We start from the raw sequence: 288,358 nt of genomic DNA on the forward strand, positions 1-288,358 counted from the left end.
TGGCACCAGTGATGTTGGGGATATGTCCCAGGGCATAGAAGTCACCTTTCACTGTGGGCAAATCCTCCACCTAAGGGAAAACTATGTAGCTGCGCATATGTTTCAGCAGGGCAGACAACACTCTGGACAACACGTTAGAGAACATTGGCTGTGACATCCCTGATGCTATGGCCACTGTTGTTTGAAAGGACTCACTGGCCACGAAATGGAGTAATGACAGGATGTGCACTAGAGGGGGGATTCCTGTGGGTTGGCGGATAGCTGACATCAGGTCCGGCTCCAACTGGGCACACAGTTCATGGATTGTAGCATGATCAAGTCTGTAGGTGATAATGATGTGTCTGTCTTCCATTGTCGACAGGTCCACTAGGGGTCTGTATACAGGAGAATGATGCCATCTCATCACCTGGCCCAGCGGACGTGCCCTATGGAGGAGAAGGGTGAGCAGAGGGTCATACATCACATAGGTTTCACAAGGGTGTTTAGAACAATCGTAATGTAATCGGTGTGTGGCACTGTCTGTCTGTATTCCAGGCTAAAAGTGCTGTGACCCAGTTAGTTGCCCTGCCATGTGCCCCTCTGAAATGGCAGCTGCCTGACCTGTAAGGAGGGACAAGGGGAGATGAGGGGACTGTGCTCGCATTGTGCTGCGTCCTGGTAGGCGGTTGAAGACCATGGCGCAAATCAGCATTGGTTATCATTGGGCCCTATGGGTTCCAGGAGCCAATGACAATATACGTCGGCGGTGACTGTACGCACCACCGCGGATGTGACCACCATTTTCTATCTGTTCACTCACTTGATACCTGACCTTCACAAGGAGAGGACCTACACTGCAAGTGCTGCTGTGACCTGAGTCTGAAAGCGATGATAGCTACAGTGTCTGGGGAAAGGGCGCCTGCCTTCACTGCGTTGGACAACCTGGTGGCTGGGGTCCTCCCCCAGTACACGCTACTCTACGGTACTCCAGACAAACAGGTGAGTACACTGTGAGCATGATGGATGGGACATGAATGTATGGAGTGGCGTGGATGGAAGATATGGGGGGCAGAGGCCAGCATGTCAGGATGGTCAGTTTATGTTTTTCTGGGCCAGGGTGGGATGTTTGTGGCCAATGAGTAAGAAGAACCGGACGGAGAATGGATTTTACTTACTTCACTTTTCCTCTAGGTCAGTGCCCACCAGAAGCAGGGTATTTGGCGTGCCATCGCCAAGGAAGTGCAGACCCTGGGGGTCTACCATAGACGGAGCACCCACTGCCACAAAAGATGGGAGGACCTGCGCTGCTGGAGCAAGAAGACGGCAGAGGCCCAGCTGGCCCGTCACACCATGACCCCCCTGATGTACTGGATCCTGGCGGTGGCATATCCTGAGTTGGATGGGTGCTTGAGGGCATCATAGCAGCCACAAGGGGGGTGAGTACAGTGTCATTTAGCTGACTCTGCATGCTTTATGAGGTTTCAGGGTGGGGGAAGTGGGCTGTGGGTTCCCCTAGGCCAGGGCAAAGGTGCCAGGGTAGATCCATTGTTTGGCAGGCTCAGTGGCACTCCAACCCCAAAAGTGGTGGTGGCCCTCTACACCTAGCCAGGCTCCTGTGGGTTCCATGTGTGTATCAAATGGGTCTAGGCACAGTCCCCCATGGGCATGTGCTTTTCCCCTGAACTGTTACTGCATGGGCTAGTGCATAGGGCTGCTCCCTGTGTGTTGTGTCCGCCAACGGTGGTGTTGTTGCAGGCATTGACCATGTGTCTCTTCTGTCTATCCTCCCCTTTTTGTTTTGTCACCCTGTCCTTGTTTGCATTAGCATCATCAAGCGGAGGAGCATTGGAACCGGAGCAGGAGGGAGCTGCAACCCACATGGCCCATGAGGGTGAATGCACGGAGTCTGAAGGCACCAGTGGGACGGAGGGTGAGGGGAGATCCACGACAGGGACAGGTACAGCCGCAACCCCTTCTACCAGCACCGCCCTCCCAGCAGCCCCTCAGCGTGATTCTCGTGCCCGCTCACCCAGGAGGGTGGGCATCTCCTTCACCCCAGGCACCTCAGGCCCTGCCCCATTCAGCCCTGCTGCCCTCAGTGAGGAGGCCATTGACCTCCTGAGATCCCTCTCTATTGGGCAATCAACCATTTTGAATGCCATCCAGGGTGTCGAGAGGCATTTGCAGCAAACAAATGCATACCTGGAGAGTATTCATTCTGCCGTGGCAGCCCAACAGAGAGCATTTCAGGCTCTGGCCACAGCACTGATGGCAGCCATTGTCCCTGTGTCCAGCCTCCCCCCCTCCAATTTCCACTACCCAGACCCAATTCCCTCTACCTCAGCCTATCCCAAGCACACCATCAGACCAGCATACACACTCATCAACACACAAGAGTGGACATGGCAAACATAAGTACCACACATCCCAAAGAGACTCACACAAGCACCATCCCCAGGCAAACATGCCAGCATCCACTGCCACCACTGTATCCCCCTCCTCCACGTCCCCCTCCTCCCTCCCAGTCTCGTCTCCACTCACACCTGCATGCACTACATCCTCAGCGACTACCTCCATCACCAGCATGCCCATCACCACACACCGCTCACCTGCAATCACCACCCCACTACCATTCACATGTCCCCTGTGTCCTCTCCCAGTGTGTCTGTGAGCCCTCCTCCCAAGGTACACAAACACAGGCACACACCCACTCAACAGCCATCCACCTCACAACAGACTCCTGCCATGCACCCTCACATAAACTCAGCAGACGTACACCTCCTACAACCATTACCTCTTCCTCCACTACCAACCCCCCTCCATCTTCCCGTCCCAGTGTGTCTAAAATCTTTTCCTGGCTAACATTGACATCTTCCCTACACCTCCCACCCCCTCCCCGTCCTTCCCCTAGGTCCAGGATGTCTAGATCCCAGCCCAGCACCTCAGTCACGAAATCATCTAGCAGTGTGGTCCCTGCAAGTCCAGTAAGGGTAGGTTGCTTCCTCCGCCGCTGCAGCTCCACCTGCCCAGGCTCCTGACACCTCCCAGCAAGACCAGCAAAACCGTAAGTACTCCCCCCGCCCAACCCCTAGCCCAGCCCCTCGTTACTCACCTCTGTTTTTCTGAACTTCTGTCTTCTGTCTTCTGCTCTCTCCTCCAACCTTTCTTCGCACCTCTGCTGTCCTCTCTCTATCCATTTCCCTTCGCTTTCTGCTCCTCCCTCTGGTAGCCATCTTCCTCCGCTCTCTGCTCCTCTTCTGCAGCCCACTTGCTGCGTGTTCTGCTCTTCTCCTGTGTCCTTCTCTTCCTCCTCACCGCACTTTCCTCGTGTTCTGCTCTTCCTCTGTGTCCTGCTCCTCTTCCTCACCGCATTTTCTTCCTGCTCTGCTCTTCCTCTGTGTTCTTCTCTTCTTTTCTCTTCTTCCTCACCGCATTTTCTTCCTGCTCTGCTCTTCCTCGGTGTTCTTCTCCTCCTCTGCACCCCATCCTGTGTGTTCCTTTCTTCTTCTGTGTTCTTCTCCTCCTCTGCACCCCATCCTGCGTGTTCCTTTCTTCTTCTGTGTTCTTCTCCTCCTCTGCACCCCGTCCTGCGTGTTCTTTTCTTCTTCTGTACTCTTCTCTGCGTGTTCTTTTCTTCTTATGTGTTCTTCTGTGCTCTCCTTCTCTGCACCCCGTCCTGCGTGTTCTTTTCTTCTTCTGTGTTCTTCTGTGCTCTTCTCTCCTCTTCTTCTGTGGTCTTCTCCTCTTCTTCTGTACTCTTCTCTCCTCTTCTTCTGTGGACTTCTCTTTTTCTTCTGTAGTCTTCTCTCATCTTCCTCTGTGGTCTTCTCTTCTTCCTCTTCTATTCCTCTCTTCTTTTCTTCTGACTCCTCTCCTCCTCTGTAATCCTCCCTTTCCTATCTTCTTTCCCTTCCCCTCTCTCTGACCCCCCCGCCCTCTGCTTTCCCGCTGCCACCTCCCGCTCGGCCCCGCTCTCATTCGTCGCCCCCCCTCCCACCCCCAGCTGACCCCTCCTCCCCCCCTTCTGCCTCTTATGGCGGCCGCTGCGTGGCAGAGTCAGCGACCCTTGACCCTAGTGTAGGTCGCTTCCCCTGCCGCTGCAACTCCACCTGCCCAGGCTCCTGACACCTCCCAGCAAGACCAGCAAAACCGTAAGTACTCCCCCCGCCCAGCCCCTCATTACTCACCTCTGTTTTTCTGAACTTCTGTCTTCTGCTCTCTCCTCCAACCTTTCTTCGCACCTCTGCTGTCCTCTTTCTGTCCATTTCCCTTCGCTTTCTGCTCCTCCCTCTGGTAGCCATCTTCCTCCACTCTCTGCTCCTCTTTTGCAGCCCACTTGCTGCATGTTCTGCTCTTCTCCTGTGTCCTTCTCTTCCTCCTCACCGCACTTTCCTCGTGTTCTGCTCTTCCTCTGTGTCCCGCTCCTCTTCCTCACCGCATTTTCTTCCTGCTCTGCTCTTCCTCTGTGTTCTTCTCTTCTTTTCTCTTCTTCCTCACCGCATTTTCTTACTGCTCTGATCTTCCTCTGTGTTCTTCTCCTCCTCTGCACCCCATCCTGCATGTTCCTCTTTTCTTCTGTGTTCTTCTCCTCCTCTGCACCCCATCCTGCGTGTTCCTTTCTTCTTCTGTGCTCTTCTCTGCGTATTCTTTTCTTCTTCTGTGTTCTTCTGTGCTCTCCTCCTCCTCTGCACCCCGTCCTGTGTTTTCTTTTCTTCTTCTGTGCTCTTCTCTCCTCTTCTTCTGTGGTCTTCTCCTCTTCTTCTGTACTCTTCTCTCCTCTTCTTCTGTGGTCTTCTCCTCTTCTTCTGTACTCTTCTCTCCTCTTCTTCTGTGGTCTTCTCTTCTTCCTCTTCTATTCCTCTCTTCTGACTCCTCTCCTCCTCTGTTATCCTCCCTTCCCTATCTTCTTTCCCTTCCCCTCTATCTGACCCCCCTGCCCTCTGCTTTCCCGCCGCCACCTCCCGCTCGGCCCCGCCCCCGCTCCCATTCGTCGCCCCCCCCTTCCCGCCCCCAGCTGACCCCTCCTCCCTCTTATGGCGGCTGCTGCGCGGCAGAGTCAGCGACCCTTGACCCTAGGGTAGGTCGCTTCCCCCGCATCTGCAGCTCCACCTGGCCAGGCTCCTGACACCTCCCAGCAAGACCAGCAAAACCGTAAGTACTCCCCCCGCCCAGCCCCTCGTTACTCACCTCTGTTTTTCTGAACTTCTGTCTTCTGTCTTCTGCTCTCTCCTCCAACCTTTCTTCGCACCTCTGCTGTCCTCTCTCCGTCCATTTCCCTTCGCTTTCTGCTCCTCCCTCTGGTAGCCATCTTCCTCCACTCTCTGCTCCTCTTCTACAGCCCACTTGCTGCGTGTTCTGCTCTTCTCCTGTGTCCTTCTTTTCCTCCTCACCGTACTTTCCTCGTGTTCTGCTCTTCCTCTGTGTCCCGCTCCTCTTCCTCACCGCATTTTCTTCCTACTCTGCTCTTCCTGTGGTGTTCTTCTCTTCTTTTCTCTTCTTCCTCACCACATTTTCTTCCTGCTCTTCCTCTGTTCTTCTCCTCCTCTGCACCCCATCCTGCGTGTTCCTTTCTTCTTCTGTGTTCTTCTCCTCCTCTGCACCCCGTCCTGTGTGTTCTTTTCTTCTTCTGTACTGTTCTCTGCGTGTTCTTTTCTTCTTCTGTGTTCTTCTGTGCTCTCCTCCTCCTCTGCACCCCATCCTGCGTCTTCTTTTCTTCTTCTGTGTTCTTCTGTGCTCTTCTCTCCTCTTCTTCTGTGGTCTTCTCCTCTTCTTCTGTACTCTTCTCTCCTCTTCTTCTGTGGTCTTGTCTTCTTCTTCTGTACTCTTCTCTGCTCTTCCTCTGTGGTCTTCTCTTCTTCCTCTTCTATTCCTCTCTTCTTTTCTACTGACTCCTCTCCTCCTCTGTAATCCTCCCTTCCCTATCTTCTTTCCATTCCCCTCTATCTGACCCCCTGCCCTCTGCTTTCCCGCCACCAGCTCACGCTCGGCCCCGCCCCCCTCTCCCATTCGTCGGCCCCCCTCCCGCCTCCTGCCCCCAGCTGACCCCTCCTCCTCCCTCTTATGGCGGCCGCTGCGCAGCAGAGTCAGCGACCCTTTACCCTAGGATAGGTCGCTTCCCCCGCCGCTGCAGCTCCACCTGCCCAGGGTCCTGACATCTCCCAGCAAGACCAGCAAAACCGTAAGTACTCACCCGCCCAGCCCCTCACCCAGCCCCTCGTTACTCACCTCTGTTTTTCTGAACTTCTGTCTTCTGCTCTCTCCTCCAACCTTTCTTCGCACCTCTGCTGTCCTCTCTCCGTCCATTTCCCTTCGCTTTCTGCTCCTCCCTCTGGTAGCCATCTTCCTCCGCTCTCTGCTCCTCTTCTGCAGCCCACTTGCTGCGTGTTCTGCTCTTCTTCTGTGTCCTTCTCTTCCTCCTCACCGCACTTTCCTCGTGTTCTGCTCTTCCTCTGTGTCCCGCTCCTCTTCCTCACCGCATTTTCTTCCTGCTCTGCTCTTCCTCTGTGTTCTTCTCTTCTTTTCTCTTCTTCCTCACCGCATTTTCTTCCTGCTCTGCTCTTCCTCTGTGTTCTTCTCCTCCTCTGCACCCCGTCCTGCGTGTTCTTTTCTTCTTCTGTGTCCTTCGGCGGTCTTCTCTCCTCTTCTTCTGTGGTCTTCTCTTCTTCTTCTGTACTCTTCTCTCCTCTTCTTCTGTGGCCTTCTCTTCTTCTTCTGTACTCTTCTCTCCTCTTCCTCTGTGGTCTTCTCTTCTTCCTCTTCTATTCCTCTCTTCTTTTCTTCTGACTCCTCTCCTCCGCTGTAATCCTCCCTTTCCTATCTTCTTTCCCTTCCCCTCTATCTGACCCCCGCCCTCTGCTTTCCTGCCGCCACCTCCCGCTCGACCCCACCCCCCCGCTCCCATTCGTCGCCCACCTCCCGCCCCCAGCTGACCCCTCCTCTCCCCTCCTCTCTGTTATGGTGGCCGATGTGCGGCCGCGCTCCTGGCGCGCCAAAGGCGCACCAAAGGCAAGCCCGTCTGCGCCCGTCCGCGCCTGGACCGCGCCCAGCTCCACAACCCCTGGCCCCCAGCACTCCCAAACCCCGCAGCACCACTACGACCCCACCTCCCTCCACGCACTCAGCCCGGGACGCTCCAGAACCTGCTTCCAAGCCAACCTGAAACGCACTCATGGACCCTTCGCATGCCTTACCTGCAAACACACCTTCCACTGCGACTGCACCCCGCCCGCTAGCCCACGCGCCAATAATCATCTCAAATGCATCCTCATCAACGCACGTTCCGTCCACAAGCACGCCATTGAACTATGGGACCTCCTGGACTCCACCGCACCGGACGTCGCATTCATCACTGAGACCTGGATGAACTCCTCCTCGGCCCCCGATATCGCCATAGCCATCCCCGACGGCTACAAGATCACCAGGAGAGACCGCTCCAACCAAGTCGGAGGAGGAATCGCCATTGTATTCAAGGACTCCATCAACGTCACCACCTCCACCGAAGACACCCCCCTCGCCGCCGAACACATGCACTTCCAGATCCACACCGACACCAGGACCACCCTCAGAGGAACTCTCATCTACAGACCCCCTGGACCACGCGCCCTCTTCAGCTAATCCATCGCTGACTTAATCTCCCCTCACGCCCTAGCCTCGCCGGACTTCATCCTCCTCAGAGACCTCAACTTCCACCTGGAGCAGAACAACGACCCCAACACCACCACCCTGCTCGACAACCTCGCCAAACTCGGTCTCAAGCAACTGGTGAACACCCCCACCCACATCGCCGGACACACGCTCGACCCCATCTTCTCTGCCAGCAACCACGTATCCTTCAGCCACTCCTCCGTAATACACTGGACCGACCACAGATGTGTCCACTTCACCTTCAGACACAAGACTCTCCACCTCCGCACACAACCCATCTCATGCAGACATTGGAACAAAATCCCCACCGAACAGCTTCTCTCCACTCTCAGCGACAACCAACCCACCTTCTCCACCGACCCCAACAACGCAGCCCTCAGCCTCACTCATTCGATCACCAACTGCGCGGACAACCTCGCACCCTTCAGACGCCTCCCAAGACAGACCAGCACCAGGAAACCTCAATGGTTCACAGACACCCTCAAGGAATCCAAAAAAAACTGCCGTACCCTCGAGAAAGCCTGGCGCAAAGACCACACCGTAGAAAACATGTCTGCCCTCAAAAACGCCACCCGCGAACACCAGCAGCTGATCCGCCCCACCAAAAGAACTTCCTTCACAGACAGACTGGACAAGAACACTCACAACAGCAAAGAACTCTTCAACATCGTCAAAGAGCTCACCAACCCTAGCGTCAACTCCAACGCCATCACGCCCTCACAAGACCTCTGCAACTCCCTCACTACCTTCTTCCATAGTAAGATCACCGACCTACACGACAGCTTCGGACACCAGACCCAGCCAACCACCGCAGAACCTACAACCCCAGCCATCACCCTCAATGCCTGGACTCACATCAGCGCGGAGGAGACCAAAGCTACCATGAACACCATCCACTCCGGTGTCCCCTCGGACCCCTTCCCCCACTTCATCTTCAACAAAGCCGACGACATCATCGCCCCTCATCTCCAGACCATCATCAACAGCTCGTTTGCCTCTGCCACCTTCCCTGAGAGCTGGAAACACGTGGAAGTCAACGCCCTCCTGAAGAAACCTACGGCGGACCCCAGCGACCTGAAGAACTTCCGCCCCATCTCGCTCCTCCCCTTCCCTGCCAAAGTTATCGAGAAGACCGTCAACAAGCAACTGACCAATTTCCTTGAAGACAACAACCCACTCGACCCCTCCCAGTCCGGATTCCGTGCCAACCACAGCACAGAAACCGCCCTCATCGCAGTCACAGATGACATCAGAACTCTGATGGACAATGGAGAAACAGTCGCCCTCATCCTCCTCGACCTCTCGGCTGCCTTCGACACCGTCTGCCACCGAACCCTAATATCCCGCCTCCGCTCCACCGGTATCCAAGGACAGGCCCTGGACTAGATCACTTCTTTCCTCTCTAACCGCTCCCAAAGAGTCTACCTCCCTCCGTTCTGCTCAGACCCCACCAAGATCATCTGTGGCGTCCCACAAGGCTCCTCTCTCAGCCCGACTCTCTTCAGTGTCTACATGAGCCCCCTCGCCAACATCGTACGCAAACACAACATCAACATCACCTCCTACGCCGATGACACTCAGCTGATACTTTCCCTCACCAAGGACCCCACCAGCGCCAAGACCAACCTGCAAGATGGAATGAAAGACGTCGCAGAGTGGATGAAACTCAGCCGTCTGAAACTGAACTCAGACAAAACGGAAGTCCTCATCCTCGGAAACACCCTGTCCACCTAGGACAACTCTTGGTGGCCCTTGGCACCGCAACAACCCCCTCAGACCACACAATCAACCTCGGATTCATCCTGGACCCACTTCTCACCATGACCAAACAAGTCAACGCCGTGTCATCTTCCTGCTTCCTCACTCTCCGCATGCTCCGAAATATCCCCGCCGACACCAGAAAAACTGTGACCCACGCCCTCGTCACAAGCCGCCCGGACTACAGAAACACCCTATACGCAGGAACCACCACCAAACTCCAGAAACGTCTTCAGCGAATACAAAACGCCTCCGCCCGCCACATCCTCGACATACCCCGCAACAGCCACATCTCCGCCCACCTGAGACACCTGCACTGGCTTCCCGTCAACAAAAGCATCACCTTCCGGCTCCTCACCCATGCACACAAAGCCCTCCACAACAAGGGACCCGAATACCTCAACCGTCGCCTCAGTTTCTACACATCCACTCGTCAACTTCGCTCTGCCAACCTCGCACTCGCCGCCGTCCCTCGCATCCGCCACACTACGGCAGGTGGGAAATCCTTCTCCTACCTGGCAGCCAAGACATGGAACTCCCTCCCCGCCAACCTCAGGACCACCCAGGACCACCCCGCATTCCGGAGGCAGCTCAAAACCTGGCTCTTTGAGCAGCAGTTACCCCCCTCCCCTAGCGCCTTGAGACCCTCACGGGTGAGTAGCGCACTTTATAAATGTTTTTGATTTGATTTGATTTGATTTAACATCATGGGCAGCACACATCAGGGCTGCCAGTGTGCCAGCTAGTGAGGCCAAGGATTACCCTATTCCGCCACCTGCCAAGGTGAAGAAGGGGCCCACATGCCGTAGGGAAAAGCCGCACTAACCACCCAGCAAGGCATCATCCAAGACAAAAGACGACAGTGCCAAGGTCCCAGCAGCAACTTCCAGGGTGGAGAAGGGACTCAAGGCTGAAGGGAAGTCAGCTCAGGGCACGGAGCCTCCGAGTGAGGGACTGGTGTCTCCCTTCACAGGTGCTGACACATGCCCCACCAGCAGCAACTCCACCACAGACACCACCGCCACCTGCCCTGCGACGTGCACAGACAGTGTCACCACAGCCGACATGAACATCATTCCCAGTGGGCAGCCATCCAAGGCTGTAGGAGACATCCTGGACCATGCACAGACTACATGAGACACCACAACCAGCACTGTTAGTACCAGCAGTTGGTAGGCAAAGTCGCCGCAGGGTGAAGTGTGTCTCTGCCTTCATGGAGTATCATGCTACCTGTTCCCAGAAAATCTCGTGGCACACACACCCAGGTGAGGAAATGGGAACTGCCACACACCATTTGCAGCACTCTGGGCACAAAGCCCCTCTAGAACCAGTGGAGAAAAGCATCCACTACCCCAGTCCTTGGCAGGATGAAGCACTCTGGGCACCATGCCCCCTCCAGAACCGGTGGAGATAAGCATCCACTGCCCCAGTCCTTGGCAGGATGAAGCACTCTGTGCACAATGCCCCCTCCAGAACCAGTGGAGAAAAGCATCCACTACCCCAGTCCTGTCCTTGGCAGGATGAAGCACTCTGGGCACCATGCCCCCTCCAGAACCAGTGGAGAAAAGCATCCACTACCCCAGTCCTTGGCAGGATGAAACACTCTGGGCACAAAGCCCCCTCCAGCACCAGTGGGGAACAGCATCCACTAGAGAGACTGTGGCTTTGCACTCCCCAGGACCAATCGGTGGGCAAACCACCCACTTGAAAGACTTGTGAGACTGTGGCTTTGCACTCCCCAGGACCAATCAGTGGGCAAACCACCCACTTGAGAAACTCGTGAGACTGTGGCTTTGCACTCCCCAGGACCAATCAGTGGGCATGGAGCCCCATCATGGAGCAGTGGCGTCGTCCCTTCATCCGGCTGAGGTGCCCCCCTCCCGTTCCCCCTGAGGTGCCTGTTTATTTTCGACCTGATGCCCCTGCAGTGTTCTCTCCGTTTTGAGGCAGGTATCATGTGTGAGCTTCGCCCATGCATCTTGGGACCACTGGTCCACGGACAATGAATGGAACACTATCCGGACTTGTGTAGTTGCTGTACATATTTGTATATTTTGATCTTTTACAGACCTGTTTCCCTATTTGGAATTTCGATAATTACACTTGTTACAATCATTTCATTTGGTCCTTGCGTTCTTCCAGGGGATAACAGGGTTTAAATGTAATGTTGACGCATGTATTTGTGTGTCTGGTGATGGGGGTGAGGGTGGGGGTGGGGGTGTTGCTTGTTGCGTGTTGCGTGTGTGTGTCACTCTTTTTCCTCCCCCACTCCCCTGTGTGCCAGGTGAAGTACTCACTGTGGTCATTGCCGCCTTTGATGTTCCTGGTAGAAGAGGAGGTAAACCAACATTGGTAACACCTGTAACTCGGGCTCCTCGTTGGGTGTCGAAAGGTGAGTGGTTTCCCTTCTATGTACTGTTTCAGCCGTGCTTTTGATGGCGTTGGTACCGCCCTGGAAAATCTGGCAGATGGGTGCCTTGTAATACAGTGGGCGGTACATTGTCTTCCGCCTGTCTGTTGCCGGTTCCCGACACAGTGTTTGTTTCTACCGCCATGGTGGTCGGAGTGTTAAAGTGGCTGTCTGTGTTGGTGGTTTCCACCATGGTCCTGAGTGCATTTTTTTTTTACGCCGGCCTGTTGGCGGTATTACCGCTGCTTTGACTGCAATGGCAGACTTAAAATCCAGCATGTTTGATGCATCCAGCCTGCTCTGGTTTGGCTTGTAGCATTTCTGTGGCAATTTGAAGGGATTTATCTGTTTTACAGTTTGAGGTGTCCGTTATATTCTGGCTTATAGGGTTTGTTTTATATATTGGGTAGTTCAATGTTTTCATGTAGAGGGGTGATTCACAGGTAGAACTGCAGATCATCACCGTAGAAGTAGAATAATTCAGGAGTGTGCTTAGATAATCCATGTGCAAATAAAGACCCTAGAGGAAGGAAATGATCCTTCACATACTTTTAGTAAAGAGTGGAAGGGTAAATAATAAGCTTGCTAGTCTGATGTTTTGGGAGCCCTTGGCAGGAATGACTTGCACTCTCTGGGTATTGTGCTTCACATTTTCATCTGTAATACCACAGTTTTCAAGCAAGAAATGTTGTAGATCATATCAAATGATGTTGACAGGTCAGTAAAAGTAAGATGTGAATCCCATTGGTCTATAAGGCGGAACACATCACCAGTTATTCATAACAGAGCAGTTCCTGTGCTACAGCTGAATCAGAATCCCAATTGTAGATCAAGCAGATCATAAGTTAGGTGTTTCTATTGCTGACAATATGAATTGATTTGTCACTCACTCTGAATATTTAGCTTATAAATGGAGGTTAGAAACAGATCTTCTGGGTCTGCTCCCTATTGTTTGAGTAATACACTGACTGGGCTACTATTTAAAATGTACAATACTGTACAATGTTTCTGGGGTGAATTGATCAAACGTATTAGGCGGGTGATGAGGGTAGAGCAGACTTCCTTCACCACTATGGGTGGGAACACATCTGAGAAATGAGCCTCAGATTGTCAATGGTCTTTGTCAAGTCTGCTTGCATGACTTCGAATATTGAACAAGGCTTTTAGGTTTTACAGCTGATAATGTTGGAGGGTTTATCAAGATTGTCAACAGTTATAGAGGGCTATTTTTCATATTTTGGCCTGTAAGAATGTAGAGAGATTGTCACAGTTTTCTTTGGAGATGGATGTGTGCACTTCTAAACAATTTTACAACCTCAGTCACATAATTGATGCAGGAGGCTTTCCATTAAATCATAGATAAGAAAAGTTTTCAGAGGAAGGATTTTAAAACTATATTCACTCTGTCACTCTAAGGGGCATATTTATACTCTGTTTGCGCCGAATGTGCGTCACAAATTTTGACGCACAATCGGCGCAGACCCTGCCCCATATTTATTATTTGACGTCCGACCCCGCGGGCGTCAAAATTCCACCATATGCGTCATTTTTTGGAAGGGGGAACCAGCCTTGCGTTAAATATATGCAAGGTAGGCGTTCCCTTCCAAAAAATGACTTTAAGGCCTGTGCCCCTTATTTATACTCTGACGTCATTTTGACGCACAGGAGGGGGTGGGCCTTAAAAAACGACGCACAGCCTGATGGGCGCCCTTTTTTAACGCCTGGGTCAGGGCAGGCGTTAAGGGACCTCTGGGCTCTGAAGGAGCCCAGAGGTGCCCTCCCCTGCCCCCAGGGACACCCCATGCCACCCTTGCCCATCCCAGGAGGACACCCAAGGATGGAGGGACCCATCCCAGGGATGTAAAGGTAAGTTCGGGTAAGTATTTTTTTCCGATTTTTTTTTTTTGTGGCATAGGGGGGCCTGATTTGTGCCCCCCTACATGCCACTATGCCCAATGACCATGCCCAGGGGACATAAGTCCCCTGGGCATGGCCATTGGGCAAGGGGGCATGACTCCTGTCTTTGCTAAGACAGGAGTCAGGTCAATGGAGGTTGGGCGTAAAAAACAATGGCGCAAATCCGGTTTGAGGCCTGAATTTTGCCTCAGACCTGACTTGCCCCATTTTTTGACGCACAACCCCCATTTTCCCATACGCCGGCGCTGCCTGGTGTGAGTAATTTTTTTTTACGCACACCAGTCCGCAGCGCCGGCTAACGTCATTCCATAAATAAGGCGCCCGCATGACACGTTGGAATGGCGTTAGCAGGCGGTAACATTTTTGACGCACAACTGCGTTGGCGCAGTTGTGCGTCAAAAAGTATAAATATGGGCCTAAGAGGTTTCCTTTCTTTGGGTGATTTTCTAGGGAAACTCTTTTTTGTTTTAGTGGGGCTATTTCTTCTGCTGCTTCCTTCAAACTCAAGTTGCAATGACCTATGTTTACTGGTCGCTTCAGATTCAGTATTAACTTTCTGGCAATTTTGTTCCAAAACAGGCTTATCTGTGTCTTTGAAGTTTCTTATCAATTCCTTTTGCTTCTCCAGTTGATGCAATACAAATGTTACAGTACAGACAAAGGTGAATTATACTCAGAGGTTCATACTATTACTGGATGTAAAATCCCCTCAAGGTTATGTCACCAGTGTGCAAACATCTTTTTGCCAATAATTTCTTAACATATATGGTATATGACAAACCAAATTGGCTTTCAATAACATTTAAGTCTTTTCTAGTGCATATTCTATTGTGTCTTTTTCTCCACACAAACCGCTTATTGATGACAGGAGCTATGAAAAGAGCACTCCTCATTCATGTGGAGAGGGATGTGAGAGTTGTGAAATAAGGTGAGAACATTATCTGATATACAGTATGAATCATTACCTTATATTGGGGGTCATTACGACCTTTGCGGTCTTTTCGCAAGACCGCTGAGGTACCGCCGTGCTGAAGACCGCCAGTGGTGGAGGTCTTCCGCTCGGCGTATTATGACCGGTGGCAGCCCGCCATCCTTGTTTCGACGGAGAGCCGCCAACAGCCATACTGGCGGGAGGCGGGGAAGTGGAGGTTGCTCCACCTCCACTGCCACGCCAACAGAACACCGCCCAGCGAATCACGTCCTGTGCTTCACCGTGGCGGTGTTCTGTTGGCGGTGTGGTGTTGGCGGAGCTGCCCCCATGGCTCCCGTCCCCTCCCGGAGGATCGTCGGACCAGGTAAGTCGATCGTCCGTGAGGGGAGGGGGTGGAGGGGTGTTGTGTGGGTGCATAGGAGTGTGCGTGTGTGTATGTAGAGGGAGTGTGTGAGTGCGTGTATGTCTGTATGGATCTGTGCGTGTATGTTTGAATGTAGGTGTGCGTGTATGACTGTGTGTGTGGATGTAGGCATGTATGTCGGCGTGTGTGCGTGTAAGTATGTAGGTGGTGCCTGGGTGCGTGTCGTGTGGGTATGGGTGAAGTGATGTTGGGGGTCGGGGTGGGGAGGGGGGCCCTGCCACCTTTGGGGGGTGGCAGGGGTGGTGGGGGGGATAGGGGAGGGAGTCGGTGGGGTTGGGGGTGGGGGAGACCCCTATCAGTGCCAGGGAAGGAATTCCTTGGCACTGATAGTGCTTACCGCCATTGTTTTCATGGCGGTTCAGACCGCTGGAAAACCGCGGCGGTAAGCCGGGTCAAAATCCCGCCGGCGGTATAGTGATGGACGCCGGGCTGGAGACCCAGGTCTCCAGCCCGGCGGTCGCCTCCGCCTTGGCGGGCGGAACGGAGAACCGGCAGATGACCATGGCGGTAACCGCCATGGTCATAATACGCTGGGGAAAGACCGCCAGCCTGTTGGCGGTCTTACCGCCGGTTCTCCGCCTTCCGCCAGGGTTGTAATGACCCCCATTGTTTTCAATTGAGTGTGAGGCATACCAGTGCATAATTGTTGGCAGAGTTGTGGATAGTTTCAGCTACATTCAGTTTCTTAGTTTATGGATTTCTCTCATTGGAGAAACCATGAAAGCAAAAGAAGAGGTCAATTTTAAGGGAGCCCTTTCTCACACAGTGGTACTGTTAAGCAGCTAGTGTATCTGAGAAAACTTTCATATCTCGATTTTGACGTTTTTGTGGTGTATTTAGAGATCCTAGGAAAATATAATACAAGATTGTTTAAGTGTTTATTTTTAGTTTGGGTAGTTTGCATTTAGTTTGCACTGCTGTGTTTGACATGTGGAGAACAGATCAACATAGTTCCCTATACCTAGTTGACATCATATTAGTTGTGAAATCACTGTCAACTTTTGAATTGTTTTCTGCATGTGTCAGTGTTGATAGTGCTTATGTAGTAGATTTAGACAAGGGCAATTAAAGAATAAAGAGTGATCAGGAATGCAATCTATTCTGACAATATAATTACTTATTGCCTGATTATGAGTTTGGCAGTCAGAGCACCAGACCGCTATGGCAGCAGTCTCAGAAAGCCTATTACGGAAGATGCAGTCAGGGAAACAATGTATATTTTTCCATTGGTGTTGATGCAGGTGTGAAAATTTTGTGTCAAAAATACACATTTGAATGATATGAGGAAAAATATTTTAAACATGCTCCAATGCCTTTGCTGAAGAATGGACCATGCCTGTCCATTCTAGTTGCTAACGCGTCCCTTTATGACTAATTTATATACTCGGGGACTCTTTTTAGGCCAATGAATCTTTTGACCATGATTGAAGACACCTTAGGACGAGATAGCTCATCAACATGTCAATCAATATGTCAATAATGTCATCAATATTTATTATAACAATGCAATTCACCTTAGTCAAAGAACATTTAATGAAACTCAGGACACTACCATTACCTTTCAGTCATGAATAACCACACCAGTTTAGTATGATTTTGTGATATTTATTCCCTATTGATTACAATTCTACTAGTAAGTTTATTAGTCTCAAAACCAAGAAACACATTAGCATGGTCACAATATGGTAACTCTGATAAGATTTCATCAAAGCAAGAATCACGAATATTAGAGCATAGCAAGGCGTCAACATAGGTTATCCATAGCAGAGTAACATTAGCGCATTATTCAACAAAGCATAGATTCAGTCATTTGTCTATTTGCGTCAGTTTAGTGAATCCCTGTCCTATCCACGAATTAGCATTGGCATGTTGGGCTTCATGCACAACAATTTAGTAACACCAATTTGGAAAACATCTAGCTACGGTCTCTGTCAAAAGAAGCAGTTGGTACCTAGAAAGGAAAAGCAAACAGATAATTGCAATTTCATTGTCATATAGTTACCCTCTGTATTGGGTCAGCACTCAGGTTCGGTCTTCATCCTCAGGACATCAGTTGGTTTGCCATCAGTCAGGACTCAGCTCAGGCAGGAAGGGCAAAGGGTACTTCCCTCATAAGGAGGTAAAGTATAAACAGGCAATTTAAAGGTAAGGATGGTTCTAAGAACCAATCTAGCAAGTCAACAAGCAAGGTGACAAAGTGTCTGGATCATAACAAATCGCATCAGCATCTCCCCTCGCTCTATCTCTCTATTCTCTCCTGTTCTCTAGTCTAATTTACTTCCTGGTGTCAAGGGTTTTTATCCCATTTTCGTTGTACCTTCCCCTAAAATTTGGTTGGACAAGGAGTTGCACCCCACTATCTCCCTCCAATTGTCTTCACATCAACTCATTGAATTTGTCATCCCATAACAGTTCTCACGTATTTTATTGGTCATTTTGATTGACGTCTTTAGTGGGTAGAATGTCTGGTATGATTTCATCTTCTTGTGATTCTTTGCACATCTTCAGTCAGTGGCTCCATTGTCCGTACCAGTTCAGGTGACCTTGTACCAGCTACTGGTCTACAGTGTTGCATTCAGTTAAAATGTTTCTACAAGCAAGTCGAATTTCATGAGAACGGATCTACTACAGTTACATTCAGCTTCTAGTTTAGAGAAAACAAGAGCTCATGCCCTTCATCAAGTCAGCATACTGTACGTTAGAAAAACACATTTAATATGAGATTCAGGCAGATAGGCCTCAATTCATGCTAACTAAGGCATAATGATTTATTAGCAAAACTTTAGCATATAGGTTTTCAATATTAATGCAAAATATATTTCAATAAAACATTTCATAATTATTAGTCAGTTTCATTAGTCCCCGTGTATATTGGCGGCCATTCCCCGTGGGCACATTTCAAGCGCACGTTTTAGCAAAACATATTAATACATTTTCTATACGGCATTATTATACATTAGTTCATAAAGATTTCATGCTAATATTGACTATATGGGCTACGCTCTTTCAGTTCCTCCTCTGATGACCTTTGTCATCACACAAACCTTTCCCTTCTCAACCTTTCACTTTCCGCATTATACGCATTTCAGCATCTTCCCCTTTGTGTGAGCTTTCCCAAATTTCACTAAACATTTTCTCCCTTTCATTTTCTTCATTTCTTTTGTTTCGTTTTGTCAGATTTCTTTTTATTCTTTCATTAACTTTGCATGATAACCATAATCCCAATAGACAAATTAGGACAATCAATAGACCCCCTAATATTTTAGCAAGAACCCCATTCCAAATATTACTAAACCAATTCCCTACTCTGGTAATTCCTCTCCCAACTTTCTCCCAAACTCCAGGTTCCTTCAGATCCTTCAAATTGGCACTATCTCTTGTTAGGTTAGTAAGCATACCTCTAATCTTTTTGCTGTTATCTGGTATGAATGCACAACAATGGCGCTCATCAAGCATCTTACAGACTCCGCCGCTCTTTGCTAAAAGAATGTCTAAAGCAAGCTGGTTTTGAAGAGTCATAGCTCTTTCCGCAGCAAGTTCAGTATCCATCAGGAGTATAGCCCCTGTAAAATTTGTCAGCATGTTATCCACTATAGTAGACAACTTTCAAATCTTTATGGAGTTTAAGATAACTCCTACTTAAGGAATTATGGCTCCAAATATGTCAACAACGACAGCAGCCGCTGTCTCTCTCCTTTGTCTAGTATGTTGTAATTCAGACATTTTAAGAATTTGTTTTAAGTCATCAATATGGTAGATCTTTGGGAAAACTATTCCCAAATAACATGTCCCATACCATCCTTTAGGAAGACGGTAATAAGCATTAAACCCACATATATAATAGATCCCAGGGATCGCTGGATCCTGTCCATTTAACATGAATGTCCATTTACTCTGAAACAAAAATACATGCCTGCACTCACTCGTTCCCACAAATAAATTGTCATGCTCAGATTTCGGCCTATATATACAAAGCCTACCTACATGTAATGCATCTAGAGCTAATTTGCTGTGTCTTTATTGCGGTGTAAGCATAATCATTTGCAAGCGTGCGTTTTTCTAACCCTTTTTCTAGCCTTTCCTTTAATGCCTTGCGTCTATTATCAGTGTGATCTAAGAAGCTCTTTTCTACAGGTGTTAGTAAGCAGGTTAGATTATTTAGATGCGCATAAGCTGTTCCAAATGTCAGTGTCGGTTCAAAGAAACCCCTAACTAATTTTATGCTATGTTCTTTAGCTAATTTGTTTAGAAACCCAATCACAGGCACAAAAGAAAACACTACATCTAAGTTAGAGTAGAAGTATTGCACATGATCTTGATCATAGAATCTTGTTAATATCAAGCTACAGCTTATCCCGTATGTTAGTGGCAGGCTATGGTAAGTAACCCCTTCTTGTACTGACGAAGGAATCTTTGTGCATACATAATAATTCTTTGCATCCATTGTGTCAACATACTCATTCAGCAAGCGATAGAAGACATTAGTAGATAGTTCCCCCTTTGGATTAGTTCCCTCATGTAAGTATTTTGCATCCTGCTCAAATTTCTCCCATGGTGTTAGTGTAACAGTCTCAGGATTTGAAGCATTGGTAGTCACTTTCTTATCTATCCATGGCATTCCCACAATCACACCTATAATTATTATTGCACACACAATGCCTAGAATGGAACTCAACCAATCACAGATCCTACCCTTTTTACTATTACTTTTAGTGTAACTCATGATCTGTAAAGAATCAGATAGCAGAATAATACAAAGCAAACAATCAACTTGAGGACGATATCAAACTTTCTTTTTTTTCTTCTCGGTGCAAAGTCTCTCTCTGTTCTGCGATTATTTACAGCGTTTCACTTACTCCAGGACCCCTTTTGTCAAATCAGGTTATCAGTTTGTCATAATCGTTTTTTCAGAGTCAATTCAGGTTAACAGTGCCACATCTGGTAATTTATCATTCTCTTTCAGCAGCTTATTAGCTTTCAATTTCAATTTAACACAGTCTCTTTCGAAAGTTGAATTCAGGTGCCGTAGTATTGACCTGGTACCTCCTGATCAAAACAGAACGCCAAGAATTCTTGTTGCCATTCAGCTGATGTTGCATACACCCATTCAGGACCTGCGTACCTTCTGTTTGCAACTCTTTTTCTTTTCAGTTTGCGTTCACTCTGCAACTCTCCTTCACTGAGATCCTCTTTTCTGGTTGTGTCAACTTCTTCCTCTATTGTTTCACTAGGGACCACTTTCTCTATTGCAGCTTGTGGCTCTGGCCAGTTATCTCCTGTATGCATTTTCTTCCTGCTTGGCCTTTCAGAACGTTGAACAGCACCCTCCTATTGTGCTATGGTGTTTTCTCTTGATGGACCTGCAAGCGGCTCAGGATGAGTCAGTGCACTTTGACCTCCCTCTGCTTCTTCAACCTCGCCTTCAGGGTCTGTTACAGGCTCAACTTCAAACCTGTATCCGTCTGCTTCTGGGAGAACCTCTCCTTGTCTTGGTTCCCATGCTGCCTCGGCTGAGATAGGCTCACTGTCACCTCTCTCGAACTTGTTTACTGTTTGAGGGACTAAGCCATCCTCAGCAGGCTCTCCTTCAGTCTCAGTTCCCCTTTGAATACTCTCTGGCCCTGAGACTTCCTTCTCTTCAGTTGTTGTTTTGGACACTTCAAGTACCTCATCAGTTGGACACATCACCTTCTTTGTGTGACTGGCATGTATCCAATTTGGAACGCCTGCACATTTCACAGCAGTGGTGGTTGTCAGTATTACTTGATATGGCCCCTTCCAATGCAGCTCCAAACACGACTTCCCCATGTGCTTCTTGACAACCTCCCAATCACCAGCTTTCAAAGTGTGACCTGGATCATTTATCTGTGGCAATGTGGAAGCCTCCACCTGGTGAGAGAAAGAGCGGACCACATCAGCCAGACCCTTGCAGTAGTCCAACACCATATCATCCGTGATATTCACAAGACCATTTGCAGACACTGCGGGCAATCTCATAGCTTGACCCACTAGAATCTCGTGTGAAGATAGTCCTGTTTTCTTGTCAGGTGTGTTTCTCATTGACATCAGTACTAAGGGCAATGCATCTGGCCACTTCAAATTGGTAGCTGCGCACATTTTTGCCATTTTCGACTTCAAGGTACCATTCATGTGTTCCACTAGTCATGATGCTTCAGGACGATAGTTACAATGCAGCTTCTGCTCAATGCAGCACACAAGAGCTTAATCACCTCATTGTCGAAGTGTCTGCCCTTATCTGATTCTAAAGAGATCGGGAATCCGAAACGTGGTATTAACTCCCGAAGCAACAGCTTTGCTACTGTGAGGCTGTCATTCCTACGTGTAGGGTAAGCTTCAATACAATGACTGAAAACACATACAATCGCCAATATATACCAGAAGCCTCCACACACAGGCATCTCAATAGAGTCCATCTGCATGTTGCTAAATGGACATCCAGCTCTCCCTATGTGGCTCAGAGTCACCACAGTCCCTTTCCCCGCATTCATCTGTTGACAGATGATGCACCTGTGACAGAAAACTTCTGCAGCTTGTCTGAATTTCGGATTGAATCAATCGATTTTAAACAACCTGATCATTGTGTCTCTCCCAAGATGTGCTTGACCAGGGTAAAACCTAGCAAACTGTGACAAAAGACTGTTTGGCAAAACCATTTTTCCCTCCTCTGAGACCCACAAGTCATCAGACCTCTGTATACATTGCATTCTCTGCAAGGAGCGTTTTTCCTCTCTGCTGGCACGTCCCTGCAGCTATCTTAGCTCATCTAATGTATCAACTACTCTTAATGCAAAGTTTAAGCATGTTTCATTGTCAGTTTCAGTTAACAATTCCCATTGATCTTGGAACAATATACAGTTCAATGCGCAAAACCTTGAGACTCGATCTGCATAGCCGTTTCCCATTGACACAAGGGGGGTCATTACAACTTTGGCGGTCTTTTTCGAAGACTGCAGAGGGACCGCCGTGTGGAAGACCGCCAGTGGTGGCGGTTTTCCGCTCGGTCTATTATGACCGTTTGCAGCTCTCCGTCCTTTTACCGATGGAGAGCCGCCAACAGCCATACTGGTGGGAGGCGGGGAAGTGGAGGTTGCTCCACCTCCACCGCCACGCCTGTTCTGTTGGCGGTGTGGTGTCGGCGGAGCTGCCCCCATGGCTCCCCTCCCCTCCCGGAGGATCGTCGGACCAGGTAAGTCGATCGTCTGTGAGGGGAGGAGGGTGGGGGGTGTTGTGTGGGTGCATGGGGGTGTGCGTGTGTGTATGTAGTGGGGGTGTATGCTTGCTGGGGTGTTGTGTGTATGGGAATGAGTGTGTGTATGTCTGTGGGTATGTCTGTATGGATGAGTGCGTGTATGTTTGAATGTGGGTGTGCATGTCTGACTGTGTGTGTGGATATAGGCATGTATGTCGGCGTGTGTGCGTGTAAGTGTGTAGGTGGTGCCTGGGTGCGTGTCGTGTGGGTATGGGTGATGTGCTGTTGGGGGGTCGGGGTGGGGAGGGGGGCCCTGCCACCTTTGGGGGGTGGCAGGGGTGGTGGGGGGTGTAGGGGAGGGAGTCGGGGTGGGGGTGGGGGAGACCCCTATCAGTGTCAGGGAAGGAATTCCCTGGCACTGATATTGCTTACCGCCATGGATTTCATGGCGGTTCAAACCGCTGGAAATCCACGGCGGTAAGCCGGGTCCAAATACCACCAGCGGTCTAGTGACAGCCCAGGTCTCCAGCCCAGCGGTCGTCTCCGCCCTGGCGGGCGGAACGGAGAACCGGCGGATGTGGTCATAATTCCCCAAGTAAGACCGCCAGCCTGTTGGCGGTCTTACCACCGGTTTAAACCTGACCGCCAGGGTTGTAATGACCCCCAAAGTCTTGTGACTTAACATGAGCATTGCATTTCACCACGGCAGTTTCAAGAGGTAACTGAATCGCATGCAACAAATCCTTAATCTTTTTGCCATTTTTCACTGGTGAACCAGAAGAGGTCATGAAACCCCTCTGCGACCATAGTTGGCCAAAATCATGTACAATTCCGAATCCGTATCTGTTGTCAGTGTAGATGGTGACTTTCAGGTTTTCAACTGCGTGGCATGCCTTTTGTAGGGGCAATTAATTCAGCCACTTGTGCAGAGTACACTTTTTCGAGTCAGGAAGCTTCTAGAATACCGGTGATTGTACACACGGCATATCCAGCTCTCAGTACTCCTACTGAGTCTCTCAAGCATGAACCATCAACAAACATAGGGGGTTATTACAACTTTGGAGGAGGTGTTAATCCGTCCCAAAAGTGACGGTAAAGTGACGGATATACCACCAGCTGTATTACGAGTCCAGTATATCCTATGGAACTCGTAATACGGCTGGTGGTAGATCTGTCACTTTACCGTCACTTTTGGGACGGATTAACACCTCCTCCAAAGTTGTAATAACCCCCATAATGTAGTCATTTTCCTCCAATTGGGTATCTTTGATATCAGGTCTTGGTTTGGTGCATAATTCTGTTACCTCAAGACAGTCATGTTCTACTTCCTCAGCATCATTGATGTCTGCATTTTCAATGGGAAGTAAAGTTGCTGGGTTCAATACAGTACATCCTTTGAGGGACACATTTGGTGACCCCAGTATGATTGTCTCATACTTAGTCAACCTAGCATTTGTCATGTGCTGCGTCTTGGTTCGGGTTAACAGAATTTCAACTAAATGTGGAACCATTACTGTTAAGGGATGTCCCATCACTATGCCTTCAAACTGCGTGAGGCTTTGACCAACTGCTGCAACTGCACGCAAACAACCCAGTAGGGTTGCTGCGACTTGGTACAAAGTAGCTGAAAAATATGCTATTGGGCGGTTTGCAGCTGCATGAACCTGTGTTAAGACAGACAAAGGACAAGCATCACGTTCATGGCAAAACAGTAGGAAAGGCTTCATATAATCAGGCATACCCAAAGCTGGTGCCCTGCACATACATTCTCTCAATTTCATGAATGCCTCCATTTCTTTCTTAGACATGATTATGGTACCCGGGTCATCCTGGACCTCTTTAACTGTCAGTTTCACTAATGGTTTAGAGATAATCGAGAAGTTGGGAATCCACTGACGACAGTAGCCCAACATTCCCAGAAACATCCTGACATCTCTCTTTGTTGTTGGGGGGTTCATCTGCAGTATGGCTGTCACCCTTTCTTTGGATAGTCTCCTGGAGCCCTTTTCAATCAAATGACCTAAGTACTTCACCTCTTTCTGACAGTATTGCAGCTTTTTCGGGGACACTTTATGTCCATTCTTTCCCAAATGGTTCAGTAAGGCAATTGTGTCATACCTGCAGTTGTCTTTTGTTCTGGACGCAATCAACAAATCATCAATATACTGCACTAGAGTCGAACTGAAAGGTCATTCTAGCGACTCCAAATCCTTCTTCCATATCTGACTGAAGATGGAAGGTGACTCAGAAAACCCTTCAGGAATTCTGCACCAACTGTACTCCTTATCCAGGAATTTCAAACTGAAAAGAAATTGGCTGTCCTCATGAAGAGGCACCGAAAAGAATGCTTGAGACAGGTCCACAACTGTGAACCATTCTGCATCACACGGAACCTGGAACATAATCACTGCTGGATTTGGCACTATGGGGCAGCATTTTACCACAATCTTGTTTATTTTCCTCAAATCTTGCACAATTCGGACCTTCCCACAAGGCTTTTTCAAACCCATTATTGATGAGTTGCACGGGCTGCTCAGTACTTCTTTCAGAACCCCTTGCTTCACAAAGTCTTCAATTATCTGCGCTACCTGAATGAGGACATCTTGTGCCATGTGGTACTACGGTACCTGAGGAAACACTGCATTCAGCTTTACTTGTACTTTAACCGGTTCTACTCCTTTTATCAGTCCTACTTCTTTTCCTGTCAGGTCCCACACTTTCTCTGTCACTGTACCCTTCAACTCAGCTGGCAAGGCATTCAATGTAAGCATTGGGAATAAGGTTATCAAAGGGTATTCCTCATTTGCAGTCTCCGTCTCTAACTCTAGAAACTGGCAATCGTCCCCCTCATCATCACTGTTTGTCTGCACTTCAATCCCTTCATTGGAACAGGTAATCGAACACCTCGTTTTGCACAGCAAGTCTCTTCCCAGTAGGGATACGGGACTCGAATCACAGACTACAAATTTATGTAATCCCTGAAAGTTGCCAATTTCAACTTGAACCGGATCTGTAATCGGATTGTCAGGAACTGATTTGCTACTCCTAACACTCTTATGGTACTCCCTGAAAGTGGCAATTTCGGAACTTCTGCACTTCTGACTGTAGAGCGTTTAGCTCCTGTGTCAACCAGGAATGAAACCTTATGTCCCATTACCCTTACCTCTACATAGGGTCCCCTCTGGTCTACTTCTAGGGACGCTGCAAGCCTGCACTCCTCACTGTCTAAACAATCATCCGACCGTTCCCTGTGTTATTTTGACTCATCATTTGGCCTGTGATTTGTTGAGGAAGCATCACCTGTTGCTGTCCCATTGGAGCCAATGGCATCTGCATTTGCTCTCTATGTACCATAGGAACCTGCTGTTGTACCTGCTTCATTTGTGCTGGTTGAGCACGCAGCATTTGCATTTGCTGCACGGGCTGTAACCCCTGCATCTGAACCATGTTCTTATGGAAGTTTTGGTTTTGGCCCCTCATCTTTGGATACCTCACATTATGAAATGTACTGACATCATTGCTTTGTTGAACACCATCCTGCACCACCATTGGGCATTCCCGCTTCCAGTGCCCCACGACCCCACACGTGTGACATGGTGACACCTTTTACATCCCCTGCACATCATTTTGAACTGCAACGGTATTAATATCTGGACCTCTGTTCACAAAACCTCCACGACCTCGTCCTCTTGGTTGCCCCTGGAACACTCCGATTCTCTGCGGTTGCCGTTGTACCATCTGCTATATTCCATTTCACTGCATCCCTGCCAGCGCTGCCTTAATCTACATTACCATCACCTTCTCTTTCAACTTTCTCTGCTTCAACTCAATCTCGTCACTACAGTATTTTGCATACTGCAGCACCTCATCAACCGGCTTTGCTTGCCAACAGATCAAATGATTCTTAATCATCTGGCTAACTTCCGGTCTCAGCCCTTCAACAGATCTGAACACAAGATGATTCATGTCTTTCGGCTCTATGGTCTCAGTGCCACTGCAATGTTTGAATGCTTTCAACAATCTCTCATAGTAGGCATGAATCGATTCTTTGGCCTCCTGTGAGGTTCGATTGATCTTCTGCCAGTCACTAACCTTAGGTGACACTTTCTGCTTCAAAAACTCAATCACTTTATGATAATACTTCATCACCTCCTCAGATGGTGCTCCAGTCACCTTATCCCTTGCCGGTTCCTGTGTCGGCCAATCCACACCTCTCTTGCATGCAAGCCATAAATCAGGTGGAACGATAATCTCAAACAGGGTATTCAAGTCCTCCCAAAGATATTTCGCAAGCTTTACAAACCTGTCCGTCTGCTGATACCACTCTATCGGTTTCTCCCTGAACCTGGGATAATCATTTGTGAATGATAGGATGTCACCTCTGGACCACGGTACATGGACTAAAACCCCTCCGGCTGTCTCTCACATTGATAACATTTTTATTTGTCCACGTGTCCGGTGCGGCTTTAGCCTCACCTTTGCCTTTCTCTTTGTCTCTCTTCTTTGCCCATCTGCCTTCCCATTTCTCTAAGGCTCCCCAAATTTGCGCACTTTGCATTATTTCTTTAAGATGCGCTTTCATTCTGGTAGACCTCATGTGATCAAAATCTTTAGAATCGAAGTCTAATCTATAGCTTCTATTCAAATGCTTAGTATTCTCAATGTCTATGTCGGATTTGTCTGCCAGGTTTGCCAACCTCTGATGCACCTTGCCCACTTCTTTAGTGATTTTGTGGCTCAGGTATCTCAATTCTGCTTCTGTGTATGATTCTAATCTATTCACTCCCATTGTTCCTTCCACTAGTTCTGCAGCTCCTACACCAAGGTGGTCATTACAACCCTGGCGGACGGTGTTAAAGCTGCGGTAATACCGCAAACAGTCCGGCAGAAAAAAAAGGGAATTATGACCGTGGCGGAGACCGCCAACATAGACAGCCACTTTAACACTCCTACCACCACGGCGGTACAGACAAGCAGCGCGGCGGTCACTGCCAACAGACAGGCGGAAGAAAAAGTACCGCCCATAGTATCACAACCTACCAATCCGCCACCTTTTCCGGGGCGGATTCACCGTGGATAAAAACACGGCGGAAACCGCTTTTGCAATGGGAAAATGCTCACCTGAACACACTCCACGAGGAAGGAGGCCACCATGGAACCCGAATTACAAATACTCCCTGCGCTTGTCTTTCTGCTCCTCTATGATCACCATCTACGCAGGCGCCGAAGACAACGGTGAGTACTGCACCTAAGACATGGGGGAGGCAAAAGTCAGGGGGGGACACACGCATCTCCCCCACCCCAACCCCACCCTCACCCACTACAACACACACACCAATGCATTTCCAAACAGCACAGTAACAACCCCAAAACCTCCTGGAAGAATGCAGACAAAAGGAAATCAGTTCAAACATTGTAATGTATCAAAATACAGTAATCTAATATATACAGATATATATACACATTCCAGAATTGATACATTACATTTAGTAGTGCAGGTATGCACATATCAATGTCTGTGCACCACTGGGCCCAAAATGCATGGGCGAGGCCCACACTAGATACCTGTCCACAAACAGAGAGAACACTGCAGGGGCATCAGATAGAAATTCAACAGGCACCTCAGGGGGAAGGGAAGGGGAGGGCACCTCAGCCGGATTACAGCACCACGCCAGATCCACGACGGGGCTCCATGCCCATTGATGTATCCTGGGGAGTGCAAAGCCACAGTCTCTCAAGTCTCACAAGTGGGTGGTTTGCCCACTGTACCATCCTGGGGAGTGCAATGCCACAGTCTCTCAAGTCTCTCCAGTGGGTGGTGTGCTCACTGTTACATCCTGGGGAGTGCAACGCCACAGTCTCAAGTCTCTCCAGTGGGTGGTTTGCCCACTGTTACATCCTGGGGAGTGCAAAGCCACAGTCTCATAAGTCTTTTCAGTGGGTGGTTTGTCCACTGTAGCATCCTGGAGAGTGCAAAGCCACAGTCTCTCAAGTCTCTCCAGTGGGTGGTTTACCCACTGTTACATCCTGGGGAGTGCAAAGCCACAGGCTCTCAAGTCTCTCCAGTGGGTGGTTTGCCTACTGTTACATCCTGGGGAGTGCAAAGCCACAGTCTCTCAAGTCTCTCCAGTGGGTGGTTTGCCCACTGTTACATCCTGGGGAGTGCAAAGCCACAGTCTCTCAAGTCTTTTCAGTGGGTGGTTTGCCCACTGTACCATCCTGGGAAGTGCAAAGCCACAGTCTCTCAAGTGGATAACAGTCTCCACTGGTTCTGGAGGGGGACTGGTTCCCAGACTGCATCAGGCTCCCTGTGACAGTTCCTGTTCCGTCACTGTCCCAGCTGCACATGGGCTAACGATGCTTGATTTGGTGGTCTTTTCCCTGTTAAGCGGTGCTTTGCCATGGCGGTCTGTGCCCTGTTCAGCGGTGCTTGACTTTGCAGTTTCTGACCTGTTCAGCGGTTCTTTGTCCTGTTCAGCGGTCTTCACCATGGCGGTCCTTTCCCTGTTCAGCGGTGCTTTGCCATGGCGGTCTGTGCCCTGTTCAGCGGTGCTTGACTTTGCAGTTTCTGACCTGTTCAGCGGTGCTTTGCCCTGTTCAGCGGTCTTCACCATGGCGGTCTTTTCCCTGTTCAGCGGTGCTTTGCCATAGCGGTCTGTGCCCTGTTCAGCAGTGCTTGACTTAGCAGTTTCTGACCTGTGCATTGGTGTGTGGCATGACGGTCCCTCATTGCCCAGCGGTGCTGTGGCTGCCGGGGCCCTCCTGGGCACTGACTCTGGCGGTGGTCTCCGGACCAGTGACAACAGTGCTGCCCTCCTGGGCACTGACTTTGGCGGTGGTCTCCGGACCAGTGACGACAGCGCTGCCCACCTGGGCACTGACTCTGGCGGTGCTCTCCGGACCAGTGACGACTGTGCTGCCCTCCTGGGCAATGACTCTGGCGGTGGTCTCCGGACCAGTGGCGACAGCGCTGCCCTCCTGGGCACTGACTCTGGCGGTGGTCTCCGGACCAGTGGCGACAGCGCTGCCCTCCTGGGCACTGACTCTGGCGGTGGTCTCCGGACCAGTGGCGACAGTGCTGCCCTCCTGGGCACTGACTCTGGCGGTTATCTCCGGACCAGTGGCGACAGTGCTGCCCTCCTGGGCACTGACTCTGGCGGTGGTCTCCGGACCAGTGACGACAGTGCTGCCCTCCTGGGCACTGACTCTGGCGGTGGTCTCCGGACCAGTGACGACAGTGCTGCCCTCCTGGGCACTGACTCTGTCGGTGGTCTCCGGACCAGTGACGACAGTGCTGCCCTTCTGGGCACTGACTCTGGCGGTGGTCTCTGGACCAGTGACGACAGTGCTGCCCAGAATGGTCTCCGGACCAGTGACGACAGTGCTGCCCACCTGGGCACTGACTCTGGCGGTGGTCTCCGGACCAGTGACGATTGTGCTGCCCTCCTGGGCAATGACTATGGCGGTGGTCTCCGGACCAGAGACGACAGTGCTGCCCTCCTGGGCACTGACTCTGGCGGTGGTCTCCGGACCAGTGGCGACAGTGCTGCCCTCCTGTGCACTGACTCTGGCGGTGGTCTCCGGACCAGTGACAACAGTGCTGCCCTCCTGGGCACTGACTCTGGCGGTGGTCTCCGGACCAGTGACGATTGTGCTGCCCTCCTGGGCAATGACTCTGGCGGTGGTCTCTGGACCAGTGACGACAGTGCTGGTGGTGGCGTCCCGGCCGCCGGGGAGGATGGCACCCTTGTCCGCCGTGCTGCTCTTCCCAGACTGTGCAGACTTCTTCTGGCCCTTCACCACCTTTGGAGGAGTCACAGCTGACTCAGCACTCCCCCTGGGACCCTTGTGAGCAGTTTTGCCGCCAGGAGTCTTCACCCTGTCCCGTCGGCCACTTTCCAACTTTAGGTGCTTCACAGGGGGTGGACTGGCAGTGCTTTGGCTCCGTGTCACACTGGCTGCTCTGGTGGCCGGTGCACTCCACACACCTTGAACACGCACCACTGGTCCCGGACTTTTTTGGCTGAGGTGCTACTACGGGACCTATGAATTGGAGGGGTGGGGGTGGTGGCAAAGAGGTCAACGTTGCTGAGGAAGAGTTGCTGACGAAGACTGGGATGGGTGGCTGGAGGGGGTCTGGGAGTGGAGGAGGTGGAGGAGGAGGTGGTTGTAGGAGGTGTAACTTTAGGTGATTTGGGTGCAGGTACTGGAGGCTGTCGTGAGGTGGATGGATGTTGGGTGTGTGGGTGCCCGCGTTTGTGTACTTTGGGAGGGGGCGTCACAGACACACTGGGAGTGGACACAGGGGACGTGTAAATGGTAGTGGGGGTGGTGAGTGCAGGTGAGCGGGGTGTGGTGCTGGGTGTTCTGGTGCGAGTCCTAGTGCCTGTAGATGTAGTGCATGCAGGTGAGAGTGTAGACGACACTAGGAGGGAGGAGGGAGACGACGAGGAGGGGGACACAGTGGAGGCAGTGGATGTTGTTGTGTCTGTATGTAGGTGATGCTTGTTTGAGGGCCTGTGGGTTGTGTGGTGCTTATGTTTGCCTGAGCTACTTTTGTGTGTTGAGGTGTATGCATGCTTGTCTGATGGTGTGCTTGGGATAGGCTGGGGTACAGGGGACTGGGTCTGGGTGGAGGGAGTTGGAGGGGGGAGGCTAGACACAGGGACAATGGCTGCCATCAGTGCTGAGGCCAGAGATTGCAGGGTTCGATGAAGGGCAGCCTGACCAGAATGAATGCCCTCCAGGAATGCATTACCATGTTGCAACTCCCTTTCTACACCCTGGATGGCATTCACAATGGTAGACTGCCCAACAGTGAGTGACCTGAGGAGGTCAATGGCCTCCTCACTGAGGGTAGCAGGGGTGACAGGGGCAGGGGCTGAGGTGCCTGGGGCGAAGGTGATGCCCACCCTCCTGGGTGAGCGGGCATGGAGCTAAGGCTGAGGGGCTGCTGGGAGGGCGGTGCTGGTAGGGGGGGTGGTGGCTATACCTGTAGAAGTGGGGGGCATAGATGGTGCCGCCACCACAAGGGAGTGCGCTCTGGAGGGTAGGTCCCCCGCAGAGGAACACGCTAAGATAATTTCAGTGCAGTCCTTGGGCTCGCGCTTCCTATGGAGCCTTCTCCCCGAAAAAGGGGTGGGTTACCATTCTAGATGTCACTTAACTAAAGAACTAATGTAAGAGATCTCTTCTTTTTTTCTTTTTTATATCTATTGGAGAAGCATCATTTTTGTCCTGAAAATGTATCCCTCTGGACCAACAGACGCAAAACCTGTTGACCTTTTGATAAGAGGCACCACACTTTTTGGGATCCTCCATGTCTATCTTTGAAAGCAGTTGAGCATTATACTCTATTTCTGCTTTCCTTGTGTATTTTTAACCTTGGTCGTCACCTCCCCTTTCTAATTAAAATTATGATGGAATTTGGAGGTGACTAACCAATTTTAACTTATTTTTTTTGCTCTCCTGTCTGGTGGTTAGCTCCGTTCCACTAGCCTTTACACTAACAACTATGGCTGACAGCTCCCTCCTTGGGAGCACGTCAGGCATTGCAGTGCCGGCCTGACGTGGAGCAACTCCCGATGATGATGCCTGTCATCCAATGTGATGCATGAGGGCTTTGCTCCTGAACTTCCAGGTTCCCTAGACCTTCGTGTTCTTTAGGAACAGTGTACCCTGTATGTGTTTATGACTTAGATGGGAGATCGTACACTGGACCTTTAACCTCCCGGTCCCTCCCCCTCTTGTTGATTTTGTCAGAATGAATGCCCTCCAGGAATGCATTACCGTGTTGCAACTCCCTTTCTACACCCTGGATGGCATTCACAATGGTAGACTGAGGAGGTCAATGGCCTCCTCACTGAGGGCAGCAGGGGTGACAGGGGCTGAGGTGCCTGGGGCGAAGGTGATGCCCACCCTCCTGGGTGAGTGGGCATGGAGCGAAGGCTAAGGGGCTGCTGGGAGGGCGGTGCTGGTAGTGGGGGTGGTGGCTATACCTGTAGAAGTGGGGGGCACAGACGGTGCCGCCACCACAAGGGAGCCCCCATTGGCAGATGAGTCCGTGTCGCTGTTTGGTGATCCGGTGACCGACGTGAAGCTCCCCTCGCCCTCCGTCCCACTGGTGTATTCAGAGTCTGTGGTGTGGCCCTCCATGGCCATGTGGGATGCAGCTCCCTCGTGCTCTAGTGCCACTGTACCTCTGCCTGATGATGCTGATGCACACAAGAACAGGGAGAGCACAAAAAGGGGGGGGGGGCAACAGAAGAAAAACAGGTTGAGTGCATGGCTTACCGCTCCGTCGGCGGACAATATAGACATAGCAGCCCCCTGCACTATGCCGTGCTCTTGGCCTCTACAGAAGCAATTCCTGGGATCTGCCCTACATGGCTATGGTGGTCATCTGCACACATAGATGACACAGGGGCATGTATACCTTTACTTGGCACTCTACAGAAGTGAGGTGGAGTGCCACATGGCCTGCATTACGGAGGGGCCTAGCCTGCAGAACTCGCCCTGGCCTAGGGAAACCCACAGCCCTCCTCCCCCACCCAGACCCCTCCACTGCACGCAAAGTCCGCAGAATGAGAGTGTACTCACCCCCTTATGTCTGCTGTGATGCCCTCATGCGCCCATCCAACTCAGGGTGGGTCATGGTTCGACGGGCACCCCTCCCACGTTGGGAGGCCATCCCCAGCTGAGCCTCCGCCGTCTTCTTGTTCCAGCGGCGAATGTCCTCCCATCTTTTCCAGCAGTGGGTGCCCCGTCTCTGGTGGACCCCCAGGCTCCGGACGTCCTTGGCGATGGCAAGCCAAATGTCCTTCTTCTGGTGGGCGCTGACCTACATGACATGTACAGGGGAAAGAGAAGTCATTAACAACAGCACCGTTGAAGTGGGTGGCCCCCATCCCTACCCTTGCCATGTGGCACATGCATTCACACTCCTTCATGTTCCCTGACCTCTGCCCCCTTCCTACTGACATCCAGCCCTCTCCACCACGGCATAGCCCATACAACGTGCTCCTTGTGTACTTACCTGTTGGCCTGGAGGACCGTAGAGTAGCGTGTACTGGGGGAGGACCCCGTCCACAAGCTTCTCCAACTCATGACCAGTGAAGGCAGGGGCCCTTTCCCCAGACGCAGCAGCCATTGTCTCTTCCAGAACGAGGTTACAGCAGCACTTGCAGTGTAGGTCCTCTCCTGTCATAGATCAGGTATTGAGTGATTTAACAGATAGAAAATGGCGGTCACGACCACGGCGGTGACGTCCGCGGTGGTGCGTATCATCACCGCCGGCACACTTCATCATTGGCTCCTGGGACCCATAGGGTCCAATGTTAACCAATGCAGCATTGCGCCGCGGTCTACGACCGCCTACCGCGACGGTGTACAACGCCAGCGCAGATACCTCACATCCCATTGTCCCAGTTTAGAGGTCAGGCAGCCGCCATTTCAGGGGCCCACATGGCTTCATTTACTACAGCGTCACACATACCTAGGCCTACACTCAAAACACATACAGGAAGAGTTATGTATTTGGTGTTGTGTTCTGTGTAGCTGTGGGTACATACCTGGGAATTAGTTGACTCTGTGGTCACTGTTGTCCTTCCTAGGCACCGTCAGATGGGACATGTGAGGAGATGGCAGAATCCTCCGGTGTACCAACCGCTGGTGGACCTGTTGACAATGGAGGAGCGACATTTAATCATCACCTACAGGTTTGACCGTGCCACTATCCAGGAACTGTGTACCCAGTTGGAGCCTGACCTGATCTCACCAATCCGCCATCCCACAGGAATCCCCCCTCAAGTGCAGGTGCTATCAGTGCTCCATTTCCTTGCAAGTGGGTCTTTTCAGACAACAGTGGCCATGGCATCAGGGATGTCCCAGCCTATGTTTTCCAACGTATTGTCCAGAGTGTTGTCTGCCCTGCTGAAACACGTAAGGAGCTACATCGTTTTCCCTCAGGTGGAGGATTTGGCTACTGTTAAAGGTAACTTCTATGCCCTTGGACATATCCCTAACATCATAGGTGCCATTGATGGGACCCATGTAGCTCTGGTCCCCCCCCACAGGAGTGAACAGGTGTACAGGAACCGGAAGAGTTATCATTCCATGAATGTACAGATGGTATGTTTGGCAGACCAGTACATCTACCAGGTAAATGCTATGTTCCCTGGCTCAGTGCATGACGCCTACATCCTGCGGAATAGCAGCATCCCGTATGTGATGGGTCAACTCCAGAGGCACCGGGTGTGGCTATTAGGGGACTCTGGTTACCCCAACCTGTCATGGCTATTGACCCCAGTGAGGAATCCCAGGACCAAGGCAGAGGAACGCTACAATGAGGCCCATGGGCGGACTAGGAGAGTGATCGAACGCACCTTCGGCCTCCTGAAGGCCAGGTTCAGGTGCCTCCATATGACAGGTGGTTCCCTATACTACTCACCAAAGAAGGTGTGCCAGATCATCATCGCCTGCTCGATGCTTCACAATCTAGCTTTGCGACGCCAGGTGCCTTTTCTGCAGGAGGATGGTCCAGATGGCGGTGTTGTGGCAGCTGTGGAGCCTGTGGACAGTGATGAGGATGAAGCTGAGGAAGAAGACATAGACAACAAGGAGTCAGTAATACAGCAATATTTCCAGTGACACACAGGTGAGAATTTTTTTTTTCACTTTCACATTCACTTTCACACTTCTACCTCTATCCTGTCTGTCATTTAGTAGCAGTATTTGGTAACTGAGTTGTACCTTTCCATTATGGTTTCACAGGTTTGGTTACCAATGTGTGTCATCTGCTTGCATCCTTCATCGACTTGTGATGTGTGACATAGGTATGTTGGCATTACAATAGAAAACGCATTTTGACACTGTCATTGATAATACAAATTTACCAAATTACAGACTGATTCCAGATTGTTTTGTGCCTCAAGGGTGTTTTTATTTAAGTGCTCATAAATGGAGGGGGGTTGTAAAATGTTGATGTGGGATGGTGGAGGAATGTCCATGGCAGAGTCCAGTCTATTAGTCTCACAGGTGCATTGCCCATATGGGCATAGGAAGTGGAGCTGGGGCAGTTCCAATCTGGACAGGGTAACAAAGTGGGACAGTGGGAGGACAATCAAGGTGGTCTCATTTCCAGGCGTGGGTGGTTGTCCGTCTGCAGGGGGTGGGGTGCTGGTGTGGTGGTCCTGTGGCGGGGCGTCCTGTCCACTAGTGCCGGCGGAGGTGGTGGGCAGGTCATCATCCAGGCTAGTGTCAGGGGCCCCTTGGAGTGCCTCGGTGTCCCTCATGGTCTTTTTTGTGTCCTTCAGCACCCCTACGATGGTGCCCAGGGTGGAGCTGATGGTTCTGAGCTCCTCCATGAAGCCCAAATACTGTTCCTCCTGCATGCGCTGGGTCTCCTGAAACTTGGCCAGGACCGTCGCCTTCGTCTCCTGGGAGTGGTGGTATGCTCCCATGATGGAGGAGAGGGCCTAGTGGAGAGTGGGTTCCCTTGGCCTGTCCGCCCCCTGTCGCACAGCAGCCCTAGCAGTTCCCCTGTGTTCCTGTGCCTCTTTCCCCTGGACCGTGTGCCCACTACCACTGCCCTCAGGTCCCTGTTGTTGTTGGGGTGGTGGGTTATCCTGGGTTCCCTGTAGTGGTGGACACACAGCTGATTGACGTGTCCTGGGTACGGAGGTATGGGCCCGCTGGGTGGTTGCTGTGCTGGTGTTACCAGAGGATGGAAGGTCAGTGTTGGGCTGTGCCTGTGCGAGGGGAACCGACTGTCCAGAGGCCCACGATGGTCCGGGCTGGTCATCTGGATCCAGTTGGCCAGAGCTGCTGTTGTCACTGTGGGCTTCTTCTGTGGGTGGAGTGGAGATGTCTGGACCCTCCTGTGTGGTGCCGTTCCGTAGTGGTCCTGCAGGGGTATAAGAGCATGATTATTGCATGTGTGTGTCATGGTGTGCAATGGGTGGGTGTGCGTGTACCCCAGTGCAAGCATTCCTGTGTGGGGGTTTGTGTGATGATGGTTATGGGGTTGTTATGGGTATGTGCAGTGAGCATGCTTTAGTGCTGCGTGACCATGCTTAGTTGTGTCATGCAGGGCTTGGTGTTGGGATGGGTGGTTTGTGTTATTAGTACACTAGTGAGGAGTTGGAGTGATAGGGGAGGGGGTGAGGGTGGGGGTGTGTGATAGTATGCAGGTAGGGTGGGGGATATTATAGTTAAGATTTGACTTACCAGTATCCATTCCTCCACCGACTCCTCCGAGGCCCTCTGGATGCATGATGGTCAAGACTTGCTCCTCCCATGTTGTTAGTTGTGGGGGTCCACTGCCAGTCCGCTGTACCGCGATGTTGTGCCTGGAGACCACAGAATGCACCTTCCCCCGTAGGTCATTCCACCTCTTCCTGATGTCCTCCCGATTTCTTGGATGCTGTCCCACAGCGTTGACCCTGTTCACGATTCTGCGCCATAGCTCCATCTTCCTGGCTATGGAGGTGTGCTGCACCTGTGAGCCAAATAGCTGTGGCTCTACCCAGAGGATTTCCTCCACCATGACCCTGAGCTCCTCCTTGGAAAACCTGGGGTGTCTTTGGCGTGACATGGGGTGATGTGGGTGATGTGTGGGGTGGTGTATGTGTTGATGTGTGTGGTGCTGTGTAGTGGTGTGTTGTGTTTTGTGTGTGGAATGTTGTATGGGTGATGGTGTTGTGTGCCTCTGTGTGGTCGGGTTCTCAATTGCTGTACTCTCTGTCTCTTGGCTTCCCCAAAATTTATGGTCGTAGGGGTTTGTGGGTGATATGTGTGTGTGTTTTATATTGTGTTGGGTGTGTGGGAGTGGTGTGTGTATGTGTATCAGGTGTGTGAATTTTGAATTGTCCAATGTGGTGGAGTTTTGGAGATGTGTGTGTATTTTGAGCGCAGCAGTGTGTACCGCCAATGGAATACCGCGGTTGAAAGACCGCCGCGTGGAATCGTGGGTCGTGATAGCATGGGCGTGTTTCTGTTGGTGTGACGGTGGAGGATTTGTTTTCGCCAGTTTATCACTGACCTTTGGTGTGGCGGACTTGTGTGGGTGTCTGAATTTCGACGGCTTCCGAGATGTGGGTCATAATAGCTGTGGCGGAATTCCGCGGCGGTGTATTGGCGGTCTTCTGCACGGCGGTAAGCGGCTTTTACCGCCAATGTTGTAATGACCCCCCAAGTCTTACAAAATTTAAGTACTCATCCCTCTCTGACCTCTCTGCGATCGCTGCAGTAGTCTGTGAAGCATTGATCTTTTCTAACCACTCATTCAACTGTTGCGCGGAAAAGCCTTACAACGAAATGTTTCCTGACTGCATCAATGGTGACTGTGTCGTATTTGTACTCATTGCCTGTGGGGCTAGCACACTTCACCTTGCTTGCCTCATTGTCTCCAAAGGAGCCCCAATCGGACTGAGGTCTAACAAAGACCTGAGTCCTTCTGCTGCTTGTTCACTTGGTGTCATTACTTGGGGAGTTCCTGTGAACCCTCCTCTTATTGCCTCTTGGTTCATTATTCCCTGATCACACACGCCAGGTTTACCTTGCGCATACAGCGGTACTGGTGGACCAACACTAATTGGCAATGATATAGCAGCTGGGGACTGACCAAGTCCTGAACCCTGTGAAGCATTAACTCCCATAGCTTGATTCAGCATTGGTGCTGTAGCTACTGACTGAGGTCCTGCAACTGCATTGTAACTCGGAACCAGCTTTTGCTGCGGCTGGGGCAGCAATTGCGGAGTTGGCTCAATCTGCACTAGCTTTGATCTCGTGTATATCGAATCAGGCGGCACCATCAGACTCGCATTTGTCTCTAGTACTGGGACATCTGGATAGAGCCTCTGTATCGGCGGAGGTTGCAACTGTATCTGCGTGTCTGGTGCAGTGGGTACACTGACACCATTCTGTATCAAAACTGTATCATTTGTCTGCACTGTATTTGTAATTCCCTGACTCTGTGCCGGATCCTCAGGACCCGCACTAGTGCTCGAAGCAGTGTCATTTATAGCATATGGTGGCGGGTGATCATGTAACAACTGATTAAGAAACTCTTCATCGTCTGAATCATCTTCATCTACCCAAGATCTCTGAGTCTCTTTTGACTTACTAGAGCCCTTGTCTGTCTTGCAGGTGGCTTTCTTTCCCTGTGTCATCTTCTTGAGTTATTGCCGGAAACAATTTAAGTCCGTCAATTATTCCTCTTCCCCACATTCTGCTCTTGTTGTCCCATTTAGCCTCCGCTAGAGACTTTTCTGCCCTTTTCATTCTCCTTTCAAATTTTTGCTGTCTTTGTCGTATGGCCATTAAATCCCAAACTGCTAATGCCTCATGCTGAGCTGGTCTCGGAGGCTGCTTTTGTACAATTAACATCCACCTCAAGTTCTCTAAAATTCTTGTATTGAACGTTCCATGCTTCGGAAATGCTAAACATCCCTCCTTCTCTGTTAATTTGCGCCACTGCTTCATCCAAAGACATGGTGCGACTCCCTTTTCCTTCATTACAATATAAACTGGAGTACCCTCAGGCGGTGTAGGCTCCCCTTCAATCGCCATAATATATGTATCTCCCTTCAAAGAACTCTTTAGCACCTTGAAAAACTTCATTTGTGCGTCTTTTATTTTGTTTAAAACTAATCAGAAAGTGACTTTAATTCCCAGAACACTCTTCACCCACCTTTTCTCCACCAGTTGCCACTCACGGACAGCTGCCAATCCGTGCGTGACCCCTCTCAGCAACTGACCTATCCCAGCGCAGCACCACTGACGTCACACTCACACACACTGTGGCTGACAAAGTCTTGCGGCTTGTCCTCCTCACACAGAACTAATGCAATATATTATATGCACCTTTAACAACCATAACTCAAATTTGCCGGTTTACTACAGGAAGGGTAACACAGTTGCTTCAGAACTTTACAGAGTTTTCACTTGAAGCCTCGGCCGCTACTCTCTCCTTCTCAGTTCCCGCATACGCAAGCAGAATTCTACCCCCAAATCCTACTCTCAACTTGTCAATGGTTTGTTCTAGTGCACTTTAGAACTTGCTAAATCTCCATCGAAGGTTTCACTCACACAGTTGACTCAAACTTGACTTGCCAACCACGCCCAATTGACCTATTAAACCGCACAAATTACAACATAAACCCAAGTGTCTCCTACACTTGTCAATATACTCCGGAGTCTTAGACCACGACGGGTCCGTACATCACCAACAACAACCACGTGGATAATTTTTTTGCACAAAGCGCCACACTCACATGAAGTTCGCCGACTTCCCTACTCTCATGCTGCGGAGTACGTCCACTCCTACTAAAACAACATTACTTGACCTAAATCCACTCAAAGTTAATGTCACCTACAATATGTATAAGCTGAGCAAGCGCAAATTCTACACCACACATACTAGAACGCCGAGAACATACCCAGCTCACTTAAGCAGGCTCCGAGATTCCGGGAAAGTCGTGGGGAATTTAGAAACACATCAAACCTCCAATTTTCATTATCTAGAAAAAACAATTTAAACAATAGTCCTCCGTTTTAGGGCCCCAAAGGGCCTAAACCGTCGCTCTGATACCAGAACTGCTAACGCGTCCCTTTATGACTAATTTATACACTTGGGGACTTGTTTTAGGACAATGAATCTTTTGACCCTGATTGAAGACACCTTAGGACGAGATAGCTAATCAACATGTCAATCAATGTGTCAATAATGTCATCAATATTTCTTTTAACAATGCAATTCACCTTAGTCAAAGACATTTAATAAAACTCAGGACACTACCATGACCTTTCAGTCATGAATAACCACACCAGTTGTGTATGATTTGTGATATTTATTCCCTATTAATTACAATTCTACTAGTAAGTTTATTAATCTCAAAACCTAGAAACACATTAGCCTGGCCACAATATGGTAACTCTGATAAGATTTCATCAAAGCAAGAATCACGAATATTAGAACATAGCAAGGCGTCAACTTAGGTTATCCTTAGAAGAGAAACATTAGCGCATTATTCAACAAAGCATAGATTCAGTCATTTGTCTATTTGCATCAGTTTAGTGAATGCCTGCCCTATCCCCAAATTAGCATTGGCATGTTGGGCTTCATGCAAATCAATTTAGTAACACCAATTTGGAGAACATCTAGCTATGGTCTCTGTCAAAAGAAGCAGTTGGTACCTAGAAAGGAAAAGCAAACAGACAATTACAATTTCATTGTCATATAGTTACCCTCCATATTGGGTCAACACTCAGGTTCGGTCTTCGTCCTCAGGACATCACTTGGTTCGCCATCAGTCAGGACTCCGCTCAGGCAGGAAGGGCAAAGGGTACTTCCCTCATAAAGGAGGTAAAGTATAAACGGGCAATCTAAAGGTAAGTATGGTTCTAAGAACCAATCTAGCAAGTCACCAAGCAAGGTGACAAAGTGTCTGGATCATAACAAATCGCATCAGCATCTCCCCTCGCTCTATCTCTCTATTCTCTCCTGTTCTCTAGTCTAATTTACTTCCTGGTGTCAAGGTTTTTTATCCCATTTTCGTTGTACATTCCCCTAAAATGTGGTTGGACAAGGGGTTGCACCCCAATATCTCCCTCCAATTGTCTTCACATTAGCTCATCAAATTTGTCACCCCATAACAGTTCTCACGTATTTTATTGGTCCTTATGATTGACGTCTTTAGCGGGTAGAATGTCCGGTATGATTTCATCTTCTTGTGATTCTTTGTACATCTTCAGTCAGTGGCTCCATTGTCCGTACCGGCTCAGGCGACCTTGTACCTGCTACTTGTCTACAGTGTTGCATTCAGTTAAAATGTATCTACAAGCAAGTCGAATTTCATGAGAACGGATCTACTACAGTTACATTCAGCTTCTAGTTTGGAGAAAACAAGAGTTCATGCCCTTCAGCAAGTCAGGATAGTGTACGTTAGAAAAACACATTTAATATGAGAGTCAGGCAGCTAGGCCTCAACTCATGCTAACTAAGGCCTAAGGATTTATTAGCAAAACTTTAGCATATAGGTTTTCAATATTAATGCAAAATCATATTTCAATAAAACATTTCATAATTTTTAGTCAGTTTCATTAGTCCCCGTGTATATTGGGCGCCATTCCCCATGGGCACATTTCAAGCGCACGGTTTAGCAAAACATATTAATACATTTTCTATGCGGCATTATTATGCATTAGTTCATAAACATTTCATGCTAATATTGATTATATAAGCTACGCTCTCTCATAGTCAATGGCAGGAAATGTGACAGGTATGGACACGGTTTTACCTGTCTGTTTTGGGAGATGGAGTTCCTAATGTGACGTGGGCTCTAGATGAAGAGATCCACATCAGGGACTGATGTGAAAAGAAGGGATTGGGCTGAAAATAACCCATTTTCCTCTAGTCCGCCAGCTGAAGGATGTGGTGCCCACCGCCACTGTCAGGTTGATGGGAAGACAATTTGTAATCTGGAGAGTGGTCACCTTACCTGCACCTCACTATGGTAGCTGAAATTCCCAAACTGGCAAAATGGCAGTCTGTAAAAGGCTGCCGTTGCCAGGAGGACCGCAGCAGTCTTGTGGCTATGCAACTGACTGCATCATAATATGGTGGTCAGACCACCAATGAGGTGCCGGTTGCTGAACCACCAAACTCGGAATCAGGTCTGAAATGTTCACATCTTTTATTCAGCAGAGGGCATCAGAAAACCATCAAAGATAATATATATTTACTCCAATGGACTATCAAATACATCCCATTGAATAATTCAATTAGAGGCCTGAAGATGGCATTCTTTTATTCTATTAAGTTAACTGTCCAGAAAGGGGCAGCTTTTTTAAGGCCTCCGAAATCAGTTTTTTCATTATTTTCTGAGAGTTCTTTTTCATAGAAATTTAGTTTTACAGGTTGAAAGTGGATTTATATAGAAAAAAAACCCACTGGGCAAGCTAGTCCAATCACACCTCACTCACACAAACAATTAATCTCTCTGTTAAGCAGCTAAGAATCCGACTAATCAAAATTAAATATTTATTAAAATTCCGAGCAAATTCTCAAATCATACAATGACAAAACAAACACATAAATATTAAAATATCAAGAATATAAAATTGACATTGAGTGGAAACGGACAAAAGACATATACAATCGTCTATAAAATGGAACTGTCCCAATATTGATATGAATCAGCCTATCGATAATTATCAATATTCTTTATTCAATAGAGTCCTCCTTCTATGGGTCCAGTAAAGGTAAAGCGTCGACGCGTTTCGGTGGGCTTCCAAACTTTTTTCACCACCAAAGGCCAAAGTGATCGGAACACCCCCAAAAATGCTTCCGAAAATTGAATGAATAGCCGAAGGTATCAAACCGAATATGTAAGAGAAGGTGTGAAGAAAACCAGCACCCACGGCTTTTAAGAAATGTGCCAATCCAGCTGTGCTGGACGCATTAAATATACGTCCCACGAGTTCACCAAAGTGGCTCTGAAAGTTCGTATTTAACAGGGACTGTATTTCCGCTGATGACCTTGCCACCTGAAGTGCGTAGGTCTCGTGCGCAGATGTAAGGGCCACATGCTTTTGAAACAATAAAGCCCTTAGTCTACTTAACTTGTCAAATTCACCTTGGAAGTAGCAATGTGAGGCCAGATATCCGCTACCTCCTTTAATTTAGTGGGGGGAAACATCACATTCCTGCAGCAAATAACGACCTTGGTGACTGAAACAACGTAAACTATTCCGGCCCGCATGCCACAACAGTCTTCACTATTGAGGAGGACATAGCTGCTGTTTGAAAAGCACCTGGAATGTACGTTTAATCAAAGGGACCGGAACTCCCTTCAGATAGAAAGCCAAATTTGCAACCGAGGACAGCTGCTTACAAACCATCGAATGGCTGACTGAAGTCTCACAAGCAGTACCGCTAAGAAAAACCTCTGTCATGCCATTAAGACCTTTGTACAAGAAGGGAAGTTCCCACACCTCATGTATATAACTGTCTCCCAGCTTTTCATATCTGCCTACCGGAACATGTTTTAAACAAGAAGTGAATTGTAATGTAGAAATAGGCAGATTAATAACCCTGTGTATCAACCACTCAGCGGAGGGAACCTCGGCCACGGAAAAAGGCAATCTTTCCAATTTTTAACATGACATAAGTCGCCTCCTTCTTAGCCATCAGTTGTTAACGTGTCAAATTAAAGGAAAAGAATATCTCCCTGGCTCTGATGTGCTGCCACGGAACGCGACCCGCCTTCAGTGTCGGAAGTGTCCAACCCAACTGCATAATGGACGGTGTTTGACTTTGTCCATGATATAATGAAGACATGTCAGATCGTATAATGTCTATAGCAGAAGAAACAATGTTGTCAATGGTATATATTCGGTCGGACAGGGTGTGAATTCCATTATCGACAACATCAAATGCCTGTTTCAAATTTTCCTGCTCTATCTGCCTTAAACGTGCCGCAGCCTCCTGTTGGGAAAGTTTCCATATTTCATTGTACACTTCGTACAAAAACCATTTCCTACGTGGTGTCTTCGGGCCTGACAAAAAATCTTGCAAGTCAGTATTGTTAGACAGGAGAGTGAGATGTGTCTTAACTACATCTAGCGTCGACGACTTTAACCATTGCTGGCACAATTTACCCACGCTATATGTAGTTATAAATTCAGCATGTTCAGGTGATATGTAGCGAGGGTCTGCCCTACTCGTCCTGAAACCCCCCGTGGAGGTGACAAAACATTGATGACACCCGTTGGTGTCTATGGGCCACAATAACCACCCGCCCGAACGTGACAATGAAGTGTTAAATGTACCATTCTGGACCCACTCTGTAAGTTCACTAAAGGAGGCATTGATATATGTCTGCCAATCCTTCATTTTGGTAGGGACAGGAATACCAGGCATATTCAATTCTCTAATCGTTGCTAAGCCCAAACAGCTAGTCTGTTGCAGTTTCATTTTAAAAAAAATCATCTGGACAGGAATGAGACATGCTCTAAACAATGTTTATCTACCCTGTGGCTGCCAATGTTTTGTTCCCCAAACACTTTTCAAATCAACATTTTTTTACCAATATTCATAGCCTTCAATTGTTAGTCGGGAAACAAAAGTATCTGAGTATATGAATTTCGTATTTGTCAACAACATTTGCTTATCTTTATACGGAGTTAAGTTAAAATAATATGACTTAGCATTTATTTGGTGATGCCCAGAGAAATACGTAAATTTGTCAGAATATGTTTTAGAACTCCCTCGCGGGGGAGTTGGGCAATGCTCCCATTGCGTGTAGTCAAATATTGTTTTTGAACTACTGGCTCTATGTATAAAATGGTGCCCATAATAGTTATAACAAAACATGTCACCATAATTGTCTTTAAACTGGTAAACATCCTCATTCTCATAGACAGTATAATATTGTAACTCAGTCATCATGGAATCAACTGTCTTCACGTCCCAATCATCAGAAACAATGCCTGGTATTACAATATCATTCATTGATAAGTTTAGAACGTATGGTATTTGAATTATCTCAGTGGGACAGTATATATCAAACATTACTTTATCCCACACAATCCCATCCGGAATTGGCACTGCAGAGATGTTCACAAAGGACAAGTCTCTTCAAACCTTATGTGATGAAAAATGTGGCTTCAACACCTCCTCCACCAGTTCAACCGCTGATCTTTCAGGAAGAAAATGACCTTGTATCAACAGAAAAAAGGTAACGACAAACCTCATCCACAGAAGAAACACCATCATAGTCAGTAAGAGCCACAGATAGTTCCAAGGAAAAACAAAATACGTATCTTTAAGCCAATAAATCAGCTTACGTGGACCTGGGTCAGGTGTTGAAGAGGCAAATGACTCCGACAAACCATCGTCGTTGTTGGCAAAGTACCCAGAGGCAGTTCTTGAAAAAGGTGCCGCCGTATTCAAAGGGAGTAGTAGGTGTCTCTCGCGGTAGTACACTGTAAATAACACCACCTGCAACATCAGTAGTCATTGTGACTCGATCAAATGTTTCCAAATTATTCATTGTCAGTGGAACTATCGCAAGATCATCTTCCACCCTCCCCAAGCTCGGAGAGGCAACAGTGTTGGTGTAAATGACTTGGAGTGGAACATCTTCCCCAGTAGTGAGAGGGATTCGGGAACTACTGGATGTTCCACTTGGTCTGCTGTGCAGAATCAGCCACATGTTGTAACTTGACATTGTAGATGGAGACAAAGCGACTTTCTTTGGCACCTGGCAAGGGTGGTAAAATAACAGTTCTCGTTCCGTGTATCCCTAACACAGGGACTGGTGCACGATAGGAAGGGCCAAATTCTTTTTTTACTGCGACCTTTTCACGCACAAGATCCCCAATTTTGGGAGTCCAACCAGTAGGCGTTACTGGCACATCCTTAATTCCTGTGGAGGCAGCACTTTCAGAAGAGTTATCTTCACGGAACTGTTGTAATTCCTGCAAAACAGTAACACAATCATTTATGTCAAAAGGCGTTTCCACCTCCTCCACATCAGGACCATCTAGATCCGGAACAAACATTTGTGTTCCGAACAGGCACTCATATGAAGTACGATCCCCCAGGGACCTTCTAGGCAATTATTCAGTGCTCTTGTACTCCAAACAGGTGGGTTAGCCAACTACGACCCGTACCTAAGACTCTAGCCGTTAAGGATTGCTTTAAATCGCGATTTAAACGCTCCATGACAGAATTTCCCTCTGGATGAAATGGAGACGAGAACTGGAGCTGGACCCCCAATGAAGCCATGGCGTCCCTGAATGCCCTTGAGGCAAAAGCAGGGCCCTGGTCCGAATGGAATGCCTCAACTGCATATGTATTGACAAAGATACTCAAATCTTTAATAACAGTTCGAGCGTCAGCCGAGCATTGTGGCCATACCCACACAAATCTGGAGCAAGAATCAACAGCCACCAAGATATATTTGTATGCACTATCCGGTGCCAATGGACCGCAATGATCCAAGTACACACATTGTAATGGTCTGTTCGATGTTAAGAGGGGTGTCTGCGGCGGGCTCTTAGCCGTTGAAACTTTAATTTGTTGACAGATGTCACAACAAAGGACATGCTGCTTAGTCTACTTATAGAGACCAGGCCACCAGTAACGGGCCTGTAATAGCGAAATTGTGGCCGCCACGCCAGCATGTGCAGATGCCACCCCCTCATGTGCTGCATTAATCAATTGAGGTCTTACAACTTTATTGGGGATCTTGCGTACGTCTACGCCTGGAATCTTAACCTCAGCATTCAGCATACTGCCTATAAAGTATTGATATTTGCAAGGATATCCTTTAGGATAAGGCGTGCCATCAACCATAGCTTTCATGGCAGCCGAAATCTCTGTGTCTGGTTTGGAACTCGAACGAGTAACTGCAGCCACAGTGGCAACTGCCACTGTCGACTTTGCAGCTTCATCAGCCAAAGAATTTCCAGCAACGTGTATTCCAATGCACTGGTGTCCAACAGTATGTACAACATGGACTTTAGGTAGCGTCTCTTTCATGTCCGCTACCTTCCCCCACAGTAATCTGTGCTTTATGGTGTTGCCCTTTGAATCTCTGAACCCATTCAACCGCCAGTAATGTAGGTATTCATTAAAAGACTGAACACAGTAATATGAATCACAAACTATTAGTGTAAACTGTACCGGATCTGTATGTTCCAGTGCCAGCAACAGGGCTTTCAGCTTAGCCAACTGTGCCGTACAGTCCCCTAATGTTTGTGTATAAGTATGTTGGGGGCAGAATTTCTCCCCTTCCATATGTCCACTCACTACTGCACATGCAGCTGAATATTGGTGTTTTGTCCCCACCGCCGGTTGCGCAGAGCCATCGGTGTACATGACTACTTGATAGTGATCAATAGGCAACGTGTCAGCGGGGACTGGATATTCAATCTCATTTTGCAGAAATTCCTGTGTTTGTAGCTTTGGGTAAAAAATGTAATCTACATCAGTGGCTGTTAAAGACGTAGCCCATTGTATCCAACGAGGGTGTAATGCTTCCGCGTTAGGAACACTCCCGTTCATAACAGCCTCTAGGGCCGGAATAGAGGAAACAACTATAATGCGTTTGCCCTGGGCAAGAGGTCATTCTTTAATAACAGCCATCTGTACAGCAGTGAGAATTTTCTCTGTTTGTGCGAATCGTTGTTCAGCAGTCAAATACAAATGGGACTTGTATCCAATCTGGACTGTCTCACCTTCATTAAAGGTGACATACGTAAACCCAATGGCCCCAGCTATTACCCTGATGACCAACTGTGTCTTATTTTCTCGTGTATGTAGATGTTTCGTAGCTATCAGATCTACTTGCAACTCTCGAAGAGTGTTTGTATGCTCAATCGTCCAAAATTTACTTGAAAAATTAGGACATATTAATTCATATAATGGTTTTATGCGTGTAGCATAATCAGGAATGTACGTTCTGCCAAAATTTTGAAAACCCAACAATGATTGGAGCTTCCTAATTGTATTAGGAGGTTGCAATTGTGCACATTTTTCTAAAAATTGTGGCGCCAGGCTCTTACCTTCGTTTGACAGCTCATATCCCAGAAATATGACACTGAGGAAGGCAATTTTCGACTTTCTGAAGTTAAATTTGTAGCCAATGTTGGCAAACCCTACAACAATGTGGGCTACTCATCTTAAATGTTGTAGCATTTCATCATCTGTAAGATATATATTGTCTACATATGACAATGCTTCAGGGTCCAACTTGTGCAATATTTCAGTCACACGAGCCGAAAATAGTCCTAGGCTATTCTTATACCCCTGAGGCAAACAACAGAATTTTTCTGGGAGCCTAACGCACTAAAACTTGTAAGGTCCCTACTTTCGGGTGCTATATTCTGGCAGAAGAAACCATTCGAGATATCTAAAGTCGTTTTGTACTTTTTTTGCACAATATTGTTCATTAGTGCTGCGCTATGTGCATTTTGTATAGCATATGTACGTGTATGTCCGTTCAAATGTCTGTAGTCTAAGACTATTCTATATGAATGGTCCGGTTTAGCTACAGGGAATAAGGGATTATTCATTGGCGAGACACAGGGTTCAATTACTCCCTGGTACTCTAATTGTATTAGTAATTCTCTCACTGGTGCCCTTGCGTCATGTTTTATAGGATATTGCGGTTGTGGCTGAGGTTCGCCTTTAATCGGAATTACATGATGTGGAGAATCTCTATCCCACCCTACGTGATTTCTATATAAGGCAGGTGCCTGTGCTAGAGCCTATTCAATGCTATATGATCCTGCAAGTTCTCCTGGAACAAGTGGGGAGAACGAAGGTTTAATAACCTCCTCCCCAACTGGGCATGTGCGGACAAAGTCAGGTGGCCAGTCATGTTCAGCCAGCAAAATGTCATATATCTTGACCACACAATCCCAAAAGATTGCGTTTATAGTGCATTCAATGTCTCCCTCGAATTGTAAAGTCACTGTATATACCCTATTGGGTTCAGAGACACGCATATTCTGCTGTTTCAACCTGTATGAAGTCATCAGTTGCTTTCACCTCCAGATGCTCTAGAAGATTCCGGCGAACTATTGTGACCTCTGCCGCGCTGTCTAACAGTGCTAGCGCCCATGTCTTGTTCTGCAAGAGAATTCTCTTCCTGTGTGGCATGTCTAATTGAGGCTGCCGCCACCTGTGGTTTCTGTGGTCTAGCCCCTAGGCTATCTCAACCGATACTGGAATATGTTTCTGCTATTATTTTGGGCAGTTCCCGATCCTGATCTAGTTGCTGGAGGTCGCGGAGGCGCATGCGCACCGCCAATGCAACTGCCTCCCCTTTAAGATTACCATAGCTAAATTGCCCATCAGTTGCATTCCCAAATCTAAGGCTGGGGCAGCCCCGTATTCATCCTGAATCTGTTTAAGCACTTCCGGCAGGTTTGCCAATGTTGGCGTACCGTGTGCCGTTGTGTAGAGCGCGGCAAACACTGTGCCCCATGTATTACAATGTTCCACTGTGGGAACCATTCCAAACGGTAAACACATTGTCAAAATCCTATTTTTATCCTGAGGTCACGTATGGGGAAATACTGCCTCCAGTGTATTAATTTTTTGTGCCAGCCAAAATGGAGTCTCTTCCCGTTTTGGCTGGAACTTTACCCATAATAGAGTGTACAGTCGCCAGGTTTATCCCTGGAGCCACTGCATGTTGTTGAACTGGAGCAGCACACGCTGGGGTTGTATTTAATGTCTGCATCACAAATTGTACTAAGCGTCTATATGTAGCCGTTAAGTCGGTATATAAACGACGAACTTCAGCCACCGGCATGTTCGCAACCGCAGGATGTGGTGAATATGTGGCCAATAAAGGCCAGGTCGGACCATCATTACTCAGTGGACCTAACCTCACCGGTAGTATTGTATGGGGTAGGGTACCATCAAGCCAATTATGTTCTTGATAAGATAGAGGTATCTCTAAATATGCGTACGCCCTGAATTGTCCAGGCGCGTTCGCGATCGTATATGTGTGAAATGTGTTAGAATTCCCATCACCTGCTGGAAATGTGACCCAAGAGTAAAAAAGTTCTGTTCTATAGACTGGACCCCCCTGGTTCGTAAGACCATGTGCAAGCAAATGCGCTGTGAGTGGTTGTCTCATATTAAGAGCTACTTGTATTACCTGAGGATCCGCCATTAAAAAACAGCGATGGTTCAGAGAAGGCACACCAAGAAACGGGGTCTTTCCTTTTAAGGTTCAAGCTTGAACAACCACCTGCTATATCTAGGATTACCGATATCGCGGTGGTAGAAATCCTCAGTGCCACGGATGTCTCCGTTAATGGAACCGAGGGATCATTATAATATATGAGACCGAAAGAGACTGGTGGACCCGAAAATTAGAGCCAGACCAATTGTTGGCGGCGCCATGTCGCGTTGGCTCTCATTATCCTAAGGAGACTACAGGATTTTTGGGTGACAGAGTCGTTCTCAGTGCGGGGGGACTAGGTCTAACCCACGTAGAAGGACCTTTGCCGCCCTCAATCCGGTTTTGCTACGGCTAACTAGCAGTGCCTCATCTCTCCCAAAGGGAAGGGATGATTGGGCAGCCGAGCGCATGACATCTTAGAGCTTCTCAGGGAAGTCGTGGTCACTCAGATCCCAACCAGTTCTCTCATACACAGTGTGGTCTCATATACAAATGACAGAGGCAGTTTAAGTTTTATAGATTGATTTAATAAAACAACTACATTTTAGATAACAAGGCATGAGCCGCAATAACCAGAACCATACAACACAGTAGGATTGAAATAGTAATGAGGAGAGTACAACATAAGAATAAAGCTATCATAGTGCTATCAGACTACGTTCTCTCTTCTAAGTTCTATTTTGAGGACAGCATGTTAAGCTCTAAGCTTGCCTTTCAGGTTCCCCAGGAGGACATCAACCCTCATACCTGAGCAAAGGCCTGTGATCTGGATCAGCTTCTGCAACAGGGCAGTCAGTATCTAGTTGTGGTTCCCTGGTCGGAGTCTCCCTCTTACCGGTACTAGGACTAGGAAGTGTTTTTATAATCAACATGCTGGTGTTCTGAGAAACGTCCCTATGTAAGAATGTGTATTGTCTACGAACCCTAAAGACTAAACTCCTACCACGTCTATCGGCAATGTACCAGACTGTATCCTTGACTGAAGCACAGAGCGAGCAAGAATGTATTGTTTGAGAACTCCGGTGCTGAAGTAAGCTAAACAGTGTGATAGATGAAAATAAAACAAGACCGTGAAACTGGGTATTGAAAAATAACAGTACGAGGCTGAATAAAATGCATCTAGAACATAGTGCACAGAGGCCTAATGCTTTAAGCAAACGCGCAAAGGCTATATTAAAAATGGCTACACTACACCTTCAAGCATGTATATTCAGAAACCTAAAAGAAAAGCAATGTTTACTTTGGGCCTATGTGTGCATAAAGCCTGCAGGTGGCAAAAAGTGATCACGAGTGTATCTTATATGGTTACTGATGTCCTGATGTATGATTGTCATATGCAAACCAGGGATGTGCAAATTGAAATTAGTGATGCGGTTTAGCAACTGTTAGTTCTGATCACAAATGTCCCATTCATGGGTGACGGAGGTTTAGGAGGTGGGAGTAAAATAACCTGCCTAATAAAATTAATAATGCAGGTCACAATGTACTATTCCCTGTGATTAGCTGAAAATGCAGGGATGAAGGCCTCCAACAGAAAGATGACCCGTCTCTCTGCATTCGCGTTGCCATTCAGAAAACATCCATGTCGATAAAAGGGACAGGTGCGGCCCTTAAAAATAGTTTCTCATATTGGAAGAAATTGGGGGGGCAAGCAGTCATCCGCCTGTGTCCCTGCAGTGGTGTAACAAAGACTCCCGCTGACCCTATGGTGCAGGGGGGGCGAGCTCCAGGCCCCCTCCCCTCAGCACAGTACACTGTGCACCAGCGGGAGGCCCCTGAGTGGGTCCAGAGGGGAGAAGACCCCTCCAGGGACTTTGCAGGGGGGCTCTCTCAAATTACACATCTGGTCCCCTGACATGATTCCCAAAAGGGAAGTTATTTTATCTGGAGAATTTTCCCATTTGCGATTCAGTTAGCACTCTGGCTTGGGGAACGTTAACTGAATGATGGTTTGAATGACAGTGTGAGATTGCAATTGTGGTAGAATTTCATTGAAGGATACCAAATTGTGAATAGAAGGCAGCCACCCCTTTCATTAATATCTAATTGCCTGATTTAGATTTTGGCAGAATTGGTCCTGTCGTCGATTTTCCATCAGATATCCCACCTGTCTCGTTGCAGTCCACTTGCACTATTTAGATGTTGGTGGTCCCATAGACTAAAGTCTGTCCGCAAACCACCATCACTGCCAGGATTGTATAGCTACATCAATGGCACCATAGGGAAAAGCAGCTGGCAGCAGCACCACAGTCCCTTTTACCACTAGTCCAATAAAGATGTGTCTTCCTGCTGACGTAACTATGACGGCTATGCCTCCACACCTGAGTTGGGGATTGGGAGGTACATAAGCGCAAGACTTAACTTTTTTCTCTTCTTTGCACTTCCCTTGCCATCATGGACCCAATTACCGAAGGTAAGTGACTGTTTTACCTGTTACCATCGAAGTTGTCTGTGTCCATTAGCTCTGGACTTGTGCATGTTGAAAAATACTTGCAAGCAATAATACAATGATGTGCAGTGCATATGTGTGTAATGTGGTAGTTTAAAAAACTTAAAGAAAAGCACCTCTATATATTATTTACAATCACCAATTTGGCACCAACTGCCTTCATCCAATGGACACCTGCACAAAACGTTACATCAATCCCTAATTTGAAATTTGTTCATAGATGTGCGTGTAATCATTTTCACTAAACTACCATATCAGACACATAAATACTACACATCATTATAATTACATGAATCCAATATAATGTAGTAATTGCACTACAAAATGCAACAAGTGAGTTTATTTTTTTTTATTATTTTTTTTTAAGTTTCAAAAGTTTTATTAAGAATATATAAGGCGGTACAAACAGCATATAAACAAACTGTTTAGATTTCAAAACATTTTTTTTGTTCTTTTAACACAATTATTTCCATTGTGAGCATATATGCATGTACTGTCAGGTAAGTAAAAATTCCCAGTTGCATAGTTGAGTTTTGTACCCTTATTTTGAAGAAAAATGGAAAACAGGTGGGGGGGTGGTAAGGGGAGGGGGAGCGAGGATAGGGTTGTGTGGGAGGGGTTGATCTTGGTATAGGGGAGAGACAAAATAGTCATATGAAATGGGGAGGGGGAGAGAAGGGGAAGAAAGAGGAAGAAAGAGGGAGGGTAATCGCGGGGTGATGTAAGATGAAGAGACTCGAGGTAGGCAGGGAGTCTTTGTATGCTGAGACTAGCTTGTTCAGGCCTAAGAGTAGATCATTCTGTACTTCTCCGTCTGTAACAAGTTATTATCTAGGGGTAGATAGTATGTGTGTTAGATATGGTGAGGTCGGTTAGAGAGTGTCTACGTCTTATATGAGTTGATTTCTCAGTCCTTGTTTGTGTTAGGAAGCGACTTGTATTACTATGTTGGGTAGTTCAGGGTCTCGGGCATATGTCAAAATTAGAGGCCTGTAGATTGATGGAGAGAGGGAAAAAAGAGAGAAAGGGGAGAGGATAGCGTAGCTAGGGAGAGAGAGGGGGGACAGTAGGAGATTAAATGTGTTTCCGGGGTCTGGAGTTCTCAGAGGGTGATTGGTAATTGATATTCCCTAATCATTGATCATTGAACATTGGTCATCCGTTGGTCATCCACCAGCCGCTTCATGGTCTCTTCAAGAATGGGCGCCAGACCTCCTCAAATTGTTCTGCTTGGTCCTGTAGGTTATAAATCACTCGTTCATGGGTAGCCGTTTGATACATGGCCGTCATCCATTCTATGGGTGTGGGGGCAATGCTAGATCTCCAGTGCCGGAGTATGCATATTTTGGCCGTGGCAAGCGCCATGTGAATTAATCATTTATGCCAGTGATAGGGAGGGGTACGGGCGAATGTCATGTAGAATGATAAATGCTGGTAGGGTCGGTTTTGGTATCTGTATGAAGTCCGATAAGGCGAGGCGTACCGCGTCCCATAGTGACTGTACTGTTGGGCAGTGGCATAAGATATGAAGTTGGTCACAATATGGCTCTGTGCATCTCCAACAGTTCGCGTGCTGTATCAACCCTGCCCTAAAGAGTTTAACGGGGGTCCAGTACCACCCCTGAAGGATTTTAAATAGGCAAAATTTCAGGCGTGCTTCACGTACGCCCCTGTCGAGGGCTTCTAGTATGTCTGGCCATTCTTCGTCCGTGTAGGTTATCTCTAGTATATCCTGCCACTTTAAGCGTAGTCGTTCAAGTAAAGGCTGAGAGTAAAGGTGGTTAGTTAATTCGGCATAGAGGCCAGCCAAGACGCCTTTTTGTCGGCCCCATTTCTGAAGATAGGTGACGATGGGTGAGGTTTTGAGCATCCACGGGGGGGTTTCTAATGTTCTCCGCATACAGTGTTTGAGCTGTAGATATCGCCACTCCTGGTTACTTTGGATACCGAATTCTTCCTGGAGGGAGGCGAATGTGCGGAAGCTATCGACATCTATTATGTGAGATGTATTGTGGATACCTGCCTCGGACCATTGGGGCCATCTGAGAATATTCCCTCCTATTTTAATGCTTTTATTCCCTGCTATGTGAGCCTGAGTATGCAGGGAGGGGTGTACTCCTAGTAGTCGATGGGCTCTGTACCACGCTGTGTTTGCAGCCTTGAGGATGGGGTTAGCTAAGGGAACATGGTCGGCGTATGTTCCTCCCATCTCCGTATACTGTCCATATAGGAGTTTCTCTGTGATCACCCATTGCAGTGGATCGGCTATATCCGGAAGTGTATATATTAGCTGTGAGAGTTGTAGGGCCAGAGAGTATTGTTCTACCGAGGGTAGTCCTAATCCTCCGTAGAGCCGTCGTGCCAGTATTATTGCAGGTTTCAGTCTTGGGCGTGAGGAGCCCCAGACGAAGGCCCTTATGGATGCGTCTATTAATCGGAGTGAGGAAAGAGGTATCTGTAGGGGGAGCATGCCTAGCACGTATGTGAGGCGTGGTAAGGTGACCATTCTGACCGCCTGTGTCCTGCCCCACATGGACAGGCCTAGTAGGGACCATTTGGCAAAGTCTTGTTTCATTTTAGATATAAGGGGGTCTATATTGTCCCTGACCATATGTTCTAGACCTCGATTAATGAACGTTCCTAAATATTTAAGGCGGGTCGGGGTCCATTTGAATTGGAGGCCATGTATCGCTGCCCTCGTCGTTATGCGGGATAATGGTAGTGCCTCACTTTTATCCCAGTTTACCCGATATCCGGATAGGGATGCAAAGTCTTCTATAGTGGAAAGTAGTGCTGGGAGCGAGGTTTCTAGATCGGACATTGTTAACAGAATGTCGTCTGCGTAGAGATATATTTTGGATATGCCCCCGGTGATATGGATCCCTTTTATTTGGTGAGAATTTCGTATGGTGGCTGCTAGGGGTTCCATGGCCAATAAAAATAGAAGTGGCGACAAGGGGCATCCCTGGCGTGTGCCCCTTCCGATAGGGAATGGATCTGACATGATGCCCCCACAGTTAACCTGTGCTGTGGGGTGGTCATATAATAAACGTACTTTAGAGATAAATTGTTCCCCCAGGCCAAAATGCTTCATGGTTGTGAATAGGTAGGACCTCTCAATGCGGTCGAATGCTTTCTCCGCGTCTAGGGACAGGGCTAGGGCTTCGTCAGGTAATTGTATGGATTCTAACAGTGTATGGCAAAGAGTTCGCATATGATTTCTGGAGGTACGGCCTGGTACAAATCCTACTTGGGTATTGTGAATCAATGATGGTATCACCTTGCGGAGCCGCGCTGCTAGAACACTGGCTAGGAGTTTGACATCCCCATTCAAAAGGGAGATAGGACGGTAACTGCCGCAAAGAAGGGGTTCTCTCCCTGGCTTAGGCAAGATGACAATTGTGGCTTTATTGGATAAAGCGCCCAGGGAGCCTTCTTGACATGCTTCCGTCAGTGCTTCATGTACTGCGGTTATTGCCTCCTCCCCAGCCCATTTATAGAATTCCGCAGGGAATCCGTCCTCTCCTGGTGATTTATGGTAGGGGAGGCTTGTTATAACTTGGGTTATCTCTTCTTTGCTTATGTTACCGTCCAAGAGGGCCCTGCCTGCCTCAGACAGACGGGGTAGATTGGCCGCGGTAAGGAATGTCTCCATTTGTGTTTGATCTGTCGTTGTTTCAGGAGTGTACAAATGTCGGTAGTACTTGGCAAACTCGTTTACAATGTCTTGTGGGCGAGTTAGCACTGCTCCTGAAGAAGATGTTATGGCCGCAATGGCAGAGGCTGCCTCTCTTTGTCGGAGCTGCGCCGCTAGGAGGCGACCTGCTTTTTCCCCTTGTTAGTAATGGCGGCCTCGCATTTTTTGCAGTGCGTATTCCGCCTGAGATGTATAGAGTTCATTGTGTGCCATGCGGGCCTGTTCTAAGGCGTGTCGCAGTCTAGGGGATGGTTGGGCGGTATATTGTTTAGTGAGGTCCTGTATCGTGGTCTCTAAGGTGGTTTGGCGGGCTATTCTGTCTTTGTTGGCCAGTGCTGCATCTTGCATCATATTCCCTCTTAGGGTTGCTTTTGCTGCCGCCCATAGGATCCTTTTTGAGGATACAGTGCCTGTATTCTCGGCCATGTATGTAGCTACATGAGCTTTTAATTGTTCCTTCCCTTGGGGAGAGCGATATCTGTGTACAGCCAATCACCATGGTTTACGACCAGAGAAGGAGAGTCCCACCTGGATCCGGATTAGTATTGGGGAGTGATCTGAGAGCCCGCTGTCTAGGATGCAGGTGTCTTGTATATGAGGGATTACAGTGTGTGATACTAAGAAATAATCCAGACACGATTGGGTGCCATGGACGGTGGATAGGAAAGTATATTCCTTATCTTTCGGGTGTTGTATTCTCCAGCAGTCCACCAGACCGACGTCGTTGGTCAGGTCTGTCAGAAGCGCTCTGTTGTGATTGTTACATATATCAACAGGGCCTGTCCTATCCATTATGGCGTCTTGGACGAGATTCCAGTCTCCCCCAATTATGTATCGAGTAGTTCCGATTTCTGTCAGGAGGCGATTTGGCTGTAGAAGGAATGGGCGTTTTGGGCCGGTTGGTGCGTAAATGGATCCCACGCATCAAACAGTGTCCCCCAGTTTTAGTTTAGCAAATATATACCTTCCTTCCGTATCATTCCAGGTTTTAATGATAGTGACCGGGAGTGATTTACGCACTAGTATCGCCACTCCACATTTGCGGGGTCTGTTACTTCCAGATTCCTGACTCGTTGGACGGCAGCTGAAGGCAACCCTCCCTACCCAATCCTGTTTAAGTTTACTGGATTCCAGAGTGTCAAGGTGAGTCTCTTGAATCAGAGCTGTATCTGTTTTTTTGGATTGAAGATAGGACAGTATCTTTTTCCGCTTAACATAGCTCGTCATGCCGTGTACATTCCAAGAGAGTATGCGTAATGGTCGCGTCGATTGAGGGTGGGACTTCGACATCTTGGATAATTGTGAGTAAGCACCCTCGTTCCGGGGTTGGTGTTGGTGGGGGGGGAAGGGAGGGAGGGTGGGAGATATTGACTTAGTTGTTAGAGTGGGAGTTGTGTTTCGATATGGTACAGTGTTTTATTTTATACGAGGGTTAGCAGCTGGTGGAGGCCAAGGGAGTCCTCTGGAGAAGAAAGAGAAGAGAGAGGAGAGGGTGAAGGAAGAGAGGCAATATAAGTAGGACGAGAGCCAGATGGAGGGGAAATATGAGGGGAAAAGAAGACAAGGAGAAATGAGAGGGAGAAGAAAAGAGGGAGAAGGAGGGGGAAGGGATGGATGCGTGTGCTGAAGTTGAGATTGAGAGTATAGCAAGAGAGCGTGCAATTGGGGGGGAAGAAGTGGAGAAGGATAGGGATGAGGGAGGTTAGGAGTCCAACCTCCTTCGTTCGTTAGGTCTGTAAACGGCGGGACTGATTTCTCTCGGAGCTCTCGTGCCGTCTGGCGATCTCGATCGGGGGGGCGAGGGGGGAAACAGACAGCCAATTATCGATATGTCGGTGATAAGGAGGGGTGGGGGGGTACACAGCAGTGCTTATGTTTATGTATCGGGAAGTGGGTCTGTTCATCTGTGGTTAGTGGCTAGTGTGTTAGTTATATAACTAAAGTGTATATTGGCAGAAGTAATGGTCGGTTAATAACTATAGTACCTGGGCGGCGCTGGAGAGGAGGGGGGGTGTCGGGTGTTGATGGGGTATGGTGTTTAGGATGTTGTGCCTAGTACTTGATGTTGTATGGTATCATAGGGTGTTTAGGAGTTCATAAGATAGGGTCGTAAATTAAAGTAGGGACTGGGCAGACAGAAAGACCGAGACCGGCTGGCGAGGGGGGGGGGCAGGGCGAAGGAGGGGGGAAAGAGCTCAAACAGAGTATTACAGTTCTCGCGTATGCATGGGTACATAAAGATACCAATATACAATATAATATAATACTTCCTGAGCATTTCTTTTCAACTATAACACTGCCTCGTCTCGTCTCGCCTTACAACGTTTCAATGACATATTAGGTTGATCAACATAACATATCCTGGTATCTTATCACATTATCATGTTAGGAGCCATTATGCCAAGCGTCTCTCTATTAATCATAGGATAGGTAATGAGTGTAGCTGAGCCCCGGGTTACGCGAGAATAATGCGTTTCTCATCCTCCTTGCCGTGTATTATTACATCATAATACTGACCTACTAAGGTCTTACTTGGTATGTGCCACCATCATAGTCGTTCTGTTGTAGATGATAGTTTAAGATAGTAATAATGATTAGGATGGGGGTAGGTACGAACATCCGGGGAAATGAATAGCTAATAGTTTATAATTTACATTGTGATGTTATAATGTGGTGTGGGGTGGCAGTGTAGAATGTCATATTATTTCGCTTTGTTATGCCGTATTATGTTGTATTATGTCCTTGTGTTCTATTTTTTATTTTTTTCCCCATTTTCTTATTGTAGAATAAAGTCAAGTCAAGTAATGGGAGCTTTGATATGTCTCAGGTTATATCGTATTGTGTGTCCCTGTATTGGAATTAATTTATCTTTACGTGGTCTAGTCCCATCCCTTAAGGTGATAATGGGGGCTAAACGGTTCTAATGTCAGCGCTGGTCGAGTGTGGTGTGTATTAGGAAGGGTTCACATACTTTGTTGTTTACTACCATGAGATATTTTGTAGTGTGTGGAATATAAGGTAAGTTCCATGATAATTAATTAGTATTTATTTTTTGTTATCTGTTTAATGCCCCTGTTACCTTGTTACCTTGTTATAGGGTTATAGGGTCGGGACCGGGCCCTTATTCAACATACAGGGAGTTGGTGGGGTCTGATCCCTGTTCTAATAATCATCATCTGTTGTGTACTGAGGGCAAATAACGATTTACTGGTAGTTTTCCATTATAGGGCCTCGGCTCTAGTCATGAAGAACATAGATTTTTCATGTGTCTGGCTTTACAATTGATACTAGCAGTCTTAGACAATTACAATAGTAATACGCATATGATCTGGAAAGGTACTCATCCTTCCGCGGAGTCTATAGTTGTTATTTTCGACTCTCTAGCGATAGTCCCACAAGTCGTCTTGTCGCGTTACCTTCTCAAGAAGACCCAGTTGTAGGCTTTAAAGGGGAGCGGGATTTGTCTCTCTCCGATAGTTGGGTGTGGGTTACTACTGGTGTAAAATCTGACCCCTGTCATCATATGATCTGGTTAATCTCTCCATGTCTCTGCTTCTATGACTGGCTCCGGTGTCGTGTAGAGCCGTCTTCACCTTTTCCATTCCCAAGTGGGCGGTTTCGGCCCTATCACTGCCTCCTACAATGTCATGCTCACTGTCTGTGTTGAGAGAGTCCATAGGCTGGGATTGGAAAGAGTCAAGCAAGAGTCTCAATTCGTCGGGGTTGTAAAAGTCCTTGGATACTCCATTTTTGGTAACCCACATTCTTGCAGGGTCAAAGAGACCGTATTTCATCTCTAGTTTGCGAAGCCGGGGTCGTAGGGCTAGGAAAGCCTTTCTACGTTAGTTGGTTTCCTTGGAGTAATCGGCGGTTATTCGGATCTCGTGCAGGTCTATTCGAAAAGGGCCGTGGTTGCGTGCTACTTGGAGTATTTGTCGGGTTTGATTATGCCGCAGCAAGCATGCGATGATTGGGCAGGGCCTTGAGGAGTTGTCAGAGCGTTTTGGGCCTATCCTGTGTGCCCGTTGGAATTCTAGCGGCGGGTCAAAGTCCAATGAAATCATTTTTGGAAGAGTGGAGGTCAGAAAAGCCTGCATATCCGAGCCTTCTTCGTTTTCCGGGATCCCAAGTACGCGGATATTGTCTCTCCGGCTCCTGTCCTCCATGTCCGTTAGTTTGCTCCTGAGGTAGATGAAGTCTTGTTCACGCTCCTGAGACGTGTTGATCTGCATCTCTAGTGATCCCATGTGTTGCTCTAGCCCTGTCACTCTGGATTGAAAGCCTGCAATGTCAGATCGCATGGATTTGGTTTCTAGTGTCAATGAAGTTATAGAGGCGTCCATCCCCTCTATGCGGCGGCTGACGGTGGTGATCTCTTGTAGTATTCTGTCCATAGTTGTGGATTGATCTTTATCAGACATCGTAGTGGACTCGTTTAAAGGTGGCGATGTTTGAGGGTTTATCTTTGTGGGGGTTAGGCGTTTGTGTTGTAGCGCTTCTGAGAATAATAGTTGTCGTGCAGGCTTGCTGACAGGTTTATGGTTCGGTTTGTTGCCGGGCATCGCCTCAATTGTCTGCAGAGTCTGGCCACGTGGGGCCCGAGGTTCCCTCCGTGGATTCCGATAAGGATATAGATGTTCGGTGGCTTACACTGGTGCCAGTCCTCTCCCTTCTCCTGAATGTCTGTTCTCTTGGCTCCCTCTGTCTCTCCTCATCCCCTCCAGTCGCTCACCCCTCTCGTCTCTTCGCCTCCACGTGCCTCCCGTCGTGCCCCTCTGCCCTCCTCAGTATTAGTTGTCTGGAGGGGGGGGCGAAAGTTTATTATCCCAACGGGAGTTTTTTTTTTTGTCCCTCTGTGATGGAAAAGAGGGGAGAAGTCGTGCCTCTGCCTCCGACGATGCCGTTCTTATTTTGAAGAGATTCGATCCGACCTCTCTGGCCGGGTTACTCTCCCAGCTGTCGAAGGGGCCGCACCCCTTTGCTGCGTCGCCCCGTCTCCCTGTGGGGGGTCGAAGGTCTGCGGGTGCTTGTTGACGTTGTAGGGAGATGAATGCAGGTTGTCACGGCTCCCGCAGTCCCTGCGGCTTGTTCAGCTTGCTCCTTGCCGCTACGGGCACGCCGTCCCCGGTCTTCCGAAGACGCGACTCCGCCCCTTTTATCAGGCCTTATCGGCCTGGGGCGAGTCGCGAGTTTCCTGCCTTGCGTCACGCTCCTATGGGGTCCCCGGACATGATTCCGTATCGCCGCTGTTGTAGGGGTGGAGGGGCACCGAACCCGGTGTGTTGTCCGGCTGTCTTCTCACCCCCGTCGCCCCTCCGGGACCGCCTCGGCGCGGAGCTCTCGCTCTAAGCGGCCATCTTGTTTCGTGGCCCGGCCACCCCCCCCGCAACGAGTGAGTTTAAATGAAATGTACATCCAATGCCTCCTCTAACCTTTAAACATGTCATAGATGTAGTAAGGTCACATTTCCTCTTGTCTTGTGCAATCTCTGTTAACCATTAGATTTCATTTGACCCTAAAGTTTTATTTTCCCTGTGTAATGCATATGTGTTTATTCTTCACACACATCATGTTCAAATAAACACTCCTGCATTCCCATGTTACACAAATATAAACATGTATAAATTTGGCGTAAATGCCCAGTATCATGATGAATGCTTGCACCAAAATTAACCCCTTCGCTGCCAGGCCTTTTCCCCCCTCCTGTGCCAGGCCTTTTTTTGCCTGTTTGGAATAGTTCTCGCTTAGGCCCTAATAACTTTTTGTCCACATAAGCTACCCACGCCAAATTTGCGTCCTTTTTTTCCAACATACTAGGGATTCTAGAGGTACCCAGACTTTGTGGGTTCCCCTGACGGAGGCCAAGAAATCAGCCAAAATACAGTGAAAAGTTTGTTTTTTCAAAAAAATTGGGAAAAGAGGCTGCAGAAAAAGGCCAGTGTTTTTTCCCCTGAAAATGGCATCAACAAAGGGTTTGCAGTGCTAAACTTACCAGCTTCCCAGCTTTCAGGAACAGGCAGACTTGAATCAGAAAACCCAAATTTTCAACACAATTTTGGCATTTTACTGGGACATACCCCATTTTTACGATTTTTTTGTGCTTTCAGCTTCCTTCCAGTCAGTGACAGAAATGGGCGTGAAACCAATGCTGGATCCCAGAAACCTAAACATTTCTGAAAAGTAGACAAAATCTGAATTCAGCAAGAGTAATTTGTGTATATCCTACAAGGGCTTCCTACAGAAAATAAAACTGATTTTTTTTTTTTTGAAATTGAGGTAAAAAAACAGCAATTTTTCTCTACATTTATTCTGTAACTTTTTCCTGCAATTTCAGATTTTTGAAAGCAATATACCGTAACGTCTGCTGGACTCTTCTGGCTGTGGGGATATACAGGGCTGGTAGGTTCATCAAGAACCCTAGGTACCCAGAGACAATAAATGAGCTGCACTCTGTAGTGGGTTTTCATTCTATACTGGGTATACAGCAATTCATTTGCTGAAATATAAAGAGTGAAAAATAGCTATCAAGAACACCTTTGTATTTCGAAAATGGGCATAAGATAAGGTGTTGAGGAGCAGTGGTTATTTGCACATCTCTGGATTCCGGGGTGCCCATACTAGCATGTGAATGACAGGGCATTTCTCAAATAGACGTCTTTTTTACACACTCTCTTATATTTGGAAGTAAAAACGTAGAGAAAGACAAGGGGCAATAACACTTGTTTTGGTAGTCTATATTCCCCCAAGTCTCCCGATAAAAATGATACCTCACTTGTGTGGGTAGGCCTAGCGCCTGCGAAAGGAAATGGCCCAAAACACAACGTGGACACATCACATTTTTTCACAGAAAACAGAGGTGTTTTTTACAAAGTGCCTACCTGTGGATTTTGGTCTCTAGCTCAGCGGGCACCCGGGGAAACCTAGCAAACCACCACATTTTTGAAAACTAGACACCTAGGGGAATCCAAGATGGGGTGACTTGTGGGGTTCTGACCAGGTTCTGTTACCCAGAATCCTTAGCAAACCTCAAAATATGGCCATAGCGTTTTCCTCTCATTTCTGTGACAGAAAGTTCTGGAATCTGAGAGGAGCTACAAATTTCCTTCCACCAGCGTTCCCCCAAGTCTCCCGATAAAAATGGTACCTCACTTGTGTGGGTAGGCCTAGCGCCCACAAAAGGAAATGGCTCAAAACACAATGTGGACACATAAAAATGATCAAATACAAAACTACCCTTTTTTGGTCCTGGGCTCAGCAGCCTTCTAGGGAAACCTACCAAACCCAGACATTTCTGAAAACTAGACACCCGAGGGAGTCCAGTGAGGTGTGACTTGCGTGGATCCCCCAATGTTTTCTTACCCAGAATCCTCAGCAAACTTCAAATTTAGCAAAAAAAATTACATTTTCCCACATTTCTGTGTAGGATCACCGCACTGGGACACATTTCATACCACCCAATGTTCCCCTCAGTCTCCCGGTAAAAATGTAGGTGGGCCAAGTGATTGTAAAAGGGAAGAGCCAAAAACATGTCGATATTGAGGGGGAACAAAGGGAGTCCAAAAGGGCAGATCGCAAAAAAAAAATTTTTAGGCTGACATGTAATTGTAATTGTAATCATATTTATATAGCGCTTACTACCCCTGACGAGGCGTCGAAGCGCTTTTCGATGAGTAGCACGCTACTCCGGTACCCAACAAGAATTAGTGATGGATTAGTATAATTTAATAAGGAGTACAGTTTTAGTATTATTATGAGTTAATTTGAGTTGCGGATATGAGAGTTTGTTAGTTAGATTGACTGGAGTAATGGAGGGGTGGAGGAGGAAAGAAATCCAGAAGTGTTAATTGGGAGTTTATCCTTCATTTACTCAATCCAAAGGCTTGAGATGAATAAAAGGGGGGGCGGAGGGGAAAGAGGATGTGGAAGGGTTAGGGAGAGCATAGTAGCAGGGTGAGATGAATGCAGGAGAATTTAGTAGGGTTGTGTGGGAGGTCACAGAGGTAGAGTGAGGTTTGGTGAGTTAGATGTGGGGGTGGAGGGATGAGCTTAGGCAGAGATATTTAGGAGATGAAAGTGGTCGAAGGGATTTGGGATGAGTCCGAGTGAGAATGGAGGATAGTTTGATAGAGACATGACATAAGAGTGATGAGTAGATAAGTGTGATAAAAAGAGAGCAGAAATTCATAGAAACATGCCAGGCACAGAAACAACATATACACATACATACACATATATATATATATTTATACACACACACACGACTATACACACACATCTGCACATACAATACATAATTAGAATCATGGGTAAAAAATACTTAGTCGTCCATCCATCATCCTGGTAAAAAGGCGGGAACTCCCCCACCTACCTCGAGGGTGGACGGGGCGTGGCCCAGCGGGCGGAGCCCACAGGTGCTCCACAAAGGGAGAAACCCTCCACTCTGTGTCTCCAGCAGAGGAAGACAGAACCCGCGCGTCCCAGTCAGACACAGACCACGCTCCAGCACATCATCAGCTCACCTCCAGGAAGGATTCCAGATCCCCTCCGCCATGGGATCTCTGAGCGCACAGCCCCGCCCCATCCCTGCTAAGCCCAAGAGCCAGGGTGGGCCGTCCTTTCCAGAAGGTGAGCTTCAACCGCGGCATCTGCCGCGTCCACATTGTACACTAGGGTACGTGATGGGCCACGGGGGCAAAACGTCTTCAGCAACCTTGTGTGCCTCCGGCAATGTCATTGCCACTAGTGCGTCCCCGCGGAGATGTCCTCGCGCCCCTGCGCATCAACAACGCACCACGCGAGTCGGCGGCAAACGCAGTGGGGTCGCCTTGGAAAGCTGTCCATCATCCTGGCAAGAGGCGGGAATTCCCCTACCTACTTCGAGGGTGGACAGGGCGTGGCTCAGCGGGCGGAGCTTACAGGTGCTCCACGAAGGGAGAACCTTCTACTCTGTGTCTCCAGGAGAGGAAGACAGAACCCGCGTGTCACAGTCAGACACAGACCACGCTCCAGCACACCATCAGTTCACCTCCAGGAAGGACTCCAGATCTTCCTCTGCTATGGGATCTCTGAGCGCACAGCCGTGCTTCATCCTTGCCAAGCCCAAGAGCCAGGGTGGCTTGTCCTTTCCAGAAGCTGAGCTTCGACTGCGGCACCTGCTACGTTTTTATTGGTAAGTGCTTCCTTTGAGGTTTAGTTTCTGTAAAATGAGCATCGTGGCCTACACAACCGGAGTATTTTCTACGAGTATGTCAGTAAGCGTTACCTAGCATGTTTTATACACCCTGTTTATATTGTACACTAGGGGTACGTGATGGGCCACGGGGTAAACGTCTCCAGCAACCTTATGTGTCTTTGGCAATGTTATTGTTACTAGTGCGTCTTTGTGGAGGTGTCCTCGTGCTTCTGAGCATCAACAACGCACCACCGGAGTCGGCGGTAAACGCATTGGGGTCGTTTGGAAAGCTGTCCATCATCCTGGTAAAAGGCGGGAATTCCTTTACCTACTTCGAGGGTGGACGGGGCGTGGCTCAGCGGGCAGAGCTTACAGGTGCTTCATAAAGGGAGAACCTTCTACTCTGTGCCTCCAGGAGAGGAAGATAGAACCCGCGCGTCACAGTCAGATACAGATTACGCTCCAGTACATCATCAGTTCACCTCCAGGAAGGATTCTGGATCTTTTTCTGTTATGGGATCTCTGAGCGCACAGCCTTGCTTTATCTTTGCCAAGCCCGAGAGTTAGGGTGGCTTGTCCTTTCCAGAAGCTGAGCTTCAACTGGGGCACCTGCTACGTTTATATTGGTAAGTGCAGCAGAATTTTTATCGGTATAGATGAGACAATGCTGTGTGGTAGGAATTTTGTGGATTTCTGAAGATTCTGGAAGGTTCCATCACAAAAATGTGGGAAAAATGTGTGATATCCAGTAAAGTTGGAGGTTTGCAGGGGATTGTGGGTACAAAAATGGTGCGGGGTGCATGTGAAACACACCAGTCTAGAATCACCCAGATGTTTAGTTTTCAGATGTGTCTAGGTCTTGTGGATTTTCTACATGGCAGCGTCTCAAAGTCCATAAAGTGCAGCCCTCACCATTCCAAGTGGGACGATTTTGAGAGTAAGCCAAGTTCTCATGGCCCAAATGTAAAACTAAAACCCAAAATAATCAGATGCCTTCTTGCTTGCTGTGGGATAAGAAGTTTTAGAGTGCAGGGGAGAGCTGAAAGACTGTTACCCACCTTCAGTTGAGGTGGCGGCGTAACCAGGCCCATACTGGTTGGTAGCCACCACCCCAATATTTTTAGTTTTTTAAAAATTCCCTGGCATCTAATAGACTTTCTGCCCCCCCCCCCGGGTGTGGATCAGGGGTAATTGCCCCATCTGCCCACTAGTGGGCAGAACAACTTTGGCCCCAATTTTTTGGGGTGGAGGTATGGCCATACCCCCACCCTCTTATTTTTGGAAAAAAAACTTCCCTGGCCTCTGGTGGGTTTTCTGCTTTCCTTCCAAAAATAGGCCCATCTGCCCCAATGGGGGGCAGATATGGCCAACAGTAATGTGCTCCAATGGGGAGTGACACTTACCCAAGGGGCTGCCTCCCTAAAGAAAACACACTCATTCACTCACACCAATCCCTGGTGCCTAAGTGGTTTCTGCCCCCATGGGGGCAGATTGGCCTAACAAAAATTGGCCGATCTGCCCCCAAAAGGGGCAGAAATGGTCTAAATACAATTTGCCCCCCAGGGGAGCGACCCTTGCCTAATGGGTCGCTCCCCATCTAAAAAAAAATGAACAAACAATAAAAAACACAAAAAATAAATTAGCCCTGGTGCCTAGAGGTTTCTTCCCCCCCTGGGGACAGATCGGCCTAATAACAATAGGGGGATCTGCCCCCGGGGGGGCAGAAATGGCCTAAAATAAATTGGTCCCACACCACCCACCCCCCGGGAGCAACCCTTGCCTACGGGGTCGCACCCCTTGCGTGACATTGGCGCAAAAAAAAAATCCCCAGTGCCTAGTTGTTTCTGCCCCCTTGGGGGCAGATTGGCCTAAAATCGTCCGTTCTGCCTCCAAGGGGTCAGAAATGGTCTAAATACAATTTGCCCCCCCCCCGGGAGAGACCCTTGTCTAATGGGTCGCTCCCCATCTCTAAAAAAAACAAACAAACAAAAAAAAAACACCCCAAAAAATTAGCCCTGGCGCCTAGAGGTTTCTGCCCCCCCTGGGGGCAGATCGGCCTAATTACAATAGGCCGATCTGCCCCCAAGGGGGGCAGAAATGGCCTGAAATAAATTTGCTCCCCCACCCTCCCAACCCCCCCGGGAGCGACCCTTGCCTAAGGGGTCACGCACCTTGCGTGACATTGGCGCCAAAAAAAAATCCCCAGTGCCTAGTTGTTTCTGCCCCCTTGGGGGCAGATTGACCTAAAATCGGCCGATCTGCCCCCAAGGGGGGCAGAAATGGTCTAAATACAATTTGCCCCCCAGGGGAGCGACCCTTGCCTATTGGGTTGCTCCCCATCTCTAAAAAAAAGAAACAAACAAACATTTTTTAGCCCTGGTGCCTAGAGGTTTCTGCCCTGGGGGCAGATCGGCCTAATAACAATAGGCCGATCTGCCCCCAGGGGGGGCAGAAATGGCCTAAAATAAATTTGTCCCCCCCCAAGCCACCCCGGGAGCGACCCTTGCCTACGGGGTCGCGACCCTTGCGTGACATTGGCAGAAAAAAAAAATCCCAGGTGCCTAGTTCTTTCTGCCCCCTTGGGGGGAGATTGACCTAAAATCGGCCGATCTGCCCCAGAGGGGGGCATAAATGGTCTAAATACAATTTGCCCCCCCGGGGAGCGACCCTTGCCTAATGGGTCGCTCCCCATCTCTAAAAAATCAAACAAACAAACAAAAAATAGAAACAAAATTTAGCCTTGGCGCCTAGAGGTTTCTGCCCCTCCTGGGGGCAGATCGGCCTAATAACAATAGGCCGAAATGGCTAAAATAATTTTGCTCCCCCACCCCCAAACCACCCCGGGAGCGACCCTTGCCTACGGGGTCACGCCCCTTGTGTGACATTGGCGCAAAAAAAAAAAAATCCCCAGTGCCTTGTTGTTTCTGCCCCCTTGGGGGCAGATTGACCTAAAATCGGACGATCTGCCCCCAAGGGGGGCAGAAATGGTCTAAATACAATTTGCCCCCTAGGGGAGCGACCCCTGCCTAATGGGTCGCTCCCCATCTCTAAAAAAACAAACAAACAACAAAAAAACACAAAAAACATTAGCCCTGGCACCTAGATGTTTCTGCCCTAAATGGCCTAAAATTAATTTGCCCCCCCTCATCCCCCACTCCCCCGGGAGCGACCCTTGCCTGCGGGGTCGCTCCCCTTGCGTGACATTGGCGCAAAAAAAAAGATCCCCGATGCCTAGTGTTTCTGCCCCCTTTGGGGGTAGATTGACCAACAATTGGCCGATCTGCCCCCGAAGACGGCAGAAATGGCCTAAATGCAATTTGCCCCTCCAGGGGAGCGACCCTTGCCTAAGGGGTCGCTCACCACCTGTAAAACAACAACAACAACAACAAAAATCCCTGGTGCCTAGTGGTTTCTGCCCCCCTTGGGGGCAGATCGGCTAATTAAAATAGGCTGATCTGCCCCCCAGGGGGGCAGAAATGGCCTAAAATAAATGTGCCTCCTAGGGGAATGACCCTTGCCTAAGGGGTCGCTCCCCTTGTGTGAAATTCACGAAGAAAAAAAAAAACCTCCCTGGTGTCTAGTAGTTTCTGTCCCCCTTGGGGGCAGATTGGCCTCATAAAAATAGGCCAATCTGCCCCGAAGGGGGGCAGAAATGACCTAAATGTAATTTGCCCCTTAGGGGAGCGACCATTGCTCCCCACCTCTAAAAAAAACAACAACAAAAAACCCCCCAAAAAATGAGCCCTGGTGCCTAGAGGTTTCTGCCCCCCCGGGGGCAAATAAGCCCTTCAAAAAAAATGCCTCCCCTGGGAGCGACCCTTGCCCAAGGGGTCGCGCCGTTATGCCAATTTCCACTTTGAAAATAAATCCCTGGTGTCTAGTGGGCGTTTCAAAAGCCGGATTGCTTTACAATCCGGCTTTTGAAACGCTGAGAGAGACTTCAAAGGGAAGGAAATTCATTTCCTTCCCTTTGAAGCCTCTCCGGCCTCCTCCACGTGATCTTCCAGCGCGATGGAGGAGGCCTCTGTGATTGTCAGCGCGCGATGTGGGGGTCGTTGTGGAAGGGGAAGGGATTCCCCTTCCATCCACGACCGGGGGGTGTGGGGCCAATCGGGGGAGCGCTAGCACTCCCCCCGGACCCCGGGGCAGGACAAGATCACCTCGTCCAAGGCACAGAAGCAGTTAACATGGCCATTACAAATGTCCAACACTAATGTAGGCACCATATAAATATGTCAGAAATAAAACCTGTGGTTGTCACTATCAGAAATGAAAATATGTACATGTTACACACATTTGCATAAATAACATTGTCAGCAATTAATTACTAATAATTAAACAATAATGCCAGGACAAGGTTAGTGAAAATAAATTAAACTATATTCTATATATGAGATACGTCTCTACTTATTTTTGAAAAAAATAAGATAATTGTCCATAGAGTGAAGTATGAAAATTATGGGCTTCAGGCACAGAACTTGCCCCCCAACTACACTGCAACAACCTCCTCAGTAAGGGGCAGAACAAGCACCATGGTCTTTCTTTCAAGGGGCATGTTTGGTCTGACAGGGGTCAGGGAGAGGGCAAAAGTAAAAGTGTCTGGAGAACAGGGGGTAGAAGTGGTGGGAGAGGATGGGGATTGGGAGGTAGAGACTGCTGCAGCGGGTGTTGTGTGTGTCTGTCTGATGTGAAGGAGCATGTCCGTCTGTTTTTTGTGGTGAATGTTTAGATGTGCATGTCTTGGAAGATGTTTGGTGTTCGGGTGAGTGTATGCAGTGGCATTTGGCGGGTGTTGGAGTGTGTGTGCCTTTCTGTGAGTGTCTATGTTTGGATGTGTGTAGTTTGGTAGGTGTACTGTGTTCAGGTGTTTTTGAGTGTGTGCTTCTGGTGGGTTTTGTCTTACATTTAGGTATGTGTGTGACTGTGCATTTGGATGAGTGAGATGTACAGGTGTATGTTGTGGTTGTGGTGCTTGTGGGTGTGGGTATGGTGATAGGTTTGGTGGTGTTTGGGGTTGATTGTGGTGGTGGAGGGGTGTATGTGTCTGTAGTTGTGGGGGTTGTGGTTATGGATGTGGTGGTTGTGTCTTTGGTGGTGGTACAGGGATCGGGGCACAAGTTGGGGCTGGTTGGAGGTTGCGGTTGGTGCAGAGGCTATCTTTGCAAGAGATATTAGCATGACTGTATTAAGAATAGGAATGTTTGACCACTGACTTTGTGTTGCACCACTTTGCATATTGGTTGTTCACTGTTCACCAGTTGCATATTACATTTTGTATTCAGTTTATCTGCCTATTGGCTTTAACGTGGCGTTAGACGTTGCATTTGAGACATTGCAGTTGAGCTGTGTTTTTCCACATGATAAACTAAGCTTGTTTTTTCGTATTCCTTGCTCACCGAACACGAACAGTTCCTGATAAGAAAGTACACATTTATTTTTTCTTCAGTGCAGGGAAAGGTGCGGCCTTGGAAGGAAATGCCTTTCTCGTAGTTGAATGGGGTCATCTTCTTGCTGGTGTGAATATTGAGTGGATATATAATATTCCTTATTATCGACAGGCCTCAGGACTGATTGAGAGAATGAATGGTTTACTGAAAGCTCTGATGGAACTTTGAAAAACTGGACAGAGCATTTAAATGAAGCCCTCCAGATTCTGAACAATAGACCATTAATAAATGCTGAAACACCTTTGATGTGAATGTTAACTCCAGCTTTGCAAATACAACCACATGTGGACACCAATACCATCACATACTGGGAAATAAAACCCGGAGCGTTAGCTCCTTACAGAGCCACATCCAAATCTGTAGGTCTTGACTTACATGCTTTACAAGCATACAGACTAAAACCCCTAGACATAGCGGTGTGTGAAAAAGATGTTGGAATACAGATTCTCCAGAGCATTTTGGATTGATTGCTCCCAGATCTGGGTTGGCCTTTAAAGGTATTCAGGTTTTAGGGGTAGTGATTGATGCAGATCACCAAGGAGAAATCAAAGTTATTCTGTTAAATAGTGGAGAAGTTTACTTATTCATTCAAATTGGAGACAGAATTGCCCAAATTGTCATAAGTGCAGTGTATGGAGGTTTGGTAATTAAGGGGACTGCCCCAGTCCTTCTGAATGTGCAAGGAAAGGAAAGCTGTGGTGCAGCAGATAAAAATGTCAGTGCTAAGGTGATGGTTGAATCCCCAAATGGCATTCAGAACTTGCAGAAGTTATAGTAAAGGGCTCCTGTTATTTGCAAGAAAAGTCATACTTGTTTCTTATGCAGATCTTACTATGACTTGCCTCTGACCATGAGTGTGCTGTGTGGTCTCCCTTTGGGCGTTTGCGTGTGTGGTCAGGGGAGGGACCGCAACCCAAACCTGAACCTGATTGATAACCTTTGTGCAACACTCCTGCTACTTTTAAAGTACAAAACCTATGGATCCATTTAGCGCTAATTGTGCTTCCCTGATTCAAGTTCAACATGGGAACAATACAGAGTACCATGGATGTTCTGCGAACCTGTTGGATTACATTCTTCCACTGGAACTAACCCATGGCTTGTTATCATCTGATGGCTGCTGCCAGTCTCATTAAGCAAAATTGCCAGTTGGCTGGCTGTTTTTCGTGTGGAAACCTGGCTTTCACTTACATTCCCTCAAACCTTTCAGGTGGACTGTGTACCTTTTCATGATTAGAACTCATGATGTTTCCATCTCATTCTACACCAACTTGCTATCCTAGAGACACATTTCAATCAGTTATTATCCCAATCAGAATATATATAAGTTTCAGTCTTTTCATTGTAAGTGTGTCTGATTTAAACATTTATAAGATCAATATGTTAATCCTCTTCCATTGCTTTACAGTGATTGCTTTTATCATTGCATTAAGTTGCTGTACACAATGCAAACCTAATTTGCTTATGATGTTTTTTTTTTTTTAACCCCTTCGCTGCCAGGCATTTTCCCCCTCCTGTGCCGAGCCTTTTTTTGGCTATTTAGAGCAGTTTGCGCTTAGGCCCTCATAACTTTTTCTTCACATAAGCTACCCACGCCAAATTTGCGTCCTTTTTTTCCAACATCCTAGGGATTCTAGAGGTACCCAGACTTTGTGGGTTCCCAAGAAGGAGGCCAAGAAATTAGCCAAAAAACAGTGAAAATTTCGTTTTTTTCAAAAAAATTGGAAAAATGGGCTGCAGAAGAAGGCTTGTGGTTTTTTCCCTGAAAAGGGCATCAAAAAACGTTTTGCGGTGATAAAATCACCAGCTTCCCAGCTTTCAGGAACAGGCAGACTTGAATCAGAAAACCCAATTTTTCAACACAATTTTGGCATTTTACTGGGACATACCCTATTTTTACGATTTTTTGTGCTTTCAGCCTCCTTCCAGTCAGTGACCGAAATGGGCATGAAACCAACACTGGATCCCAGACACCGCAACATTTCTGAAAAGTAGACAAAATTCTGAATTCAGCAAGGGGTAATTTGTGTAGATCCTACAAGGGTTTCCTACAGAAAATAAAAACTGAAAAAGAAAAATATTGAAATTGAGGTGAAAAAAACATCAATTTTTCTCTAACTTTTACTCTGTAACTTTTTCCTGCAATGTCAGATATTCGAAAGCAATATACCGTTACGTCTGCTGGACTCTTCAGGTTGCGGGGATATATAGGGCTTGTAGGTTCATCAAGAACTCTAGGTACCCAGAGACAATAAATGACCTGCACCCTGCAGTGGGTTTTCATTCTATGCCGGGAATACAGCAATTCATTTGCTGAAATATAAAGAGTAAAAAATAGCTATCAAGAAAACCTTTGTATTTCCAAAATGGGCACAAGATAAGGTGTTGAGAAGCAGTGGTTATTTGCACATCTCTGAATTCCGGGGTGCCCATACTAGCATGTGAATTACAGGGCATTTCTCAAATAGACGTCTTTTTTACACACTGTCTTACATTTGGAAGGAAAAAATGTAGAGAAAGACAAGGGGCAATAACACTTGTTTTGCGATTCTATGTTCCCCCAAGTCTCCCGATAAAAATGATACCTCACTTGTGTGGGTAGGCCTAGCGCCCGCCCCAAAACACAACGTGGACACATCACAGAAAACAGAGCTGTTTTTAGCAAAGTGACTACCTGTAGATTTTGGCCTCTAGCTCAGCCGCCACCTAGGGAAACCTACCAAACCTGTGCATTTCTGAAAACTAGAGACCTAGGGGAATCCAAGATGGGGTGACTTGTGTGGCTCGGACCAGGTTCTGTTACCCAGAATCCTTTGCAAACCTCAAAATTTGGCTAAAAAACATATTCCTCACATTTCTGTGGCGGAAAGTTCTGGAATCTGAGAGGAGCCACAAATTTCCTTCCACCCAGCGTTCCCCCACGTCTCCCGATAAAAATGATACCTCACTTGTGTGCGTAGGCCTAGCACCGCGACAGGAAACGCCCCAAAGCGCAATGTGGACACAGCCAAATTTTTTAAGGAAAACAGAGGTGTTTTTTGCAAAGTGCCTACCTGTAGATTTTGGCCTGTAGCTCAGCCGCCACCTAGGGAAACCTACCAAACTTGTGCATTTCTGAAAACTAGAGACCTAGGGGAATCCAAGATGGGGTGACTTGTGTGGCTCGGACCAGGTTCTGTTACCCAGAATCCTTTGCAAACCTAAAAATTTGGCTAAAAAAACACATGTTCCTCAAATTTCTGTGGCAGAAAGTACAGGAATCTGAGGGGAGCCACAAATGTCCTTCCACCCAGTGTTCCCCCACGTCTCCCGATAAAAATGATACCTCACTTGTGTGGGTAGGCCTAGCGCTCGCGACAGGAAACGCCCCAAAGCGCAACGTGGACACAGCCAAATTTTTGAAGGAAAACAGAGGTGTTTTTTGCAAAGTGCCTACCTGTAGATTTTGGCCTGTAGCTCAGCCGCCACCTAGGGAAACCTACCAAACCTGTGCATTCCTGAAAACTAGAGACCTAGGGGATTCCAAGATGGGGTGACTTGTGTGGCTCGGACCAGGTTCTGTTACCCAGAATCCTTTGCAAACCTCAAAATTTGGCTAAAAAAACACATGTTCCTCACATTTCTGTGGCAAAAAATTCTGGAATCTGAGAGGAGCCACGAATTTCCTTCCACCCAGCGTTCCCCCACGTCTCCCGATAAAAATGATACCTCACTTGTGTGGGTAGGCCTAGCGCCCGTGACAGGAAATGCCCCAAAGCGCAACGTGGACACAGCCAAATTTTTGAAGGAAAACAGAGGTGTTTTTTGCAAAGTGCCTACCTGTAGATTTTGGCTTGTAGCTCAGCCGCCACCTAGGGAAACCTACCAAACCTGTGCATTTCTGAAAACTAGAGACCTAGGGGATTCCAAGATGGGGTGACTTGTGTGGCTCGGACCAGGTTCTGTTACCCAGAATCCTTTGCAAACCTAAAAATTTGGCTAAAAAAACACATGTTCCTAACATTTCTCTGGCAGAAAGTTCTGGAATCTGAGAGGAGCCACAAATTTCCTTCCACCCAGCGTTCCCCCACGTCTCTCGATAAAAATGATACCTCACTTGTGTGGGTAGGCCAGGCGCCCGCGACAGGAAACTCCCCAAAGCGCAACGTGGACACAGCCACATTTTTGAAGGAAAACAGAGGTGTTTTTTGCAAAGTGCCTACCTGTAGATTTTGGCCTGTAGCTCAGCCGCCACCTAGGGAAACCTACCAAACCTGTGCATTCCTGAAAACTAGAGACCTAGGGGATTCCAAGATGGGGTGACTTGTGTGGCTCGGACCAGGTTCTGTTACCCAGAATCCTTTGCAAACCTAAAAATTTGGCTAAAAAAACACATGTTCCTAACATTTCTGTAGCAGAAAGTTCTGGAATCTGAGAGGAGCCACAAATTTCCTTCCACCCAGCGTTCCCCCACGTCTCCCAATAAAAATGATACCTCACTTGTGTGGGTAGGCCTAGCGCCCGCGACATGAAACTCCCCAAAGCGCAACGTGGACACAGCCAAATTTTTGAAGGAAAACAGAGGTGTTTTTTGCAAAGTGCCTACCTGTAGATTTTGGCCTGTAGCTCAGCCGCCACCTAGGGAAACCTACCAAACCTGTGCATTCCTGAAAATTAGAGACCTAGGGGATTTCAAGATGGGGTGACTTGTGTGGCTCGGACCAGGTTCTGTTACCCAGAATCCTTTGCAAACCTCAAAATTTGGCTAAAAAAACACATGTTCCTCACATTTCTGTGGCAGAAAGTTCTGGAATCTGAGAGGAGCCACGAATTTCCTTCCACCCAGCGTTCCCCCACGTCTCCCGATAAAAATGATACCTCACTTGTGTGGTTAGGCCTAGCGCCCGTGACAGGAAATGCCCCAAAGCGCAACGTGGACACAGCCAAATTTTTGAAGGAAAACAGAGGTGTTTTTTGCAAAGTGCCTACCTGTAGATTTTGGCCTGTAGCTCAGCCGCCACTTAGGGAAACCTACCAAACCTGTGCATTTCTGAAAACTAGAGACCTAGGGGAATCCAAGATGGGGTGACTTGTGTGGCTCGGACCAGGTTCTGTTACCCAGAATCCTTTGCAAACCTAAAAATTTGGCTAAAAAAACACATGTTCCTAACATTTCTCTGGCAGAAAGTTCTGGAATCTGAGAGGAGCCACACATTTCCTTCCACCCAGCGTTCCCCCACTTCTCTCGATAAAAATGATACCTCACTTGTGTGGGTAGGCCTAGCGCCCGCGACAGGAAACTCCCCAAAGCGCAACGTGGACACAGCCAAATTTTTGAAGGAAAACAGAGGTGTTTTTTGCAAAGTGCCTACCTGTAGATTTTGGCCTGTAGCTCAGCCGCCACCTAGGGAAACCTACCAAACCTGTGCATTCCTGAAAACTAGAGACCTAGGGGATTTCAAGATGGGGTGACTTGTGTGGCTCGGACCAAGTTCTGTTACCCAGAATCCTTTGCAAACCTCAAATTCTGTCTAAAAAAACGCATTTTCCACACATTTCGGTGACAGAAAGTTCTGGAATCTGAGTGGAGCCACAAATTTCCTTCCACCCAGCGTTCCCCCACGTCTCCCGATAAAAATGATACCTCACTTGTGTGGGTAGGCCTAGCGCCCGCGTCAGGAAACGCCCCAAAGCGCAATGTGGACACAGCCAAATTTTTGAAGGCAAACAGAGGTGTTTTTTGCAAAGTGCCTACCTGTAGATTTCGGCCTGTAGCTCAGCCGCCAACTAGGGAAACCTACCAAACCTGTGCATTTCTGAAAACTAGAGACCTAGGGGAATCCAAGATGGGGTGACTTGTGTGGCTCTGGCTCGGACCAGGTTCTGTTACCCAGAATCCTTTGCAAACCTCAAATTCTGTCTAAAAAAACGCATTTTCCACACATTTCGGTGACAGAAAGTTCTGAAATCTGAGTGGAGCCACAAATTTCCTTCCACCCAGCGTTCCCCCACATCTCCCGATAAAAATGATACCTCACTTGTGTGGGCAGGCCTAGTGCCCGCGACAGGAGACACCCCAAAACGCAACGTGGACACATCAAATTTTTTCATTGAAAACAGTGCCTACCTGTAGATTTTGGCCTCTAGCTCAGCCGGCACCTAGGGAAACCTACCAAACCTGTGCATTTTTGAAAACTAGAGACCTAGGGGAATCCAAGATGGAGTGTCTTGCGGGGCTCTGACCAGGTTCTGTTACCCAGAATCCTTTGCAAACCTCAAATTCTGTCTAAAAAAACGCATTTTCCACACATTTCGGTGACAGAAAGTTCTGGAATCTGAGTGGAGCCACAAATTTCCTTCCACCCAGCGTTCCCCCAAGTCTCCCGATAAAAATGATACCTCACTTGTGTGGGTGGGCCAGGTGCCTGCAACAGAATAAGGCCCAAAACTTGTAGAGATAGAGGGGATAGCACAGCACGTTTATAAGGACATATTCTTTTATACATCTTTAGACTGACTCTGCTTTGGGGACCCACATAAGTGAGGTGTCATTTTACTTGGGAGACTGAGGGGAACACTGGGGAGTAGGAATTTTGTGCTGGAGTGGTGATCCTACGAAGAAAAGTAAGGAAAATTTGCTTTTTTAAGCACATTTTGAGGTTTACAGAGGAGTCTGGGTGAGAAAATGTTGGGGGATCCACGCAAGCCACACCTCCCTGGACTCCTTGGGGTGTCTAGTTTTAAAAAATGTCTGGGTTTGGTAGGTTTCCCTAGATGAAGGCCGCACACAGGACCAAAAACATAGGTGCCCTCTCCCCCCCAAACACAGGTAGTTTTGTAATATATCGTTTTGATGTGCCCACATACGTCCGTGATGTGCCAAACACTAAAATTTTGAAAAGAAACACACTTAGGTTATGTGAAAAAGACCCCTCACCCACCAACCAAGTTGGTGGCATGCTTCATCATCGGGGTCCCACCTGAGGCACCTAGCGTGTCACAGGTGTGCTGCGACGCCTGATTACAGCGGAGCAGGTTTTGTCATTTTTACCACACATACTGGTTGGATTTGGCACGAGGGTGAGTGATGGTTCAGTGGATCAAATTTGACTAACAAGAGCTTTCACAAAAATGAAATGCACTGTTAGTAACTGAAAGGCAAAAAACTGAACCAATGACTCACAGCTCGTGAGCTGTAAAGCCGCGACAAGGCACCAACTGCTTTACAGTCCATTCACACAACTTTCATACATGACACACACAAGGCCATTCACACCGCCAGCCACGGGCCCAGTACATTACAACACTCACATCGACAGACAGCGCCACTCAAGGGCCCATCACTTACATACGCCCACATGCCTGATACAACAATCACAACAGCTGATGGGAGTGTGTGGACTGGTGTTTGGCTGGCAGTGTGTTGCAGTAGCCAACAGCAAGTCAATATGTACACTCTCAGCCAAGCCCCACTCCACACACAATGGCATCATTTTTTTTTATTTTTTTTTTACACAGAAGAACCCCTAACTAAGTAGAAAGAATTACAAAACTACAAACACAAAAGCTCTAACTAAGAACATGACAGAAATGCTAACCATGAAACTAAACACATGAAAATACAAAACAGACATGAGTTTACACTCATGGTTGTTCCCAGAAATTCTTCTGGGTGTGGTAATTATTAAAACAAGCACCGACACACAGCCCAGGCTTTGAAGGACAATCTGGGCAGTACATTCGAGTCTCCCTCCGGATACCTCTTCGAAAACACACTCTACATTTCTTAGCTGGAAAGTCTTTTTTGGGTGTGGGAGGAATGTGCTCAGCAAAGTGGCGATCTTTCAATCTAGCCACATCCTCCACCACTGCTTCTCTAGGAACTCTGGCCTGTTCCACCACAATAAGGCTCTCTATCACTGACTCCTGAAATTTCACAAATGTCATCTTTGACTCTGGAGACCTATCCCTAAACACAATAAGCATTGAAGGTTGCTAAGTGGAAGAGGTGAAGTGCTAACTTCTTATACCAAACGTAAGACTTACGAATAGCAGTATAAGGTTCCAACCTCTGGTCAACTCTATCTACACCTCCCATGTGCTTATTATAATCTAAAATGCACACAGGTTTGCGCACTTCAGCAACCTGACCCCAAACAGTCACAGGGAAGTACTCTCATCATGGATGGTACTTAGCATGTAGACATCCTTCTTGTCGGAAAATTTCAAAGCTAGCAGCTCCTCGTTCCGCAAGGCACAGCACTGTCCTCTCTCAAGTTTTTTACAGACAAGCTCCCTTGGATAGCCTTTCCGGTTAGAACGGATTGTGCCACAAACAACTGTCCACTCTAAACAATTCCTTGAACAATTGCACACCAGTAGTGAAGTTATCTACATACAAATGGTGACCTTTGTTGAACAGTGGTCTACCAAGATCCCACACAATTTTCTCAGTAACTCCAAAAGTGGGAGGACAACCAGGGGGGTCAATATTGGAATGCCTACCAGTGTACACACGGAAACTATACACATATCCTGTCCTACTTTCAGACAGCATATACAATTTAAATCCATATCGTGCCCTTTTGCTAGGAATGTACTGCCTAAAAACCAAACTACCCTTGAAGACGACCAAAGACTCGTCCACACTTAACTCTTTGCCTGGAACATAGACCTCCGAAAACCGATCTACAAAATGATCAAGAACAGGCCTAATCTTAAAAAGACGGTCAGAATCTGGGTGATCTCGTGGCAAGGCTAATGAATTATCAACAAAATGCAGCATCCTAAGAAGAAGCAAATACCGATTACGACTCATGGTCGCTGGAAATATAGCTGTTGCCATCAAGGGACTAGTAGACCAATAAGAAGCCAGTGACGGCTTCCTTATCAACCCCATCAAAAAAGTCAAACCCAAAAACTTTTTTAACTCCTCCAAATTTGTGGGAATCCACTGGGCAGCTCTACAGTAGAGTGTGGCCTAAGTCTAGCAGCGTTGTCCCTCAAATGCTGCTCCGCATACAAATTAGTCTGCTCAACAATCTCTTCCAAAAACATATCATCCATGAATAACTCAAAGAAATTGATAGGCATAAAGTTCTCTGTATTGGCGTTACACCCCGGGAGACCAGTAAAGGCATGCAATTCTGGCTGCTCCATGTTTGGGGCAACCCAGACATCAGGTCTTATAACGGGAAACCTTTCAGCCCCAGGTTGCTGCACTATTGGCACATCAATGTCCTCCTCTAAAACAGGCCCTTCATCTGCACTGAGTGTGGCTTCATCATCAGAAGATTCCCCTCCAACAGAAACATCACTGCCAGAATCTCTGACTTCCTCCTCTGCCTCAGATGCAGAGTCCGTCTCATAGTCATGATCAGACTGTGACTCAAAAAGCATACCAACCACCTGCTGAGCGGTCATCCTGCGGCTAGCCATGATCTCTCCTGCTAAAATTAACTGGACAAATTCACCACCAACAACCAGCACTGTGTAAGACAAGTAACAAAGTGTAGCTTTGTTAGTAAGAGTTATAAACTCAAAAACTATACCGCTCACTTGCCTGAAAAAGCTTGATTCACCAGCAACTACACAGCAATCACCAATGATATCCCACTAAAAATAAAGAAAGAAAGGCAAATTAGAAATAAGACAAAACAAATATCATTGTGCACAAACCTAAGGACAATTTCACACACAATCCTGCATTTAGTACACCCCCTACAAACATGTCATTCATGCATGGCAACAATACTCCTTTGGAGTAAATTGTTTTTACTTACCTAAAACATGCAACTGTACAAACTGCAGGTCAACCACCGCCAAAACCGCAAAGAGCCACAGCAAATAAAGCAAAAAGCTTTGAACTAGAACAAAAAGGAGGAAAACATTTTTTATCACAAATGCAAAGACTTCTTTAGTTGACAAACACCCCACCATCAAACATTTAGAAATTGGTGCCTAAGTGGATTCTGCCATAGGGGCAGATGGGCCTACTACAAAAATAGGCCTGTCAGCCCCAAGGAAGCCAGAAAATACCTTTAGTAGTGTGTCCCCATGGAGAGCGACCCTTGCCAAAGGGGACAGCCCTCAAACAAAAAACAAAACAAAAAAACACACACAACACTATCCCTGGTGCCTAAGTGGCTTCTGCCCCCCTTGGGGGCAGGTGGGTCTAAAACAATAGGCCCATCTGCCCCGAGGGGGTGTAGAAATAGCCAACAGGTCAATGCCCCCCTTGGGGGGGCGCCCCGTGACCAAGGGGACGCCCCCCCCCACAAAAATAAACAAATAAAAAAAAATCCCTGGTGTTCTAGTGGTTTCTGGCCCCCTTGGGGGCAGACCAGCCTAAAAATAATAGGCTGATCTGTCTCCAAGGGGTGCAGAAATGGCCTGGGTACATGTGCCCCCAAAGTGGGGGGTGACCCTTGCCCAAGGCCCCCCCATCCACGAACACACACACACACACACTATCCCTGGTGTCTAAGTGGCTTCTGCCCCCCTTGGGGGCAGGTGGGTCTAAACAAATAGGCCCATCTGCCCCAGGGGGTGTAGAAATGGCCAACAGGTCAATGCCCCCCTTGGGGGGGCGCCCCGTGACCATGGGGACGCCCCCCCACAAAAATAAACAAATTTAAAAAAATCCCTGGCGTTCTAGTGGTTTCTGCCCCCCTTGGGGGCAGACCAGCCTAAAAATAATAGGCTGATCTGTCTCCAAGGGGTGCAGAAATGGCCTGGGTACATGTGCCCCCAAAGTGGGGGGGGTGACCCTTGCCCAAGGCCCCCCCCATCCACTAACACACACACACACACACACCATCCCTGGTGTCTAAGTGGCTTCTGCCCCCCTTGGGGGAAGGTGGGTCTAAAAAAATAGGCCCATCTGCCCCCAGGGGGTGTAGAAATGGCCAACAGGTCAATACCCCCCTTGGGGGGGCGCCCCGTGACCAAGGGGACGCCCCCCCCAAAAAAAATAAACAAATAAAAAAAAATCCCTGGCGTTCTAGTGGTTTCTGGCCCCCTTGGGGGCAGACCAGCCTAAAAATAATAGGCTGATCTGTCTCCAAGGGGTGCAGAAATGGCCTGGGTACATGTGCCCCCAAAGTGGGGGGCGACTCTTGCCCAAGGCCCCCCCCATCCACTAACACACAGACACACACACTATCCCTGGTGTCTAAGTGGTTTCTGCCCCCCTTGGGGGCAGGTGGGCCTACAAAAATAGGCCCATCTGCCCCCAGGGGGGACAGAAATGGCCAACATGTCAATGCCCCCCTTGGGGGGGTGCCCCGTGCCCAAGGGGACGCACCCCCACAAAAATAAACACATAAAAAAAAATCCCTGGCGTTCTAGTGGTTTCTGCCCCCCTTGGGGCAGATCAGCCTAAAAATAATAGGCTGATCTGCCCTCAAGGGGGGCAGAAATGGCCCTAAAAGACATGCCCCCCAAAGGGGAGCGACCCTTGCCCAACTGGGCGCCCTCCCATCCACTACACACACAATCCCTGGTGCCTTAGTGGCTTCTGCCCCCCTTGGGGGCAGATGGACCTAAAAAAAATAGGCCGATTTGCCCCCAAGGGGGGCAGAAAAGGCCAACAGTTCTCTGCCCCCTTGGGGGGGGGCGCCCCTTGCCCAAGGGGGCACCCCCCCACATAAATACACATAAAAATAAAAAACCCTGGTGATCTAGTGTTTTCTGCCCCCTCTGGCTAAAAAGTAGCCAATCTGCCCTCAAGGGGGGCAGAAATGGCCCTAAAAGACATGCCCCCCAAAGGGGAGCGACCCTTGCCCAAGGGGGCGCCCCCCCATCCACTACACACACAATCCCTGGTGCCTAAGTGGCTTCTGCCCCCCTTGGGGGCAGATGGACCTAAAAAAAATAGGCCGATCTGCCCCCAAGGGGGGCAGAAAAGGACAACAGTTCTCTGCCCCCTTGGGGGGGCGCCCCTTGCCCAAGGGGGCACCCCCCCACACATAAATGCACATAAAAATATAAAACCCTGGTGATCTAGTGTTTTCTGCCCCCCTTTGGGGCAGATCCGCCTAAAAAGTAGGCCAATCTGCCCCCAAGGGGGGGCAGAAATGGCCGTAACTAATTGCCCCCAAAAGGGGAGCGACCCTTGCCCAAGGGGCCGCTTCCCGCAAGCCAGAAACCCGACAGTAAAACAAAAAAAACAAATCCCTGGTGTCTAGTGGGCATTCCTGCTGCCCGATCGCAATGCGATCGGGCAGCAGGAATGCTCAAAGAGACACCGGGGGAAAGGAAAAGCCTTTCCTTTCCCCCGGTGCCTCTTTAGCCCAAACCCCGCACCCACCGGGAAGAGGAACTCACCTCTTCTCCGCTCGCCGCACAGGAAGCAAATGGCTTCCTGTGCGCCAAGAACCCCATTATGAAGTCAGCGCGCGATCGGGGTCGGGGGTGGAAGGGGAAGGGCTTCCCCTTCCATCCCTGACTTTGGGGGGTGGGGGGAAGCACACAGAGGGAGCGAGAGCGCTCCCTCTGGGCTGTGTGCCGAGGACGTAGTGGTTACGTCCTCGGCACAGCAGCACTGTGCCGCAGGACGTAACCACTACGTCCGCGGCACAGAAGGGGTTAAATAAGAGAAAAGTAACAAAGTCATTGGTCAGAGGGTGGAAATGTATTAAAAATAGGTATGTTTGACCGCTGACTTTGTGTTGCACCAATTTGCTTATTAGTTGTTCAGTGTTCACCAGTTGCAGATTACATTTTGTATTCAATTTAGGTGACTAGTGGCTTTATCATTGCATTAGACATTGCAGTTGAGACATTGCAGTTGAGCTGTGTTCTTCCACATGGTAAACTAAGCTTGTTTTTTCGTATTCCTTGTTCACCCAACACGAACAGTTCATGATAAGAAAGTACATATTTGTTGTTTTCTTCAGTGTAGGGAAAGGTGCGGCCTTGGAAGGAGTGCCTTGAAATGCTGGCCAGTTTGCAACTCTTTTCTTTCAACTCTGACCTACAGTAAGCAGCATGTTTGAATAATTTCATCTGAGAGGGGAAGGCCTTTTAGAAGGCTCTTCTCATGGTTGTTTAAGCTATAAAAGAGGTGGCCCTGCTCAGTAACGGGGGAACTTCCAAGACCTCGGTCAGGATTGGACGTCAAATGTCTGACACTTGTCCCGTCATGGTGGATATCACTTTCTCGCAGTTGAATGGGATCATCTTCTTGCTGGTGTGAGAAAGATGAAGAGCTTGGCAGGCTCTACGGTGATGAATTTTTACTTTATCCTTTCACTTGCAATTATGCTATAATATAATCACATATATTTGCTGTGTACATTGCAGTTGAGAATCATTTTGATATATTTTCCTTTCATTGCTGTGACTATTTTTGAACATTTGCTTTCGACCTACTAATCTCTTTTTAGGAACCTCATGGTAAAGTAATAATAAATGTCTTCTTTGAACTAGGAAGTTCATTCCAGAGATGTTTGTCAGCTTGGTCATTAGTGAAAGCAAAACACTGACATAGAACTATGAATGACATCCAGAAATGCAACCATTTGTTGCGTCTTAGAACTAAGCCCCTGGATGCTATTCAGAATTGCTGTCTGGCTTACAGAGATGATACATAACAGGTCAATAGCCTCTTCACTGAGTGCAGCTGGGGGGGCAGAGACATGTGGGAGGTGCCTTTGGCAAAGGAGGCACCTACATTTTAGGGGGGCTGGTTTGGCCCACTCAGAGGGAGCAAGAGGGCGGGTGAAAATGGGAATGTGGGTGGCGGACAAAGATGCAGATTGTAAATGTTCTATTGGGTCCACCACCTCTAGGGACAGGTTTCTGTGGACACCTCTGAAGAAGATGTAGAGCTGGTGGCCTCCGTGCCAGCCCCCTCACCCTCCTTGCCATTATGTCTATCTGCGTCTGATGTTTCTGCACCCAAAGCACGGTAGCCAGCTGCTTCCCCCTGCCTTCATAGCCAATATCTCCTTCGCCTGCTCCTGATGAAGCTGAAAAGACACAGGCAACATTTTAGTATTTCTGTGCAAAGAAATATTTTCATGAGGTTCATTAAGAAAATATGTCATAATTTTATTGTTTCACCTACTGCAAAGCATTAAAACTTAGCAATACTTCACCGTTACCTAATGCATGCTGGGAGCATACCATGGACCCATTTGCTCACAGTTTTGCAAATTACCATCATTATTCCCATCTCAATTTAGCTCAATTAATTTAGACACTTCACATTTCCGATGGTATTGAATAGTGAACTCATGTTTCAAAATTAAAGCAAGGCAGTTTTGTAACATGTACGTTGTCGATCTGTAGAAGTCCCTTTCATTAACCCCTTTCCTTTAATGTTGATTCATCCTCTGGAGATAATTAGGGACACAAAAATGTTGTTTTGGGTACACCTAACTCGGTCACCAATGTGTACACATTCCTGTCTGTTTCAATTAAATGCCTACTAAATTATTGTTTCTTTAAACACACTGGCCTTCATGCATATTTGTAAAGGGGTAAGGCTTCATGCCAATCTTCTACTGTCAACATGAACTGATTTCAATCTTGCAGTGAAAATATTTTTAGCAAATGTCTTTGCTAAGAAATATTGCCATTGTACTTATGATTTTAATCATTTTTACCAGATGCTCAATATTGTTCGTTCATAATAACAACTCACCAATATGAAGTCAGAAACATGTAGTGTATCATAAGGGCATTGTATGCCATGTCTCCCGTAATATGTCCAACATTACTTATTCACATTTGTGGTAGAGCATCACACCTTACAAAATTCTCAATTTGGGTCTGTGTGGTACAACTGTCCCTAAGAAGATAGACAACAACCAGATACCATTTTGTTCTTAGGTAGGCATGTGTCTGCACACAACAGTGCTTTGGTTGTGGCAAGGAATCTAGTGGCATCCTTTACCACAAATTAATACATAAAATACATCATCACACACCTTATGCAAAACTTACAGTTTCCAGAAATCCTCTTGTGATTTGGATGTGGGTCAACCTTTATGTTGATCCCATACATCTTTCCTGTAACAAAAAATAGTTAAGTAACAGTAAGAACTCAATAAACTAACTTACCCCCTTGATGCTGCTGTTGGGCTCTCAACTGCCCATCAAGGTCCAAATAGGCCACTGCAGGTATGCAGACCATTAGGGGGGTCAGGGTGTGGCACCCTCATGTCCCACGTTGGGAGAACTGTCTAAGCTGGACTTCAGTTGACTTCTGGGCCCAGCGTCATAGGTCCTCCCACCTCTTGCAAAAGTGAAGGCTGCACCACTTGTAGACCCTCAAAGTTTGCACCTACTTGGAGATGGATTTCCATATCTCATTTTTTTGATGGGCATTGACCTGTATAGATATAAAAAATGAAAGAAAATATGTTTTGTGACATTTAGTTTATCTGTATTGACGTGACACAATTTTGTAACATCTCTCATAAGCATTTCTAAAACGAAAGTGCAAATTATTTACCAACATTTTAAATTTCCTGGGAAATTCTAATTTGTAGTGACCTGTTGAGTACCCCCAACATGTTCAATATCCTCAGGTTACAAATCCACAAGCCACAAACATCATCTAGGCCAGGGTTCTGAAGCATTGCATGTAGTGGGTGCTAATTCTAATCAGTACAAATCATTGTGAGCTACTGATGGTTAAACAACTTGTACATTATTAGCACACACACCCAGGCACACCTACATCGGCTTAATGACTAATGTTTTCAGAGACAGATACCATGGTTTGAACCAAATACAATGACTAAGGACAATATGGAAGGGCTGTCACGTGTGTCTGCGATAGCATGGTTTTTGGTGATGTATGAACAAGTGTATGTAGGAAAGGAACATACTTATATGGGTCATTGAGAGCCTGTGTCATATTGACTTGCAGCACAGGATATTACTTTTCCCATATGTGACACCAATAAATGGTTAAAACATACAGATACATATTTTTCTCAAAAAAGGATGAATATACAGTAAAATAAAATATTGAGATAAATTAATTACTTGAATGTTTTTCATCCACTTTACATTTCTCTCATTTCAACACACGATTGTGGTTTTCACTAATACTTATGGCATAGTGTCTACTGGCCACTGGAAGTAAGGGGCATGCAATTTGGAAATAATGTAATTATGTTTCCTGCCAAATCATTGAGTTGACTACTTTCCAATCACACCACTTCATTCAGGAACTAAAAGGGACAAATTAGCCTGTGTAATTAAGAAATAAAGGGCCATATGTACGAAAGCTTTTTCCCATAGACACATAATGGGTGAAATCCTTTGGTACATCCGGCCCAAAGTTACTTAAATATTCATTTTCCATTCAAAGATGTACCAGTTCCTCTGGGTTCCCATACAGATGGCTATGCAGGGACAGGACGTCTGTGGTGAGGAGTTTCAACTCCTCAGGTAAGAAGTTAGGGACCCTACCACCTGCTTTGCTTGGCATCCTGGCACCCAGAGGTCGATAACAGCAGCAAAAGTTGAGTAGGTGTTGTTGGCTGCAGTGTTAGGTGGCAAGTAAGCTTTTTTCCTAACACTGCATACATGTACATGACTTACACAGTAGGCAACAGAGACAGAGACGGATATAGCCAATTGTCTTTCATGCATTGCATCCACACATGTTAGCCTATGGCTGTGTCCATCGTAGAGTGCCACAACTACTACACTGTCAGCTTCCACCGACAGCTGTTGGTTTGCCAATGTTCTGACAGCAAAGTCAGACGGCCACCATTTTAGGGTGTGAATCAGTGTATTTTTTTTAATGTTAAGAGTGTCAACACCACTCAAAATGGTGGCTAGTTTGTTTACCAATGTAAAATATGTAAAGACTTTTTTTGAAGAATTTAAAACATTATAATGTAATGTGTTACTGTTTTTAATGAACAGTAATAGAGACACCGTGTATCTTGAACTTCTGCGGCTGGAATTTTAGAAAACAAAACATCAAAATAAATATTAAGTAAATAATACATTCCAAGTGTATTATTTACACATTATTATTAGTTTTTTACATCAGACATGTAAACAATTGTTGTTTCTAATTTGGAACATCAATAACAAATTGATGTGTATGTATGTCACAAAAACATATGTTATTTTACAAAGAGATGGGATATGGTTTTATTATCAAACTTTTATACGACCATTTTAAGTGATCATTTATTTTCTTAAATGCAGACATATGAATCCAGGGAGAGATAGAAGATGGCACCCTCAAGTTTTCAGACCTTTTCTAGACCTTGCCACCATGAAAGAAAAGGACATTGTAAAAAAATCAGTTTGAATATGCAGATAATCCTGGATTCATGTCATCAGTTAGAGCCCAATCTTCTGCCTCACAACAGGAATCCCACAGGAATTACAGCAATACTGAAACACATGCCAGTACTTTTCTCAGACGGAGCACACTTCCTCGGCATCTGTTTGGAGCTCAACAAGGCCCACCTCCAGATAACTCAAAATCTGAATGCTCTTGTAGCGCAGATTCTAGGAGTGATCTCATGAGGGGAAGGATGGGGGATGGGGCCAGCAGGGAAGGAGACCTGTAAGAAAGAAATGTTATACAATTCTGAAATATCATACAATTCTGAAATATACTCACTATTCATTCATAGCAATTTGGAAGATTTGTTGATATGACTATCCTGGAATGAGATTGGTTTGATCAATGTCCATAAACTTAGGTTTCTGAGTAAGAATATACATAGTCCTTATCAACAAACATACGAGTTGTGCTGCAATTGCTCTAGGCATTCACAACACTTGCGTGCATTCATATAGAACCAAACATTCACACTGAAAATCTTAACATGAACCTCAAGATATGCAAACATACACTCAACAACAATGTAAAAAAACTCAGGAGGTTAGGCGTTAGATGTTAGTAATCATTATTTCTGTAATAATCTCTATGCAATTAGTAAAACAAACCTTACGAGCTTTTTAGTGTTAGTTAGATGCTACTAGTCCATGCGCCTTATCATCAAATCACCTTACCGCACAGAACACAACCTGTTCTGTGATAGCGCATAAGGGGAAATCAACTTCCCTATTCCGTTGCGCTCCAAATGAATGAAGAAGGATTCTGTCCAACGAATCCAAAATCGGATAACCGCAAACGCGATAAAAACTGGTGATGCGAGGAAGACTCTTCTCAGACGAGGCAAAAACAGGAACCAGCTGACCTTTGAGAGGAATCCAGAAAGGATAGTGAGCAACATGTGCTGGGCGGGGCTACTTTTATACTTGCTGCCACACCCAAGATGGTGGCTTGTACTGCCTGCTGGGAAATTTAGTTTTCTAGCAACTACAATAAAGCGATAGAGACAAGAGCAGCACAAAGAGCAGCACCACTCTAACACACAGCTATGTCAATCAAGAAACGTTTATCCTGACAATGCAAGGTAACAAAATGTCAATCAAGAAACTTTTATCCTGACAATTCAAGGTAACAAAGTAACCCCATCTTACAAACAGGTTAATAATAAAACGAGCGACAAGACCACCAGTTGGTTTTGCAGGCTGCTTGATGAGCCTTTCCGCCGGTGAAAGTTTCAATTTATAAGTTATAAGTTACTGGATTAAGTTTACATAGGACCTTGTAAGGACCGATAAAATTTGGATAAGTACTTGACTTTTTGAATGTAAAATTTGTTTTTGAAAGCCACACAGAACCACGGGGACGATATGCTGGTGGAATTTGTACTGTTCTTTGGCTTTATTTAAATGTGTGATTATCTTTTTATGAATGCAATACATATGATCCATGGTGTCTTTAACTGCAGTTAAGTCATGCATGGTCGGTAGATCCACTGGCAGGAAATTGGGATGATAACCATATAGTCCGGAGAATGGTGTGGTATCTGTAGAGGAATGATAAGAATTGTTGTATGCTAATTCGGCTAACCACAATAAGTCTACCCATGCATCATTTACATCATCCGCATAGCACCGTACGAATTGTTTCAATGTTTGATTAAGTCTCTCCGTTTGACCATCCTTTGGTGGATGATAACTAGTGGAAAGTGTGGCTGAGATATGAAGTGCTGAACACCAAGTCTGCCAAAAACGTGATGAAAACTGACTTCCTCGACCTGAGAGAATTACTTTTGGTAGACCATGTAGATGAACAACTTGTTGAAGCATTATGATGGCTAATTGACTAGAAATAGGTAAGGATTTACAGGCAATGAAATGTGTGTATTTTGAAAGACTAACGATTATTACCAAGAAAACAGTATGTTGTTGCACTTTTGGTAGACCAACAATAAAGTCTATAGATATGTGTTCCCAAGGTCCTTATGGAGTTGCTATGGGCTGTAACAAGCCTTTAGATTTACTGTGATCCGTTTTGCATCATGCACAGACTTCACAGTCTCAGATTTTTTGTACAACGTCTTTTCCTAGTGTTGGCCCCCAAAAATGACGTAGCATGAGTTCTATTGTCTTTTTGGACCAGGGTGTCCGGCAAAAGGATTGACATGGGACCAGATAAATGCTGTGTGTTTAAGTTCTGGTGTAGACAAATACACTTTGGAATCATGTTCTGTTTAATGGAATTTTTCTCACATTGCTTGAGCCAGTCTTACCATCTAGTGATTGGAAATGCCTGTTGTATTTTAGTGAGAAAACTTTCGGCAGATGTAATACATATTACCTTTGAAGGGGTTATAATTGATTGTGGATTTACATTGTCGCGAGTTAGGGAAGAGGTTTGTTGAAACAGAGCATCAGCCTTTCTACTGTTTACTCCTGGTCTAAATGGGACAATGAAATCAAATTCAGCAAAGAACATCATCCAATGCAGTTGCCTCGGAGGTCAATACTCTGGCTGAATTCATAAACTGCAAATTTCTATGGTCTGTATACACAGTGATCATGTGATCTGCCCCTAGAAGATAATGTCTCCATGTTGGAAAATGGGTTATTGGTAGGGCAGGTAGGTACCTACACCTAGCAACAAGCCACAAACCTCCACAAAAGTACAGTTAGGTCTCAGTAAATTAATCCCAGCTCTACCCTTGGTAGCTTGGCATCGAGCGTCAAGGCTTAACTTAGGAGACAAAGTATAAAGCATTCAAATATCACAAAACAGTAATTAAATAAAACACAGGAAACAGTTTAAAAATCCAAAAACCAATTTATAAAAATAGCTTATATTTTTATCTTTAAAATGACACAAAAACGATTAAAATCGGTTCAGGGGAACCGGAGATATGAATTTTTAAAGTATTATTATTTTCTAGCGCTTAGAAACAAAAAGCGCCAATCGGGTCATCTGGTTGCACCAGGACCGGGACAAAGTCAAACTTTCAGGCCGACCGCGATGGAGCCCTGCTCGGCTACAGGTCGCGGGAAGCCTCGGTTAAAAAGTTACCTTCTGACTTAGTCTTTATTTTGAAGTTTTTCTTCACCGGGAGGAACCTGCCAGTTGGATCCGACCTCCTGGAGCCCTTGTCCGGATACGCGAAGTCGGTTTCCTCGGTGGTGATTTCTACCTTCGGACTTAGTCGTTTTTTCGAGATGAAAATCCTTCGACCGGGGTAAACCTGGATCTTGATCCGACGTCTGTGGAGCCCTTCTCGGATACGATGGCTGGAAGGTCCCGGTCAACTTTTTACGTTCGGACTTAGTCTTTTTTTCGGATGTTTTTCTTGACCGGGACGAACCACGAAGTCAGGCCGGGTCGCGGTTGCGGCAAGCCGGCTAGAATTTCCGCGTCGAGTCGGTCACTTTATGGAGCTTTTTTCTAAAATTTCTCCAATCTTTTCCAAACTTCTGGGGCTTCACCCAGATGTTCTTTTAAGGTTCTTTTGGGGTCCACAGCTCACCCCAAGGGTCCAGAAGTTCTGTGATGGTCCTTGGGAAGTGCGGACTTCAACTCCCAGAATACACCTGGCGCAAACTCCTTTTTGGCCACTGGACAGTGGTCAGCTGGTCACTTTTTCAGGAGTTGGTGCAGGGGACTCTGGATAGCAATTTTTCACCTGTAGCAAACAGGGAGTCCCTCCTTGAACCAGTGGAAGCCAGGCCAAGTCCTTCTTGTGGTGAAGCCCAAGTGTGCAGCTGGTGCAGTCTTTCTGAGTGCAGGGTCCAGGTGCAGGCCAGGGGTCCAGCAGGGCAGTCCTTCTTCTTCTTGTAGTTCTTTCTTCTTGAAATTTGGTGGGGATCTGAGGCGTGGGTGCAGGTCTGCCAGTTTTATCCTTGCTCCTGGGTGAAAAGCAGGGGGGCCCTGGTCCTCCAATCAGGGACAGGGTCGTCCCCCTGTGATGACCACTTCCTGGGAAGTGTGGCAAAAATCCATCCCAGAAGGCAATAGTCTCTAAAAATCCAAAATGGATGAATCTGATTTTTGGAGGAGAGATCTGGCTGAGCCCACCCACTGGTGTGGCTAAAACTCATAAACACACCCCTCTCCTGCCCTCTCCTAATCTAATCAAGGGGGCACCTAGCTGTCTGGGGTTGCAGGATGTGGGGGTGTTGCTGGGTGCTCCAGATGTCCTTCTCTGCCTTTGAAGACCAGTTTGGCAGCCCTCCCCCTTCCTGCTTCCCCATCTGCTGAGGGGAGATTCTCTCCCCCAAGCACATTCCTTTGTGTAAAGCCAGGCCACTTCACACCTCATTAAAGTGGCCTGGCAGAAGCTGCTGCAGGCTGGCCAATCAGAGCACAGCAGCAAAAACAATGCAGAGCTGAAATTGGCAACTTTTTAGGTAAAGTCTAAACTTTTTACCTGCACTAGTTATATTAAATCCAACAACTGGAAGTTGTGGGATTTATTATAACAATCAATTTGATACCAAATTCTTGGTATGTAACATTTAAGGAGACTTTAAAATAAAGTCTGCCCATTCTAGCCTATGAAGGCCATTTACTTCAATGAGGGAAAAACGAATTTGGCTGTTTTTACCTCACCAGGGCTTATAAATCTATTTTTATAAAGTCCCTGCTTATAGTTACATGGCACCCAGCCCTAGGGGCACATAGGGCACACCTTAGGGGTGACTTATATGTAAAAATAAGGTAGTTTAAAACTTTGGAAGTACCTTTAATTCCAAAGTCGAATTTGCATATAACTTTAATTTAAAAGCAGCCAGCAAGGCAGGCTTGCTTTTAAAATGACACTGGGCACCTCAGCAATGCACCTAGGTGTGCACCACCTATGCTGTGGTCCCTAAACCTACATGCCCTACCATATACTAGGGACTTATAGGTAGGTTAACTTAGCCAATTATAATTAGCCTAATTTGCATATCCATTTTACACAGAGCACTGGCCCTGGGACTGGTAAGCAGTACCCAGGGCACAGCCAAGAGTCAGTAACCACCAGTACCTATCCAGAAAGAGTGGGGGTGATCAGGCAAAAAAAAAGGACTTTCCTACACTGCCCCCCCCCAGATGAAAGGTGATGGGTACTAACCTACACCCTGGTAGTCCTCATCAGCTAAGTGGAAAAACCTGGAAAGGCCATCTGCATTGGCATGAGCAGTCCCAGGTCTGTGCTCCACTGTGAAGTCCATCCCCTGTAGGGAAATGGACCACCTTAACAGTTTTGGGTTCTCCCCCCTCATCTGCATCAACCATCTGAGAGGTCTGTGGTCAGTTTGTACACGGAAGTGAGTGCCAAACAAGTAAGGCCTCAACTTCTTCAGGGACCAAACCACAGCAAAGGCCTCCCTCTCAATGGCACTCCATTTTTTCTCTCTGGGGAGTAGTCGCCTGCTGATGAAGGCAACTGGGTGATCATGGCCCTCTTCATTAACTTGTGCTAACACTGCCCCAATCCCTTCCTCTGAAGCATCTGTTTGCACTACAAACTCCTTGCTATAGTCAGGGGCCAGTAACACTGGTGCTGAACACATAGCCTGTTTTAGGGTGTCAAAAGCTTTCTGACACTCTGGGGTCCAAATGACCTTCTTGGGTTGTTTCTTGGAGGTAAGCTCAGTCAGAGGGGCCACTATGGTCCCAAAATTCTGAACAAACCTCCTGTAATACCCAGTCAGGCCAAGAAAGGCCCTGACCTGAGTCTGGGTTTTTGGAGCCTCCCAATCCAGGATAGTCTGGATCTTGGGCTGGAGAGGTTGTACATGGCCTCCACCAACAAGGTGGCCCAGGTACACAACAGAACTTTGCCCTATCTGGCACTTGCTTGCCTTGATAGTCAGGCCTGCTTGAAGCAGGGCCTGAAGCACTTCCTTCAGGTGGACCAGGTGGTCCCTCCAGGTGGAACTAAATACAGCTATATCATCCAGATAAGCTGCACTAAAAGATTCCAACCCAGATAGGACTCTATTCACCAACCGTTGGAAGGTGGCAGGAGCATTTTTCATCCCAAAGGGCATCACCTTGAACTGAAAGTGGCCCTCTGGTGTGGAAAATGCTGACCTCTCCTTAGCTCTTGGACTTAAGGCAATCTGCCAATATCCTGAGGTCAGATCAAATGTGCTCAGGAATTTGGCAGCCCCCAACCTGTCAATGAGCTCATCAGCTCTAGGTATGGGGTGAGCATCAGTCCTAGTGACTGCATTTAGACCTCTGTAGTCCACACAGAATCTTAATTCTTTCTTCCCCCCTTGGGGATTAGCTTTGGGTACCAGTACCACTGGACTGGACCAAGGACTATCAGAGGGCTCAATTACCTTCAGGTCCAACATCTTAGCCACTTCAGCTTTGATGTTGGCCTTGACCTGGTCAGACAGCCTGTACAGCTTGTTCTTGACAGGCAAGCTGTCACCAGTGTCAACATCATGGACACACCAATTGGTGAGTCCAGGGGTCAGGGAGAACAGACTAGCAAACTGTCCCAAGACTTGCTTACAGTCTTGTTGTTGCTGATCTGTCAGTTTGGGAGAGAGTACCACTCCCTCCACTGACCCATCTTTTTCCTTTGAGGACAGGAGGTCTGGCAGAGGTTCACCCTCCTCCTCCTTCCCTTCATCAGTGACCATCAGCATGGTCATGTCTGCCCTGTCCTGGTGGGGTTTCATCCTATTAACATGCAGGATCCTGTGAGGATTCCTGGGGGTGCCAAGGTCCACCAAGTAGGTGACCTCACCTTTTTTTTCTAGGATTGGATAGGGCCCAGTCCATTTGGCCTGTAGTGCCCTAGGAGCCATGGGCTCCAAAACCCACACCAGCTGTCCTGGGTGATACTCAGGCATGGTAGCCTTTTGATCATGCCAGAGCTTCATGAGCTCCTGACTGGCCTCCAGGTTCCTGCTTGCCTTCTTCATATACTCAGCCATGCGAGACCGCAGGCCTAGTACATAATCCAGCACATTCTCCTTGGCTTCCTTGAGAGGCTTTTCCCAAGACTCTCTCACCAAGCACAATGGGCCTCTTACAGGGTGCCCAAACAGTAACTCAAAGGGGCTGAATCCAACCCCCTTCTGTGGCACCTCCCTGTAGGCAAACAGCAGGCATGGGAGGAGGACATCCCATCTCCTCCTGAGTTTGTCAGACAAACCCATGATCATGCCCTTCAGGGTCTTATTGAATCTTTCCACTAGACCATTGGTCTGTGGATGGTAGGGTGTGCTGAACTTATAAGTAACACCACACTCCTCCCACATGGCTTTCAGATAGGCTGACATAAAGTTTGTGCCCCTATCTGAGACCACCTCCTTTGGGAATCCCACTCTGGTGAACACACCAAGTAGGGCCCTAGCCACTGTGGGTGCAGTGATTGTCCGGAGGGGTATTGCCTCAGGGTACCTGGTGGCATGGTCCACTACCACCACAATGTACCTGTTACCTGAAGCAGTTGGTGGGTCTAGGGGACCAACAATGTCAATCCCCACCCTCTCAAAGGGAGTCCCAACCACTGGCAGTGGAATTAAGGGAGCCTTTGGCTTGCCCCCTGTCTTGCCACTGGCTTGACAGGTGACACAGGAGCTGCAAAACTCCCTGACTTTTTCTGACATTTCAGGCCAAAAAAAATGGTTGACCAGCCTGTTCCAGGTCTTGGTCTGTCCCAAATGACCAGCTAAGGGGATATCATGGCTTAAGGTAAGGAGGAATTCTCTATACTTTTGGGGGACCACTACTCTCCTAGTAGCCCCTTCTTTGAGGGTCCTAGCCTCAGTGTAGAGAACTCCATCCTCCCAGTAAACCTTGTGGGTACCACTGGTATCCCCTTGTTCTTGCCTGGCAGCAGTCTGCCTCAGGCCCTCAAGAGTGGGACACTCTCTTTGTCCCTGGCACAAATCTTCTCTGGTGGGCCCACCTGCCCCTTGCAGTTCTGCCAAGTGAGGCAGAGTTTGCAGGGAAGGTGTCCCTCCCTCAGAGTTCAGATCCTCCCCCTCAGGGTTGGATTCTTCCTGACCCTCTGTACTTGTTGGGGCTGGTAAGCCAGACCCAGTGCCCTTTCTCTTTTTCTTGGAGGCTTGGCCCATTGTTCCAGGGTCCAAGTGTCCAGCATTTCCCTGTTGTGCTGCCTGTGACCTGGTCACAGCACACACCCATTCAGGGAGATCCAGCATCTTTGCATGGACCCTTCTCTCCACTTCTGACCATTCAGATGCTTCAAGATCATTTCCCAGCAGACACTCTACTGGGAGGGCAGGAGCTACAGCTACTTTTTTAGGGCCAGTCACACCTCCCCATTCCAGACTTACCATAGCCATGGGATGGAGTTTGGTTCTGCTATCTGCATAAGTCACCTGGTGGAAGACACCAGGTAAGACCTGCTCTGGAGAAACCAGCTTTTCTGTGACCATTGTCACACTGGCTCCTGTATCTCTCAGAGCTTCCACTTCAGTCCCATTGACTTTAGGCCTCTGCCTATACCTCTGCATGATGGGAGGTAAGGTGGCCATAGTTGCAATGTCCACCCCACCCACGGATACTAAGGTGACTTCAGTGTACCCTGATTCCACCCCTGGGCCAACTTCCACCCCCAACCCTACACTAGCAATCCCCTGGGATTGCCCACCAGTGGGGGGCTTCTTGGTGCAGATAGCATCTCCTCTTTTATGTCCTGGCTGATAACAGTCAAAACACTTGCCGGCCTTAGCAAGCTCCTGAAACCTTCCTGCTTTAGCAGGATCAAAATTCTTTCCCTGATACCCTTTCCCTTTAGAAGTGAATTGGCTCGGGGCTCCCCCTCCCTGAGAAGTTTTTGGGGACTCTTGTGAGGACTCTTTGGGTTTTTTGTCATCTTTCCCTTGGTTCTTCCCCTGAGAAGAACCATGTCCTCCCTTTTTCTGATCACCCCCTGGGGGTCTCTGGTTAACTCTAGTTCTTAACCAGTCATCTGCTGCCTCCCCCAGCTCTCTGGGGTTGGTCAACCTAGAGTCTACTAGATACTGGCGGAGCCTCTCTTGGACACAATTAGTTAGAAGGTGCTCCCTCATAATCAAATTGTACAGCCCCTCAAAGGTACTTACCCTGTTGCCCTGTATCCAGCCCTCCAGTGCTTTCACTGAAATGTCCACAAAGTCCACCCAGGACTGGGTGCTTGTCTTTTGGGTGTCCCTAAACTTAAGCCTATACTGCTCTGGGGTTAGACCAAACTTCTTAGTCAAGCAACTCTTCATACTGGGGTATGAGTCTGCATCCTCCCCACTCATGGTTAGGAGCCTATCCCTCCCAGAGTTGGGAACTAACTCCCAAAGGAGTGAACCCCAGTACTGAGGCTTGACTTTCCTCATCTGGAGGGCCCTCTCAAAGGCCCCCAGCCACTTATCTATGTCATCCCCCTCCACATAGGCAGGAACCACCCCTTTGGGTAATCTGGGGGCAAAACCCCCACCCAGGGACACCTCAGTTTCTTTCTCGCTGCTTCCATCTTTTTTTTCTTTGCTTGCCCACTTTTTCTTTTCTAGGGCAAGCTTCTCTGCCTCCAAAGCTATGTAGGCTAGCTGGGCTTCCAGCTCTCTTTCCCTGATGGATGGGTTCTCTCCTCCTGAAAGGACCCTCTTCCTACCACTAGCTTTGGGTCTGCCCCTAGTGACTGTGTCCAGTGAGGACCGTTCCTCCTCTTCCTCACTTGGGGTCTGATGCCTTTCCTCCCCTGAGTGGTTAGAGTTAGCATCATCCTCTTTTGGTTCCTCCTCTGGAGCTTCCTCTGTCTCTACCTCTTGGGCCTCAGCCCATGCTGTCAGGGATTTAATCAGGATTTCCTTCCTGAGATTAGTGGTTGCAGGCAACCCCCTCTCAATACACAACCCCCTAAGCTGGACTACTGTCAGTGTGGGTAGGCTAGCCAGATCAAGCTCCATGGTTCCCTAGTTTTGTGTCAACAAAAACTTTTTGCAAAAATTGGAAACAAGAATTTAGAAAAATTACAAAAATTCAATAATTGAAATTAATCCAAATTAATTAAAAAAAAAACAATTAAAATTAAAAATTTAAAACAATTTTTGCACTAGGACAATTTAAAGGATTTTTAATATGTTTTACCTAAAACTGTAACGTGATATTGAACACAAGTACAGGATCCCGTTGCTGCTTCCAATTATGTTGGAAAATGGGTTATTGGTAGGGCAGGTAGGTACCTACACCTAGCAACAAGCCACAAACCTCCACAAAAGTACAGTTAGGTCTCAGTAAATTAATCCCAGCTCTACCCTTGGTAGCTTGGCATCGAGCGTCAAGGCTTAACTTAGGAGACAAAGTGTAAAGCATTCAAATATCACAAAACAGTAATTAAATAAAACACAGGAAACAGTTTAAAAATCCAAAAACCAATTTATAAAAATAGCTTATATTTTTATCTTTAAAATGACACAAAAACGATTAAAATCGGTTCAGGGGAACCGGAGATATGAATTTTTAAAGTATTATTATTTTCTAGCGCTTAGAAACAAAAAGCGCCAATCGGGTCATCTGGTTGCACCAGGACCGGGACAAAGTCAAACTTTCAGGCCGACCGCGATGGAGCCCTGCTCGGCTACAGGTCGCGGGAAGCCTCGGTTAAAAAGTTACCTTCTGACTTAGTCTTTATTTTGAAGTTTTTCTTCACCGGGACGAACCTGCCAGTTGGATCCGACCTCCTGGAGCCCTTGTCCGGATACGCGAAGTCGGTTTCCTCGGTGGTGATTTCTACCTTCGGACTTAGTCGTTTTTTCGAGATGAAAATCCTTCGACCGGGGTAAACCTGGATCTTGATCCGACGTCCGTGGAGCCCTTCTCGGATACGATGGCTGGAAGGTCCCGGTCAACTTTTTACGTTCGGACTTAGTCTTTTTTCGGATGTTTTTCTTGACCGGGACGAACCACGAAGTCAGGCCGGGTCGCGGTTGAGGCAAGCCGGCTAGAATTTCCGCGTCGAGTCGGTCACTTTATGGAGCTTTTTTCTAAAATTTCTCCAATCTTTTCCAAACTTCTGGGGCTTCACCCAGATGTTCTTTTAAGGTTCTTTTGGGGTCCACAGCTCACCCCAAGGGTCCAGAAGTTCTGTGATGGTCCTTGGGAAGTGCGGACTTCAACTCCCAGAATACACCTGGCGCAAACTCCTTTTTGGCCACTGGACAGTGGTCAGCTGGTCACTTTTTCAGGAGTTGGTGCAGGGGACTCTGGATAGCAATTTTTCACCTGTAGCAAACAGGGAGTCCCTCCTTGAACCAGTGGAAGCCAGGCCAAGTCCTTCTTGTGGTGAAGCCCAAGTGTGCAGCTGGTGCAGTCTTTCTGAGTGCAGGGTCCAGGTGCAGGCCAGGGGTCCAGCAGGGCAGTCCTTCTTCTTCTTGTAGTTCTTTCTTCTTGAAATTTGGTGGGGATCTGAGGCGTGGGTGCAGGTCTGCCAGTTTTATCCTTGCTCCTGGGTGAAAAGCAGGGGGGCCCTGGTCCTCCAATCAGGGACAGGGTCGTCCCCCTGTGATGACCACTTCCTGGGAAGTGTGGCAAAAATCCATCCCAGAAGGCAATAGTCTCTAAAAATCCAAAATGGATGAATCTGATTTTTGGAGGAGAGATCTGGCTGAGCCCACCCACTGGTGTGGCTAAAACTCATAAACACACCCCTCTCCTGCCCTCTCCTAATCTAATCAAGGGGGCACCTAGCTGTCTGGGGTTGCAGGATGTGGGGGTGTTGCTGGGTGCTCCAGATGTCCTTCTCTGCCTTTGAAGACCAGTTTGGCAGCCCTCCCCCTTCCTGCTTCCCCATCTGCTGAGGGGAGATTCTCTCCCCCAAGCACATTCCTTTGTGTAAAGCCAGGCCACTTCACACCTCATTAAAGTGGCCTGGCAGAAGCTGCTGCAGGCTGGCCAATCAGAGCACAGCAGCAAAAACAATGCAGAGCTGAAATTGGCAACTTTTTAGGTAAAGTCTAAACTTTTTACCTGCACTAGTTATATTAAATCCAACAACTGGAAGTTGTGGGATTTATTATAACAATCAATTTGATACCAAATTCTTGGTATGTAACATTTAAGGAGACTTTAAAATTTAAAATAAAGTCTGCCCATTCTAGCCTATGAAGGCCATTTACTTCAATGAGGGAAAAACGAATTTGGCTGTTTTTACCTCACCAGGGCTTATAAATCTATTTTTATAAAGTCCCTGCTTATAGTTACATGGCACCCAGCCCTAGGGGCACATAGGGCACACCTTAGGGGTGACTTATATGTAAAAATAAGGTAGTTTAAAACTTTGGAAGTACCTTTAATTCCAAAGTCGAATTTGCATATAACTTGAATTTAAAAGCAGCCAGCAAGGCAGGCTTGCTTTTAAAATGACACTGGGCACCTCAGCAATGCACCTAGGTGTGCACCACCTATGCTGTGGTCCCTAAACCTACATGCCCTACCATATACTAGGGACTTATAGGTAGGTTAACTTAGCCAATTATAATTAGCCTAATTTGCATATCCATTTTACACAGAGCACTGGCCCTGGGACTGGTAAGCAGTACCCAGGGCACAGCCAAGAGTCAGTAACCACCAGTACCTATCCAGAAAGAGTGGGGGTGATCAGGCAAAAAAAAAGGACTTTCCTACACTCCATTCTTTGAAGGCATCACAAATAGCCAATAATTCTTTTTCGGCTATGGTGTAGTTATGTTCAGGATTGTTACATTTTCAAGCCATGTAGGCCACAGGATGGACTTGTCCTGTGTCATTGTGACGCTGTGACAGGGTAGCTCCAGTTGCCACATCGGAAGCATCTGCTTCTACTGTAAAGGGTCTTTTGGTGTCAGGGTGCATTAATACTGGGGCAGTTGTAAAGGGTCTTTTTAATGCTTGAAAGGCTTGTTCTGCTTCATCCGACCATACTAACTGTACCTTTTTCTGAAGCAATCCAGTAACAGGGGCTACCAATTGCGAAAACTGATTGATGAAGCATCGGTAAAAATGAGCAAATCCTAAAAAACACTGAACAACTCGAACCGATTTTGGTGTAGGCCACTCTGCAATGGCTTGTATCTTCTTTTCTGTCATTTGCATCCCAGCAGGTGTGAGAATTACACCCACAAATTCTACCTTGGTAACATGGAATTCACATTTGCTCAGTTTGCAATACAAAGAGTGTTTTCTTAAGATCCATAGGACTTGTTTTACATGATTTTCATGGTTCGCCACCGATTCTCAATATATGAGAATGTCATCTATGTAAACAATGACGAAGTGGTCCAGAAAATCCCATAAAACATCATTTAAGAAAAATTAGAAGGCCGCTGGGGCATTACAAAGCCTAAAAGGCATGACCAAATATTCAAAAAGACCATACCGTGTTTTAAAGGCAGTCTTCCATTCATCTCCTTGTTTTACTAGAACTAGATGATAACCACCACTCAGATCTAGCTTTGTGTACATGACTGCTGATTTAGCTTGATCTAGTAACACCAAAATAAGAGGATACTTGTTATTTACTGTGATTTTATTCAACGCTCTATAGTCTATACCCATTCTTAACTCTTTGTTAGCTTTTGGTACGAAAATATGGGGATGCTGCAGGTGATAGCGAGGGGCGGATAAACCCATTAGCCAGGTATTCATCAAAATATTAGCGTAAGTATTTATTTTCATTTTCTGAAACAGCATATATTCTGCAATTGGGTATTATTGCTCCTGGGAGTAAATCAATTTGGCAATTGTACGACCTGTGGGGCCGACTTTGGATGCTTCGAATTGTATATGTTGAGGAGGTAATTTGATTTCTTTTTCTGCTGCCATGGCGATTCGTGCCATGAGAATAGTAGATTCTCCAGGATTGGATTGGTTTAAATAGTGGGTGATACAATATTGTGAAGAAAACTGTACTTCTCTGGTTTGCCAGTTCACATCACGGTTATGCAGTACTAACCATGGCATTCCCAAAAGAAAGCCATATTGTGGAGCTTGAATAACATCGAATTAGACACTTTTGATATGTACTGGACCGTTCATGGATTGACAAGTCATTTGAATCTGATTTGTTCTCATAGTTACTGGTCCTCCGGATATCACCTTGCCATCAGCTGTTTGAAAAATGTCAGAGGTTGTTTTACACGTACATTGGATGCCTAACCCTTGAGCTGTCTGAAAATCTACAAAATTATCAGTGGCTCCCGAGTCAATCAACACCTGTAAGTTGTGCGATTTTTTGTTTATGGAAAATGACACGGTTAGGTAAAAGTGAGACTTGTGATTTATTGCACATGAGTTTATTGAAAGGAATGCGAGGGTCCCCAAGAGGATCAATTCTTTGCTTCTTGGGTCTTTTAGTTTTCTGTCGCTTTTTCTACTAAGGCAGTTGAACTCACCTTTCGTGGCCTAAAAATGTTCCCTTTGGGTTTTATCGTACATTGTTTGACAAAGTGACCTTTACGACCTATATATATACATTGTCCATTACGTCTACATAATTATTTTTCTTCTTTAGATAGCGGTTGTCTGAGACTGGCAATTTAAATGGCTTCTACACGTGACGTGGTCCGAGTTTTTGCCCTCTCAGATCGCCATGCAGTTCTTTCTTTTTTTCTCTTATCTCCCTTTCTTTCTGCTAAGTGATAATCAAGTCTTGAGGTGACAGTTATTAATTCGGTGCAAGTATTTGGGTGTGGGCCTATTTGAGCTATGACATCCTTTAATCATCTTTCATTCCATGGTAAAACAAAGCTGACCTCTTTTCTTCAGGCCAAGATGTTTCAGCAATTAAGCGAATGAATTGAGACAGATAAGTTATTAAGGCCCTCATTACAACTCTGGTGGTCGGTGATAAAGCGACGGTAATACCGCCAACATGCCGGCGGTAATAAATATGAAATTATGACCACGGCGGAAACCGCTCAGACAGACAGCCACTTTAACACACTGACCGCCAGGGTGAAACCAACAGGTACCACAGCGGTAACCGCCAACCGCCAGGCAGAAGACAATGTACCGCACACCTATCCACCACCTTTTCCGGGGTGGTACCAACAATATCAAAAGCCTGCACAGAGGGGAAACGGCTCACCTCTGGAGACTCAAGGAAGAACCACGCCGCCATGGAGTCTGAGTTGCATGTCTTCCCCATGCTCTTCTATCTTCTACTCCATTACGAACACCAATGCTGGCGAAGACGACCACGGTGAGTACAGCCACATAGCACACAAGGGAGGGGGGGAGGAAAAAGAGAGTGACACACACACGCAACACCCACACCCCCAACACCACACACACAACCAGATGCAGTATCATAACATATACACCTCGTACCACTCAGGAATAATGCAAGGACAACAACTATAGTGTAAAAAGGCTGTGATCAGATAAATATAGGTGAAATTCGAGAATCCAAATCAAAAAGTATAAACATATTTACAATGCAAGGGACACTGCCCAGTCCTCAATGTCCATGGGACATCAAGTCCAAAGCCCAACCTCACTCCTGCCACAACACAGAGAGAAAACTGCAGGGGCATCAGGTCTAAAATAGACAGGCATCTCAGGGGGACAGGGAATGGGGGGTCACCTCAGCTGGAAGATGGTACAACGCCACTGGTCCTGGAGGGGGCAACATGCCCATCACTCTGTCCTGGGGAGTGGAAGGCCACAGTCTCTCAAATGGGTGATTTGCCCACTGCTTGGTCCTGGGGAGTGCAAGGCCACAAACTCTCAAGTGGGTGATTTGCCCCTGCCTGGTCCTGGGGAGTGCAAGGCCACAGTCTCTCAAGTAGGTGATTTGCCCACTGGGTCTGGAGAAGACATTGTGCCCAATGAGCTTCATCCTGGGAAGGATGGGGTGAGTAGATGGCTTCTCAACTGGTTCTGGAGGGGGCATTGTGCCCAGGGAGCTTCATCTTGGGAAGGATGGGGTGAGTGGATGGCTACTCCACTGGTTCTGGAGAGGGCAACATGCCCTGTGATGCAGATCTTAGCGAGTGCAAGGTCACAGTCTCTCACTTGGGTGTCAAACCCACAGGATTTGCCTGGGCCAGGCCACACAACAGCCCATGGATGCAGGACTACACACTGTCCGCCGGCAGTGACAGCTGCTCAGTGGTGGCAGTGGGGCAGTGGGGGTACAGGTGGCTGTGCTGGCAGTGGTGGGGGGAGGCTCCAGCCCTTCCTCTGCAGCCTCGGACAGCTACCCACTGGGGCTGCTGCTTCTGGCGGTGGTACTGGTGGCGGTGCTGGCAGTGGTGGAGGGAGGCTCCAGCCCTTCCCCTGCAGCCCTGGATGGCTGCCCACTGGGGCTGCAGCTGGCAGTGGTGATGGTGGCGGTGCTGGTGACGGTGCTGGTGGCTGTGCTAAAAGTGATGGGGGGAGGCTCCAGCCGTCCCCTGCAGCCTCAGACAGCTGAACCACCAAGGTTGGTGGTGGGGGCTCCAACTGAGTCCCAGCACAAGGCCTCTTGTCCTTTTTGCCTCCTGGTGCAGGCCCATTGCTAGCAACTGTGGATGGCTCCCTATTCCTTTTGGCAGCAGCTGGGGACTGCTCCTTGCCCTTCCTCTCAGCAGCTGGGGGTACTTCCTTGCACTTCCTTGCAGCAGCTGGGGTTGCCTCCTTGCCCTTCCTTGCAGCACTTGGTGCAGGCATCCTATCAGTGTTGCTGCCTGGTGCCCGGAATCCTCTCCCACCTGGTGTAGCTGTGGAAACTACCGAGCCCCTGGACTGGGTAGCTGAGGTGCTTGGCTGGGTTTTGACCACCCTGGCCTGACTTGAGGGACGGGGAGGGCTAGGGAAGAGGTCAATGTTGGTGAGGAAAAGCTTCTTAGGGACATTTGGGCGGGAAGAGGGAGATGGGTTGGGAGTGGAGAAAGAGGATGTGGTTGTAGGAGGTGTCTGTCTGCTGTGTTTACTTGCATGTGCATGGGCTGGATGCTGTTGTGAGTTGGATGGCTGTTGGGTGTCTGAGTGCTTGCGTTTGAGTACTTTGGGAAGAGGGAGCACAGACACAGTGGGAGAGGACACAGGATGTGTGCATGGAAGTGGGGGTGGTGACTGCTAGTGAGGGACGCGTGCTGATAGGTGTGCTGGTGATGGGGTAGTGGATGAGGATGTAGTGCATGCAGGTGTGAGTGTAGACGCAACTGGGAGGAAGGTGGAGGAGGAGAAGAAGGGGGCCATAGTGGAGGAAGTGGATGTTGGTTTGTCTGCATCTGGATGGTGTTTGTGTGAGTGCCTGTGGGATGAAGTGTGGTTCTTGTGTTTGCCATGACCACTCTTGTGTGTTGTCCTGGGTGCATGCTCGTCTACCTGTGTGCTTGGGATAGGTTGGGGTTAAGGGGAATGGGATTGGGTAGTGGAAGTTGGAGGTGGGAGGCTAGAAACAGGGACAATGGCTGCCATCAGAGAGGAGGCCAGAGCTTGAATCTATCTCTGTTGGGCCACCAATCAAGTGTGAATGCCCTCCAGGAATGCATTTGTCTGTTGCATTTGGGCTGCCAGCCACTGGATGGCATTCACAATGGTTAACTGCCCAAAAGAGATGGATCGCAGGAGGTCAATAGCCTCCTCACTCAGGACAGCAGGGCTAACTGGGGCAATGCCTGAGGTGTCTGGGGCGAAGGAGATGCCCACCCTCCTGGATGAGCAGGCACAGGAAACTCGCTGAGGGTCTGCTGGGAGGGCGGTGCTGGCACGGGGGGTGGAGGAAATACCTGTAGCTGGGGTGGATACAGAGGTGTCCCCCACCACCAGGGAGCTTCCATCGGAGGAGGAATCCATGTCCGAACTGTTCCCTCCTGTCTCTGCCTTGGTGCGACCCTCGCCCTCCGTCCCACTGGTGCCCTCACCATCGGTGGATTCGGCCTCCTAGGTCCTGTGGGATGCAGCTCCCTCCGTCGCCGATGCCTCAGCTCCTCCGCCAGATGATGCTAATGCATATAAGGACAGGGTGACAAAACAAACAGGGGGGAAGAGACAAAGGATACACTTGGTCAATGGCAGCAACAACACCACTGTTGGCGTATATGACACAAACACACAGGGAACAGCCCTACGCACTAGGCAATACACTACCAGTCACAATGCTAGTCACCAGCCCATGGATAGGAACACCTAACGCCAACTGTAGCATACCTGAGACCCACAGACCCCCGCCCAGTAGTGGATGTCTAGCTTGGTTGGAGGTATATTACAGCAGAACCCTGCCCACCATGGGACCTACTCTGCAATGTCAGGCCTAGACTAGGGGCACCCACAGGCCCACATCCCCCACCCAGATACCACCCCACCAGGTGCAAGTTGTATATTGGGGCACTGTACTCACCCCCTTGTGGCTGCTGTGATGCCTCCAAGTTGTTCCCATCCAGCTCTGGATAGGCCACCACCAGTATGCGGGCCATCAGGGGGTCATGGTTCAATGGGCACCCCTTCTTCATTGGGAGGCCATCCCCAGCTGGGCCTCTGCCGTCTTCCATGCCCAGCATCTCCGGTCCTCTCACTATTTGAAACAATGGGTTCTCCTCCTGCCGTAGACCCCCAGGGTCTGCATATCCTTGACGATGGCTCGCCATATACCCTTTTTCTGTTGGACGCTGACCTGCAGGGAAATGGACACAGGGAAAGATATTAATCTGACCATCCTGCCTGTTGCACTCATGGCCCAAGTTGCCCATTCCCATCCCCATTAGCACAGACATGGCCCACCATACATGCAGCACGCTGCCCAAGGCCCATTCACCACACACCCCCTACATGAGGCCTTCACACACAGCACTCCATGCATTTAAGCCCCATGCATCATACTCACGGTGTACTCACCTGTTGGTCTGGAGGCCCATAACGCATTCGGTACTGGGGTAGGACCCCATTCACCAGTCGCTCCAACTTTGCCGAGGTGAAGGCAGGGGCCCTTTCCCAGTGACACGAGCCATGGTCAGTTCCAGACACAGGACTGAGGTAGTGGATGTCAATCTCCACTGGTTCTGGAGGGGGCATGGTGCCCAGAGTGCTTCATCCTGCCAAGGACTGAGGTGGTGAATGTCAATTTCCACTGGTTCTGGAGGGGGCCTGGTGCCCAGAGTGCTTCATCCTGCCAAGGACTGAGGTACTGGATGTCAATCTCCACTGGTTCTGGAGGGGGCATGGTGTCCAGAGGGCTTCATTCTGCCAAGGACTGAGGTGGTGAATGTCAATCTCCACTGGTTCTGGAGGGGGCCTGGTGCCCAGAGTGCTTCATCCTGCCAAGGACTGAGGTATTGGATGTCAATCTCTACTGGTTCTCGAGGGGCATTGTGCCCAGAGTGCTGCACGTGCATTGTGGCCGGTACAATTCCCTCACCGGGGTGTGCGTGCGATAAGATTGGTGAGGTTCAGGTAGCATGATACACCATGGAGGCAGCGACATACCCCACACTGCTGCGGCTTCGCATTCCACCTGCAGGTGCAAACAGTGATGGAAGTCATGCCTCATGGAAGCTGTCCAGGAACTCACCTCCAGCCTCTGACGATTGACCACTGGGGATGGTAGCAATGTCAGCGGTGGTGCCAGTGTCCGAGGACGCCACAGGGCCGGTGGCGGTGCTTGCGGCGGTGGTGCTTTTGGGAGTGTCTGTGGCGGCGGTGCTGGCGGCAGTGTCTGTGGCGGCGGTGCTGGTGGCATACATGGGTCAGCACCTGCTGAGGGACAAAGCAGGATGTCTCCTGCTGCCTCGGACGGCTGCCCACTGGGGAAGAGGCTGGGGACTGTCGCTGAGGCTGTAGACGTGCCAGGGGCAGTGCAGGTGGCGGTGCAGGTGGCGGTTGTGGTGGCGGGGCAGCTAGCGGTGTTCGCCGTCACACATGTTGGCGTGGTAATGGACAGAAGGTGTGACACTGGTCCCTTAGTCAGTGCCACCATGCCCTCTCCTGACCTGCTCTTCTGCTTTTGGCCATTCCCCACCTTTGATGGTGCCGCAGGTGTATTGCCACTATCCCCTTTGGTTTTTGCTGAGCCCTTGGTGGCTGGTAGTTCCGGCTTCTCCCTCTGGGATGTGGGTGCCTTTTTCACCTTGGCAGGTGGACGGAATGTCCTTGCCCTCGCTACGTGGCACACTGGCTGCCCTGATGGGAGGCGCACTCGATGACCCCGCAGTTGCTGGCACCACTGTGCCTGGGGATGTGGTGGCTGAGGTGCTAGGCTGGGACCTGGAAAGCCTAGCCCTAGGTCAAGGACGGGGGGGAAGGTGTAGGGAAGAGGTCAATGTTAGCCAGGAAGAGTTTTTTAGACACTGGGACAGGAAGATGGAGGGTTTTGGGAGTGGAGGTAGAGGTAGTGGTTGTAGGAGGTGTACATCTGCTGAATTTGGGTGAAGGTGCATGGGCCGGAGGCTGTTGTGAGGTGGATGGCTGTTGGGTGGGTGTGTGCCTGCGTTTGTGTACCTTGAGAGGTGGCATCACAGACACACTGGGAGAGGACACAGGGGATGTGTGAATTGTAGTGGGGGTGGTGACTGCACGTGAGCGGGGTGTGGTGGTGATGGAAGTAGTGGCTGTAGATGTAGTGCATGCAGGTGTGAGTGGAGACGAGAGTGGGAGGGAGGAGGGAGACTAAGAGGAGGGGGACACAGTGGAGGCAGTGGATGTTGCTATGTCTGCATGTGTGTGATGTTTGATTGAGTGCATGTGGGATGTGTGGTGCTTATGTTTGCCTGAGCTTCCTTTGTGTGTTGGGGTGTGTGCATGCTGGTCTGATGGTGTGCTTGGGATAGGCTGAGGTACAGGGGTGTGGGTCTGGGTAGAGGAAGTTGGAGGGAGGAGGCTAGAGACAGGGACAATGGCTGCCATCAATGCTGAGGCCAGAGTCTGAAAAGCTAGCTGAAGGGCCGCCTGAACAGAATGAATGCCCTCCAGGAATGCATTTGTTTGTTGCAACTGCCTTTCTACACCCTGGATGGCATTCAAAATGGTAGACTGCCCAACGGTGAGGGACCTGAGGAGGTCAATGGCCTCCTCACTGAGGGCAGCAGTGCAGTGCCTGAGGTGCCTGGGGCGAAGGTGATGCCCACCCTACTGGGTGAGCGGGCACGGGGCAAAGGCTGAGGGGCTGCTGGGAGGGCGGTGCTGGAAGGGGGGTGGTGGCTGTACATGTAGATGGGCGGGGCACAGATGGGCCCACCACCACAAGGGAGCTCCCATCAGAGGACGAGTCCGTATCACTGGTGTCAGCTCCTGTCCCTGCCATAGAAATCCCCTCGCCCTCCGTCCCACTGGTGAAATCCGACTCCGTAGTGTCACCCTCCAGGGCCATGTGGGATGCAGCTCCCTCCTGCTCCGGTGCCACTGGTCCTCCACCTGATGATGCTAATGCACACATGCACATGCATCGCCGTTTCATGCACACCTCATTCTCCCCCCCATCTTTCATCCACCCCACTCCACACAAGCATAGCCCATGCAGCATGCTCCCAGTGTACTTACCTGTTTATCTGGAGGACCATAGAGTAGCGTGTACTGAGGAGGACCCCATCCACGAGTTTCTCCAACTCCTCCGATGTGAAGGCACGGGCCCTTTTCCCAGACGCACGAGCCATTGTCTCCTCCAGACTGAGGTCACAGCAGCACTTGCAGTGTAGGTCCTCTCCTGTCAAAGATCAGGTATCGAGTGATTTAACAGATAGAAAATGGCGGTCACATCCGCGGCAGTGCGTACCGTCACCGCCAGCGTACATCGTCATTGGCTCCTGGGACCCATAGAGTCCAATGTTAACCAATGCAGAATTGCGCTGCGGTCTTCGACCGCCTACAGCGACGGTGTACAACGCCAGCGCAGTTACCTCATATCCCATTATCCCACTTTGCAGGTCAGGCAGCCGCCATTTCAGGGGCCCACATGGCTCTATTTTTAACTGCGTCACACATAACTAGGCCTTGCCTCAACACTCATAGATGCTTATTTAGGATTATGAATTGTGTTCTGTGTAAGCTGTGTGTACGTACCTCTCAGTTGGTTGACTCTGTGCTCGTTGTTGTCCTTCATAGGCACCGTCCGCTGGGATATGTGAGGAGATGGCAGCACCCTCCAGTGTACAGAACGCTGGTGGACCTGTGGACAATGGAGGAAAGACATGTAATCATCACTTACAGGCTAGATCGTGCCACAATCCTGGAACTGTGTCCCCAGTTGGAGCCAGACCTGATGTCAGCTATCCGCCATCCCACAGGGATCCCCCCTCAAGTGTAGGTGCTGTCAGTACTCCATTTCCTTGCAAGTGGGTCATTTCAAACAACAGTGGCCATAGCATCAGGGATGTCCCAGCCTATGTTTTCCAACATGTTGTCCAGAGTGTTGTCTGCCCTGCTGAAACACATGCGGAGCTACATCGTGTTTCCTCAGGTGGAGGATTTGCCTACAGTGAAAGGTGACTTCTATGCCCTAGGACATATCCCCAACATCATAGGTGCCATTGATGGGACACATGTGGCCTTGGTCCCCCCGCAGGAGTGAACAGGTGGACAGAAACCGGAAGAGTTATAATTCAATGAATGTGCAGATGGTGTGTTGGCAGACCAGTACATCTCCCATGTGAATGCCAAGTTCCCTGTCTCAGTGCATGACGCTTACATCCTGCGGAATAGCAGCATCCCTTATGTGATGGGGGAACTCCGGAGTCACTGGGTGTGGCTATTAGGTGAGCACCTGGAACCAAATCAGTGGGAATAGTTTTCTGGGTCTGGAGATATCCCTACAGGTTAGGGTGTGTCTAACAGTTGTCCCTCGCCTTTTTCAGGTGACTCTGGTTACCCCAACCTGTCATGGCTACTTACCCCAGTGAGGAATCCCAGGACAAGGGCAGAGGAACGCTACAATGAGGCCCATGGACGAACTAGGAGGATTATAGAGCGGACCTTCGGCCTCCTGAAGGCCAGGTTTCGGTGCCTCCATATGACAGGTTGTTCCCTCTTCTAGTCACCAAAGAAGGTGTGCCAGATCCTCATGGCCTGCTGTATGCTTCACAACTTACCTTTTGCAACGACAGTTGCCTTTTCTGCAGGAGGATGGTCCAGATGGAGGTGTTGTGGCAGCTGTGGAGCCTGTGGACAGTGAAGACGAGGAAGCAGAAGAAGAGGACATCGACAACAGGAACTCGGTTATCCTGCAATACTTCCAGTGAGACACAGGTAAGAAGACAAAACTGCCTACTACTTGTACTTTAACACTACTACCTCTCTACTGCCTGTCCTTTTCACCCAGTGTATGGTCACTGAGTTGTCACTTTCCCTTACGATTTCACAGATGTGGGTCCCACTATGTGACATCTGCTTTGTTTCCTCATGGACTAGAGCTGTGTGACATAAGTATGTTGACATTACAATTGAAAGAACATTTTGATACACTATTTCAAAATCACAGACAGACTCCAGATTGTTTTGTGCTTTGAGGGTGTTTATTTAAGTCCTCAATATTGGAGGGTGCTGTAAAATGGGGAGGGGTGATGGTGGAGGAATGTCCATGGCAGTGTCCAGTCTATCAGTCTCACAGGTGCATTGTCCAAAAGGGCATAGGAAGTGGAGCTGGGGCAGTTTGAGAATGGACAGGTTGACAAGGTGGGACAAAAAGATGACATTCAGGGCGGTCTCATTTCTTGGCGGGGGTCTTGGCATTTTTCTCTGTCTTTGTCCTGGATCTCAGGGACCGTTTGCGGGGTGGTTCTCCATCTGCAGGGGGTGGGGTGCTGGTGTGGTGGTCCTGAGGCGGTGCCTCCTGTCCACTAGCGCCGGCGGAGGTGGTGGGCAGTTCATCGTCCAGGCTAGTGTCAGGAGCCCCTTGTTTTGCCACAGTGTCACTCATGGTGTTGAGAACTTCCTTCAACACCCCTACGATGGTGCCCAGGGTGGAATTGATGGATCTGAGTTCCTCCCTGAAGCCCAAATACTGTTCCTCCTGAAGCCGCTGGGTCTCCTGAAACTTGGCCAGTACTGTTGCCATCGTCTCCTGGGAATTATGGTACGCTCCCATGATGTTGGAGAGGGCCTTGTGGAGAGTGGGTTCCCTGGGCCTGTCCCCCCCCCCTGTCGCACAGCAGCCCTCCCAGTTCCCCTGTGTTCCTGGCCCTCTGTCCCCTGAACGGTGTGCCCACTGCCACTGCCCCCAGGTCCCTGTTGTTGTTGGGGTGGTGGGTTAGCCTGGGTTCCCTGTAGTGGTGGACACACTGCCGATTCACGTGTCCTGGGAACAGAGGTATGGGCCCGCTGGGTGGGTGCTGTGCTGGTGTTTCCAGAGGGGGGAAGCTCTATGGTGGCCTGTGACTGTGTGAGGGGAATCGACTGTCCCGAGGTCCCAGATGGGCCGGGCTGGTCATCTAGATCCAGTTGGACAGAGCAGCTGTCATCACCGTGGGCCTCTTCTGATGGTGGTGTGGACATGTGTGGACCCTCCTGTGCAGTGACGTTATGTAGGGGTCCTGCAGGGGTGTAAAAGCATGATTATTGCATCTGTGTGTACCATGGTGTGCAATGGGTGGGTGACCGTTACCCCAGTGCTTGCATTCCTGTGTGGGACCTTGTGTGATGATGGTTTAGGGGGGTGTATGGATATGTCCTGTGGCCATGCATTGGTGATGTGTGTCCATGCTTTGGTGTTGCATGCAGGGCTTGGTGTTGGGATGTGTGGTTTGTGATAGTGGGACATGTGTGAGGAGTTGGAAAGATGGGGGTGACGGCGAGGGTGGGGGTATGTGATGGCATGCAGATAGGGTGGGGGTTGTAATAGTTAAGGTTTGACTTACCAGAGTCCATTCCTCCAGCTACTCCTTCGAGGCCCTCAGGATGCAGAATCGTCAAGACTTGCTCCTCCCATATTGTTAGTTGTGGGGGAGGAGGTGGGGGTCCGCCGCCAGTCCTCTGTACCGCAAGGTGGTGTCTCGATATCACGGAACGCGCCTTCCCCCGTAGGTCGTTCCACCTCTCCCTGATGTCATCCTTATTTCTTGGGTGCTGTCCCTCTGCGTTGACCCTGTCCACTATTCTTCACCATAGCTCCATCTTCCTAGCTATGGAGGTATGCTGCATCTTTGATCTGAATAGCTGTGGCTCTACCCGGATGATTTCCTCCACCATGACCCTGTCCTCCACCTCAGAGAACCTGGGGTGTCTTTGTCGTGCCATGGGGTGGTGTGGGTGACGTGTGGGGTGGTGTTTGTTGTGATATGTGGGGTGATATTTAGTGGTGTGTTGTGTGGGGTGCGTGGATGTTATGTGGGTGATGTGTTGTGTGCCTGAGGATGCTTGGTTGTAGATTGTAGTGTCTCTCTCTGGCCTTCTTTCAGGATTTTGGTTGTAGGGGTTTGTGGGTGATGTAGGTGTGTGTCTTATATTGTATTGGATGTGTGGGAGTGGTGTGTGTATGTGTATCAGGTGTGTGTATTTGGAATTGTCCAATGTGGCTGTGTTTTGTAAATGTGTGTGTATTTTGAGCGCGGTGGTGTGTACCGCCAATGGAATACCGCGGTTGAAAGACTGCCGCGTGGATTCATGGGTCGTGATAGTGTAGGTGTATTTCTGTTGGCGTGACGGTAGAGGTTTTGTTTTTGCCAGTTTATCACTGACCTTTGGTGTGGCAGACTTGTGTGGATGTGTGAATTTTGGCAGATTCCGAGCTGTGGGTCATAATAGCTGGGCGGATTTCCGCGGCCGCGGCGGTGTGTTGGCGGTCTTTTGCACGGCGGTAAGCTGCTTTTACTGACAATGTTGTAATGACCCCCATACTGCCTAAAGTCCCTGATGACATGATGGGCCATCTCCCACCTATCCCCACTCGAAAGTGTTTTATTGCATGAACTAAAAAAGCAACCAGTGATACTTCTCCTGCCCCTAGAAAATATCAAGACATACAAATACCTAAACATTTAACAATGACACACACCGAAGAACAGTTCCTTTTGCATGACAACATAAATAATCACAAATTAATCTTATTCTCAACAGCAAATAACTTATTAAAACATAACCTATGTCAAATGTGGATTAAGGATGGGACCTTTGAAATGTGTTCTAACCCATTCACTCAGAAATACACAGTACATGATGAATATCACAATAAAAATGTTCCTTTTATATATTCCATACTAATAAATAAACAAAGCAGCACGCACTATGAGCTCCTAAACCACATTAAACATAAAACACGTAATTACAACTCCTAAAAAATAATCCTATACTTTGTGCATACCATGATTAAAACCATTTTAAACATGTACCTCCACCCAGTCATGCAAGACTGTTACTATCATTTAAATCAAAACACATGGAGACACCTCTAAAAATCTTCACTAAGGGGCTGATTACAAATCTGGCAGCCTGAGGACCGCCATGTTGGTGGTGGTGGTCCGACCACCAATGGGCTGGCGGAGAAGACTGCCATATTATAAGTCTGACAGTTGAACAAATAGAAGACCGCTAGCGGTCTGCTGGCACCGCCTGACATCACAGACCGTCATTTCCTTTAAACACAAGGGCTAGTGGATACCATGTTTCTGCCGGACCCATTGCGAGGTCCAACCACAAGCTGGCAAAACAGCCAGTATAAAGGGAAACACTCAGCTGCAGACAGCCATACACATCCGGAGCTGCCATGGATCCCTTCGCAAACGTCATGACACTGCTCCAGCTTGCCGAAAGACAACAAAATCAAAGCAGACATGGATGACAGCAACTATAAGTACACACACCTACCTGTAACTTCCTCTATTTAAAAACATCACACCACGTGGGCAAACACATCATAGGTGAGGGGACGACACAGGCTGCAGCTACACCTATCATACAACACACTCACATACTGCAAAACGGACAACCACACATTCACAACACACACACTTCAGGCAGGCCACACACACTGCACGGCAACACTTCACATTTACGCGTGGCTACACAGCACAGGCTCAGGGACACTGAAGGCCACACATCATTCACACACACACACAGCAACAACAACAACACAATTACTGCACATATACAATTACACTCCACACACTCACTTCCCAACAATGGCCAGAAAGTGTCCACAAATACAACACACATATACATCCATGGGACATGGCACACACACAACACCACCATCAAAAAGGCCTGCAATGGACACACACATAGTACAATGGAAGCACAATGCCATGCACAATAGACAGAGAGACAAATAGACAAAAGAGACAAAGCACACCACAACAACAATACATGCACAGCTGGGATGAGAGAATCAGGACAATACATGGAAGGAGGCTGCAATGGTACACATATATTAAATAGGATCTAAACAACATGCACACAGGAATTGGCCCTAATTGGATCTCAGGGACAAGCAATACCTAAACCTATTGTCATGCACAGCCACACAGTGGGGGAGGGCAAGTCACACATAACTCACACTCGATTAGATATACCCCTACACTAACCAGCTGCAAGGGACCCATACCTAAATGGACAGATGCACACTCAAATGCAAAACAAACTATCACAACTCAACAGACTCCATGTCTGCACTGACAAAACTCAAGATCACTCACACAACATGTAAGACAATAGCCATATCAGGGGGATAAGTCCTATACCATACATGCCCACATTGCACAACACAAAAGGAAACATACCATAACAAACACAACAATGCCATGACACCAACATTGCGCCTACAAACACATACCCATCACACAGCAGACACACTTCCCTTGGCGGACAACAGCACTGCACACAAACTCCCACATTGCGCCTACAAACACATACCCATCACACAACAGACACACTTCACTTTTGCGGACAACAGCACTGCACACAAACTCCCATACTGCAAAAAACACCAAACACACACAACTACAGGCACACAACCAATGTCAGCCAGGAACAACAGAAAGCTAGGGAAGGAAATGCAGAACAAAGGTGCACCCAACTTACCAACAACTGGTTGGGTTTATTGAAATGTATTATTTGAAATAAAGTCCAAGGCCTTATGGCCAGTCCGAGTATGTTGCCTAAAAGGCACAGTGTTGGCCACCTACTTGACTTCTGAATGCCATGAAACCTCCCCAGGTAGGGCATCAAGGGGGCAGGCAGGCAGGCAGGCACCTGACGGATTATCTGGGGGAGTGGGTGAGGAAGGTTTGGGGGTTTGGGTTTTACCTTGGGAGGGGGCGATCCTTCTTGGGAGGAGTGGGCTTGGGTGCTTGCAAGGGGGGGCAGGGGAGGCCTTGGAGGTGGTAGGGATTGTGTAGGAAAGGGTCAACATCCTGTTGGGTGTGTCACTGGGGTCAACAGGGGCCAGTTCAAGGCCACAAAGGAAAGGTTTCTTAGACCCACGTGGACGAGAATCAGAAAGGGGTTGAGATTTGGAGGTTGAGTTTGAGGGAAAGGTTGTCTGATGTGTAGAAGTGGATGTCTTAGGTGCATGTTTGTGAGAGATATGCTTGTGTGCAGTGAATATCTTTTAGGTGGGTGAGGGCATTCACGTGTAATGGGCTGAAGGGGGGGTAGAGGTGTGGGGGATGGCATGGTGGGTTGGTGGTTTGTCTGTTGGGGTGGTGACTGCAGGTATGATGGATGTGCTGCATGTAGGTGTGTCTGTGACTATGTCTGTCAATGTGTGACTGGGGTGGATATCTGATAGTCTGCTTGGGAGGTGTCTGTGGGTAGGATGTGTGTGGTAGCTGTGTCAGTAACTGTTGTGGTGGTGTCTGTAGGTATGCCAGATTTTGTGTGTGTGATGCTGGGTGTGGGAGGGTGTCACAGCAAGCCATGACTATTGCTGTGTCTGCAGGTGGATGTTGTTTGTGTGTGTGTCAGTGTGTCTTGTGGCGCAGGTGTTTTTGTGTGCTACCCTTGTATGTTGAGGTGGATGCACGCAAGTCTGTCCTTGTGTTTTGGGTAGTTCGGGAAAGGGTGGATTTGTATTGGGAACAGGAAGGTGGAGGGAAGACAGGAGGTGACTGGCTGTTGTCAGTGTGGAGGCCAGAGCCTGTAAAGATCTCTGTAGGCCAGCCATTGCACTGTGATGTCCTCCATGAACATACAGCTCTGCTTGACTTGCGTTTCCAGTCCCTGGATGGCATTCACAATGGAGGACGGGATCACAGAGATCAACCTTAGGAGGTCAATAGCCTCCTCACTGAGGGCAGCAAGGGTAACAGGGGCTGGGGCAGAGGTACCTGTGGCAAAGGAGATACCCACCCTCTTGGGTGAGCGGGAACAGCCAACTGGGTGGGGAGCAACAGGGAGGGTGGTGATAGAACAGGGGGGTTCCTGATGGGTCCACCACCACTACAGAGTGGCCACTGGAGGAGGAATCTGAGGATGATGATGCAGATCCGGTCATCCCTGTGGCACCCCCCCTCGCCCTCCATTCCATTGGGTCCCTCTGTGTCACTAGTATCTTGACCTGAGGTGGCATGGCCAGATGCTTCCCCACTGGGCTCTGCCCTATCTCCTCCACCTGGCGGGGATGATTCTGCAGAAAGAAAGTGATGTAGGGACATCAAACATTTCAATCACAACTCTGAGAGACAAAAGATACCATCATGCCAAGTTTCCCCCTGCATGAAGTGTCAGCAAAGTGGCACCATCATGTACCAACACAAAACCATGCATGCCATCTGGAATTACAAAAGTATCACATGAGCAAATCATGGTCTCAGGCAACTACAATAGCATGAATGAAGTCTAGCTACCACACTAACCATGCCACAACTAGGTGACCACTCCACCCAAACATGTGCCACATGCAGCATACCCCAGTGAACAAGTAGCCAACAATTGGAACCCATTGTAAGGTACCCTACCAATTACACAGACACAAGCCTCTGCACACATCTGAAATGCACTGATGTAATGTACCAACAAAACAGGTGTTGCTAAAGAAATGCAGAAAACACTGATACAAACATTGCATACATGGTTTAGGTGACATGGAAACATCCATGTCACTATGGATACATCCCAACAATGTACAGCTCCAAGAGTGACACCTGCCCAAAAATGAGTCAAGAGGGTAGTAGCAAGGCCACTCAGATGTACCCCACATGTGGTGTTCCAAGGAACAACAATTAAGTTAGGTCCTAAACCTCATGGAAAGATGTCTCCAGAATATACACAAGAATGATCCTGTAAGGCCCAAGATAGCCCTCACCAATGTCTCAAACCCAATTCCATGTTTATATTTGTCTGTGTTTGTAGTAGACAACTGTACCGTGCAGGAAGCAGTGACACAGTCCTTGCAATCACTAACAAAAGGACCCAAACTGTTGTCCAATGAGAAGCAACATCACTACCCACATCTCAGACATGGCAAGCATGGTATCTGTCTGTGGAGGAATCCCTTATCCCAAACACATGTGGTGCAAACATCCCTGCAAGTCAATCCATGATGCATCCCAAAAGTCAGGTCACAATCCCCAATCATCACACAGGTGCAGTGCACCTACAACCATCATTTCACATCAAGGTTACAAATGATCATGAAGTGGATCCAGAACCTTGTCTTACCTGTCATGTCCCACATAGGCACTGCTGTACCACATGACTAATGACATACTATGATGCATGAATGTATCTGTCAGATGACATATGATGGTGACACAGTTCTGTCTGGGGCATCACAGTAAATGGAAAACCATTGCAGATGTACCTTTATGACAACAGGACCCCATGCATATGTATGTGTGAGATTGCAGATATCATCCCATTCGCATGGCTAGCACATGCCTACATGTAATGCATAGGTATGTATCCTAGTAGGAATGGAGCACATGCTGACACATAGGCACAATGAATGTTGGCTACAGTGATGACATATCACACATGACAATGCACATTCCCCACTTACCAAGGGAAAGTAGTTTGCTACAGCTGCCAATATTTAGCCAGGTAACATGTATGATGGACATCAAGCAACCCAGACTGCTGTGAGGCACCAACACCCAATTTACAATAGGGAAAACGTGCCCCTGGGTGGCATATGTCTGCTAACACATATTCCCAGACACGTGGCAGGGAACAGTGAGCCACATCATACCCACCTTTGTACTTTGACATTTGGGGGAAGTGATGTGTAGGTGAAAACACACACACACCGAAGTAGGTAAAGCAGAATATGTGTATACTGAACACAGCCATATGTGCTCCTGCTGTGCAATTGGACTGAGGGCTCCCCACAGTTTGGCCCTAGGTCCCAGCTCCAAAAGGATTAACACACCAGTTGGAAACAAATAGCCCGTCTGCACCAATTTGAACCCATATGATCTGTGACACATGACACATCCAACATTGTCATGGGGAGCAGTCAGTCCTTCACTCAATCACCTGGCAAAGGGTCAAGCATGAATTTGCATGGTACTTACCCACTTTTGGCAGCTGTGCTGCCCTTAAACGCCAATTCAAGGCCAGGTTGTCCACTGCCAAAATGCAGGACATTAGGGGGTTCATTGTCCAACATGCACCCCGTCCTCGTAGGAAGGAAAGCCACAGCTGGGCCTTTGCGATTTTCCAGGCTCAGTGTCTCAGGCTCTCCCACCTCTTCTGACAGTGGGTGCTATGCTGGCTGTGGACCCCCGTGTCCATACCTTCTTGGTGATGGCACTCCAGATTTCCTTCTTCTGATGAGCAGTGACCTGTATGGATGCAAAAGACAAAACAGGATATCATGCCCACAAGTCCCATACAAAATGGCTGAGTCACATACATGTCAGTGCTCCAAGCTAATAATATCCTGTCTTAACCATCCTGTCCACCTGTGACACATAGCAGTAATTGGGCACAAGGCCATGACTACAAACATTCCCCAAAAGGGTGCCCTACACACCCCACCCCCAGCTCAGGCCCTGCATTGAGTAGTTAGGCCAACTGTGACTTTTGTGGGACTTGAGCGAGCAACATCACATTGACTAGGAACACTTTGGAACACATCAGACAAAGTGGCAAATGACAGGTAAACCACCCAGCAAACAATGCACAAAAACATCCTCTACCTCTAAATGTCACTTGTGCGTACAGTCCCTACAGGTCACAGCCAGCCTACAGATTGGTCTTTTTTAGGGTAGTTTAGGAGAAGTTTTTTTTTGTTATTTGGTCCTGATGAAGTGCCAATTAATACGTATGGACCCTTCAGGCGCGAAACATATTGACCTGTTGTGATGGTTGAAAATAATTTCTTCACCTATCCATGTGTTCTGTCAGAGTGGTTGAGCATTATCTCTTTTTCACTCCCTAGCATTCTTTTAACCTTCTTTGATCAATAAATTGAAGGTTTTTTGGAGGGTTCTTGAGCCAATTTTATCCTTTTCTCTCTCTCCTTGTGTGTAGGTTTAAACTCATCCCTACATTCTTTAAACCATGGCACAGATTGTCAGTAAAGATCTCCGGCAAAGTGCCTCCTTGCGGTGGGCCCGTCAGACATTGCAGCGTCAGTCTGACGAGAAGCAAGCCCTATGATAGAGCATGACATCCATTGGATGTGTGAGGGTATTTGCTTCTGGATATAGAAGTGCTTAGTGAATTCCATTGTCTTTTGTGGAACGGTGTGCTCTTATGTTTTAGGATCATTTTTAGGGAGGCTGTACACTGGACCATTAATCTCCCTGTCCCTTTTTTATGATTGTATAGGCCTACAGACAATTGCTATTCGATGTCTATGTGCAGAGCTGAGGGGGTTAGTGAAACATTGCCTGGCCTCCGAACAACAGTCCAACAAGGCCAGATGTGGCCTGAGATTACTGTATCAGCATAGACAGGACTCAAATAGTGATCAACCAACACATACAACATGCATTCACCTCTCCTGCTGTCAAGCAATCACATGTGACCACACATTGAAAACATCTTCTGGCAAGAGTTGCCTGGGGATGACTGTCATGACACCTCGCCAAGTCATGTGGATCCAACACAAGTTGGGTCAGGGAATATTCAATACACACTCACCACATTGTCTCAGGATTCCAAACATGTCACATGACATAGAAACATGCCCATTGACTCACCCTTTAATGCACACTGACAGCACCTACACAGCTTTGACTTCTTAATCTGACAAACTGGCCCTAAGCCTAGGCTAACTAAAGTTAAGAAAGCACTGAGAAAAGTGTGCATATGGGGCACTTACCTGCTCCTATGGTGCATCATAGAGATGTGAATACAGGGGTAGGACCTCATCCACCAGCTTCTCCAGCTCTTCCAGCGAGAATGCAGGGGCGTTATCACCTGTAAAACATGGCATGATTTCTCCCAGAGCCTGTACACAGCATCTCAGGTAGTGGAGGTCTTGCTGGCAGCCGTGTCAAGAGTCAAGTGAGATATTCAGACGAAGATGGTGGTCATGTATGCCATGTATGCGACTGTCACTACCGGCGGACACTGCCATTGGCCCATGTAGGAGGCTGGCCCGCTATATAGTGTGCAAAGCTAAGCACACTGTGCAGGGGGTCCAGGCAACCAAACGCTGGTTTACAGAGGTAAAAGTTAGATCACCTAATGTTTTAATTTTTATTGTAGTTTGGTCGAGCAGTTGGAGAAGTGGAAAGTATTTGTTCTACTCACAGTATCAATCATGCAACTCACTCATTCAAAGGAATAACTCAAGACCAATTTATAAAAATACTTCAGATTTTTACAAACATTTTAAGACCAAGATTGCCAAAATTGGTTAATTACTTTTGGAAATATGAATTTTTTAAGTTTAAAGAAAATGGTCTTTCTGTGCGTAATTACGTACCATAGGAATCAATTGGAAATCACCTTTAAAAATACATATAAAATCGTACAGTTGCGTTACTAAGTTCTCTTTTTGCAGGTTGGTCAAGGTCGTCGGAGGGGCAGCTGGAGAATTTTGGGCGGCTCCTGGTTCCGGTGGAAGCAGCTGGGAAAAGTCTCTGGAGCTGGTGCGGGGCCTCTGCGTGGGACCACTTGTAAAGGCACTGCACAGGTAAGTTTAGGGGTGGTTCCTTGGGGTCCCCTTAGAATGTGGAGGTTGCAAGGGGTAAGGGACCCCTAGGACACAGCAGATTCTTTGTTGTGGGGCACAGGGCAAGTTGTGATCCTGGAGCTGTGCGCAAAGGTGCCCTTTGGATCTGGAGATAAGTCTCCTTAAGGGTCTCTTGAAGGAAAATGGGGGCACTCTGATTGGAGGTCCAGGCTGTTTCTGAAGTCCCATAACTGGGGCTTCATCCTGGTCCTTTTACAGCTCCGGGCAATCTGGTTTTCCTGGTTTCCGACATCAGCTGACCAGTACACAGGATACTGGTATTGTACAGCCACTGGTGAGTGCAGTGCCACCAAACCAGGCACACTTGCAGGGTGTGTCCTTGTGGTCAGTGGTGTATCATCAGGTCTGGCTGCATCTTTTAGTTCAAGAGTTAGCAGCCAATCAGTGAAGTGTCCCTCACTGGGTTGCTGGTTCTTTGGTTGTTGCAGAGTGGTTACTCCACTATGGAGGGTGTTATTGGGTGATTTGCAAAGCCTGGCAGTCCTCTGAGTTTCTTGAGGTCAGTCCAGAAGCTCCTCAGTGGCGATTGTTGGGTCCTGGGTGCAGCAGGCGTGGGTTGGCACCCTTTCTTTGTGCAGCAGGTCCACAGTATTCTTGCATTGGATCTTCTTTGTGCTAGTCTTCGTTGTGTCCTTTGAATCTAATTTCGTGGTCTAGGGGTGCCCACTAAATTTAGTGAGTGTTTTAGGGGGTACATGGTAGTGTCCAATGGGACACTTACCGTTGGGTGGCTACACCCACTATAGTGACCACTTCCTGTGGGAAGGGTCACCTCCCTAATCCTGATTGGCTATTTTCCTTCCATCTAAGATTGAGGAAAATTAAATAGAGTGTCCACCCTCCAGGCAACACCTTAGGGGTAGGGAATACCAGGTGGGGCCAATCCTCTTATCCTTTGTGTGGTTTGTCACCTTTGCTCCTGCCAAAAGTGGGGGGTTGCAAAGGGGCTGACCATCTGCTGCTAGAAATAGGCCTGGCAGTTGAGTTTCAAAGGCGCTAAGCCCTTTGAAGCTCACTGCCAGAACAGTGCACATTCTCGAGGGAAAGGGTGTTAGCTCCTCCACCCAGGAAGGACATTGTTTTACAAACTAGAGAGACAGGGCTCTCCCCCAAGGTTTGTATATTGGGTGTTTGGAGGTGGCAGGCTGGATAGAACCAGTCAGCAACAGTGCCAGGCTAGTTGGCTTTTGCAGGGGGCACATCTGAGGTGAACCCTGGCTACTTTTAGGAATAAATCTAATAATGGTACCAGTTTGGATTTATCCAACTGAGCTGTTTGATACCAAACAACCCAGGGTTCAGAGTGGCCATCATGTAACTGGGAAACTTGTGTTGACCAGTGTCCAGCACAAATATTAAAATGGCTGCTCTGTTCATTCACTGTGTCCCAGGTTTGGCAAGGTCACAGTGGGAACATATTGCTAATGCAATTATACCCTCACATATAACATGGAACACCCTGCCAAGTTGAGTTTGTTTTTAGGTTTGCACCAGGACAATCACCCTGCAAGGGCATTGCTGGGTTCATCTGGATGCATGGCCCTAGAAGGTGGCAAAATCAGTGCTGCTGCCCTCAGGGACCTACCCATAGTTCCTCATGCCCTGGGTACCCAGGTACCCATTTACTAGGGACTTAGGCCCTCATAATGAACACAGCAGTGCTTACCCCTGTGTTCAGGCTGGGGGTCACTTAAATGACCGCCAGCCCCCCTAGTACTCCACCGGCTGCATAAAGAACATTCTGCTTGGCCGGGACATTGCCGTCGGCTCCACATGGAGCCACCGTCAATGCATCTGTGCGGCAGGTGCAGCTGCTCCCATTGCGCAGATCACTGCCCGTAAATCGTAAAGCGATGGGGCACTGCACAGGGGTCCCTGCACTGCCCATGCCAAGTGCATGGGCAGTGCAGGGGCCACCATGGGGGCCCCGGAGCACCCCTTCTGCCAGCCTTTCCTTGGCAGTGGAACCTGCCAGGGAAAGGCTCATGGCTGTAGGTAATTATTGTCCGAGGGCCAGCAGCGCTGCCCTGTCGGATGATGATTCCTTCCACCGTCAGGCTGCCTGTCGGAGGCAGCCCGGCGGTGGAGCTCCATGTGTACATTATGTGGCTGTTCAGCCCGCCATGCCAGTGGCGGGCTTTTCACCCACCGCCGGCATTGTGGGCTGAACCGCCGGGGATCATAATGACCCCCTTAATGTGGTTGCTGGGGGTGCATCAAATTGTGCCAATGCATCACAACAGTTTTAAGGAAAGAGCTCTGGCCCAGGGAACCTGGTTAGCAGGGTCTCAGGGCACTACAACTTCTAGGCTACAACAAACATTACGCAAAAAGTGGGGGGTGACCATGTCAAAAAGGGGCCTTTTCTCACAACCCAAGACCACCATCGGCAGAAATGTTATCCTATGGTAGTGTCACCTGCCATAGAATCTGCCCACTGACATGACGACTTCTGCCGGCGGTTAGGAGCGGTTCCCATTGTCTAGTGGGGTAGGTCAGGCAGTCACCATTTTAGAGACATGCAATGCAATTAAAGGCTATCTTTAATGGTTCACAATTCGGAAAATGTCATGGCTATTCTTCAGTGCTGGCCTTTTCCTGTCATGTAGGTCAATCATTTTAGTGATCACATCGGTATGTGGTCCAGCACACATGGCAACATAATTAAGGGAACAGCCACTACCCCCTCCCCCAAAGGCAATCCTGTTTTGGGGGCATTGAATCCCAGTCAGACTGGCAAATTACATGCACATATTGTTGCTGGCCAGATGATGTGTACACATATGTGGAAAAGCAAGGGGGCAGAGTGTTACTAATATGTAATTGTTAGTGGTGATGTGTGCTGTGTATTTTGTCCTCAATCAATCACATGACAGTTTGTATATGACATGTAATATGGAAATTGAAAGGGACACATTGAATGACAGCCATATTCTCCTTTTGTCCCACATAGTTAACCTGGGAGGAGAGGAATCAGACAACTTCTTGTGTGCCGTACAATGGCATATCTGCATGTAATGGAAGACAGACATGTTATCCAGACATACTGCCAGGATAGGCAGACAATCATGGATCTCTGTTGTAGGTTGAACCCAGATCTGATGCAAGACATTGGTCATCTCATTAGCATACCGCTGATTGCACAAGTCAGGTCAGTGTTGCACTTCCTGGCCATAGGGTCATACCAAAATACAGTGGCCCTAATTCTGGGATGTCCTAGCCTATGTTTAGCCTGGTCATGAAGGACATTCTCTCAGCAGTGTTGAAACACCTGGCCAGCTACACCCGGTTTCCTCAACATGAGGATTTTGCACACGTGAAGGCTGAGTTCTATGCTTTTGCACATATACCACATGTGACAGAAGACATTGATGGTACCAATGTAGCCTTGGTTCCACCGCATGGCAATGAACACGTCTATCGGAGCAGGAAGAAATGCCATTCCATCAATGTCCGAGTAGTTTGTTTGGAGGACCTCTTAATTTTCCAAGCATGTGCCTGATAGCCTGGTTTAGTCCATGACACCTTCATCATGCAGAACAGTGCTATTCCACAGCTGATGCCACAACTGTACCCAGAGAGGGCCTGGCTTGTTGGTAAGTAGCATATGTCAACTGTGTTTGTATTCTATGTCAGCTGCTAGTGAGACAATGCTTGGAACTCATGGTTGCAGACATGTTGCATTCCCTTACAGGGTACTCTGAATTCCCAGATGGTTCATGGTTGTTGACACCGGTGAGGAACCCAACTACGCCAGGGGAAGTCTGCTTTAATATTGCATATAGAAGGTTACGGCATGTCATGGAGGGCACTTTTGGGTTCCTGTAAGCAAGATTCTGGTGCATTGACAAGACTGGTGGAGCCCTCCTCTACTCACCCGGAAAAATGTGTAAGATCATTGCGGTCTGCTGCATGTTCCACAACCTTACCCTGAGGAGAAGCATCCCATACATCCATGATGAGAGGGAGCTGGCAGTGCCACTAGGTGAGCCTCTGGAAATGCCAAGTGAGGAAGACAGTGAAGCTGGAGATATGCGGGCAGATCCCATCAGTTTCTACTTCACTTGGATGTAAGTATGTGATGTTCTTTGATTACTGTGACTGCATGGGGTACTGTAGGAGTCAGAATTAGTAGAGAAGGGTATCTCCTTCTCCATAAGACAGGACAAATCATACTATCCATCATACAGCCAAGGTTTGCTGGCTACATTAGACTTGAAGATGTGACTCTCAAGAAAATCCCCTTTGTTTGGGGCTGTCACATTGCACTGTCAGTGAAACAGCTGAAGTTTGAAATGAGGTTTGTGTCTTCTGTATGCCTTTGCCTGCCTAAACACCTTGTATATCACTTTCCTTTCAGGTTCCTTCATCATGCCATCCTCATTTGGGCATTTCAGAGTTGTGTCATTGGCAGGTGGCTGTTGCTGGTCTGACATATAAAGTGAACATGGATTGATCCAGGTAATGTTGGTTGCAGATTTGGGGTGTATGAGTCCCTTGCCCAGGCTGCCGGGGTAGTGGGAGGGCAGGAATCGGAGCTACACAAAAGATTTGATTGCTTTGGTGTGTTGGTCCAATGGTCTCGTATGTGATCATGTGGCCTTGTAACATGTCACCCTGCACAATCCATTCCTTCTACCTTCACATTGTGTTGACATTGATGCTGTTAGTGGCTGTCAATGTATTTCCTCATTGCAGGCCAGTGTGCCTGTGCAACAACAGTGAAAAAGGTTTGTGACATTCCACCATATGCTTGCTCATTGTTGTGGGAAGGGCCTGGTCTCAGGCTCTTTTGTACAGCCATCTGTCTGCACAGGACGTATGTTAAGTTGGCAGGCCTGGTTTTGGTATGTGATAAGACTGGTGAAAACATCACATACCCTGTTAGCCTAATCTACAGGACAAGGTCTTACAAGCCCTTTCTGGCTTGGTCTGGGGCACTGTACTAATAGGATCTCTAGACTGACTCCATATGGCTAGGACGTTCTTGGCTATGACTGTGCAAACATTCTTAATACCTTATGTGCAATACAGTACAATAAAATGTTTCCTGTGACGAGACACTTGTGACATTGTGATGCTAGTCATCCTCAGCATGACACTATCTCAGACATCTCCCCCCATCCATTGCCTTCTTATGTCCTAATCATGTAAAATACATGTGAATAGCATTTAAAATTCCAGACAGTTCACAAAGAGAGGCAGTAGGCAGTGTTTTAGTGATGGATGTGTTTATTTACATTCTACAGAACTTAATAGTGATAAAGGAAATGGACAAACATTGATAAGGTGAAACGATCAGTCGTGGTGGAAGCAATCAATAGAGTAGAGACTACAACATTTGAGGTCCAGAATCCAGTGTCCTACTATCATGGAAAATGGAAACTGGTTAAGGAACAGCCAACACAGTGAACAGTCTGTGGCACACAAAGGAGTGACATCAGGAACTGGTCACTTGCTGGCAGTGGTTGGTGTCTTGCCATCTGCACCTTCTGGAAACTTGGCTGAACTTGTTGGGGGGGGTGCAGAAACTACACAGTCAGAGGTGCCTGATGCAGGTGCTTCTCCTGGCAGGGCCTGCTTTTCAGTGGCTGGCAACAATGAAGGGCCTGGTGTGGAGTTGCCAAAGGAAGGGATGGGATGCTGTTGTCTATTCCTACTGAGGGTACTGTTAATGTTCCTCAGGGCCCCTGTTAGCGAGCCTTACACTGTTCCTGCATCTCACAATGGCAATCTCACTGTAGCTTCTTCAGTTCCCTGAGTTTAGTCAGTATCTGGCCCATCACGCCTTGGGACCTTTCGTAGACTCCCAAGACGTGGCTGATAGTATCCTGGCCAGGGACATCATCAGCAGCTACTAGCTGCTGTACCATACCATCCCTCCATGCACACTACCCCCACATGCCTGCACCCTTGGTGCAGCTTGCCCCCTTCTGCTGGTTCCAGGTCCATCATTGTCACTGTTGGCAGGTTGTGACTCAGGAACCTAGACTGGGGGGGCACAGAATTTTGGTGACTGTTGTAGGGATGCAGGTTTGGGGCGACTGGCTGCCTGCGATCCAGAGGCCATGGGGCTGGGAGGAGTCAATGAGGTCAGGCTGAGGCTTAGGCTGACCAGTGTCATCTGGCCAGGTTGTCCAAATGACCCAGAACCATCCTCAACATCCAGCGGTTCAAGAGTGTTCTCCTCACTAAGGGTTTTGTCCATGACGGTAGTGGCAGTCTCCGCTGTGGAGTTGGTAGTAGGAGTGGCAGTTGCCCAACCTGTTGATGTGGAGAGACAATGTTAGTGATTGTATTGTGACTTCCACCTCCAATAGTTGACTGTGACATTGGGTTAGGGCCATTTTCACATTGTATTTGCTGAATTCCCTTGTGTATTATCATTTGTAGTGAGTTGAGATTTTTTCCACATACTATTTCCTATTCAGTGGCCTAGCCTCAGACTGGCTGGAATCATTAGGTGTTGGAGGGATTGGTAATAGACTCATATCTTGCCAGCAGTACAGGCAGGACATTGGCTGGGAAAGATGTTGTTTGAGTCGTCATGAAAGCTATTTGTTTGTCATGCAGGCATTATCGAAACTTTGGATGATATGTGATAGTTGTCATTCTGTGGTCGGTGCATTGTGGATGTGACTGCTGCTAATGCCTTAAAGCAGACACAATTTGGGGCTTCTGATCTGTGTAGGAACTTATTTCCCAAATATTTTGAGCTGTTCTTCCTGTCTTCACTATTTTCATCTTAGCATAGCAGCTCTAGATGGATTTGGGAGTGTTGCCACATCACAGGATGTACCATAATCTGTACCCTTGTCACTCCCAGGTGTGTCACGTTTATTAGTGGGTTTAGGGACTGTGGCACAATGTCATATGGACAGCGGCCTGGTGTTTGGGGATGGATTGCCTGGTCCTCCTTGAATTTATTCAGATGTTGTTCTTATCACAACACAGTCCACATTGTCCATCCTCTGAAGTGAGTGGACTTTCATGGGAAGTACACCAACATGGATATTTGACCATATGCAGAGTGGTCTGGGTAATTGGATTGGGCAGACAGAGACTCCTTGCCTCAGCAGTCTTGTGACTGTACTGCATACAGTTTTTCATGTTGACTCTCCCAGGTGTGTGAATGTCATGTGTGGGTTCCCAGGCAAAGGTATTTTGCCAGGTGTACAGTGTACTGTTGCTTGGAGTGTGAGTAAGGGATCCTCCTGTGAGTAGTAACCATTTCACTCTCTGTATCACACACACTGTAGAGTTGTCCTAATGTATTGGCTGGGGGTTGGTAACACTTCATTTGTCCCCTGGTCTTGGCATTCCTGTCAGTGCCTTCCCTATTTCCACACATTATAGATGTGTCCATCTCTCAGGTGAGCAGTGTTTGCTAGGGAATTGCAGGACATGTAGGAAAGTCCTCCTATCAGGTGAGTAGTGTTCACTAGGGAATTGCAGGACATGTAGGAAAGTCCTCCTTTTTTCTCTGGTCATCCCCAAACTTTTTGGATAGATACTGGTGGTTAGACTCTTGGCTGAGCCCTGGGTACTGCTTACAGTCCCAGGGCCAGTCCTCTGTGCAAAGTGGATATGCAAATTAGGCAATATTAACCTACTTATAAGTCCCTAGTATATGGTAGGGCATGTAGGCTTAGGGACCCCAGCATAGGTAGTGCACCCATAAGTGCACTGCTGTGGTGTCCAGTGTCATTTTACAGGCAGGCCTGCCTTGCTGTCTGCTTTTAAACTAAAGTTATATGCAAATTTGACTTTGAAATTAAAAGTACGTCCAAAGTCTTAAACTAACTTATTTTTACATATAAGTCACCCCTAAGGTGTGTCCTATGTGCCCCTAGGGTTGGGTGCCATGTAACTATAAGCAGGGACCTTTTTGAGGTAAAACAACCAAATGTGTGTTTCCCTCATTGTAGTGAATGGCCTCCATAGGCTAGATTGGGGAGACTTTATTTTAATTTATAAAGTCCCCTTAAGTTTCAGAAACCTCAAGTTTGGTATCAAATTAATTGTTATAACAAACCCCACAACTTACAATTGTTGGATTTAATATAACTTGTTCAGTTAAAGAGTTTTAAACTCTACCTAAAAAGTTGCCAACTTCAGCCCTGTAGTTCCCTTCTCTGATTGGCCAGCCTCTGGCAGCCTAGCCAGGCTGCCTTGATGAGGTGTGAAGTGGCCTAGGCTGAGCACAAAGAGATGTGCCTGGGGAGGAGAACATCCCTCAACAGATAAAGAAGCAGGAAGGGGGGAGGGCTGCGAAACTGGTCTTTAAAGGCAGGGAAGGATATTTCGAGCACCTCCCTCACATCCTGCAAACTCAGGCAATTAGGTGCCGCCTTGATTAGATTAGGAGAAGGCAGGAGTGGGGTGTGTTAAAGATTTTTAGCCACACAGGTGGGTGGGCGCAGCCAGATGTAACCTCCCAAAATCAGTTTCAGCCATGATGGATTTTTGAGATTTTTAGAAATGTTGCTCTCTGGGATTTATTTTTTGCCACACTTCCCAGGAAGTGATCATCACAGCGGGGAAGACCCTTCATGTGATTGGAGAACCAGGACCCCCCTGTTTTTCACCCAGGAGCAAGGATAAAACAGTCAGAGTTGCACCCACCTCAGATCCTTACCAGATTGCCTCAAAGAAGAACATCAGAAGAAGAAGGACTGCCCTGCTGGACCCTTGACCTGCACCTGGGCACTGCACTCTCACAGACTGCACCAGCAGCACACTCAGGACTTTGCCTGGCTTCAACTGGTTCAAAGAGGAACTCATTGTTTGCTACAGGTGAAAACTTGCTAACCAGAGTCCCCTGCACCAACTCCTGAAGAAACTGACTAGCTGACCACTGTCCAGAGGCCAATTTGGAGTTTGTGCCAGGTGCATTCTGGGAGTTGTAGTCCATACCCACGAGGACCAACTCAGAGCTTCTGGAACCTTGGGGTGAGCTGTGTACACCAAAAGAACCTCAAAAGAACATCTGGAAGAAGATCCAGAAGTTTGGAGAAGATTGGAGAACTTTTGGAAAAAAGCTCTATTAAGGGACTGACCCGCTGCGGCAGCTCTAGCCGGCTTGCATCAACCATGACCCGGCCTGACTTACAGGTTCGTCCCAGTGAAGAAAATGTCTGAAAAAGTGACTAAGTCTGAACGTAGAAAGTTGACCAGGACCTCCCAGGCAGTGTATCCGAAAAGGGCTCCAGGGATGTTGGATCAAGATTTAGGTTTTCCACCATCTAAGGATTTTTATCTCAAAAAGTCCGAAAGTAGAAATCTCTACCAAGGGCTCCTGCAACGCGTATCGGAGGACAGGCTTCAGGAGGTTGGACTGGACTGGTGATTTGGTCCAGCTGAAGAAAATCTTCAAGAAAACTAAAGTAAACTGTTGATTGGGGCCTCCAGCTTACTATAGCTGAGCAGAACTCCATCGCAGTAGGCCTTATACTTTTACTTTACCCCGGTCGAGTTGCAACCAGATGACCTGATTGGCGCTATTCGATTCTGCTAGCTGAAAATAATTAATTCTTAAAAAATTCTTAGCTCCGGTTCCCTGTATCCAATTTTATTCGTTTGCGTGTTATTTTAAAGCTAAAAGTATCCCCTCTTGTTATAAATTGGTTTGGGATTTTTAAACTGTTTCCTGTGTTTTATTTAATTACTGTTTTGTGATACTTGAATGCATTACACTTTGTCTCCTAAGTTAAGCCTTGTAGCTCATTGCCAAGCTACCAAGAGTTGAGCTGGGGTTAATTTATTGAGAACTAACTGAACCTAGTGGGGGTTAGTGGCCTATTGCTAAGTGTAGGTACTTATCTGCCCTTACTACTAACCCATTTTCCAACAACATGGTAACCTTAAGAGTGGGACACAGTTCTGGTCTTCCTCATGGTAGTACAGTGCCTGTTGGGAACTGTGGTGTAGTAATTTACCTGTGCTACACCCAATATACGGAGAAGTAGTTCTCCCCTGGTGGGTCCGGTTCCCATGTGAGGTGGCAGACAGTGGTCTTTGGACAGGTAGTGACTGTGCTGGTGGGTGGGTTGTCTGTGAAGATGGCCATGGGTGTTCAGTGAGCATGCATGACAATACATTTGTGTGCCATTTTTGTGGTTGTGAATTACCCGACTCAACTTCCAAAGGTATTTCTGTCAAGCCCTCAGGATGCAGGATAGCCAAGACCTTCTCCTACCATGATGTGAGCTGTAGGGGAAGAGGTATTGGACCACCGCCAGTCTTCAAGACCACAAGCTGGCACCTCGGTGCCATGGAATGGACTTTCCACCTGAGGTCCCTTGTGCATTGGGAGCACCCTACAGAATTTACTCTGTTGACTTTTCTTTGCCATATTTCCATTTTATAAGCAATAGTAGTTTGCTGGATTTGGTCTCCAAATAGATGTGGCTCTGCTCTGATATTTTCATCCACCCTGACTCCTAACTCATCATCTGTGAAATGGCAAAAATAAACGGGTGGGTGCTGGGTGCTAAACTGGTGATGGGGAGTATGCACAGTGGAGATGTGCAAATGTGTGTGGGTGTGTTGAGGGTGTGGGATATGTGCTAAGTGAGTGATGGAGGGATGCCTATTTAATTGGAAAGTTGGTATTGGTGAATCCTCTGAATGGTGTATTTTGCGTAGGAGTTACAAAGGATTGTGGTGTGTGAAGGGGTGTGACTTATAGTGTGCTTCGCAGGTGTGTTGAGTGTGGGAATGTGTGTCAAATGTGTTGTTTTCAAATGCATCCAATGAGGTGTTGTGTATTATTGAGGTGACCGCAGAAAACCACGGTTTGAACCGCCATTGGAAGGCCACCGTGGCAAAACCGCAGTTGCGATCTTCAACTTGTACTAGGTTCGGTGGTTGGATAATGGGCTGGCGGTGCTGGTGGTCGGACACCTATTTCCCACCCTGCAGAGTGCTGATGGGGTCGGGTTTTTGGCTGGCTTTTATCGGGCCTGTCTGTGTGACTCATAATACGGCGGTCTGTAAGAACGCCATCATGGTAGTCTTTTGGCAGCCGCCATTATGGCGGTCTGGTGATCTGACCTCCAAGCTCATAATGAGGCCCTAAGTGTAGAATATTCCACAAACAGCCAATTTGTATTTGAAAGAAGATAATAGCACAAGCCCATGTGCCTTTCACTAATGTAGCCAACCGCTACAGTTTACGAGTAGAAGGCCCTTTATACCAATAGAATGAAGACAACCTAAGTCTCCAATGGATTATTTCAAAGACGCTTGGGTTGGCAGACTGCATTACTCCAGACACAGACACCAAACCAAGTTCCAAATTAAATGGTGGTATGTCTATGACAGCAATTTGAAACAGGAAGCATTAAAAAATGATATTATAGAAACATTACAAAAATAGCAAAGCTGGCAACAACTATGAATGGAGCAATCAGTTAGCCTAACTGCTCCTAAACTTAAAAAACAAACCAAAAGACTGTAAGGCATGTTACAATGTAAAGTCAACAGCTTCATAAATAATAAGGTAGTGGATTACCTGATAGAAATAGTAAAAAGTATGTTAAAAATCAAATAATGACCTACCAAAGTCCACAAACAGTATCAGGATTATAAACCAAGATAACAAATATGTTTTTTATAAATCATAAATCTAATATGTTATTACAATGAGTCAAAAAAATATAATTGCAAAATTAATGAAGACTGAGATAATAAGATATTATAAAATAATAAATAGTATGTAAATTAAACAAAAAGAAACTAAAAGGAAATTCAGGCATCACATAAATTATTTACAACTCATAAAACACACAATTCCAAATAACCACCACATGAAATTTAACCGAACAATATAATATTACATTTCCGAACCAAAATAAATTAAATAAATAAAACTTACAGTTCTGTAGCTGCAGATCTTCCTCTGTATACACAGTCAAAAATGTAATCTACCAAAAATGGAAAACAAATTGACCAAAAAGCCCAAAAAATGCAAACATAAAATGAATCCAATGTAAATTCCTCGCAGGAATCCAAAGAATCCAGGAACCATATACATTTCAAAAAAGTGTTTAAACCCAAAAATATGAAATAAGGGCCTAATTTACAGTTTGGCAGACAGGTTACTCCAACACAAACATGATTGATAACCCACCTTCTGTATTACAATTTCCATAGAACAAAATGGATCCGTAATACAGTGGATGAAATATTAGTTACGTTTGTAACAGAGTAACCCCATCTGCCAAACTCTAAATTAGGCCCTAAAACTGTAAAGTACAAAAACCCACCCGCAATCACAAGGTTGTTGCGAGTCGCGGCCACTGGATGCCGTTAATGTGAGCAAAGGAAAGTGCCGCTTGTCACATGCACTAAGAAACTCGCAATTGAAAGTTCAATATAGATGAAAAAGAAGTGTAATGGCAATGCATTTTGATCTTGCAGATATCTTCCTCACAGCCCACACCACGTAATGTGCGCCACTGCAGTTACAAAAAACAACCCACCAAAACCATAAACACAGTAAAATGACTATAATACAGCCACAGTTTATCAGCAAAAAGATTCACTGGAGAAAACAAAGTGAGAAATACAATACATAACATGATAATGCAGAAAATCATATAATAATATGTAATAGAAAAATATATATAATGGATGAAAGTGAAAATCAAATCACAAATAGTCTAAATAAAGCTTATGTCATTGTTTAAATGTTATCATGTTTCTAAATCTCCCTGTCCTGAATTGGCTCTGATCGGGAAGCCGAGTTTTACAGCATTCTTCATTGTGTGAACCCCTTTAAGCCATCTGATGCCGCATATTGTAAATTAAGGAGATTAGGCCACCTTCGCGAGCTGGACTCATTGGCACATTTATGGATACCATTACACTTAGTCAGGACGCGGTCCCTGAATTAACCTTATTGTAAAAACAACCATTCCCCAGGTCATTGTTTGTCCTGATAAGACCTTGGTAGCCTTCGTTAGGGTCGAAACATCGTCAGCAGTCTAATAAGACATACCTCTCTTGCTGTGTTCTGAATGAAGAAAAACTACTGTATTGATGATATGTATCAAGGGGCCAGATGTATCAAGAAAATAATTTGCGAGTTGCAAACTGCGAGTCACAGCGACTCGCAATTTGCAACTCGCAAAATATTATGCAGAAAGGTGTCTCAGACACCTTCTGCGACTCGCTATGGGGTCGCAAAGACCCACCTCATGAATATTAATGAGGTGGGTCGCAGTTTGCGACCCCATAGCGAGTCCAGGCACTCACAGGGATGGTGGCCTGCTGGAGACAGCAGACCACCATGTCCGTGACTGCTTTTTGACTAAAGCGTTTTTTTTCTTTTCTTTTTGCAGCCCGTTTTCCTTAAAGGAAAACGAGCTGCAAAAAGAAACAATTCCGAAACCATTTGGTTTCGTTTTTTTCAGAGTAGGCAGTGGTCCACAGGACCACTGCCTGCTCTGAAAAAATATTTTTATTGGAATTCACAAAGGGGAAGGGGTCCCATGGGGACCCCTTCCCTTTTGCGAATGAGTTACCATCCACTTCAAGTGGACACCCCTTCCTATTTGCGAGTCGCAGCCTCAAATTGCGAGTCAGTACCGACTCGCAATTTGCGGTTGTGCATCGCGTTTGGCCGTTTGCGCCTCGCAAACTGCGTTTTTCGCAGTTTGCGAGGGGCAAAAGGCTTCCTACATCTGGCTCTAAATCCAATAAGAGGCTGTCTTTATGAGATACACCATGGACTAGAAAAATACCAGCAATTCCTCTATTGTTGTTTGATGTGGTGTATTTTTTTACTTGGGGAGCACTTTTTCTTGCCATTCTATTGCATTGGGATTGTACAAGGAATGTCCTATCCCATGATAATGGCTTCTAACAATAATGAAGATTTGTGATGTTACACATGTTTGGGTACAGGTTTTAGTGGACCAAATTAGGATGCCTATGACAGACGACTTACTGTCTTTATTCAACAATTGTTGGATGACTAAGTCAGTAGCAAGATATATTTTTGGTACAATATAATAATTGTTTTGAAGTGTGTTTCACGTGAATATGTGCTTTTTTATAATTGTACCCAGGTTCACGTGAACATTCTGGGTTGCTCTTGTAATTTTTTCTTGTTTAACAGATACACTGGAAGGGCGACCCTGTCAGAGGAACACCAAGGCCCAGCCTCTGTAGGCCTCTGTAGGAGCAGACCCCCCCCCACGCAATTAGGGATGTCCAGGAAAGGAACCAGCAGCTGCGGATGGCAAGACACCCACCACTGTCAGTAATAACCCTCTTCCTTACAGACCGCCTGTGTGTGTTACACATTCACTCTGGACTGATCCTGAACCACATACCATTTCCAATGGGAGGAGTACTCTGGACTTTGGCCCTTATTATGACATTGGCGGTAAGTCCCGCTTACAAGCCATGCTGACTGCTGCCAACATACAGCGACCGCGGTGGTATACCTCTACCCGTAGCATGACCCACACATAGAAATCTGCCACTATACAGACACCCACACAAGTCCCCCAGCCCAAAGGTAAGTGATAAAATAGTGGTACCAAAACTCACACCGTTATGCCAACAGAAATACGCCCACAGCATCATGACCCATGAAAAACCATTGGTGGTACATACCGCCACGCTCAAAATACAAACACACACATGCAAAACTACACCATATTGGACAATTCAAAATATACACACCTGACACACATACACACACCACACCAACACCAATATAAAACACACACCTACATTACCCACAACCCTTTACCACCCAAAGATTTTGGCAAGTGAGAGAGAGACAAGCCAGGAGCACCCACTGAATCTGAGCCACAAAAAACCATCACCCACACAATCTGTGCACCTCACAGCACACACCCCAACACATCACTCCACACACACTCTCACTCACCACTCACACTACACCCATGGCACCACAAAGACACCCCAGGATCTCTGAGGAGGAACTAAGGGTCATGATGGAGGAAATCATCTGGGTAGAACCCAGCTATTTGGATCACAGGTGCAGCAGACATCAATTGCAAGGAAGATGGAGCTATGACAGAGAGTCATAGACAGGGTCAACACTGTAGGATAGCACCCCAGAACAAGGGATGACATCAGGAAGATGTGGAACGACCTACAAGGGAAGGTATGTTCCGTGGTTGCAAGACACCAGATAGCTGAACAGAGGACTGGCGGTGGACCCCCACCTCCTCCCCCACAACTAACAACATGGGAGGAGCAAGTCTTGGCTATCAATCATCCTGAGGGCCTGGCAGGAGTAGTAGGAGGACTGGACTCTGGTAAGTCAAATCTTTAATACTGTATCCCCCCTACCTGCATGCCATCACAAACACCTACCCCTACCCTTATCACCATCAACTAAAAACCTCACATATACCCCACCATCGCAACCCACCCATTCCCAATACAAAGCAATGTATGCAACACCAATGCATGGACCCCCATCACAGACCTGCATGGACAACCATCACCACAGCATGCACACTAGTGACAATCACTTAGCAAACCGAATCACAACTCACACAAGCCAAAGCTGCCTTGGTAATAACAACCATAGAGGGAAACATACCCATGCACAAGATGGCACATGCAGAAAACTAACACTGCATTTACATCCCCACAGGACCCCCACTCAACGTCACTGGAGAGGAGGTGCCACCCACAGAAGAGGCCCACAGTGATGACAGCACCTCTGCACGCCCGGATCACGATGACCAACTTGGCCCATCAGGGACCTCTGGACAGTCAGTTACCCAGGAACATTCCCAACCCACCACAGAGCCTCCCCCTCAGGAAACACCACCACTGCACCCACCAGTGGGCCCAACCCTCTGTCCCCAGGACATGTCAATCAGCAGTGTGTCCACCACTACAGGGAACCCAGGCAACCCCACAAACACAGGATGATAAGGGACCTGGGGTCAGTGGCAGTGGGCACACAGTTCAGGGGACAGAGGCACAGGACAACAGGAAACCTGGGAGGACTGCTGTGCAACAGGGGGAGGACAGGCCCAAGGAACTGACTCTCCACAAGGCACTCACCAACATCCTGCAAGCATACCACCATTCCCAGGAGAACATGGGCCAGATACTGGCCAAGTTTCAGGAGACCCAGCAGCTGCAGGAGGGATAGTACCTGGGGATCAGAGAGGACCTGAGGGACATCCACACCACCCTGGTCACCATTGCAGGGGTGCTGGTAGACATGACCAACACCATGAGGGAGGCCGTGGCACACCAATGGGCCCCTGACACTAGCCACACCAAAGAACAGCCCTCCACCTCCACCAACGCTAGTCTCCTCTTCGTCACTGTCCACAGGCTCCACCGCTGCCACACGACGATCCCCAGGCTTATCCTCCTTCTGAAAAGGCACTTTGCGTCTCAAGGCCAGGTTGTGCAACATGCAACATGATGATCTGGCACACCTTTTTGGATGAGTAGTACAGGGATCCCCCTGTCAGATGGAGGCACAGGAATCTGGCCTTTAGGAGGCCAAAGGTTCGCACAATGATCCTCCTTGTTCGCCCATGTGCCTCACTGTAACGTTCCTCTGCCCTTGCCCTGGCATTTCTCACTGGGGTCAGTAGCCATGAGAGATTGGGGTAACCAGAGTCACCTGTAAATATCGAGGGATACCTGTTAGCCACACACTCACCCTTAGGGCCAACCCCACACCCATATACCTACATCAACTGGATAGGGACCATGGGCTCACCTATAAGCCATACCCTGTGCCTCTGGAGTTGAGACATCACATATGGGATGCTGCTATTCCTCAAGATAAAGGCATCATGCACAGAGTCAGGTTACTTTGCATTGACATGGGAGATGTACTGGTCTGCCAAAAACACCATCTGCACATTCAGAGAGTGAAAGCTTTTTCTATTTATGAACACCTGTTCATTTCTCCTGGGGGGGGGACATAAAGGGAATATGTGTACCATCAATGGCACCAATGATGTTGGGGATATGTGACAGTGCATAGAAGTCAGCCTTCACTGTGGCCAAATTCTCCACCTGGGGGAAAACTATGTAGCTGCGCATGTGTTTCATCAGGGCAGACAACTCTCTGGTCAGCATGTTTGAGAGCATAGGCTGTGACATCCCTGATGCCATGACCACTGTTGCTGGGAAGGAACCACTTGCTAGGAAATGGAGCACTGACAGGACCTGCACTAGAGGGGGATACCTGTGGGATGGTGGATAGCTGAAATCAGGTCTGGCTCCAGTTGGGCACACAGTTCTTGGATTGTGGCCCTATCAAGTCTGTAGGTTAGGATAATGTGCCTGTCCTTCATTGTTGCTAGGTTCTTCAGGGGACTGTACACGGGGGCATGTCTCCATCTCCTATTCATCCTCAGTGGTTGTACTCTAGGGTGAAAAACGTTGAGCAGAAGGTCATATTCAAACATTTTCTCAGATTAATTTGAAATTTTTTCTTTACAGAAACAGTATGTGAACTCGTAAGTGAGTTGATTTTAAAATATCTGCTGTGATGCAGTTAGGTACCATTGCCTGTGCCCCCCTGAAATGGCGGCTGCCTGACTTGTGGGGAGGGACAAGTGGAAATTATGTAATTGTGCTGGCGTTGTGCGCAGTTGCGGTCAGCGCTCAATGACCGTCGTTCAACACTGTATAGGTTATCATTGGAGCCTATGGGTTCCAGGACCCAATGGCGATGTACGCCGGCAGTGACGGTACGCACCGCCGCAGATGTGACCACCATTTTCTATCTGTTCACTCACTTGCTACCTGACCTTCAACAGGAGAGGACCTACACTGAAAGTGCTGCTGTGACCTGTGTCTGGAAGCGACAATGGCTCGAGTGTCTGGGGAAAGGGCCCCTGCCTTTACTTCAGAGGAGTTAGAGAGACTGGTGGATGGGGTCCTATCCCAGTACCCTTTAATCTATGGTTCTCCAGACAAACAGGTGAGTACACTGTGAGCATGATGCGTGTGGCATGAATATGTGGATTAATGTGGGTGTAAGCCTTGTGTAGGGGGGGAGTCTGAGGTGTCCTGTGCAGAGTGCTGCACATATGGTGGTCAATGTATGTGCGTAAGGGGATGGGGATATGGTGGGCCATGAGTATAAAACTCAGGACGGTATAACTAATTCTTTTTCTGCTGTATTTTTTCTGCAGGTCAGCGCCCATCAGAAAAAGATTATTTGGCGTGCCATTGCCAAGGAGGTATGGACCCTGGAGTCTTTGACATGCAGAGCACCCACTGCCGCAAACTGTGGGAGGACCTGCTCCACTGGGCAAGGAAGACGGTGGAGGCCCAGCTGGGGCTGGTCTCCCAACGAGGAAGGGGTGCCTTTCGTACCCTGACCCCACTGATGTTCTGCATCCTGGCGGTAGGCTATCCGGAGTTGGATGGGCGCTTGAAGGCATCACAGCAGCCACAAGGGGGTGAGTACAGATTCAGATTCATGACTTTGCGCGCGTTAAGGGGTTCCCTGGGTGAGGGATGTGGGCTGTTGGTGCCCCTAGGCCAGGGCAGACATGGCAGGGTAGGTTCAATAATGGGCAAGCTCAGATGCACTCCAACCCCAATAATGTTAGTGGGCATCTACCACTGGGCAGGGTCCTGTGGGTTTTAGGTGTGCAGCTAATGGCTTAGGCATTGTACCCCGTGGCCTGGTGACTAGCATTGTAACTGGTAGTGCGTGGCCTAGTGCATAGGGCTGTTTCCTGTGAGATGTGTACGCCAACGGTAGTTTTGTTGCTGGCATTGACACCTCCTCCGATGAAAGCTCCCTGGCGGTGGCGGACACCTCTGTGCCCACCCCAAATACATGTCCAGCTGCCACCCCCGTACCAGCACCGCCCTCCCAGCAGCCCCTCAGTGTGTTTCCCGTGCTCGCACACCCATGAGGGTGGTCATCTCCTTTGAACCAGGCACCTCAGGCCTTTCCCCAGTCAGTCCTGCTGCCCTCAGTGAGGAGGTTATTGACCTCCTGAGATCGCTCTCTGTTGGGCAGTCAACCATACTGAATGCAATCCAGGGTCTAGCAGGGTGTTTGCAACAAACAAATGCATACCACCGCAAAGACACCCCAGGTTCTCTGAGGAGGAGCTCAGGGTCATGGTGGAGGAAATCATCTGGGTAGAACCACAGCTATTCAGTTCACAGGTGCAGCACACCACCATAGCTAGGAAGATGGAGCTATGGCGCAGAATCGTAGACAGGGTCAATGCAGTGGGACAGCACCCAAGAACTAGGGATGACATCAGGAAGAGGTGGAATGACCTACGGGGAAAGTGCGTTCCGTGGTCTCAAGACACCACATCGCGGTACAGAGGACTGGCGGCGGACCCCCACCTCCTCCCCCACAACTAACAACATGGGAGGAACAGGTCTTGGCTATACTGCATCCTGAGGGCCTCGCAGGAGTAGCTGGAGGAATGGACTCTGGTAAGTCAAATTTTAACTATTACATCCCCCACCCACCTGCATGCTATCACATACCCCCACCCTCGCCCGCACCCCCATCACTCCAACTCCTCACGTATGTCCCAATATCACAAACCACCCATCCCAACACCAAGCCCTGCATGCAACACCAAAGCATGGACACCCATCACCAATGCATGGCCACTACACATACCCATACACCCCACTAAACCATTATCACACAAGGTCCTACACAGGAATACAAGCACTGGGGTACACGGTCACCCACCCATTGCACAACATGGCACACACAGATGCAATAATCATGCCTTTACACCCCTGCGGGACCCCTACCCAACATCACCAGACAGGAGGGTCCAGATATGTCCACTCCACCCACAGAAGTGGCACACAGTGATGACAGCAGCTCTGTCCAACTGGATCTAGATGACTAGCCTGGCCCATCTGGGACCTCAGGACAGTCGGTTCCCCTCACACTGACACAGGCCACTACAGAGCTTGCCCCCTCTGGAAACACCAGCACAGCACCCACCCAGCGGGCCCATCCCTCTGTCAACAGGACACTTCAATCAGGAGTGTGTCCACCACTACAGGGAACCCAGGCTAACCCATCACCCCAAAAACACCAAGGACCTGGGGGCAGTGTTAGTGGGCACACGGTTCAGGGGACAGAGACCCAGGAACACAGGGGAACTGGGAGGGCTGCTGTGCGACAAAGGGAGGACAGGCTCAGGAAACCCACTCTCCACGAGGCCCTCTACAACATCATGGGAGCCTACCACCATTCCCAGGAGACGATGGCAACGGTACTGGCCAAGTTTCAGGAGACCCAGCAGCTGCAGGAAGAACAGTATTTGGGCTTCAGGGAGGAACTCAAATCCATCAATTCCACCCTGGGCACCATTGTAGCGGTGCTGAAGGAACTCGTCAACACCAGGAGGGACACTGTGGCACAACAAGGGGCCCCTGAAACTGGCCTGGACGATGAACTGTGCACCACCTCTGCAGGTGCTAGTGGACAGGAGGCACTGCCACAGGACCACCACACCAGCACCCCAGCCCCTGCAGATGGAGAACCACCCCGCAAACGGTCCAAGAGATCCAGGACAAAGACAGAGAACAATGCAAAGACCCCTGCCAAGAAATGAGACCACCCTGATTGTCATCCTTCTGTCCCACTTTGTCATCCTGTCCATACTTAAACTGCCCCAGCTCCACTTCCTATGACCCTTTGGACAATGCACCTGTGAGACTAATAGACTGGGCTCTGCCATGGACATTCCTCCACCATCACTCCTGACCATTTTACAACCCCCTCCACTATTGAGCACTTAAATAAACACCCTTAAATCAAAAAACAATCTGGGTCAGTCTATGCGAAAATGTGTATTTGAAATAACAGTGGCAAAATGCTATATCAAATGTAATGTCAAAATACCTATGTCACACAGCACTAGTCTATGCAGAAACAAAGCAGATATCACACAGTGGGACCCACATCTGTGAAATCGTAAGGGAAAGTGACAACTTAGTGACCATACACTGGGTGAAAATGATAGACAGATGAGAGGTATTAGAATTATATCAGATTTAGCAGGCTGTGTTGTCTTCTTACCTGTGTCTCACTGGAAGTATTGCAGGATCACCGTGTTCTTGTTGTCTGTGTCCTCTTCTTCAGCTTCCTCATCTTCCTCATCTTCACTGTCCACAGGCTCCACAGCTGCCATAACACCTCCATCTGGACCATCCTCCAGCAGAAAAGGCACCTGTCAACGCAAAGCTAAGTTGTGAAGTATACTTCAGGCCACAATGATCTGGTACACCTTCTTTGGTGAGTAAAATAGGGATCCACCTGTCATGTGGAGGCACCGGAACCTGGCCTTCAGGAGGTCTGCTCTATAACCCTCATAGTTCGCCAATGGGCCTCATTGTAGCGTTCCTCTGCCCTTGTCCTGGGATTCCTCACTAGGGTCAGTAGCCATGACAGGTTGGGGTAGCCAGAGTCACCTGCAAATGTCAAGGGACAACTTTTAGACAACTGTTAGACACACACTAACCCTTATGGACAACCCCAGACCCAGACACCTATTCACACTGTATTGGGTCCATGTCCTCACCTAATAGCCACACACGGTGCCTCTCGAGTTGCCCCATCACATAAGGGATGCTGCTACTTCTCAAAATGTAAGCATCATGCACTGAGCCAGGGAATTTGGCGTTCACATGGTAGATGTACTGGTCTGCCAAACAAACCATCTGCACATTCATCGAATGGTAACTCTTCAGGTTTTTGTACAGCTGTTCACTCCTGCGTGGGGGGGACCAAGGCCACATGTGTCCCATCAATGGCACCTATGATGTTGGGGATATGTCCCAGGGCATAGAAATCACCTTTCACTGTAGGCAAATCCTCCGCCTGAGGGAAAATGATGTAGCTCTGCATGTGTTTCAGCAGGGCAGACAATACTCTGGACAACACGTTGGAAAACATAGGCTGTGACATCCCTGATGCACTGGCCACTGTAGTTTGAAATGACCCACTTGCTAGGAAATGGAGTACTGAAAGCACCTGCACTTGAGGGGGGATTCCTGTGGGATGGCGGATTGCTGACATCAGGTCTGGCTCCAACTGGGCACACAGTTCCTGGATTGTGGCATGATCAAGTCTGTAGGTGATGATCACATGTCGCTCCTCCATTATCTACAGGTCCACCAGCAGTCTGAGGATGATGCTAATCTCCTCACCTGCCCCAGCGGACGGTGCCTATGGAGGAGAACAGCGTACAGAGAGTCAACCAACTCTGAGGTACGTAAACACAGCATACTCAGAAATATTAGCAAATCGACATTTGCCTGTATGTGTGTTTAGGTAATGACTAGATATGTGTGACGCATTTAAAATTAATGTCATGTGGCCCCCTGAAATGGCGGCTGCCTGCCCTGTAATGTGGGACAAGGGGATATGAGGTAACTGCGCTGGCGTAGTACACCGTCGCTGTAGGCAGTCGAAGACTGTGGCGCAATCCTGCATTGGTTAACATTGGACCCTATGGGTCCCAGGAGCCAATGACGATGTACGCCGGTGGTGATGGTACGCACCACCGCAGACGTGACTGCAATTTTCTCTCTGTTCAAAAACTTGATACCTGATCTTCGACAGGAGAGGACCTACACTGCAAGTGCTGCTGTGTCCTCAGTCTGGAAGTGACAATGGCTTGTGTGTATGGGGAAAGGGCCCCTGCCGTCAGCACGGAGGAGTTGGAGAAACTTGTGGATGGGGTCTTCCCCCAGTACACGCTACCCTACGGTCCTCCAGACAGACAGGTAAGTACACTGTGAACATGCTGCATGGGCAATGCCTGTGTGGAGTGGTGTGAATGAAAGATGGGGGGGTGGGAATGAGGCATGCATGAAACGACAGTGAGTGCATGTACAGCATGGCAAGGATAGGGATGCAGGCCAATGGTTGTGACGTTGCGGACGGTAATAACTTTTTCCCCTGTACTATTCCTGTAGGTCAGCGCCCACCAGAAGAAGGACATTTCGTGTGCCATCGCCAAGGAAGTCCGGACCCTGGGGGTCTACCACAGACAGAGCACACACTGTCAGAAAAGATGGGAGGACATTCGCTGCTGGAGCAAGAAGACGGCGGAGGCCCAGCTGGGGATGGCCTCCCAACGTGGGAGGGGTGCCCGTTGCACCATGACCCCCCGGATGTTCAGGATCCTGGCGGTGGCATATGCGGAAATGGATGGGCGCTTGAGGGCATCACAGCAGACACAAGGGGGTGAGTACACTCTCATTCTGCTGATTCAGCGCTCATTGTAGGTGCCTGGGTGGGGAGGTGGGTTGTGGATCCCCTAGGCCAGGGCAACTTTAGTAGGCAAGGACCCTTGTTAAGGCAGGCCCTGTGGCAACCCACCCCACCTGTGTACAGTGCCAACTACACCTAGTCAGGCTCCTGTGACATCCATGTGTCCAGCAATCGGGCATAGCCTTGTAACCCATGTCCCTGGGTTTGAATAGGGAACTTCAAGTGCGCGGCGTAGTGCAGGGGGGCGTCTGTGTCTCAAGTGTCCGCCAACGGTGGCGATATTGCATGCACTCAATATGTCTTTCTTCTGTCTCCCCCCCCTTTTTGTGGTCTCCCTGTTCTTGTGTGCATTAGCATCCTAAGGCGGAGGAGCAGTGGCACCGGAGCAGGAGGGAGCTGCATCCCACATGGCCCTGGAGGGCGACATAACAGAGTCTGATTTTACCAGTGGGGCGGAGGGCGAGGGGAGCTCCACGGCGGGGACAGGAGCTGACACCAGTGATACGGACTCCTCCTCTGATGGGAGCTCCCTTACGGTGGTGGGCCCCTCTGTGCCCCCCGCATCTATAGGTACAGCCGCCACCCCCACTACCAGCACCGCCCTCCCAGCAGCCCCTCAGCGTTTGCTCCGTGCCCGCTCACCCAGGAGGGTGGGCATCACCTTCGCTCCAGGCACCTCAGCCCCTGCCCATGTCACCCCTGCTGCCCTAAGTGAGGAGGCCATCGACCTCCTCAGGTCCCTCACTGTTGGGCAGTCTACCATTTTGAATGCCATCCAGTGTGTAGAGAGGCAGTTGCAACAAACCAATGCATACCCGGAGGGCATTCACTCTGGTCAGGCAGCCCATCAGCGAGCTTTTCAGACTCTGGCCTCAGCACTGAACACAGCCATTGTCCCTGTCTCTAGCCTCCCCCCTCCAACTTCCTCCACCCAGACCCTAACCCCTGTACCTCAGCCTATCCCAAACACACCATCAGACCAGCATGCATACACGTCGAAACACACAAGGGAAGCTCAGCATCACACACATGCAGACACACCAACATCCACTGCCTCCACTGTGTCCCCCTTCTCCTCGTCTCCTTCCTCCCTCCCTGTCTCATCTCCACTCACACCTGCATGCACTACATCCTCAGCCACTATGTCCATCACCAGCACACCCCGCTCATGTGCACTCACCACCCTCACTACCATTCACATGTCCCCTGTGTCCTCTCCCAGTGTGTCTGGGAGGCCACCTCCCAAAGTACAAAAACGCGGCCACACACCCACCCTACAGCCATCCACCTCACGACAGCCTCCAGCCCATGCACCTTCACCCAAAGTCACCAAACGTACACCTCCTACAACCACTACCTCTTCCTCCACTCCCAAACCCCCTCCATCTACCCGTCCCAGTGTTCCTAAGAAACTTTTCCTGTCCAACCTTGACCTCTTTCCCTCACCTCCCCCACCCCTTCAGTCTCCTACGGCCCGACTCTCCAGGTCCCAACCCAGCACCTCAGCCACAACATCTGCGGGACCAGTGGTGCCAGTAGTAACCGGCTTCTGGAGTGTGCCAGGCAGCAGGGCAGCCAGTGTGGCAAGGAGACAGAGCACGGACATTCCCCCTCCTGTAAAGCATAAAAGGTTGTCCAGTGCCCGGCGGGAGAGGGGAAAGAAATCAGCAACCAAAGCCTCTCCCAGGGGTACAGTTGGGGGTTGTGGAGACATTGCGCCATCATCCAAGGTGGAGAAGGGGCACAGTAAAACCAGCAAGTCTGGGAAGATCTGCACGGTGGACAAGACCACCACCATTGCTGCTGCCCAGGACACCGCTGCCAGCAGCACCGCTGCTCAGGACACAGCCGCCACCACCCCGCTGCCCAGGACACTGCCGCCAGCAGCACCGCTGCCCAGGACACCGCCGCCACAATCCCCGCTGCCCAGGACACAGCCGCCACCATCCTCGCTGCGCAGGACCCCGCCGCCAGCAGCTCCGCTGCCCAGGACACGGCCGCCACCATCCCCGCTGCCCAGGACACGGCCGCCACCATCCCCGCTGCCCAGGACATCACCACTAGCAGCACCGCTGCCCAGGACACTGCCGCCAGCAGCACCGCAGGCCAATGAGCGCCATAGCTTCTGACGCTACTCAGGCCGCCAGCTGCAGGATGAAGCACTCTGGGCACCATGCCCCCTCCAGAACCAGTGGAGAGATACATCCACTACCTCAGTCCTTGGCAGGATGAAGCACTCTGGGCACAAAGCCCCTTCCAGAACCAGTGGAGACTGTTATCCACTTGAGAGACTGTGGCTTTGCACTCCCCAGGATAAAGCAGTGGGCAAATCACCCACTGGAGAGACTTGAGAGACTGTGGCTTTGCACTCCCCAGGATAAAGCAGTGGGCAAACCACCCACTGGAGAGACTTGAGGGACTGTGGCTTTGCACTCCCCAGGATAAAGCAGTGGGCAAACCACCCACTGTAGAGACTTGAGAGACTGTGGCTTTGCAATCCCCAGGATAAAGCAGTGGGCAAACCAACCACTTGAGAGACTTGAGAGACTGTGGCTTTGCACTCCCCAGGATAAAGCAGTGGGCAAACCACCCACTGTAGAGACTTGAGATACTGTGGCTTTGCACTCCCCAAGATAAAGCAGTGGGCAAACCACCCACTGGAGAGGCTTGAGAGACTGTGGCTTTGCACCCCCCAGGATTGAACAGTGGGCATGGAGCCCCCTCGCGGATCTGGCGTCGTGCACTCTGGTGCCCCCCCTTGCCTTCCCTCTGAGGTGCCTTTTTTATTTCTATCTGATGCACCTGAGGTGTTCTCTACGTCTTGTTCGGGTACTGAGTGTATGGCTCGCCCATGCCTTTTGGGCCCAGTGGTCCATGGACTATGATAGTGGAATACCTTGGACTTGTATTCTTGGTGTATATATTTGTTTATAGTGTGAATATCTTAATATATTTATATATTTTTGATTACTGTCTTCGTATATATTACAATAATTTGACTCATTTCCTTTTGTCCTTGCATTCTTCCAGGGAGTTTGAGGGGTGTAACTGTGATGTATCATGATATATTAGTGTGTGTGTTGTCGTGGGTGAGGGTGGGGGTGGGAGTGTTGCGTGTTGCGTGTGTGTGTCACTGTTTTTTCCCTCCCCTGTGTCGTAGGTGAAGTACTCACTGTGGTCTTCTCCGCCGGCGTTCGTGCTCCTGGTAGAGGAGCAGGAAGATAAGGGCTGGAAGTATCTGAAGTTCCGGTTCCATGGCGTCCTGGTTCCTCGTGGGATGTGTATAGGTGAGCGTTTTCCCTTCCAAGTCCTGTTTCCGGCGTGTTTTTGTTCGAGGTGTATCCGTCCCAGAAAAGGTGGCGGATTGGTGGCTTCTAATAATGTGGGTGGTACATTGCCTTCCGCCTGTCTGTTGGCGGTTACCGCCGGGGTGTTTGTTTGTACCGCTGTGGCGGTCGGAGTGTTAAAGTGGCTGTCTATGCTGGCGATTTCCGCCACGGTCGTAATTAAAATTTTTCTGCCGGCCTGTTGGCAGTTTTACCACCACTTTAACACCGACCTCCAGGGTTGTAATGACCACCTATGTGACCTACATTACCTGAAACAATCCTTGTCCACTTCATATGTCAGAACAGCATCACAAACCTGCCAATGTCACAACTCTGAAATGCCCATATGAAGATGTCATGGTAAAGATACATTTATAACGAACAAAACAATGAGTATAGGCTTGAAACCATACATATGACACAATTCACATAGCAAGCATCTGGAAAACAAAGTACATTGCAAGGAAACTGACACAAAGAAAGCAACTTCATCAAAGTGGGGATGTGTCAAAAGCTATCTAAAAAAGCAGCCTTCAGCTGATTATTGTGGTGTATGAACTCCCTAGCTGTATCCAAACCACTCAATTCAAAACATTCTCACAACTATAGTTCATCACACAGTCACAGTCATGATATCACAAGACATACTTACACTCATAAGATGTAAGCTGTGGAAGAGATTTTCTTGCAAGTCAGCTCCTTCCTCTTCACCACTGTCATCTTCCCATTTCAGGATTCCCACCTGCTGGCACTGCAGGTTCCCGCTCATCTGGGATGTCCGGGGTATTTCTTCGCAGGGTGGTATTATAGAGCATGCAGCAGTCCAAAGTGATGTGACACACTTTCCCAGGTGAGTAGAGGAGGGCTCCACCACTCCTGTCCAAATAACTAAATCTAGCCTTCAGGAGCCCAAAAGCCCGCTCAACTGGCCTCCATGTTCTTCCATGGGCATCATCGAAGAAGACTTCCCTTGGCGTAGTATTCCTCATTTGTGTCAATAACCAAGGACAGTCTCCTGTTAAGGAATGGGACATAAGTGAACCAATAAGTCCCTCACTTCATGATTGTAGGACCTGACATTGCTTCCACATGATCAGGACAGACATGACTTAACAACCAGCCGTACCCTCTCTGGGTGAAGCTGGGGTATGGTGCTGTTCCACATTATGAAGGAATCATGTGCTCATTCCAGATAACTGGCACACACATGTGAGATGTAGAGATCCCCCAAACAGACAACTTGCACATTGATGAAATGGAAGTTCTTTCTTTCGTGATATACTTGTTCATTGACCTTTGGTGGCACCAAGCCAACATGTGTGCCATCAATGGTACCCAACACATGGCGGGCAAAACCATAAAAGCCAGCCTTCAAATTGGCTAAATCCTCACATTGGGGTAACTTGATATAGCTGTCAATGTGTCCCACCATTGCTGAAACATGGATTGACTGAGCATAGATTGGGACATACCAGCAGATATGGCCACTGTATGTTGGAAGGACCCTGTGGCCAGGAAATGCAATACTGACATGCCTTGTACAATGGGTGGTATGTAGGTTGGATTACTAATAACTGGCATCAGATCTGGCTCCAGCTGACTGTATAAGTCCACTATTGTTTGCCTATCCATGTAGTAAAACTGAACTATTGCCCTTGCTCCATGGTCTGAAGGTCTGGCAGTAGATGGTAGACAGTAGGTTGTCAAATGTTACCTCTCCCAGGATACCTATGAGTGACAAGACATGATTTGTATCATTAGTCCGTGTGTCCACAGCAACATACATGATGCCTGCGACAAAGCATTTTTGACTGGATAGACACGACACCCAGTCCACATCACAGCTGGCAACTGCACAAGGGTCACATGTGACCCCCATGGTTGCCAACACATGTGTCCACAACATGGATTTGGACAAAACTAAATTATCTGCTGCACAATTGCCCCTTGAAATGTGACTCTATTTTCCGACCACCAGAAAGACCGTTGGTGGTGGTAGACCACCATCAAATTCCATGTATGCTCTGCAACACACTACAATGGTGGTTGTGTAGAAGGACCTACATGACAAGATAGAATAAGGACGTTGTGATACTACAACACATATAGTGTAGGTTTGATAGAGTTTAGAAAGCCAAATACAGTATTTAAGTCTGTCAAAACGGCTGATGCCTGACCTACTCTACTGGACATTAGGAATCCCCTGCGACCGCCGCAAGATGTCGTCTAGGTGGTAGGCAATTCCATCCATGGTGGACACAGTCATATGCTAACCTTGTTGCCTGTGCCGGTCATGGCCCACTGGTTGCATCCATCAGTGGTGGTGACCGCATGAGTGGCAGATGTGACCACCATGTTGTGCAAATTCACTTTTTTTTACTCCTGACACTGCTGTCAACAACACCTCCACTACCTGAGCTGCTGTGCGCTGCCTCTGGGAGCAATCATGCCATGTCCAGCAGGTGATAGGGTCCCTGCTTTCTCTTTAGAGGAACTGGAGAGGCTTGCTAATGAGGTCCTTCTCCTGTATGGACAGCTCTATGGCTCACTACCGGAGCAAGTAAGGACCTCATTGGCACAGTTGTCTCTGTTCGACACCACCCTTTCCCTCCTCACAGGCTAACATGTGTTCCCCTTTGTGCCAGTTAGACTTCTTGTGTGTCTGTTGTTGCAGTCTGTGTGGCATCAATAGGATGTACATTGTGCAGGTATTGGTGGCCAGTTCTATGTTACTTTCATTCACATTGGGTTGGGTGAGGTTTTTTGTGGTCCTAGATCCTCCTTGTGTTCGGTGCACATAACTAGGCAAGGATAATTTAGTGCCATCAAATGACATCTCTTTCTTCATGTTGGTTATAAATGTTGGACAACATGTAAATGCATGACAGCATGAGCTGTGCATGCATCTTGTATGAGTCATTTGAGGATCTTGTAAGCAATGTGTATAGTAACACAGATCTTTTAACTCATACTGGCCTTGCAAAACTGTTGTCTGGAAGCCATATCCTGACTCACTCTGCCCTCTTGCCATACAACCCACATGCTGAATTGCTGATGGCAACATGATGTACTGTCATACATGAAAGTGATTGAAATGTGAGTGATTTGTAGATGATGGACGGAATGTAGACCAAATCAAACATTCACCCCCAGTCACAGATCTAGGTTTAATCCCTCAGTTTTCTTGCTTGCCATGCCACTCCAGTTTGGACTCAGCCATATGCAAATCAGTCTTGACCCTGCTCCCCATGGGAACAGCCCAGCATGAACTGCCAGGCCAGTTCCCCCATGGACCAGAAACAAGCATCTGGGGAAGGGTTTCTGGGTATCACCCCTCATCAGCCAGGCTAGCTTGAATCTGGTGGCATAGCAAGCAAGGGACCCACGTCTGGGCATAGCCTTCCCACTTAAGGTGAAAAATGCAAAAAGAACAGATGATGGATGGAATGCAGAACAAGTCAAGTATTCACCCCCAAACACAGATCTAGGTTTAATCCATCAGGTATTTTGCTTGCCATGTCACTTCAGTTTGGACCCAGCCATATGCAAACCAGTCTTAACCCTGCACCTCATGGGAACAGCCCATCCCAAACTGCATGGGCTACCTGATGTGAGTATGCTTGCTTAGTCATTGTAGGCCCTGAGCAAGGTAGTAGGATAGTCTTCAGATTGATACAAACATCTGTAGACATGCCCCTGTTCTTATTGGCTTGTGTGCTTTACACTTTGTTGTGTATTGGCAAACTGAACATTTCTAGCTTGGTGTTTCTGACATGTGTGTGACTCAACCATTTGTGCCAAAACTTGTGATTGTAGTCTCTTGATGAGATAAACATGCAGATAAACATCCATCATAAGAACAAAATATGGAGAGCCATAGCCCGGAAGGTGCGGACCCTGTGGTCTACAGCCAATGGGGCACCTATTGTTGCTAGAGGTGGAAGGACCAGAGATGCTGGGCCCAGAAGATCACGGACATCCAGCGGGCGCTGTGCTTCCAATGTGGGTAGGGCACATGTCGGACCATGACCCCCCCAATGTCCCGCATCCTGGCAGTGGCATACGCATATCTTGATAGACATTTGAGGGGAGCACAGCAGCCAAAAGGGCTTGAGTACCAGACATATTTCAGCCTGTCACATTGCCAAGTTAATTTGTTAGGTTCTTAAATCTCCCCTTGAAGATTAGGGATGACACATGTGTGACACAGTAGATGATTGACTGTTTGTGTAGCTATCTCATGTGGTGCATACTGATGTGTCTTACCTATTGGCCCTGGGACCTAGAACACAACTGGGTACAGTCCACAAACAAGTTGCTCTCCAGGGACAACACATGGCTGTGTACATTGATCAATCAAGAAATGTTTGTTGTGGGTGTAAATTCTAAGCTACAGACCACTACTCCGCCGTATTACAGGCCAAAGGAAAGGAAGTGATGGATCACTGTATTCAGCCATGTGTCTGTTCAAATGGGTTTATTGGCATCTGCCACCCAAAGGCTACTTGTCTTCAGCATGTTACAGATGTTGGTGCCTCACTACTGTCTGCAATGTGAAGAAGGCCATCACACATGTGACAGAGTATACATTGTTTTTTTCATCTTCTACATATCAACATATTCTCTTGGTAAGTGGGGAGTATCCATGGACATGATTCGTGTGCCATCACGGTTGCCATCATCCCTTGTCCCTACATGTTAGCATGTGTCCCTTTCTATTTTAACAAAATGTGTACACTACTGTTTTGTGCATGGTCTACCCCTGTTAATGGCATGATTTCTGTATTAACTCACATATACGTGCATGACAACTTGTGTTTGAAATAGGACACTTGGAACGGGCTTCATTTCATGTGCTACCAAAGATAGGAGTGTATCACCATTGATTGCTGGCTTACACATACCCTCAACTGCCATTGCATGTCATTTTGCATGTACAACTGCAGTAGCAATGAGAGACTTGACGAGTATGACTAGATTTTTTAGCCACAATGTACATTTCCTTGCCATTGATGTGGCGTCATGTGTGAAACTGCACTGCACGTGAGTAATGGGGGAATTTGTAACCAGTCATGGAGTGACTTGTATTTCTGTTAGAATCATATGTGTTAGTCATAGCTGGGTTTGTAGGACCAAAATGGAGACAATGATGTGGCTTCCCACTGAGCAACATGTTGAGGGCCTTCTAAAAGTGCTTGCTAATCTCTGCGCCTCTACAACACATAAAGGACTAATGGTGTCTACTGATGCAATTGGAGTATGTCATTGTAAGAGGTGCCAGACATTAGTGGTGATTTCCCTGGGGCTTGCTGATTCACTGTGTTGTGGATATTAGGGACATATACAGTGTACCTTTCCATGCCAAACGTGTGGCATATCTGAGCAATATTAGCACTACCATCATGACGCCATTGAGACAAACGTAACTTTTCCAGGCTACTGTACTGTTGCCAGGAACATGGCATGTTCTGGTAACATCATTTCACATTCTTGAATTATTGTGTATGTGGCAAATAGATGTCTACATGACCTTGTGTGGGATCTGTGGGAATGATGACCACAGGTAACAGATGTAAGCTCCATGAGGCAAAGCATTGAAGGTGATGTGGTTTTCTACTTGTTCAATGGCTACTGTGATTGCACAACTTTAGCCATGTAATTGTAGTTGTCTGAGATCCTGATTTTCATGTGGGCACCTGTTGACAGTTCAGATGGCATGCATGCATATGGTATGGTACATGCTGGAACCACTTTGATGAAGTTTGTTCCTGGGGCCTACTTGACATCACAGAAATGTTTGCTAATCACAGATGTTATTCAAGTGAGTTTATAAACATGTGATGACCCTTTTTCTCTTTGTATTTGCAGCATCATCCCAGGCAAGCAAAAGAGACCAAGCAGGGAAGCATCTGGCCATGGTACCTCAGGTCAAGACACCACTGAAAGGTGGATCCATCTAAACCTGCTATTGTACCAGCATTGTCCGACACCCCCAGTTCTATTGGTACCCTCCCTGTTGCTTTCCACTTGGGTGGCTGTGCCTGCTTTCCCAAAAAAGTGGTTGTCTCCTTTGCCACAGGCACCTCCATTCCAGCCCCTGTTATCCCTGCTGCCCTCAATGAGGAGGCTAGTGACCTCCTGAGGAGCATCTCTGTGGGTCAGACTGCCATTGTGAATGCCATCCATTGGTTGGGCAACCAACTTCAGCAGACAATGCTTTCCTGGAAGACATACATATTGCCATGCCTGGCCTACAGAGATCTTTTCAGGCTCTGGGCTCAGTCACCCCTCACATTCCTCCCCATTCCACCTCCCGCTTCCCAATCTGAATTCCCCATTCTTCTACCTATCTCAAGCACACAGACACATCTGTGTGCACCCATGTCAACACACACAAGCAGCACACATAAACACAAGCATCACAAGACACACACACACAGGCACTCAACATACACCCATAAACACAACATCAACCACCACTTCACCAGGCACCCCCTCCACCCCACCTGACCTACAGACGACTTCCAAGAAACCCACAGGCACTACCACATAAGCCAGTGACACATCTACCACACCCACCATACCAGCACGCACCACCACCACAAACACACAAATATCCCCCACATACATCATAGCTACTGACACACAGACATCCACCACATTTAGCATACCCGCAGGCACCACCCCAGCAGACACACAAACATCTACCACATCCAGCATATCCACGGACACCACCCCAAAAGACACACTCACGTCCACCACTCCATCACTCACATCCACCACCTCCCAGCTCCCCAGACATGAAAACACACACACTAACGTATGCAACAGATACCACCAAAACAAAAGCATACCTCACACATGTGTACACCGAAGACATCTATACCCACACACCAGACAACCACTTCCTCAACCTCCAAATCCCCATCCCCTTCTGATGACCAGACCCATGTTCCAAAGGAGAGTTTTCTTTTCAACCTTGTTTTTTTCCCTGTACCCTCCAAACCCCTTCTAAAGCAAAGAAGCCCAATCCCATCCCATCCCTTCCACATCCAAGTCCTTCCCTGTCATATCTGCCCTACTGCAAGCACCCATACTCCTCCTCTCAAGAAGAAGCCTACCCCTCCAGAGAAACACACAACCCCTTCCAAACCCAAACACGCCCATACCAAATATGACCCCCCCCCAAGGATGATCCTTGAGGTGCCTGCCTAGCCACTTGATGCCCTTCCTGTGTAGGTTCCATGGCAGTGATAGGGGTCCAGTGTGGGCACAGTACTTTACAAAGACTTTAAAATGGACTAGCCAATGTCCTTTGCTATTATGCATTTTCACTTCAATTATCTCAAATTGTTGTTTTTTTGAGTACACATGTGTCCTGCAATTCTTTTTCTACCTTTATGTTTTTCCTGAGTACCTTGTGTTGTATGCCTACAGTTGTGTGTGTTTCAGCCTGATTTTGATCCATTTGCTCTTGTTTGCAATAGCTGACTTTGTGGGCAGTGCTGGTGTCACCTAAGACAAAGGTAGATGTTGACTGTATAGATATGTGGGTGTTAATGCAATTGGGGTGTCTTGAATTTGTGTTATATTTGGTATGGTAAGTATTTCATCTTGTGTTGTCCAATGTCAGCATGTATGATGTTAGACTTATCCCCCTGATATGGATTGTACATTTGTCTTGTGTAGAAGTTGGAGTTTTGTTTGTCCACATATGGAGGGAGTTCAATTATGCTAGCTTCCTTTGCATTTGACACATACCCTAAGGTTACTGTAACTCGTGCCCCCGCTCTGCACAGTAATCTCATCAATAATTGTACTGCAAATGTTACAGTAACATTATCAATGGTGTTCTAGAAGATGTCATGAGTGCTGTAATATCTGGGGTAATAAGCAGTGCATGGTGAGGGCGCGAGTTATAGTTACCTTAGGGTACGAGTTATAGTTACTTGAAATAACTCCAACTATAAAAGCTGAATTTGTTTTTTTTAATTCTATTTCCTAACTGTTACGTCCCTGTAACCTTTATTTTTTCATTGAAGTTCTATGTGTATTTTAACGTAAAGTAATTTATATTACTATACATCAATCTAACCACATCCCATACACATGCTAAATCCTAAAAACACCCTAAAACCTAAACATACCCTTGCCTTTCAAAAACCCATACACACTCTGAACTCTAAAGTTGCCCCTGCTTCCCAAAAACCCATTCCCACCTTAAACCCTAAAAACACCCTTGCCACTCAAAAACCCATACACACTCTGAACTCTAAAATTGCCCTTGCTTCCCAAAAACCCATAACAAGCCTAAATCCTAAAAAATCCCTTGCCACCCAAAAACCCATACCCACCTCAAACCCTTATAATAAACTTACCAAGCTTACCAAGCTTATAATAAACTTACCAAGCTTACCAAGCTCAACAAGCGACAACAAGCGACAAGGCTTATCTTAGGAGACAAATGTGTAAAGCATTTAAAAATCAAAAAACAGAAGATAAGTCAAAAGTAAAACACAACCACAATAAAAATCCAACATCAATTTCTGAAAATAGACTATATTTTAATCTTTAAAATTACACTAAAAGGAATGTCATCGGATAAGGTGAACTGTCGATATGAATTTTTAAAGAATTAGTGCTTTTTAGCGCCTAGAAATAAAAAGCGCCAATCCGGTCATCTGGTCGCACCTCGACCAGTCAAAGTTTAAGGCCGACTGCAATGGAGCCCTGCTCGGCCACAGCAAGCGGAGGCCTCGGTCAAAAGTATGCCTTATGCTTTTTTTGCACTGCATTTGCATTATTTTATGATGTAAAAGCGGCGCAAACTTAGAAAATACTATTATATTTTGTAAGTTTGCGCTGCTTTTGCATCAAAAGATGACACAAATGCGGCACAAAAAAAGTATAAATATGGGCCTCAGTAGTTTTCTTGAAGATTTTCTTCAGCGGGACGAAGTCGCCAGTCCGATCCGATCTCCCTAGAGCCCTACATTGGATACGCATCACAGGAGAACTCGGTGAAGATTTCTACATTCGGACTCAAGATGAAAAGCCTTCAACCGAGCCAAACCTAAATCTTGATCTGTCATCCCTTGAGCCCTCTTCGGATACATTGAGCGGGAGGTCCCAGTCAACTTTCTACATTTGGACTTAGTCACTTTTTCAGAGAATTTCTTCAGTGGAAGAAACCTGCAAGTCAGGCCAGGTCTCAGTTGAGGCAAGCCGACTAGAGTTGCCATGGTGGGTTGGTCCCTCTATGGAGCTTTTTCTAAAAAGTTCTCTAATCTTCTCCAAACTTCTGGATCTTCTTCCAGAAGGTCTTTTAAGGTATTTTAGGAGTCCACAGCTCACCCCAATGTTCCAGAAGCTCTGAGTTGCTCCTTGAGGGTATGCACTACTACTCCCAGAATGCACCTGGCTCAAACTACAAATTGGCCACTGGACAGTGGTCAGCTGGTCAGTTTCTTCAGGATCTGAGACAGGGCACTCTGGTGAGCAATTTTTCACATGTAGCAAACGGGGAGTTCTTCCTTGAACCAGCTGAAGCCAGGCAAAGTCCTTCTTGTGGTGAAGCCCGAGTGTGCTGCTGGTGCAGTCTGTCAGAGTGCCGTATCCAGGTGCAGGTCAAGTACTTTTAATTCCAAAGTCGAATGTGCATATAACTTCAGCTTGAAAGCAGCCAGCAAGTCAGGCCTGCCTTTAAAATGACACTGGGCACCTCAGCATGGGTGCACTACCTACGCTCGGGTCCCTAAACCTACATGTCCTACCATATACCTGGGACTTATAGGTAGGTTGACATAGCCAATTATAATTAGGCCTAATTTGCATCAACCATTTTAAACAGAGCACCATGGCACAGTCAGAAAACACCACTATCAGCTAAAAATGGGGACAAAAAGTGAGGGAGCTTCTGCAATCAGCCCAGTTTTATCAACCCCCATACCCACCCTCAACCCTAAATCTACCCTTGCCACTCTAAAACCCATACGCTCCTTAAACACCCTCAATTAAAATCACACAGTAGACAAACATTCCTTCAAAACCCATCACCATATTTACTATAAACCGTATTCTAATTTCACTACTCCATTGTGCAGTATCTCTAAATGACATTAATTTTACTCTTGTCATTTATTATATCCAATGTACAGCTAATTCCTCATCCTTATTTAATCCTTCAAGTGCCATCGTATTACAGTCAATGATTAAATGGGATTCGAATTTTCTTAACTCCAATGTTCTAATCCCTCCTCGTATATTCATCACAATTTTATCCAGTACCATGATTTGTAGTTTGTTTACATTATTCTCATGAAGTTCTTTGAAATGCCTGGCTACCGAATATGACTTATCCTCGTTTTTAATTGCTCTCATCTGTTCTAATACTCTTTTTTTAGCCATATGTATTGTACTCCAGTTGGAGAATTTATTACAGGGACATTTCAAAGCGTATATACAGTGATCTGAATGACATGTCACATGTTTCCTAATCTTAAATGATTTTCTTATTCCTGGAAAATGTATTTCTTTACAGTTTTCACTATATTTACAAGCTTTACATTTTCCACATATAAAAAAGCCATGAATAGGTTTTAACTTCTCCTTCACTGGTACCAGACATTGACTTAATGTATCTATTGAAGGTCTACTTCTTCTAAAAGTAAATGTGGGATAGTCATTAATCATTGTAGCTATGTTCTCATCTGTTTTCCATACTGGCCAAAATTTGTTAAACATCTTTTTTATTTCTCCTGTCGTATTATGATATGTTGTAATAAATCTAATTTGTTTATCATCATGCTTATCAGTTTTAGGTTCAATCACTAATAAATCCTTCCTTTTAACTTGCTTAATTTTCCTCAATGCCTTTATTATACTATTACACAAATAACCTCTTTCTCTAAATCTTTTCATCATATGATCAGCTTCTTTTTCAAAGGTTATATCTAGGCTATAATTCCTTCAAGCCCTTAGTAATTCACCATAAGGAATGCTTTGAATAACATTTTTGGGATGGCTACTCATGGCATGGAGTAGGCTATTACCAGATGTGTCTTTTCTAAACAACTCCCATTCCTGCTTGTTGTCTATCACGCTCACTTTCACGTCCAGAAAAAACAACTCTGAATGGTGTATTTCATTTCTAAATTTTAAATTTATTGAGTTATCATTTAGTGTTGTCACAAATTCAGTAGCGGACTCTTCACTCCCTTTCAAATACAGAAAATGTCGTCTATATATCTCACCCAAAGGACTGCCTGCTCTTCAAAACCAGTGATGTCCCTGACCACTTGTTCCCACCAAGCCAGGTACAAACCCTCATAGCTGGGAGCAAAACAGGTGCCCATCGCAGTCCCTTCACATTGACGATACAAAGTATTTTCAAAAATAAATAAATTATTTGTTAGGCACATATGGACCATTTCCAATAACATTTCTGTATGTAAAAGATATGACAGAGACCTTGCTCTTAAAAAATACCTTAATGCTTTGATGCCATTATCATGAGGTATGCATGTATGTAAACTTGTAACATCAAGATTCATTAGAAGATAGTCTTCTTCCCATGTAATCCCATCAATTATTTTCAAAAAATCTCCAGTGGCCCTAATATATGAGGGTAGTGTTTCTACAAAAGGACGTAGAAAGAAATCTACATATTTAGACATATTCTCAAAAAGACTCCCTATTGATGACACTATAGGTCTGCCAGGAGGATCATCAACATTGTTATGTACTTTTGGTAAAAAATAAATTGCTGCTGTCTTAGGGAATTCAACCTTAAGGAACTCATATTCATCCCATTCAATAAGTCCCTGATCTTTCCATTCATCCAATTTCTCAAACACCTTATTTTTTACTTCCTTCATTTCATCTCTACTGGCAATTGCATAATTGTTCCTATCTTGTAACTGTCTTAGTCCCTCTTTTTATACTTTTCTCTAGATAATACCACTACTTTTCCACCTTTATCTGATCTCTTTATTATAATATCTTTATCATTGTGTAATGATTCAATCGCTTTCCTATGCTTCAACTGCAGATTATCATATTTATGTCCTCTTAGCATTTCTTAGTTTTTTCATTTCCTTGATTATACCCTTCTCAAATACATTAATCGCATCACAGTTCACCGGTAAGGAAAAAGTTGATTTTGGTTTAACATTGCTTGGGCAACTATCATCTATGTCAATGCCTAATTGCAATAAATTCAGGACAGGATCAGGACTTGCTTCAATATTTTCATCTAGTTCACATATAGTATGCAACATATATATGTCATTAATCTCTAAATTGGAAGGCACATGTTGTATCTTCACTGTTTGATTGTTTACTTTAGTTCCAAACCATTTCTTTAATTTAAATTTTCCAATAAATTGAAATAAATCTATTTGACTTTAGGTATACTTAAAATGTGTTACCAGAGAGAAAGATAATCCCAATGATTATACTTCTCTTTCTGAATCTGATATGTACCTATCTGAGAGATTGATCACTGTCCTTTTCTCCATTACTTCGCTGTCATTTGACCCCTTGTTTGCATTCCCATCAAATTTTCTTTTGGCTCGTCTGATCCTCATTTTGCTCCTCTTCCTCGGCCTCTTCCTCAATGAGGTTATCTTCCTCTTCCTGCTTGTCCCATTGATGTCCTTGAGCTATCAGGTCTAATTCCTTTAAAATATTGTCTTTTACTCCTCCACTGTCAGACTGGGTGGATGTGAGAAACTAGGGCTGATTGCAGAGGCCCCATAACTTTTTGCCCCCATTTTCCACTTTATGCTGGTGTTTTCCTGACTCTGATGGTGCCCTGGGTACTGCTTACCAGTCCCAGGGCCAGTGCTCTGTGTAAAATGGATATGCAAATTAGGCTAATTATAATTGGCTAAGTTAACCTACCTATAAGTCCCTAGTATATGGTAGGGCATGTAGGTTTAGGGACCACAGCATAGGTGGTGCACACCTAGGTGCATTGCTGAGGTGCCCAGTGTCATTTTAAAAGCAAGCCTGCCTTGCTGCCTGCTTTTAAATTAAAGTTATATGCAAATTCGACTTTGGAATTAAAGGTACTTCCAAAGTCTTAAACTACCTTATTTTTACATATAAGTCACCCCTAAGGTGTGCCCTATGTGCCCCTAGGGCTGGGTGCCATGTAACTATAAGCAGGGACTTTATAAAAATAGATTTATAAGCCCTGGTGAGGTAAAAACAGCCAAATTCGTTTTTCCCTCATTGAAGTAAATGGCCTTCATAGGCTAGAATGGGCAGACTTTATTTTAAATTTTAAAGTCTCCTTAAATGTTACATACCAAGAATTTGGTATCAAATTGATTGTTATAATAAATCCCACAACTTCCAGTTGTTGGATTTAATATAACTAGTGCAGGTAAAAAGTTTAGACTTTACCTAAAAAGTTGCCAATTTCAGCTCTGCATTGTTTTTGCTGCTGTGCTCTGATTGGCCAGCCTGCAGCAGCTTCTGCCAGGCCACTTTAATGAGGTGTGAAGTGGCCTGGCTTTACACAAAGGAATGTGCTTGGGGGAGAGAATCTCCCCTCAGCAGATGGGGAAGCAGGAAGGGGGAGGGCTGCCAAACTGGTCTTCAAAGGCAGAGAAGGACATCTGGAGCACCCAGCAACACCCCCACATCCTGCAACCCCAGACAGCTAGGTGCCCCCTTGATTAGATTAGGAGAGGGCAGGAGAGGGGTGTGTTTATGATTTTTAGCCACACCAGTGGGTGGGCTCAGCCAGATCTCTCCTCCAAAAATCAGATTCATCCATTTTGGATTTTTAGAGACTGTTGCCTTCTGGGATGGATTTTTGCCACACTTCCCAGGAAGTGGTCATCACAGGGGGACGACCCTGTCCCTGATTGGAGAACCAGGGCCCCCCTGCTTTTCACCCAGGAGCAAGGATAAAACTGGCAGACCTGCACCCACGCCTCAGATCCCTACCAGATTTCAACAAGAAAGGAACTTAAGGAGAAGAAGGACTGCCCTGCTGGACCCCTGGCCTGCACCTGGAACCTGCACTCAGAAGGACTGCACCAGCTGCACACTTGGGCTTCACCACAAGAAGGACTTTGCCTGGCTTCAACTGGTTCAAGGAGGGACTCCCTGTTTGCTACAGGTGAAAAATTGCTAACCAGAGTCCCCTGCACCAACTCCTGAAAGAAGCGACCAGCTGACCACTGCCCAGTGGCCAAAAAGGAGTTTGCGCCAGGTGCATTCTGGGAGTTGAAGTCCGCACCCCCAAGGACCATCACAGAACTTCTGGACCCTTGGGGTGAGCTGTGGACACCAAAAGAACCTTAAAAGAACATCTGGGTGAAGCCCCAGAAGTTTGGAAAAGATTGGAGAATTTTTGAAAAAAAGCTCCATAAAGTGACCGACCCGACGCGGAAATTCTAGCCGGCTTGCCTCAACCGCGACCCGGCCTGACTTCGTGGTTCGTCCCGGTAAAGAAAAACATCCAAAAAAGAGACTAAGTCCGAACGTAAAAAGTTGACCGGGACCTTCCAGCCATCGTATCCGAGAAGGGCTCCACGGACGTCGGATCAAGATCCAGGTTTACCCCGGTCGAAGGATTTGCATCTCGAAAAAACGACTAAGTCCGAAGGTAAAAATCACCACCGAGGAAACCGACTTCGCGTATCCGGACAAGGGCTCCAGGAGGTCGGATCCAACTGGCAGGTTCGTCCCGGTGAAGAAAAACTTCAAAATAAAGACTAAGTCAGAAGGTAACTTTTTAACCGAGGCCTCCCGCGACCTGTAGCCGAGCAGGGCTCCATCGCGGTCGGCCTGAAAGTTTGACTTTGCCCCGGTCCTGGTGCAACCAGATGACCCGATTGGCGCTTTTTGTTTCTAAGCGCTAGAAAATAATAATACTTTAAAAATTCATATCCCCGGTTCCCCTGAACCGATTTTAATCGTTTTTGTGTCATTTTAAAGATAAAAATATAAGCTATTTTTATAAATTGGTTTTGGATTTTTAAACTGTTTCCTGTGTTTTATTTAATTACTGTTTTGTGATATCTGAATGCTTTACACTTTGTCTCCTAAGTTAAGCCTTGACGCTCGATGCCAAGCTACCAAGGGTAGAGCTGGGATTAATTTACTGAGACCTAACTGTACTTTTGTGGAGGTTTGTGGCTTGTTGCTAGGTGTAGGTACCTACCTGCCCTACCAATAACCCATTTTCCAACATAATTGGAAGCAGCGACGGGATCCTGTACTTGTGTTCAATATCACGTTACAGTTTTAGATAAAACAAATTAAAAATCCTTTAAATTGTCCTAGTGCAAAAAAATTTTTAATTTTTAATTTTACATTTTTAAAAAAAATTAATTTGGATTAATTTCAATTATTGAATTTTTGTAATTTTTCTAAATTCTTGTTTCCAATTTTTGCAAAAAGTTTTTGTTGACACAAAACTAGGGAACCATGGAGCTTGATCTGGCTAGCCTACCCACACTGACAGTAGTCCAGCTTAGGGGGTTGTGTATTGAGAGAGGGTTGCCTGCAACCACTAATCTCAGGAAGGAAATCCTGATTAAATCCCTGACAGCATGGGCTGAGGCCCAAGAGGTAGAGACAGAGGAAGCTCCAGAGGAGGAAGAAAAAGAGGAAGATGCTAACTCTAACCACTCAGGGGAGGGAAGGCATCCGAGCCTAAGTGAGGAAGAGGAGGAACAGTCCTCAGTAAATACAGTCACTAGGGGCAGATCCAAAGCTAGTGGTGGGAAGGGGGTCCTTTCAGGAGGAGAGAACCCATCCATCAGAGAAAGAGAGCTGGAGGCCCAGCTAGCATACATAGCTTTGGAAGCAGAGAAGCTGGCCCTAGAAAAGAAAAAGTGGGCATACAAAGAGAAAAGAGATGGAAGCAGCGATAAAGAAGCTGAGGTGTCCATGGGTGGGGGAGTTTGCCCCAGATTACCCAAGGGGGTAGTTCCTGCTTATGTAGAGGGGGATGACATAGATAAGTGGCTAGGGGCCTTTGAGAGGGCACTCCAAATGAGAAGGGTTAGGCCTCAATACTGGGGTTCCCTTTTGTGGGAGTTGGTCCCCAACTCAGGGAGGGATAGGCTTCTGACCTTAAGGGGGGAGGAGGCAGATTCATACCCTAGTATGAAGAGGTGCTTAGCCAAGAAGTTTGGTCTGACCCCAGAGCAATATAGAATGAAGTTCAGGGACACCCAGAAGGTCAGTACCCAGTCTTGGGTTGACTTTGTGGACACCTCACTAAAGGCACTAGAGGGCTGGATTATTGGCAACAAAGTAAATACTTATGAGGGGTTATACAATCTGATCATGAGAGAGCACATCTTGACCAATTGTATCCAAGAAAGGTTACGCCAGCATCTAGTGGACTCTAAGCTGACCAACCCTAGAGAGCTAGGGGAGGCAGCTGATGAGTGGTTGAGAACCAGGGTGGTTGTCAAGTCCCAGGGGGGAGACTCCAAGAAGGGGGGGACAGGTCCCCAAAAACCTAAGGAGGGAGGTGGTAAGCCCACCACAGAGACTCCCTCTGTACCCCAGAACCCTAAGAAGGAGGAGAGTAAATCCCACTCCCACTCTGACATGCAGAGACAGGGAGACCCAGGGTTAAAAAAGCTCTTGGACAGTAGGGCTTGCTTTGACTGTCAGCAGACAGGTCACTTCAGAGGAGATGCAGCCTGTCCAAAGAAGGTGGTTAGCACTGGGCTGTCCAGTGTAGCTATAGAGGAGGATTCCTCAGATGATGAAGTCCTCCTAGCATTGTGCTGGGAGACAGGACCAGATGGTAAGCTGGTGATCCCTGAGGGTGGGAGTAGGCACTTCCACCACGTTCAAGTGAATGGGATCCCTACCACTGGCCTGAGAGACACCTGTGCCAGTCACACTGTAGTGAGTGACCGGTTAGTGACCCCAGACATGTATGTCCCAGGAAAGACAAAGAAAGTCAGGATAGCCACAGGGGAGGTCACCTCCAAACCTGTAGCCATAGTGCCCCTAGAGAGGGAGGGTATCCTTGACTGGATTAGGGTGGTAGTCAGTGCTGACCTCCCCCTAGATTGTATCCTGGGCAATGACCTCCCAGAGGAGAGTCTGGTCACAGATGGGGTGGTCGCCCAGGGCGCCCCCCCAACCCAAAGTCCTGGGGAGTCAGTCCCTACAGTTAGGAGACAGGGGTCCCCAAGAAAAGGAAAGAAGAAAAGGAAGGGTAGGCCACTCTTAAAGAGAGTTCCAGGGAGCCAAAGGCCTTCTGCCCCAGTAGGGGGGGAGCCCAGAGTTGGCACTGGTGAGGCCTCACCTGACCCCAAGGAAGTCCTGAGTAGTCAGGCAGCTGTCCAGATGCAAGGTGTTGCCCCTGCACTGACAGAAGGGAGAGTGGAAGGAGGGTGTCTGCCACAGGAGGTGGTAGCCCCCCACTCTAGACAGCAAGAGGGGTACCAGGACCCCAAAGATGCCCCTAAAGCAGCTCAGCCACCTGTCAGTGGAGAGCTTAGGGTGTGGTTCTGGGTAATGACAGCTGTCAGTAGCCTCTGCTGGGTGCTAGCCTTCCTGGCAGCACTGTACTTGGCCTGGGAGGCAGACCCCAGGGCCAATAGCAAAGTAGGCCCCCTGACCCTATTGGTCATGGTGGGGTTGCTCAAGTGTTGGGTGACCTCTTTGGGTAAGCTAGGTGTTGCCCTAGCAAAGTTTGGAGTAGGGGAGGTGGGCACCTCACTACCCAAGTTGGCAGAGAGAGAGGAGGACGACCCCCCTAGAGGGAAATTTCAGTTTGAGTTGGGTCCTTTTACTGTTGGGATGGCTTCACTACCCAGAGGGAGTGACCCTGACAGGAGGATATAAGGCAGAGTAGGCCCTGCAAAGGGACAGCCAGTTTTCTTCACTGTCTTCCTCGCCTAACAAGCCAGGAAGACTCTCCCAGGGTTGGGCTGAGTCTCCTGGGCGTGTGGGCTGGGGGGGGGTTGTGTGAGAAACTAGGGCTGATTGCAGAGGCCCCATAACTTTTTGCCCCCATTTTCCACTTTATGCTGGTGTTTTCCTGACTCTGATGGTGCCCTGGGTACTGCTTACCAGTCCCAGGGCCAGTGCTCTGTGTAAAATGGATATGCAAATTAGGCTAATTATAATTGGCTAAGTTAACCTACCTATAAGTCCCTAGTATATGGTAGGGCATGTAGGTTTAGGGACCACAGCATAGGTGGTGCACACCTAGGTGCATTGCTGAGGTGCCCAGTGTCATTTTAAAAGCAAGCCTGCCTTGCTGCCTGCTTTTAAATTAAAGTTATATGCAAATTCGACTTTGGAATTAAAGGTACTTCCAAAGTCTTAAACTACCTTATTTTTACATATAAGTCACCCCTAAGGTGTGCCCTATGTGCCCCTAGGGCTGGGTGCCATGTAACTATAAGCAGGGACTTTATAAAAATAGATTTATAAGCCCTGGTGAGGTAAAAACAGCCAAATTCGTTTTTCCCTCATTGAAGTAAATGGCCTTCATAGGCTAGAATGGGCAGACTTTATTTTAAATTTTAAAGTCTCCTTAAATGTTACATACCAAGAATTTGGTATCAAATTGATTGTTATAATAAATCCCACAACTTCCAGTTGTTGGATTTAATATAACTAGTGCAGGTAAAAAGTTTAGACTTTACCTAAAAAGTTGCCAATTTCAGCTCTGCATTGTTTTTGCTGCTGTGCTCTGATTGGCCAGCCTGCAGCAGCTTCTGCCAGGCCACTTTAATGAGGTGTGAAGTGGCCTGGCTTTACACAAAGGAATGTGCTTGGGGGAGAGAATCTCCCCTCAGCAGATGGGGAAGCAGGAAGGGGGAGGGCTGCCAAACTGGTCTTCAAAGGCAGAGAAGGACATCTGGAGCACCCAGCAACACCCCCACATCCTGCAACCCCAGACAGCTAGGTGCCCCCTTGATTAGATTAGGAGAGGGCAGGAGAGGGGTGTGTTTATGATTTTTAGCCACACCAGTGGGTGGGCTCAGCCAGATCTCTCCTCCAAAAATCAGATTCATCCATTTTGGATTTTTAGAGACTGTTGCCTTCTGGGATGGATTTTTGCCACACTTCCCAGGAAGTGGTCATCACAGGGGGACGACCCTGTCCCTGATTGGAGAACCAGGGCCCCCCTGCTTTTCACCCAGGAGCAAGGATAAAACTGGCAGACCTGCACCCACGCCTCAGATCCCTACCAGATTTCAACAAGAAAGGAACTTAAGGAGAAGAAGGACTGCCCTGCTGGACCCCTGGCCTGCACCTGGAACCTGCACTCAGAAGGACTGCACCAGCTGCACACTTGGGCTTCACCACAAGAAGGACTTTGCCTGGCTTCAACTGGTTCAAGGAGGGACTCCCTGTTTGCTACAGGTGAAAAATTGCTAACCAGAGTCCCCTGCACCAACTCCTGAAAGAAGCGACCAGCTGACCACTGCCCAGTGGCCAAAAAGGAGTTTGCGCCAGGTGCATTCTGGGAGTTGAAGTCCGCACCCCCAAGGACCATCACAGAACTTCTGGACCCTTGGGGTGAGCTGTGGACACCAAAAGAACCTTAAAAGAACATCTGGGTGAAGCCCCAGAAGTTTGGAAAAGATTGGAGAATTTTTGAAAAAAAGCTCCATAAAGTGACCGACCCGACGCGGAAATTCTAGCCGGCTTGCCTCTACCGCGACCCGGCCTGACTTCGTGGTTCGTCCCGGTAAAGAAAAACATCCAAAAAAGAGACTAAGTCCGAACGTAAAAAGTTGACCGGGACCTTCCAGCCATCGTATCCGAGAAGGGCTCCACGGACGTCGGATCAAGATCCAGGTTTACCCCGGTCGAAGGATTTGCATCTCGAAAAAACGACTAAGTCCGAAGGTAAAAATCACCACCGAGGAAACCGACTTCGCGTATCCGGACAAGGGCTCCAGGAGGTCGGATCCAACTGGCAGGTTCGTCCCGGTGAAGAAAAACTTCAAAATAAAGACTAAGTCAGAAGGTAACTTTTTAACCGAGGCCTCCCGCGACCTGTAGCCGAGCAGGGCTCCATCGCGGTCGGCCTGAAAGTTTGACTTTGCCCCGGTCCTGGTGCAACCAGATGACCCGATTGGCGCTTTTTGTTTCTAAGCGCTAGAAAATAATAATACTTTAAAAATTCATATCTCCGGTTCCCCTGAACCGATTTTAATCGTTTTTGTGTCATTTTAAAGATAAAAATATAAGCTATTTTTATAAATTGGTTTTGGATTTTTAAACTGTTTCCTGTGTTTTATTTAATTACTGTTTTGTGATATCTGAATGCTTTACACTTTGTCTCCTAAGTTAAGCCTTGACGCTCGATGCCAAGCTACCAAGGGTAGAGCTGGGATTAATTTACTGAGACCTAACTGTACTTTTGTGGAGGTTTGTGGCTTGTTGCTAGGTGTAGGTACCTACCTGCCCTACCAATAACCCATTTTCCAACAGTGGATATATCACTCTCACTATCTTCACTTTCCCTTGTTTCTTTTCTTCCGACTGTTTGTATTTTTTCTATTTCTTCCATCGTTCTTGTTGTATTTTCACTGGAAAAATTGGCAGTGATGAATTTGTTCCTGGTTTTGTTTCTTACAACATCATATTTTCTCCTAAACATGAGAATCTGTCCTTTCTCATAGTCTTTCAACTCTCTCAGAAAATTTTGTTGTTTCTCAGTTTTCAAAGTTTCCTCTGTTTTCCGTAATTTCTCATTTACTTTTTCCATTTCATTTCCAAATTCTTCCTTAGAATTCCTTTCTGTTAGTTCTTTAGTAATTTCTGCATTTAATCTTTCTTGATCTTTCCACGCATATTTCACCAATATTCTCAACATACTTGTGCTACACTAGTGATTATTTTCCATCCATTCTACTACCATTTCCGAATTTGGTCTTTTAACTGACTTTCCAAAATCCGTCTCTGTACTTCCATTTTATTTAGTTTCTTTATCACCTATATTATCAAAAAGCTGCTCTGCTGCTGCACAGTGTAGTGTCTCCTTATCTGTTGCCATATTAGCTTAATCAATTCAAGACATTTGAACATGTGACAAATTCTTGTCTTAGTACTCCGTTGTCCCTTAACTTATTTATTACTTCGTTCAGTTATAATATTCAGAATGACACTCTGTGCATTTATGTAATGTATCAGATATTATTTGTATTATCATTAATTTGACTCACCCGTTCTTACTCAGTAGAGGGCTCATCCGTCCTCCGACCAGGGATTCACGATCCCGTCTCAGTCTGCGTGGGGGCATAGACCTACGCGTAACAAGTCGAAAAAAAAAAAATATATATATATATATATATATATATATATATATATATATATAAACAAATTCCTCATGTTGGTGAAGGAAAAACCGCACTCCAAAAGTTTCCGTTTTCTAAGCTTCTTTATTTCTGGGCTCCGTTTAAATCAAACTTGACACAAAGCTGCCCAACGCGTTTCGTCGTGGCGACTTTGTTCACAGGCATTTCGGGTCACGAACCCTTTCTTCCGTATTTATATCTATTCTTGTTTTTAACCCCTTAAAACAAAACAGATTTTGACTTCACTTCATCATGTGTGTTTCTAACCATTACATTACTAAGTTATTTACCTTTGTTACAAATTATAAATTCCAAAGTGAACTAAAATATTGTTAGTGCCCCAATGTGTGAACTCTGCTGCATTATGGGTATGGTAGTTTATACCTGTTAGTTAGAGTATCTTCAGGATTAAATTACACAACTGTGATAAGAGCCAATAAAATGATGTTGGCAAATTCTTTTGCTGCTTTGAGGAAGATTCTTATCACTAACTGTACTATACCTGGCTATAAATCTGCATGATGATATATTGTTTTAATTATTTCTTCACACTAAAAGAATTCCCAAAATTAAATAATTTTCCAATAAACAACACTTTTAACATACTGTGGTGGTTTTAAAAATTCTGTGTATAATGATCTTATGTGTAATGAAAAAACTGCATGTTATGAGCATAATCTGAGTGAAGCACTTATAAATGTACAAATAATTCTTTATCCTGGTTCATTCCCAAAGGAGTCAAGGTGCGAAGCTCAAGAATGTATCTTGACTCTTAACTGTCGTAACTTCCTCTCTCTATCTCCACCTCATTCATCCCATTGGCTGTTATATGCTTGCTCCATATGTTTTGCAGTGGCATAAATTCTGTCTATGTTTATGGTCACCCGGATGTGTTCCAATATTCTTTTCTTAGTTTCACATATGGTGCTGCCAACATATTTCAAGCCACAGAGGCATTCAATGATATAAACTGTGAATCGACTTTTGCAAGTAATGTGTTGTCCAATCCGTTTTGTGCCACCATTACCAATGGTAAATTATTTTGTATTTCTGGCAATTCTACACGCTTTACAGTTCCCACATTTCAAAAATCCAGGTCTCTGAAGCCAATTGGTCTTTCTCTGAGCACTAAAATGGCTATTTGTCATTTTATCTCTCAAACTGGGTACTCTCCTAAAGGTGATTCTTGGATAGTCTCCCATAATTTCTCTTACTGTTGAATCCAATTGGAGGACAGACCAGTGTTTTGCTAACATTTTGCGTATTTCAGTGGCACTGCTTGAGTATGTTGTTATGAACCGTATTTGATCCTCCAATTCTCTTTTGGGCGGAAAGCATGTTCACTGGATCAGTTCCATTCTTGACACTGCTTTTACTCATTGTTTAGCCCTGTTAATGCACTTCCTTGGATATTGTCTAGCAATGAATCTTTCTTCTGCAGCTTTGAGATGTTTTGTAAATTCTACAGATTCTGAACAAATTCTCTTACTTCGTAAGAATTCACTGTACGGTATGTTCAATTTATTATTAGGTGGATGGAAACTATTGGCACTTAACACTGAATTAGTTGCTGTGATCTTTCTATGTAATGTGGTGTGCATTGTGCCTTTTTTATGTAAATTTCAGTATCCAAGAAAGTCACTTTCATAGTGCTGATTTCATATGTAAATTGCAATTTTGCCATGGTGTTATTCAGGATGTTAAAATATTCTTAGAACTCAGTTTCTGTACCATCCCAAATCAGGAATAAATCATCAATGATTCTTAACCAGCTTATCACCTTCTGCTGGAATCTTTCATTTTCTTCCGCCCAAGCGATTCTTTCTGCGAACCATCCCATTATCAAATTTGCAAAATTGGGAGAAAAGAAGAAACCCATAGCTGTTCCTTTTATTTGTAAATATAGCTGTTGATCAAACTGGAAAAAAATATTGCCGAGGAAAAGATTGATAATTTCTAATAGCATTTCATTATGTTGAGCAAATTGTATGTTTATTTGGCTTCAGAATTGTCTACAGGCCTGGATGCCAATTTGATGTTCAATATTGGTGTATAAAGAGATCCCATCCATTGTTACCAATTTATAATTGTCCTGCCATGGAATCCCTTCTAAATGTCTCAATAAATCTCCTGTATCCTTCAGATATGAATTTAAATTATGTGCCTCTGCCTCTAGAAAATAAATATATATATATATATATATATATATATATATATATATATATATATATATACACATATATATATATATATGTATACTGTATATACACACACACATATATATATATATATTTACTGAAAAAAAAGAAAGCTGCAGGGATGTGATAGTTAGGTTCTGAATTTCCTCTTTAGCCTAGAAAGATCGAAGTGTGGACCCTATATCATACCCAGAGCCTATGCGTATCATCTGTGTCACGACCAGCGGCCAAAGCTAAAGACAGCTCTCACAACAGTGGTATTGACCTTCATAACATACCCAGGGCCTTATGCAAACCATTTGTGTCACTCCCAGTGGTCCAAGCGACCAGCAACCCAAACTAAATAAACAGACAATATCCACCTTCCCTGAACAAAAGTGACTTCCCCAGGTTATGCAGGTATGCTTTTTCCTAGTTTGCCACACTAAGATATAACTAAGGTTCTGATGTAGTCTCTTACCCTTCTGATGGCAGCTTCAGGAATGACCTGCACCCCGGGGATTCTGCTCACCTTTCTTGTTGTGCAAATGTGAATCCATCCGGGAGGGGTCCCGTTCCTTCAGTCACTGTCGGGTCAGAGGTACCAATCAGCTCTTATCTGGCTAGCCAAAATTTTGCTCGAATGAGAATTTACCTTAAAAATCTAAAGACACAAGGCGTCTGGCAACACAGGAACAGTTTGTTTAATTAAACATTATGGCCGGGAGAGCAGTTACAGAAGGGTGGTCCGAGGACTGTCTCTCAACATACATCAGTTTAAAGCAGGTTTTTATACATTCCTCTGTGTACAATAAAACAATAAAAAACATTCCCTTCCTGGTAAAAATGTGAACAATTGTCATGGAGTCATAAATACAGTTTCCAGATAGTAAATGCAGGTGTGCCTCAACCTGACGTGGCCATAATGTGAGCCAGTGCATGTGTGTCCAAGTGTCAGATCTGAAGGGCGTGTGGTTGCTGCGTGTGCTGTGTCCTGATTGGCTAAGGGTTCCTAGCTACATGTGGAATGCACGCATCCCTCTGGCCATGTATGTTTTATTGGGGTCAACCACCATGGGCCATTGTGATGTTGCTGTGCGTGTCTGTGGACCTGATCCAAGTTTTCATGTTTGTTCATTTGCCTGCCAGGCTAAGTATTACCCCACCTGTAACCTGTCAGTCATTAACCTCAGGTTTAGGTCTTAGAGCCTGCTTGACCATGTGCCTACGTGCCGGGGTTGATGTCAAGACAGGGGAATCCATTAATGGTGATGCAACTTAGTTTGGGTATATAAATGAAATGCAGTGTGCAGTAACATTGATTAATCCTATATTAACAGATTAATACTCAGTCGCTGTCCAGACGGTGGGATTGCGGCGACCATATTTAGACAACACATTCATACTGGCAGTGTACCAGTGCGGTCCTGATGGTGGGAGTCCGTAGTGAGACCCTATCAGCACTGTATTAAGGCTGTGGCTATTGGATGGGTACTAGCAGGCTACACCTGATGTATAATGGACAATTGTGAACATCTGCAAAAAACATTATAATACACACTCCATTTCAGACCATGGTCTTTTGCCATTCTGCTGCAGCCCAGCATTTTGATGTATATTTTGAAGACAGAAGTCAGTGTTTTGCACAATTTTTGTCCCCCTCTGTATTTTATCTCCAATACTTTGATAACATTATTTATTCACAAACTCTTGGGGTGCTACAGTCACTATGGCAGGGAGGCGGAATCCACATTTTTCAAATGGATAACTGTCTGTCATGGTGGATGAAAATATTAGAGTGTAACCACAATTGTTTGGAGCACTATTATAACAAACAACCATATCTTAGAAAAGGAAAATGTGGACCAGAATAGTGAACAGAGTAAATACTGTTACTAACAATCTTCACACACAGGAGGGAATTAGGAAAAGGTGGATCGACCTGCGGGGGTGGGTTTCCTGGCATCCAAAAGTCATCTGGATGCCCAGAGGACTGGTGGTGGTTCTCCCGCCCCCCCCGTTACAACCCTTTCCCTAGGAGAAGAAAGTCTTGCAGATCCTACTTCCTAAAGGCTTAACAGGAATCCCAGGTAGAGTGGAGACTGGTAGGTTGAACTTATAAATCTTTGACTAACCACAAATTGAGTTTTTGCCCTTAAATTAGCTGCACAGAATGTTTCAAGACCCTTATCAAGACATATGCATTTAAACTTGAGTCTCCAAAATATCTTGTTTCTTCCAAATTACTAGCATAATGGTTGTATGTCTCTTTTTAACAATGAGCAATATGTTTGTCAGATTGTGAGTTGGTCTCTATGGATCATCCCTTGTATTTGCATATTCCTTTGCTTCATCTCAATTTAGGATGTTATACTGAACAAAACAAGCTCCAAACTCCATCTATTTACACATGAAGGTATAGTGCTTATAAGTGGCATTTTTAGCTATTCACATTACATACATTTGTGTGTACATATTGTAAGTGTGTTCATTTTCATTGATGTTATGTCAGTAGGTATGCATAACTCTCTTTTTAACAAGTATTGTCGATGGTGTTAACAAATTACTACAATTACCATGATACCCTGTTTTTGTCTCTGGAAAACAGTACCACAATGTGATGTTGCTCAACCCTCCTTTTCTTACATATATGAACAAATGTCAAAGTTTTATGTATTCGTCATTCACCATTTCATGGTATGTATGAACACTTAATTTGCTGTGTTGCTCCAGTATGGCGTAACTTTCTTGTTTTTTCTATTTATATGACCTACTTGCTTACATATATCATAGTTTGTTGATTCACAGGTTTTCAATCATGTTCCATGGCATGCTTCATATATGTAGTATTGATACACAATTTACTTTGCAGTGTTCATATGTTGACAATTGTCATTACTTCTAATAAGCTGTGCCATTGTTTGTTTTTGAGGCTGCTATGCCTTCAAATGGCCCAGATCTCAAATCTCCTCTCTGTTGTGTTGAGTTGCATGTTTGGTACATTTAATGTACACTTTCTAAATAACATTTTACATTTCAGGACATCTATGCACCATTGTTACCGAAGTTGGCATCTGTGTAAATTAATCACAATGTGAAAAAAAATTTAAAAGTTAAAAATCACTCAAAGGCCTAATAATTCCTAATTCCTTTTTATTGGTTTATTGGTTGCTTCATTCATAGCTGAAGATACTTTTGAGATAAAATATATACCTTTAATTTCATTTTGTTTGCAATCAATATTAGGTTCAACACCTAGGGCCAGCGGACTACCGTCTGCAACAAAAGATATCTCCACTCAAGACCAGGGTCAAGCCTTCAGTGAGGACACCACTTCTGCAAGTCCAGAGGATGTGGACATACCTGGTAAACCTTGTCTGCCTGGATCTCCAGTGAGAAACACTCCAACACAGCTGCTACACCACCTGAGCCTCAGCATATCTCCACGTTGTGCCCAAACGAACATGTCTACCATCTTTTGTTCCCCACCAGTCCTGGCTACTGTTGAGCAACCACTACCACCACCATCAGGTCATCAGGTAAGCCAGGACCCAGTAAGATAGGCCACACTGCCCCAAGGGCCCAGGGTAGTAGGGGTCATGAAAGAGAATCTGTGGGCGAGCAAATTGAGATCATTGGGATAACTGTCACCCAGACTACAACTGATGAGTTTTGAGAGCACTACAGAAGTCCCAAGACATGATGGGACAGTCTGTAACTGAGATCCAGGAGATGAAGCAGGTGCAGAGGAAGCACATTGTAGAGATGTTGATTCTCAACTGTAATTTGTGCTCCCTAACTGGGGTGTTGTTTGATATTCACTACCACGTGTGCAGGGAATTTTCCCTACTATATACTCCTGTCTCTGGTCTTTCAACTGCCACAAACAGGGAGGCCCTGACAAAACAAGACACTGTTCCACCCATCCCAATCCTTGCAACTGTGGACCACCTCTCCCCCGGAGGGCACATTCCTCCAGACCACCAGGAGAGAATGGCAAGATCTCCACCACCACCTCCAGAGGACTGCAAACCTAATTTCCTCCAGTGTATGTCTACCATTTACTCTGTGGATTATTACATGGATACATTTAGGCCCATATTTATACTTTTTATATTTTGTACGTTTGCACCACTTTTGCCTAAAAAAAATTACGCAAATGCAGCTCAAAATAAGCATAAATATGGCCTTTACTTTTTTAAGGACAGATGTATTTTTTACATTGGACTCTCAACAATTTGTTCTCAACAAAAATAGTTCCATCCAACATGTTAGACTTTCGTTATATTTCCTTTTTTTTTTTTGTTATGCTTTCAAAGACATTTCACTTTCACTGATCTGTGTAATCAAAATAAATGCACAAAACACAAAGTCAAAGATTGGTGTAGTATTTATTGTTGGATTTTCCTTTTCTATGTCTTCCTTACAGTATAATGTTTTTAATCTGACAACCAATAGGATTCAAAAAGAAATACAAGATAATAACTTGATCATGTGTTTCCTATTTTGCCTCACAATAGCAATCCTACATCAATAACACCAATAGTGTACATCATGGCAGTAACACAATTTGAGGCCGCATGATCATCTCAGTACATTGTGACAGCATCAGGTGGAATGTAACAACCTTCTTTCAGTAGTGTGCTACAAAATGTTATTTCAATTAAGATGAGGCAAACCCACAGCTTCATAAACTGAAAATATATTGAAGATTTAGGCAATGTGAAGGGAGATCAGCATGCTGATGCTTGACATATACATGTGGTTAGAGCATGTTAAGCAGCACATATTACTTTGTGGCAACATCCAAAAGCAAACTAGTCTGATACAGTCTCAATAACCTCCATTCAATCACTGTGCAAGTTGTTTTTGGACAAGATCTGTACATCCAAAGTGTGTGTCTGTCCCAGGATCAACCCATGTTCCATTTGTACTTCCCAACAACAACATGTCACTGAAAATATCACAACATTGAAATGTCCAAATGAAGGTGACATGGTGAAGGATCCTATCACAGAATAACAAAGAAGAATTAATGATTTCACATAATTCTTGACTCAAATGATAAGTTAGGTGGGTACTTACACAAGCAAAGATAATCCTGCCAATAAACACAGTAGTCAATGTAGGGAAACTTTGATCAACAAACATCTTTGCCTTGTACTATCCTGAACTGACAGTTCCTACTAAATTGACATCACAGACTGATGTGTTCAGTATGTCACAAGTTGTTCTGACATTTGATGTTACAACATGTAAAGGTAAACTTAGATTCAGGAGAAGAAGTGGTCCATAACATCTTGACGTGGGTCAGTTCCTTCCTAATTACCCCTGTCATCTTCATTGGGCATTTCAACATTCTCATCCGGTAGTTCTTTGCAGTCTCCATCCTCTGGGATGATTAGGATGTTCCATCGCAGGGGGCTGTTGTGCAACATGCAGCAGGCATGTGAGATTTTTCATACCTTATCAGGTGAGTAGAGGAGGGCTCCACAGGTCTGGTCCAGATAGTGAAATCTGGCCTACAGGAGTCCAAAAGCCTGATTCCATGGCCTCTGTGTTCTTCTACTGGCCTCATTGGAGGAGACATCCCCTGGCGTTGTTGGATTTCCCAGCGGTGCTAACAATCACGGTCGGGTGGGATAAGCTGACTCTCCTACATGAAAGGAATAAATAAATTAATAAAAATTATGTCAAGCCATTATACATTCCTAAAATAGGATTAAAGCAAATGATCCTCAAGTCATATTGTACTTACCAACAATCCAGGCCCTCTCTGCTCCAAGTTCTGACATTTGTAGGGGTATGGTGCTGTTCCATAGCACAAAGGACTCATGTCTTGACCCCGGAAAGTAGGTACACACATTTGAGATGTAGAAATCAGGTAAGCAGACAACTTGCACATTGACAGAATGAAAGTTTTTACTATTGTGGTAGACCTGTTCCTTGGCATGTGGTGGCAACAGCTCAATATGTGTGTCATCAATTGCTCCAACCACATGTGGTAGGACAACCCAAGCATAAAAATCTCTCCTCACATTTGCCAGATCCTGATGTCTTGGAAACTGAATGAAGCTGTTGATGTGTCTAATCATTGAAGGAAGGACTTGTTGTAGGACACCACTGAACGTTGGCTGTGACAAGCCTTTAGATACTGCCACAGTGTACTGGAAAGAGTCTGTGGCCACCAACTTAAGTACTGATATGAGTTTCACTATTGGTGTTATTGCTGTTGTATTCCTACTGTGAGGAAGGAGGTCAGGTTCCAGCTAGTGACAGTAATCAAGTATAGTTTGTTTTTTTCAACCTAAATTTCTTTGACGTCCCTTTCCTCTTTGGTGGCATGGTCTGTAACCAGTTCTAAGACTTGAGCCTGACATCTTCGAACCATATCTGGGTTCATATTTCTGCATTTAAGAAAAGCAAACTATCACTTAAAATAGTCACACAATACATTGATTATCAACACATATCTTATATCTTAGTAAAAATGTGTCATCTTTTTGTGTCATAAATATGTATATACACATAGGCGGTGATTCTAACCGCGGCGGGCGGCGGTCGCCGCCCGCCATGTGGTTACCGCCAAATGACCGCACCGCGGTCACAAGACCGCGGCGGCCATTCTGGCTTTCCCGCTGTGCTGGCGGGCGACCGCCAAAAGGCAGCCCGCCAGCACAGCGAGAAAGACCCAGCAACGATGAAGCCGGCTCCGAATGGAGCCGGCGGAGTTGCTGGAGTGCGACGGGTGCAGTAGCACCCGTCGCGAATTTCAGTGTCTGCTAGGCAGACACTGAAATTCTTTTTGGGGCCCTCTTACGGGGTCCCCTGCAGTGCCCATGCCTTTGGCATGGGCACTGCAGGGGCCCCCAGGGGCCCCGCGGCACCCCCTACCGCCATCCTGTTCCTGGCGGGAGACCCGCCAGGAACAGGATGGCGGTAGGGGGTGTCAGAACCCCCATGGCGGCGGAGCGCGCTCCGCCGCCATGGAGGATTCTCAAGGGCAGCGGAAAGTCGGCGGTACACCGCCGACTTTCCGTTTCTGCCCGCGGCTGAACCGCCGCGGTCAGAATGCCCAGCGGTGCACCGCCAGCCTGTTGGCGGTGCTACCGCGGTCATTCGCCCTGGCGGTTTTTACCGCCAGGGTTAGAATGACCCCCATAATGTTTGCATAATTTGGAATTTGAATTCTCAATTTTTCAACATGTCTGACATTTTTAACAATTAATGTGCAAATAATACATTTAAAATCAATTTATTTTTTAAACAACCTACACCATGGCACAATCATTGTTTACTTTTTAATGTGTAATATTTTTGCAAAGGCTGTGTTGTACGTCTCTGACATTAGTAAACAAACCAGCCACCGTCTTGAGTGATGGTGACGCACAAACAATTTAAAAATACACTGCTTCACATCCTAAAATGGTGGCCGCCAGTGTGTGACGTCAGGCATTGGCTATTCAACGGCCATTAGTGAAAGTTGACCGCATAGTAGATTTAACACTCCATGACGGCCATAGGCTAAAACTTATGACAGCTACACACAACAGCCAATGGCTCTGTCTGTGTCCCTCATTACAACATTGGTGGTAAAAGCCGCTTACCGCCGTGCAGAAGACTGCCAACACACCGCCGCGGCTGTGGAATTTCGCCAAAGCTATTATGACCCACAGCACGGAATCTGCCAAAATTCAGACACCCACACAAGTCCGCCACACCACAGGTCAGTGATAAACTGGTGAAAACAAATCCTCCTCTATCACGCCAACAGAAATACGCCCACACTATCACGACACACGAATCCACGCGGCGGTCTTTCAACCACGGTATTCCATTGGCGGTACACACCGCCGCGCTCAAAATACACACACTCTTACAAAACACAGCCACATTGGACAATTCAAACTACACACACCTGACACACATACACACACCACTCCCACACACCCAATACAATATAAAACACACACCCACATCACCCACAAACCCCTATGACCACAATTACCAAGAGAAGGCCAGAGAGAGACACTAAAAACTACTACCAAGCATCCACAGGCACACAATACCATCACCCACAGAACTTCCACACACCTCACACAACACACCACTAAATATCACCCCACTTAGCACTATACACACCACCCCACACATCACCCACACCACCCCATGGCATGGCAAAGGCACCCCAGATTCTCTGAGGAGGAGCTCACAGTCATGGTGGAGGAAATCGTCCGGGTAGAGCCACAGCTATTCGGATCACAGGTGCAGCACACCTCCATAGCTAGGAAGATGGAGCTATGGCAAAGAATAGAGGACAGGGTTAACGCAGTGGGACAGCACCCAAGAAATCGGGATGACATCAGGAAGAGGTGGAACGAACTACGGGGGAAGGTGCGTTCCGTGGTCTCAAGACACCACCTTGCGGTTCAGCGGACTGGCTGCGGACCCCCACCTCCTCCCCTACAACTAACAACATGGGAGGAGCAAGTCTTGGCGATTCTGCATCCTGAGGGCCTCGCAGGAGTAGATGGGGGAATGGACTCTGGTAAGTCAAAGCTTTATTATTACATCCCCCACCCTACCTGCATGCCATCACATACCCTCACCCTCACCCCCATCACTCCAACTCCTCACAAATGTCCCAACATCACAAACCACACATCCCAACACCAAGCGCTGCATGCAACAACAAAGCATGGACACCCATCACCAAAGCCTGCCCACTCCACATACCCATACACCCCCCCTAAACCACCATCACATAAGGTCCCACACAGGAATGCAAGCACTGGGGTACACAGTCACCCACCTATTGCACACCATGGCACACACAGATGTAATAAACATCCTTTTATACCCCTGCAGAACTCCTACCCAACATCACTGGACAGGAGGGTCCACACATGTCCACACCACCAACAGAAGAGGCCCACAGTGATGACAGCAGCTCTGTCCAACTGGATCTAGATGACCAGCCTGGCCCATCGGGGACCTCAGGACAGTGGGTTCCCCTCACACTGGCACAAGCCACTACAGACCTTCCCCCCTCTGGAAACACCAGCACAGCACCCATCCAGCAGGCCCATACCTCTGTCCCCAGGACACGTCAAGCAGCAGTGAGTCCACCACTACAGGGAACCCAGGCTAACCCACCACCCCAACAACAACAGGGACCTGGGGGCAGTGGTAGTGGGCACACGGTCCAGGGGACGGAGGCCCAGGAACACAGGGGAACTGGGAGGGCTGCTGTGCGACAGGGGGAGGACAGGCCAAGGGATCCTACTCTCTACGAGGCCCTCTCCTCCATCCTGGGAGCCTACCATCATTCCCAGGAGACAATGGCAACGGTACTGGCCAAGTTTCAGGAGACCTAGTGCCTGCAGGAGGAACAGTATTTGGACTTCAGGGAGGAAGTCAGAACCATCAATTCCACCCTGGGCACCATCGTAGGGGTGCTGAAGGAAGTAGTCAACACCAGGAGGGACACTGTGGCACAAAAAGGGGCCACTGACACTAGCATGGACGATGAACTGCCCACCACCTCTGAAGGCGCTAGTGGACAGGAGGCACCGCTACAGGACCACCACACCAGAACCACACCCCCTGCAGAGGGAGAATCACCCCGCAAACGGTCCGTAAGATCCAGGACAAAGACAGAGAACAATGCCAAGACCCCCGCCAAGAAATGAGACCACCCTGAATGTCATCTCTCTGTCCCACTTTGTCACCCTGTCCATCCTCAAACTGCCCCAGCTCTACTTCCCATGCCCATTTGTGTCACGTACTGTGCTGGACTTCTCACCTATGGATTTCGGATTGACGAATACACCAAGTCTTCTACATGTCCTGGATACTCCCAGATAAGGGCGACCCCTTCTAGTAGCCATGGTGCTGCTTGACAGGCTATGCCAAAGCAGACCGTACCCTCCAGAAGGAGTCCCAGAGGGAAAAAAAAACAACACTGGGGAAAAAACTCTAACAGGAACTCCTGGAGGAAAACAAGAAAAAACAGGACTTGACAACAGGAAACAAAAATAGGCAATATCCAGGGTAAAAGGCAGGAAAAAAGGAACAGGCAAAAATATCCCAAGGGAAAAGCAGGAACAAAGAACAGGCAAAAATCTCCCAAGGCAAAAGCAGGAACAAAGAACAGGCAAAAATCTTCCAAGGCAAAAAAGAAGGAACAAAGAACAGGAGCGAACAGCACAACCAGAAGGAAGTGTTTGCAACGCAAGGAGGAACAAGACTGACTAATAGACTGGACTCTGCTATGGACATTCCTCCACCATCACCCCTCACTATTTTACAACCCCCTCCAATATTGAGCACTTAAATAAACACCCTTGAAGCACAGACAAATCTGGAGTTAGTCTGTGATTTCAAAATAGTGTATTAGCAATTACAGTAACAAAAAGCTCTTTCAATTGTAATGTCAACATACCTATGTCACACAGCTCTAGTCCATGAGGAAACAAAGCAGATGTCACACTGTGGGACCCACATCAGTGAAATCGTGAGGGAAAGTGACAACTCATTGAAAATACGCTGGGTGAAAACGACAGACAGTAGAGAGGTAGTAGTGGTAAAGTACATGTAGTAGGCAGGTCTGTATTCTTACCTGTGTCTCACTGGAAATATTGCAGGATCACCGAGTTCCTGTTGTCCATGTCCGCTTCTTCTGCTTCCTCGTCTTCACTGTCCACAGGCTCCACAGCTGCAACAACACCACTATCTGGACCATCCTCCTGCAGAAAAGGCACCTGTTGTCGCAAAGCTAAGCTGTGAAGGATACAGCAGGCCACGATGGTCTGGCACACCTTCTTTGGTGAGTAGAATAGGGATCCACCTGTCATATGGAGGCACCTGAACCTGGCCTTCAGGAGGCCGAAGGTCCGCTCTATAATCCGCCGAGTTCGCCCATGGGCCTCATTGTAGCATTCCTCTGCCCTTGTCCTGGGATTCCTCACTGGGGTCAGTAGCCATGACAGGTTGGGGTAACCAGAGTCACCTGCAAATGGCGAGGGACAACTGTTAGACACATACTAACCTGTAGGGATATCACCAGACCCAGACAACCATTCCCACTGACTTGCTTCCAGGTGCTCACCTAATAGCCACACACAGTGTCTCTGGAGTTGATCCATCACATAAGGGATGCTGCTATTATGCAGGATGTAAGTGTTAGGCACGGAGCCAGGGAACTTGGCATTAACATGGGAGATGGACTGGTCTGCCAAACACACCATCTGCACATTCGTGGAATGATAACTCTTCCAGTTTCTGTACACCTGTTCACTCCTGCGGGGGCTGCCAAAGCCACATGGGTCCAATCAATGGCACCTATGATGTTGGGGATATGTCCCAGGGCATAGAAATCACCTTTCACTGTAGGCAAATCCTCCACCTGAGGGAAAACGATGTAGCTCCGCATGTGTTTCAGCAGGGCAGACAACACTTTGGACAACACGTTGGAAAACATAGGCCGGGACATCCCTGATGCTATGGCCACTGTTGTTTGAAATGACCCACTTGCAAGGAAATGGAGTACTGACAGCACCTGCAGTTGAGGGGGGATTCCTGTGGGATGGCGGATAGCTGACATCAGGTCTTGCTCCAGCTTGGCACACAGTTCCTGGATTGTGGCACAGTCAAGCCTGTAGGTGATGATCACATGTCTTTTCTCCATTGTCGACAGGTCCACCAGCGGTCTGTACACCGGAGGATGCCGCTATCTCCTCACATGTCCCAGTGGACGGTGCCTATGAAGGAGAACAGCGAGCACAGAGTCAACCAACTCAGAGGTACGTACCCACAGCTTACACAGAACACAAATCATAATCCGAAAAGTGGCCTGTATGTGTGTTGAGGCTAGGCCTAGGTATGTGTGACGCAGTTAAAAATTAAGCCATGTGGGCCCCTGAAATGGCGGCTGCCTGACCTGTAAAGTGGGACAATGGGATGTGAGGTAACTGCGCTGGCGTTGTACACCATCGCGGTAGGCGGTTGAAGACAGCGGAGCAATGCTGCATTGGTTAACATTGGACCCTATGGCTCCCAGGAGCCAATGACGATGTACGCTGGCGGTGACGGTACGCACCGCCACGGACGTGACCGCCATTTTCTATCTGTTCAATCACTCGATACCTGATCTTCGACAGGAGAGGACCTACACTGCAAGTGCTGCTGTGACCTCGGTCTGGAAGAGACAATGGCTCGAGTGTCTGGAGAAATGGCCCCTGCCTTCACATCGGAGGAGTTGGAGAAACTCGTGGATGGGGTCCTCCCCCAGTACACGCTACTCTACGGTCCTCCAGACAAACAGGTAAGTACACTGGGAGCATGCTGTGTGGTCTATGCTTGTGTGGAGTGGGGTGGATGAAAGATGGGGGGATTGAGGCGTGCATGAAACGGCGATGAGTGCATGTGCCACATGGCAAGGGTAGGGATGGGGGCCAATGACTGTGACTGTGCATTTGGTAATAACATTTCTTTTCCCCCTGTAAAATTCATGTAGGTCAGCGCCCACCAGAAAAAAGATATTTGGCGTGCCATCGCCAAGGACGTCCGGACCCTGGGGGTCTGCCATAGAAGGAGCACCCACTGCCATAAGAGATGGGAGGACATTTGCCGCTGGAGCAAGAAGACGGCGGAGGCCCAGCTGGGGATGGCCTCCCAATGTGGGAGGGGTGCCCGTCGCACCATGACCTCCCTGATGTTCAGGATCCTGGAGGGGGTGTACCCAGAGTTGGATGGGCGCTTGGGGGCACCACAGCAGCCACAGGGGGGTGAGTACACTCTCATCCTTCTGATTTTGAGTGCAGTGGAGGTGTCTGGGTAGGGGAGGTGGGCTGTGGGTTTCCCTAGGGCAGGGCGAGTTTGGTAGGCAAGGTCCCTCTGTAAGGCAGGCCATGTGGCACCCCACCCCACCTCTGTACAGTACCAAGTACACCTAGTCATGCTCCTGTGTCATCCATGGCCTTGAAGGCCATGTCCCAGGGATTGAACAGTGGAGCCCAAGTGCACGGCGTAGTGCAGGGGACTTCTGTGTCTGTCGCTTCCGCCAACGGTGCGTTAATGCATGCACTCAACATGTTTTTCTTCTGACGTCGTCCCCTTTTTGTGGTCTCCCTGTTCTTGTGTGCATTAGCATCATCAGGCAGAGGATCAGTGTCACCGGAGCAGGAGGGAGCTGCATCCCACATGGCGGAGTCTGATTTCACCAGTTTGACGGAGGGCGAGGGGAGCTCCACGGCGGGACAGGAGCTGACACCAGTGACATGGACTCGTCCTCTGATGGGAGCTCCCTTGTGGTATCGGCAACATCTGTGCCCCCTGCATCTACAGGTACAGCCACCCCCCGTACCAGCACTGCCCTCCCAGCAGCCCCTTAGCCTTTGCCCTGTGCCTGCTCATCCAGGAGGATGGGCATCACCTTCACCCCAGGCACCTCAGCCCCTGCCCCAGTCACCCCTGCTGCCCTCAGAGAGGAGGCCATTGACCTCCTCAGGTCCCTCACTGTTGGGCAGTCTATCATTTTGAATGCCATCCAGGGTGTAGAAAGGCAGTTGCAGCAAACAAATGCATTCCTGGAGGGCATTCATTCTGGTCAGGCGGCGCTTCGAGTTTTTCAGACTATTGCCTCATCACTGATGGCAGCCATTGTCCCTGTGTATAGCCTCCCACCTCCAACTTCCTCCTCCCAGACCCAATCCCCTCTACCTCAGCCTATCCCAAGCACACCTTCAGACCAGCATGCACATACGTCAACACACAAGGGAAGCTCAGGCAAACATAAGTACCACACATCCCACAGGCGCTCACGCAAGTATCACACACATGCAGACACACCGACATCCACTGCCTCCACTGTGTCCCCCACCGCCTCGTCTCCCTCCTCCCTCCCAGTCTCGTCTCCACTCACACCTGCGTGCACTTCATCTACAGCCACTACTGCCATCACCAGCACACCCACCAGCACACCCCACTCACGTGCAGTCACCACCCCCACTGCCATTCACACGTCCCCTGTGTCCTCTCCCAGTGTGTCTGTGACGCAACCTCCCAAGATACACAAACGCAGGCACACACCCACCCAACAGCCATCCACCTCACGACAGCCTCCAGCGCATGCACCTTCACCCAAAGTCACCAAACGAACACCACCTACAACCACAACCTCTTCCTCCACTCCCAAACCCCCTCCAGCTACCCGTCCCAGTGTCTCCCAAAAACTTTTCCTGTCCAACCTTGACCTCTTTCCCCCACCTCCCCCACCCCGTCTGTCTCCTAGGGCCCGACTCTCCAGGTCCCAACCTAGCACCTCAGTCACAACATCTCTGGGACCAGTGGTGCCTTTAGTCACTGGAATCTGAAGTGCACCGGCCACCGGGGCAGCCAGTGTGGCACGGACCCACAGCACAGACAGTCCCCTACCTGTGAAGCATCAAAGGTTGGCCAGTGCTCGGCGGGGAGGGGGAAGACTTCAGCCGCCAAAGGCGCTCCCATGGGTCCAGGTTGGAGTGTGGATTCAGCTGCGACACCTTCCAAGGTGGGGAAGGGCCACAAGAAAGTCAGCAGGTCTGGCAAGAGCAGCACGGCGGAGAAGACCGTCATCATCTCCGCTGCCCAGGAGGCCACCGCTAGCATCAGCCCTGCTGCTCAGAAGGCCACCACCATCATCCCCGCTGCCCAGGAGGCCACCGCCATCATCCCCGCTGCCCAGGAGGCCACCGCCAGCACTTGCACTGCTGACCAAGAGGCCACAGCCAGCACCTGCACTGCTGGCCAAGAGGCCACCGCCACCAGACCCGCTGGGCCAAAGAGGACCGCCAGCACCAGCCCCGCTGGGCCAGAGAGAACCGCCAGCACCCGCTGGGTACAGAGAGGACCGCCAGCACCAGCCCCGCTGGGCCTGGCACGACCGCCAGCACCAGTCCCGCTGGGCCAGAGAGGACCGCCAGAGGAGACAGGCATCAACTACCTCAGTCTTTGGCAGAATGAAGCACTATGGGCACCAAGCCCCCTCCAGAACCAGTGGAGATTTACATCCACTACCTCTGTCCTTGGCAGGATGAAGCACTCTGGGCACCAAGCCCCCTCCAGAACCAGTGGAGACTGTTATCCACTTGAGAGACTGTGGCTTTCCACTCCCCAGGATTGAACAGTGGGCAAACCACCCACTGTAGAGACTTGAGAGACTGTGGCTTTGCACTCCCCAGAATGGAACAGTGGCAAACCACCCACTGTAGAGACTTGAGAGACTGTGGCTTTGCATTCCCCAGGATTGAACAGTGGGCAAACCACCCACTGTAGAGACTTGAGAGGCTGTGGCTTTGCACTCCCCAGAATGGAACAGTGGCAAACCACCCACTGTAGAGACTTGAGAGACTGTGGCTTTGCACTCCCCAGGATTGAACAGTGGGCAAACCACCCACTGTAGAGACTTGAGAGGCTGTGGCTTTGCAGTCCCCAGGATGGAACAGTGGGCTAACCACCCACTGTAGAGACTTGAGAGACTGTGGCTTTGTACTCCCCAGGATTGAACAGTTGGCAAACCACCCACTGTAGAGACTTGAGAGACTGTGGCTTTGCACTCCCCAGGATTGAACAGTGGGCATGTGGCCCCCTCGTGGATTTGGTGTTGTGCACTCAACCGTCTGAGGTTTCCCCCCTTTCCCTCCCACTGAGGTGCCTGTTTTATTGCTATCTGATTCCCCTGCAGTGTTCTCTCCATCATGGTCGGGGATCTTGTGTGGGCCTCGCCAATACCGTGTGGGCCCAGTGTTCCACGGACTTCAATGGAACACTACCTGGACTACTATTCTTGGTGTATATTTTTTGTACTGGATTTTAATATATTACAATAGTTACACTCATTTTCTTTGGTCTTTGCATTCTTCCAGGGGGGTTGGGGGTGTAACTGTAATGTATCATGCTGTATTAGTGTGTGTGTTGTAGTGGGTGAGGGTGGGGTTGGGGGTGTTGCGTGTTGCATGTGTGTGTCCCTGTTTTATCCCTCCCCCCTCCCCTGTGTCTTAGGTGCAGTACTCACTGTGGTCTTCGTCGCCGGCGTTCGTTCTCCTGGTAGAGGGGCAAGAAGATAAGGGCTGGCAGGATCTGCAGCTCTGGTTCCATGGCGTCTGGATTCCTCGTGGGGTGTGTAGACGTGAGCGTTTTCCCTTCGAAGTCCTGTTTCCGCCACTTTTTTGTCCGTGGTGAATCCGCCCTGGAAAAGGTGGCGCATTGGTAGGTTGTGATACTGTGGGCGGTACTTTGTCCTCCGCCTGTCTGTTGGCGGTGACCGCCACACTGTTTGTTTGTACCGCAGTGGCGGTCGGAGTGTTAAAGTGGCTGTCTTTGTTGGCGGTTTCCGCCACGGTCGTAATTCAATTTTTTTTACCGCCGGCCTATTGGCGGTCTTACCGCCGCTTTAACACCGTCCGCCAGGGTTGTAATGATCACCTGTCTCCGTTGTGGATCACGTACATAGCATTTCGAAAAAAGCTCACTTGCCTCCTAACACTGCAGCCAACACTTCTCCAGGTTTTGATGGTGTTACCAACCTCTAGGAGCCAGGATGCTGGGCAAAGGAGGTGAAAGGGCCTTTGCCTTCTCCCCGGAGGAGTTGGAGCTCCTCACCTCATAGGTCCTTTCCCTGTACAGCCAACTGTATGGGAACCCAGAGGAACAGGTATATGTTTGAGTGCGAAATGTTTTACTAAGTAACTTGTTCCTTCTTTATACACAGGCTAATTTGTCCCTTTTTGTTCATGAATGAAGTGTTGTGATTGAAGTGTAGTGAAATGAATAATTTAGCTGGGTACAGAATGTTGTTTGACGATATTAGAAAGTTGTTTGGCGATATTAGAAATTACATTGAAATGAAAAGTCACCTGAAACAATAAGCGGAATTTTAAATTTATTATCTCACAATTCCAGATTTCATTGGACAAACGGCAGGTCCCTCACTTCCAGTAGCCAGTAGACACTGTATCACTAGTATGAGTGGAAACAAACAGCCCATGTTGAAATGAGAGAAATGTCAAGTGCAAAAAGAAACTTTTAAGTAATGGATCTGTCTGATGCTTTTCATTCAAATTAAACTAGGATAGGATAGGTATTTTGTGTGCTGCAAGTATAAATGACACAGGCTCTCAATCACCCATACAAATATGTCCCATTCCTACACACACTCACTTGTTCATACATCACATCACCCAAAAACATGCTCCCACTGACAAGACAGACCTTCTATACTGTCTTTAGTTTCTGTATGTGGTTCAAATCTTTGCATCTGACTCTTATAAGATTAGGCATTATGGCAATATAGCCGTGTGTGGGGGTATGTGCAAATAATGTACAGGTTGTTTAGCTTTAGTAGCTCACAATCATGTGGATTTATCAGGAACGGATCTCACTAAGGAAATGTTTCATAGCCCTGGCCTAGATTATGATTGTGGCCTGGATTGGTAACATGAGGAGACAGAAAGTGTTAAGGGTACTCAACAGATCACTGAAACTTAGTATTTCCGAGACAGATTGAAATGTTGGTAAATACTCGGTACTGACTGTTGGTCAACACCATGGCTGCGTGCGCGCTCTAGGGCCCGCCTGATGCCATAATCCGTGCATTACTGTTTCCACCACACAGTCTTAGTCCAGAAACTGCCATTTACAGAATCTAGTAGCTGCTGCAGCGTGCTATACTCGCTTTATCTTTTAATCATGGCATTGGTCCCAGGTATCTTTTTAACAGCCATCTTGGGCGGGGCACTTTGGGCGTGGCACATTGGCCATGGCACTTTGGGTGTGGCACTTGGGGCAGGGCACAAGTATATTTAAGTGACCTCACCCAGTTCTCACTGCTCACTATTCTGAGGATCTCGTGAGGACCGGAGCTTTTCTGTACGAAGTCAGGTATTTCCATGTTCCTGCTTGTTCACCTGGGATTTCCCCATGTTGAGGCATTTGAAGCAGCGAGTAGCAGACACCCAGGGCGGTAAGACGGATGGTGGTTTCTAGCTTCCATCATCTGTTTTCTTATTTGATAAAACTGTTTAACGGTTGATATTCTTTTTTTGGGAGAAAGTAGTAATCTTTGGCAATCAGCTGTAAATATTTAAATTGATAACAAACTAAGCGAATGTTTTGCTGTTACAGCGTTACCGCTTTCTCTCTGCCATTTTTTACTTCAGCTGCTTTCTTGTGGAGTCGCTCAGTAGCGACAGAGATACATTGTATAAGCGCGGTTATTCAGAAGAGGTTTAAATGGTTATGAATAAATACTAAGGCAATAATTTTGAACTCAAGGGAATATTTGATTATGGTTAATGTAAAATATGGATAAAAACTGAAATCGTGTATCTTGTAAAGTTTTTGAAATGTGAAGTAACATTTCTTTGAGTGAATACCGTGTTAACCTTTCATTTCTTGAAACTTATAAAAGGCGCTATGATTTACTATTGTCCAAGCGACTGCTGGATTTATAGTTGACAGATTCCGAAGAGTTCTGTGATTGATTTTTCTCTGTAGTATCTGTGATTTTTGTTTCCACAGGTCTCCTTCCCCGCTGTACCCTTCCTTAACTCCCTACCCCCAACTTGGCCACTCTAAGGGCCAGATGTAGGTAGGTTTCCTTTTGCGAGGTGCAAATTGTGAGTCCCAGCAAAAGGAAATGCAGAAAGGTGTCTCAGACACCTTCTGCGACTCGCTATGGGGTCGCAAAGAGCCACCTCATAATTATTTATGAGGTGGGTCGCAGTAGCCCATAGCAAGTCTAGGCACTCACGGGGATGGTGGCCTGCTGGAGACAGCAGACCACCATGTCCGTGACTGCTTTTCAATAAAGCAGTTTTTTTTTTCTCTTTGCAGCCCGTTTTCCTTAAAGGAAAACGAGCTGCAAATAGAAAAAAATAACGAAACCTTTAAGTTTCGGTTTTTTTCAGAGTAGACAGTGGTCCATAGGACCACTGCCTGCTCTGAAAAAATATTATTGTGAGCATTCACAAAGAAGAAGGGGTCCCAAGGGGACCCCTTCCCGTTTGCGAATGAGTTACCATCCACTTCAAGTGGATGGTAACTGCGAGTTGATTTGCTCTGAATCAACTCTACATCGCGGTGCGACTTGCAAATAGGAAGGGAACACCCCTTCCTATTTGTGAGTCTGAAACACATTTTGTGAGTCGGTACCGACTCGCAATATGTGTTTCTGCATCGCGTGAGGGCATTAGCGGCTTGCAAATGGCGTTTTTCGCCGTTTGCGAGGTGCTAATGCCTTGCTACATCTGGCCCTAAGACTCTGCGCTGTTAAGGCTTGTAGAGTAGGAGCTGCCAGGAGGTGGGCCTATTGGCAACAACGTGTGTACCCTGAGGATTTGGTCTTGCTGACAGAATAGTGAGCTCACGAATTTAAATCCTCCTGGTTTATGCTTGAATTGTCAAGATGGCCACCTTAGACAATTTGTTAAAAATAATTACGCAAATACAACTTGATTTGGTTGAGTCGAGGAACACCACTGCCGCCTTAGCTGAAAAGGTTGCTCAACTACAAGATAAAGTGGGAAAGAAGGAACAAAGTCCTTTGGGAACGGGTTGGCATACTGGTCCACCACAAACATCAGGAGTGAATCCCCCAACTAACATTTCAGTCACTATTCCCACACCAATTCCTTTAGCTGCACCCGAGCGGGTTTCTGGTGATCCCAATAAAGTTCAGACTTTTCTTACACGATTTCACTTGTAGACGAAATACCTTTCCAGATCCACAATCTAGAGTAGCATTTCTAATTTCCTATTTATCTGGAAATGCTGCCACATAGGCAGTTCCCTTAGTTCGCCAAGACAGCCCATTACACTATAATTGGAGAAGGTTTGTGCAAGAGTTCAAAAATGTCTTTGACCGAAGAGCAATTACCTTGCCAGCAGATCAAGAGTTGCTAGAGTTACACCAAGGACATAGGGATTTAGTTTCATATTTGGCTAATTTCAATCTGTTAGTGGCAGAAACAGCTTGGCTAGAGGAGAAAAGAGCCGCTCTTTTCTATCAAGGTCTCAAAGACGAGTTGAAAGATGTTCTTGCACAAATTGATCCTCAACCAACTTGCTGTTTAGACTTAATCAACCTTGCTTTAAGATTGGATCATCGCCTTTCTGAAAGGAAAGGAGAACAGAGAAAACCTGAGAGAAGCACTTGGTGTGCAGACAGGAGTAAAGGTCCATAACCAAATTATGAAGTTAGCCCAGAACCACTGTAGATAGGAGCAGTCAGGCAACCTTTAAATAAAGAGGAAAAAGAACAGCGCTGAAAAAATGGACAATGCTTGTATTGTGGCCGTAAGGGTAATTTAGTAAAATAATGCCCAGTAAAACCAAAGAGCAAGATATCTGTCACAAAAAGAACTGTGGCAAGTGTAGATGCCGAAAAGGAAAGCTAGAACACCCAAGGTGTAAAGAAGTGTTACTGTTGGGTGTAGTCATAAACCCTTCCCAAGACACAAATCAAAATCAACAATTAACAAGGTCACAACATTTAACCCCTTCGCTGCCAGGCCTTTTCCCCCTCCTGTGCCGAGCCTTTTTTTGGCTATTTGGAGCAGTTCGCGCTTAGGCCCTCATAACTTTTTGTTCACATAAGCTACCCACGCCAAATTTGCGTCCTTTTTTCCAACATCCTAGGGATTCTAGACGTACCCAGACTTTGTGGGTTGCCCAGAAGGAGGCCAAGGAATTAGCCAAAAAACAGTGAAAATTTCATTTTTTTCAAACAAATGGGAAAAATGGGCTGCAGAAGAAGGCTTGTGGTTTTTTCCCTGAAAAGGGCATCAACAAAGGGTTTGCGGTGATAAAATCACCAGCTTCCCAGCTTTCAGGAACAGGGAGACTTGAATCAGAAAACCCAATCTTTCAACACAATTTTGGCATTTTACTGGGACACACCCCATTTTTACGATTTTTTGTGCTTTCAGCCTCCTTCCAGTCAGTGACAGAAATGGGCATGAAACCAACGCTGGATCCCAGAAACCGCAACATTTCTGAAAAGTAGACAAACTTCTGAATTCAGCAAGGGGTAATTTGTGTAGATCCTACAAGGGTTTCCTACAGAAAATAACAACTGAAAAAGAAAAATATTGAAATTGAGGTGAAAAAAACATAAATTTTTCTCTATGTTTTACTCTGTAACTTTTTCCAGCAATGTCAGATTTTCGAAAGCAATATACCGTTACGTCTGCTGGACTCTTCTGGTTGCGGGTATATATAAGGCTTATAGGTTCATCAAGAACTCTAGGTACCCAGAGCCAGTAAATGACCTGCACCCTGCAGTGGGTTTTCAATCTATGCTGGGTATACAGCAATTCATTTGCTGAAATATAAAGAGTAAAAAATAGCTATCAAGAAAACCTTTGTATTTCCTAAATGGGCACAAGATAAGGTGTTGAGAAGCAGTGGTTATTTGCACATCTCTGAATTCCGGGGTGCCCATACTAGCATGTGAATTACAGGGCATTTCTCAAATAGACGTCTTTTTTACACACTGTCTTACATTTGGAAGGGAAAAATGTAGAGAAAGACAAGGGGTAATAACACTTGTTTTGCTATTCTATGTTTCCCCAAGTCTCCCGATAAAAATGATACCTCACTTGTGTGGATAGGCCTAGCGCCCGCGACAGGATATGCCCCAAAACACAACGTGGACACATCACAGAAAACAGAGCTGTTTTTAGCAAAGTGACTACCTGTAGATTTTGGCCTCTAGCTCAGCCGCCACCTAGGGAAACCTACCAAACCTGTGCATTTCTGAAAACTAGAGACCTAGGGGAATCCAAGATGGGGTGACTTGTGTGGCTCGGACCAGGTTCTGTTACCCAGAATCATTTGCAAACCTCAAAATTTGGCTAAAAAAACACATGTTCCTCACATTTCTGTGGCAGAAAGTTCTGGAATCTGAGAGGAGCCACAAATTTCATTCCACCCAGCGTTCCCCCACATCTCCCGATAAAAATGATACCTCACTTGTGTGGGTAGGCATAGGGCCCGCGACAGGAAACGCCCCAAAGCGCAACGTGGACACAGCCAAATTTTTGAAGGAAAACAGAGGTGTTTTTTGCAAAGTGCCTAACTGTAGTTTTTGGCCTGTAGCTCAGCCGCCACCTAGTGAAACCTACCAAACCTGTGCATTTCTGAAAACTAGAGACCTAGGGGAATCCAAGATGGGGTGACTTGTGTGGCTCGGACCAGGTTCTGTTACCCAGAATCCTTTGCAAACCTCAAAATTTGGCTAAAAAAACACATGTTCCTCACATTTCTGTGGCAGAAAGTTCTGGAATCTGAGAGGAGCCACAAATTTCCTTCCACCCAGCGTTCCCCCACGTCTCCCAATAAAAATGATACCTCACTTGTGTGGGTAGGCCTAGCGCCCGCGACAGGAAACGCCCCAAAGCGCAACGTGGACACAGCCAAATTTTTGAAGGAAAACAGAGGTGTTTTTTGCAAAGTGCCTACCTGTAGATTTTGGCCTGTAGCTCAGCCGCCACCTAGGGTAACCTACCAAACATGTGCATTTCTGACAACTAGAGACATAGGGGAATCCAAGATGGGGTGACTTGTGTGGCTCGGACCAGGTTCTGTTACCCAGAATCCTTTGCAAACCTCAAAATTTGGCTAAAAAAACACATGTTCCTCACATTTCTGTGGCAGAAAGTTATGGAATCTGAGAAGAGCCACAAATTTCCTTCCACCCAGCGTTCCCCCACGTTTCCCGATAAAAATGATACCGCACTTGTGTGGGTAGGCCTAACGCCCGCGACAGGAAACGCCCCAAAGCGCAACGTGGACACAGCCAAATTTTTGAAGGAAAACAGAGGTGTTTTTTGCAAAGTGCCTACCTGTAGATTTTGGCCTGTAGCTCAGCCGCCACCTAGTGAAACCTACCAAACCTGTGGATTTCTGAAAACTAGAAACCTAGGGGGATCCAAGATGGGGTGACTTGTGTGGCTCGGACCAGGTTCTGTTACCCAGAATCCTTTGCAAACCTCAAAATTTGGCTAAAAAAACACATGTTCCTCACATTTCTGTGGCAGAAAGTTCTGGAATCTGAGAGGAGCCACAAGTTTCCTTCCACCCAGCGTTCCCCTACGTCTCCCGATAAAAATGATACCTCACTTGTGTGGGTAGGCCTAGCGCCCGCGACAGGAAACGCCACAAAGCGCAACGTGGACACAGCCAAATCTTTGAAGGAAAACAGAGGTGTTTTTTGCAAAGTGCCTACCTGTAGATTTTGGCCTGTAGCTCAGCTGCCACCTAGGGAAACCTACCAAACATGTGCATTTCTGACAACTAGAGACATAGGGGAATCCAAGATGGGGTGACTTGTGTGGCTCGGACCAGGTTCTGTTACCCAGAATCCTTTGCAAACCTCAAAATTTGGCTAAAAAAACACATGTTCCTCACATTTCTGTGGCAGAAAGTTATGGAATCTGAGAAGAGCCACAAATTTCCTTCCACCCAGCGTTCCCCCACTTCTCCCGATAAAAATGATACCGCACTTGTGTGGGTAGGCCTAGCGCCCGCGACAGGAAACGCCCCAAAGCGCAACGTGGACACAGACAAATTTTTGAAAGAAAACAGAGGTGTTTTTTGCAAAGTGCCTACCTGTAGATTTTGGCCTGTAGCTCAGCCGCCACCTAGGGAAACCTACCAAACCTGTGGATTTCTGAAAACTAGAGTCCTAGGGGAATCCAAGATGGGGTGACTTGTGTGGCTCGGACCAGGTTCTGTTACCCAGAATCCTTTGCAAACCTCAAAATTTGGCTAAAAAAACACATGTTCCTCACATTTCTGTGGCAGAAAGTTCTGGAATCTGAGAGGAGCCACAAGTTTCCTTCCACCCAGCGTTCCCCCACGTCTCCCGATAAAAATGATACCTCACTTGTGTGGGTAGGCCTAGCGCCCGCAACAAGAAAAGACCCAAAGCGCAACGTGGACACAGCCAAATTTCTGAAGGAAAACAGAGGTGTTTTTTGCAAAGTGCCTACCTGTAGATTTTGGCCTGTAGCTCAGCCGCCACCTAGGGAAACCTACCAAACCTGTGCATTTCTGAAAACTAGAGACCTAGGGGAATCCAAGATGGGGTGACTTGTGTGGCTCGGACCAGGTTCTGTTACCCAGAATCCTTTGCAAACCTCATAATCTGGCTAATAAAACACATGTTCCTCACATTTCTGTGGCAGAAAGTTCTGGAATCTGAGAGGAGCCACAAATTTCCTTCCACCCAGCGTTCCCCCACGTCTCCTGATAAAAATGATACCTCACTTGTGTGGGTAGGCCTAGCGCCCGCAACAGGAAACGCCCCAAAGCGCAACGTGGACACAGCCACATTTTTGAAGGAAAACAGAGGTGTTTTTTGCAAAGTGCCTACCTGTAGATTTTGGCCTGTAGCTCAGCCGCCACCTAGGGAAACCTACCAAACATGTGCATTTCTGACAACTAGAGACATAGGGGAATCCAAGATGGGGTGACTTGTGTGGCTCGGACCAGGTTCTGTTACCCAGAATCCTTTGCAAACCTCAAAATTTGGCTAAAAAAACACATGTTCCTCACATTTCTGTGGCAGAAAGTTATGGAATCTGAGAAGAGCCACAAATTTCCTTCCACCCAGCGTTCCCCCACGTCTCCCGATAAAAATGATACCGCACTTGTGTGGGTAGGCCTAGCGCCCGCGACAGGAAACGCCCCAAAGCGCAACGTGGACACAGCCAAATTTTTGAAGGAAAACAGAGGTGTTTTTTGCAAAGTGCCTACCTGTAGATTTTGGCCTGTAGCTCAGCCGCCACCTAGGGTAACCTACCAAACCTGTGGATTTCTGAAAACTAGAGACCTAGGGGAATCCAAGATGGGGTGACTTGTGTGGCTCGGACCAGGTTCTGTTACCCAGAATCCTTTGCAAACCTCAAAATTTGGCTAAAAAAACACATGTTCCTCACATTTCTGTGGCAGAAAGTTCTGGAATCTGAGAGGAGCCACAAGTTTCCTTCCACCCAGCGTTCCCCTACGTCTCCCGATAAAAATGATACCTCACTTGTGTGGGTAGGCCTAGCGCCCGCGACAGGAAACGCCCCAAAGCGCAACGTGGACACAGCCAAATTTTTGAAGGAAAACAGAGGTGTTTTTTGCAAAGTGCCTACCTGTAGATTTTGGCCTGTAGCTCAGCCGCCACCTAGGGAAACCTACCAAACATGTGCATTTTTGACAACTAGAGACATAGGGGAATCCAAGATGGGATGACTTGTGTGGCTCGGACCAGGTTCTGTTACCCAGAATCCTTTGCAAACCTCAAAATTTGGCTAAAAAAACACATGTTCCTCACATTTCTGTGGCAGAAAGTTCTGGAATCTGAGAGGAGCCACAAATTTCCTTCCACCCAGCGTTCCCCCACGTCTCCCCATAAAAATGATACCTCACTTGTGTGGGTAGGCCTAGCGCCCGCGACAGGAAACGCCCCAAAGCGCAACGTGGACACAGCCAAATTTTTGAAGGAAAACAGAGGTGTTTTTTGCAAAGTGCCTACCTGTAGATTTTGGCCTGTAGCTCAGCCGCCACCTAGGGAAACCTACCAAACCTGTACATTTCTGAAAACTAGAGACCTAGGGGAATCCAAGATGGGGTGACTTGTGTGGCTCGGACCAGGTTCTGTTACCCAGAATCCTTTGCAAACCTCATAATCTGGCTAATAAAACACATGTTCCTCACATTTCTGTGGCAGAAAGTTCTGGAATCTGAGAGGAGCCACAAATTTCCTTCCACCCAGCGTTCCCCCACGTCTCCTGATAAAAATGATACCTCACTTGTGTGGGTAGGCCTAGCGCCCGCAACAGGAAACGCCCCAAAGCGCAACGTGGACACAGCCAAATTTTTGAAGGAAAACAGAGGTGTTTTTTGCAAAGTGCCTACCTGTAGATTTTGGCCTGTAGCTCAGCCGCCACCTAGGGTAACCTACCAAACATGTGCATTTCTGACAACTAGAGACATAGGGGAATCCAAGATGGGGTGACTTGTGTGGCTCGGACCAGGTTCTGTTACCCAGAATCCTTTGCAAACCTCAAAATTTGGCTAAAAAAACACATGTTCCTCACATTTCTGTGGCAGAAAGTTATGGAATCTGAGAAGAGCCACAAATTTCCTTCCACCCAGCGTTCCCCCACGTCTCCCGATAAAAATGATACCGCACTTGTGTGTGTAGGCCTAGCGCCCGCGACAGGAAACGCCCCAAAGCGCAACGTGGACACAGCCAAATTTTTTAAGGAAAACAGAGGTGTTTTTTGCAAAGTGCCTACCTGTAGATTTTGGCCTGTAGCTCAGCCGCCACCTAGGGAAACCTACCAAACCTGTGGATTTCTGAAAACTAGAAACCTAGGGGGATCCAAGATGGGGTGACTTGTGTGGCTCGGACCAGGTTCTGTTACCCAGAATCCTTTGCAAACCTCAAAATTTGGCTAAAAAAACACATGTTCCTCACATTTCTGTGGCAGAAAGTTCTGGAATCTGAGAGGAGCCACAAGTTTCCTTCCACCCAGCGTTCCCCTACGTCTCCCGATAAAAATGATATCTCACTTGTGTGGGTAGGCCTAGCGCCCGCGACAGGAAACGCCCCAAAGCGCAACGTGGACACAGCCAAATCTTTGAAGGAAAACAGAGGTGTTTTTTGCAAAGTGCCTACCTGTAGATTTTGGCCTGTAGCTCAGCTGCCACCCAGGGAAACCTACCAAACATGTGCATTTCTGACAACTAGAGACATAGGGGAATCCAAGATGGGGTGACTTGTGTGGCTCGGACCAGGTTCTGTTACCCAGAATCCTTTGCAAACCTCAAAATTTGGCTAAAAAAACACATGTTCCTCACATTTCTGTGGCAGAAAGTTCTGGAATCTGAGAGGAGCCACAAGTTTCCTTCCACCCAGCGTTCCCCCACGTCTCCCGATAAAAATTATACCTCACTTGTGTGGGTAGGCCTAGCGCCCGCAACAAGAAATGCCCCAAAGCGCAACGTGGACACAGCCAAATTTCTGAAGGAAAACAGAGGTGTTTTTTGCAAAGTGCCTACCTGTAGATTTTGGCCTGTAGCTCAGCCGCCACCTAGGGAAACCTACCAAACCTGTGCATTTCTGAAAACTAGAGACCTAGGGGAATCCAAGATGGGGTGACTTGTGTGGCTCGGACCAGGTTCTGTTACCCAGAATCCTTTGCAAACCTCATAATCTGGCTAATAAAACACATGTTCCTCACATTTCTGTGGCAGAAAGTTCTGGAATCTGAGAGGAGCCACAAATTTCCTTCCACCCAGCGTTCCCCCACGTCTCCTGATAAAAATGATACCTCACTTGTGTGGGTAGGCCTAGCGCCCGCAACAGGAAACGCCCCAAAGCGCAACGTGGACACAGCCACATTTTTTAAGGAAAACAGAGGTGTTTTTTGCAAAGTGCCTACCTGTAGATTTTGGCCTGTAGCTCAGCCGCCACCTAGGGAAACCTACCAAACCTGTGCATTACTGAAAACTAGAGACCTAGGGGAATCCAAGATGGGGTGACTTGTGTGGCTCGGACCAGGTTCTGTTACCCAGAATCCTTTGCAAACCTCAAAATTTGGCTAAAAAAACACATGTTCCTCACATTTATGTGGCAGAAAGTTCTGGAATCTGAGAGGAGCCACAAATTTCCTTCCACCCAGCGTTCCCCCACGTCTCCCGATAAAAATTATACCTCACTTGTGTGGGTAGGCCTAGCGCCCGCGACAGAAAACGCCCCAAAGCGCAACGTGGACACATCCAAATTTGTGAAGGAAAACAGAGGTGTTTTTTGCAAAGTGCCTACCTGTAGATTTTGGCCTGTAGCTCAGCCGCCACCTAGGGTAACCTACCAAACCTGTGCATTTCTGAAAACTAGAGACCTAGGGGAATTCAAGATGGGGTGACTTGTGTGGCTTGGACCAGGTTCTGTTACCCAGAATCCTTTGCAAACCTCAAAATTTGGCTAAAAAAACACATGTTCCTCACATTTCTGTGGCAGAAAGTTCTGGAATCTGAGAGGAGCCACAAATTTCCTTCCACCCAGCGTTCCCCCACATCTCCCGATAAAAATGACACTTCACTTGTGTGGGTAGGCCTAGCGCCCGCGACAGGAGACGCCCCAAAACACAACGTGGACATATCACATTTTTTCATTGAAAAACAGTGCCTACCTGTAGATTTTGGCCTCTAGCTGAGCCGGCACCTAGGGAAACCTGCCAAACCTGTGCATTTCTGAAAACTAGAGATCTAGGGGAATCCAAGATGGGGTGACGTGTGTGGCTCGGACCAGGTTCTGTTACACAGAATCCTTTGCAAACCTCAAAATTTGGCTAAAAAACACATATTCCTCACATTTCTGTGGCAGAAAGTTCTGGAATCTGAGAAGAGCCACAAATTTGCTTCCACCCAGCGTTCCCCCACATCTCCCGATAAAAATGATACCTCACTTGTGTGGGTAGGCCTAGCGCCCGCGACAGGAGACGCCCCAAAACACAACGTGGACACATCACATTTTTTCATTGAAAAACAGTGCCTACCTGTAGATTTTGGCCTCTAGCTGAGCCGGCACCTAGGGAAACCTACCAAACCTGTGCATTTCTGAAAACTAGAGATCTAGGGGAATCCAAGATGGGGTGACTTGTGTGGCTCGGACCAGGTTCTGTTATACAGAATCCTTTGCAAACCTCAAAATTTGGCTAAAAAACACATGTTCCTCACATTTCTGTGGCAGAAAGTTATGGAATCTGAGAGGAGCCACAAATTTGCTTCCACCCAGCGTTCCCCCATGTCTCCCAATAAAAATGATACCTCACTTGTGTGGGTAGGCCTAGCGCCCGCGACAGAAAACGCCCCAAAGCGCAACGTGGACACATCCAAATTTATGAAAGGAAATCATAGGTGTTTTTTGCAAAGTGCCTACCTGTAGATTTTGGCCTGTAGCTCAGCCGGCACCTAGGGAAACCTACCAAACCTGTGCATTTCTGAAAACTAGAGACCTAGGGGAATCCAAGATGGGGTGACTTGTGTGGCTCGGACCAGGTTCTGTTACCAGAATCCTTTGCAAACCTCAAAATTTGGCTAAAAAAACACATTTTCCTCACATTTCTGTGGCAGAAAGTTCTGGAATCTGAGTGGAGTCACAAATTTCCTTCCACCCAGCATTCCCCCAAGTCTCCCAATAAAAATGATACCTCACTTGTGTGGGGAGGCCAGGTGCCTGCAACAGAATAAGGCCCAAAACTTGTAGAGATAGAGGGGATAGCACAGCGAGTTTATAAGGACATAGGGGGTTATTCTAACTTTGGAGGAGGTGTTAATCCGTCCCAAAAGTGACGGAAAAGTGACGGATTTACCACCAGCCGTATTACGAGTCCATTATATCCTATGGAACTCGTAATACGGCTGGTGGTAAATCCGTCACTTTTCCGTCACTTTTGGGACGGATTAACACCTCCTCCAAAGTTAGAATAACCCCCATATTCTTTTATACATCTTTAGACTGACTCTGCTTTGGGGACCCACATAAGTGAGGTGTCATTTTACTTGGGAGACTGAGGGGAACACTGGGGAGTAGGAATTTTGTGCTGGAGTGGTGATCCTACGAAGAAAAGTCAGGAAAATATGTTTTTTTAAGCACATTTTGAGGTTTACAGAGGAGTCTGGGTAAGAAAATGTTGGGGGATCCACGCAAGCCACACCTCCCTGGACTCCTTGGGGTGTCTAGTTTTAAAAAATGTCTGGGTTTGGTAGGTTTCCCTAGATGAAGGCCTCACACAGGACCAAAAACATAGGTGACCTCTCCCCCCCAAACACAGGTAGTTTTGTAATATATTGTTTTGATGTGCCCACATACATCCGTGATGTGCCAAACACTAAAATTTTGAAAAGAAACACACTTAGGTTATGTGAAAAAGACCCCTCACCCATCAACCAAGTTGGTGGCATGCTTCATCATCGGGGTCCCACCTGAGGCACCTAGCGTGTCACAGGTGTGCTGCGACGCCTGATTACAGCGGAGCAGGTTTAGTCATTTTTACCACACATACTGGTTGGATTTGGCACGAGGGTGAGTGATGGTTCAGTGGATCAAATTTTACTAGCAAGAGCTTTCACAAAAATGAAATGCACTGTTAGTAACTGAAAGGCAAAAAACTGAACCAATGACTCACAGGTCGTGAGCTGTAAAGCCGCGACAAGGCACCAACCGCTTTACAGTCCATTCACACAACTTTCATACATGACACACACAAGGCCATTCACACCGCCAGCCACGGGCCCAGCACATTACAACACTCACATCGACAGACAGCGCCACTCAAGGGCCCATCACTTACATATGCCCACATGCCTGATACAACAATCACACCATCTGATGGGAGTGTGTGGACTGGTGTTTGGCTGGCAGTGTGTTGCAGTAGCCAACAGCAAGTCAATATGTACACTCTCAGCCAAGCCCCACTCCACACACAATGGCATCATTTTTTTTTTTTTTTAAACAGAGGAACCCCTAACTAAGTAGAAAGAATTACAAAACTACAAACACAAAAGCTCTAACTAAGAACATGACAGAAATGCTAACCATAAAACACATGAAAATACAAAACAGACATGAGTTTACACTCATGGTTGTTCCCAGAAATTCTTCTGGGTGTGGTAATTCTTAAAACAAGCACCGACACACAGCCCACGCTTTGAAGGACAATCTGGGCAGTACATTCGAGTCTCCCTCCGGATACCTCTTCGAAAACACACTCTACATTTCTTAGCTGGAAAGTCTTTTTTGGGTGTGGGAGGAATGTGCTCAGCAAAGTGGCGATCTTTCAATCTAGCCACATCCTCCACCACTGCTTCTCTAGGAACTCTGGCCTGTTCCACCACAATAAGGCTCTCTATCACTGACTCCTGAAATTTCACAAATGTCATCTTTGACTCTGGAGACCTATCCCTAAACACAATAAAAGCATTGAAGGTTGCTAAGTGGAAGAGGTGAAGTGCTAACTTCTTATACCAAACGTAAGACTTACGAATAGCAGTATAAGGTTCCAACCTCTGGTCAACTCTATCTACACCTCCCATGTGCTTATTATAATCTAAAATGCACACAGGTTTGCGCACTTCAGCAACCTGGCCCCAAACAGTCACAGGGGAAGTACTCTCATCATGGATGGTACTTAGCATGTAGACATCCCTCTTGTCTGAAAATTTCAAAGCTAGCAGCTCCTCGTTCCGCAAGGCACAGCACTGTCCCCTCTCAAGTTTTTTACAGACAAGCTCCCTTGGATAGCCTTTCCGGTTAGAACGGATTGTGCCACAAGCAACTGTGTCCACTCTAAACAATTCCTTGAACAATTGCACACCAGTGTAGAAGTTATCTACATACAAATGGTGACCTTTGTTGAACAGTTGTCTACCAAGATCCCACACAATTTTCTCAGTAACTCCAAAAGTGGGAGGACAACCAGGGGGGTCAATATTGGAATCCCTACCAGTGTACACAAGGAAACTATACACATATCCTGTCCTACTTTCAGACAGCATATACAATTTAATTCCATATCGTGCCCTTTTGCTAGGAATGTACTGCCTAAAAACCAAACGACCCTTGAAGAGGACCAAAGACTCGTCCACACTTAACTCTTTGCCTGGAACATAGACCTCCGAAAACCGATCTACAAAATGATCAAGGACAGGCCTAATCTTAAAAAGACGGTCAGAATCTGGGTGATCTCGTGGCAAGGCTAAAGCATTGTCAACAAAATGCAGCATCCTAAGAAGAAGCAAATACCGATTACGACTCATGGTCGCTGGAAATATAGCTGTTGCCATCAAGGGACTAGTAGACCAATAAGAAGCCAGTGACGGCTTCCTTATCAACCCCATCAAAAATGTCAAACCCAAAAACTTATTTATCTCCTCCAAATTTGTGGGAATCCACTGGGCAGCTCTAGAGTGTGGCCTAAGTCTAGCAGCGTTGTCCCTCAAATGCTGCTCCGCATACAAATTAGTCTGCTCAACAATCTCTTCCAAAAACATATCATCCATGAATAACTCAAAGAAATTGATAGGCATAAAGTTCTCTGTATTGGCGTTACACCCCGGGAGACCAGTAAAGGCAGGCAACTCTGGCTGCTCCATGTTTGGGGCAACCCAGACATCAGGTCTTATAATGGGAAACCTTTCAGCCCCAGGTTGCTGCACTATTGGCACATTAATGTCCTCCTCTAAAACAGGCCCTTCATCTGCACTGAGTGTGGCTTCATCATCAGAAGATTCCCCTCCAACAGAAACATCACTGCCAGAATCTCTGACTTCCTCCTCTGCCTCAGATGCAGAGTCCGTCTCATAGTCATGATCAGACTGTGACTCAAAAAGCATACCAACCACCTGCTGAGCGGTCATCCTGCGGCTAGCCATGATCTCTCCTGCTAAAATTAACTGGACAAATTCACCACCAACAACCAGCACTGTGTAAGACAAGTAACAAAGTGTAGCTTTGTTAGTAAGAGTTATAAACTCAAAAACTATACCGCTCACTTGCCTGAAAAAGCTTGATTCACCAGCAACTACACAGCAATCACCAATGATATCCCACTAAAAATAAAGAAAGAAAGGCAAATTAGAAATAAGACAAAACAAATATCATTGTGCACAAACCAAAGGACAATTTCACAAACAATCCTGCATTTAGTACACCACCTACAAACATGTCATTCATGCATGGCAACAATACTCCTTTGGAGTAAATTGTTTTTACTTACCTAAAACATGCAACTGTGCAAACTGCAGGTCAACCACCGCCAAAACCGCAAGGAGCCACAGCAAATAAAGCAAAAGCTTTGAACTAGAACAAAAAGGAGGAAAACATTTTTTATCACAAATGCAAAGACTTCTTCAGTTGACAAACACCCCACCATCAAACATTTAGAAATTGGTGCCTAAGTGGATTCTGCCATAGGGGCATATGGGCCTACTAAAAGAATAAGCCTGTCTGCCCCAAGGAAGCCAGAAAATACCTTTAGTAGTGTGTCCCCTTGGAGAGCGACCCTTGCCCAAGGCCCCCCAAACCACTAACACACACACACACACACACACACACACACTATCCCTGGTGTCTAAGTGGCTTCTGCCCCCCTTGGGGGCAGGTGGGCCTAAAAAAATAGGCCCATCTGCCCCCAGGGGGTGTAGAAATGGCCAACAGGTCAATGCCCCCCTTGGGGGGGCACCCCGTGACCAAGGGGACGCCCCCCCCCCCACAAAAATAAACAAATAAAAAAAATCCCTGGCGTTCTAGTGGTTTCTGCTCCCCTTGGGGGCAGATCAGCCTAAAAATAATAGGCTGATCTGTCTCCAAGGGGTGCAGAAATGGCCTGGGTACATGTGCCCCCAAAGTGGGGGGCAACCCTTGCCCAAGGCCCCCCCCCATCCACTAACACACACACACACACTATCCCTGGTGTCTAAGTGGCTTCTGCCCCCCTTGGGGGCAGGTGGGCCTAAAACATTAGGCCCATCTGCCCTGAGGGGGTGCAGAAATGGCCAACAGGTCAATGCTCCCCTTGGGGGGGCGCCCCGTGACCAAAGGGACGCCCCCCCACAAAAATAAACAAATAAAAAAAATCCCTGGCGTTCTAGTGGTTTCTGCCGCCCTTGGGGGCAGATCAGCCTAAAAATAATAGGCTGATCTGTCTCCAAGGGGTGCAGAAATGGCCTGGGTACATGTGCCCCCAAAGTGGGGGGCGACCCTTGCCCAAGGCCCCCCCCATCCACTAACACACACACACACACACACAGTATCCCTGGTGTCTAAGTGGCTTCTGCCCCCCTTGGGGGCAGGTGGGCCTAAAAAAATAGGCCCATCTGCCCCCAGGGGGTGCAAAAATGGCCAACAGGTCAATGCTCCCCTTGGGGGGGCGCCCCGTGACCAAAGGGACGCCCCCCCACAAAAATACTCAAATAAAAATAAGCCCTGGCATTCTAGTGGTTTCTGTCCCCCTTGGGGGCAGATCAGCCTAAAAATAATAGGCAGATCTGGCTAAAAAGTAGCCAATCTGCCCTCAAGGGGGGCAGAAATGGCCCTAAAAGACATGCCCCCCAAAGGGGAGCGACCCTTGCCCAAGGGGGCACCCCTCCCACATAAATACACATAAAAATAAAAAACCCTGGTGATCTAGTGTTTTCTGCCCCCCTTGGGGGCAGATCTGGCTAAAAAGTAGCCAATCTGCCCCCAAGGGGGGCAGAAATGACCGTAAATGATTGCCCCCCAAAGGGGATCGACCCTTGCCCAAGGGGCCGCTCCCTGCGTGCCATAGAGTAAAATAAATACAAACAAAATAAAATCCCTGGTGTCTAGTGGGCATTCCTGCTGCCCGATCGCAATGCGATCGGGCAGCAGGAATGCTCAAAGAGACACCGGTGAAAGGAAAAGCCTTTCCTTTCCCCCGGTGCCTCTTTAGCCCAAACCCCCCACCCACTGGGAAGAGGAACTCACCTCCTCACTCCACGCCGCACAGGAAGCAATATCCTGACGTCATTATGGGGGGGTGGGGGGGTCGGGTGGAAGGGGAAGGGCTTCCCCTTCCATCCCTGACTTTGGGGGGTGGGGGGAAGCACACAGAGGGAGCGAGAGCGCTCCCTCTGGGCTGTGTGCCGAGGACGTAGTGGTTACGTCCTCGGCACAGCAGCACTGTGCCGAAGGACGTAACCACTACGTCCTCGGCACAGAAGGGGTTAAGAATCGATCTGGAGATACAGGTACAAGATCAAGTTCATCTAGGCAAGGCTTTAGTGGACACTGGTGCTACTGGCAATTTCATAGACGCACAGATAGTTCAATCCTGGAATATCCTGTGTGAGAAAAAGAAAACACCAGAGGTGCTGCAAGCAGTAGATGGCAAACTACTATCTGGAGAACCAGTGGTTCTGCAAAACTCTTCCATTGTCAGTAAATTGTGATGGACAGACGCCAAAGATTAAACATGTTGAATTGATAACATTTGATGTGATTCATGCTCCTCAGTATAGGATGATTCTTGGAATGCCATGGTTGAGTTATCATAATCCCAAAGTAGACTGGAAAGAAAGAAAGATAACATTTTCATCTCTTTTCTGTAAAGCGAAGTGTCTTAAGACAATGAACATTAAAACTCCCATTGAATCCTGCGTAGTCACAGCCGCTGAGAAGGATATAGTATTACCCTTGCATTATTCATAATTTACTGACGTGTTTGATGAAAAGGAAGCAGAAATTTTACCTCCGCACAGACCATATTACTGTCAAATCGATCTCATGCGTGGAGCCGTACTTCCTAGTTGTCGTGTATATGCCTTATCTGAACAGGAAAATCAATATCTCAGAAATACTTAGACCAATTTCTAGCTAACGTGTTCCTTCACCCTTCTAAATCTCCAGCAGCCTCTCCTCTTGTCTTTGTCCCCAAAGCAAATGGAGATCTTAGAACTTGCATATATTATAGGGTGCTTAACAAGATCACGATAAAGAATAAGTATCTCTTACCCTTAATTCCCATCCTTCTAGACCACGTAAAAAAGGCGACAATCTATACAAAACTAGATTTAAGAGGAGCAAATCATTTAGTAGAATGAGAACTGGTGACGAGTAGAAAACTGCCTTTAAAACTCAGTATGGGTTATTTGAATACACTGTGATGTCATTTGGACTTTGTAATGCCCCAGCAGCCTTTCAGTTCTTTCTGAATGATGCCCTGCAAGAATATTTGGATCTTTTTGCAATAGTATATATGGACGACATTCTCATTCATTCCGATAATGAAACTGAACATGAGCGACATGTTAAAAAGATTCTTCTAATGCTCAGAAAACATTATTTATATTGCAAGCTAAGCAAATGTGAGTTTCATGTGACTACCGTTGAATTCTTGGGTGTAATACTTACCCCACAAGGAATGACAATGGCAGAAAGAAATGTTCAAGGTGTTATCAATTGGCCAACCCTAAAACTGTGCGACATGTACAATGTTTTCTTGGTTTCGCCAACTTTTATCGCAGATTTATTGATCATTTTTCTCAAACAGTATCACCCATTACCAAGTTGCTGAGGAAAAAAGAACCCTTCTTGTGGTCCCCTGAAGCTGATAAGGCCTTTTCGACCTTAAAGGAAGCTTTTTCTACTTCGCCTATCTTAGCTCATCCAGATACCGAACGCCCATTTGTTGTAGAAGCAGATGCTTCTGATATAGCAATAGGTGCAGTACTCTCTCAACACAATAAAGAAACTGGTCAACTTCATCCGGTGGCTTATATGTCACAAAAGTTGAATTAGGCAGAGCAAAATTATTTAATAGCAGAAAAAGAGCTCCTAGCAATTTGTGACGCCTTTAAGGAATGGAGACATTACTTATTAGGTGCAAAATATATCATGACAGTCTACACAGACCATCGTAATCTACAATTCATGAGCGCTGCACACCTCTTAACACCCAGACAATTACGATGGATGTTATTTTTTGCAGAATTTGACTTTGTGGTAACCTTTCACCCTGGTAAAGACAATCGTAAGGCTGATGCTTTATCCAGACAAGATTCTACAATATTACCCATAACTCAACCACCACAAGCCATAATACCCCCAGAAAAGGTTCTATGTATTATAAAAACTGAAGACTTTTTTGAAAACAACTGTAACTATTTTACCATTGAGAAATGGCAGAAATGGGTTCAAGCAAATCATGATAGAACTATTAAACAAGGCCAGCCCTTCCACGAATATTGTTTGTTTGTCCCGAAAACTAGCCAACGTACTTAGTTTTTCGCTGGCTACACATCGTCCCCGTAGCAGGACATCCAGGCTTTCCAAAGACACTTGAATTAATTCAAAGATACTTTTGGTGGCCTACCCTAGTAAAAGATGTTAAACAAATGGAAACAGACTGCGAAACCTATGCCCAAACAAAAACAAGTCATTCAAAGCCCAAAGTAATTTTACAACCTCTCCCAACTCAAAATAAGCCATGGGAACATATATCTGTAGATTTTATTACAGGATTACTGTCAGTACAACATCATTCCGTAATTCTTGTGGTTGTAGACAGTCTCACTAAATATGCACACTTCATTGCTTGCAAAAAATTACCTACTTCCAGTGACTTGGCAATTATACTTCTAAATCAAGTGGTTCGCCTTCTTGGACTGCCTAAAGTGATACTCTCTGACCAAGGATTCGCAATTTACCTCACGTTTCTGGCAAACATGGTGTAAAACATTACAAGTCATATCCACTCTGTCCACCAGTCATCATCCACAACCAGACGGACAAACTGTAAGATTAAAGTAATCATTAACTCAATATTTACAAGCTTATGCAGAAAAGGCGGTAACTTCTTTGGTCTCGATGCTTTGGCTAGCTGAATTAGCATGTAATAACTCTTACCATACATCTACAGGATCAGCAACTTTTTATGGGATGTTTGGGTATCACCCAGTTACATTACCTATCACAATACCCCTAGAGACCTCCCTTACTCCCGCAGTCTCAGATACTATACAACAACTTCATCAGGTGCAAAAGCAAATTCAACAACACCTGGAAAAAGTGAAACTAAAATATAAAAGACATTATGATAAAAAACATTGTGAAGGTCCACAACACAAGCCAGGAGATAAAGTGTGGCTCTCAACTCGTCACATCACCTTTAAGAAAAACCATATGTTCCAACCTAAATACATTGGTCCTTACACAGTACTTCAGCAGATAAATCCAGTGACACACAAACTGCTTTTACCCACACCATTACATATTCATCCCATTTTTCATACTTTCCTTCTGAAAAAAGCACACCAAAAATCCTGTTCTCGTCCTTCTCCAGTTCTAGTGCAAGGAGAATGGGAATATGAAGTGCAACAGATTTTAGATTCAAAATTCCAAGGCCTCACCTTATGGTATCTGATAGCATGGAAAGGCTACGGATCAGAAAATGACTCCTGGGTTCCAGCACATGGAGTGCATGCCCCACGACTTGTGCAGCATTTTCACTACCTCTATCCTCATAAACCAGGCTCTAGAGCATGCTAGGGAAGGGGGAATACTGTTAACACCATGGTTGCGCGCACACTCTAGGGCCAGCCTGATGCCAGAATCCATGCATTACTGTTTCCACCACACAGTCTTAGTCCAGAAACTGCCCCTTGCAGGATCTAGTAGCTGCTGCAGCGCGCTTTACGCGCTTTATCTTTTATTCCTGCCATTGGTCCCAAGTATCTTTATAACAGCCATCTTGGGCGGGGCACTTTGGGCGTGGCACATTTGGTGGGGCACTTTGGGTGTGGCACTTGGGGCGGGGCACAAGTCTATTTAAGTGACCCCGCCCAGGTCTCACTGCTCACTATTCTGAGGATCTCGTGAGGAACAGAGCTTTTCTGTTTGAAGTCAGGTGTTTCCATGCTCCCCCTTGTTCACCTGGGATTTCCCCGTGTTGAGGCATTTGAAGCAGCGAGTAGCAGACACTCAGGGCGGTAAGACAGATGGTGGTTTCTAGCTTCCATCATCCATTTTCTTATTTTATAAAACTGTTTAAATGTTGATATCTTTTTTATTGGAGAAAGTAGTAATCTTTGGAAATCAGCTGTAAATATTTAAATTGATAACAACCTAAGCGAATGTTTTGCTGTTACAACGTTACCACTTACTCATGGTCACTTTTCACTTTCAGCTCCTTACTTGTGGAGTCGCTCGGTAGCGACAGAGATACATTGTATAAGCGTGGTCAGTCAGAAGAGGTTTAAATGGTTATGAATAAATGCTAAGGCAATAATTTTGAACTCAAGGGAATATATGATTATGGTTAATATAAAATACGAACACAAATTGAAAACGTGTATCATGTGACGTTTTTTAAATGTGAAGTAACATTTCTTTGAGTGAATACTGTGTTAACTTTTCATTTCAAACGTATGAAAGGCTCTATGATTTACTATTGTTCCAAGCGACTGCTGGATTTATAGTTGACAGATTCCGAAGAGTTCTGTGATTGATATTTCTCTGTAGTATCTGTGATTCTTGTTTCCACAGGTCTCCTTCCCTGCTGTACCCTTCCTTAACTCCCTAACCCCCAATTGGCCACTCTAAGGCTCTGCACTGTTAAGGCTTGTAGAGTTGGAGCTGCCAGGAGTTGGGCCTATTGGCAACAACGTGTGTAGCCTGAGGATTTGGTCTCACTGACACTGTTTTAGAAATGCAAGTGAGAGATCAACAAAATTGTGTCACAGCAATACAGCCAAACAAGAACACTCAAAACATATTTTGTTTTTATTTTGTCTCATCCAGACACGTCAATGCCCATCAAAAGCGAAATCTGGAAGGCCATTGCCTAGAAAGTGCAGACCCTGGGGGTCTATAAGCAGAGCAGCCTGCATTGCAGGAAGAGGTGGGAGGACCTGCAACTCTGGACTAGAAAGTCAGCCAAATCCAGCTAGGCCAGTCTTCCTAATGAGGCAAGCATGTGTGCTGCACCCTGAGCGCCCTAATGGCCTCAAGGGGCTGAATGATTGTTTGTAGCTATTCATGTTTTTTATCCTTTTTTATTTACAGCAATGTTTTATGACATCAACATGATGGTTGACACATCAAATGTACCTGAGGATTTCTGGAGGTGTAGGTTTTCAGACGGTGTTTAATGATGTCTTTGGTGTATTGATTTGTGCTAAAGGTTGCCACTAGATTCCTCATCACAAGCCAAGTACTGCTTTGAGCAGACACATCGCTGTATAAGAAAAAGTAGGTACCTGCGTTTTTTCTATGTTCTGAGGGACAGTTATACCAAACATGCCACATTTAAGTACTGGGTCAGGTGTACTCCTTTAACACAAATATGTGTAGGTAATGCAAGCCCTATTACAAATAACAGGGTATACTAAGCACTTATGATACAGTTGAGGTTTCAGGCTTTACACTGGTAAGTTGGTACAATGATTAAATGATAAAAAGTATCTGGTCCAAAATAACTAAAATTAAATTCCTATTAACAATACCCATTCTGAATAATAAAATACAGGAAACAAAATCCTATTGAACTGTTAATAAAAACGTGAATCTGCAGTGCCTTTTCTCCCCTATTAGGAATGCAGCAAAATAAAACAAACTATTAAAAATAGGAAAAGTCATATATACAATATTCACTGGAGCAATTCATCTTTCAGTAATTCCAAAGAAATTTCATCTTGCAGAGTGCACTATCTATAGCAGTCCTAAAATACAGTGTCAGGAGGCAAAATATGGAGTACAGGGCATTATAAAGTTCTGTCACTCTGCCTAAAACTACATGGTTACCAGAGTGTACAGACCAAGTAGTCAGCTGGCTGTGCCAAAACGAACCCAATGGTCAGCAGGCTGTAGTGGAAAGGATGGATTCATGTCAGTGCCAGATGCTCGCAAGATATCTGCTGACAGCAAACACAGTGTTCCTTGAAGTGTCACTTTTAAGACTCCTATAGGAAAAAGATAACAAGTTACCCAAAGATTCAAACATACAGGGTGTATCCATTTATGCTGTAAGAGTAAATATTCTTGAGCGAAACATAAAATGTGTTGCTCATCTCAGGAGCCAACCCACAGGCTGGACACAGGTTAGAGCCCAAGCCCTTGCTCCACCCGCAAGTAAAGGATTACAATGCTAGCCATCTGAGCCAGAAACGCTCATAAAGAATTTAAGCTAACAGTGGAGTAATAATGTTCAGAAAAGTTTCAAAAGAAGGAGTGATCTTAAAATCAAAGCACTGGATAGTTAAATGTCCACTGACTCTGTCCACAACATATTGTTCTGATAGTTAGGTCCAAAAGGTCAAGGTACTGACATCAGCTTTACAGATGGAGATGGGTTCATCTGAGAACCTTTGAAGTCCCAATTTCTGGAACCAACTTAATACAAAGTTCAGTCACTGAACCTTTCTAGCATTGTTGATGCCCACAAGTTCCCCAAGGGAATCCCTGTAGACCTTTAGACACATAATTATACTTTCTTGCATCAAATTTGCATCATTTTGTGACTCAAAAGCAGTGCAAACTTACAAAATATAAATGTATTTTGTAAGTTTGCACCACTTTTGAGTCAAAAAGTGATGCAAATGCGGTGCAAAAAAGGTATAGATATGGTCCTTAGTTCTGGAGTAGCCCAGAAACGGACCCAGTGCATCAGTGGTTTTAATGTTGTCAAATTAGAGATACGTCTAATACCCAGGTTGAAAACAAGTTGATTTAAAGGGGTACTATGTTGGCATGCTAAAAGAGATCTTGCAAAAGAGTTCTCCATGATGGCCAATTGCTGGGTATCGCCATAGCTCCAAACCTTTGCTCCAAAAAGTACAGCATTGATAAACCTCCAATGCAGGAGATAGTGCGTGGGAGCACATTTTCCTAGGTAACCAGAGAATGGCTTCAAATCTGTGCTGAATAAACAGTGAGCTGTTAATGAGAATGAGGACCCCATCTGAATGTATACAATAACCTAATACCAAGATATTTAATGCTGCAGACTCTTTCAAGGAATTTGGTTCAAGCTCTTCACAGGCTCTCTCTAGGAGCAAGGTCGAACAGCCCTGAGATCCACAAAGGCCACACATAATTTTTGCTCCCCTAGCAGTACATATTTCCTGTATAGTAGGGACAGTCTAAAGACCTAGCTGGAGGCACTGCTCTTTGGTCTGAAACTGACATGAAAGGAGAAAGGACATGTTTTTCCTCCACCAAAATTAGTAACTTTTCTAGAACTTGTCTTGCAAAAATCTTTTGCAGATTGTCCATCAGATAAATGGTCCTGTAGTTAGATGGAATACAAGGGTCACCTTTCTTATAAACAGGAATTATTTCTGCCCCCTCCATGAATCCAGAATACCCCCCACCCCGGACGATATAGCATTGCACAGGCAGATTTAAACAAGTCACGTGTGATTTTATACGGACCAAGTGCTTTTGTTCATTTAAGGAGACAAATAGCACTGGTTGTATCTTCCAAAGTAAAAAAAAACTTGATCTAAGATCTTCACCTCTGCCTCTGCCCCAGCAACGCATTGATTTTTCCACCCAGAGCTTGAAGAAGGGTCATCATCAAAGGCATGGTTTCCAGGGGCATCCAGCTTGTAAAAATGAGTAACCCAGCTTTCCAGCTGTATGTGGCGGTGGTATGTTCTAATGTTATCATTGCTGCCATGTGACAGTATTTACCAAAAGGATCTATTGTCTACCCACTTAATTGCATAAAGTAGTTCTTAGCCGAACATCAGTATGCAGACTCTATACAGAGATGGGAAAGCCATGATAAGTCGTGTGCAGGCCAGTCCCAAAGAGGGTATCCCCTTTCAGGAGCAAAAGCCCCCACATACCCAGTAGAGTGTCATGCTTCATCATCGGACAGCTCCTTGTTGGGCCAGCACTCCAATGCCCTACAGGCTGTATGAGAGGGCTCTTTGCCAGAGATTTTTCAGATAGCTGACTTGAATACTGAGGTACAAAAAACAAAGTGATGTCTGGGAGGTGAGTAGACTGGTATTTAAAGAGTTCAAAGAGTAGTCCATAGTTTGCTTATTGTTCAGGAACTCTTGTCATGATTAGAAACAGGGAAATGCCAGAAATGGGCACAATGATCCTACTGGCTCAAGTGTATAAGCAAAAAGGTCAACATGTTTCTTGCCTCTTTAATGCCCATCAGGGACTGGGCAATTCTTCAGGACCAAGACCTTTATCCACTCCCGGGGTGTGTGTGCTCTTCTCTAGCGTTCTTCACATAATACTACCCCTAAACAAAAATGAAATGTAATGTGTACCTGAGTAATGAAAGGGTGACTGATTTGGTAGCTTAGTAATATCCTAATCTGATGGCAGAGGGAATGCTCTTTATGTGTCTTATAGGTATCTGGATGAGCAGGTCGCCCAGAACCTACCCTGTCCTCTGCCCCCTCTGCTGTGCAGGACCTTGATAGGCCTCGGTCTCTCCTTTTTTGTATCGATAAAGCAGTTCTTGCAGATGCTATTTGACCAATTTTTCTTGCCATTTTCAAAAGCTGATTTACATTGTTTTCTAGTCTCAACAATCTGAGCCCAGATGCAGCTTTTAACAGATGACTTTAATTTTGCTTTTGCCATCTTGCAAGCATGGTTAAACCATTTAACCTCCCTTGCTAAATCAGGAAGCCTGAGATTATTTTTTTTCATAGAAAATAGCTTGCAGCAAAACTGTTTATGGATCTCAAGAATTGGGATGACAGTGCAAGCAACATTTTCTAAATCACAAAGAAAATTAACAAACAGAGCATAAATCTCTGCATGCAATTGTGATTTTGAAATTACATGTGGCCAAGACACTCTTCTGTGGTTGCTTGCTAAAAGTGGTTCGGCTACAAAATACCTAGGATGCACATTTCTTCTTTATTTGACGATTTTCTGAGGTATTGTCAACATATGTCAGTGAGTCACCTAGTGCTAGTGCCATTCTTATGGCCCTCGCTGGCTTGTTATCCATCTGTCTAGAAGTGCACAAAGGACACTGCCTACCAATTGCTCTCTTATGTGACTATATAGAGAAATTGTCTGGTCTGTATCAAGGATTGTGACTGACAATCAAAACTTTCCTGTCAAGCTTCAAAATGCATTTCCAAAACATAGGCTCCAAAATTGCAGGAGGTGCGTGGTCAAGTATGTAAGGTTGGTGCTTGGAAGTGTGTGAAACATTTTGGATCCACTACCCCTCAAGAAGCAAACTATTTAGCCGCCCTGCATTCCTGGGATTTTTCCAGGTGCACAAATAATGTTTATTGCTCAGCTATTTCCTCTGTTCCCTCTTGTCTAAGTTGTGTTCCTGTTGATAAGGATGCTATTGTCTGTGAAGTAAAGTAACAATTTTGCCTCTCACACCCTGCTCTCCTTTGTGCTGTTCAGTGTGAAAAGTCAATTTGACTCTATATCCTCTTGACATACAGTCTCAAAACATTTGATTAAAGGACTCTATATCATCCTAACACTCTTTTAATCCGTGTTTCTTGTTTCATAGTATCTGCAGCTCAAGCTCCCTCTTTTCTTGACAGGTCTTACTTAGAAGTGTGCAAAATTTACATAATTTGCTTTTGTGACATTACATTTAACTATGTGAAATTCAAATCCACTGTTTTGCGTTATATTTTATCAGAAAATGTGTCTTCATTTATTTTTTGTGACCAGTATGAATTTCACAAATACAAAAATTGTGAAAAGCACAAATTCAGTGAAAAACAGCCCCTCATGTTCTGGTTGTTCATGATGTTCCTCACTTGCAGGCAGTGGTCGGCAAATATTTTGAAAATGGTGCTTTGTTTGAAAGGTTCCACCTTCAGCAACTACATTTCACAGCCTAGTATATATGCTGCTTTTTTAATGCTTCACTGCCTTTGAACATGAAATATATTTTGTTCTTTCTTGGCATGCAATAAATTTGAAAAATTTCTAACCTCTGAAGTGATAATCAAGATTTTATTAAAACCAAGAATGTGGCTATTACATAATGATAGCTGCATGCCATGTCAAGAGAACTCTGAGATTTGGTTTGTCAGATACCAGCTCTTCTGTATTGCAGTGGTACTAAACATTTTTCCATGCCAACCTCTTGTCATCTGTATAGCAAGTATTTTTTTTATTCCACAAGTTAGGAAAGACTTCATTAAGATTGTTAAAAACTATGGCCTGCATTATGACATTGGTGTTAATCGCACTTACGCCCAGGCATACGCTTCAAACATACCGCCGCGGTGTGACAGAATACAGCCACATACACAAATCTGCTAGACCAGAGCTCAGTTATAAAATGGCTGTCCCAAAACAACACCCACCACATTAGGACCACCAATCACTGCGGTGGACATTCAACAGTGGTAAACCATTGGCTGTACATACTGCTGCACTCAGAATGGACACCCACAGACAGAAAAACACCACATTGGCCAATACCAAATACACACACCTAACACCCATACACTCACCACACCCACACCACTATAAAACACATACCCACATTACCCACAACCCCTTGCAAACAGCAATTGCCACCAGGAGACTGAGAAGAAGAGCACAAAGACAACTAGACACACACACCACTTACACCCCTCATGCACTCCACATCACACATCCCACCACATTACCAACACACCCTCACCACCACACATCACACAACACCCATTGGCACCACAAAGGCACCCTCTTTTCACTGAGGAGGAGTTAAGGGTCGAGGTGGAGGAAATTGTCAGGGTAGAGCCACAGGTACAGCAAATATCCATAGCAAGGAAGATGGAGCTATGGCAGAGAATCTTGGACAGGGTGAACGCCGTGGGACAGCACCCAAGAACAAGGGGCAACCTCAGGAAGAGGTGGAATGACCTACGGGGGAAGGTACGCTCCATAGCAGCAAGGCACCAGCTTGCCATTGGAGGACTGGCGGTGGACCCCCACCTCTTCGCCCACAGCTCACAGCATAGGAAGAGCAAGGACTGGCAATAATACATCCTGAGGGACTCGCTGGAGTAGCCAAAGGACCGGACACTGATGAGTCAACATTTACTAATCATCACCCCAAAACCTGCATGCCATCTCACACCCACACCCTCACTACCATCACTCCACTCCAACCCACACACTGCTCCTACTCATCTCACTAACCCCAATGCCATGCCCTGCATGCCATACCAATGAATTGACACCCCTCCCAGCCCTGCATGGACACCCATCACTAAAGCATGAACAGCATGCACAGCATAGGGAAACTAACAATCCCACAATACATCACCATACACAAGCAAAAGTTGGCAGGGCAACACCAACAACAGAGGGGATGCCAGGGATGTACAATATGTCACACACATGAAGCATAATACATCACTTACATTCCCACAGGTACACCAGCCAATGTCAGCGGAGAGGAGGTGCCACCACTATCCAGTCCCCCAACAGAAAAGGCCCCCAGTGATGACAGTAACTCTGGACTTCTGGATCTGGAGGACCTACCTGGCCCATCAGGGACCACTGGACAGCCAGTAACCCAAGCACAATCACAGACCACCACAGAGCCTCCCTCATCAGGATCCAACACCACAGCACCCACCCAGCGTAACCAAACCTCTGTCCCCAGGACACGTCAGTCAGCATTGTGCCCATCTGTATAGGGACCCCAGGACATACCTCGCCCCCAAGACAACCAGGGACCTGGGGTCAGTGGCAGTGGGCACTCTGTTCAGGGGACAGGGGCACAGGCCAACAGGAACACTGGGAGGGCTGCTATGCACCAGGGGGAGCACAGGCCCAGGGAACCGACTCTCCAGGAGGCACTCTCTGACATCCTGGGAGCCTACCAACATTCCCAGGACACGATGGGCTAGATCCTTGACAACGTGCAGGATAACAGGCGGCTGCAGGAGGGACGGGATCAGGGAGGACTTGCAGGCCATTAACAACACCCTGATCTCTATAGCAGGGGTGCTGGCAGACATGGCCAACATCACGAGGGAGGCAACAGCACACCAGTGGGCCCCTACCACTAGCCAGTCTATTGAACAGCCCTCCACTTCTGCTGCTGCTAGTGGCCAGGAGGCCACGCCACAGGACCCACAGGCCACCAGCACCCTTCCCCCTGCAGAAGGTGAACCACGCAGCAAACGTTCCCTATGAACCAGACAGAAACCAAAGACACATGCCAAGACCACCACCAGGAAATGGTTTTCCCCCTAGTGTCCCACTCAGTCACCTTGTCCACCTTGAACTGCCATTGCTCCCCTTCCTCTGGCCCCTTGGACACTGCACCTGTGCTACAAACAGACTGGAACAATACTCTGGAATTTCCTCCATCATCACCCCATTCCATTGCACTTTCCCCTCAATTTCTTAGCACCACAATAAACACCCTTGGACAAACTCGACTACTAGTATTTCATGTATTGTAAATTTGTATTGATGGAAACAGCTACATCCATTGCAAATGAACTGTACATTGTGAGAGGATAGAAAGAATGACCCATAGCTGGCTGTAGTGATGACATCAGGACATTGTTGTCATATCACCATAATCGGTAACATGATAATCCATAGGTGACAGTAAGTAGAGGTAGAAAGTGGATCCACGACCCATGGACAGGAGGAGACAAGGCACTCTACACCTGCGGAAGCTAGTCAGGCTAACACCGCCACCACCACCATCGGTCACGGGCCCCCCCAACAGCTGTGGAAGTGCAGCTATCAGGGAGTGCAGGGGCAGCCCAGGAGGCTCCTCCACTCACCCACACAATGCAGCCATCAGGGAGTGCAGGTGCTGCCCAGGACACTCTTCCAACCACCACCACAATGCAGCCATCGGACAGTGCAGGGGCTGCCTAGGAGGCTCCTCCAATTCCCACCACAATGCAGACTTCAGGGAGTGCAGGGCCTTCCCAGCTGTCACTGCCAGTGGACGCCATGTAGGTCACCCTCCAGGGGCTGCTATAGGGGCTGCCCCCTCCAGAACCAGTGGGCAAGTCACCCACTTGAGAGACTGTGGCCTTGCACTCCCCAGGACAAAGCAATGGGCATGTTGCCCCATCCAGAACCAGTGGGCAAGTCACCCACTTGACAGACTGTGGCCTTGCACTCCACAAGACAAAGCAATGGGGATGTTGCCCCACCCAGAACTAGTGAGGAAGTTCCCATATTTGGCTGAGGTGCCCCCCATCCCCTAGAGGTGCCTTCCCACTTGCAAAATGATGCCCCTGCAGTGTTCCCTCCGGCTGTGTCTGGATACAGGTTGGGCCTTGGACTGTGGCCTTGTGTGCCCTCCTGACTTTGGACTGGGCATTGGCCCTTTCTGGGTATTTGTATATATTTGGTTTGTGTGGTGGGTTTTGCTATGCTAATACATTGTCATTACTCCAGCATTGTGGTTCGCATTTTATTATGCCGTGTGTCATGTGCCATTGGTTTACATGTGCAGCTGGTTGTGTGTATGGTGTGTGTGTATTGGGTGTATGTTGTGCAGGTGTGTGTCACTCTTGTTTTCCTCCCACCCTCCCTTGTGTGCTAGGCAGCTGTACTCACCGTCAGCGTTGGCGTTGGTGTTCCAGGTTGGGCATGATGTAGAAGATCATCAGGACAACTTGCAGTTCGGGTTCCATTGTGGCGAGGTTCTTCCCTGTGTCTCCAATGGTGAGTTCTTTCACTGCAGAGCTCTGTTTCTGCCAGGCTTTTGCTTGCGTTGGTACCGCCCTGTAAAAGGTGTCAGTTTTGTCTGTCTTAATATGGTGGGCGGTACTTTGTCTTCCACCTTGCTGTTGTTGGCTGCCGCCGTAGTGACTGTTGTTTCCACTATGGTGGTTGGTGTGGTACATTGGATGTCTATGGGAGTTATCACCGCCCTGTTGTTGGCGGTATTACCGCCACTTTATCACTCACAGTCAGGGTCATAATGAGGGCCTATATGTTATTTCAAGGTAACTTTTAAAATGTACACATTGGGTTACTGGCTGTAAATTAGGCTACATGTCTGCATTTCTGTGATGACAAGAATGAAACTTGCTTCATAGTCTGAGCAAGGAAGCTCATTTATTTGCATTGCAAGGCATACAATATTATTTCCTTTCAACTTTTAAATGACTAGTGTGAAAAATTGGGTTGTTGGTTGATGCAGTATGAGCCCTGACAGAGCAGCAACCACAATTTTTGTCATGGTAAGATACAAGCAAATCCCAAATTAATCTGTGTTCAACCTCTGGTAGAATGGCACAGAACAGTCAGGCTTTACCTGAAGGCAAAGTGTAAAGTATTTGTGCAATACTCCAAACAGTATAACAGTGAAAACACCTCACAAAAAGGATCCCACACAAATTTAGAAAAATAGAACTTAAATTTTTTTAAAGAAAAGAACAAAACAACAAAACAACAAAAATCCTAGCAGTAGAACTTGTATTATTAATTTTTAAAGAATAAACTGTGGTTTAGCACTAAGGGGAATATTTATACTCTGTTTGTGCTGAATTAAAGTCATTTTTTTTTCATTAATTCAGTGCAAACTTAACTCCATATTTATATTTTAGCACTAGACATATCTAGCGCCAAAATATTGGAGTTAAAGTAATTTTTTGCCTGTGGAAAACTACCTTGCGTCAATGAGATGAAAGATAGGTGTTCCAGGGCAAAAAATGACTCAAAGGCCCTAGCACCTTATTTATCCTCCCATGCAAAAATGGTGATTGGGAGGGAGGCGGGCCTAAATATTGCTGCTAATCTTGCATGGCACCATTATTTAACGCCTTAATCAGGGCAAGCATTAGGGGACCTGTGGGACCATTTCCATGGTGCCAAGGTGCGAGGATGGTGCGAGGATGACTGTGTTATGGGGAGATAGTTTTTGTACAGGAAGGGTCACCTTCCTGCACAAAAATAATCTTTAATGGTGATTTGCTCCTTCTATGTGTGCTGAAAAATGCAGCACAAATAGAAAGAGCAAAAAAGAAGAAGAAAAAAAGCATTTCTCCTCATTGCACCACTCTAACGCCTCCCCTGTGGAGGCATTAGTTTTTGACCCTGAGGTTTATTATTTCTCGTAAATCTAAGCAGTGTCAAAAAGAAATGGGTGTTGTGTGGATTTGCCCACAGCAACACCTATTGTATGCCCGTTAGCCCCAGAAACTGCATCTGGGTGGCCCAGATCTACAAGGGTTTGTTAAGCTGGGAAAAGTGGATATGGTACAGTGAAGTGACACTATGGTGGCTTTAGGACCACATAAATGAGGCCCAAAGTATCTTAATCCTGGTTGCGGAGGGTTGTGTAGATCCGAGGTGAAGCTACATTGTGCAGCTATTGAGATGTATTGGTTCTGAGATGTGGGAGGCTTTGGTACAAGGTCCTGTTGCATCAACATCGAGGATCTCTTTGATGCGGCTTGCGATGTGAAGTTCGGTGTCAGGGATGCGTTGTGCAGCCAAGGAGATGTGCTACTTCAAATGAGCGGTGAAGCTGTGATGAGGAGCTTTGGCATCATTGATGAGACTGCCGTCAACAAGGGATGTGAGAACCTGCTACAAGAAAGCATCACACAGCAGCAGTTCTGAATGTGATGCCTTGAACCCAAGATGCGGGATGCAGCGGCAATGTGAGCCTTCTGCACTTGGTCCAATCCCTGCATCAGTGGCGATGCATCGGTTCTGCCAAAGGACATCCTGCTCAGCAAAGGAATGTGCTGCTCAGCAGAGAAGCAATGTGAGTTCAACTGGGAAGCATCTTAGGCCCACTTCCAATGGTCCACAACAGGGATGGCACCACTTGGAAGGGTAGACTGAAAAAAGGCAGAGTCCAGGTGAAGAAGCAGGGTTGTTTAAAGCACTTTGTGTCCCTGAGACTTCAGTTCAGGAGGCCATCCAACTAGCTCTTGGAGTCACTCTGGTTTGGAGAGATGCAGGGCCAGTCCTTTTCCCTCCCGGGCAAGAGGGGAACAGACAAAAGGTCAGCACAGCAAAGCAGGAGTCCAGCAGAGTGGCAGTCCTTCAGCTGCATAGCAGTCCTTCTTTCTGGCAGAGTTACACAGGTACAGAAGTGTACTGAGGTGGTAGTGTCTGAGGTCCAGTTTTTATACCCAGGGGTGCCTTTGATGTGGGGATACTCAAAGGCATGCCTTTAAAGTACACACATGTCCTGTCCAGACTAACTACAGGGGGTATGCAGTCCTTTGTGTGTGGACAGAACACAGACTATTCAGGTGTAAGTGAGGCTGTGTCCAACTCTTTCTTCCCATCCTGCCCAGGAATGGCCCATTAAGTCACACCTAAGCTCCCATTTTGTGTGGCTGTCTAGGAGAAATACACAAAGTCCAACTGCCAACTATACACAGTCATATGACCGGAGACAGGCTGCAGGCACCAAGTGGCTGAGGCAACAAAATGCCAATTTTGTGAAAGTCGCATTTTTAGAATTGCATTTTAAAATCTGACTTCAATATAAATTAGGATTTTGTATTTGGATTCCAGAGACACCGAATTTGCTAGGGTTACCTATTGCACTTGCAAACTGCACTTAGAAAGTGTAATGAGGCAATTCCAAAGTAACCTATGGGAGAAATAGTGTGTTCGGAGGTGAAAAGCGAATTTAGGAGTTCTTCACCACTAGTACCTGCAAATTTTAAAGAACATGTCCTATTTCATCAACTCTTTGCACCCTGTCCTCTGGGCTGTCCAGCATCTACCCTAGGGGTGATGTATATGTATTAACAAGCATTGGCATAGTCAACAGGTCTTGCCTTTGGGACCTACGGCTTAGGCTCAACCTAAAAAGGAAGGTTTGAGCCTGGCAAAAGGTTTATTTCTCCAGGTCATCCTGTCAGTTTAAAACTGCACACACAGGCTTCCCAATGGAAGGACTGAAACATATTGAAAGGGCTACTTACATGAGTGGAACAATCGGTTCTGCTGGTCCTCTAGTACAGGCTCTGTGCACATGTAGTCCATTTTTCTATGGACTTAGAAGTAAATTAAACCAGGCAATTGAGTATGAATCAATCTACCATGTTTTAAAGTCATAGCACATGCACTTTAGCAATGTTTAGTAGTGGTAAAGTTCCTAGAGTCCTATAGCCAACAAAAAATATTCTGCAGCAAGGGGAGAAACAGGGCAAACAGTTTGGGGATGACCCTGCAGAAAGGGCCATTTCCAACAACCTGCACTTAACTTCCAGCCTAACAAGATTCCATGTGGATTTTTTTTGTGAGCGCTGTGGCTGGAACATATACAGGTCCCCATTCTGAGCTGGCTTGTCAAACAGGGCATCATTTCCGTTACAATGTGCTGTTACCATGTGATGTTACCATGTATCATTCATCAAGAATCTTAGGCCCGGAACAACTAATATATATATATGGGCCCCAGAATTGAATGAACGTTTACTATATGTTTTTTTGAATTCTGCCCCTAAAATTTCTGGTTAAACATGTCAGAAAGACAGGGAATATTAGAGAGTGCAAGTCCACACTTGTTAACGTTTAATCACGAAAGGTATTAATTCCCCATAAAACATGCAGATTTACCATTCCACTCGACTCCTAATCAGTGCCACAGTGTTTAGGGAAATGCTTGGTTTCTTAAGTTTATGAAAAAGATAGCATCATGCGCTTCAATATCATATAATCCAGGGTAAGATAGATAATGCTTATTTTAGGAATGATCTACATATTGTATGAGTAATGCCAATGTGTTAATCAGATGCACACATCACACAGAAGCGAGCTTTTCAATAAACATAATCTTGTGGATATAATTGTGCATATTTTCCTTTTTGATGTTATACAAGCTCCGTGGCCTTTTCTGCTATATGGAATCCTCTGAAAAGCTTAATCTTGTAGTATCACTTATGAAAATGAGATTATGGGGCACTTTCAGTTCTCAGTAAATATCAAATAATGCATTTCACATTAAGTTAATTTAAGTCCAGAACAAACATTTTGAGCATGTCATCTAGTTTTAGTTGTTTATTAAGTTATTAAATCAGCATTCTAATCCATCTTTCTTTATAGAATATTCAATAAATATACATTTAATGATTTACCATGATTAAAATTATTCAGTTTCAATATTTCATATTGAAATCATAGAAATCATAAAAATCATAAACATTGTAAAAAATCTAATTTTACCTTACTTGGGGACTTTAATATTCATGTTGAAGACACTGACAATCCTGCAGCCAGATCCCTTCTCTGTAATCTGGCTGCATTGGAATTGGTCCAACTAGTCAGTGGTCCCACACATGTTAAAGGCCACACTATAGATTTGGTCTTCAGCAAAACTGCTAGTTTAACCTCCATGCCCCCTTTTCCTCACTTAACCTCACGACCCCCGCCATTTGCAGACCCCCTCCTACCATAACGCAACCATGCCGTCGCTGGCACAAACGTAAGGCAAGCGATTGGACCAACACCCTTGAAAAGCTGAAACCATCCTTCACTGACCATCCAACCAGGTTTGCAGAGACATTTAATGGTTGCATTACTAAAACTTTAGATATAGTACTCCCATACTCGACTAAAGCAATGTGGCGCCATAACAAATGTGCTCCTTGGTTTACTCCTCACCTCCATTCAATGTAAGCTTCTAGAGAGAATTTTGAGAAAATCTTATGATGCCCCACTAAAGGGGGAATATAGAAATGCAATTAGACATTTCCATTCTGAAATTATTTTAGATAAGGCTACTTATTATACATCAAGAATTGAACAGGCCTCTAATTCCCCTTAGGAGATCTTTCAAATACTTAAAAAGGTGTCACAGCCTCATATGCATAGTGAGCCTCTGGATGCCTCCCAAGAGCATAGTAACAATCTAGCACTTTTCTTCAAACAAAAGATAGCAGATATATATTCAGCTCTATCTGGAAATTTAGACCATCTCTCCAATCCCACAGGTCAGTGCATATCAAAAAACATCTCCCTTTCACACTTTCTTCCCCTTCCAGAAGAACTGGTCTCCAATTTATTATTTCCGAGGAAAGTCTTCAGAATCTTGCCATTTGGTGCTCAAAGACTAATTGTTCAGGCCCTCGTTATCTCCCAGCTTGACAACGGTAATGCGTTATACCTAGGCTTGCCAAAGTATGTAAGCAGAAAACTCCAGGTGGTTCATAATGCCTTTCCCTGGCTTCTCCTAGACATACCTAGACATATGTCTGTCAAGGAGACCATCTCCTCTCTTCACTGGCTTCCGGTGGCACAGCGCATAAAGTTCAAAGCTCTGTGCTATATTCACAGGTCCTTATACAATAGAGGCCCCACTCTGCTAAGGTCATTAGCCTCTTTCTATATGCCTTCCAGACAGCTCAGATCCTTATCGGCTATGTTAGCTAGACTTCCAGTTGTTCAAAAAGCTTGATGGGGTGGTACCTCTATGGCCTATCTAGCAAATAAATTATGGAATTCCCTTCCCCTCAATCTTCTGCTGACTGATCATGAGGTTTCCTTTTGGTGGCTGCTTAAAACTTGGCTATTCAGAGCACAATTTTCAGACTGTATTTTGAAGGCCTTCATTCAGTGCTGGGAGGCCCCATGGTAGCCATGCGCTCTATAAATCCCTAAAACATAACATAACATATCCAAACCTAATCAATTCACCAAATAAATTCCAAAAAATGTATCATGATTTCTGCTAGAATTCAAATAAATTCCCTTATAAAAATGTAATAGTGTTTGCCTCTCATAAAATGATTACCTTTCCTTCACATTGTAAACTTGTTGCAAAATGTCACCTGATATTTATTGAGAAACAAAGTTGAAATGAATGAACTGTCATCACCTGGATGGTGGCCCTATTAGAGGTTCATCTGATCTGGACTCAAATCGGGATTACCTATGTTTTTGTAGTTAATCCCCTGATGTATTTACAGGATGTTCTTGCTGAGCAACCAACATGAAAATGATGGATGGTCGGTTGCATGGCACAATATCGTCTACATACATATAAATATTGTGTCCTAAATAAAATTTATAAAAATACTGTCCTATTGAATGTACATTTACTATTATAAACTCCAATGGGGCAATATTTTAGTAAACTGAATTTAGAGCAAAATATTTATGTTAAATGATACCCTGACAATGATGTTCTGGTACATTAGCGTGAGGCCACCTGACCAAGCATGTCCGGGTTCCCATCATGTAACATCGACCGCATCTCGAGCATGGCAAAGAAGTTGGAGGTACAGTTATTTTTTTTATTATTTATTTTTTTTGTTTTATCTCATTCACCTTATACACCTCCATACTGACCACCAAGCTCTTTCTCTGCCAATGTAAGCCATCCTTGAGGGGACCAAGGATTCTCAGCTAAGGAAGGAGAGTTATTGGTATAAACTCCCCACCAGCAAGTCGACCCCGAGCAACTATAATCATCGGACCATCTCACATGACCATCCAGTGCCAAGCCACTTTTTTTAGCCCTTTGGAATTACACACTGTCTTCTTCTGCTAGCCACCTTGTCAATGGAGCCCAATGATTCTCTACTTTTGCCTGGGATCGATTTAAATCCATCTTACAAATGTGAATCGCTGATTTCAACCATTCATTCTTGGAAGAGACAGCTGGGGATATCCACTGTTCACATATTTTTCTTCTGCCCAATAAGATGAGATAGAACAGCAGTTTGCTCTCATAACCCTTAGGGTCTCTCACTTTCGGCAAACAACCCAAAATGGTTAGTTCTGGGCTTACCTCCATACGTACATGGAATAAAATTCTTAACCCCTTACCGACCTCTCCCCAGAACTCCTGAATATTGGTGAAGAGCAAGAACAAGTGGAGGTCATCGGCTTTAGTAGGCTAAATTTCTTGCAGAACATATTTTCTGCACCCCTCAAATTTCTGGTGAACAAAAGGCCCTTTGGGGGAAGAAAGGTGATTTCTGCTAAGGTACACAGGTTCTACCAATTTCTACAAAATTAGGAAAGATATTTGACATAACCAAATAATCCTTACATTCGGCAAAGTATCCCCCCCCACAAGACAACAGGTAGGCCAAAGTCTCCATCCAAAATATTCAAAATTAGCCCATACCAGGCTGCCACTTTCTACTTCAGATGAGGCCCATTGATCAACAACTCTTCCAACTAATTTGTGTTATTCTCTTCTTCAAGGGAACTGGCCCAACTTTGCAATTGATACAATTTAAAATTAGATACCATACACATTATCCTTATCTGGAACTCTTCTCATGAGCAAAGTTTCCCATTTTGGAGGACCTGGCCCCACTCTGTAATACCTCCTTCTTGTAGGGGTACCTTTAAGGCATTCCAGAGTACCAGGGGAATCCCAAACAGGGCCATTATACTATAATATGGAAGTTTTATTTCTCACCTAATGTGAACCCACAACTGGGCAGCCGCCTTTAAGACTTTTAGCCTCACAGTTTTTAAAAGAAATTGTCACCAAATTGCTATTTACATAAATTTCAACCCTCCACCTCATTTATCAGAGTTTCCCTCAATTGATCTCTCCCAGACCCATTTCTATCAGAAAGCAAAGCCTTTGCATTTTTTACTTGGAAACCCCAGGCTGGAAGTCCGGGAATGCAATACCCCCTTTGTCGTATTTCCTCCTCAGGTTTATTCTTGCAATTCTAAAACCCTTAGATGCCGAAAATAACAAGTCTACTTTCCCATGTAGTTTTTGCAACCAGGTACTCTTAAAGTGCAGAGGGGTCATATTAAATAAAAAGGTACATTTCAGGAGGATGGGTCTTTTTATCAAATAAGCTCTTGCAAACAGAGTTAAAGGTAGGTGAGACCAATTTAGTAGCACCCTATTTGTCTCTTTCATAGTCCTATTGAAATTTGTTTCAGAGATTTTCTCTTGAGAACAGCAGACCTTCATACCTAAGTATTTTAATTTCTTTTTTATCAAACTATGTTCACGTTCCATATCCCACACCATGATCTCTGTTTTAGACAAATTTACCTCATAGCCCAACACTTGTCCAAATGCTGCTATCACATGATCTAGGCTAGCTAAAGTGGACAGACTACCACATCATCGGCGTAGAACCACCATAAGTGAAGGGTTTAATCGTCTGCTCAATGTATAAATCGAATAGTAATGGAGAGAGAGGACAATCATGTCTGATTTTTCTTGTTATCTTAAAACTTGCTGTTAAGTTTCCATTCAACAGAATTCTAGCTGAGGGGGTCTTATATATTTCCCTTACTGCCCAAGAACACAATTCTCCCAGATTGTAATGGGCTACAAGGGTATTTAGATATTGTCAGTTCACTCTATCAAATGCCTTAGTGGCATCAAACATTAGAGCAAGAGGGGCCTCATTTGCTGTTGCCAGATCGATGGTCTCTGTTAACTTGTGAGTTAAATCGTGCATAAATCTCCCTTTTGAAAACTTTTTGGTCCACTGCTATCAATATTCCAACAACTTTACTCATTCTATTAACCAAAATGTTTGTGAATAGCTTACAATTGTTATTTAAAAGAGAAATTGGCCTATATCACTTACACGTTAAGGGGTCTTTTTCTGGTTTTCACATCAGCGTAATCACAGCCTCTTCCCATGATGTTGGGAGAGGGGCTCCTTCTGTAAAAAGTCCAACAAAAAGCTGTGCCAAAACCGGATGTATTACATCCTTTAGCATCTAGATCTCATTAGGCTACCCATGAGGCCATGCCATCTTCCCTTTCTTGTTCTTACTAATCGTCTGCTATACCTCCTCCACAGTTATTATCTCATCTAGCCTCTCCTTCTCCTCATGTGAGAGTTTTAAACACTACCATACTCTCCAGCTATACATTAGCCTGAGTCTTTGTTGTCTTCAAATCCTCTGTATACAGAGTACCAAAAAAGTATAGGAAGGCCTGTTACACCTCCTTTGTCTCCCCTAATCTTTTCCCAGTAGTCCTGGATCTTCCAGAAGTTCTCCTGCATTTTCCCTGTACTCAAAATGAGCTATCCTACTAGCTTCCTAGCGAGCCCTAACCCTAGCTTCAACAACTACAGCTAAACGTTCCTGAATCTCATTAAACAGCCCCTCATTTGTCACCTCCGGGCCTGCTAATTCCAGAGTTTTCTTTCAAAAAAGGCAATATCCTGGTTCAACTACACAACTACTTTGTACTGCTGTGCAGACAGTGAAAATCGCGACAGGTGCCACTGCACCCGTCGCACCACTTCGACTCCGCCGGCTCCATTCTGGGCCGGCTTCATTGTTGAAGGGGCTGTCTCTTCTGGCGGTCGCCCGCCGGCCCAACGGGAAAGCCGGAATGGCCGCCGCTGTCTTTTGACCGCGGAGCGGTCTTTCGGCGGGAACCGCTTGGCGGGCGGTGACCGCCGACCGCCGCGGTCAGAATGACCGCCTAAATCTACCCCCTTATGAAATGGAGATCTTCTAGTCTCAGCTTTGAATGGCAAGAATACAATTTTTCCTCTTTGGGAAAAGGAGAAGTCTTCGCCAGAGGCTTGAGAAACTAATGGGTCCCATCACCAAGAAGAAGATCATGCCTCCCAAAAAGTGCCCTCCCTATTGCAAAGCCTCCAACTGATTTATGAATCACTCCGGTGCCAGCTTCAGACAGGGCAGACAGGTTCTCTGTTGTTCAGTTGGAAGGTCCTCCACAAAGACTAGTCTCTGGGTCACTGATTAAGGATTTTGCATTGCCAGACCTGGATATGAACTTATGTAGGAGATCCAGGCAACGACAGCGGATCATAATCTGCAGTCCAGGGTGTCATTTGCCCTGCCATTGTCTACAGTTTTGTAGCTCTTTAGTAGTACCCCCTCAAATCACCCCTCATTGTACTCCCATCTCTCTGGACCCTAGACTTGGAAAATAGTGATAATCTACTGTGTCATTCACTGGATCAAAATGTAAAGGTCTCCACATCATTGCTCAGTTTCAAGAGACTCAACTTGTTGGAAAAATTAGTTGGAGGGACTGATTGTATCTTTGACTCACTGATGGCAATATTAAAAGAACTGACCAAGGATGAGGGAGCTGATGGTAATCACACCTCCCAACTGAAGTGGCATCAATGCCATTTAGTATGGTAATGAATAAAGAAGTCCAACCTGATACTGACTTTGGCTCTCAGGCTGGGAAGCCGCAGGTTGAAGAGCAGCTCACAAATGTTTCCTCTGCTGAAAGTCCAGTTGACTCTCTTAGATTTATCTTTGATGACATTTTGTCAGGGAGCAGCCCTGGTGGAAAGACCAAACATGTGAAACAGGAAATACTTCCAATCTTTAAAGCCCATTCTAGGGTGGAGATAGGTGCTGGAGAATCTTGTTCACTAGAGCTAAGATCTACGAACAAAAAGAAAAAACGGAGGGCGGCGACAAAACACAATTGTAGAAGGGGTCGGAGAAAAGTGTGATTTACAGACACGATCCCCACTCTACAAGAGTTTCAAACTCCACAAGAGTTACAAACTTCAGAAGGGCCCTTCTGAAAGTGTCAATTCGGCCTCTTACATGTGTGTTAGTGGTGGACAGTTTGGCATTACCACACTTTGTTTCATTGCCTCTGAGCCCTATGGCAACACCGTTTCTGGATCCAAGCTTGAAGAAGGGCCTGCCAGAATGACTGAACCTAGAAGAATAGAATCAGAGGCGATGTAACATGAACATTCTTATCTTAGACTTTGTTCCTCTTTTTGTTGTAGATTCCTTTTTGATTCGATCTTTACTACTAAAATGTTTCCCAGAGACAGAGTCCCTGAGGTTAATACAAAGCAGCGATATTAACCTGGTATCTCTTGTGGACCTGGGGCATGGTACTAAAACAAGTGTGTTGTTTTACTTAATATTTGCGGTGAATGCATTTTCATATATCTACGAATGTTTGCAATGTAGGGAGGAAGTCAGTTTGTTGGATGGGATTTCCATCAGAATGGGGAGGGAGATAGAGGGTGGGTCGCCTCTTTGCCTCCATCCCCTAATAATGGGTTGCTTCCAGCCTAGCAGGAATTGAAAGATTTTTTAGGGATGTATGGTAGACAGGTGTTACTTAGGGACCCCCCAAATCCACCCCGTGAGACCTAAATGATGGAGCTCATTCCTGGAACTGGCTACCATGTGTTTTAAATAGTTAATCTTCTATGGCTCACCCAGTGCAGTTATCACTAGAAATGAGCTTAAGGTCATTTCCTGGAATGTAGCAGGCATAAGGAATAGTAGGGAGAATTTGGACCTCTTGAATTATTTTAAATGCAGATGTGATTTGCCTTCAGGAGAAATGGTGTGATGGGGGAACATGTGTGTGATAGTTACTATTCTTTATATTGCAACGTAACGCCCTCCAGGAGGAGTCATGCAAAGGGGTGGGGAGTCTTACTTGTTGACCAATAGGCTTTAATAGAAGTATGAATGCTTAAGAGACCTGACTAATTTTTATTGCTGTGTCCTTGTCTAGCATACGAGGGGAGGTGGGAGGTGCACCCCTTTTACTGGTAAATGCTTATGGACCCACGGATGCTTCTTTTGATCAGTACATTCTCTGACAGGGAGCTGGCCCCCCACATAATTTTGGTAGGGGTTATAAATTGTAAGGTTCACAAATACACCCTCCATCAATACTGTGAAGAGGAAAAGAGGAAGCTTTACAAATTCCCCCTTGTGTCTTTCCTCCAAAGATAAGAGTTGACCAGAACGCTAAACTCATTCTTGAGGAATTGAAAATCAATGATTATATTATAGCTAATGGGAGACATCCATTGGACTCCTTGGCCCTGTATATGCAGAAATCACCAGGGGGAGAAGTAATATTGGACAACGTGGTGGTAGGCTGTACACTGTTCTTTTAGCAGGGTGGCCTAAAGGTATTGGAGACTTGCTTCAGTGATCATAGCCTGCTATCCTTCTCCCTGAACTTGAAAGTGCCTTCTACCAGTTTTTGGAGTATTGAGGGGTCCAGATCTAAATATGATTACAAAAAAACAGGGCGGACACAATGGGACCATAAGATGATTGTGGGTCTGAAAAGTAAATTAGAAGTCACACTTGGTAATCTTGAAGGCTGGGAGGTATAGGAATTGGGAAAATTTAGTGTGTTTTTGCAGCAGCTCAAGTTTAGGATGATTCCACAACCCACCACTCCTATTAAATAGGGAATACATGTCCTTGTTCGGAAACAATATAGGGTATATTCCCTGGAAATAAATACTAGGGTGTCCCTTTTGAAGAGGAGAAGGAGGGGTCTGAAGGCCCATATAAAGAGAGGAGCTGTTGACAGATTCTGGGTTAATATCAGAGATGCAGCCATAATGGGCCAGTCAAGGCTGTTCTGGTTGCTTCTCACTGAAGGAAGTGGCTCAAGAGTTAGATCTCTACCAACTGTCATCGACAAAGTGCGCTGGATTGTCTTCATTTCAGGACGTTATGCCACTTATGGGATAGAGTGTGAATGGTCTGTAGTAGGAGAGGACATTTGCCCGTAGGATTTTCCATCTTAGAAAGAGATTAAGGTGGCCACTAGAGGGATGAATAGCTCTGCCTCAACGGGGCCAGATGAAACTCCCATCTCGGTCATAAAACAAGATAGACCCAGCTGGAGTAAAGTATTATTCTGTGTTTTCTGATGTTGTTACGAAGCCAGGAAAATCCCCCCATCCTGGAAGGGTAGTATTGTTGTTCCATTATTTTAGAAGGTAGATTGAAAATGTCCTGTGGACTATTGTCAGATCATCATTTTAGATGCAATGGGCAAAGCATTCGTAAAATGTCTACTGACCCAGATCAGCGAATGGACTGAAGAAAATCAAATTATTTCCTTGGAGAAAACTGGGTTTCTGAAGAAGCATGGAATTATTGATAACATGATGGCCCTTCAAGTGGTTAATGAAAAATATGTCTCTGTTAGAGGAGGGGTCATCTATGCATCCTACATAGATTTCTCTGTAGATATTTCATTAATTGGATAATGTGTTGCTGTGGAGAAAGCTCACTAGATTGGGCATGCCAGGTTTTGTATTAGGTTTGGTCATCTCCCCACACTTTTCAGCCTGGTGCTAGGTGGTTTTAGAGGGTGATAGAGGCCTTTCCCAAGAAATCCCTACTCCAAACCAGTTAAAACAAGGATGTCTGTTAGCCACACTACTCTATTCTCCATATATCTCAGATCTACCCCGCCATCTAGCTCAGAGTGAGGGCTTTGCTTCAATAATGGGTGGGAGACCAGTAGTCTGCCTTTTTTATGCTGACAACATAATAAGTGTGGATCTTATTACAAAAGGGGTAAAGTAGCCATCTGCAGGCCGTACAACAGTTCGCAAAGGCACACTTTTTAAAGGTAAATATTTCAAGAAGTAAGATCACATATTTTCATGGGTAAAAGAAACCCAAATATGGCAATTGCTTATCTCATCTAGGAGCACAAAAGTTAGAAATTGTAAAATCGTACACCATTTCGGGGAAGATAGAAATTGTGAAAAGTTAGAAATTGTGAAATCGTACACCTTTTTGGGGAAGATAGAGTGTGGGAACCTCAGTAATAAGGCTCCCATGGAAAATAACACAAGCAAGGCCCAGTCTCAAGCTAATGGCTCGGGAGCTCTACAGGGCGACTGGCAGGAGACACTTTAAACATCTTCTAGAAGTGTTTTGAGCAAAAATCCCAGACTCTCTGCTCTATGGATTAGAGCAGATTGAAGTTTCCAAGTGGGGGTTCCTGGATAAACTGGAATGATATGTCCTTCGAACTTTATCCTCCATTAATCCAGCTACTGTGGTGGTGGATTTAAGGCTGAAAATGGGTAGCCTGCCTAGAGAGTAGCGATGACAATACATTAAGGTCTCTTTTAAAGACTGACATTCTGGTCAGTAACAAGGTAAAGTACAATATTGGCAAAAATGTAACTTATGCTGTAGGCATGTTAAAATTAGATTACCACTTTGTTTTTGCTCTTTCACTGCAGCAATCAAAAGCCAGCTTAAAGCAGGCCGCCTGCTCCCTAAGCTTCCATTTAGATAAAGAGGCGTACTCAAAAAGAAGGGTCTTGTAGCCTTTAATAGATTCTGTGGTAAAAACGAAAATGCAACTTTATCTCACCTGGAATTTGCTGCATAGGGAAAGGCGCTTCTGTTTTTTTTTCCTGCAGAGGTTGCTTCCATTTAATCTTTTCTGGGCAAGATTGCGTGGTACCTCAGCTGTTTGTATTCTCTGTCAGAATGGCATCCATAATTTGAACCATGCCCTCTTTGTTTGCTCGGTTTTGCTGCTTCTACCGTCGTAAATGCCTGAGACCCATATACCTTCAACTATCTTTACTTACTGTGCCAGTGGTACTCCAGGCACTTTATGCCTGGAATAATGACACGTTCTGCTACTGAATGTTTACGTTTTTAAGAACTTTTTAAAACTGTATTAATTATGTCATTTTATTGCATTATGATTAGCAAGTTGTTTTAATTGGTTTTGGTGGAATATGATGAATATGGTTTTTTTAGGTCCTTGGAGTCATATATTTTTGCACTGGGGTTTTTGAGGATCTCCTTTGGAGTTAAATATCATAAACAAAATAACCTTGAAACTTAAAACTAATTCTAATTGTTGGAGATGTGTCAGACATTGACCTCTTAATTGTTCTGTAATCTCACCTCATGGAACTGGTAAAAGTTTAATAATCAGTTGATGCTCTTCAGTAAGGTTTTGGATCGGTTCTTGAACCTAGGGCTAGTAGAGGCATAATGCTCACATGTATTTGGCTTTAGTTTAATTAAGTTAGACAGGGAAGTGGTTATCTCTCTTTTACCTGGGGATCTAGCGGGAATGTGGGAAAATGCCAAATTCTGCAGAGTTTATGTGTGAGAAGAATGTGAAAGCATAAATTAACATCCAATAGACTGTCCACACTTTGATATGGTTGAGTTCTCTTCTTGGGATGTGTGTGAGGTAGCCATATCTGGATAGAGGTAGATAAACACCCTGTAATCATGCCTTATAGGAATGTGTTACAGGGATGATAAGTGTCAGATTTATTAAGCCCTTGCATTGTTCTTGTGTCACACAAGGCGATGCAAGGGTTTAAGTCAGATTTACCAGTTCACTCACATCCATCTTGCATGGTTTTGCATGGCTTAGTAAATCCAGAGTAATGCAAGGTTGTGCGAATTGCTGCCTTGCGTTACTTTGAGTTTGAAGGTTACTCCATGATTGGAACATGGGCGTCCCCACACACACACCCCTGGATTTTTAACATTAGGACACATTTTGCACTAGAAATAATGCAAAAAAGCTGCTTACTGTTTCCATTTGTTTCCAATAAATTATTACCATGAATGGAATGTCCACAATACATTTTACAGTGAATGGAGTATAATAATGTGATGTGGTGTAATTGCAGGAATTTCATCCAATAAGCGTAAAACAAAAATCTCCAAAACTAAAGGAATTATTCCTGCATAATTACAATTTTGGCCAGGCCAAGTGTTTACAATAACTCTATGATGTCTCTGTTTGATGCGTTGATTCAACAAATAGATCACCAGCATTTTTTGACTAACTGAAGAAATTAGGCATTCTAAACAAAGCCAGTGCAATGTGACGTCCACACTCTCGATTATGAAACTCAGTTTGTGTTTCCTGATATTTCTTATTGTAATTATGGGGGTGGTTGTCAGAAAACATCACTTGTGGAAACTAAGGGTCTTATTTACAAGCCCCTTGCACCACCAAAGTTTCACATTTAGCAGCGCTCCGCTGGCTCGAAGCCCTGCGCCATATTTACAAGGCAGTGTTAAGACACTTTTTGTGGCTTAACCCCACCTTGTAATTCCGGCCCTTTACACACATCACTTAACGTGAAAGGGGCCTGCAATAGTTGTTGCTCTGTTTTTTCCACCGCCACACACATTGCCTTTTGACACTTCCCCAGATTTATGAGAAATAGTAAACCTGCGGCAGCACCAAAAACTAATGCAACGGCAGGGGTGGTATTAGCAGGGTGAAACGAGAAAAAATACTTTTACTTCTCCTTGTTTTTGCGTTTTCTATGTGTGCTGCATTCTGCAGCACACATAGAAAGAGCAACACACAATCAATGATTGTTTATGCGCAGGAAGGTGTCCCTTTCTGCACATAAACAATACGGCGCATATTTATACTTTTTGACGCACAACTGCGCCAACGCAGTTGTGCGTCAAAAAAGTTACCGCCGGCTAACGCCATTCCAACGCACCATGCGGGAGCCTTATTTATGGAATGACGTTAGCCGGCGCTGCGGACTGGTGTGCATCAAAAAAAATGACTCACACCAGGCAGCGCCGGCGTATGGTAAAATGGGGGTTGTGTGACAAAAAATGGGGCAAGTCAGGTCTGAGGCAAAATTCAGGCCTCAAACCGTATTTGCGCCATTTGTTTTTACGCCCAACCTCCATTGACATGACTCCTGTCTTAGCAAAGACAGGAGTCATGCCCCCTTGCCCAATGGCCATGCCCAGGGGACTTATGTTGGGCATAGTGGCATGTAGGGGGGCCCAAATCAGGCCCCCCTATGCCACAAAAAAAATCGGAAAAAAAATACTTACCCGAACTTACCTTTACTTCCCTGGGATGGGTACCTCCATCCTTGGGTGTCCTCCTGGATGGGCAAGGGTGGCAGGGGATGTCCCTGGGGGCAGGGGAGGGCACCTCTGGGCTCCTTCCGAGCCCACAGGTCCCTTAACACCTGTCCTGACCCAGGCATTAAAAAATGGCGCCCATCAGGCTGTGCGCCGGTTTTTAAGGCCCACCCCCAACTGTGCGTCAAAATGACATCAGAGTATAAATATGGAGCACAGGCCTTAAAGTCATTTTTTGGAAGGGAACGCCTACCTTGGATATAATTAACGCAAGGCAGGTTCCCCCTTCCAAAACATGACGCACATGGTGGAATTTTGACGCCCGCGGGGTCGGACGTCAAAGTATAAATATGGGGCAGGGTTTGCGCTGATTGTGCGTCAAAAGTTTTGACGCACATTCGGCGCAAACAGAGTATAAATATGCCCCTAATTCTCTGCAACGCAGGCACCCTTGCACTACAGTGCAAGCTTGCCAGTGTTGGTGTTAGACAGTTAATTTTAATGCCAGTGCTAGGGGAAACACAGTGGTGTGCCGTATTTTTGTAAATACAGCGCATCCCTGAGTTCCTGAAGCTACGCAGTGTGGGGCTGTCAATTTTGGCGCAATGCCGTGCTGCACCACTTTCTTGCAAATGAGGCCCTGAACATTTTTGTAAAGGCTCATAAGGCAGGGTGCATTGTGTTCTAACAGTAGAATATGTGTGCTTAAGTTTTAAATGTCCTAGTACTTGAAAAAATCCTAAAGTTGTTTTTCCCGAATGAAGAGCCTATCTCATCCATTGACTAACACTGGGTTACCTTATTACATTTAATAAGTGTTCACCTCTTGATGTAAAGTCCCTAATGTCTGACTCCATCTTAGATAACAGATGCTACTATCTTCTCCGACTTGAAATCTGGATGTTGCCATATCCTCTGTTTCTGCAGAATCATTGTCATGTCTGATTTTTAACACCATTGTCAAATGACCTTATCCTTATAGGAACTATGATATCATGAATTTCTTAGGTCAATGACATTGATAAAACATCTGTGGCAACATTTGTCTGGGTCAAATGTTGATTCCCCATTATGTCAAGGATAAAATTGAACCAAGTTCACCCTGATCACCCATGGGTGAGAAGGCACCACTTGTAAAGTTACACTAAAGTCATAACTTATGTACATTTGATTGGGAGCAAATAGAGGTATGGTATTTACACTTAAATGAATTTAAATTTAAAATCTTCTTTACCGGTAAAGTCAGATTTTAAATCACAATTCTGAAAATGCCACTTTTAGAGACCTGGCATTTTATTGTCCTAACCATTTGTGTTGTTTGCAAGTGTCCTGGGTCACATGACTGAGAATGGCTCTGCTGTTGTGGTTTGTGTATTCCTTCCAGATAGTGACACAAGTGGGACTAGTTGTGGGCCGGATGGACCATCCCGCCAGAATGCACTATACTTAAAATGAATTGCCTCCAGCGCAAACAAATGAACCTGACACTAGTGTTTTGTTACCTGAGACGTCTTGGAGCTTTGACAATAAAAGGGAAGAACTTTTCAAAACTATATGGAGGTAGAGTGTCATTCCACCTATTTCAATGGCTGGCACCAGGTATAAATACTGGACCTGTGAACGACTTCCGAAGGACTGCCCTGCCACCAGAGAACTGCCCTTTGACTTCTGTTTTCCTGCTTGAAGAGATGTCTTGCTGCTTGAAGGAGAAGTGGGCCTCTTCCCTGAGGCCAGGACCACAAGCCAGTGACTCCATGGGCTAGCTGGCTTGCCTTCTCTGTGACCTACAGTGCCATAGCAAGCTCCGGAATATGAAAAGACTTTTTCACCAAAACCTTCCTGGGGAACCAACAGAAGATCAGGGCGAATCTGCCAGCCCATCCACCCACGGTGCATTGCTGGATGGCCTGCTTCTTGGTAGTTCTTGCAATGTTCTTCTCCACAGCAACCAATCATTTTCAGCATGACCTCTCAGCCATGGTATCTGAGCTTGTGGAGTCCTCATCTGCTACAGTAAGCAGCGTTGTTCTGCTGGAGGTTTTGGCTTCCAAACATTTGTCTAAACCCAATGATGACTTCCTCAGCCTGGAATCCAGCATTCCTGCTCAGATGTTTTCCTTGCCGTAGTTGACGTCTTCAGCAAGACTTCACCCAACAGCTCCTCAGTGACAACAACCCCTCCTTTGACAAGCCCTGCTGCCTTACCCCACTGACCCTGCTTATAAATGTTTCTATGTCTGAAGGCAAGCCGATACCGACTGGGTCCAATCCAACCCTTGTATTCGACCTGAGTTCCAACACAGTCTGCCCTATTTTTTTTACTTTGCCCCGGTCTTGCAAGACCAGAGTCTGGGAATTGGTGCTTTTATGTTTTAGGTGCTAGATTTCACTAAAGAATTGAAATATTCATAACTCTGCTTTCTAGTGATTGGATTTATTTTGGTGTCATTTTATTTATTATACATTTTCTCTATTTTTTAAATTGGTTTGGAATTTTGTGTTCTATTTTCACTTTATTTCTGTTTGTGTGCTGCACACACTTTGCTTCTAAGTTAAGCTTGGCTGCTTTTGTGCCAAACTACCAGAGGTTGAAGAAAAGGTTAATTTAGGTGTATTTTGTGATTCACCAGACAAAATTGTGGTCGCTGACTGAGTGGAGTAACCACCCACCTCCACTAGTAACCCAACACCTTATATTTGATGTTTGGTGATGCATTGCTATTTTTTATGACTTTCCCATTGACACAGGTCCTTTTGTGTGCTTGTTTGGTGTTTATCTGCATGATGTCAACTAGAATGATGGTAGTATTAACTTTGTGTGCAGAGACGTGTTAGTGGAAGGTGGATGAAATTGTGGAGTTGTGTTTGTGAATGCAGAATGAGTTCTTAGAAAGCAGGTGTGGTTCTGGTGAGGTGTTGTGTTAGAATCTGGTTTATGTGAGCTTTAGTGTACTATACTCTCCATCTGTGAGTTCGACAATTCAGTGTCAAGACATGAGGGAGGCTAAGAGACCCTTATTGTGCTATTAGCAAGATGTGTCTAGGGTCCAATTATGAGCAGAAAAAATGAGTTTTTCTTGACTTTTGTCCCATCCCACAGCACACTGTTTAGTCTGCAAAGCCACGTCCTCTGACATAATGCATATAATTTTAAACATTTCCCTTTGTCTCCTGTGCTGGACTTCCATACTTTGTTTACTTGAACATAATTTCAACATAACCACACTGTGTAATATTCCACTTCTAGAAACATTGAAAATTAAAAGAAATGCACTGAATGCCATATGGTTAAGCAATTCTCATACTGGAGCTCTGAATGAGGTATTAAATAATGAGTTGCTTGTAAGTGCATGTGAGCCAAATGACATAAATAAGACACATACATTGCAGCCAATGAGGATGATTAACATTCACAAGGCTTAGTGTATAAAGGATGGACTGGAAATGGGCAGGTCTTCAACTCCAAAGACATATCGGCACAGGCACCACAACAAGAAGAGGTGGTGTGCACAAAACGGTGCACATAACGCAAAAAGATGTTGAAAGTCATTGTGGAGATGAATGTCAGATTTGAACAGTCCATGCTCTTGAAACAGTTGGCTTTGATGATACACAAAGATGGTGGCAACATGCCATACAAAACTGACATAAAGCAACAAGGAACTGAATGAAACAGTAGAGGGCTGCATTACACGGTTCTGATCACACTATTCTCAGGAATCAGCGTGGTGTATGAGGGAGAGAAGAGCAACATTTGGTTGATGGACATTGTGTTAATCCTACGATATCAGTGTCTATCCAATATATGATTCATGGGATTGTCTATCATACCTAGGTCAGTCAGCATTTGGTAGCTTTATTCATAAGTTTCTAGTGAGCACTCTGTGAAAACCTTTCAGGGCCCTTTGCAATCCTTGAAAGAGAGAGAGAGAAAGAAAGAGAGAAAGAGAGAGAGACAGAGAGAGAGAAAAAAAGAGAAAGAAAGAAAGAGATAAAGAGAGAGAAAGAGAAAATGAGAGAGAGGGAAAGAAAGAGAGAGAATGTGTGTGTATGTGTATGTGTGTGTGTATTTACCTTATCATCCATGCCTGAGGAGTTGTAGCGTTTTGCCTCATCAAAATGATGCAGATCAGCAGGTAGAATTAGTAGTTTTCTACAGATGTGCCTGAGATACTTGCAGCAGGTTACATGCCTTCAATAGCCAGACTTAAAAATGACATATTCCTTGATGTGTGTGTGTCTGTCCTCAGCAATAGGAGGTTTCCTGCACTTCCCCCTGCAGGGTAAGAGTCTCCATGCTCTAGATGGGAGGTGGTTGTGGAGGGTGATTCCGATGCTCTGTTCCTTGATCTGGAACTTTGGTGATAATTCGGACTAGCTGCAGTTGTTGTTCCTCATGACCTTTGGGCCACCACTGCCCACAGTCTACAGGGGCCAGCCCGAACAACACCACACAAGCATTCCCAGCAGCCACTCCTGGCATACTCTGTTGCCACACAGCTGCCACACAAGACTTTGGCCCTTATCACACAGCAGTTTTTTTTCATGGCTGTCTACACAGCGGCCCTCTCCTGTATAGAGGGATCACTGACACAGTCCTGCACATGGGCAATGACCTCTTCCACACCCTCTGCATGCTCCTCAAATCCTTCAGTTGGGTCCCAGTCAACACAAGTAAAGCCATCACCCAGGCCCTCATCACCAGCTGCCTTCACTATGGCAAAGCACTTTACACCGGCATCTCTTCTCAGCTCCTCAAAAACCTACAGACCATCCAGAATGCGGCAGCCAGACTCGTCCTTGACCTCCCCGAACATACACACATTATCCCCAACTCACAAACCTCCACTGGCTCCCCATCCAGAAAAGATACTCGTTCATGTTCCTCACGCATGCCTTCAAAGCCCTTCCTGATCAAGGACCAGCCTACATCAACCACTGAATCATCTTCCACCAGCCTTCCAGACACCTGTTTTCCTCCTCGCTGGCCTTAGCACAAAAGCCTAGGATCTCTCGCTGCTGCAGTACAGGACACTCTTTATCCTACATCACCACCAAGGCATAGAATTACCTGTTCCTTCCTCACCAAACAGCACCTTCACTAGGAAACTTCACAGAGACCTTAGCACCCAGAAACCCCCAGGGTTGACAGTGCTGTGTTCTACAAATACTGTTTAATTGATTGATTGATTGAGCAGTGCAGCAGTAATTTCCCCACACCTTCCACAAGAAGTCACTCCACAAGGCTCACCACTGGACCTTGCTCCCAACAACGTTCTCCACTTCTTCACAGGGCACACTGGTCTTGGCAAGCATCCAGGTGCTGGTGCGCCAGGCATGTGGTCTTGGATATCCTGGGTGATGCCTCCTCACCCACCAGGGACAATAGTAGGTCTTGGAACCTAGTCTTGGTCAGAGGAAGAAGTTTGCAGATCTACCCCTCCTCACACAGCCCATCTGGCTGCTTAGCAGATGACAGTTTTTAGAGTTTTAATCTTCCCTTCTTATAGTCCATTTTCAGACACCATGGGGGTCATTACGACCCTGGCGGTATAAGGCGCTTACCGCCGAGCAGAAGAACGCCAATACACCGCCACGGCGGCAGTAGACCGCCATAGCTATTATGACACACATCACGGAATCCGCCGAAATTCAGACACCCACACAATACAGCCACACCAAAGGTCAGCGATAAACATGCGGAAACAAATCCTCTGCCTCCACGCCAACAGAAACACGCCCATGCTATTACGACCCACAAATCCACGCAGCAGTCTTTCAACCGCAGTATTCCATTGGCGGTACACACCGCCGTGCTCAAAATACACACACATATACAAAACACCGCCACATTGGACAATTCCAAATACACACACCTGACACACATACACACACCACACCCACACATCCAATACAATATAAAACACACACCCACATCACCCACAAAACCCTACAACCAGAAATTCTGAGAGAAGGCCAGAGAGAGAGCACAGAATAGACAACCCCATCACACAGAGGCACACAACACCATCACCCACACAACATCCAAGCACAAAACACCACATACCACTACACTCACCACACTCATCACCACATACACCACCCCACACATCACACACACCACCCCATGTCACGCCAAAGACACCCCCGCTTCTCCGAGGAGGAGCTCAGGGTCATGGTGGAGGAAATCGTACGGGTAGAGCCACAGCTATTTGGCTCACAGGTACAGCACACATCAATTGCAAGGAAGATGGAGCTATGGCAAAGAATAGTGGACAGGGCCAACGCAGTGGGACAGCACCCAAGAAATAGGGAGGACATCAGGAAGAGGTGGAACGACCTACGGGGGAAGGTGCGTTCAACGGTATCCAGGCACCACATCGCGTTACAGCGGACTGGCGGCGGACCCCCACCTCCTCCCCCTCAACTAACAACATGGGAGGAGCAAGTCTTGACCATCTTGCATCCTGAGGGCCTCGGAGGAGTCGTTGGAGGAACAGACACTGGTAAGTCAAATCTTAACTATCACATCCCCCACCCTACCTGCATGCTATCACACACCCCCACCCTCACACCCTCCCCTATCACCCAAACTCCTCACTAATGTACTAATAACACCAACTACACATCCCAACCCCAAGACCTGCATGACACAACTAACCATGGACACCCATCACTAAAGCATGCCCACTGCACATACCCAGAACACCCCCCAACCATCAGCACACAACCCCACACACAGGAATGCATGCACTGGGGTTCACGCACACCCAACCATTGCACACCATTACACACACACATGCAATAATCATGTACTTATACCCCCGCAGGAACCCGAAGGAACGTCACCACACCAGAGGGTCCAGACAACACCACTCCACCCCCAGAAGAGGCCCACAGTGACGACAGCAGCTCTGCCCTACTGGATCTTGATGACCAGCCCGGACCATCGTGGGCCTCAGGACAGTCAGTTCCCCTTGCCCAGCCACAGCCCAACACCGAACTTCCACCCTCTGGTAACACCAGCACAGCACCCACCCAGCGGGCCCAAACCTCCCTACCCAGGACAGGTCAATCAGCGGTGTGTCCACCACTACAGGGCACCCAGGGTAACCCACCACCCCAACAACAACAGGGACCTGGGGGCAGTGGTGGTGGGCACACGGTCCAGGGGACGGAGGCACAGGAACATAGGGGAACTGGGAGGGCTGCTGTGCGACAGAGGGAGGACAAGCCAAGGAAACCAACTCTCCACGAGGCCCTCTCCTCCATCATGGGAGCATACCACCACTCCCAGGAGACGATGGCCATGATCCTGGACAAGTTGCAGGAGACCCTGCGTCTGCAGGAGGAGCAGTATTTGGGGTTCAGGGAGGAGCTCAGGACCATTGGCTCCGCCCTGGCCACCATCGTAGGGGTGCTGACGGACATTCAAAAGACCTTGAGGGACACCGTGGCACTCCAAGGGGCCCCTGACACTAGCCACCACGATGAACTGCCTTCCACCTCCGCCGGCGCTAGTGGACAGGACGCCCAGCCACAGGACCACCACACCAGCACCCCTTCCCCTGCAGACGGACAACCACCACGCAAGCGGGCCCTGAGATCCAGGAACAGGACAGAGCAAGATGGCAAGACCCCCGCCAGGAAATAAGACCACCCTGATTGTCCCCCCACTGTCCCACTTTGTTACCCTGTCCAAATCGGAACTGCCCCAGCTCCACTTCCAATAGGCAGATGTGCAATGTACCTCTGAGACCAATAGACTGGACTCTGCCATGGATATTCCTCCACCATCACCCATCACCATTTTACAACCCCCCTTCATTTTTAGCACTTAAATAAACACCCTTGAAACACTAAAAAAACTGGAGTCAGTCTATGATTTGTAATTTTGTATTATCAATGACAGTATCATAATGGGTTACCCATTGGAAGGCTAACATACCAATGTCACACATCACAAGCCCTTCAAGGATGCAAGCAGTTGACACGTAGGTTACCACATTTGTGAAACTGAAATGGAAGGGGACAACTCAGTTAACAAATAGTGAGTGAAATGTCGGTACAGGATAGAGGTAGACGTGTGAAAGTTAATGTAATGTTAAACCTGAAAATGTACTCACCTGAGTTTCACTGGAAATATTGCTGTATGACTGACTCCCTGTTGTCGTTTTCTTCTTCCTCAGCTTCATCCTCATCACTGTCCACAGGCTCCACAGACTCCACAGCTGCAACAACACCGCCTGCAGAAAAGGCACGTGGCGTCGCAATGCTAAATTATGGAGCAGGCGATGATGATGTCGCACACCTTCTTCGGTGAGTAGAATAGGGATCCACCTGTCATATGGAGGCACCTGAACCTGGCCTTTCGAAGGCCGAAGGTGCGTTCGATAACCCTCCTAGACCGCCCATGGGCATCATTGTAGTGTTCCTCTGCCCTGGTCCTGGGATTCCTCACTGGGGTCAATAGCCAGAAAAGGTTGGGGTAACCAGAGTCCCCCAATAGCCATACACGGTGCCTCTGGAGTTGACCCATCATATCAGGGATGCTGCTATTGCGCAGGATGTAGGCGTCATGCAGAGAGCCAGGGAACATAGCATTTACCTGCGAGATGTACTGGTCTGCCAAACAGACCATCTGGACATTCATCGAATGATAACTCTTCCGGTTCCAGTACACCTGTTCACTCCTGCCGGGGGGGACCAGAGCTACATGGGTCCCATCAATGGCACCTATGACGTTGGGGATATGTCCAAGGGCATAGAAGTCACCTTTCACTGTAGGCAAATCCTCCACCTCAGGGAAAATGATGTATCTCCTTACGTGTTTCAGCAGGGCAGACAACACTCTGGACAACACGTTGGAAAACATAGTCTGGGACATCCCTGATGCCATGGCCACTGTTGTCTGAAAAGACCCACTTGCAAGGAAATGGAGCACTGACAGCACCTGCACGTCAGGGGGAATTCCAGTCTGATGGCGGATTGGTGACATCAGGTCTGGCTCCAACTGGCTACATAGTTCCTGGATTGTGGCACGGTCAAACCTGTAGGTGATAATTAAATGTCTCTCTTCCATTGTCAACAGGTCCACCAGCGGTCGGTACACCTGAGGATTCCGCCATCTTCTCATATGTCCCAGCTGACGGTGCCTAAGAAGGACAACAGCGAAGAAACAGTCACTATTCCTCAAGGTATGTACCCACAGTCACACACAAGACTACACCAGACAATGAACCCTTCCTGTATGTGTGTTGAGTGTAGGCCTCGGTATGTGTGACGCAGTTGAAAAAGAATCCATGTTGGCCCCTGAAATGGCGGCTGCCTGACCTCTAAACTGGGACAATGGGATTGTGGGGTAACAGCGCTGGCGTTGCACACAGTCGCGGTAGGCGGTCGTAGACCGCGGCGCACTGCTGCATTGGTTAACATTGGACCCTATGGGTCCCAGGAGCCAATGAACAGGTGCGCTGGCGGTGATGAAGCGCACCGCCGTGGACGTCACCGCCGCGGACGTCACTGCCATTTTCTATCTGTTCAATCACTAGATACCTGACCTTCGACAGGAGAGGACCTACACTGATAGTGCTGCTGTGACCTCGGTCTGGAAGCGACGATGGCTGCTGCGTCTGGGGAAAGGGCCCCTGCCTTCACTGCACAGGAGTTGGAGAAACTTGTGGATGGGGTCCTCCCCCAGTACATGCTACTCTACGGTCCTCCAGACCAACAGGTTAGTACACAGGGAGCACGTTGTATAGGCTTGGCCTGGGTGGACAGGGCTGGGTGGAAGAGGGAAGGGGGCAGAGTTCATACTACAGTAAAGCATGGTAATAAATGGGCCACATGGTCAGAGTAGGGAGGGGGCCACTCACTTTGATGGTGCAGTTGGTAATGACTGTTCCTCTTCCCTTGTGCATGTCATGTAGGTCAGCGCCCACCAGAAGAGGGACATTTGGCGTGCCATCGCCAAGGAGGTCCGGACCCTGGGGGCCCACCAGAGACGGGGCACCCACTGCCAGAAGAGATGGGAGGACATTCGCCGCTGCAGCAAGAAGACGGTGGAGGCTCAGCTGGGGATGGCCTCCCAACGTGGGAGGGGTGCCTGTTGCACCATGACCCCCATGATGTTCCGGATCCTGGTGGTGGCCTACCCGGAGTTGGATGGGCGCTTGAGGACATCACAGCAGACACAAGGGGGTGAGTACAACCTCATTCTGCAGACTTTGCGTGCAGTGGAGGGGTCTGAGTGGGGAAGGTGGGCTGTGGGCGTCCCTAGGCCAGGGCGAGTTAGGTAGGCAAGGCCCCTCCGTAATGTAGGCCATGTGGCACTCTACCCCACCTCAGAAGAGTGCCAAGTTGAGGTATAGTTGCCCCTGTGGCATCCATGTGCGCAGATTTCCACCATTGCCATGTAGGCCATATCCCAGAAATTGCATGTGCAGAGGGCAGCAGCACGGCGTAATGCATGGGGCTGCTGCGTCTGTCTTGTCCGCCAACGGTAGCGGTATGCCATGCACTAAAACTCTCTTACTTCTGTCTCCCCCACACTTTCTGCTCTCCCTGTCCTTTTGTACATCAGCATCATCAGGCGGAGATACAGTGGCACCGGAGCACGAGGGAGCTGCATCCCACATGGCCATGGAGGGCCACACCACAGACTCTGAATACTGTACACCAGTGGGACGGAGGGCGAGGGGAGCTTCACGTCGGTCACCGGATCACCAAACAGCCACACAGACTCGTCCGCCAATGGGAGCTCCCTTGTGGTGGCGGCACCATCTGTGCGCCCCACTTCTACAGGTACAGCCGCCACCTCCCCTACCAGCACCGCCCTCCCAGCAGACCCTCAGCGTTCGCCCTGTGCCCGCTCACCCAGGAGGGTGGGCATCACCTTCGCCCCAGGCACCTCAGGTCCTGCCCCAGTCACCCCTGCTGCCCTCAGTGAGGAGGCCATTGACCTCCTCAGGTCACTCACTGTTGGGCAGTCTACCATTGTGAATGCCATCCAGGGTGTAGAACGAGAGTTGCAACACGGTAATGCATTCCTGGAGGGCATTCATTCTGGTCAGGCTGCCCTTCAGCGAACCCTGCAATCTCTGGCCTCAGCACTGATGGCAGCCATTGTCCCTGTGTCTAGCCTCCCCCCTGCAACTTCCTCCACCCAGACCCAATCCCCTGTACCCCAGCCCATCCCAAGCACACCTACAGACCAGCATGCACACAAGTCAGCACACACAAGTAGCTCAAGCAAACATAGGCACCACACACACCACAGGCACTCACACAAGCATTACACACATGCAGATACAGCAACATCCACTGTCTCCACTGTGTCCCCCTCCTCCTCTTCTCCCTCCTCCCTCCCAGTCTCGTCTACACACACACCTGCATGCACCACATCTACAGGCACTAGGACTCTCACCAGGACACCCAGCACCACAAGCCGCTCACATGCACTCACCACCTCCACTGCCATTTACACGTCCCCTGTGTCCTCTCCCAGTGTGTCTGTGACGCCCCCTCCTAAAGTACCCAAACGCCGGCAATCACTCACCCAACAGCCATCCACCTCACGACAGCCTCCAGTACCTGCACCTGCACCCAAAACACCTAAAGTGACACCTCCGACAACAACCTCCTCTTCCTCCACTCCCAGACCCCCTCCAGCTACCCATCCCAGTGTCCGTCAGAAACTGTCCCTCTGTCAAATTGACCTTTTTGCCCCCACCCCCCCTCCAATTCATCAGTCCCGTTATAGTGCCTCAGCCAAAAAGCCTCCAGTACCAGTGGTGCGTGTTCCAGGTTTTTGGAGTGCACCGCCCACCAGGGCAGGCAGTAGGACTCGGAGCCAAGTCACTGGCAGCCCACCCCCTGTAAAGGCTCTGAAATTGGAGAGTGGACGACGGGACCGTGTAAAGACTCCTGGTGGGACAACAAGTGAAATGGGATCGAAGGCGATTGGTGAGTCAGCTGTAACTCCCAAAAAGGTGGGGAAGGTCCAGAGGAAGTCTGCCCAGCCTGTTGTGAGTGTCACTGCGGAGAAGTGTGCCATCTTTTCCAGAGACCACCGCCGGAGTCACAGCCCAGGAGGGCCCAAGTATCGTCACTGGTCCGGAGACCACCGCCGGAGTCACAGCCCAGGATGGCCCAAGTATCGTCATTGGTCCGGAGACCACCGCCGGAGTCACAGCCCAGGAGGGCCCAAGTATCATCACTGGCACGGAGACCACCGCCGGAGTCACAGCCCAGGAGGGCCCAAGTATCGTCACTGGTCCGGAGACCACCGCCAGAGTCACAGCCCAGGAGGGCCCAAGTATCATCACTGGTCCAGAGACCACCGCCAGAGTCACAGCCCAGGAGGGCCCAAGTATCGTCACTGGTCAGGAGACCACCGCCGGAGTCACAGCCCAGGAGGGGACAGGATGCCACAGCCCCGCTGCCAATGATGGAATGTCATGCCACACACCAATGTTCAGTGTGAAGATCGTCATGCCACACACCAATGCCCAGTGTAGAGATCGTCATGCCACACACCAATGCCCAGTGTAGAGATCGTCATGCCACACACCAGTGTCAGTATCAGGACCGCCATGGCAAAGCACCGCTGAACAGTCCTGAACCTCAATGTCAAAGCACCGCTGAACAGGGCAAAGACCGCCATGGCAAAGCACCGCTGAACAGGCCAAAGACCGCCATGGCAAAGCACCGCTGAACAGTCCTGAACCTCAATGGCAAAGCACCGCTGAACAGGGCAAAGACCGCCATGGCAAAGCACCGCTGAACAGTCCTGAACCTCATTGTCAAAGCACCGCTGAACAGGGCAAAGACCGTCAAGGCAAAGCACCGCTGAACAGGGCAAAGACCGCCATGGCAAAGCACTGCTGAACAGTCCTGAACCTCAATGTCAAAGCACCGCTGAACAGGGCAAAGACCGCCATGGAAAAGCACCGCTGAACAGGGCATGCACCGTGTAGGAATGAATGGACCGCCACATCAGGCATCCTTATCTCATGTGCAGCTGGGACAGTGACAGGACAGGAACTTTCACAGGGAGACTCATCCAGTCTGGGCACCAGTCCCCTTCCAGAACCAGTCGAGACCTGCATCTACTTGAGAGAATGTGGCTTTGCACTCCCCAGGATGGCACAGTGGGCAAACCACCCACTGTAGAGACTTGAGAGACTGTGGCTTTGCACTCCCCAGGATACATCAATGGGCATGTAGCCCCATCGTGGATCTGGCTTCGCATTCATGTGGCTGAGGTGCCCCCCCTTCCCTTCCCCCTGAGGTGCCTGTAGTGTTTCTATCTGATGCCCCGGCAGTGTTCTCTCCGATTTTGGTCAGGTATCTATTGTGGGCCTCGCCCATGCATTTTTGGACTGTTGGTGCACGGACATTGTTGTGTACATATCTGCACTACTTCTTGTATTGTATATATAATTATGAGTGATTTAGAGATATATATCTGTATATTTTTGTATGACATGTATATTGGCACATTACAATGTTTGACCGAAATTCGCTTTGTGTTTTCATTCTTCCGGGGGGATTGTGGGTTGTTAATGTGATATTTTTGACTGCATTGGTGTGTATGTTGTGATATGCGAGGGTGGGGGTGTTTGGTGGGTGTCCCCCTAACTTTTGCCTCCCCGTGTCGTAGATGCAGTACTCACCGGTATCTTCTACACCTACTTCGCTGTTGGTCGTAAAGGAGCAGAAAGACAAGGGCAGGTAGTATTTGGAGTTCGGGGTCCATGGAGTCGTCGTTCCTCGTGGGGTATGTTCAGGTGAGCGTTTTCCCATAGCAAAAGCGGTTTCCGCCGTGTTTTTATCCACAGTGAATCCGCCCCGGAAAAGGTGGCGGATTGGCGGGTTGTAATAGTGTGGGCGGTACATTGTCTTCCGCCTGTCTGTTGGCGGTGACCGCCGCGCTGCTTGTCTGTACCGCCGTGGCGGGCAGTGTGTTGAAGTGGCTGTCTTTGTTGGCGGTTTCCGCCAGGGTCATAATTCCCTTTTTTTGTCCGTCGGCCTGTTTGCGGTATTACCGCACCTTTTACACCGTCCGCCAGGGTCGTAATGACCCCCCATGTGATTTAGGGTTTGAGGCTTTGAAATTTTATCTTGGTTTTCTGCTTCTTTTAAAGTATCTACTTATCTGTTCTTTCTTCCTCTTGAAAAACAGTCTGTCACAGCATGCATGGATGTCTCCAAAGATAATAGACCATCAACACAGGACATGGGAGTCACAAGAGTTCACACCTGGATGTCTGCCACAGAGATATGGGCATCAAAAAAGGTTAGCCCAGGGCTCCCAGCCCTACTACTTATGATTCTCTTTTAAGCCCCATCTCCTTCCTGTGCACAGGCCCCTTCCTTGTGACCTCTCACTGAATCAAAGAGCACCCTTTGAAGAGTACAAAGGCGGCCTGGTCCTCCCCTCCTTAGTATGTGTCCCACCCAGCTCACAGGAACTCAGCAATCCACAAGTCTGCCTGGGGGATCCTCTACCTCCACGCAATGCTTCACCATGCATGCCTGGGTCTTTCAATCTTGAACTCAAGGCTCTCCATGTAGTGTACCATTTACAGGCGTACATCCACCCAATGGATGAATACAGCATCAACGCACCACACAATACCATACCCCGGATGTACTCTACCACTCACAGGCACACATACATCCAACAAATGCATTATAACACGCACACACCACCCTCCACAGTATCATTTGTATATTGTGTCACTCACAGGCACATATTCTTCCAGCACTGACATTTATCCTGTACACACTACACCCTTCATGTATTGCACCCCTCACAGATACATCTAGCACGTGCACCTCTCGGCATCCACTGCATACTTCATAGATTGTATGACTCATAGGAACACATACACCCAGGACATGCATGTTTCCTGCATACACCACACACCACTACATCTGTCAAGTACTGTACCGCTCTCGGGCACATACACTTCCAGGACATGCATAGAGCAGGCACTTTCTATTCAGTGCTGCATTATCCCTGTACGGTCCCCTCCTCAGTCACAAATACACCTGACACAGATAGACCACTTCTGTGCTGCACAGCACTTCACACCATTCCAATTGGTGAGTTGAACACACATCAACTGAATTTTAAATAATGAGTAAGCCTGTAGCCCTCATTCCAGTGACACAGGTTAAATAGGACCTGTGCATTCCTGATGATCACTATACAGTATGCTGTCACTACTGCTCTCATGCTGCTGAACTCCTGGCAAAGGTAGTAACCATCCACCGCTATGAGGGAAGAACTTTGGGGCAGGCCTATGTCATGGTAGAATGATAACATAGCTCCTATTTGATCATGACGGCATAAGAAATTTAAATAGTGCACTGCTACCCAACAGAAATTATAGTACCACTGTGGCAAACAATTAAGCAGGAACGGATATGAACAGAGGTGGAAAGATGAGGCAAGCAAACTTCCTAACCTATGGAAGGCACAAGTGTCGAGAACAGCCACGTTTTCAGCAGTGTACATAATTATCATGAAACGATTTACTTCCAATCCGTGTGTGAACAAACTTAGGTAACTAAAATAGAAATAGAATGGAAAAGAGAAAAAGTCTGAAGATAAGCAAAAAACACGGAAGAAAAAAAAATATAGAGCAAAACATGCCAGGGTAGATATGTGATTTTGAAACAAAAATAATTCGCACGCAAAAAAGAATGTTGAAATAAGAAATTATTAATAATTGTTGTGGTATAAGAAAACCCAAACCGTTCATATGTTGTGCGTTATAAGTAAAAATCAGGGTAGTGAATGTCAAAGAAATTCTGTGAGTAAGAAATGTACTGTTGCTATTAAATTTACAGTCTAAGAATCTTACCAAAACTGTCATAAAATGACAGAATAAAAAACATATTCTTGAACGATAACTTGAACATTTGTAGGTGCTTTCATTTCAGCTCATTTTTGTCAGCAAATATAAAGTGGACTGACGCAGTATTTAAGCTGGTGAACGTCTGGACTCCCCTTATATATACCTGTTGCAGATAAATGTGTGTGCATCCCAAGTGCCTGTGACCATGAATTTAGGTAGCGTGAATGTCAAAGGAGCAGAGGCATTGAGCACACCCAAGAATGTGGCTTCAATTGTCATTTTGTGAACAATTCTTAAATCGTGATTACAGGCTTGTTAAGGTCAAAACAGTGTTTGCAAAACATGCAAACAAAACATCGTTAACTATTTGTGCACGGCAAAAGTGTCACATAAAAAAGAGAAAGTCTGAACTCATTGAATATACATAAAAAAGACTCGTAGAAGACAGAGAGCAAGGTAATCTGGGTGGGTAACGATATGTTCCTTGATCAAACCAAAAGTTTATAAATTGTAATTTTAAATGTGCTGTGTCTACCATCTGGTGGGAGGACCTCTGAGTTAAAACTGTCCGATATTATTCGACGTGTACCTAAATGACTGGCTGATGTTCAGAGAGAACCTCAGAAATAAATTAATCCGAATTAAATATTGTACATAATTATTACATTTGGCAACCGCACAAGTCAAGTAATGTACCTTATGTGGTATTTTGTCAATTACATCAACGAATAAAGATATTTTACAACTATAAATTTAATAACAGCATAGCAATTTTTAACACAGTTGTTTTAGACCTTGTTTCCTTAATAAGCCCTGACTTTAATTCAGAAGGCAGAGTGCATCAATGCACATCTCAGGGGTTTCTTTCACAGCAACAATTATTAGTCATCTTTTAATTCTACATTCCTTTTGCCCACATTAATTACCTAGTAAGTATTGGAGACCTTAGTGCTATTTTCAAGATCTTAGCTACGTTTTTACTGACACTCGTGTTTCTGAAGCCGCTTAAGTATCCTCGTGTTTTTCTATATCTCTAGTTCCCAGTCAGATGCTCCTTTATAGTGCTATATCCTCATCATGACTTATAGGTGCAGTGCAGATTCTAAACAGAGACGGGCACCAGTACATTAACAGTAACATCGTATCTCTAATGATGTGAAACAGTTTTCCATCACTTTCTACTACTAATCACTTTTTTAATAGCGTGAATTATAATATATAATTTTCTTGGAACATTACGTACAAACACGCAGGATTTATGTTTTTAATGTACTCAAGGAAGTGAGGTAAATGACCTGGTCTGGGTGGGAAAGAAACCCTCTTGATCCTAATAGCAAAAGCTGCAGCAAAAACGGCCAGATATATTATGAAATGTGCATGCATGAAATATTCGAAATACAACAAATTAAGGGCACATTCATATTTTGCAACACGGGTGAGGTCGCTGTTAATCAATGCAGGCAATGCAGGCAATGCAGGCTTATTGTGTAAGAGTCAAGAACATGCATTTCACCTATAAAGGTTGAAAAATTCTACTCAAAGGTAAAACCCCCAGAACCATGGGAATCTTACATGTCAGAATATGCAGAAATATCGTCTGACATACTTATAGTATCATATATGTAATTTAAACATGTCACCTGCCTGAGTGTAGTTTTTCCACTAAAAACATTAATGGGGTGAAATGTTTTTTAAACAACATTTAGGACAAAATATTTCTGGCAGATAATAAGCAAACAACAATAATTTGGTACCATAATAATAGGAGAATAATCCAGGCAGCCTAGAAAAATTAACCAATGGCAGAAACAGATTTACAAAGAAGTAGTTGACTAAGGCAGTTAGTCAACACAAAAGGCAAATATGGTGGGTGCAGGAGATGCCAGAAAACATATTTATTTACTGACTTAGGCCTACTAACCCTCCTGGGGTATAGACCATCAACCAGGACTCTTCAGCCACCTCTGTACCAGGCTTTTTTTTTGATCTGACATCAAGTGTAACCCATCTCCTTGCAGTCATCCCAAGGCCTGGGGGTGTTTGATGTGGGCTTGTGGAGGTTGTGACCTATTCAACTCCAGAATTGTTTCATTATTTCTTCATGAGTAGTGAGTTGGAATGTCTGCTGCCATCGATCTTGTTGCTGATGGTGTTTGAACAGAAGATTTGGAGGATTTTCTTCAGGCAGGTGTTCACCCTGCTTGGCTATGACACTGCCCATGTAGGTGAAGGTATCACTGCCTTTCAGTGCATCACCTGCAAGAATGACTGCATTTGTGCTGGCCCTGTTAGCCTTGAGGATCTTGTTTGTTTGCCTGTGAATTTAGAGGCCAAGTTGTCCTGATGTGGCTGCCACCTTGTCGGTGTTCTCTTGCATCTCCAGATGGGTATGCAAGAGTAGGGCCAGATCGTCTGCAAAGTCCAGGTCGTCGAACTGCATCTAAGGTGTTCATTGGATCTGATTTCTTCCACTTGTTGTGGATGTCTTCGTGATACAGTCTACAGCCCGCAGAAAGAAAAAAGGTTGGTGAAAATAAGACTGACAGACTCCAGTCCTCATTTGGAAGGTTTATTTGAGTTGTCCTTCATGGAATATCTTGCAGGCCACTCCCTTGTAAGAGGTCTTTATGATTCTTATGAGTTTATATGACACATAGTGGCAGAGGAGTTTCCAAAGGTTTTTCTGTCAATGCTGCTGAATGAACTCTCATAGACGATGAAGTTGACATAGAGGGGTAAGTTCAACTCTATTGAGTGCTCAATGTTGATGTGCAGTGTTGCAATCTGGTCTGTACATGATTTATCTTTGCAGAAGCCAGCTTACTGATCGCTAAACTGTGACTCTGTTGAATACTTTGCCTGGGGTTGACAGAAGAATAATTTGTGCACTTATTCAGGTCACCTTTCTTGGGGATTTTATGAGATATTCTACCTTCCAGTCTGATGGCACCTTTTCCTCTTAACTGATCCTTACAAACATGGGGTAGAGCATGCGTACTGATGTTTCAATGTCTGCATTCATTGCCTCTGCAGGAATGTTGTCAGGTCCTGCTGCCTTCCAATTTCTCAGATGTTTGATGGCTTGCTGTATTTCTTCCTTAGTTGGTTTGCTGCAGTCATTTGGCAAATCCTTGTCAGCTAATTGTATATCTGGTGTAGACTATGGCATAGGCTGGTTCATCAGTTCTTCAAAGTGCTTCACCCATCTTTGTTTTTGGCCTTTGTTACCCATGATTGTCCTCCCAGCTTTGTTCTAGTGGGTCTTTCTGGCTTGCTGTTTCCCACAGAGAGTTTTCTAATTCAACTTAGTTTCCAATTCATCTTTATTCAGATGAAATAAACATCCATTAACGTACAAACAAACTCATGCTCTGCACAATAAACAATACTGTATGAAATGTATGCGATGGAACAGCATATAAAGAAGCAACCCCACCTTCCTGTTACAAGGTGGATGCTAGAATAACATTGAACTCCGGGCTTTCACAGCCACCCTCAAAAAGAAGCTCATGTGTAAAACAGTTTAATTATCTGGTACTTGTAATAAAAGGAAAAAAGCAGATTTAAAATGCAAGTGTTCACTACATTTTAGTCTTACAAGGTGTATTAAAAATTGTTTCATGTAGGCAACATAAAATTTACAAAAAAGGTAACATGCAACATCGTTTGCCTAGAAGTACCATCACACTGACAATATCCTCAAGGTTTTTCCTGTAACCTAGTTTGAAACACAACAAAAACTTAAGAGTGTCTGTTATCAAGTAAAAGAATAATGAGCACTCCCAGCGACCTCATGTATGCAAAAGCTAGGTGGAGCACAGATGGGGCAGGGGAAGATTCCCAAAACCAAGAATAGTTGATTTTCCCATTTCTCTACTGATTCTTTTGTGAATGCCAACAGCTTTGTAGAGCCTGTTGAACATGTTTTTTATGTGTGGCAATACAGTTTTCCGGCACATTGGAAACATTCTGTAAATTAATTTTAGCAAATTCTGATTTGATCTGTGATAACCAGGGAATACACAGGCCTTCTTTGCAAGAAAAGCTGTCCAGTGTAATATCTTTAGAGAGGCACACCTCCTAATTTTTCCATAAGGCTAACGAAACAAGGCAGGCTGTACTCTAATATGATCTTCTAAGCATGGTACCCCCAATTCTTCATGCATAATTAAACTAGGGTTTGACAGTGGAACAGCAAGTAGCCTCCTGAGGAAGCACCTTTCCTCCCTCTGAAATACCTCACAGCACGCTATACCCCAAATTCTTGTCCCATATTGTGTGTAATATTAAAACAGCAGCGAAAACACCAGAAAAGTTGATCTCCCAGGTACTGCTAGTAATATGAAAAGCAGTTGGAGATGCCTTCAAGTATAAAATGGTGACCTAAAAGTATCAACCGTCCTTTAAGATGGCTGACTTCGCTAGCTGTTCCCACTGGGAAATCGAAACTTCCTTCTACATCCTAGAAATGGTCACTTTATAATGTTTATGGGCCTTAGCTGGTCCCAAGGCATCCATAGGTTTATGGGGCAGTGCCCGCTGAAATGCACAATTGGACACTGACCAGTCATAATGAAACCATCTGTGGAAACATTCTGCTGGGTGGAAGAGCTTTAAACGGGTATTCCCATTGTTACCACAAAAGTTAAGTTAAAAGCCTCAACGACTGAGGAAGGGGGTCCTGTGTCAACTAGACATGCTTCCACTAAAGTTATGTTCTCTACAATAACCAACTTGAAAAATTGAGCAGAATTATTCATCTTCCAAAACCTAACTAGCAGTGTCCGATGAGGCCTGAAACCCACACTATTCCCTAAAACTATCCTAACAAATGACTAGGAAGAGCACTTTCAAAGGATTATAGTCACCAAATTCTGGATCATCGGAATACCTTTCTGTAAAATAGTCACTCATTAGTTTTTGAGAAATACAATTATAATCTGGTGTAGAAAGGCAGCCACTTCCCCTGAAAATAGGTACAACTGAACCATTTAGCACTGCTACATTCATAGCATTCTCCAAAATAAAACTCACGAGATACGCCTCTAATTCCTGGCTTTTTGAGTCGGGCAGAATATAAGACTGTATGTGTGAATTGCATGTATTATGTTAGCTCTGCAATTTCACCTTGAAATTGCCACCCATACAGTGAAGACTATGGTGCCCTGCAAGAGTATCCCTGTCAAGAAATGATGTAACAAAATCAAATTCTAATGAAAATGTAGCGTTTAGTGTGTTCAGGAAATCATTATTATTATAAAAATTATAAAATGGCTTGAAAACTGCTTTCATTATGGGTCATTATGCGTCAACAGTCAGACATGTCCCCAAAATTTGACACTGATCCCTACTTTACTTGAACTAAACTTTAAAGTTCCTTACTCATGTGTTTTTGATTTAGAGCTCACTTTTTTCTCAGCATTGTGGGCCATATTCATCAAAAGTTCATGCAACACAGAGCAGCAACCAAAGTTGCTGTGCTGCCTTGAATGGATGTTAGAGGGCTCACAAGTGCCATATCTACTAAGATTTGTTTCTTGAAAAAGAATGCTGCTCTCACTATGGGTGTTATATGGCATGGCAAGGGTGGCATTAGATAGAAATCACTGCTCCTCACAACCATGGTTTTCCATGACAGGCAATAAACACTGGCCTGGATGTCTGCATATGTAAATTAGGTGGGCAGACATAAATGTTAGCTGTAGATGGCCCTTACTCAGTCAAGACACATGAGGGGTGCAACCATGCCAGAGATGGAGTAGTCTTCCCCACAGTTACACCAATGATCCGTCTGCATATATATCATGCGAGCAGACCATTATCTTGATTGTAAGGATACTGTTTCACCATTGTGACAGAGTATCCTTACCACTAGTGTTTCCTGTAGTGTGTGTGCTTGCAGAGGCGTACACGCTCACTTCTCCAAGTGCCCAATTTTAATTCTGATTTGTGTAATCATTGTTGGCAAAAATAAAGAAATAAAGATGACCCTGCCAACCCTTAGTGCATCATTGCGCAGGCCTGTTTGTGTCAGCCTTGTACAATCTGATCAAGGAAATGTTTGCTAGCTAAATCATGCAGCTGCAATGTCCACACTGTATGTGGCCACATTCATACAGATGGAGTAACATTATAGACTAGACTATTAAACCAAACACAATTTGCTTGTATGCCTCTTATTCTGGACTCACATATTTGAAGGTGCTTTCATATGTGAAGGCAAGCCCATCTGCATCCGTCCATGCCCGACCGGGACCAAAGACCAGGAACTCTGCTGGTCCCAGGCAAATGAGATACTATACAGGTCCCCAACTTCTGAACCTTAGGACTAACTCCTGTAGAGGGAAGGAAGAGATGGCCCTTCTTCCTTTCCCCCTCAGGACAAGTTGGAAATGTCAAGCCTGTACATGGACTCCTGATTGTGCACATTATAATGATAGGGTGACACATTCCCATGGGACTGGCTCACAGAATCCATTGCAGTATGCTAGCACTAGTACAGAGGTCCTTATTAAATGTGGTTTGATTAACGCCCGGTCAAACACTAAACATAGTCTTGAAATTAGGGAACTTTTTCTAGATAGAAATTTGGATTGTCTATTCATAACAGAGACTTGGGCAAAAGGGGACTCAGACCCTGACTTTGTAGCTGCTCTACCCGTGGGATATTGTGTTGCCAAAGTGGACAGACAGGATAAAAGGGGTTGAGGGGTGGCAATCCTGGTAAAATAATCACTGAGCTGCAGCCTTGTTCCATTATCAGATAACCTTGATGTCTGTGAAGGTGCTCATTTTAAGATTAAAGTTGGAAATTTACCAAATTTAGAAGGGATATTGTTATACCGCCCTCCTGGAGTGAAGAAGATGTTCCTGGAGATCTGGGCCCAAATTATTGAACCCCTATCCTTGTTGGATCAGAGCATAATCATAATTCTTGGTGACGTCAACTTCCACTTCGAAGAGAGCGAGGATAAAGATACCTCCACTCTTTTAGACTTTATGTCAGGGTTGGGATGGACTCAGATGGTTAGTCCTCCTAATCACTTAGCAGGCCATACTCTGGATGGCATTTTCACTACAACTAACACTCTCCTTGCAGGGGAACGTAATCAATTAGATTGGACTGATCACAGTGTTATCTCATTTGAGAGAATTCAGAAGGGCCAAAATAAATCTTTTCACCCTCATATTACGACTTACAGGAAATAGGATCAGATAAAGAGCGAAGAGCTTTCTGCCATCCTAGAGGCTACCCAGAGAGGGTCTTAGGAAAGAACTGGCTCCCATGTTTCTGATTTTAATACCTGGATTAAGGATGCCATTGACTCGGTGGCCGCTTTGAGGGTAGCTTATCACACAGAGGGGACAAGAACATCTGCCCCTTGGTTCTCTCCTGAACTGAAGGCTCTCAAAAGGGACTGCAAAAGACAGGAAAGGAAATGGAAACTTTATCCTAGCCTGCCAAAAAACATGAAACAGAGGGAAATCATAAATCAATTTAAATCAGCCATTAGACAGGCTAAGACCGTTTTTATTTTTTTCAGAAAATTCTAAATGCCTCAAATTTCCCCCAAGAACTGTCTAAAACAGTTAACATCCTCTCTACTCCCTCAGTACCTCAAGGACTAGACAACTCACAATCTTTCCGTGATAGGATAGCTAGCTTCTTTAACGACAGGATCAACAAAATCCATTCTGGATTTCAGGACTCTCTATTACTTATGAGAGACCATGATTCTAGTCTTTACCCACAGCAGAGTGAGCTTCCTACATTGGAGAATGTTGCTCCATTAACTTCTGAACAAATTAAGGTCCTTCTATTTAGGACTCATTCAGGGTCCCCTGCCGACCCTTGCCCCCCTAGGGTGTTACATCGGGTCTTTGACTCGGGTTTAGGACCATTAGAGAAGCTGTATGCAGAAGTGCTCGAACTGGTGTATATCTATTGGAATTGAAAAAAATGATAATTGTTCCCATAAAAAAAAAACCTGGGGGTGACCCAGAAGACCTTAAGTATCTGCTCCTAATCACTCTTTTACCCACACTAGCCAAAATTTTAGAGAAACACTTAAATCAAGAGCTTACTTCTTACTTGACAACTCATGAGTGCCTAGATAGATCCGGGTTCCGGAAACATCATAGAATGGAAACCGCCGTGTTGGCGACTACCAACTTAATGAGAAAACAGGTGGATGCAGGAGGGAGTGCAATACTAACCCTGCAGGATCTGTCATCCGCTTTTGATATTATCTTGCCCCTTAGATTAACGGAACGTCTTTCCCAGGTTAGATTGAGAGGACCAGCCTTAAATGTACTTACATCTTTTTTCTAGGATAGATCACTATTAGTTAAATGTGGTGATTATAGTTCAGATCCATTTCAGCTCCCCTTTGGAGTTCCTCAGGGATCCTCTCTTAGCCTGACTGTGTTTAATTTGTATGTCCCACCTTTGGCAGACCTGGTGCGCTCCTTTGGATTTTAGGTGTCCTCCTATGCAGACGACACACAAATTATTGTCTCCTTTCGAGACAAGATGCAGGACATAGCTAAAAGATTTCAGTCTTGCATGATAGAAGTAAATAACTGTATAGACAGTAAGGCCCGTATTTATACTTTTTGACGCTAAACTGCGCTAACTCAGTTTAGCGTCAAAAATTTTTGCGCCGGCTAACGTCATTCTGAAGCGCCATGCGGGCGCCGTATTTATTGAATGGTGTTAGCCGGCGCAAGCAGACCGGCGCTTCCTGGTGTGCGTGGAAAAAACCACGTACACCAGGCAGCGCCGGCGTTGGGAAAAGTGGCGCTAGGGCGTCTTAAAAATGGTGCGTCAGGTTGACGCAAAAAATCGCCTCCACCCGATTTGCGCCATTTTTAACGACGCCCAGACGCCATTTACATGACTCCTGTCTTAGTAAAGACAGGAGTCATGCCCCCTTGCCCAATGGCCATGCCCAGGGGACTTATGTCCCCTGGGCATGGTCATTGGGCATAGTGCCATGTAGGGGGGCACAAATAAGGCCCCCCTATGCCACCCAAAAAAAAAAAAAAAGAAATTTATACTTACCTGAACTTACCTGAATGTCCCTGGGATGGGTCCCTCCATCCTTGGGTGTCCTCCTGGGGTGGGCAAGGGTGGCAGGGGGGGTCCCTGGGGGCAGGGGAGGGCACCTGTGGGCTCATTTTGAGCCCACAGGCCCCTTAACGCCTACCCTGACCCAGGCGTTAAAAAGTGGAGCAAATGCGGGGTTTTTTGACCCGACCACTCCCGGGTGTGATTTTTGCCCGGGAGTATAAATACGACGCATTTGCGTCGCCGTCATTTTTTTAGACGGGAACACCTTCCTTGCATCTCATTAACGCAAGTAAGGCGTTCACGCAAAAAAATGACGCTATTTGCCCATACTTTGGCGCTAGACGCGTCTAACGCCAAAGTATAAATATGGCGTTAGTTTTGCGCCGAATTTGCGTCGAAAAAAACGACGCTAATTCGGCGCAAACGGAGTATAAATATGCCCCTAAATGTCTTAAGATGAATGGAGACAAAACTGAGGCCATTATCTTTGGGGCCAATTCATCTATTTGGGATGCAAACTGGTGTCCTGAGTCATGTGGGATATTACCGGTCCCCTCAGCTGCAGTTAAAAACCTTGGAATTATTTGTGACTTTACCTTAACCTTTGATACCCAGGTTAATAAAATCACCAATTCATGCATCTGGATTATTAGAATGCTTAAGAAAATCCTATCTTTTATACCTCGGGACCTGAGAGCAACGGTAGTTCTAACTTTGAGTGGATTCAGGCTGGACTACTGTAATGCTCTTTATCCTAACATGAATCAAGCATCACTAAATAAGTTACAACTTATTCAGAATCAAAGTACGCTTTTGGTTCTGTGTTTAGACAAGTTTGCATCTGCCAAAGATATTTTGAATGAACTTCATTGGCTACCAATTAGGAAGTACATTACTTTTAAAACATTGTGGTTGGCTCACAAGTCCCTTTACTTACGTGGTCGTCCTCACTCGCCTCTTCCATCAATTAAGTGGTACATGCCTGGGCATACCCTCAGATCAGCTGATCTTCGGTTAGCCTACGCTCCTAGGACTAAAAAAGGGAAAAGGGGGGACAGAGCTCTCCCAGCAGCAGCTGTCAAACGATGGAATTCCCTCCCCTTTAAAGTTAGGAATAGGCCCTTCCTTCTGCCTTTTCGCAAACAAATCAAAACTTGGCTATTCTAGTCTTAATTAAGAGCGACCACAGAATTCTTGTTTTGCCTTGTTAGCACTTTGATACCTCCGGTTGAAATGCGCTTCATCAAATATTCTATAGATACATACATATGTGATGATGTAGAAAATGGAGGATTGGTAAAATAAAATATTTGCCTAGGATCACACAAGTTAAGAAAGGAAGCTGAGACTAGCCCCAGACTGTCTGGTTTCACGTTGTACAAATCAGCCAGTAAATGGGTATCTATTTGGCTTTTCTTTTTCCCTCAAATGTTTTAAACTCTTTGACTAATTTCCACATTGCTTACTTAGCACTAGAGAGACAGACATGATGTCTCCTTCCCTCATTACCTTGTTTCAACTCATTTCTCCCAGTTTGTATTGACAGGTAACAGTGAAATACTTCAGATGGCTAGCATTATTGTTCATTGTGTCACTAGCCATTATCTTAGAATGCCAGAGGAAATTACTCTGATAAACAGCACCAGTGGCACAGCCAGTATGGCCTGTGCCCAAGCGCAAGCATGAAAAAGGCCCTTTGGCAGTTATTTTAACAGTCAAATACAGCAATAATCAGCGTTCAATTGGCCCTTCATGACTCTGGGTCATGGAGACAGTGCTCGTGCTGCACCAATGGACGCTACGCATCTGCACAAAACTAACCGTAGCATTTTCTTTTAGGGGCACCAACTCACTGTTTTCAAGTACTGTGTATGAGTTAATGCTATTACCAAGGGTGTAGATACCATTGATGCAGTAGAGGCAGTGGCACTGGGGCCAATTGAACCATGTAAATAGCTGTATTTTGCTATCCCAACTGCAGTTAATGGGGCTATTTTCCTTGCTTGCACCGAAGCCCAATGTATTCTTGCTAAAGTACTGTCTATTATCACTCTGCATCCTAGTCTTTTGAAAAATCTGCATAAATGTGAGCTACATGTCACTGCTAGCACTGATGGAAGATCATATCTTTTGGAAGGAAAGTGGATTTGCTTTAGACCTCGCATAGGTACCAATCTCATTATTACGAGGCACTGCAGCACCACTGTATCCTGGTGCTAAGCAGTTTTTGTCTGTAGCCCTCACTATGCCAGGATGTGTAATTAAAAAGCCATCTCTTTGGCTTCTTTCAAATTTCATAAAAGGAGGAGGGGGCTCTAATGTGAAGTGGGAGGCTGTTCTGTGGTTTAGGAGCAATGTAGGAGAACACTTGTCCTCCTGATCTGGTTCTGTGTATGCATGAGATGTGTGTGAATAGGCGGCCTCTGGTGCAGATGTGTCTGGGTGGTTAGTGGAAGGAGATGAAACTGGTCAGGTAGGTGGGACCCAAGTTGTGTAGTGTCTTGAACCTCTGTGTGAGAACTTTGAAATTAGCTTTTTGTATACCAGGAGACAGTGGAGCTCCCTGAGGTTTTGGTGTGATGTGATGTGATGTGCGTTCTTTATGGGAGGTCAAGGGTGAGTCTAGCTACTGAATTCAGGATGGTTTGTAGTCTTCTTGTGAGCTGCTTGGTGATTCTGGCATAGAAGGTGTTCCGGTAGCCCAGCTGGCTGGTGACTAGGGTGTGAGTGACAGTTTTTCTAGTGCTGAATTTGTGGGAGAGTTGCACAAATTTCCAAATACGATATCATTAAAGGGAAGCAAAATGCAGTCCTTAAACCAAAGGAGTGGTGGGTGGTGCATGTGGGGTGGATTTTGAAGTGGAGGAGATAAAAGAAAGTATGTGCAGGAGAAAGTTAAAAGGATGCTGAAGAGGAAAGAGATGACATGAAATATGAATACTGGGGATTTCAGAAAGAGATGGAGAAAAAGGGTGTATGTGTTGAACAGAGTGAGAGACTGCAGAGAAAAGTGGTGTGAATGGCAGACATTTTGTGTTCACATTTTCACAACAAAATCATTATTACTCATGTATTTGATACAGCTGAAAATCACTGACAATGCCAATAGGTCTGTATTGTTTTAGACAGAGGTCTATTGTTGTGTATTGTTTGGATGTAGTAACAGAAAACTTCCACTGGCACCCAAGTATTGATTATATTTGCACGTTGTTGGAAGGTGGGTCATTAATTTTGTGGCCTCCACAAGTAATGAGTCCGCACACAACCACCACTGGGAATCAAACACCCCATTGTAGTGTTCGACTGTTAAGGAGTAGTAATGCAGAACAGTCTTAGGCTTACTCAAGGGAGGTGATATAGGCTTGTAATCCCCATTCATGAGCACACAAGCATGACACTCAATAAATGATTGTCCAGTCTGCTTTTTTTATTTTGAGTAAAAGTACATTTACTACACACAAACTACTCAATGCCTTGCAACAATTTCCAAGAATACACAAATTGATGGAATTACTCTTGAATGACATGGTGTAATCATTCTTGTCTCCCCAGAGGGGAAATATAATCCAACAACCCACAGGGCGAAACATTTCTTGGTATCCCAGTGCAATAGCTGACTGTAAGTTGGAGTGAGAGCACCTATATCCTATGCCTTTAGGGAATAACAAAACCAAAGACCATCATTTTGGAGGTAGATACCTGATTATCAGCCACTGTACTTACTGACACACTGATACAGAAAAAGTCATAAGGAGTCTCAACACACCAGTCCTCATAAAGACAAGGTACACAACCTAGAAGTGTGGAACTTGGTGGGATAGGGTAATAGTTAGGGAGTATAGCCGTTTTTCTTCTTCCTCTTAACAGATCGGATCTTCATTTTCACTAAAGGTGAAAACTGAAGATCGGGGACCAAGAAAGTCAAGCAACACCCACCCAATTTATAGAATAAGTCAGAAGACTCTCTTCTTTTTCTCTCTCCCAACCCCCTTTCCCTTGGGGGCTGCTCCCTACACACAGCTTGGTGCAGTCTGCATGGTGGCAGCCTTCAGGGGATTTGTGGTCTTAGTTTCACTTCTGCAGACTCCTGGAACAATACAGTGTTTTTCTGACCCTCATACATACCGCCGCAGTTCAAGGGCCCATCACATTTATACTCTTGAACCCCCATTCAAGACAACCTCTCAACCAGTCAACCAAATTGCACACAAACACACCACAAACAAACCTCTATAAATATATATGTCCAGATATAATGAGAGTTGCTAGATCTACAACCTTCACAAAATATTTACCACCTGTCAAGTAACCGCCTCCGTTCCGAACATTACTGAATGCAAGCCTAGTAAACCTTCACTAATGGTCCCATGATAGCCACATGAGGGTCAGGAAGTCATGTCTTACGTGTGTCTTTATTTCACTCATTGTGGTTAATCCAACTCCTTCCAGTTTGTGGATGCAAGTTGGGTGTGTCCGAGAATGCCTTCAGAGGCTTACATTTCTCAAACTGAGTGTGCATATCTACCTTTGAAACTAAAGCAAACATGCTTGACAATACCACTTAAGTTCCCTGGAAAGCACCTCTTGAACTACGAAGAGCATGAGTGTTTGACACACAGGGTAGTCAGTGAGAATGTAGCATGTGTCACATCCACTGTTATGTGCACTGCTGTGACTGTAATGCACATGTCATACAGTATACTGAACATATACGAAGTACTTGATAAACATGTCAAGTAGGACACACATTAAGTGGAGGGTTCTCTGTATTATTATGATTTTTTTGTAAAGAGCATTATCACCAAAAAGGTTATCTTGTCGTCGACGCAAGAGCAGACAGGGCTGATCCATGGAACATCTAGTCGAAGAGCCATGTGTTCTGCTTTGTGTGGAAGACATACATTTTTGAGATGGTGCAAACTTTTGCCATTTTGGAGCCTATTAGGGGTTGTCACGTCTCTTTGCACTCATGCTGCATATGCACTGATTGTGTTAGTATGAGTCCAGCTGAGCAAAGGTGTCTGGAAGGTCTCTGAAATATGAGGCAGTATTGAGATATGTTGGACAAGTGCTGTGTAAGGCTTTGAATATATGTTTCAGGAGCTTGAAAAGAGCTATGGATGGGGAGTCAGTAAACCCGTTTGAGGTTTAGGGTGTGAGGGAGGAGGCTGCCTGCTGAATTCTGTGTGGTCTGGAGTCATCTACTTAGTTAAGTGAGGGAGCATTTCAGTATCGGAGTGAGTGCAGCGCCAAGGTACAGACGAAGTCATGGCATGTGTATCTGTACTACCATCACTCTCTGCTTTCTACCTATGTAGTAACCCCATGAAAATACACCTGGCCTAAGCTTTTCCTACTCAATAATGTCTCTGTCCTCATCAAAGTCCTGACTAATCCCGTACACTTGCCAAGTGAACCTACGCTAATGCTTTCCATCGCTAGCTACCTGAAGCTCAAGAAAGCATGTATTTTATGCACTTTCTGGAAAAACAACAAGGTGATGGATGGAATGCTTGAATTAATCTCAGTCACTGGCACTCACTCAAGCCACATCCCAATCTATTGTTTTTTGGCTCACCATGCCACCTCAGTTTGGGCCCAACCATATGCAAATCAGTCTTTGCCCTGTTCCTCATGGGGTCAGTCCAGCCTAAACTGCCAGGCCATGTCCTCCCTGAACTGGAACACAAGATACCTAGGAACGTTTTTGTACTAGTTAGAACTCTGCTAGCTTTGTAATTCATGTCTGTGCAGGAAATGCTGATTAATTTTCATAACGTGAGATTTCCTTCAGATTTTGTTGCAATGAAAAGACTAGTGTTGGTAATAGATCCTATTGTTTAGACATTGAGAGAAAATGTAACAGTGTCCTTGGAATTAGAACATCCTGAGCAGATGGACTGTTGAATTACACAAATGTTTCAATCCTGTGTGAAACTTCATGGATAGCTTTGGTTCCTATGAACAAACCTGGGAATGGAAACAATTGTTTTAACTTGGAGTTGTGTGATCGATTATTATTGGATGATGCCCCATTAACATAATGTGGACTGCTTCTGTGAGCAAACAAAAGTGTTTTATGAAGGTATATCTTGATTGCAGTGGCACAGTTAGCCTCGGACCCATATCTGGGCATACCCAGCACACCCAGGGCAGCAAATGCATAAAACAACTGGGTGACTGATGGACTGCCTGAAGTAATCTCATCCACTGGCAACTGCTTGGGCTGCATCCCAATCCATCATTTTTCTGCACACCAAGCCACCTCAGTTTGGACTTACCCATATCAGTCTTGATCCTGCTTCTCATGGCAACATGATTGGAGATTGCATAGATATTTGTTCACTCTCTGAACTGTGTCATCTGCACTAAGTTTGACACATAATGAAATGTATATTATCCTGATGCTAAAAATGTGAAAACCCTCCAGGAGGCACTCACCGCAATCCTGGGAGCATAGCAACATTCCCAGGATACGCTGGGCCAGATACTGGACAAGTTGCAGGAGAACATGCGGCTGCAGGGGGGACAGTGTCCGAGAGGTCCTTTCCTCGGGATCTGTACGTTGCTGAACAAAAGGTCCACCTGCCAGCGTCACCAACTCAGAAAGTTATTTTAGCACAGAGTTATGGAGAGGCCAGTCTGGGGAAGGGAATTTAGGGAAGGGAACAGCAGGGAGAGAGATCTGAAAAGGAAAGGTTAGAACAATATACATTAACTTATTCATAGAAAAAATGTAAATTGTTTATAGACTCTTGACTAACTGTGTCTCTGAGATATCAGGTGGAGACTACTTCTAAAATGGTGACGAAGCCCCTGGCGAAAACTCGACCTCAGATTCAGGAGATGGCAATAACATTGAACTACAATTTTTACACAGAATATCAATCCTGTAACATTACTGTATTCACATCATAAACGTTTGATCATGACTTAGAAAATCTCAAAGACTTAAATGTTTTTTCATACCTTAAGTTATTCAAAGATCAATTAAAACTTTGATTGGTTTTATCTCCAAAATACTTTGGAATTCACAATAATAACTGACAAAAGGTTATACTACTCAAAACCTAAAGCTCCTTGCTTATTAACACCAGGAAGCGCTTTTATTTCTGTGAACTGAAACTCCTTGAATTACATGTGCACATAACGCTTTTTCTCTGTGAACTGCAGCGCTTTGAATTACCAAGGCAAAAAAGCATTTTGCATCTGTGAACGGAAAGCACCATGAATTACATGTGCATTAAGCACGTTACCTCTGTGAACTGAAACTCTTTGAATCACTGAGCCAAAAGAGCGCTTTATATCTGTGAACGGAAACACCATGAATTACATGTGCACTAAGCGCGTTATCTCTGTGAACTGAATCACTCTGAATCACTGAGCCAAAAGAGCGCTTTACATCTGTGAACGGAAACACCATGAATTACATGTGCACTAAGCATGTTATCTCTGTGAACTGAATCGCTCTGAGTCACTGAGCCAAAAGAGCGCTTTACATCTGTGAATGGCAACACCATGAATTACATGTGCATTAAGCATGTTATCTCTGTGAACTGAAACGCTTTGAATTCACTGAGCCAAAAGAGCGCTTTACATCTATGAACGGAAAAACCATGAATCACGTGTGCATAAGCGCATTACCTCTTGGAAGTATTAACTTCCTCCAAACTTGGATTCAGCAAGGCCTTACAGCCAAGAGTACGACCTACTTGTTTTTGGATGCACCATGGACCCTGGATAGATAATACTGCCATTCAGAAACTCTGGACTTTTCCAGAGAAGCCTCCACGAGGTCTGGCTGCATTGAAGTCTTCAAAATAGTGAGCAACGTGCTTGGGTGTGGCTGGGCTTTATAGGCCTGCCACACCCCAAGATGGCCGCTCCCTCTAAAAACATGGGAAATGTAGTCCTTTCATAGGATAACACTGAGAAGTGCATCTTGACCACCAATGCCCTGAACCTGCAGCTACGTGAGCTTTACCACAGGGTAGACAATGGCCATTCTTGGAACAAGCAGGGAGGACCAATGGTGCGCATAAAGTGCCGCAGAGTTGCGCAGTGGAATTTTGAGTGAGACCTGGACCACGTCTGGCCTTATTCCTGACAGACAGTACCTGAGGATCAGGGAGGACTTGAAGGACATCAACACCACCCTGGTCTCCATTGCAGGGGTGCTGGCAGACATGGCCAACAGTATGAGGGAGGCAGTGCCACACCACGGGCCCCTGACACTAGCCAAACCAATGAACAGCCCTCCACCTCCACTGCCGCTAGTGGACAGGAGGCCCTGTCACAGGACCAACAGGCCACCAGCTCCCCTCCCCTTACATAAGGAGAACCACCCCGCAAATGTTCCCTCTGATCCAGACATAAGCCAGAGACTATTGCCAAGACCCCACCAGGAAATGAGACTCTCCTGATTGTCATACTTGTGTCCCACTCTGTCACCCTGTCCACCTTGAACTGCCATTGCTCGTCTTCCTATGCCTCCTTGGACAATGCACCTGTGATACAAATAGACTAGACTCTAACGTGGACTTTCCTCCATCATCACCCACCCCATTGCACTACCCCCTCTTCTTCAGAGCACTGCAATAAACACACTTTGATCAAATCCAAGTATGGCGCATGTCAAATGTTTTCAAAATGTATTCATGTAACAAGGTTCAAACATTGCAATTGAACTGTACAGTAATGTTTACATTGGAAAGACCTGTAGTTGGCTGCACTGAACACACCAGGAGCAATTGTGGGAAACCAACATCTGCAAAAAGAGATACCAAAGGGTACAGTGAGTGGGCATAGAAGTAGGAATATACAGCCTGCCAGTGACAATGTCACACATCAAACTGTCAATTATATGTTTCAACACTGTCTCGTCTGTATATATTTTTTCAAGTACTTTTTTGCAGGTGCTCCCAAATGTATCTTTTCTTTATATTTAATGCCTGTGTAATATCACATGGTGTGAGTGCTGTTCAACCCTTATGTGATCTCTTCCTATTTAATTTGCACGACCTGCTGTCCATTGACCTGACATAACTTGAGGTCGCACTCCTTGATTACTCAATTAATAGGAGTTTCGTAGTGAACAACTCATTTTTCCATTTCAGTTATATTTAATGTGTTGTATCATTAGATGTGTTGATTACCACCTTTAAGATCATTTCTTGTGTCATCGGTGTATATATAGATCAGAGTGGATTTTTTAGAGCCTGGACTACCCCGATGTGGCCCTACCATTAGTTTTTGGAGGGTAAGCAATGTGGATGCTCTATTGCCTCACTGGCTTTCGCACATTTTTTTCCTAATAAATGTTATCATCACTTCTTTGCGTCACTTGGCACTTTAGGGATCCCTCACTTACGTATGGGGTTTCACAACATGATATACTATGAATCTTATAAGCTATGTTATATTCTAACCTTGGTTTCTTTCTTTCTAAATTCCTTTAGGTTTTGAATTCCTTATCTATGGGAATATCCATGGTTTAAAGGATTAGGTATGTAATTAGGTCCTGACGAATCGCGTAAGATAATTCTTTGAAAAAAGCGAGAAACATGTTGACCAACTACATAAAGTGACACCGGGGATCCTGTGTGCACTGTCTCTTTCTTACTATTCCCTATTAAGAGACATAACAACTATACCTATCTGTTTTTTCATGGGGGATGTGGACATTATTCCACCAATTCCCCTTTTTCTGGTTTTAATCATGTCAGAGGTATCAGCATGAGAATAAAAATTATTAGTCTTTACCTCTAGTCATTTTTAACATTTTCCTATATACCAATCCTTCACTTTTTTGTTTTTGACCGGCTACATTTGATTTTCAAAAGATCTCCGTCAAAGAGCCCCCTTGTGGGGCCCATCAGGCATTGCAGTGCCGGCCTGACGAGGAGCTGGGCCCTATGATGAAGCATGTCACCGGATGGTGAGTGAGGGCTCTTGCTTCGAAAAATTTCGGTTTCCATCTACTGATTGAACCGTCTCCTGGAAGGAAACCTTCTACTGTGTTTGGAACCGTTTGTAACCTTTTTTTGATTCATTGTCAACACTGTCTCACCTGTGTCTCATTGGAAATATTGACAAATAATTTCATTTCTGTTGTCGTCATCCTCTGCCTCCTCATCTTCACTCTCCACAGAACCCACTGCTGCCACATGGCCATCTACAGCCTCCTCCTCCCTCAGAAAAGATACCTGGCGACGCAAGGCAAGGTTGTGCGACATACAGCATGCCACGATGATCTGGCAGACCTTCTTCGGTGAGTAGCACAGGGCCCTACCTGTTAGATGGAGGCAACGAAACCTGACCTTCAGGAGGCCAAAGGTCCTCTCTATAATCCTTCTTTTTCACCCATGTGCCTCATTGTAACGTTCCTCTGCCCTTGTCCTGACATTCCTCACAGGGGTCATTAGCCATGAGAGGTTGGGGTTAGCCACACACTAACCCTTAGGCCCCACACCCTACCCAAACAACAACATCCACTGGGTAAGAACCAGGACTCACCTATTAGCCACAGCCCGGTGCCTCTGGAGTTGGGCCACCACATTTGGGATGCTGCTATTCTTCAGGATAAAGGTATCATGCACAGACCCAGGATACCATGCATTGACATGGGAGATGTACAGGTTCGCCAGGCACCCTATCTGGACATTCATGGAGTGAAAACTCTTTTGATTTCTGAACACCTGTTCATTTCGTCGGGGGACAAATGCAAAATGTTTGTTCCATTGATTGCCCCAATGATGTTGGGGATATGTCCCATTGCGTACAAGTCAGCTTTCACTGGGGCCAAATCCTCCACCTGTGGGAAAATGATGTAGCTGCACATGTGTTTAATCAGGGCAGACAACACTCTGGTCAGCACTATTGAGAACATTGGCTGTGACATTCCTACTGCCAAGCCCACTGTTACTTGGAAAGAGCCAGTTGCCAGGAAATGGAACACTGATAGCACTCGCACAAGAGGGGGGATCCCGGTGGGGTGACGGATAGCAGATATTGGGTCAGGCTCCAATTGGGCACACAGCTCTGTGATTGTGGCCCTGTCAAGTCTATAGGTTATGATAATGTGCCTGTCCTCCATTGTTGCCAAGTCCACCAGTGGTATGTACATGGGGGGATGTCTCCACCTCCTATTCATCTGCAGTGGTTGCAATCTAGGGGGCAAAGGAGTAAGCAGCTGGTCATTATCTCTAAATTCCGACCACTACAGTTCTATGCATATTGTGATTGTAACATTATTTTGTTGGAGCTCTCCAAATGGTGAATTTGTGTACTGTGACACAGTTAGGATCCATGGCCTACACCCCCCCTGAAATGGCATCTGCCTGTCCTGTATGGAGGGACAGGTGGAAATGAGGTAATTCCGCTGATGTTGTGCGCAGTTGCGGGGGGCATTGAGACAGCCGTGCAACTCCTCATTGGTTAACATTGGGCCCTATGGGGTACAGTGGCCAATGGTGATGTACGCTGGCGGTGACGGTACGCACCGCTGCGGACGTGACCGTCATTTTCTGTCAGTGCACTCACTTGCTAGCTGACCTTCAACAGGAGAGGACCTACACTGCATGTGCTGTTGTGACCTGTGCCTGCAACCGACCATGGCTTGTGTTACTGGGGAAACGGCCCCTGCCTTCACCTCGATGGAGATGGAGCGACTGGTAGATAGGGTCCTACCCCAGTACCGACTGAGGTATGGGCCTCCAGACCAACAGGTGAGTACACTGTGAGCATGATGCATGAGCTGTGAATGCATGGAGTGCTGTGTGTGAAGGCCTCATGTAGGGGGGTGTTGGTGGATAAGCCCTGGGCAGCGTACAGCATGTATGGTGGGCCATGTCTGTGCTAATGGGGAAAGGAAGGGGTATGGTAGGCCATGAGTGTAACAGGCAGGATGGTCAAACTAATACTTTTCTCTGTGTCCATTTCCCTGCAGGTCCGCGCCCATAAAAAAAAAGGTATATGGCGTGCAATCGCCAAGGACGTGCAGACCCTGGGGGTCTACAGCAGGCAGAGCACCAACTGTTGGAAACAGTGGGAGGACCGGAGGCAGCTGGGGATGGCCTCCCAACAAGGAAGGGGTGCCCGTCTAACCCTCACCCCCCTGACAGCCCGCATACTGGTGGTGGCCTATCCAGAGCTGGATGGGCGCTTGGAGGCATCACAGTAGCCACAAGGGCGTGAGTACAGTGCCCATCATTACAACTTATGCCTGGTGGGGTGGTTTCCGGGTGAGGAGTGTGGGCCCCCTGGGTGCCCTTAGCCCAGGCTTGGCATGTCAGAGTAGGTCCCATGTTTGGCAGGGTTCTGATGTGAAAGTCTTCCAACCCAGCTAGTAGGCATCCACTACTGAGGAGGGGTATGTGGGTCTCAGGTATGATGCAATTAGCATTACGTGTCCCTATCCATGGGCTGGTGACTAGTATTGTGACTGGTAGTGCATTTCCAAGTGTGTAGGGCTGTTCCCTGTGTGTGAGTGTGTTGTGTATGCCAACAGTGGTGTTGTTGCCGCCATTGACCAAGTGTATCCTTTGTCTCTTCCCCCCCTTTTTGTTTTGTCGCCCTGTCATTATGTGCATTATGTGCATTAGCATCATCTGGTGGAGGAGCAGAGGCACCGGTGACAGAGGGAGTTGCATCCCACAGGACCCAGGAGGCCGAATTCACTGACGATGAGGGCTCCAGTGGGACGGAGGGTGAGGGGAGCACCACGTGGAGACTGGCAGGGACAGTTCGGAGATGGATACCTCCTCCAAAGCTCTGTGGTGGTGGCGGACACCTCTGTGCCCACCCCAGCTACAGGTACAGCCACCACCCTGTACCAGCACCGCCCTCCCAGCAGCCCCTCAATGAGTTTCTCGTGCCAAGAGGTGGGCATCTCTTTCGCCCCAGGCACCTCAGGCCCTGCCCCAGTTAGCCCTGCTGCCCTGAGTGAGGAGGCTATTGACCTCCTGCGATCCATCTCTGTTGGGCAGTCAACCATTGTGAATGCCATCCATGGGCTGGCAGGCCAAATGCAACAAACCAATGCATTTCTGGAGGACATTCACACTGGCTTGGAGGCCCAACAGAGATCAATCCAGGCTCTGGCCTCCTCTCTGATGGCAGCCATTGTCCCTGTTTCCACCCACCCCCCTCCAACTTCCTCTTCCCTATCCCATTCCCCTCAACCCCAACCTATCCCAAGCACACAGTCAGACGAGCATGTACCCAGGTCAACACACACGAGTGGACATGGCAAACACAAGCACCATCCAGAATCAGACATAGCAACATCCATTGCCTCCACTGTGTCCCCCTCTTCCTGGTCCTTCATCTCCCTCCCAATTGTGTCTACACTCACACCTGCATGCACTACATCCTCATCCATTACCCCCATTACCAGCACACCTATCAGTACACACCCCTCACTTGCAGTCACCACCCCCACATCCATACACACGTCCCATGTGTCCTCTCCAACTGTGTCTGTGCCCCCTCCTCCCAAAGTACACAAACGCAAGCACTCAGACACCCAACAACCATCCACATCACAACAGCACCCAGCCCATGCACCTGCACCCAAACACAGCAGACTGACACCTCCTAGAACCACTCCCTCTTCCTCCACTCCCAAACCATCTCTTTCTTCCCACCGCAATGTCCCTAAGAAGCTTTTCCTTCCCAACATTGACCTCTTCCCTAGCCCCCCATACCCTCACGTCAGGCAGGGTGGTCAAAACCCAGGCAAGCACCTCAGCCACCCAGTCCACGGGCACAGTTGTGTCCCCAGCAACTCCAAGTGGGAAAGGATCCCGGCCACCAGCCAGCCAGGCGGAAAGGGTGCCTGCCCCAAATGCATCAAGGAAGGGCAAAGAGTCAGACCCAGCTGCAGGAAGGAAGGGCAAGGAGGCAGCACCATCTGCATGAAGGAAGGGCTTGGGGCCTGTAACAGCAGGCAGTAGAGACAAGGGGCCTGGTGCTGGGTCTCTGTCGGAGCCCCCACCAACACCAACCATGGTGGTGCAGCCGTTCGAAGCTGCAGGGGATGGGATGGAGCCTCCCCCCACCACTGCCAGCACCGCCACCAGCACCACCACCATCAGCAGCAGCCCCAGTGGGCAGCTGTCCAAGGCTGCAGGGATGGGCTGGAGTCTCCCCCCACCACTGCCAGCACTGCCACCAGCAGCAGCAGCCCAGTGGGCAGCCATCGGAGGCTGCAGAAGATGGGCTGGAGCCCCCCCACCCCTGCCAGCTCCAGCAGCAGCACCACCATTGCTACCACCGAGCAGCTGTCACCGCCAGCGGACAGTGTGTAGACCTGCGTCCATGAGCTGTTGTGCGGCCTGGCCCCTGCAAATCCTGTGGGTCTGACCCCCAGGTGAGAGACTGTGACCTTGCACTCCTCAAGGTCTGCATCACAGGGCACAATGCCCCAACCAGAACCAGTGAAGAAGCCATCTACTCACCCCATCCTCCACAGGATAAAGATCACTGGGCACAATGCCCCCTCCAGAACCAGTGGAGAAGCCATCCACTCACCCCATTCTCCACAGGATGAATATCACTGGGCACAATGCCCCCTCGAGAACCAGTGGAGAAGCAGTCCACTCACCCCATCCTCCACAGGATGAAGATCACTGGGCACAATGCCCCCTCCAGAACCAGTGCAGAAGCCATCCACTCCCCCAATCCTCCACAGGATGAAGATCACTGGGCAAAATGCCCCTTCAAGAATCAGTGGAGAAGCCATCCACTCACTCCCTCCTCCACAGGATGAAGATCACTGGGCCCAATGTCCCCTCCAAAACCAGTGGAGAAGCCATCCACTTGAGAGACTGTGCCCTTGCACTCCCCAGGACAAAGAGCACACGGCATGTAGCCCCCTCCAGAGCATGTAGGGATGTCACCCACTTGAGAGACTGTGACCTTGCACTCCCCTGCATCAAGCACAGGGCATGTTGCCACCCCAGAGCCAGTTGGGAAGTCATCCACTTGAGAGACTGTGGACTTGCACTCCCCAGGATCAAGCACAGGGCTTGTTGCCACCTTCAGAGCCAGTGGGGAAGTCACCCACTTGAGAGACTGTGGACTTGCACTCCCCAGGACCATGCACAGGGCATGTTGCCCCCTCCAGGACCAGTGGCGTTGTACCATCTTCCGGCTGAGGTGCTCCCCCATTCCCTGTCCCCCTGAGGTGGCTAGCTATTTTCAACCTGATGCCCCTGCAGTGTTTTCTCCATGTAGTTGCAGGAGTGAGGTGGGACCTTGGACTTTTTGATGTGGTCCTGTGGCCTACTAACATTGAGGACTGGGCTGTGTCTCTTGATTTGTAAATATGTATATACTTTTTTATTTGGATGCACATATTTCTACTATTTTATCTTATTACACTCACTTTCATCAATTCCTTTTGACCTTGCAATATTCCTGATGGGTACGGGGTAAATATGTTATGTTGCTGCATCTGGTTGTGTGTATGGTGTTGGGGGTGTTTCGTGTTGCATGTTGCGTGTGTGTCACTATCTTTTTCCTCCCGCTCCCATGTGTGCTAGGTGGCATAACTCACTGTGGTCAGGTTCACTGGCTTTGGTGGAGCAGCACGTAGAAGAGCATGGGGAACACATGCAACTCAGGCTCCAAGCGGTATGGTTCTTCATTGAGTCTCCAGAGATGAGTCATTTCCCTTCTGTGCAGTGTTTCCATTCAGGCTTTTGATGTTGTTAGTATCTCCCCGGAAAAGGTGGCGGATTGGTGTGTCATTATACATTGTCTTCCGCCTGGCTGTAGGCGGTTACCGCCGTGGTGCCTGTTGATTTTGCCCTGGCGGTCGGTGTGTTAAAGTGGCTGTCTGCATGAGCGGTTTCCGCTGTGGTCATAATTTCATAGTTATTACCGCCGGCCTGTTGGCGGTATAACGGCCACTATATCACCAACCGCCAGGGTTGTAATGAGGGCCTAAGTCTGAATTCTTGGGCAATCTGGGTAGTCATTGTGTTGTATACATATGTTCTCTAAAAAGCACTTCAAAATCTAGTTGAGACTTTACAGACTACTCTGTAGCAACATGGCTTATGTTCTGTCCACTGTTATGTACAATGTAGGGACCATAATACACTTGTCAATTGGTGAACAGAACACCTACTATGTTCTGATGGCAGATATGAATGCAGGCCATAAGCAAGGCCCATGATTTCCTCAATTAGAGTAACAGAAATTATATGGCTGCTTATTTAGTGAAGTAGTGGCTCATGGAAGGTAGCTATCCATGCCCCCAGCTGTTGAAAGGGTTACTCTACAGCAGCTCCCCCTCAGTCAATTTCCCAAAACTTCACTTTTGTTTGGTACAACATAAAGCAAGTAGGAAAACACAGGGCTGGTAGAGATGGGCACTGGAGACAGTAAACATGACTCTCCTGCCTCTTTTGGTGCTTAAAGCAGACTCTACAACAACATGATTGAGTCTTTTTAGCTGTTTCAAGAATGTAATCGACAAAGTGCCGATTCAGCAGCCTTGTCACATCCTCCAGAGCATATGAAGTGGAGGCTGCTGCTTCTGTAGCAGTAAGACTTTCAATGAAAAGAGAACATGTAATAGTGTCCTTGGATTTAGAACATCCTGAGCAGATGGACTGTTGAATTATACAAATGTTTCAATCCTGTTTGGAACTACATGAATGGATGAGGTTCCCATGACCAGATCTGGGAATGGAAGCAAATGTTTAAACCTGGAGTTGTATGTTCAATTATTATTGGATGATGACCCTTCAACATAATGTGGACTGTTTCCCTGAACAAATTTTATTTCTTTATGAAATTTAGTACATCGTTGATCAGTTGGCTTTTGTTCAGAGGTCCTGCATTCCTGAACATTTGCTGATGAAGAATCCAGCATGGTGACCCCCTTGGAGAGGTATCCTTCTCTCTACTTGCCCTTGTGAGATGTCCCTCCGAGACTTGAAGATTTTCTACCTAACCTCTTCTAGAAGACTCTTGATCGAGCTTCTAGTATTCTGACACTCTCTTTTTACCTATCCTTTGCCTATTTTAGTTAGTACCTTCTGTCTAAGATTTTCTTTTTCCAAATTCTTTTTGTCCTTTTTGTGCTTTTTGTCTTTTGCCTGCATGTGTTTTGCCCCACATATGATTTCCCTTATCCAACTTTGTTAATTTCAATTGACTGATGGTTGCTAACTCTGAGCAACACTTAATTTCTGTATCACAGATAATTCTTTCAGTGATATGTATTGTTCTCCCTGAATGCTTAGTTTTATTGATGCTAATTTGTTTTAACTTATTTCATCATCTTGGGCAACCTTTGGTGATTATGTATCTTTATAATTTGGTCTTGTGGTTTGTTTACATGACTTTGAGCCTGAGTTTGTAATAAACCCCTTAACTTTATTCCTGACTGGAGTTTTCTTTCCGTGGCCACATTGGTCATGGTGTGTATTTAATTGAATTGCATTAAAATTATGCAAATGGTCTTAACATACCCTGTTGCAGGGTCGGAAGGTTCATTCACCTCTAAGAGCCTTAATTCTTGTGAAGGATGAAAAAGCTACAGCAGTTCTGGTAGCAGAAGTATGGTTTGTCCTGCAAGGGAGAAGAACCATTTCCATGTAGTCTTCTGGAGATGGGATTGACCTATGGGATTGTCCAGTCCAAAAATTGCCCACCACAAATGTTGTCCCATGGTCCATTCTGAAGATTGATGAAGTTCCAGTATTGTGTCTACAAGTGATGGACGTGTGAGTATAAATAGGGTTTTGCGCTTACAATTGCTTTTGCCTTGACGATTGCTGTGACGTGTTATGCGAAGTGTTGTGCGGAAACATCATACTCCAAGTCATTGTGGAGACTTTTGCTCAACAAAAGTCTGTGGTTGTTGTTGATGGGTCCATTCTGGCCTAAGATCCCAGGATAACACACAAGTGTATAAGAAACCTGGTTAATCTATTGTCTGCAATGAGGTACTTGTCTTGAGATGTCATTGACAGTGCCAATAGTTTCCTTGAGAGAGTGTGAACAGTGGTTGGTACTAACTGAGAGCAATTGGATGATCTGTATGAAGTGGAGTGAGAATTGCTGGTCAAGGTTCACTCATAATTGTGAAAGCTAAAGCCAGAAAGTGTGTCTCCATACAGTTTTGAAGTGTTTGTGTTCCTACCATGTAGTGTGTGCAGACAGGTTGTTGATTTTGCTCGCAAGATTTTGCATTAGAGGTGCGTGTGTGTGTGTGTCAGCGATTGTGCGTGAGACAGTTATGAATCAACTGCAGCCCCTGAAAGAAGTGAGTGTAACATCCTTTTGTGCCATGCTGGTGTAGGTTGTTTGGTGTGAAGCAGTGCTGATATTGGTGGATGGTATTGCCTTGCTATTGGTTGAAACATCCAGAGAAAAGGATTGTAGGATTGACATTATTACTTGATTCGAGCAAAATGTTATTGGGATTAATTGAATTTGAGTAAAAATGAAGTTTTTTTTAATCTTTGAAGAGTGTGCTGAGAGGAGATGTATGTATTCCAGTTAGAGAGGGTATAGATGCCCCAACCAAAGGAACTCCAGGCTTTTATGTGTCATCTGTAAAAGGATTTTTTGCATGTGTGGGGCTTGAACAATGGAGGAGAAGTACTGAAAAGGAAGATGCTATAGCATTTCTACATAATGTGACTTTTCCTTTAAGAATTCTAGACAACTGGAAATGAATAATGTATGAAATGAAACCTACTCCAAGACCCGCGCAGTTTGAAGCCCTTAGCATTTGGAAACTCATAGAAAGAGAGAAAATGGCAAATAAATACAAGAACAGAATGCAGACATTGATTAAGGCACTTACAGTGGCTAGAAGGGATACAGCGCAGAAAAGGTGGAGATCAAAAAAAAATTCAGCTGTAACAAATAAAGAAGGTGAAAGCAAAAAATCTATAACTGAGAAAAATAGTGAAAAACAGAACAAACAACAGAACCTGAGGATAAAAAGATAGTAACATATGACAGTGATTCTGATGATGAGTTCATAAATCAGCTTTTGATGAATCGCTTGCCTATTTATCATTCATTTGAGACAGGAACAACAAGTGGAGCAGCATAAAATGTAACCCTGCGTGTGCCAACAGCCCCAGTTGCATAGATCCCAAGTCAGATAGTATCATTGTTACCTGCAAATTCAGTGACCCACGTCCCCATAGTTTATCCATACGTATCGCTAATATATCCAATCCAGCCTGTGTTGAGTACAGTGGTAAGTAAGTTGTACAAGACTCTAACGTGAATCAACTGGTGCGGTCACCTTGTATGAATCACCCTGTGCAAAATGGTACCCCCACATCAACCTATGCCAATGTTTAGTCCAGTTCAGTCAATGCGAAATGTTATTCGAGTCAAACAGGACAAAGCTACAGCACAGTCCAGACAGGACAGAGTGTAGGAATCACAATCACTCAGAATCAGACAAATTATATTTGTCCAGATGCATGAGCACTTCCTGTGACCATAGGTTCCGTTCATTTGTATGCTTCAGGTGCATCTGGAAGCAATGCCCATTCAACGAGCATTCCAACAGTTCCTGAGACACCAGCAAAGTTGATAGGGATATCACCAATTGGTATGCAGAGATAATTATATTCTATTGATTCAGAAACTGAAAGGTCCACATGTCTCATCGGACCATGTTTCGCTACACGAATTATAAATCTAAATTTAACGACAAGTCAGACAGTATTTACCCTTCATGTGAGTTTCCCTTAGGGAACTCCACTTAAATGTATGCCCTGACCTGATCAGATTCAAAATGTACATTGCAGCACTCCACAAAAAGGAATAGCTTTTAACACGCCAGAGAGCATATGACATTTTAATGCCCTGATTCAGCAGAATATGGGACATAAAAGAGCAGAAGTATCACAGAGAAATGATCTTAGTATGCAAGGTTTCACAGCATAGCAGCTAATAGACTGGTTACATATTTTGAGTCCCCAATGTGCAACAGGTATAACGAATAGCCAAGACCCCTGTGGGAGCTAGATCAGCAAATGTTTCCAGGTTAAATTAAGAACTGAATGAAAGGATTTTAGGCACATTAGACATTGCTCAATTGGAAACTTACTCATAAACCAAACTGTGTTTCATGTGCAAAGACGTCATACAATGTGCAGGACAGGCAAAGGAGAGATTTGCAGACATAGCAGAGAAATATGATGTGGATGTAGAAAAATTGAAAACCCCTAAAAAGAAGTTACAGATTGTAGTTTAGCACAAAAGACAGTTAACATGAGATCTCCTGGAATGAAATCGCACGTTAAAGATGTCATTGCATACATTCAGACTTGGGGAGCTAAGATAAGTGGGAAGGCAGGTGGACAAATAAATTATATCAGAAGAAAGCAAAGGCAAATGTGCCTCCTGCAGGAGAAAATCAAGCTGAGGACAATGTGAAGATGGTGTCCATGTGAGAAAAAACATGTTTGCGGTTATATTCATGTACCCTGGAATAGAAGTGATATTTTGTCATTCACAAATGATTCCTCAAGGTTGAGAGAAAAACAATTGTAGTGGTACAAGCAGACAGAGGAATTTGTGAAACTTTCAAAATGCCTGTGGGAGGATTTGAATATGTTGTTTAACATGGTTGTTCCAACTGATTTGTGGAATGCGTGTAAAGTACATGTTGATTGGCCTGATTGTGAACCTCCGAGAGATCCAGTTACAGGTGCACTGCCTTAAGAGGTCTCTTGCGCTTCAGAAAATGCTACAGCAACTGAAAGCATTTCATTGGAATGAAACACAGGGTAAGTGCTCTGGGATTTTTGGAGTTTCTTTTAAACAAGCTCCTACGGGAATCCTTTGCGGCATCACTAAACTGTACCACGTACCACAATACCAGCTTTGCACAGCTTAATGAACAGCCCTGCTCCTGTGTAGAAATTGTCCAAATAAAGGTTATAACTTTTATGAAGGAGTGGCTGGTCAAACTCCCATACAATAATAACATATTTCCTGTGAGTCCTAGCGTTGGAGGGACACCTACAGGGTTTAGAGTGGGGTATTTCCCTATACAACCTCTCAAGCCATATGCACAGCCAGCAGAACTTTCTCACAGCATGTACAAGCTGCCTGAACAACAGTCACCCTGTGTACAGGATCATGGACTTATCAGTGGCTATATTCTTTCCAGAAGTATAAATCTCTCAAAACCTGGTGAACAAATGTTCCACCCCAGAATGCCATGGTCTGGATGGTCTTGGGGCAATGCAGTAGAATTGTCATTGAAATGCAGCATAGCCTTCAATTGCAAAAAAACAATCTCTGCTCCTGTATGGTGTGAAGATTGGGGTTACCCAAACTGTGCAAGTACTCGAACTGCAAGCTTGCCTTGTGCACTAACTTCATTTTGAACGTAAGACCCAAAAATATTGTCGACTCCTCAAGTGAAGTAGGAGTCCACTGGTGTGCTCTAGAATGAGGCAAAAGAGTGCCTCCATGCTATTACAGAAATTGTTTGGCATGCAAAATTGTTTGCTGTGCAAGGTGCTCAAGGAAATCAGCATCGGAAAAAAGGTTGACATTTCAATTGGCAAAAAACTGGCTGAATAAACTTTACATCCAGTGTTGTCAATGAAAGGAGGAATTTGGCGTTTAACTAATTTGGGGGGCTACCAAGAGACCACTTTGTCTATGCTTGCTGCTACATGTGCCTGCTCTATGGGTTGGTCTATCCTGCTATGGTTGCACAGACAGTGCTTGTAAGGTGACAGCATGACTGCCATCATAATGTCCTACAAAAAGTCATTGGATGGAACTTAGCCAAGTAAAAAATCACTTCTAGATTCTGCCCCATGTTCCTCTCCCTCAAATGCTGTCTTAATATATGCTGTCTCTGTCTCCAATCCTGCCGCAGGGCTCTACTCCATAAACTGAGTGACTGCCTGGGCAGCAGCCATCCACTGAGATACCATCTCTGCCATTGGTTAAAACCATCCTTCTAAAATACTGTCTGATGTAGAATGCAAAAGGTTTTGTTTGAAATCAGTCAATGGGTGTGTGCATGTGTAATGTGTTCAACAGTTAATAAACTCAAAATTGCTTTCCTTCTCTGGTGTCCTGAATCTGCCGTTTTTCTAAAGATACTAAACAAAAGACAAGAAAAAGACACATTATTGCTTCTCCTTGCCACAAATCCAATACCACAGCATATTTTTGTCATAGCTTATAAAAAACTTTATTGTTGGTGAAACTGGTGATCCTTTGCCAGCATAAAACTAATATCCCAAAGCCAAAAATCTATCTTTGTATTCATGAAGCACACATTCACAAAGTAACCCCCGCAACTTTGTGCGCAGGCGTGGTCCTTGTATAAACACACAGTGGTATCACCACACTCCATGGAATTATGTGATGGGAGAGCAGCCAATTGTGTGACAGGGTCAACTACATTATGCAGCAAGAAAAGCCAAATTATGAAGCATAATGCCACAATGTTTTGATAGTATTACTTCATTTTGTTGTGATTTCAGAACATGATAGTACTGCTGAGCCAAAGATTTCACCTCATTCTATTAACAGTATAAGAGCCAAATAAAGAAATAACCAACTGAAAGATGACTTGTAAACTTTGTGCATTGCCTTCCGCTGCATGCCAATACATGGGTGCTGTGTGTGAAGTAAGACTTTTTTTATATTTAAATGCATTTTTCGAAAAGGGGGTGGGGGGGATTGGCACAATCGCCCAACCAATGGAAAAAACACATTCATTAAAAAAAGCCCCAAAATTAGATCAACCCTTGCTTTCAGGGCTGACCCCCTACTATATCTTTTTTATATTTTTTTGGTAATATATGTTTTCTCCTGGGGGTGGGCAATAAACCTCCAGGTAAAACACATATTTAAAAATAAATAGTGCCCAAAAAGTGGGTTAGCGCATATGTCAGGAGAGCTGAAACCCTGGCACATTTGCTAATTTAAAAAATATATACTTCCCCAGAGGTGCATGATCAACCACCCCCGGGAAATACACTTTTTTATATGCCCCACTGGGGTTGGGCCTTTCCATTCAGATGAGGGCTGACCACCCAAGCAATTACATTTTTTTAGTTAAAATATTTTTGTACTTCCCAAGGACCCCACCAGGGGGAAAACCACTTTGTTTTTTATTTTACGTGCCCTGAGGGCGGTCAGCCTCTTCACCATGAGGGCCGACTCCCTAATCAATTTCCCTGGTGGTCCAGTGGGATTTCTGGATGTAGACTGCGGCCCGATCACAATCCACATCCAGGCAACTGTTTCAGGAAGGCCTCATGGTGAATCTGTGACATCAGTGCGCATCACAGATTTCACAGATGGGCGGGAGGGGGACGGGGACTGATGAAGGAGTGATTCCACATCTCCTCGCCTATTAAAACAAACAGGAATCCTCTGGTGCAAGCACCACATGATCCTTTACAGCTCTCCCAAGTGTCAGCCAATAGCCAATACATGCAGTGGGCAGGGTGTGTGGCTGTCGTCCAAGGGCCGATGGCCACACGAAAGGGGTCAACTGGGCTTGATAATCAAAGTTGCTTACATTAGGTGTCAACAATACTACCAAGCTTAAACTTTCAGCGTGTGCCACATTGTTTGATTTGAACATCGCACAGACAATCTCCTATTTCTGCTTCTTTTCTCTGAAATAACCCTCTCATTAAACTAATTCTTCAGCAAATCTAACCAAGATAGCTAATTTGCATTTTAAGAATGGAGGTCTCCTTGTCCTTTGAAATCCCCTGCTATTATCATTTGTCTGGTACATGTCACATGCACCAAACTACTGTATCCGTTTTATAAACACTAACATTAAATAGACTAGTTATAGTTTTAGTAAATATTTATTCTGTGTCAGTGCCTTTGATTGATATGCCTAATACATAAAGCTTTGTAAGTGATCTGATTCAGTTGCAACTATTTCTGAAAGATAAGAGTAGAAAACATGTTAGTAGAAGTGTGCCTTTTCAGAAACTACTCAAATATCATTTGACACCAGCATATAGCTTGGTGTAGCTGCTTTATATCTATACCAAATATACTGAACTTTAAAAAGTAGCTGTTCTATATCTACTTTTAAAGAAGGCTGTTTTTACATGCTTGATTAAATGCCAGAGTTCAATATTATGGCAACTAGCAGCATGTTTAATGAAGTATGTAAGTGTTTTGCAGCCTGGTGAAGCCAAGCCCAAATGCACAGTGAGCAGAATTGTATTTTCGAGAAAAAGATGGGGTTTAAATGGTGACTCAACTCCCTGTAAAGGGTTTTATGTTTGAAAACGTATAACATTACATGAAATAAATAATGGTAGATTACACTCAGAAATGAGGACCTTTTGAAACAATTAAGTTTTCTACAATGGATCACAGAGAAGCCAGTATTAACGGACGTTTATCATTGTTTTGCATCACCCTTGCACCACAAGTCAGATTTATCAAGCCATGAAAGGCGACCTTGCTTGAGTGGCTTGATAAATCTGGAGTAGGGAAAGGCACCGCAAATCACTGCCTTGCGTTACTCTGCCCCAAGGAGGCGTTCCATGGGTGGAGTGTGGGTGTCTCCAACCATCCATCTGTGAATTTGGTGCTTTTCCATATTTACCAGCACTGGTAAACCTGGGAATGCATCAAATGCTAGGCTTTCCAGGGGAGGCCCAGGGAAATATCTTTATTTCTCCAAATTGTTTCCTCATTCCAAATGTGCTTTCCAAGTGTGCTGCAGTTGCAGCACACTTACAAAGATGAAAATGCCTCTGAGGATTGTTTTTGTGCAAGAAGGTGTCTCTTTCAGTACAAAAACAATACCTGCCTGCAACACAAGCACCCTTGAACCACAGCCTGGTTAGTGCAGTACATTTTTCGCCAGCACAAAGAAAGTGCAGGAATGCGCCATATCATGTTAAATAGGGAGCAATCCTGTCCTTTCATGCAGCGCAACAAGGTGGCTTGCAGTGCTGCACTGTGTGAAATAATAAGTCAGCCACTAAGAAGGCAGGTGTTGTCTGAAATGTATTGCTCAAACATACATATCTCCCTGAATGTCTGCAATATACACTTTTCACCGTACTACTAACACTACATAGAAAATCAGGCCGTCTGTGTTATATGATGTAAACATATCTACTCCTTTATTTTACTAGCATGTCTTTATAAAGTGAGCAGTCAGAACCTAATTTGTTAAATTGACGTTAGTATACTCGGCGAGAGAAGCATTATTTTCAAATTCACAATCCTTACCCTTAAAATGCTATAAACACAGCACCGGTCAAATGTGAATTGAGATGTGCGTGTATACTCTGCTAGTAGTAATGAAATGGAAATTGTACTCGACTGCTTCTAGGCAGGGCCCAATACAGCCAGAAATTTGTGTTTACCACATGACTTCCCGTGTGCACGTGTTTTTCATTTCGCATGTTTCATTGCCTTTGTTCTGCGTGCTTCAGTCTATTTTTTGGCTGTTTGGGGAGATAGCCTGGGAGTGGGCAGATTATCTGCTGTGGTTGAAAAAGTGGGTCACACATTATATCTGAATCAACAGTTCCTTGTTCGATTTGATGACAATATAAGGAGAAAGCGCGTGCCACGCTCTCCTCGGGAGATCATATGGAGCTCCTTGTCTCCGCACACCGCTAATCGCAAATAGAAATAAACCTTGGGCTCAGACCACGCGCCATCTGCTTGGCTGATAAGCTTTTTTACAAACTCAGAGAAAAACATGCGGAGGCGTGCTAAATGAGCCAGCTGAATCATGTTTTTTCACTTTTGCTTTATGGTTGAGAATGATGTTCAGTACACCTGCAACTGGAATAGAGCAGATTTAAAACGATTTATTTGCAAAGTATTGCTTTTAATGTTCGTGCTAAATAACGAGGAATGTCATGGGAGATGTGTGCTAGAAGTGGTAGTGTGAACCGTGCTCTGTGGCGGTGGGCCGAATTAATAAATATCTGCAAATCAGTTTCATCGTGTATGTAAAATGATTTTGTCATTTCATTGCACAGATGTTCATTTCATGGCGAATAAAATCATCACCGTCGTTAGCAGACTCAATGTGGAATTACAGGATGTTCTTCATTCTGTTCTCCAAGGTAGGTAAATGCAATTCTCACATGGTTATTTGCCGAAATAGTACTGATGGAATGTTACATCTGTAAAGTGCACCTTAAAGAAATTAGGTTATAAGTTGTGCAGGATGTGAGGCCTGTGCAAGTAGCAGGTC

Source organism: Pleurodeles waltl, chromosome 2_2 (genome assembly GCF_031143425.1).
Source record: "Pleurodeles waltl isolate 20211129_DDA chromosome 2_2, aPleWal1.hap1.20221129, whole genome shotgun sequence".
Classification (NCBI taxonomy): domain Eukaryota; kingdom Metazoa; phylum Chordata; class Amphibia; order Caudata; family Salamandridae; genus Pleurodeles; species Pleurodeles waltl.